At 51.7% G+C, this 282,959-nt stretch overlaps 6 protein-coding genes across 10 annotated transcripts in view; 4 read left to right on the forward strand and 2 right to left on the reverse strand.

Annotated features, from left to right (window-relative positions):
* Window positions 1–2,711: 2,711 nt before the first annotated feature.
* Window positions 2,712–130,070, forward strand: TEX264 (testis expressed 264, ER-phagy receptor). 3 transcript variants are annotated; one of them, XM_054034959.1, is made up of 6 exons: window positions 2,712–2,850; window positions 5,231–5,325; window positions 6,503–6,791; window positions 30,844–31,065; window positions 101,137–101,302; window positions 129,190–130,070. In XM_054034959.1, exons 3-6 carry the CDS (start codon window positions 6,534–6,536, stop codon window positions 129,504–129,506), a joined length of 963 nt encoding a protein of 320 aa, XP_053890934.1. In that variant the 5' UTR covers window positions 2,712–2,850; window positions 5,231–5,325; window positions 6,503–6,533; the 3' UTR covers window positions 129,507–130,070. The 3 variants fall into 3 exon arrangements, with proteins under 3 accessions (XP_053890934.1, XP_053890932.1, XP_053890933.1); XM_054034957.1 differs by having other exon boundaries at window positions 5,231–5,303; XM_054034958.1 differs by lacking the exon at window positions 2,712–2,850 and adding an exon at window positions 4,116–4,211 and having other exon boundaries at window positions 5,231–5,303.
* Window positions 130,071–199,461: 69,391 nt separating this feature from the next.
* On the forward strand, window positions 199,462–238,376 carry GRM2 (glutamate metabotropic receptor 2). Of its 2 annotated transcripts, XM_054036356.1 has the most exons (5): window positions 199,462–199,998; window positions 218,276–219,113; window positions 225,591–226,654; window positions 233,243–233,417; window positions 234,053–234,554. In XM_054036356.1, exons 1-5 carry the CDS (start codon window positions 199,462–199,464, stop codon window positions 234,124–234,126), a joined length of 2,688 nt encoding a protein of 895 aa, XP_053892331.1. In that variant the 3' UTR covers window positions 234,127–234,554. The 2 variants fall into 2 exon arrangements, with proteins under 2 accessions (XP_053892331.1, XP_053892332.1); XM_054036357.1 differs by lacking the exons at window positions 199,462–199,998; window positions 234,053–234,554 and adding an exon at window positions 235,815–238,376 and having other exon boundaries at window positions 218,356–219,113.
* Window positions 206,062–207,570, reverse strand: LOC128841338 (IQ domain-containing protein F5-like). Its single transcript, XM_054036318.1, has 2 exons — window positions 207,391–207,570; window positions 206,062–206,478 (listed from the first exon to the last, which is right to left on the reverse strand). The coding sequence occupies exons 1-2, from the start codon at window positions 207,568–207,570 to the stop codon at window positions 206,062–206,064; spliced, it is 597 nt and encodes a 198-aa protein (XP_053892293.1).
* Window positions 238,377–242,384: 4,008 nt separating the features above from the next.
* RRP9 (ribosomal RNA processing 9, U3 small nucleolar RNA binding protein) lies at window positions 242,385–256,368 on the reverse strand. Of its 2 annotated transcripts, none has more exons than XM_054036130.1 (15): window positions 256,274–256,368; window positions 255,625–255,707; window positions 254,586–254,701; window positions 250,914–250,981; window positions 249,566–249,607; window positions 248,747–248,873; window positions 247,765–247,889; window positions 246,923–247,015; window positions 246,512–246,612; window positions 245,777–245,911; window positions 244,937–244,999; window positions 244,705–244,850; window positions 243,601–243,680; window positions 243,187–243,260; window positions 242,385–242,583 (listed from the first exon to the last, which is right to left on the reverse strand). In XM_054036130.1, exons 1-15 carry the CDS (start codon window positions 256,349–256,351, stop codon window positions 242,481–242,483), a joined length of 1,434 nt encoding a protein of 477 aa, XP_053892105.1. In that variant the 5' UTR covers window positions 256,352–256,368; the 3' UTR covers window positions 242,385–242,480. The 2 variants fall into 2 exon arrangements, with proteins under 2 accessions (XP_053892105.1, XP_053892104.1); XM_054036129.1 differs by having other exon boundaries at window positions 244,693–244,850.
* Window positions 256,369–261,338: 4,970 nt separating this feature from the next.
* On the forward strand, window positions 261,339–274,059 carry PARP3 (poly(ADP-ribose) polymerase family member 3). The gene is made up of 11 exons (XM_054035689.1): window positions 261,339–261,456; window positions 262,441–262,644; window positions 264,599–264,724; window positions 266,293–266,484; window positions 267,042–267,177; window positions 269,267–269,493; window positions 270,268–270,429; window positions 271,142–271,228; window positions 271,894–272,071; window positions 273,068–273,214; window positions 273,486–274,059. Exons 2-11 carry the CDS (start codon window positions 262,468–262,470, stop codon window positions 273,653–273,655), a joined length of 1,602 nt encoding a protein of 533 aa, XP_053891664.1. The 5' UTR covers window positions 261,339–261,456; window positions 262,441–262,467; the 3' UTR covers window positions 273,656–274,059.
* An 8,652-nt stretch (window positions 274,060–282,711) lies between these two features.
* GPR62 (G protein-coupled receptor 62) overlaps window positions 282,712–282,959 on the forward strand; it is a 2,932-nt gene continuing 2,684 nt past the window's right edge. The window contains exon 1 of the mRNA XM_054035265.1: window positions 282,712–282,959. This exon is cut by the window's right edge and continues 2,684 nt beyond it. Within this exon, the coding sequence (XP_053891240.1) occupies window positions 282,903–282,959 (57 nt within the window). The 5' untranslated portion in view covers window positions 282,712–282,902.

Raw genomic sequence — 282,959 nt, forward strand, 5'->3', positions numbered from 1 at the left:
GCAGCAGATAGAGCAGACCCAACCGCCAGTCACTGTGCGTGTTACTTCCCCTGTCAACAAGCATCAGGTCTGTCTTTTCCACCCTAATGAGCCCTTTTCACTTTTATCCAGGCAGTGGCAAAGCACTGCCCAGATCTGGCAAAAAGAAGGTATTGAACTGAGTATTACTGACATGTGGATTGCTCTGCAGTCTCATATGCCTCTCACATACACATTGGAAAAGAGGTGGGATGGAGTGCAGTTCTGTGGCATATAAACAGGCACCACACTCTGAAAACTCTCAGACAGAAGGACTGTAGCCATTAAAGAACAACTCTGCCCATCCTTGCCAGAGCCCATGAGTCAACCACATCTTGTCAAAGGCTGCTGATAGAGCTAACAACATCAGCATGACCGCTAACTTTTATCCAGTGATTGGAGGAGGAAGAGCATCAACTAAGGATACCTCCCTACCCTAGCCAGGTCTGAAACCATAGTAGCTGAGCCAAGGAACAGAGGAATCCAGGTGAACCCTGAGCTGCCATAGAATCATAGAAACGTAGTGCTGGAAGGAACCCCAACAGGTCATCGCCCATCTCCCCATGCTAAGGCAGGACTATGTATACCTAGACCATCTCTGACAGGAGTTTGTCCAACTTGTTCTTAAAAACCTCCAATAATGGGGATTCCGCAACCTCCCTTGGAAGAAGCCTATTCATACGTATCCTTTAATTTAGTAAGTTTTTCCTAATATCTAATCGAAATCCCCTTTGCTGCAGATTAAGCTGATTACTTCTTGTCCTACCTTTGGTAGGCATGGAGAACAATTGATCACCTCTTTATGACTGCCCATAATATATTTGAAGACAATCACCAGGTTTGACTGTCATCAAGCCATTCTTTGACCTGTCTAATAAAGGGAAGGTTTGAGGCAGAGTGGTAATGGCTGAAGTCATTAACAATAAATGTCTTGAGCAAAGTCCTGATCATCCCTTCAGGGTATTTAGCATCTTGCTCTCCAGAAGGGAGGTATTAACATTCCCCATCAATAATGTGCCCCCAAACCTCCCTTCTGGGTTTCACCAGCCATGCGCACATTTCACAGGACATAATCTTCAGCCCTCCTAGCACTTTCTGGATCTCTGTATATGAATTCTGGTGAGACTCCGTTGGCCCAGGCCCATGGTGTCCTCCTGATAAACAGTGCCCTCAAGAGGGTAGCCAAACCAGTCTCAATACAACACATGTGAAGTGGGTGAAAAACGTTTCCTGACAGGAAATGCCCAAATCTGTTATTGGGTGGAGGCCATTTGGATTCACTAGACTGATCACCACATAGCTCAGTCTTGCTGGTCTGGACATCATGAAGCAGGGAATGAGAAGAATTTAACAGCCCCTACCATAGTCCTGGCACAGAAACATAACATTTCCTTACCCTGAAGACCTCTGGTGAGGAAACTAGATCATGTGTGAGCCTTTATACTCTGATATTGATTATTTTGTTAGGTCCCCTGCTGTTCCAGTGATGAACACTGTCTGGTAGACAATCAGTAGGTTTTGGATTACATTTTCAGAATATTTATTTATAGGCATTTCTATGATGCTTATCGCTGACTGACATCCACGTGTGAGTTAGTCGTGCTGCCACTTCCTGCTTCACTGTGACAGAGCTATGGGGACTTTCACATCCTTTTCTAGTCAACTTTTAAATAATATTCCAATATAAAAATGACTGTTGGTGCAGGCTAGGTTGTTGGGGGATAACAGTGGGGTGCTTTCTCCTGATGTCACCTTTCCAGAGGGACACTTTTCCCATTCTTCTGTGTTAGGCTGGGGTTATTCTTCTGAGAATACCACCCTCGCCTGGTGGGGGAGGGAGAACTCCACAGATGCTTCTGCACCCATCTCTTGATTGCACCAGGCCCAGCTGGAGCCCTCTTCTGGCAACACAGTCTGCCCTGAGTCACTCAGCCAATACTACAGAACTAGGGTACTCTCCTCGGATGCTAACGTGTCAGCCTGGCGTGCATCTGTGATAGCCCAACACAAGGCTAGAGATCTCCTCCTATAGCACCACAGTAAAAGGCCGCTCTGTAAATTGCACGGTCCCAGCCTTGGATGCTCCTCCAACAGCACGATTTTGCCCCATGGCCCTGCTCCAGGCTGCCACCGTGTGGGGTGTCACTCCTGTCCCTTTTGCCCCCCAGTGTCCGGCTCTCATTTGGGCTGGCTGGGGAGCAGAGCTGGGAGGTAGGCCAGGGACGGACGAGGCCCCTCAGATTGCAACGTTGCCTTGAGAACCTACCCTTCCCCGTAGACGGGTGGTGCCACCTCAGGCTCACCCACAGACGGGGATGGGTCCAAGGAGGGGCCAGCCCAGCGACCCCTCCAGACCAAGGCAGTGGCACCTCAGAGACCCCGTCCCCTGCTGCTTAGGGCAGGGCCACCCCAGATACGCCCTCCCCCCCCAGCCGCTTAGATGGCACCACCCCAGAGACCCCCCTGTGGCTGGGATGTTACAACCCCAGAGACCTCCGCTCCCAGCTGGCTAGGGTGGGGCCACCCCAGAGACGCTCTCTACCCCCCACCCCCGTGGCTGTGGCGGGGCCACCAAGGAGCCCCCCTGTGCCGCCTACCCAGGCACCCCCCGGGATGGGCAGCGCCACGCCCAGCGCGGAGCCCGCCCGTAGGCAGGCCGTGCCCGCGCACGCTCTGTCCCGCCGGGCCGCACGCTCCTGTGCGGGGGCGGTGGTGAAGCGGGGGATCGCCCTCCCGCCTGCCCGGGCGCGCCCCCGAGCGCCGCCTCAGCAGCGCCCGAGACTGAGCCAGGAGCGGACAGCGCCGAGCCGGCCCTGCTGCCACCGCCGCGGGGTGAGTTGAGCGCGGGACGCGGCCGGGGAGCGGAACTGACCCCACGGGGAGACGGGCCCGGCAAATCCCGGGCGGGAGAGACGGGCACTCGGGGGATCCCGGGGAGGGGAGGGAGACGGGTACTCGGGGGATCCCTGCTGGCTTCGGGAGGAGACTGACACTCAGAGCTTGTAAGCCCTTGTAGACCAGCCTGCAGTGGATCACAGTGTGGTGTGGGTCATTGTGGGAACTGACATGCGCTGGGCAATCCCAGGGTTTCGCCAGTGTTTCCCAAGGAGGAGGATTGACATGCAGAGTTCGATTCCAAGGGGCCAGCAGAGTGTCTGGCGGAGTGGCATCCGGTGTGCCAGGAAGGGGACTCGCTGTGGGTCCAGTCTTGCTGGGCCAGGTGTTTGACTAGCCCCAAAGATTTCTACATCTCTTTTGTTTGAGGAAGAGAAAATCTTTGAGGAACAGCCAAACACTCAGCATGCCAAAGTTCTCCTGAGGGTTCCCAGTGTCCCCTCCTGCATTGATCATCCCCCCTCCCCCAAATCTCCTGACCCACCAATGCCCTGGGCTCTTCTCTGTGTTTTTTCTCTAGCACCCATCACCATGGTAGCTGGGTGTGTGAGACTCCTTACAGTGCAACTTTCAGGAAAACCCAAACAGTATTTAAAATAAACCCCCCTAATTTTTCTCTAGCTGTGAACACAGGTGTTTCTTTGTCAGTCTTTGAATGGAAGCAAAAATTGACAATAACCAACATTTACCAATTTAAGGGAAGCCCCAAGAGTCTGTAGTGAGCCTGGATCTCATTTGAATAAAAAATCCCAGTCCGTGCTGGTCAGGAAAACCAGGCTATCAACAAACATGATTTGCCCTGATTTGTAACCAGTATTGTTGAATCCCTGTGGCATCAAAGCCCAAGGGCTCATTCCATTCCAATTGTTTAGTCCTTACCTGAAGCCATAATCCTTTGTTTGTGTCATTACAATTAGCTGAACAGTTGTCACAGGAGATTACTACTCAGGTACGGAATAAGAAGCTGGAGTGGACAAACTCTGAAAGGAGCAGAGAATCTGTTTTGATCCCTGGAATCCTAGAAACAGCCCCCTACTGCCTTCCCCTTTCCCTCTGGATAAAACATTGACACCCAGGCAGAATTGCTGCCAAAGTGAATGTGTTCCAAAGTTTTCCATAGAGCATCAGTGGCTCTTTAAGGAATGGAAGGAAAAATGCATGTTGGCTTCCCAGACTGTGCACGAGCTGTGACCTCATCAGGCTGGTGCACGTGAACCAGGAAGCAGAACACAACTGAAATAAACAAGACAGGTTGAGAACTTGGGAGAAACTGAACAGCTGTATGAGTAGAGAAGCGGGTAAATGGGATTTGATAACAGATTCCAGTTTCTGTGCTTGTCAATAACCTCTGTGCAGTGGATTAGCTGATTAACGACTTGGGGGCTCAGTTCGCTTGCCTCTTCCTAATTTTTGACCAGCATAGATTGTAGCCCTGTCTCAGTTGTTCTGTGTGGCAAGCTTCCTTTCTTCTTTTTCTTTTGTGTGAGGCTTATGTGTGTGGGTGTGGTATAATTGGTGTGATTTGATTACTAACATTTGTATTGAGTAAACTTTAGAAACAATTAAAAACATAGGGCCAAATTCTGCACCCTGTTACCTGAGTATAAATCCAGAATAACTATTGATTTCAATGGAGTTCCTGCAGATTTGCCCCAGATTTAATTAATAGCAGAATTTGGCTGAAGTTCTGCCCCTTTGCTAGCTGCCCAAGTATGTACCCAGGAGGTCTGGGCAGGCTTGTAGTCAGGTGGCTAGCTTGAGCCGCTGCCTATGCTACCTAGCCATGTTGCTATTTTTAGCTGGAGCACAGTTAGCATGAATCTGTCCCCTGCACTGGGAGGCATGCTCCCAGCTGCAGAGTGGACATATCTTGAGATGCATTGGGAAGGTTTGCAGAGTGCCCCTTTGCGCTATTGCTAGCTCAAGCCATGCCATCTGGCCTTTCCTGTCATGAAATGTTTGATCGAAGAGAAATTTCTTTCCAAAATCTGAATCTTTCTTTTTAAATTCCTGTCCAATCCTGCAGGGAGATCTGCAGCTTTCCAAAGTGATCTCTTTTTGAATGGAGTTCCTCAGCCACCTCTGATGTGGCTAAACAATCCCAAACTAAGGGGACATGCCATTCATCTCAAGGGGGCAGGGGGAACTGATCCTGATTTCTTTCAAAAAGGGAGCACAACAACACACGTGTAAAGTGGTTGGGGTGGCTGTTTATTTCTAACGTAAGTGTATGTGTGTGTGTGAGGGGGAGAAGGGTGGTTTTCATGCTGCAGTTTTTAATAAAGGAAATAATGATACTATCTCCCTCCTGTTTTAGGAACGTGGATCCTTGGTCAGGAGTCTAGCAGAGACCATGAGCTGTTGCTTGGCTCTAACCTTCTGACTTTCAGGTGAATTGGAACATAAGACACGGTGGGTCAAATTCACCCCAGTCTAATCCCCCTGCAGTGAGTGGAGTTAGACCAGGGATGGATCTGGCTGACTTTGAAGTGTTTGGTCCTGGCTGTGCTTGCATTGATGAGGATGGCAGCAGGATTTGTGGTCAATGTGAGGCTGAATAAACAAACAGCCACGGTGGAACTGTTTTTTCAGAAATAAATTTTTCCAATGTTTTCACCTGTGGTGCTGTTGAATTTAACTTGGGTCCCAAATTTAGTTTCTGTTCAAAACCCCATGAGCATAGATATGGGGTTATGGGGAAAATAAAATCAAAACTTTTCTTTATTGTATTCGATTGAAACTTCCTCCCTGGCTTATTGGAAAGCTAAACACAACAGCAACCTGCTTGTGTGTGAAAACCAGCCAGTGAGAAATTCACCACGCTAGTTTCATTGCCTGAAGTGAAGAGAAGACAGCAAGCAAACAGCACAAATGGTGGAAAGTCAGTTGCCATTTTAAAAGCTCTTTCAGATTTAAAAATCAGGTGAAGAAATAAAGCAGTTCTACCTTGACAGTGCCTCTTTAACGTACGAGGATGTTACCTTTTACATTGAGCCTTTCACTTCTTTTGGCTGTGGTATGGTTAGAGTGATCTGGTCTTGGGAGGGGTGTGAAGCACAGTTTAAAGTCATGTTGATCATACTCCAGCCCTCTTTAAGAAGTGGGCCTCTTCCCACAAAGCTCTTTGCCAGTAGGCGAGATGAGAAACAAATGACCTCTTACATTGTAGTCCTTAACCTTCTGCCTAGTCCATTGTACCATAAATAAATCCTCCAGTATCGTGGATTCCCTACCTGGTTAGTTGTTGGTCTCGCCTGGTTACATCTTGGGAAAGGGGGTGGAGCACCAGTGCTCTTCTGGTAACTGGGTGATAACAAACAGTGCCTCCCAATCCCCTGGCCATTTAACCTCTTAATTCCCAAGAGGCATTCAGGTTGCACAGTTTGCATGTGGTTACAAAAACTGAATGGTTACCAGGGAGTGGGGTTAATTTGTTGAGTGCTTCTGAGCTGGCTTTAGCTGCTGTTTCACTTATTCATCAGCTGTGTGGAAAGCAGAGGAATTGGAAGAGGAGGGTGGCTGGAAAGTAGCTTTGAGGCAGACCGCTGTCTCCTAAGATTGGCTTAACTCTCCTCTTTCTCCTCTCTAGTTTGTGAGGGGAGTTTGCGGCACCAGGGGCCATGGCGGACTGGGTTCTCCTTGGACTGATTGGGGCATTGCTTGTGCTCCTGCTGCTGACTCTCTTTGGCTTTGCCATCTATTCGGGGCTCTTCTCGGAGGTGGTTGTGAGTGCTGGCTCGCCCCCCATCCGCAACATCACCCTGGCGTACAAGTTCAAAGTGGGGCCCTACGGCGAGTGTGGCAAGCTGTTCACGGAGAGCTGCAGTATCTCTCCGAAGCTATGCTCCATCGGCGTCTACTATGACAACCCTCACACGGTAAGAACCAGATGGGAGCTCTTTGGAGCTGGCCAGGCCTGGAAGCCATGCTGCTAATACTCCTCCGGGTGTATTACAGGATGGGTGACACAGCTGTGGGAACTGGGCAGAGCTCTGAAATATGAGCCTCAAGTCTGTATATGGCAGAGAGGCCCCAATCTGGGGGGATCTCAGGCTAGTTGTGGGCATCCCAATAGGTGAGTTTGCTAATCCTCTGGGCTAGGTCTCATGGAGTTTCAATGGAGGCACCGTAGGGACAGGAGTCTGAGGAGGTCCAATTGCAAGTGTTGAGGAGTTGGGTTTCAGTGAGAGTAGGAATAAGCATAATCTCCATATGACCTCTGCTGGGTGGAACACCCCTGTACTTCTCTATGGAGTGGGGCTGGTGTCCTAAACCATGAGAGTAAAGCATTGGATACCAGATCCCCCTGTAGATGGAAGGGCAGCCTCCCCTTCTGGGCCGGTGTTTGATATTCTCTATGGTTAAAAGCAAATAGTCTCTTCCTCCCACTACATGCTTGCCTATGCCTGGTTTCTGAACCTTCTCTAACCTACCCCACCTCTGCCTGTGAGATGAGGTTTGAAAACATTTATGTCCTCAGAAGTGCTTGAGACTTTCAGTTTGCACTTTTCTGCTGGTGCTTGCTAATTGCAAGATCAGCTAGTGAGTTCTGATGAGATCCTAAGCCTATTATGGGCTTCCCTGTAGAGTAAAATGGTTCTCTCTGGCTCAAACTCTTCAGGAGGCGGGGAGAAGATCACTGTCTAATGGATGCTAGGCAGCAGGTTAGTACCTTGGATTCCGAGATTGACCTAGTCCAGATGGCCAGTAAACCAGCCTGAGTCTTAATTCCCAGGGGGATAAGTAGGATGATTGACTGACTTGTTAAATGGCATCTGCCCATGATATAGACACAGTCTCACAAGTGATTCAGCAACACCCAATGTGACCTGACAGGAATGCTGAGCGAGACCTGCCAGCAGCTCTGTGTGTGTGTGCTGGGGAGTTGGGGCTCTTGGACTTGGGGCTTAGACTGATAGCTCTTGCTTGGCTTTTCTGGTCCCTGCTGAACTTGGGCGACTGGTCTTGTGGTGCAGGAAGCTGCCTTGAATGTACGAGGCCTACCCCTGTTTTATTGTTGGCTGGTGGTACCTTTAGACAGGTGTAATGTGTTGCTCAGCCTGACTGTCAACGTTCCTCTCCTGTTAAGGGGACGCCATCCACTTACGCCTCGAACTTCTGTTTGCAAACGTTCTACATCCAGCGTTACCAGGGTCCCCTGTGGCCACTGCTGTTGGAGGAGATGGGAGGGAAAAAGCCCCTGGGTGCACCCATTCGTTCAGTTTGTGTGTTTGACAGCACTTGTCATGGAGTCAGCTTGGTGGCCACAACCGCTCTAGCAGTCCCCGTATCTGTCCCTTGCCCGGCCCCTTTGCTCTCATTGTCCTGTAACTCCATGTAGAATGTGGGAAGCAGAGAATAGCCACAGTGCAGTAGACTCCTGCCCCAGACCTGCCACTTCCTCTCCTGACATGCCTCCAGGATGCTGCCTTTATGCCAATGTGGCAGGGGGTATGCGTTGGTGGTTGTTTCTGCCACCTGTAAAGTGTGGCACAGTCGGGCTAAGAGAAAGAGAGAGGGACTCCAAGTGGGTACAAGTTTGGGCTGGACTAGGATGGTGACAGAGTTGGGGCTGGCAGGGGATCTGAGCGATTGACTGCCGTGCACTGTGACTGAAGGACTCTTCCCAGATTGTAAATGCTGCTGGAAAGATTTGTTGTTATTTTGGCCCATTGCTGAATACTGGACATTAACAGTCTGTTTGTGAATAAACTTCCCCTCCCTGAGCTCCTAGGCGCGGAGCATCTGCTCTTGAGTCAGGCCCATGTTCACAAGTGGTACCTCTTGAATTACAGGGAACGAATATTCCACAAGTGGTAGCAGGAAAATCAGGACTTTCAGTACAGGGCCACTCTGTCCAGCCGATCAACCTTCACGTGTGTAGCCCTTCCTCTCCCCCTTCTCACTGCAGTTGTCAACCCTCGGCTTCCCCGACTTAATTCTGCTGTTGGGGATTGTTGACATTGTCCTTGTTCCCATGTCAACATCCCATGACATCAGGAACCGGAGGGTTGTAATATCACAGCAGGAGCTGTTGGGAGGATGAACGCCTTAGTCCAACATGAATCTCTTTAGTAACAGCCACGGGAGCATGCACAAGTGCTGGCCACGGAGCTTGCTCTTGGGAGAAATGTCCTATGAAAGGCACCTCCGGCATGGCCGTGCCTCTTTAAACAGCGAAGTGTATATCTGGCAGCTCTCAGTCTGAGCAGGGAAGGGAAACAGGCTCTGGATCAGTTGCTGGGGTCAGCAGTGTGGATGTGCTTGGAGCTGTTGAGAAACCCCTGCTCTCTTGGCATACTGGGGGGATCCTCTTGTTTCCCCCCATTATCTGCCTGCTGGCTTCCCGGCTGCCTCCTGGCAGCAGACATGGAGATACCTTTGGAATCAATTTAATTTCTTTTAGTGGGGTTATTTAATGTCTGGGACCCTGATTCAGCCACCTCTAAGGTGGAATGTGGCAGCTTTTTAACAGTGCCCAGCAACGCTACACAGCCGTTTAGTACAGGAGACAAAGAAGGGTAGGGTATGGAATTGGGTCAGGACTTGGGGCTACCAACCTCTCCTCTTGCAAACAGCGCCACAAAGGCCTTAGTGACTATAAATGATCAGGATCTAAGGGAAATACATGGCTCCTCCAGCAGCAGAGACCCCAGCCTCATGTTGGGCCACCATTAACAAGGGCAGAGAGCACCACCTACTGAATGGCCAAAGCAGACTTTACAGGCAGGCTGGGCAGTGTGGTGGTAACCCTGAATCTCTCCTGCCGACGTTATCGGTTACACTGGGGCAGGTCATAATACCACATTGGTAAGAGACGTTCTGAGCCATGGTACCTGCACCACTGCTGGGACAATTCCATCCGCCATGCCACAGATACCCAGGGAGAGCAGTGCCCTGTCCCTGGGAAAGGTGCTTAGCTCAGGCTGCTCCTCCTTTACTGCAATAACATGGAATCTCAGTGTGTATTAAGGATATAAGAAGTGGCAAAATGTCATTGGACTTTATATTAAGCCATTGTTTATCTGGAGCTTGCCAGGAAAGAGCTTCCAAGCATCTGTAAAACATTCATTCAACAGGGCTGCTCTGGTCATGTCTGCACATGTCTCACCTCCTTCCCTGCCCCTTCACACAGCCTTTCCTCACCTCCCTGTCCCTCAAGGTCTTCACAGAGCCTTTCCCCACTTCCTCCCTCTGGTCTGCACACGGCCTTCTCCTCCCCCCCCTGCCCCCAATGGTCTGCACATAGCACTCAACACATCTTGTTAGGAAAGTTTTGTAAAGGTGCCTTTGAAAGCTGCTTTCTGCAAACACAGTTCCACTGGCTCGTCCCTTGTTCATCCGGTTCTACTCCCTCCTCTCCAGCTGGCCCCATCGTGTTTGCAGACCCCCATTTTACACCCCACTTTCAAACAGGATTTATTGCCCTTGGGTAAGCTAAGAGATGGGGCTCTGCACAGCTCCTTTTGACCCTCCGCACTGGTCACCTTCCTCACCCTGCAGGGGTGTCGTTTGTAGTCCCAGCCAGTGGACATTCTGTCTCCCTAAATTCCCCCTTCAGCTTTGATGGGATGCAGTATTATCTTGGTTAGTGCCCTGTTCCATCCCAGAGGTGGCTGCATTGCAGGGTCCCTAGGTCCAGTCCGAATTACTGCTATGGGATCTGTTTGGCTCTGGCCATGTCAGATCATTCTCCACTGGTCTGGCAATGCCCTAGCTGGGGAAAAGGGAAGGCACCCCTCATGCTTCACAGAGGCGAGCTGGTTCTCCAGGGGGAAGAGAGATGCAGGGGCTCTGGGGTGAACTCACAGCAGAGCTCTTGGATAACTAATTCCAGCGAGGAGCAATTCTCCAGTCTCCTGGTTGATCTGGAAGGACTGAGCTCAGCCCCACACTGAACCCAGGGCTCCACCCAACACGTTGGTTTCTTAGGGCTGGTCTACACTGGAGGGGCGGGGGGGGGAATCAATCTAAGATGCGCAATTTCAGCTACGCTATTCACGTAGCTGAAGTCGAAGTATCTTAGTTCGACTTACCTGGCCGTCCTCATGGCGGCAAGTCGACCGCCATGGCTCCCCCGTCGACTCCGCTTACTCCTCCTGCCGAGGTGGAGTACGGGTGTCGATTCGGGGATCGATTTATCGTGTCTAGACGAGACGCGATAGATCGAATACTACCTGCTGATCCGGGTGTAGACGTGGCCTTAGTGCTGCTTCCTCTGGGGGGATGTGGGGCATGGTGGCCTTTGGGAGGATCTTCCCCTGCTGCTGTGAGCTGGTTCAGCTCCCACCTCTCCACATCAGTTTTCCTTCTTGCTCTGAGGTGTCCCCAGCTTCCCATGGGTGGGGCATCGCCAGCAGCAATGCCAGCTGCTTTGGGTGCTGGGTAATAACGGGGGGACCTTGGTCTCCAGCGCTGTTCATCTGGCACCGTTCATCAGCACTCAGGATGTGATTCTGGGCAGGGCTGAGCACCATCACCCCCTTTTGACTTCAGTGATTGTTGTTGTGCTTGTGGGAGTTATGATTTCTATTGGTGTAGTGCCCAGAGGCCCCAGGCAGAATCAGGGCCCCATTGTTCCTGGAGTTGCATGATATTATTGTTAATAAAATAATAATACTTTGCACTTCTACAGCATCGTCCATCCAAACACCTTCTAACACTCATGAATTGTATAAGAGCAATGCATCAAAGCACCCATGTGAAACGGGATGGGGGGGGGATATCCCTGTTTTACTGAGGGGGAAACTGAGGCAGAGAGGGGCAATGTAATTTGTCCAAAATCGCACAGCGAGTCAATGGCAGAGCTAGGAATAGAACCTGGCACTCCCGACTTATAGTCCTCTGTTCCAGCTACTGGATAACACAGCCTGCCCGAGAGCCCTGGTCCATTGCCAGATATAGTGCAGTGTTTGATGGGAGCATAGCACAGTACCCGTGATGCCTGCCAGCAGACTTTCAAAGACAAGCCAGGCCAAGTTACTGCAGCATGATCAAAAAACTCCCCATGGCATCAGCCTGTGTGAACGAACTCCTCTGCCAGTGCCCAGGCTGTAAATGAAAGGCAGCTGCTTGCCCTCTCCCATGGGATAAGGAAACCGGTTTTGAATAGGGTGTTGCTGTTGGGACGTGAAGCTGCCCCCGTAGAAAGAGGGGGAATTAGATGGAAAATAGATTGATTTGTGAGATGATCGTTCCCAAAATAACAGTGCTTGCATGAGATGAGGAATGGCTCAGGGAGCCAGAGATGATCTCCACCCTCTGTGTGTGTGCACATGGTTGCTAGGAAAGGTGACGGGGTGCGTGTGTGTGGTTACTAGGAAGAGGTGAGGGTGTGGGTGGCACGGGGAGCGCATGAATTGGAGGGGTGCCGGTGACATGGGGGGCGCACGACTTGGAGGGGTGTGGGCAGTACAGGGGGTGCACAGATTGGAGGGGTGCGGGCGGCATGGGGGCGCATGGAATGGAGGGGTGCGGGCGGCATGGGGGCGCATGGAATGGAGGGGTGCGGGCGGCATGGGGGCGCATGGAATGGAGGGGTGCGGGCGGCATGGGGGCGCACGGATTGGAGGGGTGCGGGCAGCACGGGGGCACTCAGAATGGAGAGGTGCGGGTGGCATGGGCCGCTTGGAATGGAGGGGTGCGGGCGGCATGTTGGCAGGGGTGCGGGCGCACGGGGGCGCACGGATTGGAGGAGTGAGGGCAGATTGGGGGTGCTCGGAATGGAGAGGTGCAGGTGGCACAGGGCGCACAGATTGGAGGGGTGCGGGCAGCACGGGGGCGCACGGATTGGAGGGGAGTGTGTGCCATGGGGTGCTTGGAATGGAGAGGTGCGGGTGGCATGGGCCGCTCGGAATGGAGAGGGGTGGGTGGCATGGGGGCAGGTGTGTGGGCGGCAAGGGGGCTCACGGATTGGAGAGGTGTGGGCGGCACGGGGGCAGGGGTGCGGGCGGCATGGGGGCGCACAGATTGGAGGAGTGCGGGCAGCATGGGGGCTCACGGATTGGAGGAGTGAGCGCAGCACGGGGGCGCACGGAATGGAGAGGTGCGGATGGCACGGGAGCAGGGGTGCGGGCGGCACAGGGCACAGGGATTGGAGGAGTGCGGTCGGCATGGGGGTGCACAGATTGGAAGGGTGTGGATGGCTGACGGGGCAGTACAGAGGAGTAGTGAGGAAATCCATCGTTCTGTGGATCTGCAGTGCTAAACTCTCGCAGAGGGGCACAAAGAGCGCCCAGCTACTGGCAAAGCACATGGCTGTAGCTGTGGCAGTGGAATGGCTAGAGTCTAGACTGTCACTCAGTCAAGCTGCTGGCATTGGCTGGGGAAAGACTGTTTCCACCAGAGCCACCCTTCAATCCTGTGTGTAAAATTACCTGGTCTTTGTACAGGTGCTTCAATATCTGATACTTCCACCAGCGTGAGCTGCCCCCATCCATCTGAGCGGGAGTTGACTCTGAAGTCTAATGATGGCAAGTGAAAGGGACCTATTCCACTGCTAATTATTTTAACAGAAACACCCACCTAGTCTGCGGCTGTGGGTGAAGCTTGAGTAGAATACTGCCATTTACTGCCCTTCTCCACCCCACCCTAACCCCTGCAGTGAGGCTCCATCACCCTTCCCCATTGTTTCCAAAGCACCCAGGCTTGGGCGCAGAGGGGAGCAGGAGGGAAGTGAGGTCTGCAGCCTGTGGGACACTGTAGCAGAAGGGAAGCTGAGTAGAGTCCAGGTAGGGGATGAGGGAGGCTGGAGATCTGTCTGCAGGGCCGGCTCCAGGCACCAGCCCACCAAGCATGTGCTTGGGGCAGCACCTGGAGGGGGGTGGCGCGGCGGGGCGCTCCGGCCCGAGAGCGGGGCCGCGACTGGGCTCGCCGCCCTCCCCCCCGCGCTCCGGACGGTCGGGGAGAGCGGGGCCGCGGTGGGCTCGCCACCCTACCCCCAGCGCTCTGGCCGCCAGGGAGAGTGGAGAGCCCTGGCCGGGCTCGCCGCCCTGCTCCCGGCGCTCTGGCCGCCGGGGAGAGCGGAGAGCCGTGGTGGGCTCGCCGCCCTCCCCCCGGTGCTCCGGCCAGTTGGGGATTGCGGGCTCACGGCGGGGCTCGGTGCCCTCCCCTGCCGCGCTGGGGGGGGCTGGGGTGGAGGGCGGCGGGTGGCTTTTTTGCCGCCCTAGGCAAAAAAGCCAGAGCTGGCCCTGTCCGTCTACTTTACTCTGAAGAGGCTGGATTCAGGTGGCCTAGGTCTCTCCTGCCTGTGGGCCTAGCTGATTGTAATGGGTTAGTCGGAGAGGCCAAGCTCTGAGGCTTCTCCCCATCCTGCTCGGGTGTGGGCCTCTTGTGTGCTTCACTGAGAGACTTCTGCCACTGCCATCCAACTGGGAAAATGTCAGGCCCAATCACCTCTGGCTTTACCCAGCTCACAAATCAGCAGAGACTTGGCTGGGAGCCCAGGAGGCGCCACCCCCAAGCCCTTTCTTTTTCCAGAGTTCTAAAGAGCAGCTGGAAGGGCTGCTGGAAGCAGACCCATCACCTTCCCCCTCCCTGTTTGCCAGCAGGCCTCTGGCTGTTGGGGAAACCTGAGAAGCTGGCAGAACAATGAGTGCTCCTGTGGACTCTTAATCCCCCACTTATTCCTTATGAACAAAGGGGAGTCTGGTCATGGTCTTAGAACAGCAGGACTAGAATGCAGCATGGGCACCAAGACTTAGCTGAAGAAGACCTGCTGATCTTCCTGTTGGAGCACATCAAAGCAGCTCCAAACGTAGGGGGTGCTGTGGGATAAAGACAGCTTTGTACATTTTCCTTGGTGACTGTTTTCATTCAAGTAGCCCTGCTTCTGCGCAAAGACCGAATTGCCAAGTGCTGGTTCTAAGACACTCTCTGTCTGTTGCTCCTCACTGTGGTATCGTTCCTCTGGGATGGGTTCCCCGGCCCATGCGGGAATAAGAGCGGTTGCTCCTACATGTGTCTAAGCTGATCTTTTGGGTCTGTCCAGGAAGGATAGGCTGTGAGACCTTTGGAGATCCTTGGAGGGAAGGTGCTGTAGAAGCAAAGGAGAGGGCCAGAATTGGCCTTAGTGCTGAACTTCAATTGCAGGGAGCTGGGGGCAGTTACAGACCTCCTGTCCCTTATTCTGCTGGGTGCCGAAACCCTCCTCTCTGGACTATTATCATTATTATTATTTGTATTACGCTAGCCACTAGGATCCCTAGGCATGGACCAGGACCCCATTGTTCCAGGCACTGTACAAACACAGGACAACAAGACGGTCCCTGCCCCCAAAGGGCTGAGAATCTGAGTAGAAGGCAAGAGACAACAGGTGGGTACAGACAAGGGGGGAGTATATGGAAACAGTGAGCCAGCGTTGGTCTGAGAGATAGATTGTGGTCTCAGCAGCCCAGCCAAGGTCCAGTTTTACATGGGCAAAGGAGAGAGTTCAGGAGGGATTTGAAGAAGGGGCTTTATGGATGTTTGTGGCGAGTGCCCCCCTGTGGGGCAGCCTGGGAGAAAGCAGGAGCATGGGTGATGGAGCCTGACGCTATGGGCCCATTGGAGGTGAGCATCAGCAGCTTGCTAAGGAATGGGCGTGCCGAGGGGTATAGTCTGGTCTCTCTCTGTGTTAGTGCACAGGGTGGGTGTGCAGGCAGTATCCTCGGACGACAGCCATGATCTGAAAGGGGAGGTCCTGAGATGGTTCTGCTTGCCTTTGTCTGTTTCTTAGCCCACCGAGCTCCAAGTGCCATTCCATTGTGCATCCTGAGCACCATTGCCAGCTGAGTCCCGAAGCTGCCACCATATAGAAAACTCTGCACTATGTTCTGCATGCTCCTGCCAGCATTGCTTGGGTTTGTTCCCCTCTTATCCCTCTTTTTGTAGCAATACTTGTGTAAAAGAAGGTTTGTTATTTACTGAGGGGTTGGGATCAATCCTGGAAACCCCCATGTTGAAGTCAAAGGGGAGTTGGGTCCTGTCACAGGGTGACTGGCCCTTTAAGGGGAGATGGGCTCTGCTCCACAGGGGACACCCTTTAATCATCTCCCCAGGTGGAGGGAATGAGCAGAGACAGGTCATGTGACTAAAATCCACCTTCGGGTTGGAGATGAGAGAAGGCTGTAGAGTGGAAGGGAGGAGCAGGGAGATTCCAGGCAGGAAACCCTGGGAGGTGCTGCCTGATGTAGAGCAGGGAGTGACTCAGAGGAACAAGAGGGTTTCCTGAGCTGCTCTACAGCAAGAGATGTGCCTTAGCTCCCAGGCAACAGCCTGCACGGAGCTGGAGCCAGTGAGGAAGGCTGGAGTGGGGAGAACAAGCCTGCCAGAGGAACACTTCAGCAGGCCCAGGACTCAGCAGCTGCTGAGGGTTGGGAGCCAGTTAGGAAGGTTAGGGGAATTCTTGGGTTTCCTTGTGACCTTTGTTAATAAACCTTGGCCCCAAAAAGGGGTGTGACTCGACATATGAAAGCCTGTGCTGAAGGTATTGGGAAGCCCAAGGGGGGGGTGGGAACTGAGGCAGCTGCTAGCCTAAAGCCAGCTCAGGTAGGTGGTGCTGTGGCAGACCTGATCAGCTGTAGGAGTTTCCACCTAAATGCTTGGTTCTCATGCAGTAGCAGGGTGCTGGATTTGGGTTCCTGGCTCTGCAAGGAGCTGGGCGTTCCCCTCCCCCACTGTGCACCTGACTGACACTAAAATAAAAGCCTAGCTGAGATTGGATTCCACTGGAAAACCTCTTTGGGAAACAGCAATGGAAGGTTTAGTCCTAAAAAGGAAGGAGGCCTGGTGGTTAGAGAGCCAGTCTGGGAGACCTGCTCCATTCCTGGCTCTGCCAGACTCCCTGGGTGACCTTGGGCAAGTCACAGCCGCTTTGTGCCTGAGTTTCCCATTTGTACATTGGGGGTTGTGAGGACAAAGACATTGGGATCAGGAGGCACTGCGATGGCTGCTGTGGAGCTGGGGGCCATATGAGTACCTGATACAGAACCAGCTCTGCATCTCTCAGTCCTGCTCCATCGAGCTGCGCTAGAACTGGGAAGCAGCAAGGTTCCCTCTGCCAACAGTCCAAGGGCAAGCTGGAGCCAGCATGGCTGAGCAAACAGCCCAGATGTGTGTCTCAGTGCCACCCCCGCACCAGGTACATTTGGAACGTCATCACTTCACGGAGGGCATGCCTGGTATGGGGGGCAGCAGTGGAGGTGTGTCCAGCCCCACGTACCTGGTACGTTGAGCAGTGCTTAGTGATCAAACAGTCTGGTGGGGAAAAGGCTGCCGATATCAGCTGATAAAACAGTGCGTTTCACTGGATCCCTTCCTGGAGGTCGAGAGCGCATGACAGGGGCCGTGCTCTTAGCTGGCACCTGTGTTTGTGCCTTGTGGGGCACATGTGGGGCACATCTGCCCCACCCCCTTCCTGGTGCCAAGGCTCCCCAGGGCCCGTGGAGCCAATGTGGTGCTGATGTGCGGGGATGAGCCAGTGCAAGGGGCCGAACACCTCTTGTGGGTCATGTGGCACAGCTCTGGGGGGCAGGCTGAAAGTGGGGAAGTGGATCAGGGCCAGTGGATCCAGCCATTCTGCCTTGCAGTGAAGGCTGAGGAACAGCCGTGGGGCACCCATGACACCTTCCTACCCAGTTCCCATCCCAAGTGCCCATTTCAGCCCGGGGAAAGGTTGCCCTGTTGTGTGCAGATCAGGCCTTGTCCCCTGGACGTGCCCAGTTGCTGACTGCTGAGGCAGGCTTTGCAGTGCAGGATGAGAGAGGCCTTGCCTGCAAACGTGCTCCAGGGACACCACCCATCTCTGATGTGTCTGTAGTTCCGGACCATCAGTCCCCCAATGCACCAGCTGTCCCCCTTGGGGGTGCTGCCTCTCGCCAGGGCCCCAGGGAGCATCCAGAAATATTATTTTCCAAATCGGGACTGCAGAAAAGAAGGGATCTTTCCCCACCCTGCTGCCCCCTTCCTATGTTTCCACTCATCCCTTCTCCCTGCCTCTGGGGTGATTCAGAGCCTCCTCCCCAGAAGGGACCGTCTCTGCTCGGTAGGAGAATCTGCTCCTGTTCGGGGCTGGCCCAGTGTTCCTGATGGTGGCCAGTGGCCAGAAATAGACGTCTTTGTCATGAGACAGTGGAAATAGCTGTCTGGCTGCCTGCCTGGGGCTCTGTGGGCAGAGGATGCACTTCCTCTGGGTGGCTGGGGGCAGGGAGGACAGTGGGACCTACCATGCTGTACGTGGCACTCTCTGTTCTAAGCTGTTTAGATCCCCGACCCCCGGGAGGCAATCCTGTTGGGTGCGAGTGTGTTAAGTACCAGGTGTTGGTCCCAGCCATTGGCAGCAACAAAGGGTCAGTTATCTCATGCACACAGGGCTTAGGAGGTGTCAGGACAGTCCATAAATGAGGAGGTGTCTACACCCAGAAAGAGGCCGGGGTGTTGCTTGGGGTGTCCCAAAAGGTGTAAATAGGAGGAATGGGAGGATATTAACTAAAGACTGAACAGTAGGAAAAACGTCCTGCTAGGGTGGGGGATCTCTTAGGATGTGGAATTGTCTCCCCAAGGGAGAGGGGAGAAGCCCTGTTGCTTGATTTGTTTCAGAGTGGTCTGGATAAAGCTCCAGTGAATGTCTATCAGAGACCTATCCTTCCCTGGCTCCTGACTGGTGGATAAGATGATTCTCTGAGCACCGCCTGAGTGTGTAGGACAGACGCAGACACTGCAGTGATGGCCCCAATCCCCAAAGCCCGATTTTCATGCACTCACACAAAACTTGCCTTCTACACATCTGCGATTTGTTTTCTTGGTTCAGTGACTTGAATTTTGTGCAGACATGCAGGATTTTAAAAGGGGAGGGAATGGCCATTCTGGATCTGTGTTAATATTGGTTTGTTATTTAGGCTTGGAAGGAACATGGAGACATAGGCATTCCAGGCTGGATCAGACTCAGGGTCCTTCTAGCCTGCTGTCCTGTTTCTGACAGGAGCCAGCACCAGGTGTCGCAGAGGAAGGTGTAAGAACCCTGCAGTAGCAGATGAGGATAATGTGCCCTCACATTAGTCTCATCCTGGTCTCTAAGGCCTGGTCTACAGTACAGAGTTAGGTTGATGTAAGGCTGCTTACGTCGCCCTAGTTGTCAGTATGCATGCTACAGCCTTGCTCCCGCTTATTTAAGTGCCCTACCACACCAACATAATAACTCCACCTCCATAGGGCCTATGTCAGTATAGTTAGGGTGACGCAGTGTAGACACTGCATTGCTTACATGGACTGTTGCCTGTCATTCTTGTCAATTTCATGGGTCCATGGTGGAGCCGTGAAATTGACAAGAAAGCCGGGCTGTCATTGGGGTGGGTGAGGGGCTCCAGCTAAAGCCTGGCTGCCCCCGGGCTTCCTGCTCCCAGCTGGCCTGCAGCTGCCCTGCTCAGAGCCTGGCTGCCCCCTGGGTCCCACTCCAAGCCCAGCTGCTGCCCAGGCTCCCAACTCTGAGCCGGGCTCTCTCTGCTCTGCACTCAGCTCCCTGCCAGGAGCCCAGCTGCCTCTGGGTTCTCAGCCTCCCACACTGCCCCTCTTAAGTCAGTGTAAGCGCTCCTGGTAAGGATGCGCACCATTGACAGAAGCAGGATAGCGTGGACATCAGCCACCGCAGTAATTACCTAACAGAGGTCGACTTCCGTTTCTAGTGTAGACATGCCCTGATGAAGATTGGCTTATCCCCTGACGCCCGAGGTTTAATATCCCTTCCCAAATTTTAATGTTTAATAACAACAACTCCCGCTCTTCTTGTTACTCATAATCATGTCCAATTCCTTTTTGAATCTTGGTAAGTTCTTGGCCTCACCGACTTCCTACGCCGATTTCTTATTGCATGCCTGAATTAGTTTGTTACCTGTTTGATTGACTGTCTGGGTGAGTTGAAGCATTAACTATATAGAAGTACTTCCTGTTGCTGGGCAGTGATTTCTGTCATTCTAGGATTGTTTAAATATGAGGCACTTGTAGATTTGTGTATGTATGCACTTTTATTGTTTTTGACACCTGAAGAAGTAAAAAAATAAATATTTGATCACACCGCTGCTTACAGGATATGATAGTTGCACTGTTGTGTCTGTCATGACCCTCAGGTCTCAAGCCTGGGGTCATGGGGAGTGGCTCCACTCAACCCTCCACCTGTTAGCCTGGGACTCATGAACCCCAGCCCCAGTTTGAGACTCCACCCCTGAGGTCCTGTTGGCAGAGTCCGGGAGCAGCTGATTGGCTTGCTGGCCCTATGTAAGGCAGCAGGATTGGAACAGGAAGCTGTTTGAACAACTGGGCTCCATCCTGCTCTGGACTGTTGTGCCTTGTGTTTCTGGCTCCAGCTCTGGCTTGATTTCCTGGCATCCTGACCGGCGTGACTCCTGGCAGCTGGCTTGTGATTCTGATCTCCAGTTTGTCTCCTACCTGTGATCCCTGGTATCCGGACCTGGCCTGACTCTGGTCCCAGTGTCAAGTGGTTCTGACTTCCCAGTACCTGACCCAGCTGACTCTGTCTCATGACGGTGGACTGTATCTCTGACCACTAGGTCTGGACGCCCATGACCCCGCTGTGACAGCCTCATGAAAGGTTGAATTATTTGCTACGGACATTAACTAACCACCAAACGCTCTTTGAAACGCACACACTTAGTAGCTCCTACATGATATTTTCAGAATAATGGAGAAAGAATTTAACAGAAAAAAAATCAATATTTGACACCAATTAAAATCGAATACTTTCAATCCCAGTTGTAGAGCCAAGGTGGAAGAGGGAATATCTTTTATTGGACCAACTTCTGTTGGTGAGAGATTCAAGCTTTCATGCTCACACAGATCTCTTCTTCAGGTCACCCACTATTCTCCTGGGACCTACAATGCTAATCCCAAACATAGGTCCCTATCTCCACCTGCTGGAGAAGGGTCTGAATTGCAGTTCCAAAGCCACAGGGCAATCTTGATGCATGTATTATTCAAAGCAAACAGAAGATTGCCTGCTAAATTCACTTAAAAATTAAAAAAAACCAAACAAACAGTGAGCTGCCAAGGCTGTGCTTCTAGCAGTTTGCTTTTTGTTTAATAAAATCCTCTATACTTACAGCTTAATTTACTTCACTCAGTATTTATCTTTGTTTATCTGCCTCAAAACAGGAATTGTGAGCACTTAAATAAAGGGATTGAAAGGATGTTTCATTTTCCTGGAGCTTGGCTTCTGCTGAAATGCTCTTTAGTCACTTCTTAAAGCAACAGTCTCAGAATCGTGACACAGATTCCTGCAGCGACAGCGTGTGAGGAGACATCTCTTCCATCTTTCAGACTCATTAGCACTTTAATAATAATTGAGCCAATGTCCTCAGGAATCATTCCAGGATTGGACCCTGCAGGCTATTCTCCACAGCTTTGTCTAGTTCTAAATGATTCAAGCAGTGGGGCTTCTGCACCGTCCCTTGGGAGACTGTTCCACAGTTGTATAGATCTCACTGTTAGCAAGCTTTCCCTGTTATTTTGGCCTAAATTGTCCTTTGCTTAATTTCAGCTGTGTTTCCTAGTTATACTTTAAGGGACTGAATAATTCCTCTCCTTCCAGGGCTTTACATCCTTCTAGAAACAATAGTCACATCTGCCTGGATGAAGTGTTCTCTGTATATTTTCCCAGCCTTGTCAAGACTGCATGGGCTGGTGTAGTGTAGATCCCTGGCATTCTGCAGTTGGAGATCAACCTTTGAAAAAGCAGCTTTGGATGTGAAGTGGGGAGTCGAGTTCCATCCCCTAATGCTGGAATGTGTAACTCGACAGGGAATCCAGAATGCTCAGCTGTGTGTCGTAGGTCCTGTACTGCTGACGGAGTCTCATGTGGTTCAAGTGGCAGGTAATTTGGAGAAAGTAGGGTCTGATGCGTTCTGTATCCTCTGTTGCCGTAAAGTTCCAAATGGTTTGCAATGTAGTGACAGCTCTGAAATCCTAGGTGGCCAGGAGGTTATTGCAATCCACATGTGAATCTGTTTAGTAGTGTATCTCTTTATTACAGGAATCAGATAACAATACTGACCGGTTTTTCACTGATCCTTCTTTTCCAAAATTGGGCTCCATTCTCTGCTTAGCTCCAAAAATATGGTCTGAAGAAAATGTGGTGGTCTTTCCATAGCAGAGCTCCGCACGCAGGTCCCTTGTGTGGCACAGGGTGGCAGCAATGTGCTGTTTGAACCAGATCTCTGCTCGATGGCAGGGTAGCTAGCATTGCTTCAGAGAGTCCCTTTGTACATTTACAGCTGCCTTTAAAAAAAAAAAAAAAAAAGAATATTCTTATGCTGCGGCATCAAAGTGCATCTCTAGGAGTGTGTGGGAGTGAGGGGAAGGAAGGGCAAGGAATCCTGCGAGGTACAGATCTGCTGTGGGAGAACAGTACAGGCAGTTGAGAGAGAGAGAGAGAGAGCACAAAATTGGAGGCATGATTTCGAGCTGAATCAGGCTGAGATCGCTTTGGAAAGTCCAGGGGTTGGCTAAAGGAGAGAGGGGAACCCTCCTACCACTGGACTGGACTTGGGCGGCTTCGTGGTGGAGCCGCTTAGCAGAACAGCTGTGGGGTGTTTCCAATAAAGCCCAGGACTGGAGGAGGCCAAGGGCTGCACTCTCGAGGCCCTGTTCGCCACATTAATGGGGAAGCAGGTCCAGTGCTGCTGAGCCTTCAGCCTCTGCATCCCAGCTGTCCTCCCCACGGATAGCATCATGCAGGAGGTGAGCGCCCCAGGCCTGCCTCACTGCTCCTTCTCTTTTGACTTATGCCTCTTGCAAGGAGGAGCGTGTCCCACACTGTCCCCAAGGCAGGTGAAGCTGCCATAATTACCACCCAACCAGCTGGTCTCTGAGTTTCTGTATTGTAGAAAGAGGGATTGGAGATGGGCACTGTAACCAACTGGTGTAATTTGCACCTTCCCTCTGACTCACACCACCCCCACCATGGAATCACACACTGATTTGAGCAGATGCAGGCAAGATTTGTCACCTTAGGTGGCATGAGTTTGCAGGGCTCAGCTCTCAGTCCCTCACCAACTGTAGTTAAAGGAGAAACCCAGGACCAAGAGGGCACAGATGCTATCTCTGCTTCCTAAGCATAGTGAATTCGGTGCTGCTGAAAGGCGCTGGGTTAGTCCTCTCTCTAGAGCAGGGAGAGCCAAGGGCGCAGCTGTGCAAAGCGTTGCTACGCAGCTCTGCCAACTTGCCCTGTGGGGCATGGTGGGATACTTTTCTCCAGGGTCGAGTCAGTCCTTGATAGCTCTACTAAGCCTGGCAACAAGGGTCACTGAGTGATTGTGTGATGCAGATACAAGTGCACTGGGAACTAGCCTGAGATCCACCAACTCATTTCATGTAGGAGCCACAGACCAACATGTCTCAGTTTTGGTCCCTATTGGTCTGGATTTGATGGGGTGATCTAGAAGCGAAGGGCTCTCTCTCCCATTACCTTGAGCTGGCCTGTCTCCCCCGGAGTTCTCTGCTCTGTTGTCTCCCCAGAGGCAGCTGAGGAGCTGTTCTCCCAGGGGCTCTTGCAGTATCAGGGATTGTGCAGCTATGGTGGCTGTGTACAGTAGAATGTCCCATGCCTGAGCTGCCCTGTCTGTCTGTATTAGAGGCTAAAATGCTGAGTTGGGGGGGCAGGCAGAGATCTGAGGGTTTGGAAGCAGCTGGTTGTAGGTCTGCAGGTTGTCTGTGATGTCTGATCTCTGATGGCTGAATGTCAGGTAGTTGACCGATGGTTGCCCAAGGTAGTTGTATGATAACCCCAGCGGTATGCCTCTGTAGTGAGATTGACAAGCCTCTGTCTCGGACATGGACAGAGAGCTGTCTGGTGTGTGTGAGAACTCTGGGCTCTTATCTCCCTGATTCATTGTCCCCTTCCCCATCCACGCGCACTGTCTGCCTCCCTCCCTTCCGCTGTGTAGGTCTTGTCTTTCCCTCTACCTTGCCTCTCTCTGAGGACCATTTCTCCCCTGCGCGCTAGAGCCATTTGTCAACACAGTGATTCAAACTGATGAGCTTCCCCAAAATGATTAAGTGGATTGTTTTTCGGGGGCCTCCTGGCTCGGTTCTCCAGGTGTAGGCAAGGGGACTTGGGGGAATTCGCCAATCCTTGAGAATTGCAGATTCTTAAGTAGGCAAACACAGTGCAGTCTCCTGCTGAAGACGATATTGTTGGAGTTGAGAACAGTGCATCTCCCTCACCCACCATTGTGCCTCAACCCAGGTGCTCTCTATCCAGGAAGGAGAGGGGCCAGGGTCACAGGTTGTGGCCCTGATTGCGGTCAATGCCTCCCTTGTCTGAATGGGCTGCATTCTTGGAAGGAGGCTGCTGGGCTTGGGACTTGCTGTTTTTCTGGCCTCTGAGAACATCCCAGATGTGAAAAGCAACATATATATCATTATACCTGCCTCTGGAGATTTCCATTACTTGCATCTGAAGAAGTGAGGTTCTTACCCACGAAAGCTTATGCTCCCAGTACTTCTGTTAGTCTCAAAGGTGCCACAGGACCCTCTGTTGCTTTTTACAGATTCAGACTAACACGGCTACCCCTCTGATACTTGATCCCAGATGTGGTGATCTTCTCTTTAAGTTGATAGCCCCTTGTTCTGAGAGGTGTCATGTTCTGGGATTGCGTGGAGGCAGTTGGGGTTTGTGGAAACAGTCTGGAAACCCTCTAGTGCAGTGGTTTTCAACCTTTTCTCATTTGTGGAACCTGAAAAAATTTCGAATGGAGGTGTGGACCCCTTTGGAAATCTTAGACGTAGTCTGCGGCCACCCAGGGGTCCACAGACCATAGCTTGAAAACCACTGTTCTATGGTAACGACAGCCTTTCTCGGACCTCTTAGCCATAGTCTGTGGACTCCAGGGACCCACAGACCACAGGTGGAAAACCACTGCTCTAGTGGCATGATTTTGCTCCCTCTCTGACAACAGGAAAAAAGTCTCTGCTTTCTTCATGGTTTGAGAAAATTCTTTGCCACTGAGTCTCTCTCTAGCAGACCAAGTTTTCCACCACCACTGCTCATGTTTTCTTCCTTCCCGCTTCTCCCATTGCATGTCATCTGAGAATCATGAGGAGGAGTATGGACAGCAGGGCGGGAGGGGGAACTTGGGTACCAGAGTTCCAATAGCTATAGACAGGGAGCGGTTCTGTGCTTCACTGATTTTTATTCCTTGGCCTTCTGGGAAGCTTCAGTTCTATCAACGTATGTTTTGGAATTCAAGCGTCATCAGGAGCGGACCATGGCGGTGGCAGCCATCTGGCCCTCGTGTTGGCAGCTCCAGCAGAAAGGCCAAGGATTGAGCGGACCTCAGAGACAGTGCTCACCTCCAACTTCTGGGATCCTCTTGCCAGGCTAGAAGACTATTCTGTTTTAGTCAGTTACTTATATGGCCCTGTGATGGGGCGTCTGCCCCATACTTACCCTGATAGGGTTAAAACTCAGCCTGGAGGGCTGCAAGGAAACAGCCAATTAGGGCAGTGGCTGCAGCAAATTAGGGTGACAGCTGGACCAGCCAGTCAGGACCCAACCGGCCCACATAAAAGGAAGCTGCAGGCCAGAGCATATGGTCTGCTGCAGGAAGCCCAAGGGAGGCGACTGGCTTCCTAGAGGACTGCAGAGACTAGCACCGTGAAGAGGACTACTAGGGCTTGCATTGCAGGCCTGAGGCCCTGGGAAGAGGGTGAAGGAGCCAGAAGCAGGAACTGAAGGTGCTGAGGCTGTGGGGAAGTAGCCCAGGGAATTGAGACAGACTGGTGGAGAAAGAAAGGAGGGGCAGTAGGAAGTTGTTGTTTACAGAGTCCTTGGACTGGGACCCAGAGTAGTGGGCGGACCTGAGTCCCCTCCTCCTCACTTGCCGCTGAAGAAGTGGCCAGGCTATGGACTACCAAGCCGCTGCGAGGAGCAGCTAGAGTCTAGACTGTTGCAGGAGGAGTCCCCTGGAAGGGGGGAACCCGGATTGTGACACGGCTGGAGGGCTGTGCCACAAAGCATAGGCAGTGAGACTGTAACTGGAGTGGGTCTGCAGGTGGAGATGAGCATGGGAGAGCCACCACCATCGGAGGGCACACCTGCTGACCAGAGCTAATTCCTGAAATGGTCATCAGGAGGTGCCAGTGTGGTGAGAGACCCCATGACAGGCCCTCATCAGTGCTGTATCTAAGTGTCTGCCAGAAGTGTATTGAGAGATGTGGCTACCATCGGTTGTGCATGGTTCTTTCTTTCTCTCTTCTCCTCTCCAAGGATAAGCTCTGTGTGTGGGGGGTTAGTTTGTTTTTTAAAATAACGTAACGTACGATGGGGATGCAGCTGGAAGTGTTTGGAGGAGAAGTGCGCCATACCGTGAAGTGGAGCATAGTGGAGGGTCTTCGTTCCTGGAGGAATGAGTTTGTTCCACTGTGTTGGACCAACCCCCAAGAAAGCGCCGTCTTCTGAGCAAAGCACCATACCCCTTGCGGTGGACAGTTCCTCTGCCGCTGAACGCAGGTAACACACAGTTCTATAGGCGCCAACTCCATGGGTGCTCTGGGGCTGGAGCACCCACAGGGAAAAATTCAGCTCCCCCCCCGGCCCAGCTCACCGCCGCCTCTGCTCCACCTCCACCTCCTCCCCTGAGCGTGCTGCTTCTCCCCCTCGCTCCCAGCACTTCCTGCTGCGAAATGGCTGTTTCGCGGCAGCAAGCGCTGGGAGGGAGGGGGGAGGAGGGGAACACAGTGCACTTGGGGAAGAGGTGGGGCCAGGGCAGGGATTTGGGGAAGAAGTCCAATAGGGGCAGGGAGGGGGCAGAGTTGGGGTGGGGACTTTGGGAAAGGGGTTGGAATGGGGCTGGGGGAGGGATGGGCAGGGCCGGGGGGGGTGCGAGCACCCACTGTTGCTGGGAAAAGTTGGCACCTATGCTCAGTTCTGCATTTCCTTGGTATCCAACACAAACAGTGCCGTCCCGCAGCATTCTCAGGCCCTACCAGAAATCAGCCCCTGGCTGAAGAGGAAGCTGGCTATAGATGTACCTAGGAGAGACTGAAGAGATGCTGGTATGAAGAGGGAAGTGCTTTGAGAATTACCCTCCCGAAGAATGTCTCAAGGGCATCTGCTCTCAGCTTGTTAGGTAGGTCACAGCCTTGGGGTCCTTTTGTACCCCTTAGTGCTATTGGATGATCAAATAATCATGGCAGCAAAGAATGCCCTCTTTCATCTGTGATGAGCCAGGAGCCTCAGCCCTTCCATTGGATTCAGGCCCGACCATGTGATCTGTGCATTTGTGACTTCCAAGCCTAATGAATGCAACTCTTTGTGGCTAGGAATGAAGCCACACCCCCTGAAAAAGCTCCAGGTGGTGCAAATCACAGCAGCCTGGCTACTTAGCCCTACATGTCGCTGCAAACACCTGGCCACTGTGCCTGGCCCCCATTGATTTCAGGTCCAGTTCAAACCATCTATGGGAGTGACCCAGGCTACCTCAGCGATCATCCTTACCTCCATGACCATGACTTCCCAGGACAGCTGCGTTCCGCCAGAACAATGGTCCTGCTGACCAATTGGCGAGGCTCATGAGCATGGGAGGTGGAACTCTGCTGGGGACTGGCCCTCTGCTGTGAGACTAGCCTGTGCATGAGATGAGAACGGGCTGGGGCATCATCACGCTTAATGCACAGCCTGTTGCTGAGCTACCCCTCAGTGAGTTCTATGCACATGCACACACAAGAGTACAGGTCAGTCAAGTGATTTCTTCTACAGGTTGGAAAGGAAGCAAGAGAGGCAGATTGTTATTGTTTCTATTTTTAAATACACACTTGGGCAGAGATGCTATGGTGATGGCACCCCACTGCTACCCAGCTCCGCTAGCTAGCTAGCACGTTGCTGTTGTGCGATGTGGGCGCCTCCGCATGAGGGACTGGACTGAGACCTACAGCTCACTTCACATAGGTTGCAAAACAACCGGGGAAGGGCACAGTGTCCCAACTGGCCTGGTGGTCCCTGTTGACCCTCTCATTCAGTAGCCAGCACTCTGGTTTCCTCTTCTGGAGTCTGCTCCAAGCAGGATTTTGCTCAGCTCAGCTGGGAAGCATTCAGGTGATGGAGTGAGACAGACAAGATTTTGGGTCTCTCAGATGGGTCCCAAGGAGTTTGATGGCTGTCCTCTGGGTGCCCATGAGCATGCGTGGGTCTAGCGCAATCTCCCCTGGGTCCAGAGAGGGACTGATAACCCTGTTGGCTGTTCCTGTTTTGAAGATGCTGCTGTGTGGCTCAGGCTGCAGCCTTTTACAGGGATCCTGCTTTATCTAGCGGAGAACTAGAGCTTTGGCAGGCTAGGTTATGATTGTATTAGGAGTCCTTTGCAGCTCTGATAACACCCTCTCCCCCCCGCCCCCAATGTGTCCTGCATTAAACCCTCTGTTGGTGGCCATAGTTCTCATGGCTGAGGAGGATTAGGGTGGCCTGGCTTCCCCAGCAGGAGTCTTGTGACCTAGGTTTGCTGAGCAGTTCTATGGGGGTGGTAGGAAGATCCCAGAAGAGAGGAAAGCTGGTGCAGTGGTTACAGCATGAGACTCGGGAGTCCATGGTCCACCAGCCTTCCTGTGTGCAAGTCATAGGTCCTCTCTGCACCTCAATGTCGTCCTCCCAGCAGGGTGGGGAGGGTAAATACAATCCAGGTTGGAAGGTGCTTAGATACAGCAATGAGGGCCCAGAGAAGTACGGAAGGTAGAAGTAAACGGTTTGTTTTGTTTGGTTCCCTTGAGCGCGACTCCGTAGCGAATACCTTAACCGCTTGTTGTTTTTCCACACGCAGATCTGGATGTTCGTCAATGGCCAGCGGCGGGGAAGCCTTCCTTGAGAAGGGGCAGCCTGGGCTTGTGGCAAAAGGCTGCTGTTGTGTTCAAGCTCAACCACTGACTCATCCTGAGGCCCTGGGCAAACCACAGCTGCTCCGTGCCTCAGTTTCCTCATCTGTTAACTGGAGGGGGGTAATAATACTTATGGGTAACTCTAATTCTGGTGTTTGTTTCTTTCTAAGTGCTTGACTTGGGAGCCTAACGGACGTTCTTTTCATGGGCATTTTCCCTCTCTCGTCCATAAATAGATTGAGTGGTTCTGCTCTTTGGTTAGTCACATTGGAGTACTGTTTCTTAGAGCCTTGCAGAGAGGGTTTGAGCTGAACATTTCTGTGGTATGGTTAATTTCTTTGTCAATAAATCTGAGCCCCAAGAAAAGGGTGAGTTTGGACTCTGCGTAGTGTGTGGTCTGTGTCTGAGGCAAGGGCCGGTCAGGAAAGCACACTCCTACGTGACTTTCCATGTAGGCCTGTCTGGCAGTCAGGGGGCAGGCAAAGCAACGAACCTACCCCTTCCATCCATCCATCTCTGCCATAAGAAGGTGAACACCCAATTGACTGCATTGGGAGTAGTGTCCACTTATGGTGAGCTGATTTGGGTCCATGTAGAGACCAAATCAGTATAAGCTCTGCTCACTGGTCCCCCCTACCAAATGCCCAATTTGTGCAAGTGACATTACTTGGCCACTTAAACCCCATTCTCCGACCAACATCCCCCGGGCGAGTAACATGTCCTGCCCTTTGTGTCTGGATTTGCCTGTTTAGGAAGTACTGAAAATACCTTTTCCCACATCCCCCAGGCCGATTTAATATGCCAACCAGTGGGTAAAATAAAGTAGGCCAGTTAAGGCACTGTATGTAGCCGAGATGGCTGCGCTGGTTCTGGGCTGCAGCCCTGGGAACTTCAGGGGTTTGTTTAATATTCTGCCAGCAGATTCCTAAAAAGCCAGCGTGCACCGTGTGGTCATCGGCTAGCAAGGTAGGAGAGGGCAGCCTGCTGCTGCCGCTCACTTGTTGACAGCAGCATGACTAGCCAGCATTGCTAGATAAGCAACATTCACTCATTGGGCCCTGTTTAATATTGTCCTAGCTGAGTTTGTCTGGCTCTTGCCCACAACTGCAGAGGGTTGAGAAGAGACTATAACATTCACGCTCTGCTCATCTCTGTTGCTTTCCATCCAAAGATCTCAAAGCACTCTGCAGGCATTAAGGTTCACAAGAAGGGAGGGCGGTAAAAGGGGGAAACTGAGGCACAGAACAGCTAAGTGACTTGCTGAGGCATCATTGGTAGCACTGGGAATAGAATCCAGGCCTCTTAATTCTGAGTCCTCTGCTTTCGACGGAGAGGTAGAACTGTAATCCCATTCCATATTCAGAGAGAGTAACGTGGTCTGACATAGGACCAGTAGCTGGGCTCTCCTGAGTTCTGATTCTGGCTCTGACCCCCAGCCACCAAGAGGGTGAGTGTCAGTCACTCCCCCTCTTGGCCTTGTTTTCCTCATCTGTGAAATGGGGATCCTGCTCCTCTGGCACAAGGTGGCGGGCATTCGTTTGTCTGTGTTTGTGAAGTGTGGGGTGGGGGGAAGCTGACTCACAGGTTATCAACTTCCCCGAGGAGATACAAAAACAAATAAACTGTATCTTCTAATTGGCCCAGCTCCACAGGGACATGTTCTCACTGTGTCCCACCTTTACCCAATAGAGGGCTGCATTTCCAACTCATTTACATCTGTTTTACATAAAATTTACATTAAACGAATGCACACTCCCTGCTATTTGTCTGTGTTTGTCTCTTCCTTGTTTGATGAATAGATTATTGTTTGTGGGTCAAATTCAGCGGCAGTTAGATTAGCTGACCAGCTTTGTCCTCACCCTGCTCTTAAGGGTGCAACTTGCCAACATCCCAGGTAGCTGCTCCCCAATTTCCTCTAGGTGTGTTATTCCTGTCCTGTGGGGGTGACTCCAGTACGTGGTGAATTAACAGGCTGCAGGGTTTCCAGGGCACCTGCCTGTCCCTGGCAAGTGGATGTGGAACCTTATTAAAATCTTAGCCTGGACCCTCTCAGCCTTCGTTCGTTCATTTCTTTAGGTGCCACCTGAGAAATGCCGCTACATTGTGGGCTGCATCCTGAGCGAGGGGGAGGAGAAGCCGTCCGAGGAGCTGATCCGACTGTTCCAGAAGTTTGGCTTCAAGATCTTCTCCTTCCCGGCTCCCAGCCATGTGGTCATGGCAACCTTCCCATTCACCACACCCTTCTCCATCCAGCTGGCAGTGAACCGTGTCCACCCGGCCCTCGACACTTACATCAAGGTGAGCGACCATTCCGTGCAGAATGTGTCAGTTTCATAGTGCACCAATAAATGCCCTCTCCTGCCATTGGCTGTTGTGGATGCAGCTGGTAATTTACCCATAATAACTTCCTCTCACTCAGTCATGTGGCCTCAAGTCCTCTCTTGCTGTTAACCTACTGTATCTGCAACAGCCATCTTGTAATAATTTACTAGTCTTCTCTCCATTCAGACATATTGATTAGTTGGTTTCCTGCTAAAAGCACCGCCTTGTGGTTAGGAGTCTATCAGGTAAGTGGTGGTTCCATGCGTCTGCCTCTCCATTTCAATTCCCTCCTTCCTGTGCAGTGGAGGGAGCTGAGTGCAAATCTCGTTACTCCAGTGGGGCTAGGTAGAGATCTCTAGCTGGTTTAGGGTTTAATGAGTAGTTTGGCTTAGAGTGTACTAGAAATATTTCTCCAATCTGGGAATGCCCTGCTCTGTGTGTATAAGTGGCAGGACTCTATAAGCCAATAATGCCCAGCATGTCGTTTGTGGAATTATTTTAGGTTCAGCTCATTCTTTCTCTGGGAGGTGGTTGTCACTATGGAGAACAGCTCCATCAATGACCGTTTAGCCAGGATGGGCAGGGATGCAATCCTATGCTCTGGGTGTCCCTAGCCTCTGATTGCCAGAAGCTGGGAGTGGATCACGGGATGGATCACACAATAATTGCCCTGTTCTGTTGATTCCCTCTGAAGCACCTGCTATTGGCCACTGTCGGTAGACAGGATACTGGGTTAGATGGACCATTGGTCTGACTCAATATGGCCGTTCCTATGTTCTTTTTACTACAGCCTCCTGGGTTAGGGTGGTGTGCTGGATATGGGTGTTTGTCTATCCCTTTATCCCAGGTCTTCTGGGTATCTCCTGCTCATTACATTTTCTTTCATATCTCCCTGCCAAGCTGTTTTGTCAAATCTCCCTACCTGAGGCTCCCAGCTTCATCCTCCTTTTCTATCCAAGTCCTAGACTTCCTCCCCTAAAGCCTCTTCGTAGCTGTCAGCTGAAGATTCTTCCCTTCTCTGCATTTTGCCAAGGCTGTTCCGTTCAATGGGCGGGTTCCATTGCAGGCTGCTCCCTTGAAGTTTTAGACTTCTCTGGGTTTCAGCGTTCCCCCATCCAGGGAGCACCCATCTCAGACATGGGAAAAGATTTGTATGGATCTGCATGGAAGCAAAGCTGTGTGGAGAGGGACCTTGCATCTGGCAAGGAAAATATTTTCAGGAAGTAAGTCTCAGCCTACCCTGCAGAGCTCTGAGTGCAGGCCCCTGGGATGCTGAGCCTGCAGAGTGGAAACATTCAGGAATTTTCATATTTAAATTTTGTTTTGAATGGGCTACTCACTGATAGGACTGGATAGAAACAGAGTGATTCCATGCAAGAGTGCACACCTGGGGCTCTGGGTCTGTGTCTCGGTCCCGACTTGCAGCACCCCTTCTCTTCCGTTCCTGTGGCATTTCCACTTTAACCTGCACCTTCCTAGCTATTTCAGACCTGGGCGTGAGGCGGTAGGACCCTGCAGGTAGATGCAGGGTTATTCTGCTGACTCTCGCTGGCTGCTAGAGCTAGACCTATTGGGCCACCTTAAGTCCAATCAAGGTGTATAAAAGGGTGTGTGTGTGTTTCTGATTGGAGAGAGACCTGGGGTCTGGGCTGGTAGGGGCCCTGCCCAGAAGCCCCCAGGAACACCCAAGCCGGGAGAGAAATTTAGGCTGAGTTTTGTTTTGTTATTTAACACAACAATGGAGGCAAAACTCAGGAGGGGTGAGTTGGGATTATCCCCAGTGTGTATATACTTGATAAGCACAGGGTGGGGACTCTGCCGGTGCACAGGCCACTCTTGAACAGAGATGGTTTGTCGTGGCTAATTACGTTGGTGGCTTAGTGATGTGGACAAATGGAGATGCCAAGGGAAGCACCAGCCTCCTTTGAATGTGAGGGACCTGCACCAGGGTTTGAAGCTGGGTCCGGCGGGGGGAGACGCTAGCGCACTCGCCTTGCTGTAGCACCTACCCATCGAATGCCAACATTTTCATCCGTTCATATGGAAGCAACTATTTATAAACCTCTAGTTCCTGGCGCAAATCCCAGGCCTGTGGGAAACAGAAATATCTTCCTCCTCCTTTGTGCCACAGGATGCTGCCCCAGCCAGTGTACACCCAGTGGGTCATGAGAAGCAGCCTCTTCTCTTCTGTCCTTGGGCAGATTCCAGTGGGGTCCAGCAGGGGGTGCACTATTCAGGCCCCGAAGGATGGGCTGTGGAGGGTGGCAGGGAATCAGGAGAATAGAACCCCTGTGCCATTCCCAGTTCTCTGCCCTCTTCCTGTTCTTGTAGCTCAGCCTTCTTGGTAGTTCCTGTTGGAAATGTTCTTGCCTGCATATTTATACCTGCCTCTGGAAATTTCCACTACATGCATCTGACAGAGTGGGTATTCACCCACGAAAGCTTATGCTCCAATATGTCTGTTCGTCTATAAGATGCCACAGGACTCTTTGTCCCCTGTTGGAAATGCCCACCTGGGCTGCACATAACAGGGGAGGAGATGGGTTACTTGGGGCCAAGGGTAGCAGTGCCATGGGACCGTACCATGAGACAGTTCCCCTGAGTGACTCTGCCAGCCCTTGGGCAGGTTGTCGAGATGACAAGGGGGGGTGGTGGTGGCTGGGAGAGCATCAGGTTTGTTAAAACAGTGCTTTGTGGTGCAGAGATGACGTTTTCTTGCTCCAGGAAAGGTCCTGGAGAGCGCATCTGTCACACAAGAGATAAAATCATTAGAGCTAAAAAGAGAGCCACAGATTGTGCTGGGAACACCTGGCAGCTTTTTAATGAGAGCTGCCTTTCTGTTTAAAAAAAAATCCAACATCTAGGGATCTTGGGCGTTCAAAGCGAATAGAGAATAAGAGCTTAGACTAAAACTGTTGCCTTTGAATCGGCAAGGCAGGACTGTCTGTGTTCAGGAGAATATCCCCCGACTCACATGTGTTCTTAGCGCCACTGGAGCATGTCCCGGTCAGGATCTGAAGCCAGGAGCGGTAGTTGAGATGAGTTTTGTGTCTCAGCCCCCTACTGTGGGACTGTCAGGGATGGGAATTGGTCATCCTCTCTTGGAGAACTGGAGAGGCAGGTCACATCCGGGGTTGTCCTGGCACCTGATCATGAGCCATTGGTCAGGATCAAACCCTGCTTCATTTGTAGGAGAATCTAAGATCGGCCTGAGCCTGTTCCACCCCCAGTTTGGAGCAGGGGTATGTGGCACTTTTCATCTATAGATCTCTAAGCACTGTCTAGAAGCCCACCCTTCTAAAAGCATATCCTTGGTATGCTGATGGGGGTGGGGGGATCCGAGGCCATGTTTACAGTGGCAGAGGTAGGAATAGAACCCAGCAGTCCTGACTTCCACTCTCCTGTTCTAGCCGCTAGGCAGAAGATGGGGGGCTGGGGAGGGGAACACGAGGGGATTCGTTGGCCCTCGAGGGTACATCTCAGGATAAAACAGGTATGTGTGGTGCTTTGCTGTGAGTTCTCTCCTAGGTTCTCACCCCACCTCTTCATGGCTTTCTGGGGGTGAGCCCAGATTTTTTGCACTCAGCAAGATTCCCCTCCTCTCCGCCTAACTCCCCAGCATTTACTTCTGAGCTGTGGTTCATGCTGGGTCTCTGCTGTCTGGATGCCCCCATGCCAGTGGGACTGAGAAGTGGTTACAGTGGCAAGGGCTTACGCTGGTGGTGCCCTAGGAGGATGTGATGCTAGGAGCCGTTCTGAAATCTCTTCCAGCCTCAACTGTTTCCGCGCTCATGGGCGAGGGCTCTATGACTGTAACAGTGGCTAGACCCAGGCATGGTATAAGCAAAAACTCTGCCAGCTTCTGTAGGCAATTGTGCCAATGCCTGTGACTTCCAACCTGCAGCCCCCCCCCATTTCAGTTCTGAGTGTGCCAGTGTCTCTTCATCCTGACCTGTGGCCCCTGCTATTCCAGTCCTGGGCTTCCCCCAACCCTGGGAGCCTCACACATCCCTACCAATGCACCATGATCCGGCCCTGCAGCCCCTTGCTGTTCCAGCCCTAGGTTTCCCACAGCTCTGCCAATGCCCTCAGTCCTGACTTGCAGCCCCCCCCCCCACTTCAGCCCTGATCCCCCCGTCAGTGCCCCTCAGTCCTGACCTGCAGCCCCGGGGCTTGTGTTGAGCAGAGACCGTTGTCCTTGTAAACCATGTGGTTGTTTGATGTGAACAGGGACTAAGAAGTGGGCTTGTCACCTCACCCAGGTTTGCTCCTGAGCCTTCAGAGATGTCAGGCTCTTGCCTTCTTCCTCCCCCGTATGGCGAGCCCCCTCGCTTTATTCCCTTTCCCAAGCTGTAGGAAGTGTCTGGCTTCGGAGGCTGGGGGAAGTCAGAGTTCCCCCCAGGCGCTTTTCCTGAAATCTGAGGTGCGCCAACACTGGCACTTCAGTGGCATCTGCTCCCCCGACACCTGATGGCAAGGCAGGGGGGGAAAAAAAAAAAAAAAAAAATCAAGCGAGAAACTTTCATGCAAACAGGTGACCTGTGCACCATTTTTGAGGGAAATTTGTGTTGCCATGGAGACAGCTTCTCCAAAGAGCTCCCAGCCCCGCCACTTCCCTTGAAGAGCCCGAGGCGCGGGCGAGAGAGTTTGGCAATGTCAGGTTTGAAAAGATTCTTTTAATGAGAGTCGGAGGGCAGGCGTGCTGAGCACAGGAGACCCTCTTTCTGCTGCGCCGTCCCCGCGGGAGCTGCAGAGACGGAGAATGGGATTAGCAGAGAGAAGAGGCATCAAAGGGCTGAAATGCAGCCTCCGCTGGCTTTCAGGAGAGAAGGCATTAGTGCAAACGGATTGGAGCCCTTCAGAGGGGAGGCCAATTTAGCAGCCCAGTAATGAGGAGAAGGAGCCGGGAGAGGAGGGGTGGGAGATGGGAAAGAGATGAGGTGGAGCCGAAGAGACTGAGGGAAGCAGGAGGCGAGGTGGGGGAGTGGGACTGATGGGGGAGTGGGGGGCAGGAGAGGTGAGGAATGCAGGCATTGGCCATAGTGAGTGTGAGGTTTCTTGGGAGTGCCCCTTGCCACCACCTGCCCTTAGCTTGTGGAACCCTTGTCTGAGCTTGCCGTGGGTCAGCTCCCCAATCCCCTGGACAATGCAAGCCCTCTCGGCCATGCAGGCCCTTCTGGCACTCTTCAGGTGGGCAGTTGGCACACCCCTACCCTCAAGCCCCCTGAGCATCTCCCAGGAGCAGTGGTCCCCAAAGTTTTGAGGGTCATGCCCCCCTTACTGCTGTCTGTGCTCCCTGCCCCTGGGGCTGGGAGCAGGGCTGCTACTGCAGACAGGGGTAAGGGGGCCACAGATGGGGTGGGGGCTGGGACTGGGAGAGGGGCCAGAGCTGCGGTGGGGGAGGGAGCTGAGCCATAGCCGGGCTGTAGGGGGGCTGACAGCCAGGCCTGTGGCCAGGTGTGGCTCTGCTCCCAGCCACGGCCCTGGGCCTGGAATGGAGCTGCAGCCAGTGGCTGAGTCTGGGAGCGGGACTGGAGCAGAGCTGGGGGCGGGAAGGGGCTGGGTGGTGCTCCCTCCCAAGGCCCTGTGGTGGCTTGCCTGGTCCCTGCTGCACCTTCTTCCCCAAAGGTTCCTCTGTGCCCCCTTAGTGGGGTATGCCCCACAGTTTGGAGACCTCTGCCCTGGAGTGTCCAGCCCCTGCTCCACTGGACATTCGCAGTGTTCATTGCTTAGGATCATAGAATATTAGGATTGGAAGAGACCTCATGAGGTCATCTAGTCCAATCCCCTGCTCAAAGCAGGGCCAACACCAACTAAATCATCCCAGCCAAGGCTTTGTCAATCCAGGCCTTAAAAACCTCTAAGGATGGAGATTCCACCACCTCCCTAGGTAACCCATTCCAGCACTTCACCACCTTCCTAGTGAAATAGTGTTTCCTAGTATCCAACCTAGACCTCCCCCACTGCAACTTGAGACCATTGTTTCTTGTTCTGTCATCTACCACCACTGAGAACAGCCGAGCTCTACCCTCTTTGGAACTCCCTTCAGGTAGTTGAAGGCTGTTATCAAATTCCCCCTCACTCTTCTCTTCTGCAGATTAAATAACCCCAGTTCCCTCAGCCTCTCCTTGTAAGAAGTGGTACAGCCCAGCATACCAGTTCCCCCTCAGATTGCCCCTCTGAGGAACACCCAGCACTGAGATGTGCTTATAGTGAAATCAAGTGTTAGTTCATTTATCAAAGCAGAGAGGTTCATGTTGGAGCAATTAGAAGTGGTGGCGACCGTTACATATAACATCACAACATGCATTCTACAGCCTAGCTATTCCCATGTCTTGTAGAGTAGTGTTCACCCCAAATCCTTGCAGCACATTAGTCAGGCTAGCTGTGACCCTCTTTTTGTGAGCCAATGATTCAGTTTATTCCTTTGCACTCCAAGACAGACCCAAATAATCCTTGTTCCTAAACAGGACACACCCGGCTGCTGTTTGTTTCATCCTGTTGATTTCCTCTCCCGTAGATTTTGCAGTGTATTAATTTGCACTTGCTTCAGTATGCAGCTAGATCTGCAATACATAAATGGCCCGACAGGGAGATAGGTGTCTGTTACCTACTGCCTGAATGGAACATCTCCAAGGTGTGTCACCTTCTGGTGACATGCCTCAACTCCTAGGGCTTAAGAATATAATTATCAGGATAGATACAAAACGTCTTCAGTATGACCTGTATGTCCATTTCCCAGTGATTATGACAACCAGTGGGCTACTGGCTCTTGCTAGAGTCCTCACCTGCCACCTTCAACCCAAGGGAGCCCTGTGCACCTCTTGTTCCAGGGGACCCTGGGTCATGGTGAGGCAGCATGCAGGAGCAGAGGTGGTGACGCTGGTGAGAAAACTCGAGGGGGTGAGGAGTGTGAGAGGATACAAAGGGGTGGGGATGAGTCCACGCTCCCACGGTGAAGCCGTATCCAGGGATGAAAGAAGGACTAAGGCAGAGATTGTGAAGTGGAACTTGTGAGAGCAGGGAGGGAGCCCAGGCAGCAAGGGGAAGAGAGACTGAGAGGAGCACTCATAGCCTCCCTGTAAGAGAAGTCCAGACTCACCCCTGCAGCGCCTCCTGCTGGTCATCCAGGGAATTAGCTCACCAGCCTCTGGAGCGCCCTCTGCAGGCCAGTGATCCACCTTGTCCTCTGCACTGGCCCCCATGTCCCTCCCAGGACCCCAGTGCCCCTTGCTCTCGGTGCTGCCCCCTGGCAATACCCACACGCTAGGTCTCCCTTCCCAAGGGAACCCCCACCCACTATCCCCACCTTGCCTTAGCACTAGGCCACTGCCAGTCACCAACTAGCCCCCCGCTCCCTGGGGCAGATTGCAGTATAGGCCACTCATCACTGGCAAAGAGGGTTTGGACCTGCTGCCTTGGACTAGCCTTGGGCTTTCCTCTGCAACCCCCAGTACCCCTTGGCCTTCTGCTAGGCTGCAGCCTAGGGCTATCCAGGCTGGAGCTCCCCAGCCCTGCTCTACTACAGGTATCCTGTCTAGCTCCCTGCAGCCAGGCCCTTCTCTCTCTGAAGGCAGAGAGAGACTCTTGAGCTCCTGGCTCCCAGCCTTCTTATACAGGCCAGCTGGGGCCTGATTGGGGCGTGGCCCAGCTGTGGCTACTTCCCCAATCAGCCCAGTAGCTTTTCCCTTTGCCCCAGCCCTCTGCCAGGGCTGTTTTAAACCCCTCTGCAGGAGTGGGGTAACCACTCTGTTACGCTCCCCTTCCCTGGCGAGGCCACATCCAATGCAGCTGGGAGGCCATGTTGAGTTGGTCAGTGCTCGGATTTGCCTGGGAATCGTCAGAAAGCTTGCAAATACCCAGTAACATGGCGTCTGTAGTCCTCTTGCAGATATGATGGCTTAGAGCTGTCAGTGCAGTCCTGGGTATGATCACAGCAGCCCCCATTCCCATCACTCCAGTGGGAGCTGCCTCCAAGGAGGGGTGTGTGCTTTTTATCAGTCACGATGCCTGGCTCGGTCCCTGGGCACCCCATGAAGCACGGCCACCTCTAGGGTGGGGTGTAGCTGCTGTGTGGCTACACTGCACCTTGCAACAGTTTCCGTTAGTCTAGCCTCATTAATATAATTGCTGTGTCTGGAGGGAGGGTGTGCAGAAAACTCCTCAGAAGGTCGGCAGAGACCCAGCAGGACCCATTTCCTGTAGGCAGGAATCCATCCGCAAAGAGATGGGCAGAGACCAAGCAGGACTTGCTTCAGATAAAGCTGCGAGGAATCAAACCAAGGTTCCATGGTGAGGGCGAGCGTTTGAACCCCGGCACCATCTCTCCTCCTGGCAGTTCTCTCTCGGCACCCTGTACCCAGGGGTGGCACATCCCCCATGCATTCAGCATTTTGACTGTAATGGCACGTGACAGCCATGGAGATCGGGAGGAAAGGGACAAAGACCACTTAGGGCCAGTCTCGGGAGAAGCAGGGATGTGAGGAAATCCTTTCCACTGGACTGCAGCATCCAGTTGGCGTGCCATATCCCTGGCCTGAATCATCTTTAAGGTAGCCCGTGAGCCATGTTTCCCTGAGAACAGCTGCAGCCACTTGCTTGAGTATTTTGCCACCTGCATCTTCAATAGCACCATCACTTAGCATCTCTTAGTGCTGTCCATCCAAAGAGCATCTTACAGAAGTGGATGGGTTACACCTCACAACACCTCTCCCTCCTGCAAGGTGGGTATTACCTTCATTTTACAGATGAGAAAACTGAGGGGCAGAGATGTGAAATGCCATGCCCATGGCCGCACAGTGATGCAGTGGCAGAGCTATGAACAGACCCCCCAGGAGTCCTGACTCCCATCCCTCTGCTCTAACTATTAGCAGCACTGCCTCATCTATAGTTCTCTTGGTCTTCAGAAACGGACTCCCAAGTGCACACAGGCTCATCAAATGGGATCCTCCCTGTATGCTGTCACTGCTGCACTATACTCCATGTAGCCATTGATGCAGAGTGCAGGGCTGGGCCTAGCAGAGCGAGGGTTAATGCAGCACGAGATGCACAGATGCTGTGACAACGTCTAGGTGGCCCGGGGGATGCGAGAGTCAGAGAGTGGGATGTGCTGATCCTGGCGGCTCTGGCACGCTTGTGCTCTCTTCTCTTCCCAGCTGCCAAGTCCCCACAGTAACAGGTCACAGAATGCAAATGAGAGCTCCTCTGAAGACACTCTCCCAGGGCGAGCATTTCTAATGGCACTCTGAGCAGGTTATTAAACTGTAACCTCCTGCCATTTCAGGGAGCGTTGATTCCTGGCATGGGTTTAATGAGCCCTCTGTGGCAGTCTGCGCGGGCCTGTGGGCTGGGCACACAAGTGTCTCCCCAAATTCAAACTTGCCATTTGAAGGTCTGGAGGACCCGCAGCTTCTGCCCCTGCGGCTCCTCAGGCAGCCTGCGAGGTGTTTAATTGCATCCTTGCAGGGAAGTCCATCTGGTTTGGACAGCTCTCAGCTGGGAATGCCCTAGTTTCCAGCCACTTTTGCGTGGACAGGTGTCCCCGTTACAGCAGTTGGCTCGAGCTGGCCCCATTTGTTGCAAGTCTCACCAGAGAATCTAGGCCGGTATGGGCCATAAAACTTGTGCTCCTTCCAGGTCAGGAGTGAGTCATAGAGTTTAAGGCCAGAAGAGACCACCAGATCATCTAGTATTGCAGGCCATCAACCCCACCCATCTCCGGCACTCCAAGCCCAACAAACACAATTAGACCCAAGTACTACAGTCCTCGGGAGACTGAACTGTTGTGTGCCATAGGCACAGACCAAGAGAGACCAAGGTGCACCTGTGGGCCAGGCCCATGTGATAGCAGGGAATTGATTAAGTGAGGCACATTGGTGAATTGGGGTAGGAGATGCTCATGCTGTGGGTACATAAGGCTTTAGTTTCCCAGAGCTGCTGATCTTCCACCTTTCCACATAGCCCTGGTCTGGGACTCAGAGCACCACCTCCCGAGCCTGTCTCTGCCACTGGTATAACGCTTTGGGATAAAAATCCCAAAATCACCGAAGTCCCATTTTCATAAGTGACTCAGAACCCTTAGTCCCATTGACTGTCCGTGAGACTGAGGCTTCTAAGTGAGACTTTTGAAATTGGCTTTTGGGCTCTTAAATTATTTAGGCCTTTTTTAAAACGTTACCCTTGAATTCCAGTGAAATCCACTGCAGATTCCCCTTCACTCCCATTGTAACACATCCGCTGCCCAGGTAAGTGGAGTGAGAATGCACTGTACCCAACAGGCACCCCGCGTACAATGAATCCATGCTAGAATACCACATTTGGGTCCATGCGTTTCTTAGTAGCAAGGTGGATTGATTTAAATCAAGACGATTTAAATCACCGAGCGAAAAGCCTTGATTTAAATCATTGATTTGAATCCACTTTTCCATTTGTGCTTCAGTTAGTTTGTAAAGAAAGGTGCATTCTCATTGGTTAATATAACCATTGAACCATGTTGATTTATAACTAAATAGAACCTCTGCACTAGATTTGGTACATCTTTTTCCTACCTAGAAGGGTACACTATATCTATATACAGTTATTTATGAAATTATATAGCTTAATATTTTCAGAGTCTTGTATATTTTTAGTATGTTAAAATGATGACTGATATATTGCTTCTTTACTAGATAATTAACATTTTGCTGATGATTTGTTTAAGGCTGTATTAGGGTAGTAAACTGGAATTTAATTAAACATACAAAACAGCATATATTTCTATTAAACAAAACAAACCTTTAATATAGTACCTGGCCTCTTGTGCCATATTTATAAAGCTTGACCTCAAAAGCTAGATTTCCCCCCATTCCCCCAATTCTTTCTTTATATAGAAAAGCAGCCTTTAACTCAAAGTTTTTGCTAGAGGCTCATGAATTCGGCATATTTTAAATAAAAATGTTTTAAGAGATTCTGATAAATTTAATCCTGAACATATTTTGTGTTCACTTCAGATTTCATTTTAAACAGATTTATTTGTAAAAAGAAAAATAATTAATTTAAATAACAACATCAAAACAATCTAATTTAAATAAAAAATCATTGATTTTTGTCCACCTTGCTATTAAGCAGGGTGATGTGGCTGACATAACAAATCCACCTCCATCTGAATCCAAGGGCTTGGTATTGTTTGAGAGGCTATTCTGAGACTCTTTTAAAGGTTGTTTGAGGGTCACCTGGGGTTTTCTGGGGTTCACAGTGAATAGCGAACATGCTGGTTGTGTCGTCTTGGTGACGGTGACCGTCATGTGGCAGAACATGAGAAATGCAGAGAGAAATTCTCTTGTCTAGGAAGCTGATTCAGGAATTTGGTGGCATGGAGTCAAATTTTGCCCTGGTGTAAGCGGGTGGAGTGCCTATTGATTTCATTCATAGTGCTGGATCCTAGCAGGGCTGAACTTGAACTTTAGCCAAATTGGACCACCCCTTTTGGGTTTGTAAGATTGAGCTGTGATTCTGGTGCGAGCAGGGTGTCAGCCCTTCTGCTGCAGGCATTGGATGCGGCTGGAAAGCACACAGGTCACACAAAAATGGCTGATAACTAAACCGGCCTGGTCTGAATCCCTACGATAGTTAAGGAATAGGCTTGTTCCAGATGCTAGAGCTGAGGTGGGCAAACTTTTGGCCTGAGGGCCATATTTGGGTATGGAAATTGTATGATGGGCCATGAATGCTCACGAAATTGGGGGTTGGGGTGTGGGAGGGGATGAGAGCTCCAGCTGAGGGTGCGGGCTCTGGGATGGGGCCAGAAATGAGGAGTTCAGGCTGCAGGAGGGGGCTCTGGGCTGGGGCAGCAGGTTGGGGAGGGTGGGGGCTCCAGCTGGGGGTGCGGGCTCTGGGGTGGGGATGAGAAGTTGGGAGTGCAGGAGGGTACTTTGGGCTGGGACCGAGGGGTTCAGAGGGTGGGCGGGGGATCAGGGCTGGGGGTCAGGGGTGCAAGCTCTGGATGGCGCGTATCTCAAGCAGCTCCCGGAAGCAGTAGCGTGTCTCTCCTCTGGCTCCTATGCAGAGGAGCGGCCAGGTGGCTCTGCAGGCTGCCCCGTCCACAGGCGCTGCCCCTGTAGCTCCCATTGGCTGCAGTTCCTGGCCAATGGGAGCTGCAGGGGCAAAACTGGGGGGGGGGCAACATGCGGAGCCCCCTGGCTGCCCCTACGCATAGGAGCTGGAGAGGGGACATGTCTCTGCTTCCAGGAGCCGTGTGGAGCAAGTCCTAGACCCCGCTCCCCAGCGGGAGCTCGAGGGCTGGATTAAAACATCTGGAGGGCTGGATGTAGCCCCTGTGCTGTAGTTTGCCCACCCCTGTGCTAGAGCATCAGTCTCTAGTTTTGTTTACACTCGCTTCACCAATGGTCTCTAGGGTCTCTCCCCTAAACTAAACAAGCTGCACTCTCTTGGGGCTGTGCAGAAATCCGTGTCTCTTTATCAGAGGAGAATGATGGGCTTGTGGCTACAGTGCCTTACCCAGAGATCTGGATCTCCCAGAGACCTTGGGTAGATCATTTAACTTCTCAGGGCTCTAATTGCCCTATCTGCAGAATGGGACTAATATTTCCCTGCCCCAGAGGAGAGGCAGTCGGGATTTTCTGCTGAAAAGTTTTTTCTTTGGAAAATGCCAGCTCATCGAAACCAGTGAGTACCGAAAACAAATGTTGAAACCTCAGCATTGTTCATGAAGCAGATTGCTAGCTTCGCTACCAGCCCAAGTTGTGCAGCTCCGTTCCTTACTGGTTTGAAAGCACTTGGAGGTCCTTGGCTGTAGGGTGCTAGAAAAGCACAAAGCTTTGCAAACATGTAAAGTTCCTTGCTAACCAAGTGACCCTTGTTTTAGGCCCAAATGTATTTCTCTGCAGTTCTTCCAAAGCCAGTTCTGTTACCAAAGTGTAGTGTAGGATGTCTAGGAAGGACTGGGGTACTTGTCCCCCCCAGTGCCTGTGATTAAATCCCCTATAGTCAATAAAGAATCTTCACGCATCAATACAGGCTGGGAAAAAAGCCCTTGAGAGTAGAAGAGGATTTGACTTGTCTGACGAGGCATCGATAGCAGAGACGAGACCAGTACTGACAGCATCGTGGGCTGTCAGACCCAGGGTTGGGAATTAGCATAGAGATGTGGACCCCAGGGACCAGGCTTGCAGAAGTCTCTGCATGCATTTGCACGTGCCATTACCATGATTGCACATGCTGTTATGGTAATGCACGTGCAAATCACCAGTTACATGTCTAGCTAGCCCTTTTGTACATGCACACTGTAAATGCATCCAAAAGTTAGGCAAGTGAAAGCTGCAATGACATGCACAGGCGTTTGCAAAGCCAGCCCTGATTGTCTAGAAGTGCAGACAATTGTATCATCTCCCACCTTCCAGGGAAAACATCCTGCATAGAAACAGCCATATGGTGTTAATAACTGCAGCTATATTGTTCTTTTCATAGAAGGACATCAAAGCACTTTGTAAATAAGGAAATATAATTACCCTCATTTTATAGATAGGGAAACTGAGGCACAGGGGGTGTAGTGACTTTTCCTAGGTCTACATTATAAACAGCAGAGACAGAAATAGAATCCAGGTCCAGTTCAGGGCCCACCTCATTGCCTCTCGGCTTTAGTCATTTTGGCCCCTGGTAAGTATTTCAGCAAACTGTCTCATTTGTATCGTCTATTTTAGTGCAGACATCGCCAGTCTCACACCATAAATTGAAATAGATCAGATGTTTCCCCCTTCCCCCAGATTTAGGGTTTTTGGCACCTTTACAATTTGTCATTTGTCTTCTACAAATAGACTCATAGTTTGGAATGAAAAAACAGTCATTTAAATAGTTTTGTCTCAAACTTGTAAATTTTTGCCCCAGAAATTAAAATCATGTACAGTGATGGGGTTTGGAAATTAATACGGTGGAGCGACAGATGGGAGGGGCCCTTGTTTTTCCTTACAAAATGGCTCAGATATTGTTATCAGGAAACAGTCCAGCTAGTCCTGTTGGTGAGGGGCCACAGGAGCAGATTGCTGGGGATGGTATATGTCTCAAAGACCTGGCACACAGGTCACTGAAGGGGAAACCATTTCAACATGGCATTTTCTGTGACACGTATTAGACATCAGTTCTGCGTCGTCTGCCTCCATTGGCATTGCATTGCACTGGGCTGGCTGTAGTGTTGCTGACTGCTGGTGTGCCGTGTGCACTGGAGCGTTGACAGAGCTGCTATGTTGTGGGATAGAGATCAGAGGGGTCCCTGGATTGGAGCTCAGAAGAAATTGTGCTCCTCTGAACTCCAGACTTCAAAGATGGCTCTTAGTTAAAAAAAAAAAAATAAAGTCCAGGAGGTAAAATCATTTCACCCTTCTGATACCCCAAGGTCGTAAGCTGCAATGTGGACTGAGATTTTTTTTATTTTTTTAAAGCCAGTCAGAATAAATACCTGGCACTTTCCATCTGAAGCACCTTATAAACCGTCACAAAGGCTCCCAATACCCTGGCGAAGCATTATGACGTCTACTCTGTGCCTCAGTTTACCCAGGTGTTGATGAACTAAGTGACTCACCCAAGATCACATGTTGATTAGCAGCAGAACAGAGAATAGAGACCAGGAGTCCTGGCTCCTGGTGCTGTGCTCTAACCACTGGGACACACTGGTGCCTTGCATGTCACAGAGGCCAATTCTCCTATCCTCCACAATGTTCAGATTATTATTACTGATCATTTTAAACATAGCAAATTCTGATGAGGTGAAAAAGAACTGGAAGAGCATGGAAACTTCCAGGAGCAATTGATGCAGTGTTTGTTCCTTTTCATCCATGTATGTTTTCCCAGGCTCCACCATGTCTACAGTTAAGTCCAGCCCAGGTTGCCTGTTAAGAGGCTGTTTCTTCTCTCTCACCCTGGTGTGACTCTGCTGAGGGCAGTAGAGTTGCACCTGATTTACACCAGTGCATGTGGAGGAGAGTCAGGCTAGAACGCGACTATAGGCTTTGGGCGCTGGCAGCCTGAGTGGCGGTCCCTCTCCCAATGTACAATAGCGATGGCTGGCATCAGCTAGGACACTGTTGCTCACAGTTGTTAGATTTGAGTGTATGGAGGTGGGTGGGTGTTCTTCAGGGAGGGACCATCACCCTGGAACTCACTTCGCACATTGGTCTGCTGAACTTCTGGCCCTGGCGTAGGGCTGGTCTAGCGTGGCCTGAAGTGGGAATTGGCAGAGTGGTGGCACTCTGAGCTTCAAGTCTGTTAAGGCTCACTTGAGCCCATTGCTGTAGATTTCGGTGTGTCTGCTCAGGGATTGCATAATGGCCCCATTGTATCAATCTCCCAGTAAAGCTAAGACCTACGCAGGCCGGGAAGCATTTCCTCTGGTGTGGGCCAGTCAGGTCTGTTGGAGAAGTCAGTTTCCTAGGCATTCTGTGTTTAGCCTGTTTTTGAAGAGAAATCTGCTCCTTTCATCTCTCTAATGGACCAGATTGGGATCCGAGACTCTCTGTGCTGCTGGTCTTCTGCCATTCATAGCAGGTTTCCTAACTTTCCCTTTGCTTCTCATCTTCTCCTGGAGATGTTTGGTAGCCCTGAGCTATTCGTCTTCAGCTGTCAATTCATCCGTGATTCTCGCAGACAGGCAGGTGACCTGTGCCTTGCCACCGAATGCCCCTCGCACCGGAGGCTGGAAGCTCTGCTGAGGGGGTTGGGGGTGAATGACTCATGCCGGATGGTGTGTGACTGGCAGAGCAGTGTACCAGCTGCCAGTGTCTTAGGCTCAGTGAGCCCAAATGAACGTTGTACCTGCTGCCACCATGCCACCTCGTGCTGCGATTGCCTCAGATCCCGCCAGTTAAACTGGGCTGAGTATTGGATGGGAGACCTCAGATCGTACCTTGGGGTTAGAGGAGGCTGTGCTGCTGGCTTGGATGAGACATAAAACCAGGGCCCTGATTATAGCTCAGGGCATTACATGTGCCTTCCTGAATTCCCCCTGCACTTTGTGTGTCCTAGTACAACATCAGTGTACAGTGTTCCCTGTGAAATCACAGTGGTGGCACTTTACACTCCCATGCCACTGGTGTAAATAGTTGTCTAAGGCACCGGGGACCTGGCCCAATGCAGTACTATCAGAGTCTTACTTAATGGTTGGAATAACAGCTGCCCCTTCTGCAGGGGCTGTGCGGGGCTGTATCCATCTCCACCCCTAGTGGCCCCACTCCATGCCAGCCTATTTGGCTCCAGCGTGAATACCTGCTGTGTGTTGTCTAGGGGATGTTGATGCCCTCTCCCTGGCCAATCTATCTACTCTCCACTCTTCCTCATATCTGCTTGTGGGGCCTAGTAGGCGCTGAGAGCCTTGACTGGGTCTTCTCCAGCGGGGTGAATTTCCCTCCAGAGCAGCAGTTGCTCTGAGCAAGACTCTTAGCATGAGGTGTGAGGATGAGAGAGTGTGCTACCTGCTATCATTTTTATGGGAATTGAGGCCAGGCTAATGAATGTCGGATCCCTTTATAGCAGCACATAGATCAGGAAGAATGGGGCCAGTTTGGAACCCCACCGTGTTCCTTTCCTCTGGATTCTTTGGCAAGCCTTGTAGGGACATGCGGTCAAAGCAGTAGGGGATTGGAGGGGGCTCATTTGTACATGTGTCGGTGCAAGTGAAACCCACCCATGATTTCATTCGGCACAGACTTAGGAGCCATCAGGGCCTTGGACACAGAGGGATACAGCTTCCCCATTCTGCAGGGCCTCCCCAGTGCAAAGCACTTTGGAATAGCTGAGGGGGGGGGGTGACTCTGGTGAGGATGTCAGGGCTGAACCCCTGCTATTGTATTCGTACTCCCTTAGGATCCCTCAGGAGTTGGTGCCAGATGGATGGGCCTAGAGATTGGTGCCTTCTCATTATCCTGCCAGCAGCAGTGCACGTTTCCCTCACGCCCCACCCAGGAGCCCCTACCTTTGACCTTGGAGGGACACACACTTTTCACAGAGCGGGGAGTCCAAGACCCATTGGCCATTCAATTCTTGGCCTCTCTGCTGAAGCCTCCGGAAAGGGGAGAGGTCTAAGTCTGATGACTAGCACTGAACTCACTTTTTTCCAGCTGTGCCCCAGGCAGTGACTACAGCTAGGTACCCATCGGCATGAAGCAGAGCAGCATTTCAGGACAAGCGCTTCCTTGCAGGAGTGATTCTGGAGGCAACTTTGGACAGAATTGCTGGTCAGCCCCCTTCAGTGGCCCAGAGGCAGGATTCCCACCAGGTGTTGACAATTAGCAGTGACCTTGCAGCCAAAGCCTGTCATCACCATGACTATTAACTGCAGCTCCCATTTCTGTGCATTTGAATCAGTAATACCCTTCCCGGAAAGCAAGCTCGCTCTTAAAAGAGGTGCTTTTTAAACTTAGCCACTATTCAGCCTGGCAAAATTGTCATGAAAATGTATCTGCTCAGGCACGAAATCCACTCCCCCCACTTTCCAGGGAAGATTAATAAGCTTGGAGAAAAGCAATGATATTCTACTTGGCCATCAAAAAAAAAATAATAAAATGGCTTGCCCTGGGCCAAGAGGGAAGGAAAATGCTGCAACACCTGCCAGTTTAAGCTCTTTATCTACTCAAGCTGTACACTTGGGGAGATGTATTTATTGAGAGGACTTGATGATGTGGGCTGGTCAAAAAGTTTCACTGGCATGAGTTTGGGAAGGGTGCATCAATCACAAATGAAGGTGCTAGCCCAAATGTAGGCTGATAAACCCTTTAGGCCTTACCACTCTGTCATATGATGTATATGTTCACACATGTTACAAGATTTCCCCACAGCTGTGTTTTAGGTGTGTTTGTAAAGAGTTGTATTGAGACAGTTCTTTTATCCCTTCTCTGGTAAAGCCAAGCACCGACTGTGCAGTGCTCAGAGGGAGAGCAAAATTAAAATGAACATGTGATACAACATCTAAAATCACCGTTCTGTACCTTGAAGTGCTGGCTGCTCTGCTTCCCAGTCTTCTAAAGCTCCCATTTTGAGTCCTGCCGGGCTCTGAGATGACCAACTTGAAAGCGGTGACTTTTTTAGATATAGAAAAGCTATCACTGAACCACAGCAGACGTATACCTTCTGGGTTGTAGACAGGTGTCATATTTTGGGAAATTCCATGTTTTTTGGAAATGGAAATGTTTCTCTGGCAGGTTGAGTATGGCAATAAAATAAATAAAATTCCAGCTGCTTGCAGCTGCTCAGCTGTTTGGAACGTTAGACTAACTCCTGGAACATGGGCTAGTGGGAGGGTGATTGGATCACATGTATGTGATAAATGTCAGCTCTTATTTAGTACTTAGCTATCACCTCTGTATGGGGTGAGCTTATAATAGAGGCAATAAGTTGCATTTTTAAGTTGGGGCCTTTCAGTCCCATGCTTGGATGCTCATATTGATGCTCAAGTACATAAATGCGCAGTTTGTGTGATTTGGTGCCAATCTAAGCATCCAGATTTGGGATTTAGACTCGGCTGTCCCACGTTTGACAAGTAGGTGCAGTGTGCATGTGTAATCTCTGATTATTAATGATAAGCATTTGTGAGACATGCATCACCATAGCAGCTGGGCAGCCTTTATGATGAGCAGGGCTGGTAATACTGCCTATTGTTAAGACTGCCCAACACTTCCTAGTTGCTTTTTACTTTGCCCAACTTTAACCATTTGGGCTGTGTGTGATCCAAGGACCTCCTGATGTCAACTGGCAGGGGATACAGGGATCCCTGGGGTTCACCAAAAGGGATCTTATGGGGTCTCTACTGAAAGCCTGTGTCACACTGCTCCTCATAAGCATTGTGGAACGTATGTACAGTAAATATGAGGAATTACATGTATGTATACTAAAAATTATGTTCCCTGGGTCTGTAGTTAAAAGCATGTCACCCAAAGGTAATGTATCTTGAGACAGACTTTTCCAGACAGGGGGTGGGACTTTTCCAGACAGGGGGTGGGACTTTTCCAGACAGGGTCCCTGTTGGACCATTGTGTATTGTGTGTCGTACAATAAAAGTCTGTTAGCATACTAAGTGAAATGTTAAAGAAGACCTGGCAGAGACTCAAGAATGAAATTAACCAGCAGAGGTAAACGGTGGGGTTGGGAGAACCCTGTTTTCAGGTGAACATCAAAGATCTGTTCTGGTACATTTGGGGGTGCAGAGAGACACCTTGGCTTCCTTCTGTCTGTGAAGGCAAGCTGCCACAGGGCTTGATCTTATGCAAAGGGGATCGGCCAACTTGGCTGAAAATGCTGGGAAAAGGACTTGGGGTAAGCTATCTTGTAGGAGACAGGAAAATGTCTTGTGAATTAAGCTCAGCCTCTAGAAAGTGTGTTATGATTTTGTTTTATGTGTAACCATTTCTTTCCAATATTCTTTTTTCCATCACTTGGCTCTCTGCTCTTTGATGATAAATGTATTCTTGTTTTCACTATCTATTTATCTCTAAGTGCTGTGTGTTAAATGGAGGGTGATCCTGGGTTGACACTTGAAAGCTGGTGTTTACTGTTCCTGTGGGAGCAGCGTGTCTGAGAGTTCTGGGACAGGGACTGAACGCTCCCCGGGATGCTGGGAGGTCTCGGGGGTTGGAATGTGCCTATCGCTAACGTGTACAGCAAGCACGAGGCCTGTGGAGGCCTGGAAGGCAGGGCTTGTGCCGCCAGACGCTGGTGGAGTCAGGGATCTGATCCACAGTAGGCACAGACAAGACTCCTTCACGCTAAGGACAGGTGGTAGCGAGGTGCCTGGGTACTGCTGGGAAGCGACAGACCATGTATCTTGCTCAGTCTGAATTTTTTTTTTCTTTTTGTTTTTGTTTTGGTGGAAAAATTCACCCAAAGTAGTTCAGCTTTTTTGAAAAAGAGGCTAGGGAAAAATACATTGCTTTGCCCATATTAAAAACATGCTGGTGGACTTTTCTTTGAGAAGCTGTAGCACCCCCATGATTTTCAGCAGGGACTTGAAGCTTTGACAGGGAGATGGTCTGTGTGCCAGGGATGTGTCTTTTGCCATCCTTGTGAAAACCTGCCAAAATTTGGCCAAGTAATAAGCCTATGAAAAACTGCAGTTTGCTCATGCTCAGTAGAGAATTTTTAGAGCATCACAACTAATATCCTTGAAGATCCTGTCCCCACTGGGCATGCTCCAGCACTGCAGAAAAAACAGTATGTGAGCATGGAATTAAAGAATCTCTCATAATGTATATGCACGAGGGGACTGAATTAAGATTGCACAAGCAACTTTCGTTGTGGCAACTCCTAACTTTCGACTGCTTGACTCTCCAGCCTTAATAATGGTCTTTCAACACAGTTTTGTTGTGTGTAATATCATATAGACAAACAGAAACCGATTCCTCCAAGAATAAGATGCATGAACTCCATCTTCCCCATAAGTATTGCGCCAATTACCTGAATTGGGGAAATATGGGCTTTGAGGTTACCTGCCAAGGGGAGGTGGAAGGTTTTAATGGAGAGAAACATTTCAGAGCTTTTTCCAAACATGGCCAAATTCAGGCTCTGACGTTTTTGTGGTGGGATGGAGTCCTGGAGGTGCAGTCTCATCATCAAAAATGCTTAGCTTCCTTGAGCTCTTCCTTTGGGACAGAACAGCAAGGTCAACCTGCTGAGTGCACAACCAGCAGGGTGCAAAGGGAGAGGTGTCTTTGAGATAACAATAACTTAGACCAGTCAGGGCTTTATAGAGCATAATTAGTACCTTGAAGTTTACCTGGAGGTAAGTTGACTGACCGTGCAGAATGCAGAACACAGGTGAGGTGAGCTCTTGTTGATCTGCTTCCCCACTGGGTGGTGCATAGCTGAAACATCTGAGTGGCCTTCAGGAGGAGGTCCAGATAGTGTGCTACAGTAAATTAGCCTTGAGATAACAAAGATGTGACTGTGGTGAGGTCAGCATCGGAGAAGAAAAGGTAGAGTCTCTTGGTCAAGAAAACTTTGCCAACTGCTGCCATCACTGAACCCAGAAGAACTGAAGTCTATGCAGACCCCAAGATTGCAACTGCTTTGGTGGTGGTCAGGCAGCCTCCATAGAATTGTGGTCACTGACCCTGCCATCACCCATCTCCTCAGTCTTGTTGATTGGCTAGATTTTATCCGGATCCCTGTTTGTGCTAGGCACAAGGTAAGCAGTGAAATGGTTCTGTTGGGGACCCAATGAGAAGGAAATATAGAGTGAGGTATATCATCTCTCTGGTCAATATACACCAGAAGGGCATATTCTACAGTATGCATTAACAGGCAGCAAAAAATCATATTAAAAGGTGGGCCATTGTCCAATGTCCTAGACCTTACTTATACCTTAAATGCCTGTGCTGCTGATACAACATGCAGTCCAGTCCTCCACTGACTGTGGTCACTCACCAGTTGTGATACTTCATCTGAAGTGATGCCAAGGCATTCAGTATTCTGTGTTACTGTCTTCTGCCAGTTCTTCCCTGTCCTTCTCGCTTTCTCTTTCCTCCCTCAAGTACCCTGTTCAGTGCTTGCGTAGCATGTCTCCTACCTTCCGTACAGTGTACATGTCCCAGCCAGCTGAGCCTCTTGCTCTGATGATCTTTTCTAACCTGTTCTGCTCTGCCAGCTCTCTTACTCTCTCATTTGTTATTCTGGTTTTCCATTAAATGTGTGGTACCTTCTACAGCCATCTGTAATGGGTAGCTTCCAAGCTCTTCTTAATGTGCAAGTTCCTTGGGGCAGGGGCTCTATCTTCTTATGTGTTTGTATGTTGCCTAGCACAGTGGGACTTTGATCCTGAATGAGGCCTTTCAGTCCGACTGTAATCTACATATTCAATGGCTCTGTTCCCTTCTTGGCCCCTCACTTGGTGTCAGTGGGGGCTGACAATGAGTCTTTTAGGAGCCTCCCTCAGGCTCCATCAGATGGCATCCCTCTGCACCTCATTTGAGTTCAAAACGTCACTTTGCATTCTCATTACAGAGTTCCTGAGCTCTAGGATCTTTTGTTGTAGGCAGTGGGTGCTATGCTGAGGGAAACCTGTCTCCCGACAACAAAGGACAAAGGCCTTGTAATTCCTTATTCTGCTAAGCTCTCAAATGCCAATTTCCCCACCTGAGTGGAACCCCTGTAAAATCAGAGCATCTACTAGACATGCTGAGAGCCTCTTAACTCCAGCAGCTGTGGCAGGAGCTGCTTAGAATCCCGGCAGGTGAGAGCTGCCCCCTGAGATACGGAAGGATGAGAGGCAGCCTGAGGCTATTGTATTATGCAATTGATGGATGTTTCCAGCCTGGGTCCTCTGGCAGAGTGGTGATTTCTGGGCTTCCCATGCTATGTGGCGCCACTCGGTCAAAGAGAGCGAACTGACAGGTGACGAAGGAGCAGAGAACCGCATCTGGCTCCTTTTCTTCCCCCCCAGACGTGCAAGACATGCTCATCTTTGGTTTCACTTTCCCTCTCCTACTTGAAACGAGGCAAGTGGTGCATTCTCCTTTTGATATCTGGGAATCAAACTGCTTTGAAATGGGGAAATAATCATGAGAGAATGCTTGGGACAATGGCAGGATAAAGACCCCAGAGCATCTGTTCAGAGAGAGACTAGTGCTTAGAAGCATTTCCTGCCCACCATTGTCTCTGTTTCTGCCAATGCAGCAGTGTCTCCCTCTGCCTCTACCACACCAATACATTCATGTTCTCCCTGCCTCATGATCCTACAGCAGCTGGGGGGATCTGGAGGCTTGGACCAAGTTCAAAGCCAGTTTTAGTGGGTGCAATTTCATTGAGTTTGTTGGAGTCGTACTTCATTTCACCAGACCTGTACATGTCTCTTTCCCTTGCCCTGGGATCTCCTGCCCTAAACCGGGACATAGCTGCACTGTCCCTGCATAGCTGGGACAAGCAACAATGGAAGGGTCAGATTTGTACAGCCTGAGAGAGAGGCACCTGCAATGTGGAGGGTAGTGAAGATCATGCCTAGAAAAAGAGTTGATGTATGCGGTGTTCCCTTCCTGCCTCTGCACAGCCAATAAGGCTAAATGACAGGTGGCCAGCAGCATTTGAATTACCATAAGCCTGTGTACACTAGTGCTTCCCCTATTGCTGTTCCTCTGGTAGCAACCATAGGAAACCTTAGAGAGAAAAGAGATGTGTAGACAAAGGGTTGGTTCTACCAGAGACTTCGTCCTCTTTGCTGTGGAGGGTGTTGAACTTAGCTGACCTTGCCCATGCCACCAGGACAGCTGTTTTGAACACCAGATTATGTTAGAATCATAAGGATGCCATAGAATCATAGAAGTGTTGGATTGGAAGGGACTTCGAGAAGTCATCTAGTCCAGGCCCCTGCACTCATGAGAGGATATATATGGATATAGTATATATCTCTCTCTCGATCTATATCGGGCATTATATCCTATATAGATATAATCTATAAAAAGGGAAACAAGGACAACCCAGGGAATTGCAGACCAGCGGCTTAATTTCTGTACTCAGAAAGATAATGGAGCAAATAATTAAGCAATCAATTTGCAAACACCTAGAAGATAACAAATTGATAAATAACAGCATGGATTTGTCAAGAACAAATCGTGTCAAACCAACCTGATAGCTTTTTTTGACAGGGTAACAAGCCTTGTGGATGGGGGGAAGTGGTAGATGTGTTATATCTTGACTTTAGTAAGGCTTTGATAGTATCTCACATGACGTTCTCATAAACTAGGGAAATACAACCTAGATGGAGCTACTATAAGGTGGGTGCATAACTGGTTGGAAAATCATTCCCAGAGAGTAGTTATCAGTGGTTCACAGTCATGTTGGAAGGGCATAACGAGTGGGGTCCCACAGGGATCGGTTCTGGGTCCGGTTCTGTTCAATATCTTCATCAATTATTTAGATAATGGCATAGAGAGTACACTTATAAAGTTTGCGGACAATACCAAGCTGGGAGGGGTTGCAAGTGTTTTGGAGGCTAGGATTAAAATTTAAAATGATCTGGACAAACTGGAGAAATGGTCTGAAGTAAATAGGGTGAAATTCAATAAGGACAAATGCAAAGTACTCCACTTAGGAAGGAACAATCAGTTGCACACATACAAAATGGGAAATGACTGTTTAGGAAGGAGTACTGCGGAAAGGGATCTGGAGGTCATAGTGGATCACCAGCTAAATATGAGTCAACTGTGTAACACTGTTGCAAAAAAAGCAAACATCATTCTGGGATGTATTAGCAGGAGTATTGTAAGCAAGACATGAGAAGTAATTCTTCTGTTCTACTCCGCGCTGATTAGGACTCAGCTGGAGTATTGTGTCCAGTTCTGGGCACCACATTTCAGGAAATATGTGGAGAAATTGGAGAAAGTACAGAGGAGAGCAACAAAAAATATTAAAAATATTAAAGTTCTAGAAAGCATGACCTCTGAGGGAAAATTGAAAAAATTGGTTTGTTTAGTCTGGAGAAGAGAAGACTGAGAGGAGACATGATAACAGTTTTCAAGTACATAAAAGGTTGTTATGAGGAGGAGGGAGAAAAATTGTTCTTCTTAACCTCTGAGGACAGGACAAGAAGCAATGGGCCTAAATTGCAGCAAGGACGGTTTAGGTTGGACATTAAGAAAAACTTCCCGACTGTCAGAGTGGTTAAGCACTGGAATAAATTGCCTATGGAGGTTGTGGAATCTCCATCATTGGGGATTTTTAAGAGCAGGTTAGACAAACACCTGTCAGGGATGGTTTAGATCAGGGGTGGGCAAACTTTTTGGCCCGAGGGCCACATCGGGGTTGCAAAACTATATGGAGGGCCAGGTAGGGAAGGCTGTGCCTCCCCAAACAGCCTGGCCCCCGCCCCCTATCTGTCCCCTCCCACTTCCCGTCCCCTGACTGCCCTCCTCAGAACCCCCAACCCATCCAACCCCCCCACTCCTTGTCCCTTGACTGCCCCCTCCAGGGACCCCCGCCCCAACCGCCCCCTGGACTCCCCCATCCAACCCAGCCATTCCCTGTCCCCTGACTGCCCTGACCCCTATCTACACCCCTGCCCCCTGACAGGACTCCCACGCCTATCCAACCGCTCCGTCCCCTGACCCATTGCCAGAACCTCCGCCCCATCCAACCGTCTCCTGCTCCCTGTTCCCTGACTGCCTCCTGGGACTCCCTGCCCCTTATCCAACCTCCCACTCCCTTACCATGCTGCTCAGAGCAGCAGGAGCTTGCAGCCCTGCCACTCAGCCTGAGCCAGCCATGCCGCCCTCGCTGCCCGGCACAAGCGGCAGGCCAGAGTGCTGGCGGCGCGGCGCGCTGAGCTGCAGGGGTGGGGGCACAGCAGGGGAGGGGCCGAGGGCTAGCCTCCCCAGCCGGGAGCTCAGGGGTCAGGCAGGACGGTCCCGTGGGCCGGATATGGTCTGTGTGCCGTATTGCCCGCCTCTGATCTAGATAATACTTAGTCCTGCCTTGAGTGCAGGGGACTGGACTAGCTGACCTCTCAAGGTCCTTTCCAGTTCTATCTAGACCAGTGTCACTAACTGGTTGATTGCAGTTGACTGGTCAATCCTGAAGACTCTCCTAGTCAATAACAATCTCTGGCCACTAAAAGTCCAGTGGTGTGGCGGGGCTGCCATTAAGGCAGGCTCCCTGCCGGCTCCAGCCGCACGCCGCTCCTGGAAGTGGCCAGCACGACCTCGCAGCCCCAGGGGAGTGGGGGAGCAGGGATCTCCGCGCGCTGCTCCTGCCTGCAAGCACAGCCCTGCAGCTCCCATTGGCCAGGAATGGGGAACTGCGGTCAATGGGGCTTGTTCTGAAACACAGCATAAAAACATAGCTGTTACATGCCATTGGCATAGCACATGGGGGTTGTATTATTACATGAGAGGTGTATGCAGTTTCTTCTTGTGGATTTAGGTTCACTCAATGGCAGTGTGACCTACTGGGTAGAGCACTGGACTGAGACTAAGGAAACCTGGGTTCTATTCCCAGCTGTGCCACTGGCCTGCTGGATGATTGTGGGCAAGTCACTTCCCTGCTCTGTGGCTCAGTTTTCCCATTTGTAAATGATGCATAAAGCACTTTGAGATCTACGGATGAAAAATGCTGTAGAAGAGGTAAGGATGATGATGATTGTCCTGGAAGGATCTAGCTAGGTAGGATCTTAAGCCTTGATAGTTACCTGGGGACTGCTGTCTGGCTCCTGAGCAGGTTTTCATCTGCCATCCTGCATGCTGACATGAGGCACTCCCTGAGCTGTTGGTTCAGTTCTGCTCCCTGAATCTTCATTATAAAATGTCCAACTTCCATGAGCCCCAAAAGTCTGGGGTGAAAGCTCAAGTGCATTCCTGTCCCTAAATCCCCAGCACAGCACAGCGTGTCAGTGCCGCTGCCATACTGCCCTGGATTTCCTTCCACTCAGCGAGTTTCCTTCTTGCTTTCCCACCACTTTGGATGACTGTGGCTTTCTCTTTAAAGGGGAGGGTCACAGGGGAGAGGAAGAGGTAGGTCAGAGTTCAGCTTCTCGGCTTGTGTTGCTGATTGGCTCCTTGAGGCTTTGTGTATTGTCTGTAAGCTGCACCCCACAAAACCTGCCCTGACAGTAGCAGGAAGCATCCTGCTCTCAACAAACAATGGGTTGGGGTGGGGAAGGCTGGATCTTGAAACACCTGAAATCCTGCTCAGCCATATTCACAACCAGACATCTCACCATATACGCTGTCTTCCTTTTATGGGCGATTCTCCTAATGGCCGGGCAGGTGGCATTGAACTGCTATAAATTAGGGGAAAGTGCTGGACAATGTTGAAAAATCTTATTGCTGTTTTGCCCAGTAGGTGGCGTTTTGAGCATGGTCTCAGCTCCATGAAGGGCACATGCCTGGCCCACTGCTCTGGGGCTCAGAGCTCATTGATGGGCCATGATGTTGGTCCGAGTGTCTCAGCCCCAGGGTGATTCTGTGTGTGCAGCCGCCTCACAGGGCGGGGGGGTGAGGGGTGGGGGGGGTTGAACATCTGACACAAAGGGAGCTGACTGCTTATTCTGGAAGAGAAAAAAACAGAACTGGATTTCCATGCCAATCTGGAGTGGAGTCCAGGTGCAACTCCTGGAGGCAGAGAAGAATTTGAACTGGATACTTGTGGCCACAAGGATCAGACAGGGTGTGCAGCTCCTGCGAGGAGGAGAAACTGAGCGGGATAGATGTGCACACCTGAAATGGACTCTGGGGGACAGGTCTTGAGAGGGAGGGAAGAATCTGAAGCTGGGTCCATTTCGAACGGACTCAGTGCTCTGTGGGAAGAGAGGAACCTGATCTGGATTTTTCAGACCTCCTGGAAGAGACTCTGGGTGCAGCCTTGGGAGTGAGCGAGAGCCTGAACTACATTGCTTGGTTTAGAGAAGAACCTGAAAGGGGTGATGTCCTACCTACCCCACTCTGAAGGGGAGTCCTCTGTCCCCTGCAGGGGAAAGCAAGAGGTCCCTGGCAGGCAGTGGAATGCAGACAGATAAGGACAAAATTGCAACCAGCCCTCCCTGATTTTGTAAAGGAGAAACAGAAACACTAATGAGGCTCGGGGTGCGTTTGAATCTTCCAAACCACTGAAGTTTGACTGCCGTTAGCTCTCTGTGTTTTTGTGTGTTTTCCCTCCCCTCACCCAAAGCTTGGTGAGGCCTTTGCTGATCTAAGGCAGAGGCTGCTGATGAGCTTCAAATTAAATTACGCCAGACGGCACAGCTTTACATTTCAAAGAGTTTGAGGGAGAGTTGGAACTCTTGGAGTTTCTGGGGTTTTTTTTTGAGTAACTGAGGTGATATTTTGACAGATTGGACAATTCCTGTCAGATGCTAAATCCACAGCTGGTTTTGTGCTGCTTGTTTATCTCCAATTAATATGAGGAATTCATAATGACCAGTTAGAGAAGTATCAGAGGATGACATTTTTAGCAGAATGTCATGAAAAAAATGGCAACACCCCTATGTCTGACTCCCCTATAACATTAGCCACAGTAGTCAGCACATATGGTCTCTTGTCAAGTGGTAAGAGGCATAATCTTTTGTGACTCTGACTCCCAGCTCTCCTGCGTGTCACTCGTTTGTTACTCCCTCTCCTTCTCCTCATCCCTGCCCCAAATCCTTCTATCAAGAAAAATGTTCTCCAGTGTCTCTGAGGGCAGTTCCAGTTTCCATTCTGTGTCATCCTCCATGGTTCCTTTGAGTATGTCCCAAGGCAAAAGCGTTGTGTGGATCTGGTCACTACTTGGATGGATATATTCAAGGACAAGTATCAGAAGGGGCTGGTGACCTCTGAATCAATCCTGGTGTTAGGAGGCTGCTGGAGGTGCTGCCTATCAGAAGAGACATAAAACAAAGGTCTTGGCCCCTTGCAGCTATTGATGATCCCCTACCACTATATACAAAAGAAGCAGGGTAGCTGGCTCTGGCATCCTAACCAGACTCATCTTGGATAATTATATTCTGGATCCCTGAATTCCCCAGTTAAATATTCTTCACTTCCTGTTCTGTACTATTGTGCAGCATTGCTTGATGCTAATAAACCGCTGTCACGTTCCACTTATGGATGTTGGCAATATCTCTGTACATATAGATGGTCAGTTGCTTGCAACGTCCCCTCCTATTTATCCGTCGGGGTTGATTGTGCATGGAGGTGATGTCAGTTCCTTGACATCTAAGAGTAGGATATTTATCATATGTTGTAGCCAGCTGTTGCTCTGTTAGTGGGATGCGAATTCACAGTTTGTGGTAACATCTGTCCAGCATTAAAGTGAATCTGAGTTTGACCTGAGGAATGATTTTCTGATACTTCATTGTGGCGTATTAAAACCAGTTTAGGAAACTGGCCATTTAATATGTTGTCTAGATTAGGGATCTCAAACAAGCGGGCCGCATGCAGCCCTCCTGCAGCCTGCCATAGGCACCGACTCCACTGGCAGCCACCCTCCCTTCCCAACCTCCCCACTCCTCCTTCCTCTCCCCAGCGCGCTGCATCCCTGCTCCTCGCCTACCTCCCAGTGTTTCCCGCCACCAAATAGCTGTTTGACGGCGCTTAGGACTTTCCAAGAGGGAGGGGGAGGAGCGGGGACGCAGCACGCTCAGGGGAGGAGGCGAGGAAGACTGGGTTGGGGCTGGGGCAGGGATTTGTGGAAGGGGTTGTAATAGGGGCAGGGCAGGGGTGGGAAGAGGCGGGGCAGAGAAGACGTTAGCTGTAACGGCAAAACATAACCCACCTCTGGCCCTGCTGCTGCCAGCTCTCCCACCCATGCTCTGGGGAGGAGGGCAGGCAGGTGGGCTCTCAGAGCTGCTGTTTAAGGCAGTGTTTACAGTCACTCTCGCTCTGGGGGTAGGGATGTCTGCTGCGAACATTTCAACGAGCCATTTCCACAGTTCTCTGAAGTTTACCCAAGTCAAACTGCCCAAGCTTGACAAACAGCCTTGCAGCTCCTCGCTCCCAACCAAGCCATTGAGCCTGCTCTTCCTGCATCGCCAGTCTTCCTCTCCAGTTATACCCCAACTCACACCAAACCTTGGCCAGCCCCTTCGCCACTCTTCAAATCTCCCCTCCTTCAAGGGACGGGCAAACACACCCGCCATTGAAATCTGTCCCCATTGATCCCATGCGCAGTGTGAAACACTGGGGGAGAACGGAGCCAGGAAAGCAGCAGCAGCCAGTCACTGGGAAAAGCCCTTTTTCTTTAACACTGGGAGGGAGGGAAAGGGAAGGCGAATCAGAGAGAAATATCATGGGGGGGAGGAGAGGGAAGGAACAGGGATCTTGGATTTTCTAGTTTACAAAAGCCAAGCCTGTTCCGCGCACCTCTCACACTCAACAACACCTTTGTGGGAAAGAAATCCCCAATCCTCCTAGGGGATGCGGACGCTTCAACACAGGTGCTGAGTAAATTCACTCAATAGAGGCCTACAACTCCCAGCATGCTGTACTCCACCTTGCACTGAGCTGCCACCTTAGAGATGGAGCAAGGCATGCTGTGAGTAATTGGGAAGAATGTTTGTTAAAAGTGGCAACGTATTTTGTATGAATAGTTACTTTAAAAAGTTCCTGCCATTACAGCTATGTTGATAGACTGTTTGTGTAAATCATCATCCATGTTACTGACCACATAAGGAATAGTTACAGGTGTTTATATTTTATTAAAATCCCTCTTCGCATTACAGTTTTAAAAAAGTTAATACGTTGACATTTAATAGCGTACTATATTATCTTCATTTTTTTCATTTTTGACTATACTTTTGTGTCGTTGTATGAAAAGATTTCAGTGATGCGGCCCTCGGGCCAATTTACTAGTCCTCATGTGGCCCTCATGGTGATTTCAGTTTGAGATCCCTGGTCTAGATGATCAAAGTATAAGTTATAAATTATGCTGCATGAGCATCCAAGCAATATGGATCTGGGCGCTTATTGGAGAATTATACTCTTCCCTGCCCACCCCCCCGGCAGATGTCTCACTCTGTCACTTCCTGTTGTGCCTCTCACCTAGCACTCATTTCTGAGTCATGAGATTTCCCTTCAGCCATTTCCCCCTGGTTATCTTCTGAAAAGTTCTCCATGGGGGCAGAAGCTCCTTGGGTCAGTCAGAACTGTTTGCTACAGAGTATTGTGATTTTGTTCCCTCGGCGCTCCCCACCCTAGAGCTGAGCACCCCACCTCCAGTATGCTCCCACTCTTTGTCAGTGAAACCTTGTGCTGCCGCTGGATCGGCTCATCCCACGCTGCTCTCCGCTCCCTGGCCACCAATCCCAATCCCCTCTGCTTTACACTGGCATCTTGTGACCCCACATTTGATTGCACCGATTGCTTTTTGCTCACCTATCCAAACTCCTCGTTGGCACATCCACCCAGGTCTGCCCTCATACCATGTTATATTGTATGTTGCTGGATCTGAATGCCTAAGGTTTGAATACTGGAAGATGGACAAAGCTATGACTCTACACGCTTGGGCTTAGGATGCGAGGAACCCTGCTGTGGGCTGGCTTTGGGGTTAGAATGATGGGCTGTGTGGATAAATATTTACTAGGGGCTGTAATAGGAATGGTGCCAGAAGTTCGGGGTATAACTGGGATCTTGGGGGTGCTGCTGGCCATTTGGGGTGTAGTTGAGATCTGAGAGTGGGGGGTGTTGGTGGATTGTGCTTGGCATTCAGGATCTAAGTGAGATTTCTTGAGCAGTTAGTGTTGTGGGAACGGTGCTGGAGGTTACCAATCTGGTTTGGGGCTCTTGCATGGTGGGTATTGTGGGGAGGGTGCTGAACATGTAGGATATCACTGGCAGCTCAAAGTGTAGTCATGGCCACGGAGTTGCAGGTCATTGGAAGGATGTTGGAATTGATGGTTTAGCCAGGAACGTGGAAGGTTGAGGTTGCTGGAAGTGCAGAGTATACGCTGCATTCTTGGGGGGCCAGGGGAAACTGGCTGGCTGAGAGGGAGGAATTCTGGGCCCTGGAGCTGAAAGGAGTATTTACATCTCAAGCTTTTCTTGTTTGTTCCACATCTGCCAAAGCATTCAGGAATTGCAGGATAGACAAGGGCTGTTGAGTGGGGAGGTGAGCCCAGCTCCTTGCATCGTTCTTTTCTATTTGATTTTCTCACTGATCCACGTGGTTGAAAGTGTGGTTCTGAGCTTGTTAAGGGAAAGCAGCCAGGCTGCAAAGGTCGCAGAAAGCAGCTGCTTACCTTCCCTCAGTCTCTGCCTGGGTTTAGCTTTCTAATAATAATAATAATAAAAAAAATGTTCCTATAGGAGAAGCTTGTTCTGTGTGTCTGCTTCTCTCCTCCCTGACAGCACAGGCTGGTAATTGGCTTGCCTTCCATTCTGGCGCCATGGCAGAGAGCTCTCGGGTTGAGGTAATGAGACCCCCGGGAGAGTGCACAGGAGCCCACAGCTGTGTTGATTTGGTGTCAGGGGGAGGGCGATTACAAAGGGAGAGTGTGACCACCGAATGGCTTCCTTTTCCCACGGCCTCTGACGCCCCACCCCCTTCCCATTCCCTTTGACATATTCCAGCTGGCCTTGAAATTCCACATTGAAATGTATGAGTTTATTTTTACAGTCTCCTAATGCTTTCCCAGGGCACTGGGCACTGAGATGTCCTCCACAGTGAGCCAACACGAATAAGGAGTGAAGTTCCTACTAATATGGGAAGCTGAGAGATCCTTGCAGTCCCCTATAGGGGGAAGAGAACCTCTGCCGGGTTTTAGGCCCATCTGTCAGCCTCCGTTAGTTTTTCTTCCGTGTGTCATTACCTTTGAAAGCTGCAGTGACAGTAAGAACTGGTTCTCCGATTCCTTTTGCTTCTAACCACTGTCTTTATCTCTGAGGACCAAAAAAGGCGTAGGGTTTTGTCCATGCTGGGAAGGGACATCTTGTCCTAGAGTGAGTGAAGGAAAAACAAGGCTAGAGCGTTTCCTTTTGTTGCATTGTTTATATGAGTCCAGGTGATTGTGTGGGAGTCTCTGACCTAGGTGCCAGGCGGCAGCCCAGAAACATATTCCCTCTGGCTCCCTTTGAAGTGGAGTCATATGCGTGGCTGTGTAGAGAGGACGTTGGGTTCGAGGTTGTCTTTTTTTTTTTTTCTTTTTTTCTGTGAATCATGATCAAATTTGCTCCATTTACACGTCAAAAGGTGGCTTTCTTCTGTTTGGCATTGCTGCCAACTCAATCTGGGACCTGGCTTATAAAACATCCTCCCAGCTCTTCCTTCAGACTAAAATATTCCACCGAGGCTCTATGGAGACCCAAACCCTTGCCCGTTCACTTAGTTGAAAACACAGCTTGTGTCTATGCTCCTCATGGAAGGAATGACTCTCTCAATTCAAAGTAACTTGGACTTGTTCTCCCACTCTTGGGAATACCTGAAAAACATTACATTGTGTAGGAACAAATCCTGGAGCCTTGAAATCAGTGAGGTCTCCGTGAGCCCTTTTCTCATTTCCCCTCCCAACCTCTCTTTCCACCTGCTTTTAGAACATTCTCTCCCATCTGCTTCCCTCCCTTTTGTTTTCACTTCCTGTGTTTGTTTTCATAGTAACTTGTCCTGCCTTTTGATAAGTTGCATTGTAATATGATGCTGCTCTTTCAGCTCCCTTAATTTTCACTCAACTTTGATTCCAACTGTAGTTTTTTTTGTCGCTCAGTCTCGTAAGTTCTAGGCTATCTCCTAGCTGGACTCCTACCTTCATCTTGTTGCCACTCTGCCCTGGGTTGCAGTTTGCAGTTGAGATTTCCTAATGGTCATGGTTAACACAGTTGACATATAGTATCTGGGAAGCTGTAGACTCCAGTGACTTCATTTGCTGTGCTCCCAATGTGTTCTCTTCACGTGGGAGCTTGCCAGGATCTCTGGCCTCTTTGCTATTATGGGCCTCTTTCTTTCCTCTCAAGATCCAGTGTTTTACTGGAAGGGTCATCAGTTCTTGAGCCCAGGACTCAAAATGTTGCTTTGCTGGAGGCCTGCAGGGAAATGCATCTTTATTGTTTGTTTTTATGGGTTGATAAGAATACAGAAAGGTGCTTCTTCTCGGCTCAAGATGCCCTTGACATTTCTTTGAAAAACACAAAAGCCTAACAGAAAAGGCAAATCGAGCACCATCTATGTCTGAAGCAAATAGCAAAACAGTAAAAAAAATAAATAGCCCAGTCTCCTCGGGTCTTTCTCCTCTGGCAACACTCTTCCCCTCCTGAATGGGAGAGAAAAATCCTCATCAACAGGATCCTGTATCTAAATCGGTATGAGGGCATAAGGGATTGTCTTGTGGCTAAATCACTTGCCTAGGAATCAGGGGATCTGGATTCTGCACCTGACTCTGCTCTAGACTTGCTGTGTGACCTTGAGCAAGCCATTCTGGGCCCAATCCTGTTGCTCTTTTCAGGCAAAACTCCTGTTTGAGTTACTAGGAGTTTTGCCTGAGCAAGGTCAGCAGGTTTGGGTCTTTCATTTCTCTGTGTCCTCACCTGTAAAGTAGGGCTCATGATAGCTACTTCACAGGGCTGTTGTGAGGATTAATTCAAATCTGTTTGGAAAATACGATGAGAATGTTGGATCAAAGGCACTGTAGAAGGACAGAGTTTTATTATAATTAGGTAGCATTGGACCAATGGTGTATAGTTCCTTGTTTTTCATACACCATTGCATGACTTTTCTTCCAAGATGTCTCATCCAGGCACATGTTCTGAAGCTGTCCTGGTACCATAGAGGTCACAAATTGGGGCTAGAGAGGCACACTTTCCAGAAAGTAAGGCCTATGTAGTTATTCAAAGATTGATAAGTAAAGTTCTATGAAAGTAGGGTGACCAGACAGCAAGTGTGAAAAATCGGGACAGGGCGTGGGGGTAATAGGATCCTATATAAGAAAAAGACCCCAAAATCGGGACTGTCCCTATAAAATCGGGACATCTGGTCACCCTATATGAAAGGGCTGACATTCTGCAGGCAAGGATGGAAAGAACAGTGAAGGACACGAGGCCAGTACAACAGTTTAGGTGTTTCCCAAAGTCTCTTGTCATTGGTTGAGGAAACAAGGCACATTCTACAGCACATGCAGTAGGAGTGAGTTTGTTTCTGTATGCGTACTGCTCAGGTTGAGTTGCATGAAGATGACAGCACAGGCTGTTGTCAATAAGGCAATAAAATGGAAAGCTTGAAACAAGAAATCTAGATCAAATGTTCCTGTTTTGGAATGGCAAATATATAGGTGAGTGGAAATTTAAAGGGACAACATCAAGAATTGGGGTGAATAAATTGGTAGGAACAGCCAGATTACAAGATTCACAAGCCCTCATGACTATCATCTTTGAAACGGGCTCTGACGAAAAGCCTCATATGTGATCATTTTTACCCTCAAACTCCATGTGCTGGTTTATAGTGTGGGCATCCTGAGGCTGGTGTTTTGCTCACTGGACTGTGCTGACAGAAGTTTGTAGAAGGGAAACCAGCTGCTGCTTCACAGAGGTTCCCCTCCCTGGGCTGGCTTTCCCAGTAATGCAGGACTCTGGAGTCATCAATATTGTGAGCCACCTGGCACCAGCAGGAAGCACCTAAAGCATCTTTCCTCTATTCCTCTCCACTCTCTGCTGCCTTGTATGTGAAATGGAAGGACTCTTCTTGGCAAGAGGCTGAGAGATTGCCACAGCTGCAGTGCTGGCCAACCTCATCAAGGCAACAAGAGCAGGCGAAGCAATTTTGCATTGCTCCATTCATCCGTGATGCCAGGGATCATTTCCCTGACCTCTTCCCCAGCTTCCTGATTAATTCTGGGTAGCAGAATGCTGCTGGAAAACTGTCCTCTGCGGTCTGAAAGGAAAGGAATTGGTCTCTTGGGACCTGTACTCTGAAATAGATGCAGCCCTCTGCAGCTGAGGTACTGATCTCCCACAGTCAAAAGTGTGTCTTGTCTCAAGGCTACAGTACCTTTGATGTATGGCTGTTGTACTACAAATTCCAGCTGCAGAGAAGTTGCAGAGGATAGCAACAAAAATAATTTGAGACGTAGTAGGTCTGCTAGGGTTACCATATGTCCTCTTTTTCCCGGACATGTCCGGCTTTTCGGCACTCAAACCCCCGTCCGGGGGGAATTGCCAAAAAGCAGAACATGTCCGGGAAAATGGCGGCTCTGTTTAAGAGCCGGGCTGCCTGAACGCTACCGGCTTCGGGCAGCCCCGTGCCTCCAGACCCTGCGCCGCCGGAGCCCGGGAGGGGAAGTGCCCAGCTGGGGGCGCAGGGTCTGGAGGCAGGGGGGCTGCCCGAAGCCGGTAGCGCTCGGGCAGCCCGGCTCTTAAACAGCCTCCAGCGGCTGGGGCTCTGTGTAACTGACACTGGGTCAGTTACACAGAGCCAAAGAGGAGAAAAGCCTCCAGCTGCGGGGCTCTGTGTAACTGACACAGTGTCAGTTACACAGAGCCGCAGCCGCTGGAGGCTCTGTTTAAGAACCGGGCTGCCCGAGAGCTACCGGCTTCGGGCAGCCCCGTGCCTCCAGACCCTGCGCCCCCAGCCGGGCACTTCCCCTCCCGGGCTCCGGCGGTGCAGGGTCCGGAGGCACGGGGCTGCCCGAAGCCGGTAGCGCTGGGGCAGCCCGGCTCTTAAACAGAGCCTAAGAGGAGCAGAGCCTCCAGCTGCGGGGGCTCTGCTCCTCTTCAGCTCTGTGTAACTTATACAGTGTAAGTTACGCAGAGCCGCCGGAGCCCCGGAGGGGAAGTGCCCGGCTGGGGGCACAGGGTCCGGAGGCATAGGGGTTGCCCAAAGCCCGAGCGCTGCCGGCTTCACGGTTTGCTGGGCAGCCTCCAGACCCTGCGCCCCCGGCTGGGCGCTTCCCCTCCCGGGCTCCAGCTGTGCTGGGGAAGCACCGGCTGGGGGCGCAGGGTCTGGGGGCTGCCCGGGAAACCATGGAGCTGGTAGCACTGGGGCAGCCCTTTCGCCCTGGCTGGGAGTGGGAGGGAGGAGGGGGCGGAGTTAGGGTGGGGAAGGGGCGGAGTTGGGGCGGGGCTAGGGGTGGGGAAATGGGCGTGGCCATGGCCCGTGGAGGGTCCTCTTTTTTTATTTATGAGATATGGTAACCCTAAGGTCTGCAATTTTTTAAAAAAAGACTAAAAACAATAAATAAGAATAGAATCTGCAAGTACTTTACTGATCCTTAGGGTGACCATATTTCCCTATGCTGAATACGGGACACCTGGTAAAATAACTTGTATTCAAACGAGTTCAATGGCAATCAATCAGAACTATGCAGTACAAACATTCAAATTAACATGAAGTTGACTGAGCCCCTGTTAAAAAGAAATACTGCGTAGCTGGATTCTTTTTATTTACCTTCTTATCTTTAAGGCTTTAGGGTTCACATGGGGAGAGGTAACACACACACACTCGCATACACCTCTCTCACACTGCGGTGTGTGAGTGTGACTGACCGACCTGACCCTCCCTGCCTGTCGCTCTCTGCTGTCCATGCCTGGCTGGGCCCCTGGCATGGACCCGCTTCTCCTGGTACCTGGTGCTGCGGCTTCCCGAGGCAATGCGTGGGGGGGCATGCTGGGTCACATGCTCCCCCCCTCAGATTTCTACCAGGGTTCATGCCAGAATGTGGCCAACAGCAGCCAGGGACAGGAGCTCCTTCCAGCTGCAGAGGAGGAGGGGGAAGGGAAGGGATGACCTGGCCAGTGTCTTTGCAGAGCTCATCTCTTCACCTCCCCACCCCATTCCACCCCAAGGCGGGAAGCAGCTTGTCCCTTCCTGGACACACAGTGTCCAAAGGCAGCTCACATCTCCAGGCTGCTGCTGGCCATGGACATAACCCAGCTGCCTCCTGTCTCCTGATTATAGCGCGGGTAGGAAGGGATTAAGCCCTAAGGATGCATTGTGCACCAGGGCCCAAGGAACCTAACTGCAGGAGATTCAGTGAACCTGGCCAGAGAGGTGGCTCAGCAGGGAAGGGTCCCTAGGGGACGGCGCAGCCCTGAACTCCCTGGGGGCAGGACCCAGGACAGGGGGACAGGGAGAGGTGAAGAGGGTGTTAAGCCCCTGCCCAGGGGGGCTGCTGTGGAGCCTGCAAGGGTGGGGTAGCCAGCAGAGGTGACACGTAACTGGTCGCTGCCTGGCGCCTGCCCGCACTCACTGGCCGCTGCAGTTCGCAGCCAGTGCGGCCGGAAATGGGGAGGGACCTTGCTGGCCAAGAGCCATCATGACTCAGGGGCTGCGCTGACAGATCGGCAGGGGGAATGGCCGGCCCTGCGCACTGCAGCTTTGCCCCACCACCAGCCTTGCACACCCACCCCCATCGTCAGCCACTGGACCCCACCACTCACCGCTAGTGAGCGGGCAGCTGGCAAGTGGGTATCCAGCCAGCAGCAGGACCCGCAAGTACTGCTGGAAGACAGAAAATATGGGACAATTTGCCCATGTTTAAGAAAAAATCAGGATACCTGCAGGAGGGTGTAAATATGGGACTTTCCCTTTAAAAACAGGATGTCTGGTCACCCTACTGATCCTCATGCTTCAAGGTGCAAGTGATCAACTGAAGTCAGGAAGAAATTTCCCCAATGGTATATAGTATAGCATATTTGGGTTCATTGCGGTGGCTTTACAGCCTCCTCTGATGCATCCATAATTGACCACTGTTGGAGGTAGGATACTGGGCTATTAGAGCAGGGCTGCTCCTATATCACTGTCTGTTTTGATTGCTTACCTGGTTCCCAGCCTGTATAAAATCCATTTTTCAATAATTCACTGTTCTTAGGCTGTCCTGGGGGGCTTTTTAGGTGGGGTCCTTCTTTGAGAAACGTCTGCTTGTAGGTATGGATCATGGGCAGAGTAGTGGCCAAACAATAATCTGTCAGAGCAGGGGTGACCTACGTTGACTAGTCCAATGGCCAGAGGTCTACTTTGTAGGGTCACTGAGGGACACAGCCATAGCAAGTGGGGGCTTGTGTGTGAGAGAGAGAGAGAGAGAGATTTTTGATCAAAGATGGGGGCGGGTCAAGTTGTTGGGGGACTTGTTATGCAAGGGATAGAAAGATTTGTTAGCAGTGGGTTGGGGCTGTGAGAGGGTTTTGGAAGTAGCTGTATTGAGTTGTCTGCTTTCTGTATCTTGTCGCTATATCATTAGCAAGCAGCTAGTTTCCAGTCTTGCTCCCGCAGCCTCTGGACATGACAACCTCTCTCTCAGCTCTTCCCCTTGGAACTCCAGCTGTCCCAGGGCTACTTTCAGAAATGAACATGTGGCGTCTGTTCTGATGGCTAGCGTGGTGCCTTCCCATTGAATTATTGCCTAATCCCAGGTAGTCTTCTTGGGATTGGGTGGAGAAGGGAAGGTTGTTAAGGTTGGGCTGGAGAAAAGGAATCCCTGGTGATATGTACTTGTTTCCTAGGAGACAGGACAGAGGAGAAGTGATATTTTAGTGACTTTTATGGCAGCCTCCATCAGGCAATCCACGCGCTTAAAAAAGAAGCCACTTCTTCCAGTCTCGTTGGCGTGCAGGATAATTGAGTAGAGGGACTAGGCGGAGGAGGAGAAGGGGTTTGTGAGCCCCAGTAACCTTCTCTCCCAGTGGTCCCCAAACTAGAGTGGGGAGGAAGCTCCTGTGCTGAGGAATTCACACCTGTTCGTTCTTGCACTTACTGATTTCGCTGTGTCTGACAGCTGTCACTTTCCAGCTCCTCTGGCTCCGCTGTGCATGTGCATATGTGTGCGCCTGGGAGGGAACGGCCAAGTGTTTCAGCAATGGGAAGTGTGAGGAAGACAGACGAGGTGTAAATTGCATGGTGGCTGCCTCAGCCAAGGTGAAAATGAAAAACTCTCCCGTCTTTTGTGCCAGGGATTCTCAGATTCCAGATTAAAAATGTTCTTCCTCTCTCTCTCCCGCTCTCTACTCCAGAGGGCGTTTTGTGCGCTGATTTCCCCCTGCCTATCCCGCAGCCTGGGCTGTTATTGATTCATGAGATGGTGCACTCCTTTCATGCTCCCAAGCAGAACGATTACTTCTTAAATATAAATTAAAGTCCCTACCTACACAGAGGGGCAATGAAATGTGTCGTCCTTCTAGCGCAGAGTCCCAAGCAGAGGTGTTTGGTCATGGGAGGTGTGTTAATTGCCAAGTGATGCACTTTTCTACCCTGGAGGGTTTTACCATCCTGCCTCAATTTTTAATTTTAGTCTTACCTGTATCTTCTAACCCGCATGGCATTTAATTACTTGATGCTGTTTATATTTTGCACTTTGCCTGCCGACTGGCATCCAGGCGAAGGAGAAATAGGCTTATGGATTCTCTCGAGTGAAATAATATCATCGTACATTTATATAGCATCTTTCACCCCAAAGGATCTGCAAGCTTGTTACAATGTATGTGGATATGGGAATTGCTTCACTGAAATGCGTCCGTCTCTTGGGAGGACTGCAGCAGGTGTTTAACAGTGCACGGCAACACTACCCAATGAGGACAGTGCTTATGTGTTTACCTCTTAAGAACACAAATTGTTGTTTGAGCGAATCTTAGGTCTACAGTTTAGGAGCTTCCTTGGCAAGTGTGACTCTTGATGACCACAAATGGTGAGAGCTGCAGTTTTATGGCTCATCCAAAAGGCAGCACTTCCAGCACCCTTGGTGTTACGCTAAGGCCAGCTTGGTTCAATACTGACGCAAAGGGATGAGTGCTTCTTCCTGGACCACTGCTCCTGAACTACCTGAGATTCCTTGAAGGATTTGACCCCAGCTGACCCTGATTGGCTGCTGAGCTGTTGAAATCCAAGGGGTGGCTTCTGGTTCCATGGCTGCTGGGTGATTGGGTGCCATGGATTGTGTGACAATCCTTGCATCGGCATCCTCCTCAAACGGTGCAGCACCCCTATGCTCAGCCAACTCAGAAAATATCCAGAGCTGCCCCTTCCAAGACAGAGCCTGTTTATTACCACGGAGGATATGTGTCCATCCTCTATCCACCAGCATCAGCCCATTCTCATAAGGTCAAGATGTTGCCCTGGCTCATTGTGTGCCAAAGGAGCTGGCCAGGGGCAGCCAGTGCAGGTTTGTGAGGGAGAGAGTGTCAGCCACCCTGTGTCCTCCCTCTGACCTCACCTCAGGGCTCACCATCCCAGGACTCCTGTCCTCAGTGGCTCTGCTCAAATGTTCTTTCTTGGCCTTATTGCCACTGCTGATGCACCAGACAGGAGCTGGGCTCTGTGAGTGTCTGGATCGGGGTGAACAATGTTCTAACATCCTCTGTGACACAATAAAGCCCAAGGACTCCTGTTGTGTTTTAATTAAGGGACAGACAAAGGTTTTTCTGGCTTGAATGAAGACCAGGTGAAGTCAGAAAGTTCCTTTTCCAAATATTCCTTCTGGGTATTCCAGTCCTCTTGTCTGACTCATGGTGCCTGCTGCTGAGACTCTTATCCCTGCTATAAACCAGGAGAACACACCTTCTTTTTCAGCATTTATTCTGGTTAGTTTGCTGCGCTTTAAGGGGCAGATGTTCTGAATTGTGTTTGCAGAAATGTGCATGCTTAACTTGTGCCCACAGTGACTGTGTTAGCAAAAAACTAGCTAGTTTGTCTGACTGGTCGTCTGTGTGCAACTTTGTCATGACTGTACACAAATTACTTGTGAACTTACCTTGTGTGTCCATGTCTCAAAATTGAGACCTAAAGATTGAGCAACCATCTTGCAGAGGTGGGATGGTGCAGACCTGTTGCTATTGGTTATTGTTAGAAGGAATGGACAGTAGCACTTCTGTTCTCCCACTATGGTTCTATGTTCCTTATCTGTAGCTGTCTTTTTATACCTTGTTTATTGCCATTTTGTCTATGTCCTTCCAGTGAAGGACACCCCCACCCTCAGTTATGGCAACCCTCTTTGACCAAGGAAAGAAGTATGGCTGGGAAGCCCTTTGTAGCTTCAATATCTATTTAAACTCAACCACAGGGATGCTGCAGAGAGATGCAAGATGCTCCTTTCATACCCCGGGGACCAAGCTCACTGTCTCTGCAGCATTCTGATCCCTGGCAGAGTAAGGCCAAACCTAGAAAAAGAACGGGAATCTTTTGTAGTTTGAATTGCTAAGCACAATGCCGTTATGCTGGCCCAATTAATTGTAATGAGGTCTTGTTTAGCTTAGCAGGTGTTTTATCTATAAGTTAAGGCTGCTTAATGCTCTGGTCCAGATGCAGCATCACAGCTGCCTGCCTGCCATCAGGGTACAAATATATTATCGAGTGATGGATTGGAGCCGATTTGCAGAGTACCAACGTGGCAGTCTGGCTCGACTACACCTCTGCAGAGTCGCAATAACTCGCTGTGTGAGTGTGTGTGTGTGAGTGTGAGAGAGAGAGAGAGAGAGAGTAATCCATAAGCCTTGTTTACTATTAGTGGTTATTTTCATGGCTTTGTTTTTAACATGAGTTAAAGGAGAATGGTCTCTAGACAGAGAGTTAATATTCACACTATTATTTTGATGTCGTTAAAAGGACAGAAGATGGAGAAGTGCCAGGCAATGGAGAAGTCTGAGGTCACAGCATGGTGGGGATGGGGGCTAGAGAGCCCTGAGGCAGACTCCCCTTTGCCCCTCACTATCAGGAGTGGGAAGCGGTGCTTTGTGGTTAGACGGGATGGATAATTGGGCTGCACGTCTGCTGGATGACAGGCCAGGACCAGGAGCTCAGCTACTATGGTGATGGGTGCAGTGTACCTGCCTGGGATCCAAGGGACTAGTCAGCAGAAAGGAAGGAGACCCTCAGGATTATTATTCATTATTTGTATCACTGAAGCGCTTAAGAGCCCTGGGCATGGACAGGACCCCATTGCACTAGGCGCTGTACAAAACAATGCTACTCCTTTTAACAAGAGGAGCCAAACTTTCAGCACCTTGGTTATATGGGGATGTGGAAGAAACAGGAGGGAAGGATGGAGGCCCACATTTCCCACCAACTGCAGGGGTTGAGCATGTTGAGTACATCCACCTGATTGAGTGGTGCATGGACAGGAAAGCAGAGAAGTGGAAGGTGAGTGGGCAGGCCAGTGCAGGCCAGCCCCTACTCTCTAAAGAGGAGCATGCTGTGGAGACAAGGCAGGGAAGGGGAAATAAAGGTACTGCAAGGGCAGCTAAGTAGCCAGTCCTGGTTGTGGTCTGTTGGTAGAGTAGCATTTGTGTCTGTGCATCTGTGAAGCCTATTGTCCTTCTATCTGTGGATGTCTGGTCATCAGTCTGTCTCCTTCTGTCAGTGCGTCATCCATTCAACTGCGAGTGTATCGGCATGTCCTTCTGGCCCTGTCCATCCATTCACGTGTCTATCTGCATGTCCTTTAGTCTGTGTCCAGGCATTTGTCCATTCATTGTATATCCTCCTGTCACTGTGTCCTCAGAATGAATCTAGTTTAAGTGCCAGATCTCTTTGTTTAAAGGTTAAATAATAAAATGAAATCTCGCTGCATGCTACTCCCCCCGTCCCCCATTGACTCCCCCATCCTTGCTTGCTCCCTTTAATTCCTTTTTATTACTTCCATTCCGAGAGCTGTCAATCAGGCGCAAGGCACTTGACTGCAGGGAGGGGGTGCTGTGATCTCTCCCTCTGCTCCCCCTGGTGTTTATTTCCAGACCGAAAAATCAGATGGATAAAGGCAAAGCGGTTTGTCAGAGAGTGGGGTGGGTGGGGAAGTCGTGGAGCCTTCTGGGGGCTGGTTTGTAATGAGATGGGAGACTAAATGGGAAAGGAGTGTGCCGGCTGTCTAAACAGCAACCCAAGCTTTGTACAAATGCATCGCTCCGTGGTGGGCTCCAGCTCCTTCCCCCAGGCTGTCGGGCTCATCGGAGAAAGCCCAATATGAGTTTAAAAGCATAAAAAATGCAAAGAGCGAGGAACATGTGGCCTGGTACATAACAGGCAGGGACTTGGGGTGTGCTGAAAGTAGAACTGCCCTGCCGTTTAGTGTCACTACTGAAAAACCAGGTGCCTCATGCAGTGCTGGGTTACAGGTTTGGGGGGGTTGCAAATAACCTCACAAATATCCATCCTCCCACCTCAGTCATCCCTGGCCAATGAGCCCTGTGGAAAATGGGGAGAAAGCTAATGTTTGCAGAGAGAGGTAATCTTGCTAGAAGTCTAAATAATAAGATGGGTGAACTAGAGTGCCCCGTATTAAATGAGAATATTGATATAACAGGCATCACAGAAACTTGGTGCAATGGTGATAATCAATGGGACATAGTAAATACCAGGGTACAAAATATATCGGAAGGACAGAACAGGTCGTGCTGGTGGGGGAGTGGCAATATATGTGAAAGAAATCGTAGAATCAAATGAAGTAAAAATCTTAAATGAACCAAACTGTATCATAGAATCTCTATAGATAGCAATTCCATGCTCGAATAATAAGAATATAGCTGTGATGGGTTCGGTCACAGAGACCCCCTTGGGACTGTCACCTGATGTGCTGAAATTATGTCTGAGCCCATTTTCCTTGCCAGTTTGGGACTCCAGAACCCTGCCTTGTTGAGCCAGACATGCCAGCCTGCTGCAACACACACTCAGGGTCTGGGTCACGCTCCCAAAGCTACAGACTTTAACTGAAAACAGCTCAGCAGGTTACCTCTCCAGTATCCAGACACCCAGTTCCCAATGGGATCCAAACCCCAAATAAATCCCTTTTACTCTGTATAAAGCTTATACAGGGTAAACTCATAAATTGTCCGCCCTCTATAACACAGATAGAGAGAGACGCGCAGCTGTTTGCTCCCCCAGGTATTAATCACTTACTCTGGGTCTATTAATAAAACAAAAGTGATTTTATTAAATATAAAAAGTAGGATTTAAGTGGTTTCAAGTAGTAACAGACAGAACAAAGTAAGTCACCAAGCAAAATAAAGCAAAAACATGCAAATCTAAGTCTAATACATTTAAAAACAACACCGAGGAGTCCTTGTGGCACCTTAGAGACTAACAAATTTATTTGGGCATAAGCTTTCATGGGCTAGAACCCACTTCATCAGATGCATGAAGTGAAAAATACAGGAGCAGGTATAAAGTACAGACCCGTTAACACGCGAATCCGCTTAAAGCGTGGTAGCGCCATGCTTCCCAGTGCTACCTATTTAACATGCGAGACTCGTTAACACGCGCTACAGATTTGCTCACTAACTCACTGACATAGAAATCGACCGGAAGTGCAGAGCGGAAACATCTTGTATGTCTTTACCGATATTGGTAAAGATGTATCACGCACGCTTAGTCATTGTTACACTAGAGAGATATATAATATATACAGTAGTAGTTATTTAGTAACATATATACTACATTAGAAAATTTTAACCATAGGCCTAATATTATGGCAGAGGGCAAGCATCAGCGTTTCTACACTGTAGAAGAAAAGCTAGCTGCAATAGATCGAGTAAATAGCGGAGAAACCCAGGCCAAAGTTTCAAAAGATATTGTGATTGCCGAATCTACTCTCCGAGGATGGCTAAAAAACTAATCTAAACTGAATGGCTTTGTACAAAATATCGATTCTGCCGCGGGGCTTAAGTGAAAACATGTGCGCTATTCAGCAAAACCCACAAAAGACAAAGCCATGCGCATGTGGTTTGCTCAGGAAAGGCCAAAAGGAATACTGCTAAGTGGGCCAATTCTTCAAGCCCAAGTGACAAAATTTGGAAATTTAATGGGGGATGAATCATTCGAAGCCAGCAAGGGGTTTATAAGTTGTTTTAAAAAGCGCCATGGCGTAGTGCAGGTATCGATTTCTGGAGAAAGCCGATCAGCTGATGAATCGGCCGTGAACGCGTTTCCTGCCGAGTTAAAATCTATTTTACAAAATGAAGATTACCACAAAGAACAACTTAATAATTGTGATGAAACAGCTTTATTTGCAAAACTGCTACCTGATAAGACTTTAGCCTTTAATTACGAGACACAGAAAACAGCTGGATTTAAAAAGATAAAAGATTGCGTGACTCTTCTTTTTTTGTAGAAATAAGACGGGCAGCCATAAACTTACCCCTCTTCTCGTTGGCCGCTTTCATAACCCTCGCTGTTTTAATCAGCTCAGTAGAGCCAAACTGCCAGTAATATACCTAACAGCAAAAATGCTTGCATGATGAGACACATTTTCGGCGACTGGTTCCACAACAGCTTTGTTCCCGCTGTTCGTAAGCATCTGCGGTTGAAGAAACTCGAAGCCAAAGTGCTTTTGCTACTTAATTGTCCAGCCCATCCTCCAGCCGAATCACTGGTATCGAGCGATGGAAAAATTCGAGTGCTATACCTACCATTCAACACAACATCAAAAATTCAACCTTTAGACCAGGGTATTATTCAGAATTTTAAAAACAATTATCAACGGGAACTGATTTCGGTGATCGTGTCATGCACGTCTTCAGGCATTTCCGAATTCCTGAAACAGTTAAACATGAAGGAAATTATTTATTTAGTTTAAAAAGCTTGGGATCGAGTAAAACAAAAGTCCATTGAAAACTGCTGGATGAAGGCTCTCGGTGATGCCTTTTCTGTCAAAGACGGCTCAGACTCGGAAAACTCCAGCAGTGGCACTGATTCAGAGCCAGACTTTGAAGGATATTCAGAAGAAGACGTCCTACAAACATGAACACAGACAAAAGAGGATAAAGGTAAACTTCTCTTTCAAACGATAAAAGATTTTAGTTTGGATATGTCGCCGGAAATCATTACTGAGTGGCTGGAGATGGATGAAGGTTGCCCGACTTCAGAATTTCTGTCCGAGGAAGAAATATTAATGGGCTGCGAGGCTACGTCGGACTGCGAAAGTGATGGTGAGAATTCTAATAATGCAGGCCTATGGAGGAGCAAAATGCTGAAAATATTGAAATCATTCATCTGCGGCGAATGAGAGACTTCATAAGAAAGGAAAAAAAATGCGAGCATGAAAGAGCAGAAAATAACGGTGTTTTTTCCTAAGTGAATCATAGAGACTTTTTTCAGCATGGCCCTCTTAACGCCGTCGTGACGGCTTGACTCCTGACATCTGCACGTAAACGGATTTGTACTGTACATGAAAGGATGGGGATTGCTTTACCAAGTGTGAGGTCAGTCTAACGAGATAAATCAATTAACAGCAGGATACCAAGGGAGGAAAAAAAAGATTGACAGAGCCAGAAGGGTACCGAGAAGTCACCTACTACAAGACAGGCCCAACAAAGAAAGTAACAGAATGCCGCTAGCCGTCACCTACAGCCCACAACTAAAACCTCTCCAGTGCATCATCAAGGATCTACAACCTATCCTGAAGGACGATCCCTCACTCTCACAGACCTTGGGAGACAGGCCAGTCCTTGCCTACAGACAGCCCCCCAACCTGAAGCAAATACTCACCAGCAACTACGCACCACACAACAAAAACACCAACCTGGGAACCAAACCCTGCTACAAACCCCGGTGCCAACGCTGTCCACATATCTATTCAAGGGACACCATCGTAGGACCTAACCATATCAGCCACACCATCTGGGGCTCGTTCACCTGCACATCTACCAATGTGATATGTGCCAGCAGTGCCCCTCTGCCATGTACATTGGCCAAACCGAACAGTCTCTACGCAAAAGAATAAATGGACACAAATCTGACATCAGGAATCATAACATTCAAAAACCAGTAGGAGAACACTTCAGTATCTCTGGTTACTCAGTAAGAGACCTAAAAGTGGCAATTTTTCAACAACAAAACTTCAAAAACAGACTCCAACATGAAGCTGCAGAACTGGAATTAATTTGCAAACTGGATGCCATCAGATTAGGCCTGAATAAAGACTGGAAGTGGTTGGGTCATTACAAAACCTAAACTTAATTTCCCCAATACTAATTTCTCCCTACTGTTTCTCACACCTTCTTGTCAACTGTCTGTAATGGGCCACTCGCTTACCACTTCAAAAGTTTTTTTTCCCTCCCTTGCTATCCTACTGTTAATTGATTTATCTTGTTAGACTAACCTCACACTTGGTAAAGCAACCCCCATCCTTTCATGTATTTATACCTGCTCCTGTATATTTCACTTCATGCATCTGATGAAGTGGGTTCTAGCCCACGAAAGCTTTTGCCCAAATAAATTTGTTAGTCTCTAAGGTGCCACAAGGACTCCTCGTTGTTTTTGCTGATACAAACTAACACGGCTACCACTCTGAAATCTAATACATTAAGAAACTGATTACAGGTAATCTCTCACCCTCAGAGATGTTCCAATAAGCTTCTTTCACAGACTAGTCTCCTTCCTAGTCTGGGCCCAATCCTTTCCCCTGGTACAGTCCTTGTTAGTTCCAGCAGACATCTCAGGTGGTAAGCAGGGGCTTTCTCATGACTGGCACCTTTGTCCTGCTCCACCCCCTTTTATAGCCTTGGCACAAGGCAGGAATCTTTTGTCTCTCTGGGTCCCCACCCCTCCTTCTAAATGGAAAAGCACCAGATTTAAGATGGATTCCAGCATCTGTGACATGGTCACATGTCCTGTAAGACCCCTGCCTCTGTTCTTCCTGGGCTGGCCCACACATACACAGGAAGGTTTGCAAGTAAACAGAACGATTTACAGTTCATTGATTCTGAAGCACTCTTAATGGCTTCCAATTAATATGTTTACATTAGTAATACAAGTTTATATCTTATTCTCCTAACTCCAGACATAGAAATAATATGTGCAAACAAAATAGAATGAACACACTCAGTAGATTATAAGCTTTGTAATGATACCTTACAAGAGACCTTTTGCATAAAGCATATTCCAGTTACATTATATTCACATTTATAAGCATACTTCCATAAAGCATATGGAGTGCAATGTCACAATAGCAGTAGGGATATATTACTGACTACCTGACCAGGATGGTGATAGTGACTGTGAAATGCTCAGGGAGATTAGAGAGGCTATAAAAATAAAAAATGCAATAATAATGGGGGATTTCAAGTATCTCCATATTGACTTGGGTACATGTCATCTCAGGACGGGATGCAAAGATGAAGTTTCTTGACACCTTAAATGACTGCTTCTTGGAGCAGCTAGTCCTGGAACCCACCAGAGGAGAGGTAATTCTTGATTTAGTCCTAAGTGGAGGATAGGATCTGGTCCAAGAGGTACCAGATAGCTGTACCGCTTGGTAATAGTGACCATAATATAATTAAATTTAACATCCCTGTGGCGGGGAAAACACCACACACCAGCCCAAGATGGTAGCATTTAATTTCAGAAAGGGGGACTGCACAAAAATGAGGAAATTAGTTAAACAGAAACTACAGAGCCAAAAGTGAAATCCCTGCAAGCTGCATGGAATTTTTTTAAATAATAATAGAGGCTCAACTTAAATGTATACCCCAAATTAAAAAACATAGTAAGAGAACTAAAACAGTGCCACCCTGGCTAAACAACAAAGTAAAAGAAGCAATGAGAGGCAAAAAAGCATCCTTTAAAAAGTGGAAGTTAAATCTTAGTGAGGAAAATAGAAATGAGCATAAACTCTGGCAAGTGAAGTGTAAAAATATAATTAGGAAGGCCAAAAAAGAATTTGAAGAACAGCTAGCCAAAGACGCAAAAAGTAATAGCAAAAAATTCTTTAAGTCCATCAGAAGCAGGAAGCCTGCTAACCAACCAGTGGGGCCCCTGGACGATCGAGATGCTAGAGGATGATAAGACCATTACGGAGACCATTCTTTGCATCGGTCTTCACGGCTGAGGCTGTGAGGGAGATTCCTAAACCTGAGCCATTCTTTTTAGGGGACAAATCTGAGGGACTGTCCCAGATTGAGGTATCATTTATAGGAGGGTTTGAACAAATTGATAAATTAAACAGTAATAAACCACCAGGACCAGACGGTATTCGCCCAAGAGTTCTGAAGGACCTCAAATATGAAATTGCAGAACTACTAACTGTGGTTTGTAACCTATCGTTTAAATCAGCTTCTGTACCAAATGACTGGAGGATGGCTAATGTGACGCCAATTTTTATAAAGGGATCCACAGGTGGTTGAAACTATAGTAAAGAACTAAATTGTCTAACATGTAGATGACCACGATTTGTTAGGGAAGAGCCAACATGTTTTTTGTAAAGGGAAATCATGCCTCACCAATCTATTAGAATTCTTTGAGGGGGCCAACAAGCATGTGGACAAGAGGGATCCAGTGGATATAGTGTACTTAGAGTTTCAGAAAGCCTTTGACAAGGTCTCTCACCAAAGGCTCTTAAGCGAAGTAAGCTGTCATGGGATAAGAGAGAAGGTCCTCTCATGGATCAGTAACTGGTTAAATGATAGGAAACAAAGGGTGGAATAAATGGTCAGTTTTCAGAATGGAGAAAGGTAAATAGTGGTGTCTCCTAGGGATCTGTAGTGGGCCCAGTCCTATTCAACATATTCATAAATGATCTTGAAAAAGGGGCAAATAGCAAGGTGGCAAAATTTGTAGATGATACAAAACTACTTAAGATAGTGAAGTCCAAAGCAGATGGCGAAGAGCTACAAAGGTGTCTCACAAAATTGGGCGACTGGGCAACAAAATGGCAGATGAAATTCAATGTTGATAAATGCGAAGTAATGCACACTGGAAAACATAATCCCAATTATACATATAAAATGATAGGGTCTAAATTAGTTGTTACCACTCAAAGGCGATCTTAGAGTCATTGTGGATAATTCTCTTAAAACATCCACTCAATGTGCCCTGGCAGTCAAATAAGCTACCAGAATGTTGGGAATCATTAATAAAGGGATAGATAATAGGACAGAAAATATCATAGTGCCTCTATATAAGTTCCTGGTATGCCCACATCTTGACTACTGTATGCAGATGTGGTCACCCCATCTCAAAAAAGATATATTGGAATTGGAAAAGGTTCAGAAAAGGGAAACAAAAATGATTAGGGGGATGGGATGGCTGCCATATGAGACAAGATTAATAAGATTGGGACTTTTCAGCTTGGAAAAGAGACGACTAAGGGGGGGGATACAGTAGAAGTCTATAAAATCATGACTGGTGTGGTGAAAGTAAATAAGGGAGTGTTATTTACTCCATCTCATAACACATGAACTAGGGGTCACCAAATGAAATTAACTTGTTGCCAGAGGATGTTGTGAAGGCCAAGACTGTAACAGGGTTCAAAAAAGAACTAGATAAATTCATGGAGGATAGGTCCATCATTGGTTATTAGCCAGGATGGGCAGAGTTGGTGTCCCTAACCTCTATTTGCCAGGGGCTGGGAGTGGGCGATGGGATGGATCACTTAATGATTGCCTGTTCTGTTCATTCCCTCTGGGGCACCTGGCATTGGCCACTGTCAGAAGACAGGATATTGGGCAAGATGGACCATTGGTCTGACCCAGTATGGCCGTTCTTATGTTGTGTTCAATCAATAATTCAAGTGGTTACATTAGACTAAACTAGACAGGCATGCTGCAGTGAAGTCAGCGATGCCTTCCAAGACTGTTTTATCTAGCCTGGGTTTAAGGGAGAGTGCATGTGGTGACACTAGTCAATCTGGCAGCTAGACAGTCATGTTCCACCCTAGAAGCAGCTGCATCTTGTCGGCGGATGAGGTGCTTCCTGGAGATAATTTGTCCAGTCCTTTGGGATCTCTGTGGATGGAATGGGCTGTCTGAATTTATGCCTTCCATAAGGCAATGTCATTAAATGTTCTATTCTCCAGTCCTAACTTTGTGAGAGAAGTAGCTGATTTCCAAATGATAACAACTGGGCAAGAACTATGTTTATTTTAATTAATACAATAATTGTGTTTGACATTTCCAATCAAGCTGTGTATTTAAAAAGAAGAGAGAAAATCTGTGTCATTTTCTGCTCTTGGTTACAGCTTTGCCGAGCCATTCAAGTCACTGGCGTTACTCCAGATTTACACTGTGAAAACTGTGAGAAACGGGTTTGATCCCTAGAGTTTCCATTTATAGTCAGTGTTTTTTCTCCTCTGAGGCACATGCAATGTCGTCAGATCCTCTGGCTGGGAGAAAGGAAGGCAAATCGCACCAGGGCCTGGCAGTGACAAGATAGCATGCAAAAAGCACACGTCAAACCAAACAGCAGCTTCTCTGTGACTCTAGCAACCAGCCTTTCTCCAGTAAGTGTCGTGCTTTATTGGAGAAAAAACTGCAAACACACAAATTATGGGCCCAATTCTTGCGGCTGCAGTGGCCCTTTGTGCTGCTCAGCCAGCACATAGCGGCCATAAACCGAGTGGACCGGTTTTCCTGGAAATTTCCTCTGAGCAAGGTCCCAGGCTGGCATAGAACTGGTATAAAGGAGCCATGCCACACCCTCTCACCTTATCCTAGTAAAGGCAGTGGGAAAGGGGTGTGTCTGGAGTGCCTCTGCATTCTAGCTCTTCCTGGCTACTTGAATGGCCTCTTGGGGCTGTGGGCAGATGGGTGTAAATTAAAGCAACCCTGAGGCTGCTCTAGTGCCAGGGGCTGACCCAGCCCCAGATTTGGGGAACTGCAAAAGTGGCAGCTCAGTCAGGCCAGGGCCCATTTTCCACCTGGAGCTCTGTGTGGGCATTCACTGGGGCCCTGGTGTCATTTTCTATTCTGTAAGGGCCAAGCCCTGATCTCCAGTGCATGGTATGGGTCATCAGGCTGTGAGCAGGGGAGTTGCAAGGAATCTCCTCACCCTTTCTGCAGCATACCACAGGTTGCAGGAGCCCTGTTGCACTCTCTCCCTTAACCAGGGGTGCCCTGACTCCATTCCTGGAACTCTGGGGCAAGTGCTGAGGGGGAAGGATTTGCTACTCTAGCATCGAAGGGATGTGGGTGATGAAAAGGCCCTATGAGGTACTGGAATTTATGTCTACCTATGGCCCTCATCTGGTCTCTAGCACTGGAGCATCTGAGCACCTCCCAACTTGGATGTATTTACCCTCAGACCACATCTGTGCTATGATCCCAATTGTACAGATGGGCAGCTGAGGCACAGAGAGGCTGAGTGACAAGCCCAGGGTCTGTGGCAGAGGAGGGAATTTAACCTGGGTAGTAATAATAATAATAAATGGAGATATCCCATCTCCTAGAACTGGAAGGGACCTTGAAAGGTCATTGAGTCCAGCCCCCTGCCTTCACTAGCAGGACCAACTACTGATTTTGCCCCAGATCCCCAAGTGGCCCCTGCAAGGATGGAACTCACAACCCTGGGTTTAGCAGGTCAGTGCTCAAACCACTGAGCTATCCCTCCCCTCCAGGTCTCCCCAGTCCTGGGCTAGCACCCAAACCACTAGACCATTTGTCTTCCTGGGTGGTTTGCTGTAACATATTCTGTGGGAGAGGGGTCCCTGGCTAATTAGGACTGATGGGAGCGGTGGGGGAGGGGGTTAAGATTCTAGCGACTAGGATTATATGGTGTTTCTTGGTTCTGACTGGCTATGTGATGTGTACTGCGAGGGTTCTGTTGAGGGCTACTCACTGCAGTGCAGGCTGGAGGGGTACCTAATTTTCTGCCATGCATCTCTCTCCATTCCCACTAATATGAAAGGAGCCTGGTGCATGGCTTCAGTGAATGGGTTGGATTGGGAAGCCCTCTCTCCCAATTCTGGCATGTGGTTTGCCCTCCATATATGTTCTGGAAGGCAGATGTCTTGGGTTTGCTTTGAAAGTTGTATTAAATGCTGGGGAAAGAGACAGATGAGCAATGCTAGAGGCTGAAGTCCTCTATTCGTGGAACAGGCGCATCATGGGCCGCTGCGGTGCAAACTTCCCCCGTGCTGCCCATTGCCAGTGTGCCACAAGGGAATTCAGTCCCAGGCTTCTTTCCTGAGCCTGCCAGCAAAGGTTGGCAGCATCTGCACTGCTGGTAAGGGTTCTTGTGATGGGGGAAACCGGTGGCTTGTGAGGGGTTCAGGCCAGTTCCCAGTAGACAGAACAGCCATCAGAGGGTAACACATTTCAGCCCCTACTGACATTAGCTGGATTTAAACTGGAGACCTGGCAGTGAAAGGCTCCTCATGTGCAGTGCCCTGAGATGTCAAAGCTCTCCTTTAACCTTGTGGCAATCAATATGGCTCGCCCTCAGTCCAAAGGGAACCATTAGGGGTCTGTGGCACGTTAATGTTTCAAACCTAGACTTGTGCTGTTCGTGCTGCTACTGTGGAAAAGCAGGTACACTGCGTGTGTGCCCTTGTCCGGAAGCAGAGATGTTTGCTGTGTGTCTGAGGGCCAGGTTGTGGAGGGAGCATCTGCCAGGATGATTGGTCTCTTACTCCCCTGATGGTTTTCCAATAATGTTTCAGCTTTATAAACAAGCATGCGTGTTGCCGGAAGGCACCAGAACCATCAGCTCGAGGAAAGTGACAAGCATCCTATTGAATCTGTAACTTTCCCCTCATGTACCTTCTGTCATCTCTGCCCCTCCTCTTAGCTCATCTCTTCCCCTTCATTCTTTGTGGCCTGAATCTGGCTGCTCCTCTTCAGGCCAACATCCCATTGAAGCCAGTGGAGTTTCCCTCAAAGTAAGGACTGCAGGGTTTAGTCCCAGGTGTGTATACGTCTCAAGCTTAATGAAAGATAAGAGATGAGAGAAGCTCAGCTACTGTGATGATGGGTTGGGATAAGAGCCTGCCCTGAATGGAGACTAGAACTGCAAGTTCTTAAACCCTGCCACATTGGGCTCCTGGTTCTGGTTCAGTGGGAGGTTGAACGGGTCTTGCACATGTACAATTCTGCACCATCAACCAAATGGTTCTCCCAAGGAGCAGATGCCTACAATTGGCTGGATCTGGAAAGCTAGATTCCCCTCTCAGCCCAGAAGTGGTGCCTCTTGGCTGGGTCCATTCATGGAGCTGTTTGGGGGAATCTAGGCTTAAATGAGTATAAAGCCTGAATCCTCTTCCTTCTGGGCAGAGGCTGGGGTCAGAGTGACAGACCTTTTGAGCACGTGGGGAACGCAGGCCTGCCTATCATTGAAGGTTGGTGCGGCAAACCAAGCCATGAGGCTGTTCCTTGCTGGTCTTCTGACAAACGGTGGGTTCTTGCAGTGCTGGGAGATAAAGCAAATGCATTTGAATTTCCAAGCAGACAAGCGTGGCTAAGCCCATCCCTGCATGCCCTGGTTCTCTTTCTGTTTCCCAACAAACTTCAAGGGGCAGCATGCGGCATTAACAAGTCATTTCCTGCTTTTTTAATTTTGACAGGATTCAGCTTGTATTTTAATGACTTCAGGTTGCGCCGTAAATTAAATTTTAATTAGATCAGTCCCTTGTATGAGCAATTAAGAAGGCCTCCGAAGTGAAGACAGACCAGCTGCTGAGCTGGGGAAGCCTGGGGTGATATGGAGTTGGATTGAAGAGACAAAAGGTTTCCCTCCCTGGCCCCCAAGGGGCAGAGTTTGGCAGCTGAGGCACTTTGAGCTCCAGGGTGAAGTTTTGGGGGTGGGGAATAAGCCCTTCTGTGGCTCCTACAGCCAGTGTTTGAATGGCTGAGTGTAATGTCCCTCTGCCTGCCTGTCTCTGTCTGTCCATTTGGCTCTGGACTATTCCCTTTGGGGAGGCAGAGGTTCTGATGACTGTGGGCCTGATTCTTCTTTGCCTCTTTGCACTGTAGTGACATTTCCAGCCACTTAGGGCCCTTTTGCACGTCCGGAGCAGTGTATGTAACAGTCAGGCCTGGTAGGGTCCATTTCAGTTACTGCCTTTCTCGCCGGTGTGGCTAGGACACAAGCACAAAGTGCTAGTGGCGATGGAGGGACCTATGAGCTGTCTCAGTTCTGCCCTCTGAGGTCTCAGTGCTTATTATGCCATCCTTTCAGTGTTTGTGCTCCCAGCAAGTTCTTTGGTTAGTGGGCTAGGTGCTCATTCTTGCTGTATGGAGCTTCATGGCGTCTATGGGTGCTGGCATTGCTCTGAATCGCCACCCTTTGGACTGAAGGGAGGCCTGTTAGCGTCGGGCAAGTGCTGGGCAAGAGCCGTGCTTGCGTGGGGTGTGGTTTGTCAGAGGCACTTTGTGTCTTTAAAAAAATAGCTCTTGCTGCCAAGAATGAAGATGGGAAATTGTCAGGCTCTGCCTCTCCCCCTTTCAGTCTGCAGCGTCCATTTATTCATCTATCAGCTGTCCCCGTCAATCTATCTGCTGTGTTGTATCTGTTATCTGTCTGCCCATCTATCCATCATTTATGGCTCTTGCTATTCAGACCAAACCTGATTTGCTTTTGCTCGGTACATTGGTCCTTTTGCAGACCCAGAGAGTTGCTTTTAACCCACTCAGTGGCGTGCTCTAGGAAGGCTTTTCCCTGACATGGGTATGTTCCTGGCGGTACCTTCACTTGCGTTGTATCAGCCTCCCGTTCCCTGCATCATGCCACTGTGATCGTGGCATTATCAGTTGGTCCTAGAGATCATAACTGCGCTCTCTCAGACATCACTATTATGGTGGTGGTTTTCAATTATGAGCTCTTTCTACAAGGCCGGGGCACTCCTCCCTTTCCTGCTCGATTCCTACTAAGACCTGGAATGACTCTCCCACAGCCAGGGACCTGTCCTCAATTACTAGAAGAAGACAGGACCCTGCCCCGAAGTGGCTACAGTCTGAGGAGTAGAACCCAGCTGCAGTCTTGGCTCTCAGCAAGCAGGTGGCACAAACAGGCAGATGATGCTGGGCTGGCTGATGGGACTCACTTGGCCTTTAAGAGGGAAAATGCCATTGTGTCAATCCATGGGCACCAGCTGTGGGGCAGCTGGCCAGCCTGCTTGTGTTCTTTTTTAGCTGCCCTTTAGACCATCTGGAAAAGCAGAGCTGGGCAGCAGCCACAGAACCACAAAGCTTACTCATTAACTGGGAGTGGGGGATAGGAGAGCATGGGAGGCCGCCCCTCACCAGCACAGGGCCCTCTGAGGAGAATCCACTTCCCCACTAAGTGGGGATGCCTGACTGATCCTGGAGATCTGAGTTAGCTATAGGCTCTGTCTTTTCCTTCGCAAATCATCCGCCCTCCTCCGATGCTGACATCTATGTCTGTTCTCATCTGCCGGCCTGTGAGCAGATGCGAGCTACAGCTTCTCTTCATCCCATCCGGCTCATAAGTGGGACTGTCAACCGTGCTTAGCAAGGACGGTCTTGTGGCTGAAACACAGGGCAGGGAGTCGGCTGCTAAAGGATCTCTGGTTGGCTTTGCCATGGACATGCTGTGTGACCTTGGGCTCCACTTCTCTGTGCCTCTGTTCCTCCTGCTGCCCCTTCATAGCCTGAAGCCTGCCCCCTGCTGACATCACCACACTTCCATCCTGCTAAGCTCTTTTCTGTGTTGCTCAGTTCACACCAGAATGAGTCAGTGACCCAAGTGCCTTGCTTAGCAGACTCTTCCCCTACCTTGTCACACCATTCATTGATTAGCTGCACAATTAACTGATGGCCTCACTAATCTGTTGCTAAATCTGTGGCTTGCTTAACTTCCCCATTGATTTACTGCATTATTGAGCCATTGCTAATTCACTGTGCATTTATTTTTTTGCCTTCAAGCCTGCTCTACAGTTTGATCTGATTAACTGCATCCCTCTCTCCTAACTGTTTCTCTCCCTAATCAACTCATGGTGTCCTTTGCCACAGATTTACTTCTCAGCTAGCTCCACCATGATTGGCCACTGCTTCCAACCATGCTCACTACACTCCTTTTTTTTTTTTTTTTTTCCCCTCATTGTCTCCTTCTTTCCCACATCTTCTGTCACCTTCATCTCCTCATCCCTTTGAACACCCCATCAGTTCTGACTCCTCTACTCTTGTTTCCTCCTTCCCTGGCACCAACTCCACAACGTGCCCCCATCCTGTTCCTTGATAACTGCACTCCCATCCCCATAATTCCCTTTACCTCCTCCCCTCCTCCTTCTCCATCTGGAATGCTCATTCCATCTAGCCCATCCATGACCGCTTCATGTCTTACTCCTATCATAGCTCTGCTCGCAAGGAAACCTGGATCCCCCAGTTGGGCACTGCCTCACAGCTGCTGTATCTTGCATTGACCTCTTGTTCTCTCACACTTCTTGCCCTGAATCATCCCCAAAGAGCATTAGTGAGAGTGTTGGGTTTCTCCTGTTATTTCCAATCCCTTCTACCACCTCCTTCCCACTCATTCTTCTCGCTGAGTCACACTCAATCGCACTGTGTTCTCTGCCCCTCCATAGAGCAGTCATCCACTGTTCCTCTGACTCCTTTCTATCTACCTTGCTCTCTGATATTAGTATTTATCTCTCCTCCCCCACCTCGTCTCCTTGAAATCTCTGTGGCAGGGTTTCATAGATACTAAGGCCAGAAGGGAGCACTGTGATCATCTAGTCTGACCTCCTGTATAGCACAGGCCAGACACCTTCCCCACAATAATTCCTAGAGCAGAGCTTTCAGAAACATATCTAGTCTTGATTTAAACACAGGTAGTGATGGGAGAATCCACCATGGCCCTTGGTAAATTGTTCCGATGGTTAATTACTCTCGCCATTAAAAAGAATGGACTGCTCCTTTGAGGGACAATCTGGAGCTCTGTGCCAAAGCAGCTGGGCACAATCAAGGAGCACCCTTTGCTGTCTTGGGGCTGGGTGTCTCTATATAAACAGGAAAAGGAAGCTGAGCAAGAGAGAAGAGACCAGAAGCCACACTGGCTGCTACAGGTTGTGTGCCACCTCAGCTCCAGGACATTAGCCTGACTTTGATTTCTGACTATAAGTTTGGTTGCTCTGACTCAAGACTCTGAAGTCTGAGCCTTATGAACTGGTTAAGCTGCTCTTTCCCCAACCTGGTGGCTAAGGGAAAGGGAAAAAGCCAGGTTGTCTCCTAGAACAGTAAGAGAACTAGGAACTCTGCCAGCTGGGCTTGGTTTGGGGGCCTTAAAGGAGACAGGGTTTTTTGTTAGCTTTTTGGCCTTCCCACTCTCAGATACTGTACAGTCCCCAACTGTAATCCTTACCTGTCTCTGCCTTCTCACCCTCACCTCTTCATTTGCCTTCAGAGCTGGGTCAGATCTCCCATTCATCAAAACAGCCACTCAGGCAACCTTGTCTTCACCATACACTAGTTCTTCTTCAGGCTCTCCATGCCTTAGCTCCATCTCATCTCCTCTAACATTGCCCACCTGCCCCCTTCTTCCCATCTCTGCACCTCCAATCCAACACTGACCATAACTTCTCTACTACTCACTTCCCTACTCTGCTCTCTTTTCTAAGCTGATGGATCCCTCCACTCTCTCCTTGACCTTCTACCCCAGGGGTGGGCAAATTTTTTGGTCCGAAGGCCACATCTGGGTATGGAAATTGTATGGCGGGCCATGAATGCTCACGGAATTGGGAGTTGGGGTGCAGGAGGGGGTGAGGGTTCCGGCTGGGGGTGCGGGCTCTGGGGTGGGACAAGAAATGAGGCGTTCAGGGTGTGGGAGGAGGCTATGGGCTGGGGCAGGGGGTTGGGGTGTGCGGGGGAGGGCTCTGGGGTGGGGCTGGGCATGAGGGATTGGGGGTTCAGGAGGGTGCTCCGGGCTGGGACCGAGGGGTTTGGAGGGCAGGAGGGGGATCAGGGCTGGGACAGGTGGTTGGGGCGCAGGAGGGGTCAGGAGTTCAGGCTCTGGGTAGCGCTTACCTCAAGCAGCTCCAAGAAGCAGTGGTATGTCCCCTCTCCGGCTCCTATGCGGAGGCGCGGCCAGGCGGCTCTGCGCACTGCCCTGTCCGCAGGGGCGGTGCTTGGGGCGGGGGCAGCATGCGGAGCCCCCTAGCTGCCCCTATGCGTAGTGGGGCATCCAGACCCCGCTTCCCGGCTGGAGCACCAGAGCGGGGCAAGCCCCAGACCCCGCTTCCCGGCTGGAGCACCAGAGCGGGGCAAGCCCCAGACCCCGCTTTCCAGCTGGAGCTCGAGGGCCGGATTAAAACATCTGGAGGGCTGGATGCAACTCCCCATGCCGTAGTTTGCCCACCCCGTTCTACCCCCTTCTCTCCCATTTTAAAGTTGGTATCACTAACTCCCCACCCTCACTTGCTCCAACCCCTGATTCTTCTTCTCTCCACTGAGCCTCTCTGGAGAAAGTCCCATGTGGACTTTCGATGCCACAAATGTATTCTCTCCTCTTTTGCTTCTGCTGTGTTGCTTGACAAGCAATATTATTTCACCCTCAATGGATTCCAAACCCACAATCCACATTGCTTATTTGCCGCCTTTGACTCCCTCCTGAAATTTTCTCCCTCTGCACACAATCTCACCAGCTTCTTCACAGAGAAGATTGATGGGCTGGGCTGTGATCTCTCTTCTTTTCCCCGTCTCCTCTGTACTGACATTGAAGTTGTCCCCCTGCTCCCTTCATCTGACTCCTCAATCTGGCCAAGAGATCCCCTCCCCTCCCACCTCCTGCTTCCCCTCACCCCTCCCTCTTACCCCTCCCTCATTCTCCTCTTTAACTACAGACTGTCCTGTGCCTCTTTCCCCTCCAGAAATTACCCTTGACCTCACCTGCCCCTCTAGCTACTAATTAATCTCTCTTTCCTCCTCTCCTTCTACACTGATTGGGTGAGCACTTTACAGCCGTGGCCTAGAGCTTCTATCCTTCAATTTCATCCTTGATCCCCTTCAGTCCAGCTTTCTGCCCTCCCTGCTCCATTGAAATTCCTCTCACCATGCTTTCCAGATGCCTCTTCCTAGCCAAATAACTGGGCCTCTACTCCAGCCTCATCCTCTGCAACCTTGCTGCTTTTGACATGGTTTATCACATTCTCCTGCTTGAAATCATGGCCTCCTTCAGCTTTGATACTGTCTTCTCCTGGTTCTTCTTCCATTGTGCTTTTCTGGCCATTCCTGCAGCATCTCTTGGTTTGTTCTCTTCCTCTCCTTTCCAGCTTTTTCTGGGGATCCAGCACAGGGCTCTGTCCTTGGCCCCTTCTCTTTTCTCTCTCTATGTCATCTCTCTGAGTGATTTCACCCACTCACACAGCTTCAGTTACTTTCTCTTTGCTGAGGACTCCTGTGTCTATTGCTCCATTCTTGACCTGTCTACTGCCATCCAATCTCACCTCTCAGCTTGTCTCTTGGACATTTCCTCTTGGGTTTCTCACTATTAGCTAAAACTTAACATGGCCAAAACTGAACTTCTGATCTTTCTTTCAAAACTCTTACCACTCTCCCCATTCTCTGCAACTGTTGAACTTGCCACCGATCAAGCCTGAAACATGAGGGTCTTCCTCAACTCCTTCCACTTCGGTTATGTCCAGGTGATGTCTGCATCTTGCTGTTTTTTCCTTCAGAATATGTTGAAGAGCTCACCTCTTCTCTCTTTCTGCACAACTAACACTCTTACCCAGGTCCTCCTCATCTCTATCTTCAGTACTGCAGCCTCCTCCCTACGGTTGATGTAAATAGGTGCAGCTACATTGAGCTACACCAATTTACATAAGCTGAGCATTTGGTTCAGTATTTCCAAAAGTTCTTCTAGGTCTAGCAATCCTCTTCTGACCGCCCTCCCCCCGCCCCCCATGCTCTGGATATATCCAATAATCCGTAGTCAGCTTTTTAGTTTGTACCCACTAATTAGGTAGTTGGGCATATAGTGAGCTCATTTTAAATACCTGTCTCTGAGTATGTGTGTGTGTGTGTGTGCGTGCTCGCATGCAGTCTTTTAGGTGCAAACGCTTGCATGCGAGTCTTTGCAGGGATAAATTGGAGATGGACGTGAGACTAGTGGTTCTTTGGAGGGCTTTCCGTATGGTTTTGGCTCTGTATGTTTTGCTGTGTAGGATGCTCTATGTCCTGTGAAGAATCCCTTGGCTATCAAAAGATGTATGCTGTATATTCTGCTATGGGGGCATTCTTAGGGCCTTCTGTTATGAGATCTGTAAATCCTAGGTGGGGGACATGTGTAGGGCTAAAGGGTGTTCATTGGTGTTGGTTTACCCAGTGCCTAGAGCAGCCCCTGCAGGGTCTGAGAAAGCAGCCTAGCAGGCTCAGTCCCTAAGCTCCTTGTTTTTCCTTTCTCCCCGTTTGGGTTGTCAAAAAGCAGCTCCGCTTCCCTTTGAGCAAAGATCCTAAGGAGGAACGGAGCTCCCTGGTGGGAAGCACTGAACAATGCGGCATATTGTTGTGTCTCCATTTGGCCTAATCTTCCGAAGATTTGAGGCTGCTTAAAAGCTGTGGATCCCCCAGCAGACCCGATTGGTGTGGCAACCAGCAGGTAATCCTCTTTTACCTCTAATTTAGAAGCCAGTTGCTGCGGAAGGTTTGGGAACCTCATTAACAGCCCTGTTCCTGAGATGAGCTGAGCGGCATGGAATCGCCAGTGTCAAGATGGGTGTTTTTTTCTTCTCCCTAGTTTGGATGCATCCTAAAGGTTGTGGCTGTGACTCTCCACGTACTTGGGAATGGCTGCAAACACTGGAGGAAGAGGTGGGAAAGTCCAGGCCTCTTCCAAGTAGAGAGGCAGGAGCAACAAGTGTACAAGAGTATCAGTATTTTCCCAAAAGGAACCAGACTGGAATCCTGGAGTCCTCTCTTTTGCAACTAGCGAACCAATACAACTGAGGAGATGACTTCCTTCCAGCTCTTTGTGAGCCACAGGGCTGAGTTCAATTAGCCATCTGTCCTTTAGTCATCTGATTGCCCAGGCTAAAATACATCTTTGGTGTCCATATGAAGGTTTAAATTGTCCGGAGTCCAAGGGAGGACTCTGTGTATCTGGCTGCTTCTGTTCCATCCCCTCTGCTTGGCTCATCTCAGCTGTGTTTGGCTCCTGAACTTCTGGGGTCTTCAGGGAGACCAAGTGAGCAGAGACCCCCAACCCAGCAATGGGATAGGAAGTATCATTATCCCCACCTTACTGATGGGAAAACTGAAGCACAGAAAAATTTAAGTGATTTGCTCAAGATCAAAGCAATGAGAAATTAAGTGATTTGCTCACCGCATTCCACAAACAGTCCCACTCTCCCAATCTCTGATTTCTCTAGAGTTTCTTCCCATTATGTGAATGTTTCGAGGATATGTTCTGGAGCTCTGGAAGAAGACACTAAGTCTACTGGCTATTCTGAAGGAGGCAGTGGCATTCCACGAATACCAGTGAATAGTGAGTACATCTGATGTCTGTACCTACTGTTCTGGGGGAGTGTGAAAATTCCCAAGGAAGTGTAGCCAATGCACTGTATCCAGTATTCCCCTCCCAAAGCCATTCGTCCTGTGGCCATTTCACATGTCATGTCTTCTGACTTTCTTTAAAGTGAATTTCATATCACTGGCAGATGCTGGATGGACACCCCGGCGACTGATGTTTTCCATTTATCTGTAGAACGGGAACAGCGTGGACAGCGGCCTGTTAGAGATATGTGTCATTGCCTAACCTAGGACATAAGCTACGTACATGAAACTAAAGGCCTTTCTTGGGTTTGGATTCAAACTTTGCAGCATGGCCTATTGCAACACCAATTTTTCTTCGAGTGGTTGCTGATGTGCATTCTAATAGGTGCACGCGCGCTGCGTGCACAATTGTCGGAAGGTTTTCCCCCTAGCAGTACCCGTTGGGTCGGCTGTGGAGACCCCTAGAGTGGCGCCTTTATGGCAGTGTATATAGGTCACTGCCAACTCACCGCCTGCTCAGTTCCTTCTTACCATCAGTGATGGTCGTTGGAGCAGCTCAGTCTCTTGCAGTCGTAAGTACCTACCTAGTGGTTCCCTTTTCTAAGTTGTTAGTTGGTTATATAGTAGTTTGTAATTAGTTGGACTTGCTTCGGGGGGCTTCCCCCCCCCACCCTAGTTTCCCCAGGCATGGGGGCATGCCTCCGTCACAGGGGGTTAAGGCATGCGAGAGGTGTGCGAAACCTATGCCCACAGGCAATCTGCACGCTGCCTGTCTCAAGTGTTTAGGAGAGGGCCATCAGACAGATAAGTGCCCAATTTGCAGGAGCTTTAGACCCAGGACTAAGAGAGAGTAGGCATATCGTTTGAAGCGCCTCCTGAAGGAGTCGGCCCTCTGCCCACAGCCAGGACCAGAAGTGGCACCGGCATCATCGGTGTGCAGTGCCCCGGCCTCGGTGCAGGATGTCCCGGCACCGAGGAAAGACTCCCCAGGTATGACGGCCCCAGTGGGACCTCAGCCTGGTCCTGTCCACGCTCATGGGGGTCCTCTTTTGAGCCCATGACAACCTGCCCTCTGTCCTGCCTTTCCTGGAAGGTGGCCTTTCTGGTGGCCATAACCTTGGCCAGAAGGCTATCCGAGCTCAGAGCGCTGACTTCCAAGCCACCCTATATGGTCTTTTATAAAGACAAGGTGCAGCTACGCCCTCACCCTGCGTTTCTGGCAAAGGTAGTCTCCCAGTTTCATGTGAACCAAGACGTATTTTTACCTGTGTTCTTCACTAAGCCCCATGCCAGTAACAGAGAACGCATGTTCCATTCCCTGGACGTTAGGCGTGCCCTAGCATTCTACATTGAGCGTACAAAGCCATTTCATAAGTCACCACAGCTTACCTACCTCTCGTAACTGTTGTTCTTCGAGATGTGTTGCCAATGTCCATTCCAAATCCTGCCCGTCTGACCCTACTTGGTGCTTGAATGAGGTCTGATCTTAGATGAGGAGCAGTTAGCTAAAATTAAACCCAGGGAAGAAAGAAGTGATGCTATTGGCTAGAGAGAAGCACTTGAGAGCTAACCAAAAGCCAAACCATCACTCTCAACAGAAGGCATTTGCCACACTAGTGTCAACACAATATGCAACCTAAGAGTTCTTCTGGCCTCCTCCCAGATTCTAGGTGACCAAATACCCACAACTATCCTCTTCCCCCTCAAGCTGGCCAAGAGACTTCATCCCATCCTGGCACAACCTGGTCAAAGTGACCCATGAGTTGGCTCCATAGGATGTCGAAGTTAGTTCAAAGTCCTAGGTTTGGTCTTCAGAGCTCTTATTAGGTCGTATGAACTATCTCAGAGACTGCTTCTCCTTCATGACCACAAGCTCCTGAGAGACCTGCAGTCATCAAGTGCAATGCAATTCTTACTGGATCGGGAAAGGCTGGCAGGAGCTGGAGGCAGAGCCATGGCTGTTCAGTGGCCTTCCATGAGAGATGAGGATGACCACAAACCTGCCTGCCTGCAGGACCACAGGCAAGAGTCACGTCTGTTTCATAGCCTGCCAGTAAACATTATTGTGGTGACATACATTACTACATAAAAATACAGGAACTCCTCTACTCTGTCTTTCTTTACATGTGGGGGGACAATATGCAGCAAGAGAAGCTAAATTCTAGCCAGCCCTATCCTTTTCTGAATGTGAAGAGGAGAAAAGACTATGAACTTGTGTTGACCTTTTATATACATTAAGCATTCTGATATCCTGGTGATGGGCATAGTATAAATACTGGGATGGGTAGTGTTAAATCATGGGGGCGGGAGCAGAACATTGGCTTTGGATGTGTTGGGGCAGATGATGAGCCTGAGCATAGACTCTCCAATGCAGATGCCCTGGGAACGTCTCCTTGTTGTGTGCCTCCTGTTTGAAATCCCGTTTCGTTGTTTTGGTGCCCACTCTTGGTGCTGGAGTGCCAGTTGGACACGTCTTCTGCAGGCTTTGTTGCAATAACCTAAAATAACTTATTGAGCTTCGGTTTCCTGATGGGCTGGTAACAGTTGAGTTAAAGGCCCAAGGGGCACAACAGCAAGGAAGGTTCTTGTTTGGTTTGTCATTTTAAAAAACCAAGAGAGATGTGAGCTATCTCTGGTCTGCTTTTAAAAACAACCCAACCCTTTTTATTTAATACCGTTCTTGATCTGTGTTTGATACTGTTTCACCTGCCTTCAAGTAAGAGCTGTAGATGCTTCAGATGGATTGGAAAGTTGTCTGTGTTCCCTCTAACGTCTCGAAGGGACCAGTCTCCTTGTCAGAAATGTGATTTCTTTACAGTGGTACACTCCACTGAATCATGACAGATATTGCCTGCTCCACGGATAGCAACATTATGTTAGAAGGACTGGTTTCGGCTCTCCTGCAACAGATAAACGAGATTGGGACAAGAAATTGATTTCCTCCATTATCTCCATTTTACTGATGGGGAAACTGAGGCACAAAAAGTGTAACACCAACGTTTCCAGAGTGGCCATTGAATTTTGGATTAATTTTCAGAGGCCCAACCTGAAATATTTGGGGCCTGGTTTTTCAGAGGTGCTGAGCACCCAGAGAATCCCCTGGCTTCATCTTGAGTCTTGGGTGTACCATACTTCTACAAATCAGGCCTTAGGTGTCCCAAGACCCTTCCGAAAAATGTCGTCTGTAACCTCTCGGTGCCTCAGTTTCCCTCTCTGTAGAATTGGAATAACACCTGCCTCTCATATAGCAAGCAGCCTGCTCTTGGAGCTGTTTTTAGTATGGCTTTGACGCAGTGTCTGAACCGGCAGCTTCCTTGGAGCATCCTGGAAGGATGTTGAACTTTTGCCAGCTGTTAAGTGAGAGGTGACAGGGAGTTGGCTGCTGCCGTACCGCTGCCGCGGGTGAAAGTGGGGAAGGCAGCAGTCAGTAGCCATCAGCAGTGGCACTGTGGCTTCTGACGTTTGCTGTGTGGTGTGGTCCGTGATTTCACTAGCTCAGGCGCCGAGGGAAGTTCTTCAGCTCTTGGTTTTATGAATCAGATTGAGGCAGATTTCCCTGCAGAGCTAATATCATACCCCGTTCACTCCCATTTCCTTTTGTGCAGTACTAGAAGTGGTTGCAGGGCAGGATCCAGTGGCATAGGGAGCTCTGCATGTGAGTAGCAGGAGCTGCTGCAGTCAAGACTGAGGACAGAACCGTGTGGGTTCCCAGGACTGCAATTGCAGGGGGTGCTCCAGCAAGACAGATGGATCAGCAGAGCTGTGGGAGGAAAAGCTCCCATAGCAGCAGCCAAGGCTGTCTAAAGCCTCTTGTGGGGGAAGAACAAACATTTCCCCCAGAGCCCCTCTCCCCTAGACAACACAGCTAAGATTCTGTGCGTATCGCAGTTCCGCTGCATGGTGTGGGGTGAGTTGTAGAGGGGATGTGTGGGGGAATCTCCAGCCCTGGGACATGCTTCGTGCCAGCTCCCTGAGCACCCATGTGGGCGTGTATACTGGGGGGCGAGGTGTCTGTGGCGGAGATGTGGCCTGTGCGCTCTAGCTGTGGGTGGGGAGTGGCGCTGTAAATGCTGTACAGGCCATGGGACACAATGGGGACCCCCTGTGTTGGGCACCCACGCAAAAACCATTAACCTGGGTTTGTGCAGTGACTTCATGCGCTGTCCCTCGCTTCACTGCAGTTCCTCTAGGAATCATTGTTTGAAAAAGATTGCCCTGCTGTTGCTATTGACCCCCTATTTTGCTAGCCTGGCTCAGCCTCCCGCTCCTCAGCTGGGGAGCCCTGCACAGTATCCCCCATTTCATTATTAGACCAAGCAGCCAGTTCCGGGTCAGGAATCAAGAAGGCTAAAGACTCACACAGGCATGGCCCCCTTGGCATGAACCTTCCGGGCTTTAAACATTAGTGTTTATTCATAATGACCCCGTGCCGGGGGCGAGGCTGCCAGACCTGCCCTCCCTGGGAGGTGTGGGATTTCGGGCCAGGCAGAGGTTTTCAACAGCTGGTGGGGCTGTTGTCTGCTCTATCTAGTGTGCCGTTCTGCTTCCTATCATTCAAATACAGAAATGTTACCTTCGTGCTTGTGACTGTCATGGGATTAATGGAGCAGCAGAAGAGAGGATGGACTTGTGGACAGAGCGCTGGCCTCAGGAGAGCGGAGTTCAGTTTCTTGCTCCACCACATGCTCCCCGCGGGACCCTGGGCAAGTCACTTAACCTCCCCATGTCTCGCTTTCCCCATCAACAAAATGGGAGTTGATACCTCCCTGCTTCAGAGGGAGAGGGATAAAATCCAGCCACGAGAGGCAGTGACAGTGCTGTAGAGAGATTCTGTCAAGAAGTTTCTTCTCCATGCCCCATTTGCTTAGCAGAGAGGCTTCTTGAGGCAGCAGTGATGGCGGAAACCTGTCTGCTAGGGCCTAGACTGAGACCCCCCAAACTCGCTGCACACTGCCTGTGGTCACAGCTGTCAATCAGGACTGTACAGTGGATACAAGCTAGTGACTTAGGAGTCTCTGCATCCCATCCCCTGCGTTGTTCATCCCTTTATCTCCTCTTGCTGTTTAAAGTCCCCTTTCCAGCACCATCCCCTTTCTTGCTGTTCTGTTAAAGCAGCTTGTGTCCTTCATCTCTTCTGTTTCCCAGGCCCTGCAGCTATGGAGCAGGGATCGTGCTGCAGTGAGTTGGCAGAGGCTGTCTCGGCATCAGGCTATTTGGGGACATGGGTTTGAGCCTGTGCCACGCATCCCAAAATAAAGTTACCAGTTATTTTAAAAGAAAAAACAACCCGCCTGCCGTCTCCACCCCCAAATTGCAGCATTGCCATCAACAGTCAGCCCCCTCTACCAGGAAAACTGTAGGAGACGTCAAGCAACACAGCTGCTGGGCGGGCGAGGTGTGGGTGTTAGTCAAAGCGTCCAGCTGTTCTTTCAATGCGGAGTCCATCCCCGCAAGTCCCCTGAGCCTTGCTGGTTTGATCCTGTGTGGTACCAGTGTGAGTCTTCTCCTGTTTGTGCCCTCCTCCCGCCCCCAGTCCAGCTCAGCTGGCACCTGCGGGTTCAGAAAGGCATGGTTCAGCGAGCTGCCTCTTCCAGCAGCTGGGGCGGAGCTGGGCCTATCAGATCACTGAAATCCTTACAGTGGGCTAGTGAGGAGGGAGGGATGGGGGATTGTGGCCAAGGGCGAGGGGAGCAGAGGGGGTGGGAAAGTTGTCTGAAATCCCATGAAGTAGCCTCAAACTCCCCTTCCCTTGCACTTTTGGAAGAAGCTGCTCGATCTGTCTTTCCTGGATTATCTGAATCACTCCAAGAAGCACTGAGGACTCTCACAGCCATGCTGAGGGGTGGACTTTCAGGCTCGGCAGGTCGCTGGTCGAAGCAGCATCTGGGCCTCTATGGAGCCCCCTTGCTCGTGTCAGTTACCAAGTGCTTCAGTAACCGACAGCAGAGGAACATCTACTTCCCAGTGCTCTGCGAGTGAAACACAGATACTGGCCCAGGTTCATCCCTGTGGCAAATCCATTAAATGCAGCGGGATTCACACCAGGATTTAATTTTACCCCATCTCTAGGCTGGTGGGAGTGGGGGCCAGTTCTCGGCCGGGCATGGAGCTGAATCCTTGAGGCCTCCTCACAAGTTTCAGCTTGTCCTGTTGAAGAGGGTTTGATTTGCGTTGGCTTCCCTTCCTCCTAAAGATGCATCCGAAGAAGTGGGTTGTAGCCCACGAAAGCTTATGCTCTAATAAATTTGTTAGTCTCTAAGGTGCCACAAGTACTCCTGTTCTTCCTCCTAAAGATTGCTTTAACCCTTTGGGTGCTGGCTGTCACAAAGAGATTCCATTTCATTGACTTCATGGCAGGACAGGCTACACAGGTTAAAGCCCGAGGGTTTACCTGGACTAGCTAACATGCCTTGTCTTTACTGGGATTGTAACATGTGCTAGCTTAGCATGGGTTACAAATACACCTTTTTTCCTGGTGATGACACAGCCTCTATGCATAGGACAGATGCAACTGTGGGAATGGGGTAGGTGGGGTGGGCTCCATTGACATTGGTAGCAGCTTATCAGGTGTTAAGCTGTGCTGATGTAGGTTGGCAGGGTGTGGTGTAACCCAGTGTACTGGCAGTGCTGGGGAAAGCCTCCTAATGAAATCCAAGCTAATGTCATTTGGGGATTGACTTGAAAGATCTGCTGTGCAACCCATGGGAATCCAGCATTCTCCCCAAATCCAGCATCCTCTATCTTTGCTCAGCTGAGGACACTGGGCCAGTGAAGGTTGGCCCTGCCCCATAACTAGCCCCCATGGATGGTTATCCTCTGAGGAATCAGCGGGTTCTGAAATACTCATACTGAAAACTAGGATTGATTTTGTCATCTAACTGGAAATGCTCTGGGGTTAAATTTGCACGGCTGCAGGGCCACAACTCACTGTCAGTGCAGAGTAGAATGCATCCCCATTCCACCCCAAGAAGAGCACAGGTAGGGCACTATACGATGAATAGGCTGCTCTGAACCTTGCGGCTTCTCTATGGGTCCGGAGCAGAGATTCTCAGCCTCTTTTCAACCATGGTCTCCCTGTGCAGCCACTCACTGAAGTCCTTCTCCTTAGATGGCTCCCACAGTCCTTTGCATGCTCTTGTGATGCTTGAGAGAAGAATGTGGAAATGGGCACAGTGGTTTGGGTGGTAACTCCAGGAGCCCAGTCCTGTGATGAGATGAGCATCCTCTATTCCTTTGACTATCTTCTCTCTCCTCTACCCTATGCTGTCCATGGTATTTCTAAGGCACCTCTTGTGATATCTAAGTGCCAAGTTGAGGGGCGTCAGCACCTTTCAGCATCTCACCGGTTCAGGCCCTGGTGTCTGAGGTGGACATGGTCCAAATGATTGGACTTTGGCCTGGGACCCAGGCTAGAAGTATAGTCACAGCTCACTTGAGTGTTACAAGTTACTGACTGGGAACTGCTGGTCAAGAGAATCACATTGAGAGATGGCCCTGTGATGTCGTGGTGCTTGCAGAGTGATGGGATGCATGGCTAACGTGTGCCTGTGCTCTCTTTCAGGAGAGGAAGCTGTGCGCCCATCCCAGGCTGGAGATCTACAAAGGAGACCGCATCTATTTTGTGTGCCCCCTGGCACGCCAAGGAGACTTCTATGTGCCAGAAATGAAAGAGATGGAGCGGAAGAGCAGAGCGGCAGAAGCAGACGATGCACAGACAGATATCACAGGTACCCATAGGGCACATGCATGTTTCTCTTGCTTTCCTGTTGAAGTCAGTGCTTTCCAGGGTTGACTGGATGCAGGTGTCCCCAGACCCTCTGAGGCAGTGATGCTATATCAGAGGTGAGCAAACTATGGCCCACGGTCCACATCCGGCCCGTGAGGCTGTCCTGCCCAGCCCATGAACTCCTGGCCGGCCCCGACCCCTCCCCTGCTGTCCTCCCTCCCCTGCAGCCCTCAGCTCACCGTGCCGGTAGCACGGCGGCATGGCTAGCTCTGGCCAGGCAGCGTGGCTCAAGGGCAGATTTACCAGTGAACACAGGGTGCCCTGGCATGGGCCCCCCAACAACAGAGGGACCCAGGGCCGGGCACTCGGGCAGCTCAGCACCGGCGCACCCCCCGCGGGGGGAGAGGGGCTGCACTGTGGGGGCAGGGGAGCAGGCGGGTGGTGTGAGCGCGGGGAACGCGGCTGGAGGACTCAGGAGGAGCACTGGTCAGCCGCACAGCCGGCTGGAGAGAAGCGGCACTTTGAAGGGGAAACCACCGCTTCTCTCCAACTGTGTGGCTGCCCCTGCTCCTCCTGAGTCCTCCGCTCATGTTTGCAGGGCCGCATTCCGATAGGGGGTGGGGTCCCGGGGGGGCGGTTAGGGGCAGGGGGTCCCGGGAGGGGGCAGTCAGGGGACAGGGAAGGGGGGTTGGATAGGGGGTGGGGTCCCGGGGGGTGGCAGGACCGGCTCCAGGCACCAGCAAAGCAAGCACGTGCTTGGGGCGGCACAATTCCAGGGGCGGCATTCCGGCTTTTTTTTTTGCTTGGGCAGTTGCGCTCTCAGAGCTTGGGGTGGCAAATTTTTTGCTTGGGGCGGCAAAAAACCTAGAGCCGGCCCTGTCCGGGAGGGGCGGTCAGGACAAGGAACAGGGGGGGTTGGATGGGTCAGGAGTTCTGAGGGGGGCAGTCAGGGGGCGGGAAGTGGGAGGGGGCAGATAAGGGGTGGGGGGCAGGCTGTTTCGGGGGGCACAGCCTTCCCTACCCAGCCCTCCATACTGTTTTGCAACCCTGATGTGGCCCTCAGGCCAAATAGTTTCCGCACCTCTGTGCTATATGGACAAAGCAGACATGGTGGAGGGGGAGGCTGGTGATTTTACCCCTCCATTCACTGAGCAGCTGGAATTGAAGCATCTTGTTTCTTTAAAGGAACAACATCCATTAAGTTCCAGCAAGGCCCAGAGCCTATAACGCAATTACTCGTGATTTCAAACAAGTCACCTCCTATCCCTTAGATTGAAATAAGTGTTGATCTTGTCACCCACTTGACCCCTGGGATATAGGCCACATCTTGCATAGTACATGGTTGTACTTACAATGTCAAATAAACAGTAAGCTAGTCTCAATTTGAACTATTGTGGTGCTACTGCCCTACTTATAATAGCGTTATTTGGATACTGCAACTTAGTTGTAGTCACTTTATCTCCTCAAATAGCTCTGTCTTGAGCTCTTGTGCATCTGCCGTATTTGGAATCCTGAGTAATTTAAGCAACAACTTTCTAGAGCCAGTGCTAGAATTATCCAATGGCACCTGCTTAACGAGATCTGCTGAAGTCTCTGTGTATCTAGAAAGGAAGTGATTGTAATGCCTGTAGGGGCGTGACAGCAGTGCTATGCTCTCCTATCATGGCACTACTGCCGTTATAACTCAGAATGCTAGTTGCTCACCCCATTGCTCACACTTTCGTGGAACCAAAATATATGTGACTCATAATTGCTCTCTATAAGCTGTAAATATTTTACATCTGGGACATATGTTAGATGATATACTGTCTTGCGAAATACTGTGAAAGCAGCCCCTTTCGCACATTTCAGGTCAGATATACTTATGTAATATGCATTTAAAAAGTGACATACTCTTTATGTATATATCACATGCACATCTTTTCCACATGGGCAGTCTTATATTTTTCTTTTGCACTTCTTTAATTTTGAATTTCTTTCATTTGTAATCACGTGTACCATAAACACGAAAAGGGGAAGCTGTTTTCTGAGATCTTTGTTCATTCAGCAATGCCAATATCAGGACAGTCAGAGTCCTGGCTCTTGCACAGTGCTCTCAACTCTTCCCCCTTTCCTGTAGCTTTATAATGGGCTCGTCCGTGATCTGATCACATGATGCTGTAATGTAACATGCTGTTTGGACTAATGCAGTATTTTCTTGCACTGGATTGGCACTCTTTTCTATACCTTTAGGTGCCAGTGCACAGCATTGGACCAATCAGATCTTTATAAACAGACACATTTTTGTGCACATGTAATTGTTTGATGTGGTTATATGTGTGCATTTTTGTCAATATAGTTTCAAAAATTGGAGTCTGTATTAACTTGGTTAGATAATATGGAGAAAAACTCTAATTTCATAGATCCAAGGGGCAGAGTTAAGGTGTTCAGAGCCTTCTCTCTGAATTACCTGACTTTAATTTAACATAGGTTTTGGTCAGTATTATATGTGGCGGCTCTAGCTTCTATATAGTTACAGAAAAATAGAGATCTCTTTATATATATAGAGAGAGAGAATGAGAGAGGACGTTCCCCAGAGATGGTTAAAATTCCACTTGCTGACTAGTGGCTGGGCGAGGAGGAAGTTATTTTGCAGCTTTCATGTCATGAGACATTTGGATTTTCCATATGTGAGTTGCGATGCAGTGCTGTCCGCCCAAGTCTGCAGAGAGCCAGCCTGAAACAACGGCCTTGAGAGGTTTAAATTGCCTTGAATGTAAATGTCAGTGTTGTTTACTTCACTGCTGATCATTTGAGCATAAACAATAGTGGGACTGTGGGTGAAGCTGTGCTATATTGTGTGGGCTCTGCATAGCCACGCCCCTTCCGCACCCATTCCGAGTTCTTTTCAGACCTGTTCCATGTGATTCTATAATGTCAAAGAAACCCAAAGCAACTGTGACACCATTTTAACCAGTAGGATTTCAGTGTATGAATAAGAGCAGACCAACTGCATGATGGTTGGCTGAGTTACCACCAAGGTCATAACCCCAACACGCATCTCTCTCTGATGTCGACATCTCACCAGTGTTAGCGTAACTGCTTTGAAGTCAAACTCTTAAATCAGCTACTAGAATAATGGGGCCATGCAAGTATCAGCTGGATAGAAAACACCTCTTCAGGGAGGACTGCTAGTGGCATGGAGAGACTTTCATCTCCAGCTTGCTGCTCGGCATCCAGTCCTGGTAAGCAGTGACCAAAAATGGTTTCTCTTTGATGGCTGTTCAGTGTGAAACGAATTGTTGATTTTAGACCAGTTTCTAGTGGGCAGGTGACCACATCAAACAATCCCCAGCATGTGTGGCCTGCTTGTTGGCAGTCACAGTAGAGAGCCCAAGGACTGAATGGGCTATGAGGATTGAACAACTAGCTCACTCCTTGAAGGGATCCCCCCAGGTGTGGATTGAGGCCCATTCATGGGGAATGCCCGAACTGCCATTGACCATGCTGTTCCTGTTGTGGAGATGGAATGACCCGAGCTGCCAATAAAACACCTGTCAGCAGCATGAACATTTAGAAGAAATAAACCCCAAATAGGCAATTCTCAGGTCTCCCTGTGGCACTGCCCGCTGGCCATTAACATTGCATTCAGATTCACGGAGTAGGACATCTCTGGCACTCTCTCTGTTCTTCTCAGAGCTGAGTTAAAGTCAGGCCTTGCCTGTGAGTTGAATAGAAAGGTTTCTTTTTGCTTTTTAAAAAAATGTCCCGTCCCCCCCCCAAGCTATTCAGAGCAAGTTCATCCCAAGTCATGGCTTCTTCAACCACGCACCCTGGAGGGGTCAGGAATGTAATGACCCACCAGTTCCCCATGTTTCTTTATTCATTTTCTCTTGATTTCTGCTCCCTATCTTCTGGCTATGCGGGTATTGGGGGGAGGCCACGGTGGACCAGTTCTGACCCACAACTTTGTTTTCTCACTTACACAGGTTGGATCAGCACTTGACCCATCAGATTGCTCTCTCCATCCATCCAATTTTGTAAAGGTCTCTGTAGAGTGGCCCATGTTGAAGAGATCAGCTAGCAGCCTGTTCCCCACAGGGGACCTCACTTCTCGGGCCAGATTCTCAGTGGGTGTAAATCAGTGTAACTGTCACGTATATATCGCTTTATACCTAGTTATCTTTGGTTGTGTTGTATGTATGCTATCAGGTGGTAGCTGACCACAGGATGAGCATGGTCAGTGCCCTTTCCTTTGGACCCAATCCTGTGAGATGCTGAGTCTTGCCTGAGTGGTGTTGTGCCCCTCCTACTCCCAGTGAGGCAAATGGGAATTGAGGGTGCTGAGCACTGAGCAGGATTGGACCCTTTCTCATCACCCTCTTCATCCCTTCCCTCTTCTCATTCATCTGCAATTCTAAGGCCAGGTCACTTCTGGATCATGGGATCATCCTGTCCAAAGCAATTAACAGATGGCAAGATTTTAACATACCCCCCTTCCAATCCTCTTCCTGGGTGTTTAAAAAACATGTCGTTCAGAATTAGGCAAAAGAAAATTCGCAGGGTGTCTTTTTTTAAACCTACTTTGATTTCAGAACAGCAATAATACTTAATAATACCCTGCCCTGATACAGCACCTTTTGTCTGTGGTTCTCCTAGCTCTTTACAAACAGCTGTATTAAAAATTCCCAAGTCTGTTTGAATTAATGATTTCATTTGTGAATTTCCAGCAGAAGGCTCTGCCATTTCCCCACTGACTTTTGAGGTGAATGGTGTCATTCAAAACCCAGCGACCTGTAGATGTGCAGCAAAGGCTTGGGGTTTTGAAGTTGAGCGGTGATTCTGTGACCTTGGGGGGAAAAAAAAATCACAGCTGTCTGTCTATTATCTTTCCTCCTTATCGAGCCGATCTCCAAGGTGCTGAGTGCCCTCCATGCCGACTGACACCAATAACAGTTGGAGGATGCTTGGGAGCTCACTGGATTGGGCACGATGTGTCTATTTAATCTGTCTACACACTGGTAAAGACTCTGCCTTCCTCTCTGAGGACTGATGCACTCAGCATACACGCTGAGCATACTGGGAGGAGTTGGGGTGCTCAGGCACCTATGTGGTTCAGCACTGTTTCCTTCCCTGCTCTGCAGTCATCAAGGTCATTGGAAAGACAGAAGGAAACTGATGACTCTCCGGGGGGCCAGTGTCAGTCACAATTAGCTTTGTTTTGCACTTAATTATTTTCAAGGGCTTTGGCACCAGCTATGGGCCCTGAGAGCCCTCACTCCAGCCTTGCCTTCAGCGGGACACTCTCTGATGTGAGCCTGTTGCCACAGGAATGAACAGAAGGTCAAAGCAAACAAAAGTACCCCCTTGCTGTGGGGGAAAGGAAGGCTGTGTTTTCTGGAGTGACTGGAGACTGATTCTTGTTGGTAGGCTCTGCTGATGCGTTCAGATGTGACCTGTGATCCAGCTGCATCTCTACAGTCATACCTCCTGCCTATCTAGCCAGAACGAAGGCCATCCCAGAGCATCCTGTGGTGTCCCCCAGTGGGGAGTCGACACTTTCAGGGGACTCACTTCTAAGATGGAAGCAATGATGGTACAGCATGGCTCTGTCAACGCTCCTCAATCCTGACCTGCCTCCTCCTGCCCTGCTGTTCTAGTCCTGGGCTCCCCCACACTGTCTGCTGCTGCTCCCCAGTCCTGACCTGCAGCTCCCACTGCTGTGCCAGGCCTTGGCTTCCCTTAAGCAGAAATTGGCAATAGACTCAATTGCTTGGAGGCTTTGTGGTGTGTCTAGGGAGTTAAACTGGAACCAGCCAAATCTCCTCCTGAGGCAGGGTTTGAACACCAGCCCTGGCTATGGCACTACATCTGCCACCCAGCCCCTCAGGATCATTCCTTCCTTTATCTTCCCTTTCTCTTTCCAGAGAGCTCTCCAGCCTCTCTCCACCCAGCACCTGGTGCCAGAGGAACCCGCTCGGTGCCCTGCCCGTGTCACAATACGTCTTCTTTAGAGGCGGGCTGCAGCTGCAGCTCCTGCTGGGGAGGGGCCCGGGCAAGGCCTGGACTGCCATTTCCAATAGCGTGAGCCACCATTTCAGCCTGACAGGCTGGGTTGTGGGCACCCCTGCTGCTCCGACTGCCCCTGCCCATCTCCTGTTGCCTTTTGTGCAGGGTGTGAAAAGCTGTGATTAGCTGCGCCTTGCCTGTTATTACATTGATCTATTATTTAGCGTGAGATGCGATGAATATTTGATAGGGCTCAGAGCCTGGCTGGGGGGAGAGGGCCAGCTCGCTGAAAGGAAGAATTATGGATTAGGTTCTTGTGCCACAGCGGGAGGTGGGATGCACGGAACTGTGCTTCACTTTTTAACCCTTGCCTGCCCAGAGCAGCACAGGCCTTTTGGATGTTCCGGCAGTTGCATGCCCCTGCGGCTGCTCGGCCCGGTCAACGGCAGTCCCCTCTCTCTGGGCCAGTGAGCTCTTAAAAGAGGGAGAGATTCCTGCGATGCGGGCATGAGGCGACAGCAGCTGGAGGTGGTTACAGTTAGGTGGTGACAGCAGGGCTCCTGCCTCTCTCTGTGAGGTAGGTGGGTAGGGTTACCATATTTCAGCAAGAAAAAAAGAGGACGGGAGGAGCCCCGCCCTAGCCCCGCCCCTGCCCCTCCCACTTCCCGCCCCCCCAGAACCCCCAACCCTCCCCCCGTTCCTTGTCCCCTGACTGCCCCCTCCTGGGACCCCTGCCCCTAACTGCCCCCCAGGACTCCACTCCCTATCTAAGCCTCCCTGCCTCTTGTCCCCTGACTGCCCCAACCCTTATCCACACCCCCACCCCCAGACAGACCCCTGGGACTCCCACGCCCCATCCAACCACTCCCCACCCCCTGACAGCCCCCCCCCGAACTCCCAACCCATCTAAACCCCTCTGCTCCCTGTCCCCTGACTGCTCCAATCCATCTCCCCACCCCTGCCACCCCCCCCCAGAACTCCCAAACACTCCCCCCCGCTCCTTGTCCCCTGACTGCCCCCTCCTGGGACCCCTGCTCCTAACTGCCCCCCAGGACTCCACTCCCTATCTAAGCCTCCCTGCCTCTTGTCCCCTGACTGCCCCAACCCTTATCCACACCCCCACCCCCAGACAGACCCCTGGGACTCCCACGCCCCATCCAACCACTCCCCACTCCCTCCCCAGAACTCCCAACCCATCTAAACCCCTCTGCTCCCTGTCCCCTGACTGCTCCGATCCATCTCCCCACCCCTGCCACCTGACAGGCCCCCCCCAGAACTCCCAAACACTCCCCCCCTGCTCCTTGTCCCCTGACTGCCCCCTCCTGGGACCCCTGCCCCTAACTGCCCCCCAGGACTCCACTCCCTATCTAAGCCTCCCTGCCTCTTGTCCCCTGACTGCCCCAACCCTTATCCACACCCCCACCCCCAGACAGACCCCTGGGACTCCCACGCCCCATCCAACCACTCCCCACCCCCTCCCCAGAACTCCCAACCCATCTAAACCCCTCTGCTCCCTGTCCCCTGACTGCTCCGATCCATCTCCCCACCCCTGCCACCTGACAGCCCCCCCCAGAACTCCCAAACACCCCCCCCTGCTCCTTGTCCCCTGACTGCCCCCTCCTGGGACCCCTGCCCCTAACTGCCCTCCAGAACCCCACCCCCTACCTAAGACTCCCTGTTCCTTGTCCCCTAACTGCCCCCTCCTAAGACCCCCCCAACTGCCCCCCAGGACCCTACCCCCTACCTGTACCCTGACTGCCCAAAACTTTCTCCACTCCCCCCAAAAAGCCCCCCCCCGTTTCTTGACTGCCCCCTCCAGAACCTTCCTGCCCCCTGACCTCCTTACCCTGCTGCTCAGAACAGAGTGTTGGGCTCTGTGCGAGCCGAGCCGGACACGTGGCTGCGCTCCCCAGCACAACAAAACCCGGTCCCTGGCCCTGCACAACAAAACCCGGTCTGGCCCTGCACAGTGCTGCTGGACTGGGCTGCAAGGGAGCTGCCGGCTCAGAATGCAGGGCGGATCCGGCTCCTCTACAGCTGCTCCTGAGTCCAGCCCGGGACTTCCCTGCAGCCCTCCCAGCTGCTCGCTCTGCTCTGCGGGGGGGAAATCCCGGACATTGTGAGTGCTTTACAAATTCCCCCCCCACGCTATTTTTAGCACACAAAAGGAGGACATGTCTGGGTAAATCCGGACGAATGGTAACCCTATAGGTGGGTGTTGATTAGACTTCAGACTAGTAGATCTTAATATCATCCCAGTAGGGACCGCTGCAGGGAGAGGGATGAGATGGGATCTGTTGGACCTTTCCCTTCTCAGCCGGCTTATTCCACACAGATAACAAATGCTGGCATGTTTATGACTTATAACAAGCTCCCCTTTCCTCCTAACGAAACAGCCAAAAAAATGAGGAGAGTTTTCCCCTTTGTTCTGTCCCTGCTTTCGATCTCTGGCTCCCCAGTCCCTAGGATGATCTCTGGCTCCCACGTCCCCTTCACAGTGGGATAGTTCTGGCCTGTAGATTGCTTTCATAGTGTCCATCAGCACCAAATCTGCAGCCAAAGGGGACGTTATTGTTGTCTCTTTAGTGTGCGTGTACGGGAGGGAGAGAGCGTTTCTTGCTGACAAAAGTGCCAGATTGAGTGCCCCAGCGAGGGAAGCTCTCTGTTTATCTCCAGGACACGTAGAGGTTGGCCAGCAACAGTGTAAACTCCCCGCAGTGACGGGCCTCAGTCCTGACATGAAGGGCCCACCTGTGCTTCTGACAGTAAAGTTCAGTCTCCGTGGACCAAGCAGTCTTTGGCCTCTCTGCTCGCTTGCCAATTAGTGTCACTGCAGCAAGGCTTTCTGCTGGGCGGCTGCTCCTCTGCTAGGAACTAAACCCAGGCCCTGTGTCTCTTGGAGGGAAATGTTCAAGGGGTGGCTCCCTGTCAGAATCTGACACCGTCCATGGCAAATCACTGGCCGTTCCCTTTTCCTTTCTGCTTTAGAAGCCATACAATGTTTTCCTTCTGCTGAGAGCTGTCTCAGCCCCATATCAGCCAGGGAGGTTCAGGAAGGTGCTTTTCTGTCAAACCTGCTTCACTCAGCGCTGTGCAAATGTCCCGCACAGCACAGCTGATTTAGGGGAGATCCTCCACCCCAGGAAAGAGCCCCCCTTACAGCCAAACATCTTGGGCAAGAGAAAGGAACCTGCAGCATTGGCTGCACTGGCAGAGTGCAGTAACAGGACAGCCTCTCTGCTGGCATCTTAGCCCTCATCTCCTCTGGCACTTTCCAATCGTTGCACCAGTGGTGGTAGCTGTAGTGACACACAAGTGTAAACAGGGTTTGGGAATTTCATCACCACGATCCCACATTGATAAGAACACCTGTGCTCTGTCTTGTCCATTCTACATTGGTTTATGCCCTCCATTGCTAGCACTAGTGGAGGTGGGCCAGTAATAGCCTAGGGGTTAAAAACATTGCAGATTCCCTGTTGTACCCATGCAGGACACACACACACACACAGGATGTGCTGCATTTCCTAAGGGGATTCCTACGTACCATTATATCTCTGAGATGTGACTGATCTGGTCAGTACTTGGATGGCTGAGCACCAATTGTAGCTTGGATGCTGTAGGGTGTAGTGTGGGTGACCCAGTAGGAGGTATTCTTCCCTGAGGGTCTGTACTGAGCCAGCGCCCAGTGTGGTGGTAGGGTTGCTGTGCTCCTGGAAGCGTTGTTGTTTGTTTGTGTTACTGAAGTGGCTAGGAGCACTAGTCACAGACCAAGAGCCCATTGTAGTAGGCACTGTGTCAACACAGAACAAAAAGATGGCCCCTGTTCCAAGGAGCTTACAGTCTGAGCATAAGACACGAGACAACAGATGGATACAGGCAGATGGAGGAGTGTCGTCTTTTGGAGGACACATAAAACTCGGAGACCCATTAAAATATCCATGCCACTTTTGGCAAGAGTAAGAGTGTTGATTTTTTTGTCCTAGCCAAATTGCAATTAAATAATTGCTCTGGCATCCCAAACATCCCCCACTCACCCGGTAATTTCAATAGAGAACTTATCCTTCACTTCCTCTGCCAACAAATGCTGGAGAGTGTGGCTGGTGCAGAGTGATTGCCATATTGCACCCGAGAGCTGGCTGCAGCTAGGGCCGTGCAAAGTATTACCTCTACACTGGGTTGTAAAGAGCTTGGGCATCCAATTCTATAAATTGGAAATTAACTTTGGAGGGTTCCGATCCAGGTTCTAACATTGTGGCTGATCCTTATATTTTTCATTGGGCAAATCAAACCCAGGCACCTCTGAAATGTGGTGATCTAGATCCAAGCTTTGCGTCTCAGACCCATCTCTAATATTACTATAGTATAAACTTGTTATAATAATTATCCACATCTCCTTGGGTCTCTGAGGTTCCCAGTAACCATAGCCTGGAGATCCATTCCTAGTCAGAACGGATCCATCGCTAAGTTTGCACCAGGCTGGTCTGAAACTCTCTCTCTTTTTAATTAAGAAAATCTTTTGGTGCCAAGTTCTTGGTTTGTGCGTCTGCAGCAGCGGCGCAGCTGGGCGTCACTATGGCCTATTGGTGTGACGCCACATCTCTGGTTTCAGTTGTCTTTGGAGAAGCAGAATAAATAACAGGGTGTCTGATTTTCACTTGGTTGCATATCCACACCCAAAATCGCCACGTTTTGCAGATGAAACTTTCGCACCCTGCCCGTAGCGGCTCCAGTGACTGTGTCACAGCTGGAGCTGGGAAAAGCGCCGAAGAGTGAGACACACAGGGATTCACACCATCACGTCAGGAGATGGGTACGTGAAGGCGAGTTAGACAAGCTGAGAGGTTGAAGAAATCTTATGCAAGACACATTCATACAGCAACACCCTGGGGTGTGTCCAGCTCTCCTCCTTGACTCTGACCACACACACACAGAGCAACTATAAGTCAGTCTGTGTGCATTCTGGCATCTGCAGAGCTAGGCATATGTGACCATGTGAGTATCCCCGGTAAAATAGCTGTCTAGGGTATTCTCAAGAGTGAATTCCATACAGTGATTTTATAGGAGCTGTCAGAGGGTCTGTTGGTTGTTCAAAGGTGGTACAGTACCTGACACACTTCTCAGGGAGCCTCTAGTGGGACCTGGGGGATGCGTAAGCTACTTTCCATGGGAAGCCCACATCTCCCATGGATGTCAGTGTCAGACCCGAGTATGGTGACCCAGGTCAGGCCTTCAAACACTTCCCCAGCTAAGTGAGTAGCTCCCTGGGGAGTTCTGTCACCTTCTGCAGAGCTTAAGCTTTCATTTAAAAAAATATTTTAACCAAGATTTGGGTAAATGGCTACAGTTTGTGGGTGGCTGCATTATTGGTGCCCAGCCTGAGACTCTTAGAAAGCTGATTAACATCACAGTTATATCCAGTTCCCGGCTATTTATTCCTTTCATTGTCGGGGGGGGGGGAGTGGTTTGGGGGAGCAGGGGCATGGCCTTTGTGTTTGCAGGCCGGTAGTGCCACTAGAATGTTTCCTGCTGACTAGTGAGCTTAGTCCTCGGGCGGAGGCATGAGGGGACGTTTTCCAGCCCTGCCCCAGGTGATGAAGTGCTGGTCAGTACCTCTGAGCAGGTGCACTGTCTGGTTTGCCCCTTTCTGCACTTAGTGGGGACAGGACCTGAGAGACCTGATGGCGTCATTTGTGGAGGTGAGATGTAGGCAGGAAAATTGGCACTCTCCCATTTGGGATATTCTGAGGATAACTGACAAGCTTGGCTCCCCTAGAGGAACTGCCAGCTCTTTACAGTGAGCAGCCAAGGGCATCAAGATCCTCACCACCTCCTCCGCCTACCTCTTTTAGAGCTTGTGTTCTGCTGAGGTCCAGGCTGGAGTCCTTTCTGATCAGCGACTGCCATGGGTAGCGTGCCAGTGCCACAACAGTTCTCAGCTTTATGTAATCCAGCCTCTCTCATGCAAACTCTGTACGCTTTCTGGAGTTAAATGCAATAGGGACAGAAGGAGAGACGTTAACAGGCAGTGATGTGGGAGGCAATAAATGCTTCACAAATGAGATGGGAAGTTGAGGAAGCAAAGAGCTAATGCAAGCCTGGAGCTGCAGAGGAGGTGTCCTTGCACTAGCCGTGGGGCGGGTATGTGGGGCATAGTGAAGAGCGCAGAGAGAGTCGGGAGGGCAGTAGAGAGAACGTTAGGCTGCAGCAAAGTCCATGTAGGGCTAAGAGGAATTGTTGAGTGAGGCTGTCTGATTCAAGCAGGAGATGGTGGTACCATGGGTGATACCTGAGTTGATTGGGTGTTCATTACAGATTCAGAGGTGTCTGGGGATCGAATACCCTGAGCAGAAGATGTGCCAAGCACTGAAATCTTGGTACCAGTGAAATGAGGGAAGATTCTGCCAAGCCCAGGAGAAGCCCGGACTTCCAAAGAGACTGGCCATCCTGTCTCAACCAACCCCCCTCCCCTAGTTCCATGATAGCTACGTTCTAGCGAACCTTCCTGCTGTAAATCCACTGGAGTGATTCCTCCAGGGGGCACCTGCCCAGGTTCACAGCAACTGCCCCACTACTGCGGGAATCCCACAGCAACCCAATGGCCCATCCGCCTGTCCACCCTTGGGCTTTTCTGTTGCTGTCTTTCTTCACTTGGGGCAGCAGGTGGCACATGTAGGGCCCTCCACAGAAGGGGAGGAGTCTGCCCAAGTGGCTGGCTGAGGCTGTTCAAACATGATTGGAAGTGATAGAGCGCTGGAAAAGTGCCTGGCTATAGGGCACGTGAAGCTATTTCCTGTCGCCCTCAGTGCGGAACAGAGAGATGCGGCTGCTGGGGGTTACGGAACAGTGGAGCAGCGCCATGGAGCCTGAAACCTTGGGTAAACTTTATTAATGCTTTTCGCTTCCGCGGCTGGCACTTTCTCTCTCCTCTTTTCTTCCTTTAATTCATGGTGGCTGCTTACACAGCCGCTCCCTGAGCAAAGTAAATGCTCCTCCTGGTTATGCAATGGATTTCATACAACAGGGGAGAGCCCCCCTGGTTGACATCTGGATAAATTAACAAGTGAAACGAGTCGGGCACCCCAGACTAATCCGGAGTGGAAGTCCATGGAAATCCCAAACCAGTGAAGCAGTTTGAGTGGTTGGCTCTATCTGATAAGGCCAGGCCCAGGACTGGGTGAGCAGGAATGAGGGGCATTGGCAGTGCTGTGCGGGAGCCCAGGACTGGGAGAGCAGGGGAGGTCAGGAGAGAAGTGCATTTGGAGGCTGCTGGGCTGAGAAACTGGCACAGTTCCTCTCTATCTCAAGCCTGTGGGACCATGCTCATTTTGCAGATACGATTAAAGTAACCAAATCGGCCTTTCCAAGCTCTGCCCATTCACACAGTGAGCATGAAAATTCATGATCAGCCACAAAGCCAAAGGGAACAGGCGGACATTGGGATGTGAGCCTTTCAGAGGAGAGCTGTGTTAATTCTGCAAGTGCCAGCCCAAGCCAATCCACTGATCCCCAGGGAGGACTCTAGGCTGAGAGATTCTCCCTTGGGAACTTGTCGTCCGTGATTCCAGAGAGCCTGCACCTGATGTGCAGTGATCAGGTATTCAGTGCAGAGAGCGATAGGTGCAGGTCTGACCCCAGCCTTGTAGCCTCTGCCAGTCTACAGCACACTGCAAAACACAGCACTGCTGACCTCAGAGAACTCGGACGTTTTTTCTTGCTTTTTCCTTTCATTGTTCCTCCCGTTCTTGGAATTGAAGAAGGCCACACTGCCAGTGGAGAACCTGACCAGCCAGTCCAGTATTGGGAGCCCTGCAGACGAAGTGGTTCCCAAGTTCAGAATCAGGATACTTGGCTGCACAGGACCCTGTAGAGCAGCGGCTCTCAGACTGAGAGATCTCATTTCTTTCACCTAAAACTTAGAAGTCCTTGGCATGCTACCTTGGTCATGGTAATCAGTGCAGTGAGAATGGATTCTGAGCACGACCCTGTACGTCAAACTAACCTGCCTACTGTCTGCCTGCAGCCTGCTACCACCAGTGCTACGTGGCCCAGGATGTGAGAACCGCTGTGGTAGAGCAATCTGCCTAGTTTGGTCATTCCAGGACTAGGGCATTTGTGGTGTTTCCTGGTCAAGGATCTCTTTAAGTCAAAGTGCTGAGACTCTGTGACCTTCATTGATCCTGGCTGCGCAACAAGCTCCAGGCCCAGGAGAAAGCTTCTTGAACCAGTTCTGTGCTCACACCTGTAGAAAGATTCCTGTCTGCAATGAATTCACACGGAGGCAATGGGGACATCTTAACACCCGGGCTATTAGATCAATCTTTGTTTTAACTCTGCATGAAAGGAGCTTGTGGTGACCTCAGTCTCTTTTCTACTAGGCATTTAACTGCCCAGCACACCTGTGTGGAATGAGTTCTGCTAGGTCTCAGCCTGGATTTCCCATCCCAGGTATAATTCTGGGAAAAGAAGCCCTCCCTCCTCTTCCCCTTCTCCCTCCCCCCCCCCACCCAAAGCAGAAGAGAGGGGTAGAGTTGCACCGATGTTTCACCTCAGAGCTGTTTCCATTTCAGCAGGTGAACGTGCACTGAGCCAGACAGCATCTGCAAAGTGCTGAGAGATCCCAGAATGAGAAGTGCCTGATAAACATTCATTCATTCAAGGGGAAAAATCCAGACAGGTGTAATGCTTTTCCTACAAGATCAAGTCACCTCGACACAGAAACTACATTTCCGCTAAGTTAAAAAACATGTTGTTTGTCGGGAAATAATCTCGCAACTTCAGCTCCGTCTGGTTCATGGGAGGAGATTGTGTGTGTGTTGCGGGGCGGGGGGGAGGGAGGATGGCGAGTAAAGCGGACAGGGCCTGAGAATAGGGGAAGTGTAGGTCCTCTCTACTACATCAGCAACCCGACACAGGTCAGTAGGTCAGCCGTACCCCTCCCAGAAGACAGAGGCACCATGCCTTTGGTAGGCTGGCCACTGAATGGGGAGGGAGCATGGAGCAAAGGAAGAAGATCTGCAGCAAGAACACATTAGCAAAGAGAGAGGCCCCAGTCCCACAGGTCCCCTCGGCGCTCTGTAGTCGTGATGCCAGTTCCTTGTTCAAAGCAGGAATCTCTTGATTTGCAGGAACAGGACTGAGCACAGAACTGGGTCAGGAAACCTTCTCCTGAGCCAGGCGCTCAGTCCCATCTGCACTGCTTCTCTCACTGGACAATGGGGGGAGGCTGATCAGAAGCTGCATTTTACATGCGATTCCCTTGGTAAGCAGCAGCCATGGGAAAGGGAAAACAGCAAGAGCGCATGACAGTTTAATGGAGTTTTTAGAAAAATATTCGATGATGCCACCTTCTTCCGCAGCTGCTCAGCCCCGTCTTTCAGCCGGAAAAAAGGAAAATCAATTTCAACTGATTTTCATCACTTCTTTGAACCATCTGCCAGTTTTCCCCCATTATTATTTTTAAATCCACACCTGCAGCCAGGCCACCTTGGGCTGCGATCTCTTCAGATACCTCAGGCTCATGGCAGGGGCCGGTGGGAGATCGTCAAGGAAAGTAGAGCTGCTGCAGGCAGCAGTGGTGGCAATTCAGTAGGTGGCGCTCTGCCCTTTGAGTCGCTCCTGAGCCAGTGCATATGGGGCACGCTGCTTTGGTGCTAAGTGCTGATAAGTCGTGATCAGTAATATTTCCAGTGTCGCCCCTTGTACATTTGCAGTTTGGGTAACTGCATTCTGCTTCCTTAAACTCTCCCTGCTACTTGAATTTGATTAGCTACTTCCCTTCCTTCCCCTAAATTGCAGTGTGGTGTTGCTGGGTGCTGCTAAGCAGCTGCTCCATCCCAGCCTGGAGGTGGGCGATGTGAAGTGATCCTTGGGTGGATATAGACTGTAATCCTGTAACATGCTGGGAGCCTTGAGGGAGGTTGTATATCTATCAGATCACCATGACAGCGGCATTTCCAGCCCGGGGTGTTAGTGTGCCATACAGGGAGAGAGATCTCCATTAGGTTTCCTTCCTCCTTGCTGGAGTCGCAATGCACCGAGGTTTACACATGTGCCTTGGACAGTTCTTTGCTCTGCTTGGAGGATGTTAACAACTGCCAGGGATCATTGCCATCCTCAGTAATGTTATTGACAACACCATCAATGTGCATGGCACTTGACACGCACACATAGGGGCCTGGTTCTCCTCTCTTGCCAAGTAAATCAGGAGTAGCTCCACTGAAATTGGTGGATTTACATCAGAGTAAACCCGGTGTAAACGTGAGGAGTCGGGGCCAGTGGTCCGTGCTCCAGCAGCTCCTCAAAAGGATTTAGGTGCCTAACCCCCATTGATTTCAAAGGGAGTTAGGAGCCTAAATACCTTTGAGGATCTGCACATTACAGTCTAAGGAGAGTTTAGGATCACACGTAGCACTGCTCTTGCACCTTCCATCTGAGGATCTCAAAGCACTTTATAAACATTAATTAATTAAGTCTCACACCCCCTCTGAGGTTGAGTGTATTATTATCCCCATTTTGCAGATGGCAAAGTGACTTGCCCAAGGTCACATGCTGAGGCTGTGGCAGAGCTGGGAAAGCCCCTAGGCTTAGTAACAAGACCAGCTCGGAGGAAGAGCTCTAGGTTTGTGATTGTTGATGGAGTGTCAGTGGTTGGTTCAGGAGTCCCTTGGAGGAAGGTTCCTCAAAGTGAAGGAGCAGGATAGACTCTAAAATGGAGAAATCTACACGGGATTGCTCTAGTACAGGGGCAGTCTGCCCCTTCCCTACAGGCTCCTGTTTGTTGCTGTTGTCACAACTCAGAGTGATGTCATAATTAACAATGATTAATTTTTTCCAGGCAGGTTTTGTCATCCAGCCAGTTGCCCTGGTTACAGCACTAAGTCTGTTTTTAACTTGACACACTTGTATCTTTCTCAGCTCTTTAATTGTGTTGTCGTCCAAACGACCAAGAAAGTGAGCCAGGGACTGGCGTTTGGGATGCAGAGATGGCAACCTGGAGATGGGGACACAGATCATGGAGGTGGGGATGCGGATGGTGGAGACCGAGGGCTGGGGAAGGCGACACATGGTGGAGATGGTGATCTGGGGATGAGGCCATGCGATTGTGGAGACAGCAATCTGGGGATGCAGCTCAGAATCAGAGCAGGATAAGGGTTCTCAAGTGTCATTCGGGGCCTGACGGAATGAACTAGAGCCAGCGCACCACTCAGAGGCAGAGGGACCCAGAAGGGCTCGATTGTGATGATGATGATGTTGTTGTTGTTGTAACTTTTTCTTCTTGGTGGAAATTAACCATCTGCCCAAATTTGCCTTGGCCCCTCTCCTCCTGGCAGATTGCCCACTTCTGGATCGAGCATTTTACTGCATCTCAGTGCATCTCCGAGTGGCTAGTTGGCTGGCTGCCCTGGGTTCCCATATGAAATGAGTTTTACTGGGTCTCAGCCCCTCCAAGTGCCTGCTTGGGAGTCCTACAAGCATGAATCGCACTAGGTCCCATCTCCTAGAGTGTGTTTGTTGCTAAGTATTTTTGTACTTCCAGGGCTTGGCAGACACCCCTGCCCCAGGAAAGGAGCTACATTGCTGCTTGTGCTCACTCACGGCTCTCTCCCAGGAATCAGGGACACGTATTGCCTGTGCTCAGTACTCTGCTGTCCTAATTGCTCCCTCCCTCCCCTTGCCTCTGTAGTTTTCCAATGGGCACCAGTCTCCTTGGGCAGCAATTACCTGTGGAATTTTATTTGGAAAGAACATTGCTGGCTTCATATGACAGCCGCGCAAAGCAAAACAGCGTTTTAAGATGAGTCGGTGCTGTTCTCATGGCTGTGAGACGCTAATAGCTCTGCCTGGAGACAGGCAAAGAAAGGACTGGCGCTAAGCAAGCTTCCCGCTACAGCTGTGTTAATGCACCACAATCCTGACCTGAACGCTGCACCCTCAGCCCCACTGCTCCAGTCCTGGGCTCCCTGCACAGCTCTGCCGGTGCCCCTCAGCCCTGCCGTTCGACTGCCTGCTGCTCTGGTTCTGGGCTCCCTGCACAGCTCTGCCGGTGCCCCTCAGCCCTGCCGTTCGACTGCCTGCTGCTCTGGTTCTGGGCTCCCCGCACAGCTCTGCCGGTGCCCCTCAGCCTTGCTGTTCGACTGCCTGCTGCTCTGGTTCTAGGCTCCCCGCACAGCTCTGCCAGTGCCCTGCCCTTTGACTGCCCACTGCTCCAGTCCTCGGCTCCCCGCACAGCTCTGCTGGTGCCTCTCAGCTCTGCCCTTCGACTGCCTGTTGCTCTGGTCCTGGGCTCCCTGCACAGCTCTGCCCTGCCACTCAGCCCTGCCCTTCGACTGCCCACTGCTCCAGCCCTGGGCTCCCCGCACAGCCCTGCCCTTCAACTGTTTGCTGCTCCAATTCTGGGCTCCCACCACAGCTCTGCCATGCCCCTCAGCCCTACCCTACCCTACCCTTCGACTGCCTGCTGCTCCAATCTTGGGTTCCTTGCACAGCTCTGCTAGTGCCCCTCAGCCCTGCCCTCCGACTGCCCGCTGCTCCGGTCCTGGGCTCCCCGCACAGCTCTGCTGGTGCCTCTCAGCTCTGCCCTTCAACTGCCTGCTGCTTCAGTCCTGGCCTCCCCGCACAGCTATGCCCCGTCACTCAGCCCTGCCCTTCAACTAACTGCCCGCTGCTCCAGTCCTGAGCTCCCCGTACAGCTGCGCCAGTGCCACTCAGCCCTGCCCTTCAACTGCCCGCTGCTCTTGTCCTCTGGTCCCCGCACAGCTCTGTCAGGACCTCTCAGTCCTGCCCTTCGACCGCCCACTTCTCCAGTCCTGGGCTTTTCGCACAGCTCTGCCCCGTCACTCAGCCCTGCCCTTCGCCTGCCCGCTGCTCTGGTCCTGGGCTCCCCGCACAGCTCTGCCCCTGCCACTCTATCCTGACCTACAGCCCCTCTCCCCACCACTGTTCCTGCCCTAAGCTGAATCTGCCAACTGCATCAGGTTTTGTTTTTTTTAAAATATGGACTCTACTTTGAACCTGCTACACTCCTCCTCTTTTGTGCCCTGTGCCAAGCCATGCCCGCAGGGCTCAGAGGCAGGCGTGTGTTCACCCCCGAGATTGTACTACAGACTTTTCTGAGGTTTTAAGCTAAAAGCCAGGACCAAGATTTTGAAAATCGCTGAGGGCTCATGGGCAGCCTCTTGTTTGGATTCCCAGCCTTGCTCCAAGCTCAGTGCTCAGGAATCCAGCAAACAGCGGCAGTCTGTACTGGGAAGGGGCCAGAGCTGTCCTATGAGCCTGGGTGGGAGGAGGAGTAATGAGGAACAGGAAACTTTATACTTAGCCAAAGGAGGAGGGTGTAATGAGCCCTTGGCCAAAGTGCTGGCATATCCTGGGCATAGCCCAGTCCCGAGCTCTCTGGCAGTGCAGGTGGCATGACATACCTAGCCATTTGCCGGTGACCCGGGTCATCATCCCCCTCAATTGACCAAAGGAGCAGCATGGAGTGGGGGTTGCATGGTCCCAATTCCCTGCTGCCTGGGGAACTTGGCGTGGGCGGGGCTGAAGGAAGGAAACAAAAGGGCAGCATTGTCCAGACTCATGAAATCTGCTGTGTCAACTGGGGTGTGCTAGCCAGGCTCTTTCACTGGGCCTGTGACAGGGGCTGAATTTCTCCAAGCCCCTCAGATAGCCCCAGACCAAGCCATGATCTCTGAATCCATTCATTTAATTGATTCTGCATCGACAGTGCCTGCTCAATGCAGGGAGAGCGCCCATGCTTGATGGCTATTGACAAATCTGCTGGCTGAAAGGATCAGGCGGGGGAGACTCTTTAAGGATCCATGTCTCTTCCTGCTCCTGGTGCCAGAGCCCTCATGCTTCCAGCTTGGCATCATGGGGGAAGTGTTAGCTGGGGAAATGGCTGGGGGTTCTTAGGCGACTGCAGCAGGATGGGCTGGGCAGGTTCATGGCTGCAGAGTTGGAGGGGAAGAAGAGGATGTGGGACTAGTTCTGGCTGTGGATGCTGATAAGAGCAGACCAGCAGAGAGCAGCCCACTGGACCCAGACACATGGCAGAATTGTCAATTTTACCAAATCTTTGCTTTTATAACTTTCACATTTACTCCATATACGCTGAGCTTCTAACCTGAGATCCTCTCAAACTAACATACATATTGGTACATAGTGGAATGGGTGTGTGGGGGTGTGTGTGTAAAAAATAACATTCAACAAAACTGTGTTAAAAGAATGTTAGTTAAGGTTACAAAATCAAGCACTCAAAAATATGGAATTGCCAGAATTAAGGTTGCCCGTGTACCCTTAACTCTGCCCCTTGTGCATATACTATAGTCTTTATTTACATGATCATGTTCTATTTTTTCCACAGGATCCCAGTGTTTTTACCCTCCTCATGCAATGAGTGGCCCTTTACCTTCTTTCTTACACACCATCCACACACAATCTGATTATTCATTTCTCGTGGACTTTTCTCTGGAGCTCAGCACTCTAATATCTGAGGGCCTTGCAAACATTAATGAATTTATTTTCCCGGCTCTTGTGTGTGATAGAAAAGTGTGATTATCATTCCCCCCCTTTCTAGCTGGGAAACTGAGGTACAGAGACTGGGGCTAGAATTTGTAGACGTGCTCCCTAATTTTGGTTGCCTCGATGGTTAGGTACCCAGTTTGAGATGCTATCCCCTGCCTCATTCATTGCACACCTTCCAATATCTGCAACAAAGGAGGCGAGGTCCTTCGGGAAAAGAGCGTGTAATCATGTGATTAAAGACTGTATCATAAAGCCAACACAAGGGGGGCACTCTCACGCTTTCCTATTTCCCAGCTCTTAAGCGCTTGACTTTATCACCTTAATAATAGACTTTGAACATAGTTTTGTTGTATGTAATTACTGCTGCCAGCAATGGGCATTAAGGCCCAGATGAGTATGTAGACTCTGCCTCCCAAACTCTCCCCATGTCTGTCTGCACTAATGGATGTGCCCTAGAATACTAGAAGTCATGCAGTGCCCCCCCCCCCCCCCATGCACCTGATCTATCCCTTTTTATCTACTCTTTTTGGCCCTTCTTTATGGCAAGGCATAGCGTCCTGATATGGGGGCAGGACACCATCTGGGACAGGCATCACAGTGCCCCGTGGATGTGCATGCACAGGATTCTTCTCTGAGGGTGGTGCCGTGGCCGAAAGGGCCTGCACTTAGAGAACTGGAGCGAAAGGAGAGGGCAGCTGTACCATGAAACCGTTATTGTCCTCTCCGGACTGCCCGGAGATGGGGAAAGCATTAGGCACGCTGGGTTACCGAAATACAAATGGCACTGTCCCCTGTGCAAGACTGCACGGGGGAGGGGAGGGAGCCTGCTTTAGTGGAAGTGCGGGGAGCCGGACCTAATACCGAAATGCATCCCAGGAACAAACTGAGCCTTTGAAAGTGCTCACGGCTCCAGGGCAGGTGGGAGCTTTCTATTCCTACAGGAGCGTCTCTTTGTAGAAGCTGGAGGGGGAGTGAGGGAGAAGGGAGCTGCCGAGCACAGTAACTCAGGATTACTGCCACCTCACAGGAGCCTAATTCTGCACTGGCAAGTTTTCAGGCTCGGAGGGGCCCAGGGTTGAATAGCTGGGGTGGGAGAGGCTGCAGTGAGATTGAGGGGCATTGGCAGGGCTGTGTGGGCAGCCCATGACAGATCTAGCAGCAGCTGTGTGGATGAATGCTAGGGAATTCAGTGAGATCACTGTTCATTTCACTGACGTGTTCAAGCCGTGTTTTGAGAAGGAAGAGGTGACCTCCTGTGCCAGTCTTTCAAACCAACCCTGAACACCAGCTGCACGGCTGGCATCCCCTAGAAGATCTTTCAAGATCCACAGACGACCTATGTAACATGAGGAGCCAAGCATAGGACTTCCCACCTCTGGGAACAGAGCCCAAGGAGCAGCGGCAGTAGCTTAGCCAGGCAAATTCCCTCCAGTCGAGGACAGTGGGACACACACTCAGGCCAATACACTGTGTCCTGAGGACTGGCCGGCTTCACCCCGTGCTCAGTGCATAGTGATGGGTATGTTTCCACACTCCATGCAGTGCCCGGCTGCACCAGTTTGTGACCTTGCACGCACCAGGCTCATCAGCTGGTCACACAGATGGGACATCAAGAACAGCTTGTGGGAGAAGCAAGGTCTTCTGGCGGAAGCACAGTAGTGGGTGCCAGGTAGCCTGGACTCCACTCCCAGCTCTGCTGCTGACTGGCTCTGGGATCCTGGGCAAGTCATTTCCCCGCTTGGTGTCTCTGCCTCCCCTCCCCACCCTCCACCCCAGGATATTGCGAGGTTTAACTAAAGCCTAGAGAGCGCCTTAGATAGCAGTGCGAACTATGGTGCTTTTGATTGGTTATAATCTGCCGCTTCAAACACTAGATCTCTGACCAGTCAGCTGAAGAATCATAGAACTGGAAGAGACCTCGAGAGGTCATCTAGTCCAGTCCCCTGCACTCAAGGCAGGACTAAGTATTATCTAGACTATCCCTGACAGGTGTTTGTCAAACCTGCTCTTAAAAGTCCCCAATGATGGAGATTCCACAGCCTCCATAGGCCATTTATTCCAGTGCTTAACCATCCTGACAGGAAGTTTTTCCTAATGTTCAACCTAAACCGCCCTTGCTGCAATTTAAACCCATTGCTTCTTGTCCTATCCTCAGAGGTTAAGAAGAACAATTTTTCTCCCTCCTCCTTGTAACAGTCTCTTATGTACTTGAAAACTGCTATCATGTCCCCTCTCTGTCTTCTCTTTTCCAGACTAAACAAGCCCAATTTTTTCAATCTTTCCTCATAGGTCATGTTTTCTAGATCTTTAATAATTTTTGTTGCTCTTCTCTGGACTTTCTCCTATTTCTCCACATATTTCCTGAAATGTGGTGCCCAGAACTGGACACAATACTCCAGTTGAGGCCTAATCAGCGCGGAATAGAGTAAAAGAATTACTTCCCATGTCTTGCTTACAATACTCCTGCTAATACATCCCAGAATGATGTTTGCTTTTTTTGCAACAGTGTTAAACTGTTGACTCATATTTAGCTTGTGATCCACTATGACACCCAGATTCCTTTCCGCAGTACTCCTTCCTAGGCAGTCATTTCTCATTTTGTATGTGTGCAACTGATTGTTCCTTCCTAAGTGGAATACTTTGCATTTCTCCTTATTGAATTTCACCCTATTTACTTCAGACCATTTCTCCAGTTTGTCCAGATCATTTTGAATTTTAATCGTATCCTCCAAAGCACTTGCAACCCCTCCAAGCTTGGTATCGTCCGCAAACTTTATAAGTGTACTCTCTATGCCATTATCTAAATCACTGATGAAGATATTGAACAGAACTGATCCCTGTGGAACCCCACTCATTATGCCCTTCCAGCATGGCTGTGAGCCACTGATAACTACTCTCTGGGAACGATTTTCCAACCAGTTATGCACCCACCTTATAATAGCTCCATCTAGGCTGTATTTCCCTAGTTTGTTTATGAGAAGGTCATGCGAGACACTATCAAAAGCCTTATTAAAGTCACGTTATACCACATCTACCGCTTTCCCCCTATCTACAAGGCTTGTTACCCTGTCAAAGAAAGCTATCATGTTTGTTTGACACCATTTGTTCTTGACAATTCCATGCTGACTGTTATTTATCACCTTATTATCTTCTAGGTGTTTGCAAATTGATTGCTTAATTATTTGCTCCATTATCTTTCAGGGTACAGAAGATAAGCTGACTGGTCTATAATTCTCCAGGTTGTCCTTATTTCCCTTTTTATAGATGGGCAGTATATTTGCCCTTTTCCAGTCTTCTGGAATGTCTCCCATCTTCCATGACTTTTCAAAGATAATTGCTGATGGCTCAGATATCTCCTCAGTCAGCTTCTTGAGTATTCTAGGATGCATTTCATCAGGCCCTGGTGATTTGAAGACATCTAACTTGTCTAAGTAATTTTTGACTTGTTCTTTCCCTATTTTAGACTCTGATCCTACCTCTTTTTCACTGGCATTCACTGACGTCACCAACCTTCTTGGTGAAAACCGAAACAAAGTCGTCATTAAGCACCTCTGCCATTTCCACATTTTCTGTTATTGTTTTCCCCCCTCATTGAGTAACGGGCCTACTCTGTCCTTGGTCTTCCTCTTGCTTCTAATGTATTTGTAGAATGTTTTCTTGTTTCCTTTTATGTCCCTAGCTAGTTTGATCTCATTTTGTGCCTTGGCTTTTCTAATTTTGTCCCTACGTACGTGTATTATTTGTTTATATTCATCCTTTGTAATTTGACAGAGTTTCCACTTTTTGTAGGACTCTTTTTTTAGTTTCAGATCATTGAAGATCTCCTTGTTAAGCCAGGGTGGTCTCTTGCCGTACTTCCTATCTTTCCTACGCAGTGGGATAGTTTGCTCTTGTGCCCTTAATAATGTCTCTTTGAAAAACTGCCAACTGTCTTCAATTGTTTTTCCCCTTAGACTTGCTTCCCATGGGATTTTACTACCAACTCCCTGAGTTTGCTGAAGTCTGCCTTCTTGAAATCCATTGTCTTTATTGTGCTGTTCTCCCTCCTACCATTCCTTAGAATCATAAACTCTACCATTTCATGATCTCTTTCACCCAAGTTGTCTTCCCCTTTCAAATTCTCAACCAGTTTCTCCCTATTTGTCAAAATCAAATCTAGAACAGCCTCCCCCCAGTAGCTTTCTCCATCTTCTGAAATAAAAAATTGTCTCCAATTCATTCCAAGAACTTGTTGGACAATCTGTGCCCTGCTGTGTTATTTTCCCAACAGATGTCTAGGTAGTTGAAGTCCTCCCTCCCTCCCCACCAAGTCCTGTGATTTGAATGATTTTGTTAGTTATTTAAAAAAAGCCTCATCCACCTCTTCTTCCAGGTTTGGTGGTCTGTAGTAGACCCCTACCATGACATCACCCTTGTTTTTACGCCTTTTATCCTTACCCAGAGACTTTCAACAAGTCTGTTTCTTATTTCTATCTCAACCTCAGTCCAAGTGTATACATTTTTAATATATAAGGCAACATCTCCTACCTTTTTTCCCTGCCTATCCTTCCTGAGCAAGCTGTGTCCTTCTATAACAATATTCCAGTCATGCATATTATCCCACCAAGTCTCTGTGATGCTAACTATGTCATAGTTGTGTTTATTTACTAGCATTTTGAGTTCTTACTGCTTCTTCCCCATACTTCTCGCATTACTATACAGCAGGGCCAGCTCTAGCTTTTTTGCTGCCCCAAGCAACAAAAAAAAAGCGCTGCCCCCCCAGCCCCTCCCGCCGAGAGCCACGCCGACCCCCTGCCAAGCGCCGCCAGAACCCCCCCCAGAGCGGCGCCCCCCGCGCCGACCCCCCGCCGAGCGCTGGAGCCCCCCCGCGCCAAGCGCCGCCGGAACCCCCTCCAGTGCCGCGCCCGCGACGCACCCCCGCCGAGCTGCCCCCCCCGCCGAGCGCCGCCGGAACACGCCCCCCACCGAGCGCTGCCGGAACCCCCTTCCAGCGCCGCGCCCACGCCGCCCCCTTGCCAAGCCCTGCGCAACCAGAGCCCGCCCCCCCAGCGCCGCGCCGCCAGAGCGTCCCCCCCCCCCCGCGGAATGCCGCGCCACGCTCCCCCCGCCGCCCCTTACCAGGTGCTGCCCCGAGCATGTGCTTGGGTGCCTGGTGCCTGGAGCAGGCCCTGCTATACAGACATCTAAGAAGCAGTTGCATCACCTCAGTTAGGGAAGAGAAGTGAGAAAGGAGAGGGGAGAAGTGCTGACACATTCTGGGCAGTAGAGGGCGATAGAAATGTGCTTTCCTTTGATGTGTCCTTGGGAGCAAATATATTTTACACAGCCTGGTTTGTGGGTGGAGCTGGGGGAGTCCATGCTGCAGGGTTAGAAGCGCTGAGGCTGTTATAACTCCTCTTAGATATTCCAACAAGGGGAACAATCAATGCCATGGTTTTGGTGCTGTGGGCACCTGCCTTCTCTGGACCAGGCTGAGGCCTTGTCCATGTGGAGAATTTGACCAGTCTAGCTCTTCTGGAGTAACTATGAAATCACTTTTATTCTGGAGTAGTGTGTCCACACAGGCAGCTGTTCCAGACTAGCTTATTCTGCAATAGCTACATTGGTCAGTTTCCCCAGGTAGACAAGGCCTGAGATCCAGATCACTCTTCACACAGTTCTTTCACTCAGCCATCCAATGAGAGTGACTTTCGCTCATTTGGAAGATGATGAAGTTCTGAGCAGTTCCACATTTGCTTTCATGCCCGGGCAGCATACAGTGTCTCAGCTGGCATTTAGGTGTGTTCCTCTGGGGTGCAGTCATTTCGCTCTGCACTGCAGCATCCTTGGGGACGCAGGAAGGGCTAGTCCTGTCTCTGAAGACAGGGCTGTTGCTTACCATGTGGAAAAGCATAACTGATGCTTCTCCCCAGTTCTGGGTCATGCATATCTCATCTAAGGGTGCAGTGAATGGAGCTGTAGAAAGCACACCCATAATGCCTCAGCAATGTTATCATTTCCTTTTTGGCTTAAAAAAAATCCAAGGAAATGAAATACAAACTGCGTTAATGCAACATTGTGATGGTCGATGTAAACACAAAGTGGTTCAAAGAAAAGCCAAAGTTCAGGTTCTCCTAGGAATGTCTATTTATAGCTCTTCACGGTGGCGTGGTTTTGGGGCTTCCCAATTTGACTGTTAACCCTTATGGTCCTGGATAATCCTGAGGTGTTTTGCACCTGCAGGGTGGCCAGTTTCCTGAGAGGTGAGGTGTTGGGGATCCTGTGCCAAGGAGGGGGAGGAGTTTGTGGCTGAGAGAAGGGAGGGCCCTGCTCAGCATGCTAAGGTGGAGCGTGTCCTACACTGTGATGCCTCCCGTCCAAGCCAGCCTAGCACTGCTTTTCCTCGCCTCACTCCCTCTGAGGAACCTGCATGGGGCAGGCAACTCACAGCAGGGGCATGCTAGCCTAGAGCCAGGGCAGTGTCCTTTGCATGGGAAAGAGTCTGAAGAGCAGAAGGCTCTGCTTACCTGGGGAGGGGGCAGAAGGGCACTCTTGATGCTAGTAGGGAGGAGGGGGCATAGGAGAGGCTAGGGCTTTGGATGGGGGTAACATTTGCAACAGGGAAGGAGGAGAGATGGAGCTGGGGCTGGAGCAGGACGTCGTGAAGGAGAGAGACTAGAACAAGTTATCACAGGTCACTGATCTCTTCCTGAAGCTCTAAGGGTTAAATGTACTTTGTCCAGCATGTTCACTGTGGCCGAATTAATGCTACTCTGGGAATATGATCTCCTACATCAGCACAGGACTTTGTAGCTGGTTACTACCATGCACTTTCTATATTTTGGTGCTTTATAGTGAGTATTGATGGGCCAGAGGACTTCAAAGGGGACAGTTCAGCTGGGCTAGAACCTTTTATCTCTACTTTGTCCTCTTAATGGTCCAATCTGGAATGGGTACCATAGATACAGAATACAACAGAGATGGCCTTTGGGAGCCACTTACCAGTGATAACCTCCTACAAAGTCCCCAGGAGTTTGGGATGGAGCTGAGTGGGGTACACTCACTGGTGTTTTCTGTAGCTGAGACAGTTATTGATCCCTTTCGCATGATTCCTTTGCCCTGCCGCGCCCCTCCCCTCCCCGGGGGAAAGACTAGAGGAGTCGCATAGTTTTTCTGGGGTTAATCTGATTGGCAGATCTCTTACCGATGGGGATCACTGTATGGGAAGTTTCTTCAGTGGGGGGATGGGCAATGGAGCAACAAGGTGAATAAAGTCTTCAAGGATAGAGATGTAGCAACAGCCTTCTCTTCGCTGCTGTGTTCAGCCCTGCACCCCATGAGCTCTGCCTTGCTCTCTCCTTCCCCTCCACGTTAACCTGTTCCTCTTCTCTTCAAAAGGGGCTGACACCCTGAGCGAGACGAGCTCCATCAGCCTGGAGGCCACGACCGATAGCAGAGAGACTTCGGTGGCCACCTCCATCCTGTCCCCCTTCGCAGCTGGCCGCGGGCGGGATGAACTGGACAATCGCAGCGAACACAGCTACAGCGAGTCAGGGGCCAGTGGCTCCTCCTTCGAGGAGCTGGATCTGGAAGGCAATGGCGATGGGTCGGCAGGGCAGCCTTCTGACCTGGGCTATGCCGAGGAGCAGGAGACCACAAAGGCCAAGTGGGCTAAAGAGCCCACTGCTCTGGAGAAAGAGAGGGGTGAAGAATAAACCAGAGTCCTTCCAGCTTCCTCCCCTTTAATCGGAAGGAACTGATCTGTCCTGTTTTCTTTCTCGCTAGCCAAGAGATTTCAGTCACTGATTCCTATTGAGCCCCTCTCCCCATCCTCTGAAAACAGATGTTCCAATTGTTATAAAGAAGGACAGCTACTCCAAGGGGGAGCGTAGCTAGGAACTGTTCTCCAGGAGCCTTTCACCCTCTTGTGTGCTGTAGCAGTGAGCTGGGGGTGTAGTCTGTTTGATGAGCAGTGAAATGTACTTCCAGGCTGGGTGTGTATAAATGCGTGGTGAGCTCTCTGCATGAGAGGGGTGTGTGTGTGTGTGTGTGTGAGAGAGAGAAACACATGTTCTCCCTCTGCCTGTCTCCCCATCTCCTCAAGGCAGCCTGGTTCTCCACCATATAGACACACATTGACTGGCACCAAAGAGCAGACAGTGGTTTTATTCTATGTGGAAAGGAAATATACAATGTAAAATCGTCCTCCTTAAACGGATGTTATGCTTTTGGGATCTGTAATAAAGCAAATGCTTTTCCTCTGAGGTGTGAGGGCTCAAGGGGAGGGTCATTGTGATTCTGTCCTTTAATGTGTTGGCTTGTCTGTTACCCCACCCCTTGGAGAGCTGAACAAGCCACACTCTTGGCACTTGGGCTGTTTCCAAGTGATCCGAGTTTGAAGTTTCTTAGCGACTTGCCTGAGCTGTGTGAAATGCAGTGGGGGCCATGCCATGCAGACCTTGGTAAGCAGATATCCCTGTCACTGAAATCACCATCATTGCTGGCACTCGGCCTCCTGCATAGCAGTTTGAACAGAGAGGCCAGAAGTGAAAGGGCCATGGAGACCGAACTCCCTAAGGGCCAGAAATGCTCCTTCCAGGTCGGGGAAAGGCATATTGGCAGAGGCAGCAAAGGAAAGCCAGCACTGCTGCCCTTGTGCCATAGTAGAGAACTTCAGGGTCTAGGGTTGCCGGTCTGACTCCAGCACCCTTAAAAGTCACTTCGAATAAAGCCTCTCCATTTGTCACTCAAATCCTCATCTCCAAGCGTGAAGTCTGATCCAGTCAGCTGCCTGTTCCCACCTCCTCCTTTCCCACCCTGTTTCCAGCCAGACCATGTCCTGGGCTTGACATTGCTAAAGACACTCTTTCATCATCTATTGCAGCCTCCTTGAGTATTTTCAATGGACATATTCCTTTGTGGAGGGGATTGGGGTGGACAGGGAGCTGGTCCGTGTTATTCTTTGTAACAGATTTGGCAAACAAAGTCCTTTCCTGGTTTAGGTTACAGATTCCTGGGTGTTGTGTTGTGCTGCGCTATAGAAGTGTCTGTGCAGGAGGGGCGGCTGGATGTGGTAGAGCAGAGGTCATGCAATGGCATCTGTCACAAGGTGCCTCCTGCATGAAACGCCCTCCTGCAGCAAGTCAAGGCACAATCTGACTCAGTTTCCCTCCTTCAGAATCCCCAGAAATAGTCCAAACAGTCTTCTGAGGACCAATGGCTGTGGTGGAGTTAATTAATTAAAAAAGAAAGCCCTGTGCGCAGATACCCTAACAAAACCAGTCCCAACACCAAGTCCCACAACCATAGTTCAGACAGTACATCAAGCAGGGCTCTGGTGTTCCTTGCCTTGCCCCAGCTCTCCGGTACGGCTCCTTCCTCCCTTGCCATGCCGCAGCTCTCTGATACGGCTCCTTCATGCCTCGCCACACGCCGGCTCTCCAATATGGCTCGAGCATTCCTCACCATGCCTCATTCTCAGCCTGGCCTGGCTTACAGCAGGTATCTCAAGCTACTGGTCTCAACCTTCAGCCTTCTCCTTTCTTCTCGGGCCATGGTGTTCTGGCTCTGGCTCAGCCCCTCCACAGGCTCCCTGCTAATTCCTCCCTCTTTCCAGGGACAGCCTGCAGGGAGCCTCTCTGTGGCTTTCCCCAAAGACCTCTTCCTGTCTCCTCACTCCCAGGTCTTTCTCTCACCCGGTCTCCTCCCCTCAGAGTCTCACTGGTTCTTTATAGCCCTCAGGTGCTGCCCCCCCCTTAATTGGTCAAACTGGGAGCATCTGTTCTGGCACAAGAAGCTGAACATACTTCAATCTCAGGGGACAGCACGCCCGTGCTGGATCTGTATCACAGCTAGTGCAAGGGCAGGAAGCCAGGAGACTTAGTGCAGCTGGGGCTAAGTGCTGGTGGTTCTCAGATGCCGTAGCATGGTGGCACAGATGGGAAGTATTCGGTGCAGCCCAGGGGCTGCAGGAATATCTCAGCATTGCAGATTCTTAGGTGCTGTAGTTAAGGGGAGCTGGTGTCCGAGTGCTGGAGATTCCTGGATGCTGTTATTGCTCTACTTTGGTCTCATTAGATTTTCCTTGATGATGTGTTGTAGCAGATACAGTGTCTGATAACAGCTGAGAGTTGTACTATTCATTCTGCCCTTGTGCTAGCTGCAAAACCCTCAATCTTAGAGTCCTCATGGTGGAGTGGAGACTCCATGAGGCCCATCTGTTGCTGGTGACATAACTTGTAGATTGGATTGAGTCTAACGCATCTGCCTCAAGGATCTAAAATGAAGCGCTGGCCCAGATCCGTCCCTGGTGTAAGTCTCCTGAAGCCCATGGAGATACAGTGGAGATGGCTTGGAGTCTGGGATCCATGAGAGAAGAGCTGTGAGTTTTCAGAGCTTTATGGCCGTCTCTTAGTGAAGGCACTGAGAGCAGGGAGGGAGAGAGGAGGGGGTTTGAAAGGATTGATCTTCCCCACAGTGCTTCTGCTCCCTTTGCTCACGTCCTGCCTGCGAGGGTCTTGGATCAATGTCTGGCTCGGCGTTTGTTAATGGACCTGGATCCATACTGCGTGAATGGAGTTCAGCACTCAGCAGTGCATCAGGCTTGCCTTGTTCCTCTGCATCGACTCAGACTGGGGGGAAATCAGTGGGGATGCAATTATCAGAGCCATCCCCCTTGCCCTGGCGGGTCTGCCTGGCAGCTCTGCTCCCTCGCCCAGCCCTCCCCATTGCATCTTGACTCTCCTCTATGCTCTTGCTGCTGCATCTAAAGCCTAGTTTGTCACCACTGTAAATCTATCCCAGTGCTTGAGGTGCGTATCAGAGCTAGGGCTCAACACGGGCAGCAGGCAGCACCTTGCTTTGGGAGGATGCTTTGCCTGCCCCCTCCCACAAAAGTCATAGCATCTAGAAACTGGAGCAGACACATCCTCTGAATATAGACAGTTGGCTAGGGATTAATCCCTTGGGTTGGGGCTTAGGGTTTTCCTAAGTGGCATCACCAGGCACAATGCCCCAGCTACTGGTGGCAGGTCCTAGGGCTTATAGGACCACCTGGATCTCACTGCAGCTTGCTGTACTCAGTTGGTTCCCTGTGACATAGCAATGGCTGATGGTGCCCCTGGATTTACTTGAACATCACCAGCTGCTGCTGCTTGGCATGCAGTGGTGTCCCCTGGGCCTCAGTTGGGGCATCAAAGAGCAGATCCTCAGTGCTGCCAGCTCTGAGGGAAGATTTTACTCACGAAGCAGCAGCCATTTCCAAAGACTGAGAGAGCAAGTGTGTGTGTATCTGTGTGTACCTGTCTTTGCCTATATGCAGATGTGTGTGCATGTCTGGGTGTACACGTGCATGTCTGGGTGTACACGTGCATGTCTGGGTGCCTGTATGCAGGTGTGTCTGTATGTGCACCTGTATGCAGGAGTGTGTGCATGTAGGGGTGTACACATGTATGTCTGGGTGCCTGTATGCAGGCATGTGTGCATGTCTGGGTGTACATGTGTATATCTGGGTGCCTGTATGCAGGTGTGTGTGCATGTCTGGGTGTACATGTGTATATCTGGGTACCTGTATGCAGGTGTGTGTGCATGTCTGGGTGTACATGTGTATATCTGGGTACCTGTATGCAGGTGTGTGTGCATGTCTGGGTGTACATGTGTATATCTGGGTACCTGTATGCAGGTGTGTGTGCATGTCTGGGTGTACATGTGTATATCTGGGTACCTGTATGCAGGTGTGTGTGCATGTCTGTGTGTATAGGTGCATGTCTGTGTGTGCTTGGATGCAGGGTTGTGTAGCTGTTTCTCTGGGTCTGTGAGGGCATGTACGTGTGCAGAGGAAGGAGCAGCAGGAGTGTCGATAGAAAATGCCCGGTGCTTCCCCCCAGATTTTGCTGACATATGGAAATATTATCCCCTCTCTGCAGCACTGTTATATTGTATTTTAAAGAAAAAAGTAATTCTGCTCCATTTCACAGTAACTGCTGCTTTTTTGTGAATCCTGCTGTGAGGGGGGATGAGCTGTCAGTGCTGGGGCTTTCCATTTGCCATTTAAAAACAAATCCCACATTGTTTGAATTTATTGCTTTAAAATTGTGTGTGTGTGTCTGTGTTCAGCCCTCCCTAGATGCATGGCCATTGAGTGTGTGTACACACCCCTCCCTGTATGCATGGACTCTGTGTGTGTGTGTGTCCCTCCCTATATGCACAGACTCCGTGTATATGTATGTCTGTGTACACCCTTCTTTATATGCATGGACTCTGTGTGCATGTGTAGACATCCTTCCCTATACATGGAAATTGTGTGTGTGTGTGTACATGCCCCTCCCTATATGCAAAGAGTGTGTGTGTGTGTGTACCCCTCCTGTATGCATGGACTCTGTGCATGCACATATGCGTGCAAGGACTCCTGTGTGTGTGTGTGTGTGTGTAAGGGCACTGTGTGGGGGCATGGTAGGTTGACCAGACAGCAAGTGTGAAAAATTGGGACAGGGGGTGGCGGGTAATAGGATCCTATATAAGAAAAAGACCCAAAAATCAGGACTGTCCCTATAAAATCGGGACATCTGGTCACCCTAGGGCATGGACACACGTCCCCGGCTGTGGGAGTGGATGGCTGAGTATGTGTAAATGGGTGGGTGTGCGTGGCCAGGAGTTTGGGTGTGCATGAGTCTGGGCGTGGGAGCTGTTGGGCGTGTGCCTGGATTGGTGCAGGTGGGTATAAGTGTTTGCCCATCCATGCGGCTGGGTCCATGTGTCAGGCAAAGCAGGGCTGAACCTCTGTGCTCAGGCATCTCCCACTTGGCCAGGCTGCATGTGAGCAGTATGAGAGGAGCTGCCCTGTTGCTGCAGGGTATCGAGAATCATGAGTGAGATGGGGGGCATTGTCCGCATGGCATGCTGGCATGGACCCCTGGGGAGTTCTCCTCTGGCAGCCCATGGCCTCCAGGATTCATTTGTAGACAGTGGGCACAGTCACCACCCTCTCACTGCAGCCCCTACGCTTTCACTAGGGTTTAAAACACGAAGGCCAATGAGTGGAGCCATCAGCCGTCCCCAGCGAGGGGCCAAACAGTGCTGGACTCCAGGCACCATTCCCTGGCTCTGAACCACCTTCCCCCCAGACCACTGGCCAAGAGGGGTAGGCGGAGACACTCAGTCCCTCCTAATACCACCCTTTCCCCTGGACCAGGCAAACCTGCCTCTTTTGGGATAGAGCACAGGCACCTGAAGGGGATTAGAGGGCCAGTCCCCTAATACAGTGGTTTTCAAACTTTTTTTCTGGGCACCCAGTTGAAGAAAATTGTTGATTCCAGCAACGCAACGGAGCTGGGGATGAGGGGTTTGGAGTGTGGAAGGGGCTCAGGGCTGGGGCAGAGGGTGAGGGCTGCAACATGGGGCTGGGAATGAGGGGTTTAGGTGTGGGTGGGGGCTGTGGGCTGGGGCAGGGGGTTGGGGTGCAGGAAGGGGTTCCAGGTTTGGGGGGGGCTCAGGGCTGGGGTGCGGGGTTGGGGCACGGAATTACCTCTGGCAGCTCCCGGTCAGCGGTACAGCCGGGGTACAGAGGCAGGCTTCCCATCTCTCCTGGCACCACGGACCGCCCTACTCCCTGGAAGCAGCCGTCAGCAGGTCTGGCTCCTAGGTCCGTCCCCACCCGGCCAATGGGAGTTGGGGAAGGTGGTGCCTGCGGGCGAGAGCCACGTGTAGAGCCCTGTGGCCCCCCTGCTTAGGAGCCGGACTGGCTGCTGGCTGCTTCCAGGGTGCAGCACGGTGTCAGAACAGGTAGGCACTAGCCTACCTTAGCTGGGCAGCATCGCCAACGGGACTTTTAATATCCCAGTCAGCGGTGCTAACCAGAGCCGCTAGGGTCTCTGGGTGCTGAGCAAGGCGACCCAGCGCCTTACTGGGTCGTGACCCAAACTTTGAAAAGCACTGCCCTAATAAAACCACTGCCGGCTGTGCGAGCAGCCCCACCCTGCTGGAGAGGGAAGTGAGGGCCCCCTGATCCACTGGGTCTGAATGGAAAGAAAAGAAGAGAACTCCTTCAGGTACATCCTCACATCCCTTGGAACCATCAGCCATGGTGACAGCCCAGCATAGCATTACCCATGATGTCAGAGGCCTCCATGTGGCTAGAGAGGGGTAAATTCCCTGGGCAAAGCTGTTCGGTCCACACATTCCTCCCAACCCTCCATCTCTCTGTCTAATGCAGTGGTCCAGAGCAAACCCCTCCCTGCTGGATGGCAGGTCTGGATTGTTAGCTCCCTGCAGCTGCCCGCAATGGGTGGCTGAGCCCCTGTGAACACGTGTTCCTCGGAAACCTTGGAGTTAGCTGTGACTCCTGATGACTCCAGGCCACATCTGCCTCTGGCTCAAGAGCACCGTTCTGCCTGCTGGGGAGCGAGGCGGAGGAGGCATTGTGAAAAGCCGTGGAAATTCATTTTGTTGCAGTCTGCTCTAAGGTGGTCTGGTGGTGCTGTGCATGACACGGCAGCTCCTTCTCCAGGACTGCGGTGATGGGGAGTGCGGAAGGTGGGAGCTACATGCGCTAGCAGCTAATGCATTAGCCTTTCCTCTCTGGCCTCAGGTTCTGGTTGGGCCCCAAGTAACATTAGGGTTACCATACGTCCTCTTTTTCCCGGACATGTCCGGCTTTTCGGCACTCAAACACCCGTCCGGGGGGAATTGCCAAAAAGCCGAACATGTCCGGGAAAATGGCGGCTCTGCTCCTCCCCTGACTCTTCGGCTCTGTTTAAGAGCTGAGTTGCCCGAGCGCTATGGGCTTCAGGCAGCCCCCTTGCCTCCGGACCCCAGCCACCGGCCGGGCACTTCCCCTCCCAGGCTCCAGCGGCGCAGGGTCCAGAGGCACGGGGGCTGCCCAAAGCCCGAGCGCTACCGGCTTCACGGTTTGCCGGGCAGCCTCCAGACCCTGCGCCCCCAGCTGGGCGCTTCCCCTCCCGGGCTCCAGCTGCGCTGGGGAAGCGCCGGCCGGGGGCACAGGGTCTGGGGGCTGCCCGGCAAACCCTGAAGCCGGTAGCGCTGGGGCAGCCCTTTCCCCATGGCTGGGAGTGGGAGGGAGGAGGGGGCGGAGATAGGGTGGGGAAGGGGCGGAGTTGGGGCGGGTCTAGGGTGGGGAAATGGGCGGGGCCAGGGCCCGTGGAGGGTCCTCTTTTTTTATTTATTAGATATGGTAACCCTAAGTAACACTGAATGGCTTGGACCCATCTTAGCCATAACTGAGGCACGATTGGCCACAGTGGCTGGTCTCTGTTTAGGAGAGACAAGTGCATGGGCTGAGCTGGATGGGAGCCCAGGTCTGGACTAGCAGGCAGTGCTGCTTTTCAGGGGAAGATGCAGTAAGGAATGTGTCACGGCACCACTGCCTGACTCTGCCATTGCTGCCTGTCTGGCCCATTGCCAACACCAGAGCACAGTTCAGACCAAAGCGAATGCTGGGCTGTAACTGTCGGTGTCTCTCTACTTCGAAGCACCAATGGGGCCTGAAGCAAAGCAGGGCCAGGGTGAAAAGTCTGGGATTGCAGATCCTGCCAGCATGGGCTCGTTGCACTGAACTTTCAGGCAGCAAAGGCTGAGCACAAATAAAGGCCTCTGGGGTAACTCCATTGAAGCCAAGGGATTTGTATGAAGGAAGAATTTTGTCCCTGGCAGAAATAGCTTTGAGCTAAACAAATTGTCCCTGCAGGTGGCTTGTTTCTGTTAAACCCCACTGGGAGAGCTGCAAGGGCTCTCCTCTCTCTCCCCACCGCCTCCTGCAGTGGTGGGCCACCTCTAAATGGGGCCCAGACCCACCCCAGGGTCAGGCCTGGTCGCTGTGGTACCACCTGCTCCATGGTATGCCTGTTCTCTGGGAAAGGGGCATAGGCACTGGCCCCATGAGGAGCGAGGCAGACAGAGTCATGGAGGGAGCTGCCACTTCCACACTGGGGACCTTGGAACTCACTTCAGGTGGCCCCTAGTTTGGAGCTGAGATCTTTTCTGAATTGGACCCCTGTGACAGTGCAGGGCACTACAAGCAAGCCATGGGCGGAGGAGAAGGGAGCGGGTGTAAGAATGTCCTGGTTGAAGGTGTCATAAGTAGAGCCTGAACCGGTGAGCTTTGAAGACCCCTGAACTTTGGGGAAGTTCAGACCTGAGCACCTCCTTTGAACCTGTCTCCCCATCTCTGACCAGGCTGATTCAAATACCACTCTCCAAACACCACCACCCCACAGTGAACATGCTCAGTTCTGGATTGGCAACATCTCTCTTGTCCTAAGGAGAACAAAGGGTGAGTGGAGCAGTACAAATATGGCACTCTGAATGGCTCTCACAGAGGCCCAGATCTCTAGAGTGGCATGCAGTGCCCAGGCCAGTCCGGGTGAGCAGGCACATATGGATATGTGGGGGCACATATCCAGACTCACTCTTGCCTCAGATGGTGCACAGCCGTGAACCAGGCACATGTGGTTGGCACGCTCCCTTCTGCATGCCTGGCTTTGGAAATCTAGAGTTCCTTTTTCCCTTCTTTGACCGTGAAGCTCTGCAGGGAAGGCCTAGGGAGAATGACTTGGGTGTGTTTGATAAATAGGAAGAAAACAAAAGTTTCCACTGGCCAAGTCATTTAGATGGTCCACCTCTGGTCCGGTTAAAGGCCACATCTCACCAGCCTCCTTATTTGTGCGATCCGCACATGCCATTCGCTCCCACAGCCCCTTTTGGGCACTGGGAGGTGCAGCAGCGACAGGCTTTGCATGCCCCAAACTCATTTGTGTTCCTCTTGGGGGAATTCTGTGAATTCTATGTAGGCTCCGAATTGATTGGACATGCGCAATAGAACTGCCGGATGCCAAATCCACTTGCAATGCCTCTGGGAGCACAAATGAGCTTTCATTCAATCATTCACACACAGATGTTATGTAAATGGCTGCATGTGTGCAAATAGAGGCCAGGTTTTGGAAATGAGGTCCAAAAAGTAGCATGAGTTGAGCGCCTTGAAGATCTAAGACAAGCGATTTTAGCGTGAGGGTTTGTCACGCGTGAAGATATTGACAGAGCTGTTAGAGGAATTTGCTTATTTTGGCCTGAAATGAAATCCTTGTTCTAGCTGTATTTAAGCATTGATTTTATATGTCTCAGGTTTAAATCCGTCGATGTACCAGGCTGGTTTAAACGTAGGTGTTGGGAAGGGAAAAGAATTTCCTTATTGAGATAAAACTTGTCCTTAATACTCTGTTCACACCGCAAAATCACTGTCCTAATTCTGGATAGAATACCGGCGGATGTGGTACCAAAATGGAAAATATAATGGCTGAGGCCTGGGTTCCTTGCCATGGATGATCGGGGGGCACTTTGGAAAGTTACAGTGGCTGTTTTGTATGACTGGTTTCTCTTGTGACTTGGATTTCTGGCATTGCAAGAGACTTGGGGGCTTTTATTCTCCTACACCCCTGTAGGAAGCATAGGACAGCACACCACCAAGCTGCCTTCCCTTCCCCCTGCTCTTGCAGCTAAATGTTTCCCATGGGATGCACTGTCTATTCCTGTGGAGCCATCTCTGCTGCACCTACTGGCCCCAGCTCCTCCCCCGCGGAGTCCGCTCTATACTCAGCTCCCGCCTTCCAGCCCAGGTGCAGTGTCACCCCCCATCCCTGATTGGGGACTCGGGTTGCTGGAAGCAGGGTGAGGCCAGTGGGGGGGAGCCCTGGTGCAGGACCTGGCCTCATGGCAGAGGCAAAGAGGAGCAGCACTGCCCAGTGTGCCCATGCATGGGAGCATGGGAGAGGAGCAGGGCAAGGAAGGAGGAAACCAGACAGAAGAGGAGGGAGGGCAGAGAGTGTGCAAGGGAATGGACGGGAGAGAAGCTGGGCTGGAGACAAGGAGACGAGATATCACAGGCTGGAAATATGCACAGAGAAGATGGGAAGCAGGCCGGGTGTTGGCACAGATCGATTTCTAGAAGGGTTGTGCTTAATGGAGTGGTCAGCAGTAGTGTTCCTCAAATTCTCTGCTCCACGGGGCCAGCTGCAAAGGGATAAGGACAAGCATCCACAACCAGCTCAAAGGATTCTGGGGCATGCTTGGGAACAACAGGAGACGATTCAAAGCCAGTGTTGACTAGGGATCCCATGTGGCTAGGCCTGGCTCGGACAGAGGAGGGATGGCCACCAGGAAGAGGGGAGGTTAAAGTATGGTCAAATGCTGCAGGCCAAAAGAACCACAGAGCGAGGTCAGCTGAAGAAGGGAGCTAGGAGACAAAGCCATAGAGAAAGCAAGGAGACCAGCCTGGCCTTTCCCTCACCAGTGCCCTGAGCACTGCCATGCCTGCCCTGAGTGCCTTCAGATAGCACTGAGGTCCCCGGGAGCGGCGGGCATTGAGCACTTAGCAGGAGAAGCTCAGCAGCCAGGAGGGAGGATGGGTTAGTGGGTAGGGCCTCGATCTTGGACTCCAGAATTCTGGCTTCATCTCCCAGTTCAGCCACAGCCCTCCTGTGTGAAGTTGGGCAAGTCACTTAAGCTACCCCATGTCTCAGTTTCCCCACGTGTAAATGGAGGTTAACCCCCCCCCACACACACACACACACAGGGGAATTCTGAGGAATGACTATGCTAAGAAGCTGTAGTGATGAGGGCCAGATAACTACAATAGAGAACTTTGCAGGACTTGGGCATCGCCTCTAGGTGACAATATTCAAAGGCATCTCCCATGCCTGTCACTCCTTTTGCTGGGGAGGGGGCATTAGCGTCCCAGGTATGAAGGGGAACATGTGCCTCCTGTTTAGAAAAGGTCACAATTAATCCTCAACCGGTGATTGACATATGATAATTCATAAATATTTTGTGCTCTGAGTGATAAAATATTAAAGTCCTCCAGCTTGGAGGGAAGATATTTCTCTCCCCGTGTGTTTATCTTTGTTATTGAGCATTGCAAAACAACAAACCCCCCTGAAATATTCATGCACTGCTGAATTGCTGGTGGGCGCTGGGGCCTGACTGCAATTCGTAAAGGCACCTTGTCCTGCAGGCTGATGGAGGGTTGCATGAAAAGCAGCTGAAAATGGCATATTGGCTAGAAAGCGATGCCAAAGAAAGGAGGAGACGAGCAACACTGATCCTAGCAACATGTTGCCTTTCTACAGCAGCTTGTGATTGAGGCTCTCCAAGCACTTTATAGACATGGGGAATTAACCCCATGACCCCCCAGGAGGTAGCTCAGTGGCATGAGCCTCATTTTACAGACGTGAACACGGAGATACAGGGAGGAGAAGTGCTCTGTTTAAAAGATGCCCAGCACATCAGGCGCAGAGGCAGGAACAGAGGCCAGGAGTCTTGACGCCGAGTCCTGTGCTTGGACCCAGCCTTGTTCTTCAATGATGGTCCTGATTGTATCCACCGTGGGTTGCGCCTGCACTGGGAGCCAGAGGATTTGAAGGTAGCCTCTATTGGTCTGCGCACACGCCCTGGCTCACTTTGTGCTTCTGACCAAGGGTGGGCGGATCGACTGCCTCTCCAGTTCCTTCTCACCGGCACGTAGTCCAGGTTCAAAGCTTTAGTGTCTGCAGCCTCAGCTTCGTTCTACTAAACAAGAGTTTTCTAGTTTGTAACTAGTTTAACAGTTTGACTAGTTTTCACCATTCAGCATTAATTAGTCTCCTGGGGCGACACACGCCCTCATACCCCTGTCGGATACTGGACTATGCCCAGGACTCCCTGCCTGCGAACCTTCTCGGTCAGTGATGTCCCCCTGGACTGCCTTGGGAAGCTCACGTCACAGCAAGGAGCAGTATCCGCTGATTGTTCCCCAGCCATACCCAAGAAGGGTGGGCACTTCCCTCTGCAAATAGCTCATGGAGAAGGCCCCAATTGGACCCAGGCCTGATTCACCAAGGAGTGCGCCTCCTGCTAAAGCCCAGCTCTGGTCCGGGAGAATGGCACCCCCACAGACCCCACAGTGGGGTCTTATTGGGAAGAACCCTCATAAGCATGGCTCTAAGTCTGCTTCACAGAAGTTGGACTGGCTGTAGGCAAGCCTACCATGAGGAACAAGCACCTCCTAAGTCCCAGAGGCACAACAAGAAAGCCCATAAGCATTGGGCTCCATTGGTCCCAGACCGTGTTCCGTCGGTACTGTCATCCCCAGCACCTCCCAAACCCCAGGATCTGCCATCACCAGCAAAGTCTGATCACTGCCAACTTCCAATACCACCCTCCTCGCCAGCTCCAACGTCCCAGACAAGCAGAACCCCCCTCACACCGGGGAAAGCTGAATCTGTTGCTGCCCCACAGGACATTTTTGCTTTCCCAGATCCAGAATCCCCTCCTCCATTAGGGCCCCTCTGTTTCCAGAGAGATAATATCACCTCCAAGAAAATCACCTGCTGAAAGGCGCTGATCACCCTCCCACACACCGAATATACCTCCCCACTGACGGTACCATCACTGGAACTGGAACCAGCCTTCTCCTTTTGGAGAGATTCTGAGCCATCCGATGAACTGCTTTCCCCTTGCTCTATGTATCCTCCACTACCAAAAAGACCTGCACAAGTTTGGGACCAACCTCCACCTCATCTAACTTGGAGTCACTGGTACCCCATGCCATGGGGTCCCCCACGAACACCTACCAACCCCTCCTACTGGCTGTATTGGACACCTTGGGACCTTGCAGAGTTGATCTGATCTGCTAGGGAGTCACCCCTTGCCTCCCCTGTCGGGACGCCCCAGATCCAACAGAGGAGGAGAAGGAACATTACACTCCAGATCCGGTGGTTCCACCAGAACCAGCAAGACTGTCATTGTCATTCCTGGATGAAGCAGTGACTTCTACATCCCCTTCTGCCCCACCTCCTCCCCCTCCTAATGGCTTCAGGCAATCCCAGAACCTTCTCTGCAGAGTTGCTGGAGAGATTCAGATTCCCCTCGAGGAGATCCAAAACTCCCTCTGCAAACTCTTAGACATCTTGCATGCTTCCAGGCCACCAGAATAGCTCTCCCCATTAACGGAGCCATACTGGAGCCAGCTAGGACAGTTTGGCACATCCTTGCCACCTGCGCTCCTACCCCCAAAGGGGCAGAGAAGCGTTATTACGTGCCTTCCAAGGGTGTGGAATTTTTATTTTCTCATCCCATTCCCAATTCACTGGTGGTCCAAGTCACTTTTGAAAGGGCTAGACAGCAATACTCTGGTCTACTCCTGCTGACAAAGCAGGCAAACACCTGGATCTGCTGGGAAGAAGGTCTTCTTATCATCCAGTCTCCAGTTCAGGAGAGCCAATTACCAGGCGCTACTGGCTAAATATCATTTCCTGAACCATGCCAAGTTTGCAGTGTTTACTGACAGACTTCCGCAGCAGGACAAAGCTTGTTTTCAAGCTCTGTAGATGAAGGCAAACTGATAGCCAGGACTGCCCTCCAGTCTGCAGCTGAGTCATGTGCAGGGAATCATGGCTCCATGCATCAGGGTTCCCTAGGGAGGTCCAGAATACCATCAAGAACCTCCCCTTCTATGAATCACTCCTCTGCAACCAGAAGACAGGCAAATCCGTCCGTACCCTGAAGGACTCCAGGGTGAGTGGAGGCTCGCTGGGATATACATGCCTGCCCGTAAGAGGAAGTTTTGCCACCCATCAGCCAAATCTAGATATACGGTCAGCAGTTCTTCCATCCTGTGAACCACCATGCAAGAGACAGAGGGGTCAAAAGTCCTGGTTCCTTACACCCTTTGCAACAGGCTCAGAATCTCATCTCAACCTTTGGCTCGACATTATTTTTGACATGGGCTCAAGAGCTATAAAACACTGAGCCCAACACCTCCTGACTCACTCCCTCCCCCACCATTTCGCACTTTTTCAACAACTGGAGCGGGATAACAACAGACAAGTGGCTGCTGAACGTCATCCACTCTGGATATACATTACAGTTTGCATCCCTACCTCCTCCAAAACTCCTCTTCCTGCCACCTCTTTGGGGACCCCTCTCATGAGAGTATCTCAAACAAGAGATGAACTCCTTACTGTAGTGAGGAGCTATAGAACATGTCCCTCCGCAATACCAAGGGAGAGGGCTTTACGTGACCTCCTTCCTGATACCCAATAAGAAGGGCAGTTGGAGACCAATCCTCAACCTCTGCCATCTCAACTGCTTCATTGGCAAACTCACATGGTCACATTGGCAGCGATAATTTCATCTCTAGATAAGGGCAGGTGGTTCATAGCTCTCGATGTGAAGGATGCCTACTTTCATGTAGACATTCATCCCACCCACAGATGCTTTCCCAGATTCATGTTAAGCTCTGACCATTTTCAGTACAGTCTACTCCCCTTCAGCACAGCGACCGCCCCCAGAGTCTTTACCTAGATATTCTTGGTTGTAGCAGCCCATGTCAGATGTCGTGGTCTCATCGTCAACCCCTACCTTCATGACTGGGTCCTCATTGCAAGTCCCACTAGAAGGTTTGTCCATCAACTTCCATGATGCTATATCTCCTCTCTTCACTGAGAGTTGGCATAAATATCAAAAAATCTGCTCTCACGCTCACACAATCTCTGGACTTCCTCGGGGCAACCTTAAATTCTATCACCTCAAGAGCATCCCTTCCCAGGGACAAGTTCCAGACCATGAATAAATATCATAGCTCACATCACTAGCAACCCTCAAATACTGGTCAAGACATGGCTGTCTCTCCTAGGTCATATGACCTCATGCACCTATGTCACCCGTTTGCAAGATTCCACCTTCATTACCTTCAAGTCTGGCTACAGCTGGTGTACTCCTCAAGCTGTCATTCCATGAACCTCATGGTGACAGTTCCAGCCAAGGTACTGTCTTCCTTATTGTGGTGGACAAATCCTCGTCAGGTATGCATGGGTGTCCCCTCTCTCCCTTACTCTCTGGACAGGATCATCACTATGGACGGATCTCTATGAGGTTGGGCGGCCCACATGAACAACCATACAGCACAAGGTGCCTGGACATCTTGAGACATCAGGAGGAACATCAGTCTCCTGGAGTTGCAAGCACTATGGAAGGCATGTGAGTCCTTTCTTCCATTCATCCACGTTCATATAATGCCAGACATTACAACTGTCTTCTACATCAACAAGCAAGGGGGAGCGAGATCTGCTGCTCTGTAGCAGAAGCAGTCATAAGAACATCAGAATGGCCATACTGGGTCAGACTAATGGTCCATCTAGTGCAATATCCTGTCTTCCGACAGTGACCAATGCCAGGTGCTTCAGAGGGAATGAACAGAACAGGTAATCATCAAGTGATCCATCCCGTCGCCCATTCCCAGCTTCTGGCAGTCAGAGGCTAGGGACACCCAGAGCATAGGGTTGCATCCCTGACCATCCTGGCTAATAGCCAGGAACTTATCTAATTCTTTTTTGAGTCCCATTATAGTTTTGGCCTTCATAACACTCCCTGGCAACGAGTTCCACAGGTTGATTGTGCATTGAGTGAATACTTCATTTTGTTTGTTTTAAACTTGCTGCCTATTAATTTCATTGGGTGACCCCTGGATCTTGTTTTATGTGAAGGGGTAAATAACATTTCCTTATTTACTTTCTCCACCCCAGTCACGATTTTATAGACCTCTATCATACCCCCCTTAATCATCTCTTTTCCAAGCTGAATAGTCCCAGTCTTTTTAATCTTTCCTCATAGGGAAGTAGTTCCATACCACTAATCATTTTTGTTGCCCTTCTCTGCACCTTTTCCAATTTTAATATATCTTTTTGAGATGAGGTGACCAAAACTGCACACAGTATTCAAGGCGTGGGTGTACAATGGATTTATATAGTGGCATTGTGATATTATCTATCTTATTATCTATCTCTTTCCTAATGGTTCCTAACATTCTGTTCGCTTTTCTGACTGCTGCTGCACACTGAGCATGTTTTCAGAGAACTATCCCTGAAAGGTGTTTGTCTAACCTGCTCTTAAAAACCACCAATGATGGACATTCCACAACCTCCCTGGGCAATTTATTCCAGTGCTTAGCCACCCGGACAGTTAGGAAGTTTTTCCTATTGTCCAACCTAAACTGCCCTTGCTGCAATTTAAACCCATTGGTTCTTGTCCTATCCTCAGAGGTTAAGGAGAACAAATTTTCTCTCTCCTCCTCCTTGTAACAACCTTTTATGTACTTGAAAACTATTATCATGTCCCCTCTCAGTCTTCTCTTCTCCAGACAAAACAAGCCAAATTTTTTCAATCTTCCCTTATAGGTCATGTTTTCTAGACCTTTAATAATTTTTGTTGCTCTTCTCTGGACTTTCTCCAATTTGTCCTTATCTTTCCTGAAATGTGGTGCTCAGAACTGGACACAATAGGCCAGTTGAGGCCTAATCAGTGCGGAGTAGAACGGAAGAATTACTTCTCATGTCTTTCTTACAACATTTCTGCTAATACATCCCAGAATGGTCTTTGATTTTTTTGCAACAGTGTTACACTGATTGCCCCCTTCTGGCCCAGACAGTTCTGGTTTCCCAATCTATCTATGTCATCCCGACCACCAGTCATCCTCCCAATGTTCCCTGAGCTTCAGACCCAGTGGAACAGCAAGATCAAACACCTGGATGCACGTCCACTCCACCTCAGGGCTTGGTACATGGATGGTCATCATCCTTAGACCAAGGATGCTCCATAATGGTACAAGACAGTCTCTCTAGTAGTAGAAAGAATTCTACTAAAAAATGTTACCTAGCTAAATGGAAATGCTTCTCTTCTTGGACACAACAAAGAGGCATTCTCCTGGAGACTCCAGATATTCCTCTCTTCTTGGACTATGTCTTTGAAGACATCAGGTTTGTCCATCACCTCGTTGCAAGTCCACTTGGCAGCAATCACTGCATATCATCCATCTTCTCAAGGCTACTCGGTCTTTACACATTCACTGACCATTAGATTCTGGAAAGTCCTAAAAAGAATCTTCCCACCTACTCAGAAGCCTGCACCCCAGTGGGACCTGAACCTTGTTCTCTCGGTGCTCGCAAGGCCCCTCCCCTTTGAGCCTTTAGCTGCTTGCTCCATGTCCCTCTTTTCCATGAAGGTCACCTTTCTTGTAGCCATCACCTTGAGCAATGATGGCAGATCCTTCATATTCCATAAGGACAAGGTTTATGTATACACCATAAACTCACCTCTAAAGGGTGAGTTTCGGAATTTCACTTAACTAACCCATTCACTTACCTGTGTTCTTCCCAAAACCACATGAATGATGTTCAGTGGGCCTTGGCTTTCTACCTACAAAGAACACCACCAATCAGGAAATTCCTGAGGCTGTTCGTTGCTATAGTAGAGCGAGTCAGAGGGCACGCCATCTCCGCCAGAGAATCTCCAAATAGATAGCTGGCTGCATTCTACTCTGCGATCAGCTTTGGAACCTCCCCCATCTCCTCCATGGGGTAAGAGCTCATTCCACCAGAGCGCAAGCAACAACTGTGGCATCTCTTCAGGCAGTGCCCCTCCTGGACATCTGTAAAGCGGCAATGTGGGGCTCCATACACACATTTTGCACATTATGTCCTGGTGCAGGACGCTTCTGCTCATGCCTCCTTTGCGACAGTGATATTCTGCTGAGCCCTACCCTCCTCCTACTTAGGTACTGCTTGTCAGTCACCCACAGTGGAATACAATAGGGACCATCAGTCAGAGAAGAAGAGGAGGTTATTTACTTGTAACTAGAGATTCTTCAAGATGTGTCATCCCTATTTGTATGCCACTGCCCATCCTCCTTCCCCTCTCCTTCAGATCTGATGTGCAATGGAGAAGGAACTGGAGAGGTGGGGAGTCCACCCCACCCTTTTTCACCTTGATCCACATGAGGTGAGCCAGGGTGCATGCGTGGACCAGCGGACACTACTTTCAAATTCTCTGACTCCGGGCACATGATGCACATGCGTAATCCCCACTGGAATACAGATATGGAGCACACATCTCGAAGAACCTCCAGGGGCTGGTCAGTAACCTCCTCTTCCACCCCGCTCCACTCTTGGAGGCTGGTTTGGAAAGTAGAGTCGCAGACGGGGCACTTGTCAGGCAGGTCCAGGCTGGAAAGGGGATAATCTTTCTTACTAGTGAGTTCATTGAGCTTGGTCCTTCCCCTGAAGAAAGTGGCTCTGAGCCTGAATCTCTGTGTTTGCGCTGCTTGGTGGCTTGGCAGCTGCATGGCATGTGATGTGCAATTAACCTGCAGCAGCTGCACTCCATTTACATGAGACTTGCATCTGCCCAACATCCACATTTCCTAGCTCAGGAAATTTCTGGTGCCGGAGATGGCTCACTGCCCTCCATGAGGCACCAGCCAGGATGGTCATCCACCAGCCTGTCTCCACTACTGACTGGGGCTGCCAGTGTGTTCCTGCTCCACAAAGGAACATGCTGGAATAGCTGAACTTCTGCTCTCTCACATCTTCCATTTCCAGACCCCTTCTCTCCCTTCCCACTGTCTGCTCCCTGGAACAACCCTTCCCCAGGCTCCCCTGCTGGGCTCCTCCACAGCCACCTTCCTCTCTGATCCTCGCCTCCTGGCTCTCCCCTCCTCTCACCCTCATTGTCACTGACTTCAGCTTCCATGTTCACATCCCATCTCCCCAAGCTCTCCTCCTCTGTTTGAAACTTCATACTCCATCGCTGTGTCCCCTCTCTCTGGTCACCAACGCATCTCCTTCAGCACTGCACACAACCACCCCTTCCATCCTTCTACTCGGCTCTCCTGTGATCAGTGACATCAGAGACCCCTTTGCCAATCACACCCCCCTTCTCTCCTCCACTGACTTATTCGTTAAGTTGGTCCACTCTCTCCACCACCCTCCCCTCTCCCATGGCTGACTCCATCCCATCAGCCTCCCCCCCAACTTGGTTTACCATCAACTTCCACTGAACACTTACGGAGAACATCTCAGGACCACGTGGGCATCCTCTCCAGCAAGGGTGTTCTCTCTTCCTTCAGTTCTGCTGTTGTCATGGCCAAGTGGGACCGCTTCACCATGCTCATGCACTCTCAGATCCTTGAATGGAGGGAGCTATATAAATCCCAAATGTCATTATTATTGATTTGTCTACAAGCCACAAGCAAGACTAGGAGTGGCTACGCTAGCCACTGTCCAAATAGACACAGCATCGCTGCCCCACTCCTAACGGCTAACAGTCTAAATAGATCAGACAAGGAAAATTTCAGGGATGGGGAAACCAAGAGATGCCAGAAGTCCAATAGTAAGTTCATGGCTGAACAGAGATTAAAACCCCAGTTTCTTGGCCCCCAGGCCAGTGCCCCAGCATTGATATGGCAACTTTCAACCACTGATCTCCAAGCCCCTTGTCAACATCAGTTAATTAAGTCCCACATGACCGTAGAAGATAGATAGAACTACCCCCATTTTGCAGAAAGGGAAACTGAGGCATGGAAAGGTGATGTGACCTACTCTGTATCACACAGAGACCAGAAATAGAATCCAGCTCCCCGCCTACTCTAGCCACTAGTCTATATGGTGATTCGTTATTATCAGCTGGTCACTAGCAATGAATTTTCTTGCACATGGCTACAGAATTGCTCTACTATTGAGTGCTCCACTTCTTCTTCTTAGCTCTGAGGGACAGAAACAGCCTCCTTGTGGGAGGGCAGAGTTCATATCTCTGTCCCTGGGCAGAGACACCCCCCGGACTGGGGATGTGTATTTAATGCTCACTGAAGGCAGACTGGCAGCAGGGATGGTTTGGTAGACAGAGTGAGTGGGGACCACAGAAGAAATCCCTAGGCAGGCTGCCTGCACTGCACTAGAGAAGCAGCACACCCTGGTGTCTCACTTTAAGTTTACAGTGGGTGTTGTGGGTGCAGGTGGATCTCATGTGTTTGCATCCCCAGTGAGCTGGTTGTGGATGCACAGGATTCAGTGGCACAAGGGGTCGCCTGCCTGTGCAGAGGTTGGGTCGAAAGGTCACTTCGGTATGAATTCAGTGCAAAAGGGAGGTAATGAGCTCCTCATAATTAGCTATGCAAAGCACCATGAAATGCAATGGAAGAAAAGGCCATTGACTGGAGTGGACCTGAACTATGACTGGGGGGGGGGGGGCGGGAGGACTAGAGGCTGGAGTCTGAGGCACATCCAAGATCTGGTTATTGGTGATGCTGCAGCTAAGAACAGGATGGCAAAAGGGGGCTTTTCTACTGGTGAAGTCTGTAAGTGGTCCAGCGAGTGCAGGGGGCCAGGCCAGGGATCCCAGTACAGAGTGTTGGGTCAAGGAGTCTTGTGCAGGGTTCAGGGCTGGAGGGGGAGGGGTACAGTACTGGCTGCTGGATGGGGCAGCACACCATCAGGTCTGGGCTGGGATGCACAGCGCAGGGCACTGGTGCAGGGGGGCACAGTGCAGGGTGCTGGGCCAGGGTACACAGCACAGGGTGCTAGCGTGGGGTACAGTGCAAGGTGCTGCAGAGTACTGCCCCAGGGACCATGGTACAGAATGTCATTCAGGTTATTAGTGATGGGCACCAGCAGTGGTTTGGGTTCACATCCACCTTTCCAGCCCTCTCCCATTGTGTATGGTTCAGGTCAGGGGGAATATTGTGTAGCGGGTGAGGTTGGGGAGAAGGATCCGGCTGGGGTGCAGAGAGTGTGGAAGGAGCTGGGAAATGCCCTGAGATGAAGCTTCTTCTCCAAGGACAATCCCAGGCTGATGACAACATCCAGCAGGGCATGTTGGGTATCACAGCCCCATTGCTCTGTCCCAGAGCTCAGAAGCACAGCTGGCCCCTCCCATCTCCATCCCCTCTTAGGGAGAAGATCTCCTTGGTCTCCAAATGCTAATCAGCTCCCCCCACCCCCATGTGATTCCGGCTCTCAGCTCCATCGGAGCCCATGGAAACGAAACAGGTCTTCCTCTGGTCTGCACGTGCCTGGAGGTAGGAAGCAGCCTACAGCAGAGAGGTGAGGGGGTGGCCACAGGGTGAGGGGCATTTATAGACTCAGGAGGCCACGAGTCCATCCCCCTGCCCCAGCAGGGTTAATTATCCCTGGACCATCCCTGCTGGGCTGAATTCCAGAGGCACATCTCCTCCAGGCCTGAAATGTCACCCAGGGCTGGCGGAAGAGGTGCTGTTTGCATGGACTGCTAAGCAAGGGCTCTGCTAGGCATGTTTGTGAAGAGTGACACCAAAAGAGGGCAGGATCGGGGAAAGGGCCCTTCCTAGGGAGATGCTGGCAGGAGTCCCCCAACTCCAGTCTGTGTGTAGGGGTTGGGATGCCAGGCTCTCCTGTGCCCAGGGCTCTGTCTGGGTCTTAGCAGGGAGGTTTGCCTGGCTCTGTAGGGGGAATCAGTGTATCAGATCAAACAGCAATGAAACCAGCTGCAGCCCCACTAGCCCCTGGGACCTCAGCCCAGCCACCAACCTCTTGGAGCTGGGGAGGCTCTGGCTGGCCTGGGGCAGAGGCATCTCTCCAGAGCCAGGCCAGCTGGCCAGGGGGTGGTGGGTGTGTGGGATGGGGCCCCAGGGGCTGTCAAGCAAGGCGCACTCCCGAGCAGGGTGGGCTGCAGCCCCCAGGCCATTTGCCAGCCCAGGCAGCATCCCTGGCCCACAGGGAAGCCCTGAGCAGAGAGCATTGGCTGGGGGTGCCGGTGACTGGGTGAATCACACCCCTGGACCAGCACCAACCACAGCAGGGCAGCCAGGGGCTAAGGGGGAGCCTGGCTGGGCGGGGAACAGGGAAAGCTGGTGTATTGGAGGGGGCACGGCCACGGCTGTAGCCCCCAGTGCTCTCCAGGGTACCCCCGGCCACCGTGGCCCTAGGGGGCAAAGTGGGGAGCTGCACTGGAAGCTGATGTGACCTTCCATCCCAGCTGGCCTATGGCCCATGGGCAGCTCAGGGCCCTGACACCGGAGGAGACGCAGGCTCCATGCCAGCCTCATGGACGCACCCCGGGAGCCCCTGGGAAAGCCCAGGGTCTGTCTCGTGTTGCCACTGAGGCTGTGGTCAGGCTACAGCAGGAGGATGCGGGGGCAGGAGTGTCTGGAGGAGGGGGGCAGTATGGGGCCTGAGGGCAGGGGGGTCAGTTTGGGGCCTGAGTGGGGCCTCTCTGCCGGGCACCTCCGTGGGGGAGCCTCGAGGTGCCCCCCGGTGCCATGAGCCAGTTGCCCCCGCAGACCCTGTCCCTTAGGTGGGTGGGAGCCGTGGGGCTGCGCCCCGGCCCTAGGGCACCCGCCACCCACCCCCCTCGGAGCGGGACAGTCCCCAGTCGGGATCAGCACCCCAGGCTCGGACAGCTCCTTGCTGCGAGCTCGGCCGCGCCAGCTGCTTGGCTTGGGCGCCTTTGGAGGAGTTACCAACGGGAGCCAAATCCGCGAGCATCAGGGAGAGGGCGCGGGAGCGGGAGAGCCCCGCTCGGCAGCTGAGCAAATCAAGAGCCTTCAGCACCAGCGCGGTGGGCAGCTACTTATGCAAGAGCCGAGGACCGAGAGGCAGAGCCCCTCCAGCACCGGGCGGAGGCAGCAGCAGCTCCCCAGCCAGCGAGCAGCAGCCCAAGTGCGCTCGCCTCTGCCTGGCTCCGATGGGGAGGCGAGGAAGAGGCTGGCCCGGGAAGGGACCGCTGCTTCCCAGCCGCTAACAGGTCCCCTTGCTGCCCAGGTAAGCGATTGCTCTCCATCGGCATCTCCTGCCACAAGGACCCTTCCCTTCCCTGTGCCCGCCTGGGGCAAAGCAGCCCAGCCCGTCCTCCGGGCTGGAGGCTGCAGGAGACTTGGCTCTGCGATGCTGCCCCTTGGGCGCCTGCTCGTCTTCCCCAGAATCAAAGGGCTGGTGCTAACCCCTCTCCCCCGTTCTTCTGGGTGTGAGGGCATCCGTTGCTTGGTTAAGGCTTGCTAAACCTACACATAGCCTCGGTGTCTAATCCTATTCTTCCCGGCAGATGGAAAGGCTGGTACAAGATTGTACTGGGAGCCAGGCAGTTCTGTGTGCTGGGCACCCACTCCCAATTCTGGCCATTCAGCCTCTTCTAAAGTTGAATTGGGCGGCTGGAGGAGGCGATTCACTCCAGAACTAATTTTATTAGCCCGATCCAGACTCTGAGCCCCCTCCTCCCGCAGTCTCCCCGGGAGCTCCGGGGCAGCAAAAATATGCCTCCTTGCTGCTGGCTTGTCTAGGAAAGACGGGGCTGTCTTCTCCATTTGATGCCAGCCGGAGTGGCCTGCCTGAGCAGGTTTTGCTGCGTTTGAATTATTCAATGTCCTTCGTGGGCAAGACGAAAAAGTCTGAATATGTGAAAAAGGGCTGACTGCTCCGCGTGGCTTTTAATAAACAAACCGAGCAGGCAGGGAGATTAAACCAGAACGCAAAGCGGGGGAGGGAGGAGAAGTGTGAAGGAATCAGGTAAAACAGAGACACTTGTTTCCTCCTCTCTCCTTTGCACAGAGTCTAGAGCCCTAATTCAGGGCTTGTACAGAGCAGCCCCCAGCCACACAAGGTAACTTGGAGCCCTCCTTCTGTTTGGCCTCGGTACATTCTTTGATTTACCCCTCCACACACACATCACCCCCCAAACAGGTGTAGGCTGCGCAGAAACGGGCTGAGGGGAAGCGATTGGCAGGTGCGTTTGTTTTTATTTTCTTCCAGTTTTTCAAGCCAGTCACACAATTAACAACTGACCAAGTGAGCAAAAGTAAATGACTGGCTGGGGGAAAATCTGACCAGGAAATTAAGACTTACTTTCTTTCTTTCTTTCTTTCTTTCTTTCTTTCTTTCTTTCTTTCTTTCTTTCTTTCTTTCTTTCTTTCTTTCTTTCTTTCCCATTAGAACAATTGACCCAGGAGCTTGGTGGATTCTCCATCCCTGACAATTTTTAAATCCAGATTGGATGTGTTTCTAAAAGCTCTGCTCCAGGAATGACCTGGGGGCAGTTCTCTGGCCTGTGCTGTACAGGGGGTCAGACTAGCTGATCACAATGGTCCCTTCTGGCCTTGGGATCGAGGAATTTCTGAATTTCCCCTTCACCTCTCTAATTCTTTCTCTCTTTTCTACACGAGAGGGAAGAATACTCATTTCCCAGCTTTAAGTGTGTAGGTCCCAGCAAGGCTCAGAGGTATTTGTTATCTATCTATCCAGGGGCATGCTAAGAAGACAATGCTGTAACATTTAACAAATTCCTAAGGGGAGAAAAGGCGCTCAATTGCCTTCCAGTTCAAAAGAAATAGCCAGATGAAGTCTGCAATCTAATTCATGTAAAACAAAGTGCATTATTTATCATGCCGTCTCAAAAGCCCAAACTCCTCTCTGTCCAAAAAGTTGAGTCTGTTTTATAAATGCAAGAGAAAAGCTTTAACTCATTCCACCCCATAGATGCCTTTGAATCCTTTATGGACACTTGTAAGAAAGGCAAACGAGAAATCAGAGCACATTGCTCATTTTTGTCACTGATGTCTTGTGAATGCTCGATTTGACCAGCTATTCCAAAGAGCAACCTGAATTAACTTGTGTGGATTTAAAATCACCCTGGACAGCCATCCATCAGACAATCACTGACAGACAATCACCCTCTCATAAAGCAGACCCGACAGGATGTCTATTTTGGGGCAATTTATCGAAATGACTGATGGTGTCAATTAAGCACAGGGCCTATGGAGACTGGGGCTTGCTCTCAGAGTCTCCTTGTATGTTCCATATCTCAGAAAATCACCAAGAAAGGAGCCTGAAGCAGCGGTTTCAGCTGTCAGGTGAGAAGACTGAAGAGCAACAGGAGAGCTGAATGAATGCTAGCGCACAAGATGTGCGGCGGGTTGGAGGGCATATTTGTTGTCTTTGCTTTTGCATGTAAAACCCCTTGCCTGCTACCTTCACAAACTGGCTGCCACCAATCCCCTTCCAGGCTTGTGCAGAATTTGGAGGGTATCCGATGACTCCAGTACAGCTCTTTGAACAAATCCATGCAAAGACCAGGACCTAACTACTCCCAGCGGAGCAGGGCTGCCAACTGCGGCACAGTCTCTCAGGCCCCCAATTCAGGAAAGCATTTAAACATGTGCTTCACTTTAAATATATGCTCAAAGTCAATGGGACTTACAGATTAATAGATTCATAGTTTATAAGGCCAGAAGGGATGGTTGTAATAATTTCATCAGGTCTCCCCTGTAACACAACCCACAGGATGTCCCTGAATTAATTCCTCTGTCAACCAGAGCAGATCTTTTAAGAAAGTCTCCAATCTTGATTTAAACATTGCCAGTGCTGGAAAAATTCTGGGTACCTTATTTCCACTCTGAATGGATCTAGCTTAAACTTCCAGCCATTGGATTATGTTATACCTTTGTCTGCTAAATTGAAGAGCCCATTATTAACTATTTGTTTCTCATGTTGGTACTTACAGATCAGGGGTAGGCAACCTATGGCACACGTGCCAAAGGCAGCACACGAGCTGATTTTCAGTGGCACTCACATCGCCCGGGTCCTGGCCACCGGTCCGGGGGGGCTCTGCATTTAATTTAATTTTAAATGAAGTTTCTTAAACATTTTAAAAACCTTATTTACTTTACATACAACAACAGTTTAGTTATATATTATAGACTTATAGAAAGAGACCTTCTAAAAACGTCAAAATGTATCACTGGCACATGAAGCCTTAAATTAGAGTGAATAAATGAAGACTCAGCACACCACTTCTGAAAGGTTGCTGACCCCCGTTATAGACTGTGATCAAGTCACCCCTTAACCTTCTCTTTGTTAAATAGATAGATTGAGCTCCTTGAGACTATCGCTATAAGACAGGTTTTCCAATCCTTTAATCATTCTTGTGACTTTTCTTTGAACCTTCTCCAATTTATCCACATCCTTCTTGAATTGCGGGCACCAGAACTGGACACACTATCCCAGCAGTGCTCACGCCAGAGAAAAAATATAGAAGTAAAACAACCTCTTTACTCTACTGGAGGTTCCTCTGTTTATGGCTCCCAGGATCACCTTAGCTCTTTTGGCTACAGTGTCATGCTGGGAGCTCATGTTCAGCAGATTCTCCACAACAACCCCCAAATCTTTGTCAGAGTCACTGCTTCTCAGGATAGAGCTCCCCATCCAGCAAGTATGGGCTACGTTCTTTGTTTCCAGATGTATCGCTTTACATTTGGCCATGTATTGTTTGCTTGCACCCAGCTTACCAAGCATGCTTAAAGGTAAGCAATTTGTGTATGCACTGTATGCATGTTTTCCTGCATAGGGATGAGTACATGTATGTGCTCCAGTGTTTTCCTGACCTGGGCCAGATTCTGAGCTGATGTACATCAGTGCAGCTCTATTAAACTCAAGAGGAGTAGACCCATTTACACCACTGAAATCAATGACGTGACGCTGTTTCACACCAGCTCAGGATCTGGCCCCTGCTGGCTAGATTCAGTTTTTAGGCTCGTAGGAAATAAGAAATAAGGAAGTTTTGCATGTCTATGATTCTAGGATGGAAGAGCCGTTTAATAGGCAAGACTGAGAGGGATAGAGCAGCGTGATACTAAATCTGCTAACAGAAAGCTAGGACTCCTGGAGAAGAGAAATGCGCGAGGGAGACCCAGGCATGGCTGTGATTTGAGAAATGGCTCTGTTTGAACAGGACAGTGACTAAAAGCAGAGCCCAGGTTGAGTTGTACATGGGGAGCTGGACGCAGACACTTCCTTTGTTCCACAGACTTCAGGGCTAGTGGGAAAACAAAGGCAGCTTAAGGCTCTTCAGAATGAATCAATGTGAAGGCAAATGACATCTCGCCTACTAAAGCGAGGGAAAGTGACAGAATGGGCCCTTGAGAACCCCAGAATTACTCCGATTATCTCCTTCCCTAGCCCCTGCCATCCCACGAGCTCAACAGACCTGACAAACATTAATGAATTGACCCTCACAACCCCCCCTATGGGGCAGGGGGTTTCATTATTCTCCATGTGACCAGAGGGGAAAGAGAGGCATGCGCAGGTGAAGTGACATGCCTACAGGCACACAGCAAGACAGTAGATGAGCCAGGACTAGAACCTCTGACTAAAGGACCAGTGCTGTAACCAACAGGCAGTGCTTCCTCTCTGGTGGCCTAGTGGCTGCAGTGTGCAGTGCTGGGGCTCAGACAATGGACAAGAGGGACTCCCTGAGGTCATGGGGAGTGGGTGCAAGAGGGGAATGGATCAGGCATGAGGGGCCTCAGTCAGGCACAAGGAGGGATTGCAAGAGCATCCCCCACTCCTCTAGGGAGACTGTGTCTAGCCTAGCATCTCTCACTGTCGGGATGGCCCCCCTGATGTTCAAACTAAATGTTTCCTTTGTTCAGATCATCCCGTTGGTCCTAGGCCTCCCCCACACGTGCCACAGAAATGATCCCTTGGCCTCACAGCCCTCAGACCTTTGTAGGCTCTTACGTGCCCCATCCTTCACCATCTCTTAGGCAAGCTCTAGCTATTTAGCTCTTTCAATCTTCCCTCATAAAGCGATCCCTTCTCCCCCTCTGCCCCCGCAGCTCTCCTCCGAACACCCTCCCCTTTGCCAAACTCTCTCCAGCCAGGAGGGGCTCCGGCATCGAATGCAGGGGGCCAGTCTTGCGCTTGGTGTGGCGCTCCGCCAGTCTCACCAGCTGAGAATCCAGAGCTGGATTTGTGATGTGGTCGCACCACAGCTGGATGCATCTCTGTATGCAGCCCCATCTGGCACTGGGCCTGTTAACTATCAGATTGCACTACAAACTCATCGCTGATTCGCTGTCTCCTATCACCCTCTCAGTACTCAATGGGGAGGCAGTGTGGCCTAGTGCGTAGCGCACTGGCCTGGGAATCCAGAGACCTGAGTTTTAGTCTGTGCTCTGCCACTGGCCTGCTGGGGGACCTTGGGCATGTCACTTCCCTGCTCGCTGCCTCAATTTCTCCATCTGTAAAATGGGGATAATGTCGTAAAGCCCTTTGAGTTCTATAGCTGAAAAGTGCTATAGAAGAGCTCAGCACCTGAGACAGACGAGTTGTTTTCTGACCCTCCCAAACCTGCTCTTGTTGGCTACCACCACCATCTCCCACCCATGGGGTTGGCTCTCCTTCCCTGCCTGTTGGGTCAGTGTGGTCGTGGCTATGTGCCCCACGCCTGCCGTGCACCTCACCTGCTGTGCTGCAGAATGAGAGGCACTGGGACGCCTCGGCACACTCGCACCATAGCACACACAGTGTAGCGAGGTGGCAGCCACCAACAGGAGCAGGACATGTATCTGCCACCACGCCAACCCCATGGGTAGGACAAGGCAGACCTGACCCTGCTGGGCTGTGGTGCTCGGGGATGGAGTCCGACCCACCTTGACACTGAGACGTGGAGGCCAGGACATGGTGCTGGCTGGCTGGGTGCTGATCCGCTTGGTAATGGCAGAAAGGATACGGCTCGCCAGTTGCAGGCGCTTAGCGAAAAAGGCAAGCTCTGTCAGCTGCTATTTGAGAGCAAACTTCTGATGCCAGAGTCGACAGTGGCTGTAGGGGCCGGAGCCGCGGCTGTGAGCCAAGCCGGCGCCAGTGAAAACCAGGGCAGCCTGGGACGAGAGGGGCACTCATCTCCGCCCTCGATTATTAGTGTGCTCAGCCCCTGTCAGGAGCCCATAGCCCTGGAGGTGTGTGATTTGGAGACACTTTGCCTGAGTTCCCCCCACCTCCCTCGTGCTCCCTGTCTCTCTGCCTGGCTGGCCCCGTCTCTCAACCATTATCACCTTTCAGATCCGATCTCCCGTTTCCTGAGCGGTTCTGCTCAGCCATATTTGTGAAAGGCAATAAAGTAATAATTCTGCTTGGATTGCCTGAGCATGCCTCGTTGCGCCATCGCACCAGGGGTGTCAGCAAATGCTTAATTTAAGGAAGCTGGCATCATCCTATTTATATCCCATTCAGCCTTCCACTCTGAAGCAACCGGGCTCCAGGCCTAGTGTGCTCACCGTTGGGGGGGCGGGAAGGGTGGGGCAGGACTGGGGGCTGCAATTAAAGGACCATACCCAGGTTCCAAAGAGCAAGGAGCTAGTTAGAAATCCCTGGGCTTCTAGGAGTTACCCCTGGGTGCTTATTCTTGCCTGTGCCTGCCATGCTCAGGGTGGCTCTGGGCTGCAGGAAACACACCATCCTGTCTGTTCTGTACCCGTAGGGCAGGGAAAGGACAAAGGATGGGAGCCGTGGGTTGCTGCAGATCTCACACACAGTCACTGCCAGGATGGGCTCCTGCATGCAGACTGCTGGACTCCAGGGCAGCCAGCCCAGAAAGCCTTGCTGGGATACAGCGAACAAAGTATGCAAGACTCAGTGCCACACGACAGTGTGTTGTCATTTCAGTGTACACCAGGCTCTGGCCCTCAACGGCTGCCAGGCCTGGGTTTTCCCAGCTCTCCCACTGACCTGCTGTGCTACCATTAGCAAGTCACTTCCCCCCTCTGGAAGGCGGGAGAGCCAGGGGCGCGAGGACAGTTTACACCCACTGCGGATCTACTCCCTGGGCTGCTTCCCCCTCCCACCACTGTCTGTCTTGTCCAGTTAGACTTAGCTCTGCTGGACAGTGGCTGGATCTCAATGAGTGGCAGCAAGATGGGACCCCGATCTCAGGTCGAGCCCCTCGATGCTACTGTAATGTCAATGCTACTACTAATAATTGGGTCCCTCTTGGCCCGCACCCCTGAAGGACCAAGAAGGTGGCAAATTGGGAATGGAACCAAAGGGGAAGAAGAACCAGGCAGACTTTTCTCCCCAGTGCATTTCTGTTGCAACACAATGTAGACAGCAGACCCATCTCTAGAGAGACCCTCTGGGCTGACGGTGACACGAAGCAGCACAAGCTGAGCTGGAGAGACCCACGGGATTTTGTCTGTGGCCTGGAGCCTGGAAAAGGGCCTGCCGTCTATTCAGTGCTGCGCCTCTTGTGCCTTCTCCCCTGTGAGGCCAGCTCTGCAGTCGCAGGGCGGGGCTGATTCCCACCAGAGAGAGAATCAATTGCCAGCACCAGGTGCAGGTATTGCCCAGAGAGCTGCATTACGGAAAGCAGCTGCCACTGGCACCACTGGGCTGCTCTGGTGTTGAATTCTTTCTTTCTTTCTTTTAGTTTCTAGTAGGCCCATCACCATAACACCCAGTCACCCTCTATTCCCATATGTCCTTCTTCACTCTGGAGCCAGTGCCAAGCGTGTCAGACTTGTGCAACCCCATTCACCTCCTGATGGCCCTGGCTGGCTTGTGGGAGACAAGCATGCCCCCCACCCCCGGGCGTGCTCCACCCACAAGCATTGTTCCTCTGATGATTTCTCAAGCAGTTGAGAAAGGGTCCTGAGGACTAGCCTAGTGAACATCGGAGAAGACTGTGTTGTTTGGTGGCTGAGGTGGGATCTGGAACAAGATTTCCGTATCTCGCTGCTGCACAGCTCTCCAGGCCTGACTCTGCTCTCACTTGCCTCAGTTTTACATCAGTGTCATGACATTGACTTCAATGGTGGTCACCCCTGACTTACACTGGAGCAACTGAGAGCAGACTCAGACTCTCCTCCGCTCTACTCCCCATCCCCACTCCTTTCTCGCTTGTCAGTGCCTCTTAGCTCCCGCTCCCTTGGCTAGTCTTTAAGGCCAAGAAGCACTTTGGGGACGTAGGGCCAGATCCACAGTGTGGCTCTGTTGACTCCAATGCAGATTATAGTGTGACTGCCCAGACACTGTGCCAGCTCACACCAGCTGTAGAACCGGCCCTCTCTTTGTGCGGAGGACTCTCTGCAAGAGAAGGGGTGTGAGTGGAATTTGCTCTATTGGTTTAATGTCAGTATTTAGGCCCAGGGCCAGAGAAGAGCCAAAATCACTGGAACCTGGCCAAGCCACAGGGAAGTGGGGATGCTAGCTCTGCGGCATGTCTGCCTCATCCCTGGGAACAGGCTGGCGCTAAGCAGGGGCATTCCTCTGAGGAATCTGAGGGCAGGAGTTGGTTGCTCAGGGGAGCAGCTGCACTCTGTTGCACGACCTTATGCTGATTTCCCATCAGATATGGGAGAGCGGCTAACACTAGACCTGAGTGGAACAGTAGGGTCGGAACCTTTTGGTTGAAAAATTCATTTTTTCTATAACAAACCATTTGTTGGAACTGGAATGCAATGTTTCAGTTTGATCAAAGCAAAACATTCTGATCAACCCCAAATGAAGTCTTTTCAGCAATGCAGAAGAGAAGAATGATGGGGGATTTGATAGCTGCTTTCAACTACCTGAAAGGGGGGTTCCAAAGAGGATGGACCTAGACTGTTCTGAGTGGTAGCAGATGACAGAACAAGGAGTAATGGTCTCAAGTTGCAGTGGGGGAGGTTTAAATTGGATATTAGGAAAAACTTTTTCACAGGGAGGGTGGTGAAGCACTGGAATGGGTTACCTGGGGAGGTGGTGGAATCTCCTTCCTTAGAGGTTTTTAAGGCCCGGCTTGACAAAGCTCTGGCTGGGATAATTTAGTTGGGGATTGGTCCTGCTTTGAGCAGGGGGTTGGACTAGATGACCTCCTGAGGTCCCTTCCAATCCTGATATTCTATGATTTGGCAGGACATTTTGAAAATGGTTTGGTGTCATTTTGGAATAGGAAAAAAAAAGGGCAATTGAGGAATTTCCCTTGAAATGGAAAATCCAGTTGCCTTCCAGCTCTAGCTGATGCTGCTCCAAGCGATGGTGTGTTGCCCACCAGCAGGGGGCGGCGGGGCACAGCAGCCGGTTAACAGCACCTACGCAGTTTGGGACAGGAAGTGAAGAACTGCTGGAGGAATTTCCAAGGAGGCAGAAGCGGACAATGACCAGAGTGGTGTTTAGCCTGGACACTTGGGCTAATGCCCCGGCTCTTCTGAAAAACCTCCAGAGGACTCCACTGACCATGGCTGGTGGCCAGGGCCTGGGCTTGATGTCTCACACTAAAGACAGCAGTGCAGTGTCCCCTGCCGGGTGTTGGTTCAGCTCTTCCGGTGGGAGGCTCATTAAACCCTGCCTGCTGCTTGCTCTGCAGAGCTCCCCTAAGACAGGTACTGGCCAGACCAAACCCACCTTTGATTGATGCGACCTTTGGCTGTCATTTGGGGTCACCCATTCAGGGCATGGCTTATCAGCTGGTATAGTGTCTACCTCCAGCCCCGACTCTTGGGAGACCCTGCTTTATAGCTGGTCCATGTCATTTCAGGAGCAGGGAAGCCTGCAACTGTCTCCCTTTTGGCTGCTTTGTCTCTGGGTATGTTTACATTGCAATTAGACACCAGTGCCAGCTGGCTCGGGTTGCAGGGCTGTTTAATTATGGTGTAGATGCTGGGGCTCAGGCTGCAGCCCGAGCTCTAGGACCCTCCCACCTCACAGGGTCCCAGAGCCCAGGCTTCAGCCTAAGCCTGAACTAGGGTTACCATATCTAATAAATAAAAAAAGAGGACCCTCCACGGGCCCTGGCCCCGCCCATTTCCCCACCCCTAGACCCGCCCCAACTCCGCCCCTTCCCCACCCTAACTCCGCCCCCTCCTCCCTCCTACTCCCAGCCACAGGGAAAGGGCTGACCCAGCGCTACCGGCTTCACGGTTTGCCGGGCAGCCCCCAGACCCTGCGCCCCCGGCCGGCGCTTCCCCAGCGCAGCTGGAGCCCAGGAGGGGAAGCGCCCAGCCGGGGGCGCAGGGTCTGGAGACTGCCCGGCAAACCGTGAAGCCAGTAGCGCTCAGGCTTTGGGCAGCCCCTATGCCTCCGGACCCTGCGCCCCCGGCCGGGCACTTCCCCTCCCGGGCTCCGGCGGCGCAGGGTCCGGAGGCACGGGGGCTGCCCGAAGCTGGTAGCGCTCGGGCAGCCCAGATCTTAAACAGAGCCAAGCTGCCCGAGTGCTACCGGCTTCGGGCAGCCGCCCTGCCTCCGGACCCCGAGCTGCCGGAGCAGAGCAGCTGGAGCCGGGGAGGAGAAGTGCCTGGCCGGCATTTTCCCGGACGTGTTTGGCTTTTCGGCAATTCCCCCCGGACGGGGGTTTGATTGCCGAAAAGCAGGACATGTCCGGGAAAAACTGGACGTATGGTAACCCTACCTGAACCTCTGCACTGCAATTAAACAGCCCCTGAGCCTGAGACTGAGCCAGCTGACACGGGCCAGGTTTTAATTGCAGTATAGACCTAGCCTCTGTAGTCAGCAATCTTCTTCCTGTTCCCCACCCCTTCCTGTGGCAGGCTTTCCCTTTTTACGCTCCCCTGCTCCAAGCCATACAGGTGTGCCTTGTTAGTGCTGGCTGAGCCCAGATGAGCTCATTAGTCTCCTCTCTGCTAGAGCAGGCACATGCCCCCTCACACTGAGTACATCTGTGAGCATTTCTGTGTGTACATGTCCATGCGTGTGTGTGGACACAGATGGAGTGACGAATCCAAGACAGTGTTCTGTGGGTTAAATAGGTCAGTGGCTCTGTGTTGAGCGCTCTGGGAGGACCCAGGATTCATTCCCATGCCCAGCCACTGCTAGCCGGCCTGGGAGCCCAGCCCAACCAGAGCAGTCAGCCTGGGAGGAAGGAAGACATGTCCCACAGTGCCCCCGATGGCTGATCGAGGAGCGGTAATGGTGGCCACTGAAGGGTGCCAGGCAGGAGGCAGGGCACCTGGGCCTATTCCCGGCTCTGGTACTGACTCGCTGTGTGCCCTTGGCCGAGCCACTCCCCTCTCGGGACAGCGGGCACGAGGACACCGACTGGCCCTGTTAAAGCAGGAGGAGAGCACTAGAGCAGCATTTATTTGCTCTACTATCGTTGTCTATAGCCAGCCCCCTTCTGACAGCCGAAGGGACACACCACCTTCCTTTGCCTTGCTTTGCTTTGACTCAGATTCCCCTCTCTCTCAAGGGAAAGAGAGAGACAAGGATCTTTCTTTTGTTGTGTGTGGAGAACCCCTTGGTCATTACAAACATTATAAACAACTTGAATTGTGGTCTGGTGGGGGCTCAGAGAGCCCCCACACAAACAGATGTACACAGTGAGAGACACACAGATGTACACAGAAACAGACATGTACACACACAGAGACAAGGGGTATCTTTTATTGGACCAACTTTTGTTGGTGAGAGAGACAAGCTGTCGAGCTTACACGGAGCTCTTTAGGTCTGGGGAATTCACTCAGAGTGTCACAGCTAAATACAATGTCAAACAGATTGTTTAGCTCGTAAGTAGTTAACACACATTTCAAGGGACCATTCAAGATGAAGAGGCCCATTAACAGCCCTCCAGTCATAGGGAGGAAAGGGGTGGGGGGATGGAGAAAGGCAGCTGGGAGTTGTTAGGGGTGGATTATAGGTTGTTTTAATAAGCCATAAATCCAGTGTCTCTGTTCAGTCCAGGACTTTAAGTGTCTAGCAAAGTTATGAATTTAAGCTCCCAGGCTTGTCTCTTGTAAGTGTTGCACAGGTTTCCTTTGAGGCTGAGGACTGAGAGGTCGGATACAGAGCGATCGCTTCGGGAAAAGTGTTCGCCCACAGGTGTGATGGTGCTCTGGTCTTTTATCATTTTCCTGCGTGAGCTCATTGACAAGCGTAGCGCTGGGCTGGTTTCACACACACACACTCGGAATTACACAGACGTCCATATACAGAATGGTGCGTGTCCACGTGCGTGCATGCATGCGCACACAGAATCATGTCACTGTTGGCTGGTGAGATTATAAACCTCACACTGAAAACAGCCCCTATTAACGGGTGAGTTTTCCCCACTCTACTTTTCCCCAATGATAAAGTATGTTGAGGCCAGTTTGTAGTGTCTCAGTGGGTTTCAGAGTGCTTGGCATTCTCCTCACCCGGTCCATGTCTCAGAACAAAGCCTGCTCGGGAATTGCATTGCAAGCTCTCAGCAGCCAGAGAAATAAAGGAAATTGAGTCTGTTACGCAGGAATTTTGTCACTGATCCATCAGTGGTGGGGTTCTGGGAGGCTGGTTATTGGGCTGAACTGCAAGGAATTGCGAGCGCTCACACACCAATGTACAGCAGCTCCATTGTTGCTGGCGCTGGTGCCACAGCAGATGGGGCCCAGCTAAAGGCTTGACAAGCCCATGCTGACATGGCGCCCCCTGTACTGCTCATGTCTCTGTCTGATATTGGAGTGTAGGGGCGCCGTGTGCTCCACAGGGGTTTGTTACAGGCGGTGGCTTGGGAGTTCTGGCCTGTTATTGTAGGGTGGCCCTAGGAGCCCTGGGCTATGCAAACCCTGCTCTGTTATTGTAGAGTGGCCCAGGAGCCCTGGGTTCTGCCCTCTTCTGAAACACAGGCCCATCAGTTCGGGAGGGACGTGGGGTTGTTGGCTTACTCATTAAGGGACCAGACGCTGAGCAGTGGTGCTGTGAGAAGCTGACCCCTCCGGCAGAGACAGGGATCCATCTTAGCTGATGTGACCTCAGGGAGGACTCTGCCCCTAGCAGCTGCAATGCAAGGTGCTTGGGTAGCTCTGGGGGAAAGTGTCTGTGCTCCTCTCCTGGAGCTGGACATGACCAGTGACTGTGGAGAAAGCCCAGCCCTCAGCACGCTGGGACTTCAGATTCCCCTGCCAGCCTAAGAAGCCAGGCAGGCCCCTGCCTGGAGCGTCCCTGGCGCCAGCCTGGGTCTTCTACCAGCACTAAATGTGATGTAATAACAACGCCATGGCAGGCTGTGATTCCTACCGTGCTACCAGCAGGCAGTGCCAAACCCACAGTGGGTTGATGGACAGACTGGCTAAGCAGGGGCATGGTCTAGCAGGAGACAGGGAGATGGGGTTCGATTCCTGGCTGTGCTGCTGTGTCTGTGGGTTATTAAGTCCCCGTGCCTCGGTTTCCCCAGCTGTAAATTCAGGATAATGGGTGTAGCAGGGTGGTTACCCTGCTCCTGCCCTAAAGGGCTTAAAACAGCCCTGGGAGAGGGCTGTGGCAGGGAAGGAAAAGTGGGGCTGATTGGGGAAGCAGCCGCAGCTGGGCTATGCCCCAATCAGGCCTCAGCTGGCCCTATATAAGAGGCTGGGAACGAGAAGCTCAACAGTCTCTCTCTGCCTTCAGAGAGGGTATTGGGAGTGAAGCAGGGCTTGGGAAAGGCCAGGGGAGCCCACAGAGGTACTGGGAGGCAGAGGAAGGCAGCAGGTCTGAACCCCCTTGCCTATGATGAGTGGCTTTTACACTGCAGTCTGCCCCAGGGAGCAGGGGCTTGATGATGACTGGCAGTAGCCCAGACTGAGGCAAGGTGGGGATTAGAGGGTTGGGGGTTCCCCAGAGAGGGGTGACCCAGAGGCAGAATATGGGGGTATTGCCAGGGGGCAGTACCCCAGATAAAAGGGTACCAGGTCCTGGGAGGGACACGAGGGGCCAGCGGCAGCGGGACACCGGCCTGCAGAGGGTGCTCCGGAGGCTGCATGAGCTAATTCCCTGAGACAACCAGCAGGCAGCGCTGCAGGGGTGAGTCCCACACCGTTGTAATAGGCTTTAGTTATAATGGTTCTTCTTTTCTCACGGGGGTGTTGGAGGATTATTCTTTATGCTTGTAATTCATTAACGAGCATAAAGAATAATCTATCTGTCCATCGCCATTATTATCACCTCTCTATCTGTGCTGCATTTCTCTGAGTCTCTCTAGTATCCGGGTATCCAATATCTTTTGCTAGGCACTGTGTAAAAGTTATTAAGGGTACATTAACTCGGTATTATTAGCAGCAGGACTGCTATTACTTTAGTCTAGTGAGATCTCAGCCATCGTTGCTAGTGACCCTGCCCCGACTCGGGCCTGTTCTATGTCTCGGCTTCCAGAACCTCCTTTTTCTCAGGACTGCTTGGCTGTTGGGCCACATCAGGGATCTGGAGATTTCACTGCTCCCATCTCTGCAATCTGGACCCCCTAAGGATGGTACCACCTCCAGCGCCCCTGCCCTGCCAGAGGCTAAGGATTGCGTCTCCTCCACCACCCATGCCCTGCCTGGGGCAGAGGTTCCGCAGCCCCTGCTCCATTCCTTCTGCCCTGCCCATTTCTTTAAAGCTAGTCATGCCATCTGCATTTGTTGCTGGCCCAGCGGGCCAGCCTGCCCCAGCTGGACACGACACTAGGGTGAGGGGGAAATGTCCTGGGGTAATGATAATGGTTGCTGTGGCTTTGCCTCCCTCCAAGGCCTCAACCCCACAATCAGGCAGCGAGTTGCCTGCCTTGCTGGACCTAGGCTGGAGGAGTCTTAGGCTGCCCTGGGAGCTGATGAGTCAGTGCAGGGCCCAGGGCTGGCCCTGACATCTGGTTAGAGCAGCCAGAAGGAACCACCCTCATGCTGCATCATGAGGGCTGGTGATGGGCTCTGTAAAGCCCACAGTGGCCTTATTGGAATCCTGGGAGGTGGACTGGCACAAGCCCACCCAAGTCTAAAGGCCCCGCCCCTAGCCTTGCGTGAGGGACCACTGGACCTGAGAACCAACTGAATATGAGGGATAACTAATGAATAACAGGGTCAGGAGTGAAGGTCACAGGTTCAAAACTAGGGATCCAGAGAGAGAGAGAGAGAGAGAGAGAGAGAGACAGAGCAGAGAACCCTGGACAGCGCCCACTGCTCCTCAAACTGTCTAGGGAGCCAGCGGACGTCACCCAGAGGAACTCTGTCCGGATGCGTGAGACCAGGGAAGAGCGGAAATAGGCCCCACAGTTGCAGAGCACCCCCTTGTCCAGCATCCTCCTCCTGGTGTTGAAGATGGCCACTTTGGCCAGGGCCAGGAGGAGGTTGACGAGGTGGTCTCGCGACTTCATGGGGCCACGGCCAGGGTGTGCGAATATAAACAGATGGGGGAAAGTGCCATTAGAACCTCAACAGGAAGCTCTGGAGGAGCCAGAATAGGGGCTGCAACCTGGCGCATTCGAGATACGTGTGTGCCAGGTTCTCCCTCATGCTGCAAAAGGGGCAGGCGTCAGGGATGGGGGTGAACCGTGCCAGGTACATGCCCATGCTCACAGCTCCATGGAGGAGCCACCAACCGATATCCCCAGTGAGCCGTAGGACCAGGGTGGAATAAAGGCTGGCCCACCAAGGTTCCTCACCCTCCACAGGTGGTGGATAGTCCCACCATGTGGTATCAGGGCGGGACACAAGGGCGAGGAAGTGAAACGTGTGGAGCACTAGTGTGTATAGTTGTTTCCTTAGTGTGGTTCGAAAGTGAAGCGGCTGCAGGGCATGCAGCCGGCTGGGATTGTGGAAGGGAGAGGGCTGAGAGGGCTCGCGAGACAGGGGCCCAATGAAAAGGTCTGGAGGGTCTGGGGTGAGGGGTGGGCGGGGAGTACCCTCTCGCAATACCTGCTCAAGGAAAACTCGAGAGGTGGGCGATAAGGCTGCCCCCAGCTCCTGGAGCATGTGCAGGGAGGTCAGGAGGGTAGAGAGCCCCATGTGCCAACCGAGTGCTCGGGGATCCACCCAGTCCCCTCTGTCGTAGTTCAGGAGGTCTCCGATTCTAGTGGCTTCTGCCAGGACCAGCCTCTGGCGCACCGAGGGGGACTCTGCCACCTGCACATGAAGGTAGGAGTTGTGTAGCAGGGGCTCTGTGAGGAGGTCTGCCCCCTCAATGGCCATGACAGACTTGGTTGCCGAGAACTGCAGAAGACCCCTCCAGCCCATAGTGGCAGTGAGAGGCTGGCTGGGCAAGTTCCTCAGGGTTTGTCCCGCTCGCAGTAATCTAAATCCGATACCAAGGAAAATCCAAACTGACTGCGGTCGTCTTGCTTGGTCCATGATTGTTTCATGTTACTGCTAAATTGCTGGCAGAGTTTAGCATTTAACTATTCATGGGCTGATCCTCTTTACAACTGGCCTGCTCCACACATGGGTTTCATACCCGGATCACTCTTTCCCTTAGGGGTGAGAGTTCTTGCCCAGAAAGTTATGCCAGTACAGCCTTTAATGTGGCATACAGGGGGTCCCTACCCCAATATAGGTAATTCCTGTATGCACCGTTGTATTGGTATCACTACCTCCACATGAGGGGCTTGTATTGCTTAAACTACCCCAATACTGATAAAGGCAACACCTTTTGTGGGTAGACAAGTCCGCACGATTGTTTACAACATTAGAAGTGGAGAGCAGAGAAGCCTGCTGCCAGCTCCTTGCATTCAAGCATGTGAGGTAAGGGGGTTCAGGTTGGAGAGAAGGAGGCAGTGAGGAGGGGAAAAGAGAGGCTGCAGGTTGAGGAGAAATGCAGGCATGAGGGAGAAAAGTGGAGTATAGAGAAGAAAGAAAAGCTAACTCGAGAGAAATCCTAGAACCAAATGATTAGAAGGGACTGCAAGGGTCATCTGGCTTAACCCCCTGCCAAGATGCAGGATTTGCTGTGGCTAAACCATCAAATCCTGGGAGATCCATCATTTTCATTTCACAAAGACCCAGGAGGGTATTCTGGTCAGCTTCTGTTCTCCGCTCGTGTTTGCTGTCCTGCTGCTGCTGTTTCCTGCCCCTAGTGGGTACATGGCTGCAAAAGAGAAGAGCTGCTTGGAAAAGGCTCCCATCCATTTTTAACTAGGCATTTTGAAAAAAATTAATTCAAAAAAAATTCCCTACAGAAAAATGTTCCATTATTTTGATGGAAAATGGATGTGTTTTCAGGTTTCAAAACCTGCTTTTGTCAATGTGTTCAACATTTGGAGAAGGCGTTGGCTTTTCAAAAAACAAATGTTGTTTTTTAAAAACTGAAATATTCTGCTTGAAAGATTTTCAGCTGAGAGCTTCTTGTTTGGGGGCGGGGAAGGAAAATGTTGATTGAAAATCCTGCAAAAAATATTCATTTTGGTCAAGAAGCTATTTTTCCTTTTAAAGCCATTTTTCAACCTCCTCTACAGCTCGGTAACTTGGTGGCTAGTTGTTCCTTTGCACCCGCATCCACCCCACTTGTGGGTGAAAATCCCAGTCTGTCTACACACACCCCTCACCTTGGGGGTATTATGGTTTTACTCATCCCTGTGTGAGTCACTGGCAGCAGGCACTGAACCTAGGACTCCTGGATCTTAAAGCCTATATTGAGTGAGCTGAAGGACCCAGTTCTCTTAGGTGGCTCAACCACTGGTAGAGGGGGACAGAGTGCCACACAAAGTGGGGGTGCAACCACAGCACTCCTCCTTTGAAAAGTTGCTCCAGTATCTCCCAACAAGATCACCTCGTGGAAGTACACTATCCAACTGAAGACAACGCAAGGGTCATGCCTGGGCTCTGGACGGTTCGGCTGGCTGGTGTTTTCTTCGTGCTCTAGAACATGGTGACACCCTCAGCTCCTGGGAGGAGCATGTGCCGGGAGCGTTGGGAGGGAGCCGGATTGTGGAGTTCAGCCGGCAGGTCGGAGGAGCCGGGGTCTGTCTGTCGGCAGGCGGAGAGCTGCCTGTTTGCAAGTTGTAAACATTTATAATTGACGAGCCTCGTAGGAAAAAATGTGTAAACAGCAAGGATCGCGAAAGACATGTGATTGGGGGTGAGCTGAGCAGGTGTTTGCAACTCAGAGTGCATGCAAACAAACAGCACAGCAAATGGGGATGTGTGAAGTTTGAGGAAAGCAGAGACTCCACTCCTAGCCAAGCGCAGGATTCCCTTGGGATTGTCTGTGTGCACATAATATCTCTAGGAGAAGGGCAAGCAGGGTCAAAGGCTTGGTTCACTGCATTGTCTGCTGCACAGGTGTAATAGATCGTCATATATTAGGCTTAGCACTCATACAGTGTTTCTCATGCATGGATCTCAAAGCACTTTGCAAAGGAGGCTGAGTATGATGAGAGTATGACTATACATATGGGTAAACTGAGGCACAGCAAATACTCTTCTTTTGGAGTGTATGGTGTGTGTGGGGGAGGAGTGCTGGATAAAAGCATTGCCCAAGAGTTAAAGAAGTCAGCATAGGTATCAGGAAGTTGGGCATCTAAATGAAGAGAATAGTGCAGGTTGGCATTGGGTGTTTAGATGCCACTCCTCTGTCAACTGCCCTGGGAGGGATTCATAGATGCGAACGCTGGAAGGGACTATGTGATCATCTTCTCTGACCTCCGGCCTGGCACAGGCCAGAGAACTGCCCCAATATAACCTCTAGAGCAGCACTTCTAGAAAAACCTCCAATGTCGACTGAAAAATTGCCAGTGATGGGAAATCCGCCCGCCCCTTGGTTAATTATCCTCACTGTTTAAAAACTTCCGCCTTATTTCCAGTCTGAATATATTTAGCTTCAGCTTCCAGCTAGTGGATCACGTTCTACCTTTCTCTGCTGGTCTGAAGAGCTCATCATCAAATATTTGTTCCCCGTGTAGGTACCATGCTAGGCTGACCTTATGGGGTACGTCTGCATTGCAATCCAAGGTGTGACGATAGCATCTCTCGACATACCCAAGCTAGCTCTGATCTAGCTAGCTCTAGTAATGGTGAAGCTGTGCCACTATGGCTTGGACACCCGGGGTAGGTACTTCAATGGCACGCAGCTTCACTGATGATGTTCCAGTAACTGGATCAAAGCTAGCTCAGGGATGTCTACACATGCTACAGTTGCATCTTGGAGTGCATTGAAGGCATACCATAGACAGTCTGAGTCCTCTAGATCCCACCTCCCAACCCAGCTTTCCGACTCCCACTGGCACAGGGCGAAGGCATTTATGGCCACAGAGGGAGCTACAGCTGCCCCGTCCCACTGGCCAGCTCCTGCCATGGAAATGGGCATTTGTGGGCAGCGCTTCTACCCTCTCCTATCCAGGGCTGGCCTTGGAGAAAGGGAGGGGTGGTGAAAGCAAGGGACAAGCTGGGGAGCCAGGGGGAGGGGAGAGCTGGGTTTTGGCTGTGTCAGCGCTCTGAGCCGTGCGCTGCGCTTTCCTCTGGCGATGGGTGATGGTGCTGGGAGCTGACAGGAACAGCCCTGCCGTTCTCTGCTGGAATCTCACTGACTGGGAAACAGCCCCTGCACACACACAAACAACCCAAACGGAGTGTTCTGTCCAATGAACCGAGTGGCCGTGACACGCGCCAGGGCCAGAGCAGGCAGTCTGTGGGGCTACGGAGTCGTGACTCCCCCCAGGCACACTGTGGGACCTTTGCAGTGGTTCTATACAGTCAGGTAGGGTTACCATTCGTCCGGATTCCCCCGGACATGTCCGGCTTTTTTCAGTTAAAAATAGCGTCCGGGGGGAATTTGTCAATGTCCGGACTTCCCCCCCCCCCCCCATGCAGAGTGTGCGGGGCTTACAGGGCAGCCGGCCGGATGGTGCCACTCGTATGGGCTCTGGCAGCCAGAGCCCTTCCTTCACTTCCCCCCTCCTCTCCCCTGCAACTTGAGACCACTCCCCTCCTCCCCCTCCCTCCCCCCGCCCTGCATTCACAGATCGCCGGCCGTGGCCTCGGCCTCCGGCAGTCTGGAGCGCCGACCCTGCTCCCCTCCCCCGCTGCCGAGCGCGCTGCTCTGCAGCACAGTAAGGGGACCGGGGGTCAGAGAAGCGGCAGGGAGGTTCGGGGGGGGGGGTAGTCAAGAGACAGGGAGCAGGGTTGGATGGGTCAGGAGTTCGGGGGGGGCTGTCTGGGGTTGGGGGTGTAAGGTTTTGGGCAGTCAGAGTACAGGTGGGGGGGGTCTCAGGAGGGGGCAGTTAGGGGACAAGGCACAGGGAGGCTTAGGTAGGGGGTGGGGTTTTGGGGGGCAGTTAGGAGCAGGGGTCCCAGGAGGGGGCAGTCAGGGGACAAGGAGCAAGAGGGTGTTTGGGAGTTCTGGGGGGGGCTGTCAGGGGGCAGGAGTGGGGAGAGGGATTGGAGCAGTCAGGGGACAGGGAGCAGAGGGGTTTAGATGGGTCGGGAGTTTTGGGGGGGGGCTGTCAGGGGGTGAAGAGTGGTTGGATGGGGCGTGGGAGTCCCAGGGGTCTGTCTGGGGGTGGGGGTGTGGATAAGGGTTGGGGCAGTCAGGGGACAGGTAGGGGGTAGAGTCCTAGGGGGCCAGTTAGGATGTGGGGAAGGTCTCAGAAGGGGGCAGTCAGGGGACAAGGAGCAGGGAGGCTTAGGTAGGGGGTGGAGTCCTGGGGGGCAGTTAGGGGCAGGGGTCCCAGGAGGGGGCAGTCTGGGGACAAGGTGTGGGGGGGAGGGTTGGGAGTTCTGAGGGGGCAGGAAATGGGAGGGAGTGGAAGGGGCAGGGGCGGGGCTAGGGCAGGACCGGGGCGGGGCTCCTCCCGTCCTCTTTTTTGATTGTTGAAATATGGTAACCCTACAGTCAGGTGGCAAGAGGCCGGATGGAGTGGTAAATCAGTAGTGGTCTGAGAGCTGGGAAGGGAGGATGAGCCCTGCTGTACCCTGGGGAACACAGGTGTGGCTTGACCAGAGGGTACCTAGAAGCCCAATGGCTTGTATGTGTATTATAGTCGCACCAGGGAGTCTCTTCTGAGCTCAGCCCCTGCCCCAAAGAGCTTACATTCTGAACAGGCAAAGGGTTGGTGGGGAAACTGAGGCACAGAGGGGAAGGGACTTGCCCGCACTCGCACAGCAGTGGTAGAGCTCGACCAGAAGCCAGATCTCCTGACTCCCCCAGTCAAGCATTCAAATGCTAGACTGTAACACAGACACGGAGTGAGTGAGAGGAAGTAGTGGGGAGGGAGTGAGCAGTGAAAGACTCTCCATGAATAATGCATGTGATGAATTTAGCCTCTTCTCCTGCTTGAGGAAGCCCCATGAGCAAATCACCATTGCCTTGCATTCATTTTTTCCTTGAAGTTATTCAGTGGTGAGGTTTTTTTGGTTGGTTTTGTTTGTGGGGTTGTTTGGTTGTTTGCAAGCTCCCTTTTAAGTGGGAGGGCTGGTAAGGGCAAGGTCTCTGAGTGCATAGGGCTGGCTGCAGGCGGAGCACTGGGACAAGGACAAGGCACTGCTCAAGCCCTGAAACAAGGTTTACGAGAACGCGAAGGGGGGGTCCGGACCTTGTGCTGGGCTTGTGGATTTCCTCCATTTCAGCTGAGTTGATTGCTGTGAATGGGCAGATGTCACATAGTATCACTCCTGTTCCCTGATTGGATGCATACCTCTGGCGTGTGAACACGCATGCACGTGACATTAATGTTCATTGTTCCTAACAATGACACTTGGCTGCAGGGATCTCTGGGTGAGGAATGGTCCCACTGCCCCAGGTGAAGTCAATCCACTGCTTTGGATTTCAGTGTCTTCCCAGCTCTGATCCTGACCTGCTTGTACCAGGGGAGCCTTCACCAGCCCTGGACGAATGAGCCCTGGCATAGGACTTTTCCTACTGAAGCCACTGGCAAACCTCCCATTAACACCTATGGAGGTGAGATCAGAGAGACCAGTGATGGTGCCTCATTCTGGTCTGCACAAGGAGAATAATTATCTAATTAATTAATTAGGCTTGGGCAGAAGTGATGACAACTTTTAAAATGAAAAATAGCCTTTTTTTCAAAATTATTTTTTTTTTCAAGAAAACATTTTTTGTTCTGAATTTTGTTTTTTCAGTAAATAAACCCCAAAATGGACTTTTTTTTCTTTTGTTTTTTGGTTTTTAGTAAAAATGTGGGGCAATATGTTTACCAAAACCCAAATAATTGTTGGTTTTTAAATTTTCATGGGAAAATGCAAACATCTGGGAAAATAATCTTCCCAAAAAGCTGGGGAGAAAAATTCCAGGCGTCTGTCAAAACCATCCACAGAAATCCTTGTCATTGCGTGACCCAGCTCTGTCAGTCATTCACCATTAGCCATTCAAAATGGATGTATTCTGACAAGTGCAACACAGAGGTAGCCCAGCAGCCAAGCTCTGATATACTGCAAGCTTCTTTCCAGTGTTAGGAACTTGCTGATAGAGCTGGACAAAAATCTGGAAATCCATTTCCTGGAAATATTTATTTGAATTTGTAACTGAATTAGCTTCAGACATTTTTGGTCTGCTCATTTTCCATGAACATTTCAGCCATTGAGTCTTACCGACTATGGGTGTGCAAGGGGGCTGTTGATCACGTACTGAGATTTAGTGGGTTTTTCTTGGTTGGCCCTCTCCCAATACCAGGAGAAAGGGGAAGGGCTGATAAGGAGTCAGGATCCTGGGGCTGACAGGTCCCCAGGCCACAGGAAGAAGCCAGCTCTCTAGTCAGCTGGATTGACTGATGAGGGAGTTGAGAGCTCAGGGCCTGTCCTCCATGTGAGCTGTGGCTGTCAGAGCAGCAGCCGGAGAAGCATGAGTGTAACAGTGGTGGGTTGAGTTTCCTGTTCTCACTGCAGGGTTGTGTGCGCTGGTCTAAGGGGAGAGGGAGAGATGGCCCCTCTCCCAAAGAGAGAGACCCTCAAGTACCAGATCCAGAGGCGGACATGGCCAGACAGGAGGCCAGAACAAAGGTGGGGCATGGGTTCTGGCACACAGAGTCCACACCCATCCTGGGGGCATGCCTCTGGCAGCATGTCCAGGTCCAGGAACGAGACCCCGGACTTGTGAACTTGTTGTTGTAAGGTCCAGACTGCTGCATGGAAGCTTGCCCAAGCTGTGCTGATGCTGTGAAGGATTCGTTAATCCCCAAGGAAACGGTTTTGGTGTAAATACATTGTATATGTGGCTATGTGATTACAGGTTAAAAGGGTGACAAGTGAGTTGGGAGTATCCTGGTGTAGGGGACCCTCGTTCCTGCCCAGAGCTCTCCATGGAGAGACTGAGGTAAACACCTAGGAACTCCTGGGCTCAGTCCTCCCTCTTCAGTCTCTTTTAGATGGGGCAGGGAGGGAAAGTCAAGGTGGGCAGGTACGGGGGTGCAGTGAATCAGGTAAGGACTCAGCTCCTGTCATGGCTTGGTTCAGCTGGGGTACAGTGTGTCATGCCATCTGGAGTAGCTCATGACTGTGAGTGCCTACCACAGAGCAGACTGTCAAAAGCAGGGCCAACGCCCCAAACTGGTGGTATGTTCTAGAATTAGATTTCACAAACCCAGTACCAAACGCAAACTCCCAAAAGTCCTGCAATAGTCTTATAATGGAGTCCCAGCCAGTCCCCTAGGCACTCCAGTCTACCTTGCCACCCAGGCAGGCTGGACAATGATAAATAGTCACACCAAAAATCACAAAATATTCAGGTTGCACTCAGTCCCAAGAGACCAGTCACTCACCCAGGTTAATTTCTATCCCAGATCTCACACCAAAGACAATGCTGCTAGGTACAGGGGTGTACACGATGTAAACATGTGCTGGGACATTCTAATAGGATATGGATAAATGATAACAAGGCATGCAGCATCCCATTAGTTTTCATGAAGTTTGAACACAAATACATTCTGATATATTTAACAATCACTTTGATCTAGACTAATACAGAAGTGAGTTGCCCTGGTTTCTAGCAGTGAGTTTGTCAGGTCTCAGCTGATGCCTATGCCTTGGGCAGCTCTGGCACTTGGCTTACCAGTGTCACACTGTGTCCCTAGAGAAATAACCCTATGACAGTGGGACAAATCCCCAGCTTGTAGGTGTGCATGTGCATGTAATCTCGCGCGCTCTCTCTGTCTCTCTCTCACACACACACACACACACACACACACACACACACACACACAAAACTAAGTTAAAAGAACATTGTTAAAGTTGCAAAGTCAAGCACTGGAAAGTTAGCAAATGCATGAAATGAAGGTTGCCTCTTCAACTTGAATTCACCTCCCTTGTGTGTATGCATTATGCTACAGCCTTTAATGACATGATTACATACCGTTTTTTCTCACAGGACCCCTGCCTTATTCAGAGCACAGAATAGAGCAGGGGTAGTCAATTATTTTTTTGTTAAGGTCCAAATTTCTTGGTCAAAGTCCAGAATCCAGAGAAAATAATAATAAAAAAAACTAATAATGATAATAAGTAAATAAAAAGATGTTGGGGTCCATTCAAAAGAGTCTAGCGGTCCAGATTTGGCCTGCGGTCCACCTATTGACAACCCTTGGAATAGAGGGTGCTCACTGAATGAGCAGCTGTTTCATATTTTTTTTCTCTCCTCGTTGTTCAGAGTGTGGCCCCTGCCTTATTTACTGTGCACTGTTCAAACACTGCTCTGAAGCCAGAATTACGGGTCGTCTCATGGGCTGTGCTGGGATGCTCATCACTGAGGACGTTGCAAACATTCATTAAGGGGAGGAGGTTTATAGATTCATAGATTATAGGACTGGAAGGGACCTCGAGAGGTCATCAAGTCCAGTCCCCTGCCCGCATGGCAGGACCAAATACTGTCTAGACCATCCCTGATAGACATTTATCTAACCTACTCTTAAATATCTCCAGAGACGGAGATTCCACAACCTCCCTAGGCAATTTGTTCCAGTGTTTAACCACCCTGACCGTTAGGAACTTTTTCCTAATGTCCAACCTAGACCTCCCCTGCTGCAGTTTAAACCCATTGTTTCTGGTTCTATCCTTAGAGGCTAAGGTGAACAAGTTCTCTCCCTCCTCCTTATGACACCCTTTTAGATACCTGAAAACTGCTATCATGTCCCCTCTCAGTCTTCTCTTTTCCAAACTAAACAAACCCAATTCTTTCAGCCTTCCTTCATAGGTCATGTTCTCAAGACCTTTAATCATTCTTGTTGCTCTTCTTTGGACCGTTTCCAATTTCTCCACATCTTTTTTAAAATGCGGCGCCCAGAACTGGACACAATACTCCAGCTGAGGCCTAACCAGAGCAGAGTAGAGCGGAAGAATGACTTCTCGTGTCTTGCTCACAACACACCTGTTAATACATCCCAGAATCATGTTTGCTTTTTTTGCAACAGCATCACACTGTTGACTCATATTTAGCTTGTGGTCCACTATAACCCCTAGATCCCTTTCTGCCGTACTCCTTCCTAGACAGTCTTTTCCCATTCTGTATGTGTGAAATTGATTTTTCCTTCCTAAGTGGAGCACTTTGCATTTGTCTTTGTTAAACTTCATCCTGTTTAACTCAGACCATTTCTCCAATTTGTCCAGATCATTTTGAATTATGACCCTGTCCTCCAAAGTAGTTGCAATCCCTCTCAGTTTGGTATCATCCGCAAACTTAATAAGCGTACTTTCTATGCCAATATCTAAGTCGTTGATGAAGATATTGAACAGAGCCGGTCCCAAAACAGACCCCTGCGGTACCCCACTCGTTACGCCTTTCCAGCAGGATTGGGAACCATTAATAACAACTCTCTGAGTACGGTTATCCAGCCAGTTATGCACCCACCTTATAGTAGCCCCATCTAAATTGTATTTGCCTAGTTTATCGATAAGAATATCATGCGAGACCATATCAAATGCCTTACTAAAGTCTAGGTATACCACATCCACCGCTTCACCCTTATCCACAAGGCTTGTTATCCTATCAAAGAAAGCTATCAGATTGGTTTGACATGATTTGTTCTTCACAAATCCATGCTGGCTGTTCCCTATCACCTTACCACCTTCCAAGTGTTTGCAGATGATTTCCTTAATTACTTGCTCCATTATCTTCCCTGGCACAGAAGTTAAACTAACTGGTCTGTAGTTTCCTGGGTTGTTTTTATTTCCCTTTTTATAGATGGGCACTATATTTGCCCTTTTCCAGTCTTCTGGAATCTCTCCCGTCTCCCATGATTTTCCAAAGATAATAGCTAGAGGCTCAGATACCTCCTCTATTAGCTCCTTGAGTATTCTAGGATGCATTTCATCAGGCCCTGGTGACTTGCAGGCATTGTTTCCATTTTACAGATGGGGAACTGAGGCACACTGAGAGATTAAGGTCAAAAGTATCTACTAATGTTGGGTGACCAGATGCCAAGGGGCTGATTTTTTTTGGAGTACTCAGTGAAATATAGCAGTTCTGAAGTGGACCACATGTGAACTGCTTGATTCAGGTGACTCGCCCAGCATCACACAGGAACTTTGTGGCAGAGGCAGAGTTAGAATCCAGTTCTCCAGGGCAGCACTCACCTGCCTTAACCGTTTCCTTCACTGCACAACCCTCATTCACCCCTAGTGAGGTCCAGGCACTGGTATGGCTATCCTCTATGTGGACCAGCACTGGGACCTCTTGCCAGTGGGTTTCCCAGACACTTGCTGTCAGCAGAGAAATGGTGGGACTCTGAGTTCCTGGGTTTCATTCCAGGCTCCAGAGGGCAGTGTTCTCTAGTGGTCACAGATCCTTCTACCCATTCCCCATCAAGCTTGACCCCTTCAGCCCTGTCCCCCCCAGCTTGTCTTTGTCCCAGTCCTGTATCTTCCCCACCCTGGCTCCTCATCCCAGTCTCACCTAGGCAGTCCCAGTCTCCATTCCTCAAGTTTCTCCTCTCAGTCCAAGTCACCCTACCCCTCTCCCAATCTTCCACCCCTAACCCCAGTCTGCTTGCCTAGCCGGTCACAGTTCCTCCATCCAAGCTCATCAGCTGATCTGTCTCTCTCCTTCTCTACCTGGCCTCCAGTCCCAGTCTCCCTCCACAATTTCCTCATCCAATCTGTTTAATTTCTCTGCCCCACTCCTCCTCTCCTCTGCTGGCTTCTTGTCCCAATTTCTTTGCCCTACCACTCCCCATTCTCCCCCAAACCCTGGCTTCTCATCAGATCTATCTCCCTTCCCCCATAGCTTTTCCCCACACTGCGTCCCAGTCTCCCCTGACTCCTCACCTGATCTCAATCTCCCCCATCCCACTGGTTCCCGATCCACTGCCCATTTCCCTACATGACTCCCACTCTGTCTCCTTTCCTAGCCACTCAGCTTCTCTCCATCCTAACTCCCAGTCTGTGTCCCCCTCCCAATCACCAGTTTCCAGTTCCAGTCTCTCTCTTCCCCCTCCCCCCCCCGGCCTCTTCTCCCAATCTGTCCTGCCCCCCACACACACACCTTCTCCCCCAGCTTGGGCATTTGTCCCCTCTGTATTCAAGTCAAGTCCTCCTCTGTGCTGGCTGAGCCCAGAAGGGGAATCTCTAATTGCAGGGGAAGTCCAGCTTCACCCCTGCAGCCCTGGGCTGGAGGATGGCCAGTGAGGAAGGCATATTTGGACTTTAGCAAAGTTCTAGCAAGTCTCCACTGAACATGTGCGAACTGTGACGACTTCTTTTTTTTTTAAGGTTTATCACTTGGCCAAATTTGGGTGCATTCTCACCGGGATGGCGAAAGGCACATCCGTGACACAAAGGCCACCCCTCTGCCGAATGTCAAATCCCTGCTCTAAAGGGTGGGATGCTAAAGCGTCTCAAAGAAAAGGGCACCAGGATTTTTTTCAATCTAGGTAAAACAATGTATTTTTCTCTAGCCTCATTCTCAGAAATGGCTGGACTGTTTTTGCTGATGTTGGCATGGGAAATTTCAGCCCAAATGGTTGAAGTTTGGCAAAGAGGCAACTGAAAATAGGGTCTTATAATGGGAAGGATCAGGCAACCCTTACTATATAGGCAGATAGCCTCTCATGAGAGGCTATTTGTGGAAGCCAAATTTTAAAGTCCCGTGTGGAAAGTCTTGTCCCAAAGTGCTTGCATTCGTCCATCGCGGGGAGAGGACCAACACCACATGACTTGTTTGAGCAACAGCAAGCAAGAGAGCTGGAGTCTCGAATGTTTATTGCCATCGGCCCATAGTGTAAATGGAGAGGCAATAGGCCGAGTAAGTGGGAACAATGACTATGTTCAAGGAAGGCACTTTAACCCAAGTGGGGTTGAGGGGAGACGGGGGTGGCTCCCATCCCGCGACAGATGCCAAGGAAGTGCATGTGTAGGATCCTTCAGCTCATCTGCTCTGCATCACCCAAATTATACCCTCCACCATGCTGTTCCCTCTTCAGGAGCTTGATGTGTTGGATTTAGATAATTGCAGCCAGCTCCTGCTGGCTGCCTTCCAGACAGCATTTAACACTCTCAACGACTGGATCAGCCGCTGTAGGCTTCCAGCCTCGTGGGGGTAAACAATTAAACCCACTAATCAATAGCTCGCATCACCTTTCACTTCCTGCATCTGTTTCCTTTCCAGGTATTGAAACACTGTAATTCCTACCACCCGCCTCCCCTGAAGCTTCCAAGTTTTGCTGCTGTCACTTTCGGGCAGCGCCTCGAGCAGGATTTGCGGGGACACCAGGACAGAAACCCCATCCAGAGAGGGAAATCCTGCTGCTCCAGATCTGGGATGGGCTGTAGGCCCTTATGCGAGTGGAGGGAGATCCAGGGGGTGCAGTGTGCATGGCTGGCTCTCTGGTGGTGGTTATTCGGCCATGCGGTTATCAGATTTTAATCGTTCCGTTTGTGTTAAAACGATCTGGGGAAGCAGCACAGCAAAAATGGCTGATATTTGGGGTGTTAAATATATTTGACCAGACTCTCTGTTATGATCTGACCCCTTTTTCAATGCTCAGGTTGCATGGAGGGGCCAGATTCTGGCAATAACTTAGCATCTGTGAATTACCCTGATGGAGTGGGGGACACCTCTTGGGCATAAATATCATGGAGCTGATTACTGCACTGGCCAGGGCCGGCTCTAGGCACCAGCGTTCCAAGCATGTGCTAGGGGCGACACTTCTCAAGGGGCAGCATTCTGGCCCTTTGGGGGCAGCGGCTCTCTGGTTTTGTTTTGTTTTTGCTTGGGGCGGCAAAAAACCTGGAGCCGGCCCTGGCACCAGCCATCCTGCCACCCCAGCATGGGGGAAAGCATGTGGATACACTGAATGGGGGAGGGGTTCTGATGGAACTCTGTTCCCCTCCGTTCTTAGGGACCAAAGTAGCGTAAGTTAGAGCCACCCATGGACAGTGCTAACTTCCTCCAGGATTGGCTCAGACCAGCCTGCAGGATCAGGAAGCCAGACCCCAGTTCCTTGATGTCCCTCACCACTCTCCTGGCCCATGATGTATATTTTTAGGGATGAAATTTGGGAGGGGGGCCGGAGGGGCAATTGTGCTGCAAGCTGGAATTTTGTTATTGGTCATTTTCCCAGGGATCGCTATTGTTGAAATCAGCATTTAACTTGACCAGGTTGACATCCCCTCTCAGTGTCATCGGCAGGGTGGGTGACATGGTGTCATATTCAGGATCAACACTAACTTTTAAATGCTAACATTTGTGCATGGTGGCAGGAGGTCAGTGGGCTCCCAGTGGAGCTAGCGGTCAGTGCTCCATGGGCAGCTGAAGAAGGGTTATTGTAAAGCTGAAAGGCTAGCATAAAAATATCAGAGCGGCTGGCTTTCTGATCAGCTGGTGGTGCAATGGCAAAGGGCTCCGGGTGGTGATGGCCAGCGATGGGGCGGCGGGTGGAATATTTGAAAATCAGGTTGTTTGGGGGTTAATCCTAATTTTGGTCCCTGGAAGGAAAATAGACACGTGTTTAACCAGATTTAAAGAGACACTGGAACTTGAAAGCTCGTCGTGACTTTGAAGTCGTTTCCAATGCTACCGAGTCTTTCTGCCAGTCGCTGTGGTTTGAGGAGCCCTCTTTCCTGGTTCGACCCTTTTCTCTCCTTTGCTTCTGTGGGCAAGAGCTGCACAAGCAATAGGGGAAATGGAGATTAGGCCGATTGTGCATCCTCACTCAAGCTGAGCTGTGCCGTTTGCTGCCACAGAAGTCATGGGGCAAGACCCTCTGCTCCAGCCCCTCCACACCGTGTAAAAGAGCCAGAGTGGGGTGACAAGGCTCTGAAAGCCCCAGTCTGATCCCTGGGAGGATTCCGTGGCACAGGCCCTGGGGCATGCAGCCGTGAAGCTGTCCTCTGAAGACTCTCATACAAGACCATGCAGGCTAGGGGTGGACAGGGCATGTCTGGGGCAGGGCCACAGTGCACATAATGTGAAGATGCTGAGCTGGAGTGCAGCCATAGGGCAGACTGGGGAGACTGCCTTAATTTAGGCCCCCAGAGCTGTCTAAATTATGCTGGGGCATCTGCAAGCCCCAGAGTAGCCCAGGATCAGGAGGGCACAGAGATAGTTTAGAGCCACCTTACTTGCTTGCCCTTGGGCTCAGGGTTCTGTGCTGAGCTGTTAAGTGCCGCAGCCCAGAATCACACCCAGTGGGAGTAAGGCTGTGCCAATCCAGCCCTAAATGACGCTGTGACACACAAAACGCTGCCAGTAAACAAACTGCAAACACCGAGATGTTTGTTCTCTAATCTGCTTCAATTACAGTGATCAGAGGAGTCACTTGTTCCAACAGTCTGCCAAAAAAAAAAAAAAAAAAACGTAGACAGCTCTGTAGGGCCAGATTCCCAGCTGATTACCCATTTGAAGCTGATGGCTTCCCATTTCCCCTCGAAGCCTTAATTTCTGTGCCGATGGCTAACACAGCAGTGAGTTTAGGAAGTTGTGTGTTTATAGTCTCTATCGGGACCATTAGACAAATCAGAAGCAGCAAACCGACGCCCCTCGCAATGCCAAGGATACAGACCAAAAAAATGATAAAAGCAAATGGGAGGGAGACTAGATTGCTCAAAGGAAGGGAATAGAACACAGCCCTTTGGCTGACTGTCCTAACAAGACGGAAAGTCATTGCAGCATTAGGAGATGGGGAGAGACTTTAGGAGAGGCTCATGTCATCTGCCTTCTTCCCTTCCACGTATAATTGAAGTGATGACCACTTGTCCACACTGGTTTTGTCACAGATCTACTTCTGAACTGCATTAGACACAACCTTAGAAATGTGATTAACAGAATTATCCCAAGTCATTACACTCAACAGCAGTGTGTCCTGAGATCAGAAATGTATCATTGACTTGATTTAACACCTTCCAAGCGAGACCTCCCCTCTCACAGCCTTAGACCCACATCTGGGATAGTCTGGGGGCCTGGCACATAAAATAGACTCGTCCAAGCCAATGGGAGGCTTTGTATTGAGTTCAGTGGGCTTGGGCTGAAGACCCATGGAAAGAAAGTCTGTAGAGGCTGTTGTACCTTCTGTTCAGCTGGAGAGATAGGGGGGTCTTGGAGCAGGTAGCTGAGCAGAGGGGGAGGCGAGTGGCCTGTTGTAGAAGGATTAGGGAAATAATCATACATATAGCAACATAAGATCAACTAGGCTCAGGGCCAGGAGTTAACAATAGCTCTTCATGGGGAGAGTGTGACAGTCAGACGGGCGGCAGAGGAGCTGTAATTAAGCAGCTTTGCTGAAGGGAAAGGTCAGAGTTCCTTTATATGGTAACTTACTTCACGCTCCCCCCACCCCCATTAGTGTGTTAATAGGAAAGATATCCAACTCCCTTGAGGTTTCCTAAACCTCCTGCCACTGGCATCCAGCCTGGCGCAGAGACTGATGCTAATGTGGCCCCTGGAGCCTTAAGAAGAGCTGACTCATCCTTGATTGGTTTAGAAAGCCCCTGGGTCTCAGCCAGAGGTCAGGGGTCTATTAGAGGAGCAGGGAGGTTCTGTGGCCTGCAATGTGCAGGAGGTAAGACTAGATGATCATGAGTGGTCCCTTCTGACTTTAGTCTAGGAGTCTGTAGGTCGTGAGTTTGGCTGTTCAGACTGCACCTGTCCCCTTGGCCTGGCTGTGGTAGTCACCTCCTGTGAATGCTGCCTCCATTGGGTCTAGCTTGAGCATCTATCCCCAGCCAGCCTGATCACACACCTGGTTCGATGCCATCAGCAGTGGCTTATGTCCCTCTGCTTCCTTGCTGTGGTTCGTTGCAGGCTGTGGTTTTGGCTCCTCTCCCAGCAGGCTCTTGGCGGTGCAGTTTTTGCCTTTCCATTCTGAACAAGTCAGTCACTTAGCACCATACAAAAGTGCCCTCAAAAATGTCCGGAGTAGAACGCGCCCTGATGGGTGGTGACCGGAAAGCCATTGGCAGCCAATGGCTCTTTGGGCGATGAGTTGGGGTTATCAGTCCAGCTCCTGATGGGCAGCTGTTCGCCTCACTAGACTCCCCATTACAACTGGTTCTGGTGGACCCTCTGAGAGAGGCCAAGGCCGAGGAGATGGATCAGTGATGAGGCACTGTCAAAGCTGAATCCCAACCCTGTCACTCGGAGTGCAGAAGTGGGGCCAGCATGGATTTTAAAAATTAATATTGGCCACTCCAGGCTTGTATTAAACTCCAAAGGTTACAGCTTTTCTCTAATCTTGGCTTGGTAAACGCTACCACCACCCAAATGCAACCAAACCCCCTTTCAACCCAGGAAGGAGCACTTGGGAATTCCTCCCTGTGGGGTGCCCTCAAGCCCTTTCACCCCCACTCCGGAGAAGAGCTCAATAGGAAACAAAGGAAATTAGCTGTAGCTACCAGCTAATCAAACAACATGCACAAACTCTTGGGACACCAAAAATCCAATCCTGTTCTTAAAAAAGGTAAATTTTATTAAAAACAAAAAGAAAGAAAATACATCTGGAACTTAGGCTTTTGCTAGATTTTAAAAGCGCAATTCCAAAAATCAAGCATCCAAAATAGCTTTCTTGAGGGTTCAGCTTAAAGGTTACAAGCAAACAAAAGCATCTGGGGTTAGCACAGAGAAGTCCGCAAGCCAATAAGAAATAAAATAAATAACTCTAATCACATCTAATTAAACATTCTGATCTACTTACACATTGGAGTTCAGATAAGTAGTTCTAGGCATGATCTGATGACTTATAATCATACCTGGCTTAGCGGCATATAGCATGGCTGCTCTGACCCTTAAGCCCAGAGAGAACAGACAAAGGGAAAGTTTCTTTCCCAATTTTAAAAAGTTCTATCTTTCCATTGGCTCTTTTGGTCAGGTGCCCACTTTTTTCTTTACCTGGGGACTTTTTAACCCTTTACAGGTAAAGCAAGTAAAGAACAGCTACCAAGAGGAATTTTACAGCTAAGTGGCTGACTGGGTGTCCATCAAAGGGAGCTACCCCCCCCCCTTTTATTTATCACAGGAACGTTGGCGGAACTATCTGAGGGGAGCGTGTGCTGTTAAAATAGGTAGACACATGGTCTGTGATCCACTTCTTACCGCTAACCCCAGGACCTAATCCTGTTCCCCATTTACACGCATGGAACTGCACTTCCACTCCATGCATCTGATGAAGTGGGTTTTAGCCCACAAAAGCTTATGCCCAAATAAATTTGTTAGTCTCTAAGGGGCCACAAGTACTCCTCGTTGTTTTTACTTCAGAGAGCTTCCCATGGGGGAGAGTCTCTGGAACATGGGGAACAAACCCATGGTCCACCTAGCCCACTGTCCTATCTCTGAGAGGGACCAGCAGCAGCTGCTGCAGAGGAAGGTGTAATTTGGTCCCATGTTTCCAGAAAAGAGCTGGTGAGATCTCTCGTCTCTTTTCATCGTCCTCCCCCATCCATCTGTTTGGCTGTATGCAGGGAGCTCCTGGTTAGCTTATGCTAATAGAACCTATGAGAATATCAAGGAAGGAACGTGTGTTTGAATAATACCCATTGCAGGGCACGGGCGCAGATTTTAAAAGGGGACTTTAAATGGGGAAACAAAACTCTCCTGTTGTTCGGGAGAAGACAAGTAATCTCTAAGGAGACTTCAGTTATTGCCAAAAAAATCCCTGTCTGTTGCAAATGACTTTGATTCCCCAGCCCCCGCACTTGTTTGTGCACAGAAGGAGAGTCGTTTTTTTAATTTAAAAGAGGCTTAATTTGGAAGGGAAAAAATCTGTTTAAAATTAGAAGAAGGAAAAAAAAGAAAAGGCAACCAACAAATGGTGTTGCTCAAGGATGGAGGACACAATGCCACACTGTTGGCCACGGAGGGGAAAATGCTTGTTAAAAAAGCCTCAAGAAACCTCCCACGATTTATTCTCAAATAATTTGTTTGAAACAAAGGCCTGGTCCACACTAACCCCCCACTTTGAACTAAGATATGCAACTTCAGCTACGTGAATAACGTAGCTGAAGTCGAAGTACCTTAGTTCGAACTTACCGCGGGTCCAGATGCGGCAGGCAGGCTCCCTCGTCGACTCCGCGTACTCCTCTCGCAGAGCAGGAGTACCGGCGTCAACGGCGAGCACTTCCGGGATCAATCCGGGATCGATTTATAACGTCTAGACAAGACGCGATAAATCGATCCCAGAAGATGGATTGCTTACCGCTGGACCCAGAGGTAAGTATAGATCTACCCAAAGAATTAATATATTTGTTGGAATGTTTCATATGTGCTATAAGAAGACGCCATGTGCCAGGTGCCACCTCCTTCCCATGCTCCCCTTCCCCTGGTGGTTGTACTGCCTGCAGTCACTGTTTTCACCGTGCCTCCTTCTGCTTGCACAGCACCAGGGGAATTTGCTGCAGCCGCCTGACACAAGCAAAGGGCTGAAAGTCAGTGACCTTAAGAGAACCCTGGTGCCAGATGGCAAGGGGCCCCCTGCTATTTAACAGTAAAACTCAGCTGGCCTGACCAGCTTAATATACCTCAGACTCTGTCATCATATTTGTTTAACTAAGGTTACCATACATCCGGCTTTTCCCGGACATGTCCGACTTTTTGGTCCTCAAATCCCCGTCCAGGGGGAATTGCCAAAAAGCCGAACATGTCTGGGAAAATGCCGGCATCCCTGCCCCAGTCCCCTGCTTACCTGAGTGGCTCCCACAGGCTGCAAGCTGCGGGCGGATTCCCCGCGGCGGCAGCTGCTGCTGCTCCCCCCAGACACCTCAGCTTTATGTAGCTGAAGAGCCGAGCTGCCCGAGCGCTACCGGATTCACGGTTTGCCAGGCAGCCCCCAGACCTGCACCCCCGGCCGGGCGCTTCCCCTCCCGGGCTCTGGCTGTGCTGGGGAAGCACCCAGCCGGGGATGCAGGGTCTGGAGGTCTGGGGGCTGCCCAGCAAACCGTGAAGCCGGTAGCGCTCGGGCAGCTGTTTCACATGGCTGGGAGGGAGGAGGGGGAATGTGGGGTGCTCAGGGGAGGGGGTGGAGTTGGGCGGGGATTTGGGGAAGGGGTGGAGTTGGGCGGGGAAGGGGCGGAGTTGGGGAGGGGCCAGTGGGGAAGGGGCAGGGCCAGGGCCCCGTGGAGTGTCCTCTTTTTTTAATTTTTAAATATGATAACCCTAGTTTAACAGGTGGCTTGTAATATGTCATTTGAAAAGTAGTAACAAGCTGGTCTTTAATATCGCTGTGAAATGTACGTAACAAGGCTGTACGTGGACTTACAGATACACTCTCAGATTTGTCTTTTGGAGTCCCAAGGAGGCCAACTAGGTTTTTTCCAGACAAAGGAAAATGGCCAATGCCTCTTGGGCTCGATTGCAAATCACGCCAGGTGTGGCCCAGAGTAATGGGCTCTTCGTTGGCAGGAAGATCATTTATATTGTAAAACCATAAGAGACTGGAAAAAGTAACATGATGTCGGCTCCCTGGTGGACAGCGGACACGGAAAGCGAGTCCCCAGGAAGGCTCCCTGACTTTGAAAACAAAGAAAAACTTTGAGGGTACAAGGAACTGCTGAAAGACATTGGGGGTATCCACCACTTAGGGGACAAAGGGGGAACAGCACCTTCTGAGTTCAGGAAAAGTGGACCTCTTACGCCGGGAGGCAGGAGTCGTTGGAAATGGATCATAGGTGTGAAACACGCTTAGACAAAGATTGTAACTTGCTGAAATTAAGCTTAAGTCAGTAGAAAGCAGGTTTGGGTTGGTTTTCCTTGTCCCCATGCCTGTCTCTTCTGTTCTTCCTCAGGATTCCTTCAATCTCTGCTCCTTGTTAATAAACTTATTCTTGTTTTATTACAAACCCATCTCAGGGCTGAGTACTAAACTGAAGGGTAAGATCCTCAGCCAAACTACCAGGCTGGTGTGTGCTCTGCCTCTTTGGAAGCAGTGAACTTGAGAACTTCTGGGAAGATCCAGTGAGAAGAGCTGAGCACTGCAGGGGAGACTCGGGACTGGAAGGGCTGTTGGGGTAACCAGGCTGGGGAAAGCCAGGGTCAGGCCATTGTGCTCTGAGCAGATGGCTGGTGGCTCGACTCTGAGCTGAAGCTGCATAGCACAGAAGCACCTGGGGTTATAGGGCAGGCGGGGACATGGCCCCTCACTGGTCTGGGTGACCCCCACAAAGCACCTCTCCTGCCAGGGGCTGTTCCGGGGTAGGTCAGAGGTGTGCTGTCAGGACAGGAGGTGCAGATAGTTCATTCCTACATGCTGGCTATTCCCTCACGCAGCAGCTATCTCCTCTTCATCCTGTCACCAGGCTTTGTGCTGGTTTAGAGAAGAATTGACCCTCACGGCTCCCATTGACATGAGTGGGTTTGTGCTGGGGTGCGTGAGATCAGAATCAGGCCCCTCTGAGGTTTTGCTTGAGTGGGGGCTGAGCAGTGAGCCCAGGGGTTGACCCCACTGAAGCACATGTGTCCGATACGCCTGTTGCCTGCATCTCGTTTTCTACCTGTTTGCTCTTGACCCAGGCCAACAGTTCTCGATCCCTTTCCCCTGCCTCCCCACGTGGCCTCTTCAGCCAAGCTGTTCCATCGGGGCTACTTGGGCTTGTCCCCAGCTCTGCCTCTTTGAGCAGGACATTGAGTAACTGGCCCAGAACGTCCCCAGCAAGCTCTACAAGGCCGAAGTGTCTCCTGCATCTCTGTGCAAGGAGCCGGACCTTCAGTCCTTCCCACTGACTGACTAACCATTGGAAAGGCTGACTAAGGGGCATGGTGGATTCTCCATCACTGGCAATTTTTAATTCAAGATTTAATTCAGCTCTTCCCAGAGAGAAGCTGCAGTTCAAACAGGAGCTATGGCGGGGGAAGTTCTATGGGTTATGCAGGAGGCCAGTCTACATGATTATAATATAATCCTTTCTGACCTTGGAATCTATCTACCTGTGGAACATGATGGACTAATGCCTAGCGAGACAGTGTATTGCCTTGGTGAGCGCATATGGCTGGCTGTCGGGAGAACTGAGTTCTCTTCCTTTTTCTGACACAGCCTGGGCACCTGAGCTCTGCTTTCTTAAGTTCTCGGTCGGTCGGTCTGTCTTAGATCCGTTCATCTCAGGCTCTCCCCAGGGTATCCGAGTGACCACGCAATGCCGCCATCAACAGCAAACTATTGCAAATACATGAGAGTCAAGCGTAGTCTCCCTGCTGTACCAGGGCAGCTGATAGGTACTGATTCAGTACATTCCCTCAGCAGCCCCTTTCATCCCCGCCCCCTGTGCAAACTTGGCAAGTGCTGGCAGCCTTCTGGGTGAATTCCCCTCCGTGCTATGGGCCAGGCTAAGCAGGGAGGTGGAATGAGTCTGGCCCAGTAGATATAATGAAGTGTTTCATAAACTCCCAATATTAAACACATCTCTCTAATCTAATTCCTGTTTAAACAATGCTAACACATAGGTGAGCCAGACTGGTTTCCAGCTCTGCGTTCATCAATGTTCAGTGTGGTCTAGGGGCCTTGGCATGAGCTGGCACCTGGCCTGCCAGTGTCACAGAGGGTGGGGAATGGAAGGATCTTTTACAGCCTGAGGCTGCCATCCTGGTGCCAGCCAGGCCTTCCCTGTCTCTGCGTTGGGCCGTGCCCAGGTGTGAAATTAACTAAGGCCTGGTCTACACTACGGGTTTAGGTCGACTTTAGCAGCGTTAAACCGAATTAAGCCTGGACACGTCCACACAACGAGGCCCTTTCTTTCGAATTAAAGGGCCCTTTAAACCGGTTTCTTTACACCACCTCCGACGAGGGGATTAGCGATAAAACCGGCCTTTGCGGGTCGGAATTGGGGTAGTGTGGACGGAATTCGATGTTATTGGCCTCCGGGAGCTATCCCACAGTGCTTCATTGTGACCGCTCTGGACAGCGCTCTCAACTCAGATGCACTGACCAGGTAGACAGGAAAAGACCCGCGAAGGTTTGAATTTCATTTCCTGTTTGCCCAGCGTGGAGAGCACAGGTGACCACGCAGAGCTCATCAGCACAGGTAACCGTCATGGAGTCCTCCCAGGATCGCAAAAGAGCTCCAGCATGGACCGAACGGGAGGTACGAGATCTGCTCGCCATATGGGGAGATGAAGCAGTGATAGCTGAACTCCGTAGCAGTAAAAGAAATGGAAAAGTATTAGAAAAGATCTCCAAGGCCATGAAGGACCGAGGCCATAACAGGGACACACAGCAGTGCCGCGTGAAAATTAAGGAGCTAAGGCAAGCCTACCACAAAGCCAGAGAAGCAAACGGAAGGTCCGGGGCAGAGCCGCAAACTTGCCGCTACTACGCGGAGCTGCATGCGATCCTAGGGGGTGCAGCCACCACTACCCCAACCGTGTGCTATGACTCTCTCACTGGAGAAACACACAGGGAAGACGGTTCGGGGAACGAGGAAGATGACGATGGAGGTACTGTAGGTAGCTCACAGCAGCAAGGAAGCGGAGAAACCGGTTTCCCCAACAGCCAGGATATGTTTGTGACCCTGGACCTGGAACCAGTAACCCCCGAACTCACCCAAGACCCTCAGGGCACACAGGAGACCTCTGGTGAGTGTAACTTTGTAAATATTTGTAAACATTACAAAAAAAAAGCAAGCAAGCAAGTCTGTTAACGTGTATGGGGATGGGGCGGAAATCCTCCAGGGACATCTCCAGAAAGCTCTCCTGGTTGAAATGGGGTGATTTTATTAAGGGGGACATTCAGAGGCGCCCGTTCCTGCTCTTCTGACCAGAAATGTTCCCCGCTGTTAACCACGCGGTGGGGGGGAGGGGTGAAGTGATCATCCCAGAGAATCGTGTGTGTGTGTGTGGGGGGGGTGGTTTACTTGTGTTTGTGCCGCATGTTAACCGGGAAACCGCAGCCCCCTCCTTTTACATTGAAACCCCATTTTAAATGGACAACCCAATTCATCCTTGATATGGGAAATGCGCTGCTGTTTGCAACCTTTCCCGCATGTTAAGAAGGTTAAAAAAGCCAAAACACTGTGGCCTACGATGGCTGCCTGCAAGCCGAAATATGCGACCTTGTAATGAAAGAGTGTACCCATTGTTCCCTAAAATGTGTCCTTTTTAACCACCTCTCCCTTCTCCTCCACCAGCTGCAAATGTTTCTCCTTCGCAGAGGCTCGTGAACATTAGAAAGAGAAAACGTAAGACGAGGGACGAGATGTTCACGGAGCTGCAGATGTCCGCCCAGGCTGATAGAGCACAGCAGAATGCGTGGAGGCAGTCAATGACGGAGATGAGAAAAGCCCAATATGAACGAGAGGAGAGGTGGCGGGCTGAATCGCGGGAAGAACAGAGCAAGTGGCGGGCTGAAGACGATAGGTGGCGTCAGCTTGCAGACAGACGGCAAGAGGCAATGCTCCGTCTGCTGGAGCATCAAAGTGATATGCTCGAGCGTATGGTTGAGTTGCAGGAAAGGCAGCAGGAGCAGAGACCGCCGCTACAGCCCCTGTGTAACCAACAGCCCTCCTCCCCAAGTTCCATAGCCTCCTCACCCAGACGCCCAAGAACACGGTGGGGGGGCCTCCGTCCACCCAGTCACTCCACCCCAGATGATCGCCAAAGCATCAGAAGGCTGGCCTTCAATAAGAGTTAAAGTTTTAAAATGCAGTGTGTCCTTTTCCATCCCTCCTCCCCCACCCATCCCAGGCTACCTTGGCAATTATCCCCCTACCTCTGTAAGGAACTAATAAAGAATGCATGAATGTGAAAAAACAATGACTTTATTGCCTCTGCAAGGGGGAGGGGAGGGTGGGGTGGGGTGGTTGGTTTACAGGGAAGTAGAGTGAACCGGGTCGGGGGGGGGGGTTGGAGGGTTCATCAAGGAGAAACAAACAGAAGTTTCACACAGTAGCCTGGCCAGTCACAAAACTCGTTTTCAAAGCTTCTCTGATGCGCACCGCGCCCTGCTGTGCTCCTCTAACCGCCCTGGTGTCTGGCTGCGCGTAATCAGCGGCCAGGCGAGTTGCCTCAACCTCCCACCCCGCCATAAAGGTCTCCCCCTTACTCTCACAGATATTGTGGAGCGCACAGCAAGCAGCAATAACAATAGGGATATTCTTTTCGCTGAGGTCTGAGCGAGTCAGTAAGCTGCGCCAGCGCGCTTTTAAACGTCCAAATGCACATTCCACCACCATTCGGCACTTGCTCAGCCTGTAGTTGAACAGGTCCTGACTCCTGTCCAGGCTGCCTGTGTACGGCTTCATGAGCCATGGCATTAAGGGGTAGGCTGGGTCCCCAAGGATCACGATAGGCATTTCAACATCCCCAATGGTCACTTTCTGGTCCGGGAAGAAAGTCCCTTCCTCCAGCTTTCGAAACAGAGCAGAGTTCCTGAAGACGCGAGCATCATGTACCTTTCCCGGCCATCCCACGTTGATGTTGGTGAAACGTCCCTTGTGATCCACCAGGGCTTGCAGCAGCATTGAAAAGTACCCCTTGCGGTTTACGTAGTCGGTGGCTTGGTGCTCCGGTGACAAGATAGGGATATGGGTTCCGTCTATGGCCCCGCCACAGTTTGGGAATCCCATTTCAGCAAAACCATCCACTATTGACTGCACGTTGCCCAGAGTCACTACCCTTGCTATCACCAGGTCTTTCATTGCCCTGGCAAATTGGATCACAGCAGCCCCCACCGTAGATTTGCCCACTCCAAATTGATTCCCGACTGACCGGTAGCTGTCTGGCGTTGCAAGCTTCCACAGGGCTATCGCCACTCGCTTCTCAACTGTGAGGGCTGCTCTCATCTTGGTATTCTGGCGCTTCAGGGCAGGGGAAAGCAAGTCACAAAGTTCCATGAAAGTGGCCTTACGCATGCGAAAGTTTCGCAGCCACTGGGAATCGTCCCATACCTGCAGCACGATGCGATCCCACCAGTCTGTGCTTGTTTCCCGGGCCCAGAATCGGCGTTCCACGGTATCAACCTGCCCCAGTGACACCATGATTTCCACATTGCTGGGGCCTGTGCCTTGTGAGAGGTCTATGGCCATGTCAATTTCCTCATCACTCTCGTCGCCGTGCTGCAATCGCCTCCTCGCCTGGTCCGGGTTTCGCCTTGGCATGTTCTGGCTCTGCATATACTCCAGGACAATGCGCGTGGTGTTCATAGTGCTCATAATTGCCGCGGTGATCTGAGCGGGCTCCATGATCCCAGTGCTAGCTATGGCGCCTGGTCAGAAAAAAGGCGCGAAAGTAGTATCTGATGGACCAGGAGAAGGAGGGCGGGAGGGAGGGAGGGAGGGAGGGAGGGCCAAGTGACGACATGGCGTACAGGTACAGGAACAGGGAGAAACACAAACAACTGTCACACAGAATGGTCCCCCCAAAGATTAAACTGGAAACCCTGGGCTTAGCAGGCCGTTGATTTCACGGAGGAAGGGGAAGCAAATGAACACAGAATAAATCTATTTTTTACATCTTAAGGTGGCAGCCGACGCTGCAGCATGAGTGACAGCCATACCAGTATGATGATGATGGGTACCAATCATAATATACCATCATCTGCCAAAAGGCAAGGGGCTGCTGCTGTGTAGCAATGCAGCCCCATGTCTGCCAGCCCCACGTCCGCCAGCACCCAGCATCGCCCTCGGCCTCTTCTGGGTGCTTAGCAGACAATATTGGGCAATTGGCAGAAAATAGTACATTATGACTGGTAACCGTCATCATCGAGACAGTAGCATGTCTGCCCAGGTGGCCATGATTGACAGCCACTCCAGTACGACGACGACGGGTACCAGTCATAATATACCATCGCCTGGAAGGGGCTGGTGCAATGCAGCCCTACGGCTGCCAGCCCCACGGCTATCACTCATGCTACACCGTCTACTGCCAAAAGGCAGTTAGCAGCTGCTGCTGTGTAGCAATGCAGTCCCACGTCCGCCGGCACCCAGAGGACATATGGTGACGGTGAGCTCAGCTGTGCTGAGCGGGCTCCATGTTGTCTGCACAGGTAACCCAGGTAACCCAGGTAAAAAGGCGCGAATCTATTGTCTGCCGTTGCTGTGACGGGGGAGGGAGGGGCCTGACGACATGTACCCAGAACCGCCCGCGACACTGTTTTGCATCATCCGGGCATTGGGATCTCAACCCAGAATTCAAAGAAAAGGCGTGAACCGCTTCGCGGCTCGAGCTGTGGCGCAAACGTAGTATCTGACGGCCTAGGGGAAGGAGGGAGGGGGGCCGAGTGACGACATGGCGTACAGGCACAGGGAATTAAAATAAAGAACGGTGGCTGTGCATCAGGGAGAGACACAAACAACTGTCACAGACTGGTCCCCCCCAAAGATTAAACTGAAAACCCTGGGTTTAGCAGGCCGTTGATTTGACGGACGGAGGGGGAAGCAAATGAATACAGAGAAAATCTATTTTTTACATCTTAAGACGACGGTGCAGCGTGACTGATAGCCCTCGGCATCTTTCTGGGTGCTTGGCAGCAAATACGGGGCGGTGTATGACGATGGTCTTCAGGCCTATTGCACGAGCTGCTGCTCAGGGAAGACTCTGCTAATGTGCGATGACCCGACTTGTAATAGGCCGGCTAACAGTCATAATACACCATTTACTGCCAAAAGGCAAGCCCCACGGCTGCCAGCACCCAGATCGCCGATGAAGGCTACCAGTCTACTGCACCGTCTACCGCCAAAAGGCAGTTAGCAGCTGCTGCTGTGTAGCAATGCAGTCCCACGTCTGCCGGCACCAAGAGGATATATGGTGACGGTGAGCTCAGCTGTGCTGAGCGGGCTCCATGTTGTCTGCACAGGTAACCCAGGTAACTAACCCAGATAAAAAGGCGCGAATCTATTGTCTGCCGTTGCTGTGACGGGGGAGGGAGGGGCCTGACGACATGTACCCAGAACCGCCCGCGACACTGTTTTGCATCATCCGGGCATTGGGATCTCAACCCAGAATTCCAAGGGGCGGCGGAGACTGCGGGAACTGTGGGATAGCTGTGGGATAGCTACCCATAGTGCAATGCTCCGGAAGTCGACGCTAGCCTCGTACTGTGGACGCGGTCTGCCGACTAGAGCACCTAGAGCATTTTATTGTGTGGACATACACAATCGGCTGTATACAACCGATTTCAATAAAACCGGCTTCTATAAATTCGAACTAATTTCGTAGTGTAGACATACCCTAAGAGTGGTGAGAAATGAGAAGTGAGAGGCAACATCGACTCTTTGTTTGCTGTCTCTTTGCTTTCAGCCCGCTTTCTGTCTCTCCCCTGAAGGGCTGGCGGCTGCTTCCTTCTAGTTCCTGCCAGTAGGTCAGTCAAATTGATTCTGATCGTTTCTTTAAGTCGCTCCTTGGCTATAAACAGAAACACTTTCTTCTTAATGCGGTTTTAATTCTAGAATCGAACAATTATTAGATCGTTGTCCCCTATTGAGCTGTTTTGCCTCTTCTCTGCTAAAGGAATCAATCGAACAGGTATTCACCACACGTGTAGGTGTATGCAGCTCATTTGCTAGAACACATGTAGTGAGGGGTTGGATTTGGAGATGCTCTGAATCCATACGCATGTCTGTACCCACCCAGGCAGAACCACAGGTATGTCCGAATCCACACACACACAAAATCCATGCGTGTACGGATTAACATACTCACACAGATCCCCACACATACACACAGACCACACCCGCATGTATGTGTGAATCTGCACTCTTGCAAATCTATACATGTATGTAGTCAAGTGTATGTATGAAGAAAGAGCCACGTGCATTGAGAATCTGCACACTCCCGCAAATCTGCACGTGTTTACAGGCACACACAGACAAAATCACACATGTCTGAATCCACAGTCATACAAAACCATGGCTGCATATGCAGCCCTTGACGTATGCCAGGTGCATGCGCACACACCACACATGGATGTAATACTCACCCATCCCCTGCCCCAAAATCCCATACACAGGCTTACTTGGACCTCATGTGCCTGTCGCAAGATCATTGACATAGCACAAATATATATACACACACACACAGGAAAACACCAAATATCTCTGCTCAGAACCCCTGGCTCCCGTTCTCTGTGATCAACTCCCCTCGGACTCTCTGGGGCAGCTTCCACAGAAAGATCTTTCTGTGGTTTGTAGCACAGACAACCCATTGACTAAACTACGCAGATAGGAACATAGGGATAATCGGCTCTGATCCAGCTGTGGGTAAGTCTAGATCAGTGTCCTGTCTCAGGGGGCAGCCCCAGATATAGCAGAGGAAGATATGAGGACCCTGCAGTAGCAGATGTGGGATAATCTACTCCCACCTAGGTCTGTTCCTGGTCTCTAACAGCTAGAGATTGGCTTAAACCCTGAAGGACATGGTTTAACAGCCCTCTAAAATTATTATCATACTAAATCTCAGGGGGAGGGATAGCTCAGATGTTTGAGCACTGACCTGCTAAACCCAGGATTGTGAGTTCAATCCTTGAGGGGGCCACTTAGGGATCTGGGGCAAAATCAGTATTTGGTCCTGCTAGTGATGGCAGGTGGCTGGACTCAATGACCTTTCAGGGTCCCGTCCAGTTCTATGAGATAGATAGGTATATCTCCATAAATCATTAATGCACATGCACGGAGGAGACTAAAAGCCGAGCTACATATACATGGTGCACACCCTGACATCCAAGCACAGAAACCACACATGTGCTTTTTGACACACATGCAACCACACACAAGCCGATATGTGCCAACATGCAGCCCTGCCCACACCTGCCTGTGCACTCCCCTTCGGACATGAGCACGGATGTGCTGGCGCAAACGTACTCACATGCACATCTGCTCTCACACATGCACTTATGTTCACTGGTACACACACAATCATACAGCCCTGCACAACAAATACACCCATCATGTGCACATACCAATATTCACACTACACCTATTCCTAGCTGTACGCACATCTGCATGGGAGTATGTATGTACGCATGGGAACATGCACCGCCCAGCTAAAGATCTAGGAGGGAGATCAATTAATGCCCAATCCGGCTGGAGGCCAGTCTGAGCGCTCCCACAGTAAATAGCTGCTTAAAGGAGATTTCATTTTACGCAGAATTAACAGGCCATGGAGCTGAGCGGAGAGGTGTGATCAGATATCAATTTCACTGCCTGGTGCTGGCGGGCACAGAGCTTCTGTCCTTGGTGCTGGTGCCAAGTGCTAATCCTGCCCTCAGGGTGCCAAGTGGTGAGAGATTTTTGGGGGGCAGTGGAGCTGGAGGATGTCCTCTCACAGCAGCTCTCCTCTCTGCCTGGCTAGACACTTACTGAGGGGCCTGGCATGCCTGGCGCGAGCTGACAACATGCCATTTAGCAGTGCCAGTCGTCCGAGTTCCCTGTCGAGTCCCGGGGGCAGGTCCTGCATGGAGCAGCACAAGTCATATGGGGAATGAGGAAGGCTCAAACAATGGCTTCATTGTCTCCCTGATTCTGATTCCTAAGGCCGATTCCTCAGCTCCATTTTGGCCACTTTGCCCCACTCTGGCTGTGCCAAGGGGCCGGAAAGGTGGCAGATCCAGCCAGCTCGATACTGGCTCTGGTTTGCCTCTCCGCATGGAGGGCATGGCTAAAGTGCAAGCTCTTTGGGGGAAGGACTGCCTGCTACTGTGGGTTTGCTGCAGTGTCTAGCACAATGGGGCTCCCCCGGCGCTCTGGCAGTAAACATGATGAATAATAACAGCCAGATGAATTGCACTCCAGCAATCCCTTGCTGCCAGAATAGCCCATGGGGGCCATTACCAGCCAGCATAAATTAGAGCAACCTCGAGGTTGCTTAAAACTTGGGCTGAAGAGTGAGCTGGCCCCCGGCAGAGCCAAGGGTTGGTAAAGCAGAAAGGCACTTTTGCCTCCTTCTTGGTCAGTGTGTGGCGCAAAGCTGGGACAAACCCATGAATCGTGGGCCATGCCTCTGTCTATCTCCCTCTGTTTCTCTCTCTGTGTCTCTCCCTCTCGCTTTGCTGTCCTGGAAGTACCAGACTGCTGCTGGAGCTGTCACATCCTCTTGGCTCTGAACTCACCCCTTTGCCTCCCTGCAGAAAGCTGGGGAATGCTCCTGTCTGGTGAAGGGCAGGGTCCATGTCACAGCACCCAAGGGAATGTCTGCTCTAGTGGGTGGGTGGGGGCACACGTCTCCTAGGGCAGGTTTCAGCCCCAACTGCTGCTGCCCCTGCCCATCCAGCAGCCTCTAAAGAGAGAAGGAAAAGCAAGGCCCAGTGGGGAGGGGGAATCTCAGAGCCTGACAGTCTGGGGCCAGCAGCCGTATTCCTGGAGCCCTCCTGATGGGGCAGAGCAGAGGTGGCTTCTCCTGGGGTGGGATCATGGGTGGGTGAGTCACTGGGGAGGTGAGAACAGCCTCGGGGGGAGGCAGGGAAAGGGGGTGAAATGGAGAATGGGGAATGGAGATGGAGAAAAGAGGAAAGTGTCTGACCCAGAGGGCGAGGGAGTGCAGGGGGGCAGCCAAGCAGACACCTACCTGCTCCAGGGCTGCCTTGTGCAGCGGGGCTCCACCTGGGCCCCAGGTGTATATTCCTGAGCACCTCCCGCGTCTTGGCCCTGCCCACATGTGCTCTGGAACAGCAGAGTAGGTGTAGGTGGCACAGGCTGTCAGTGCCCAGCTGAGGGACCCATTCCAGGCCAGGTTCCTGGACAGTGACTGTCTGGCCAATCCCAGGGCATGTACGGCTGTCCCAGCGACAGCCACGGTGATTGAAATGCAGTGAGAGGCTGGCATAGAGTTGCCCCAGAGCAGGTAGTGTTGGGACCAGTGGTGGTATCCAAGGCCCTTGGGGGCGGGGGTAACCCCACTGCCCATCCTGCTGTCACAGCCCTAGTGCAGGCTCCTAGCAACTCTTTCCTCCAGACGTATGACTGTCGATCTGCTCCCTCTGCCCCTACAGGTGCTGAGCACTTGTCCTCCTCCCCGGGCGATGGGTCCCCACTGACCTCCACGCTGTAACCTGCCAGCTGTAGCTCAGCCGCCTGTTGCTAATGCTCGGATGCCAGAGGCCAGCGCTTTGACCAGTGCCGCCTGGTGGCTCTCCTCACTCCGCAAGGACAGGGCCATGGGGCTCTCTGTCCCCCTGTGGCTTTGGCTGCTGCAAGCCGCCACGTGCCTCGCCAGCAGCCCAAACCCCAGCTACAGCACAGTGGCCAAGAAGGAGATCAGCACGGAAGGGGACCTGGTCATTGGGGGGCTGTTCCCGGTGCACGAGAAAGGTAGCTCCAACGAGGAGTGCGGCAAGATCAATGAGCACCGAGGGATCCAGCGCCTCGAGGCCATGCTCTTCGCCTTGGACGAGATCAACAAAGATCAGCGCATCCTGCCAGGGATCACACTGGGGGCCCACATCCTGGACACCTGCTCCAAGGACACCTACGCCCTGGAGCAGTCTCTGGATTTTGTCCGCGCCTCCCTGACCCGAGTGGATGGCTCCGAACACATCTGCCCTGATGGCTCCTACGCCATCCACGATGACGTTCCCATGGCAATTACCGGGGTCATCGGGGGCTCATACAGTGACGTCTCCATCCAGGTACTATGTGCACAGAGGGCAAGCTGGGGCCATGGGGATTAGAATGAGGGGGCATTGAGGCCCAGGCCACTGGCAGTGGGATATAAGGTGACCTCTGTGTGGCCAGTCTGAATCTAGCTCTGGTTGGCAGAGAGTGAATGTCATTACACTCGGCTGGCTACGTGGTTTGCTACAGTATGTGCAATGAGTTTGTGTGTGGGGTCTCAATCCAGATCCTGGTCCCCAGGTGCTCGCATGACAAGAGCTGGTGCTCGCTGGCATAGTCTCAGCAGAGAGGCCAAGGACTAGATGACTGTTGGAGACCTAGCTGGTTGGATTTGAAGGGGTTTGAGGTGCAGCCATCCCTTCTGTACCTGTTTGGGGGATAAGCAGGGGTCTGAGCATATGGGTGTGACCTCCACACCACGGACCACATCACTGTCCCAGGGAATGACCCTTGCCCACCCCCAAGGAGTGAGCGTATCTGGCTTAACCTACTCTGTGTGCTCCACCACCCACCCCCCAGCCTGAGAGGATGGTGCAGCCTCACACCTGGCTCTCTCATTGCCCCTGGCATATGCTGATTTCTTTATTGCCCAATTTACCATTTAGAAGTCGGCCTCCTCCTGACCCAGTGCGGGTTTGCCCCTGTTCCCATGTGTGCACACCCGTGCCACTCATCATTCTCCTGCCCGTACAATGGAAAGCACGGTTCGCGTCGCAGGGAAAGAAAGAGCCATAGACATTCCTTGGTGACACAGTGCCGGCTTGGGGCCTGTCAGTTTAACTGCAGCCTCTCCTGCCTTTTAGGAACCTAAAATTCTCTTTGGGCTTGTGAGAGATCCGGGCATGTCAGCCCAGGCAGAGTGGACGTGGTGTGGCATGTGGTGTGGAGGTCATACCCCATACGTTCAGACCCCTGGGATGGTGATGTGGCATGTGGTGCAGAGGTCACACCCTTACACTCAGATCCCTGGGATGGTGATGTGGCACATGGCGTGGAGGTCACACCTTTATGGTCAGATCCCTGGGATGGTGACCTGGCACATGGCATGGAGGTCACACTTGTATGTTCAGACCCCTAGGATGGTGATGTGGTGCAGTGGTCACACCTGTATGTTCAGACCCCTGAGATGGTGATATGGCATATAGCATGGAGGTCCCACCTGTATGTTCAGATCCTGGGATGGTGATGTGACACATGGTGTGGAGGTCATACACCCGGATGCTCAGACCCCTGGGAGGGTGATATGGCACGTGGTGCAGAATTCACACCCATGCGCTCAGACCCCTGGAACAGTAATGTGGCATGTGGTGTGGAGGTCACACCCTGAGACCTGGTGTGTGCTTGTAGCAGACGTGTATACCCCATATGTTGAACACCGAATGCCTTTGAACTCTTCCCAAAGCACAGGCCCTGTGACTTGCCCTGACCTCGTCCACACGCTAGTATTTTCCAAGCCCTCTCTCCTTGCTGTGGCCATGACGTTAAACTCAGCCTAACTCAGCTCCCTGCCTGGGAGGGGATGGGCTTTTTATAGCACAGCAGCCACGTTGTGCCTTCCCTGCCCCGCCACGATGCCTCCCTCTCATGGAGAGCCCCTTCCCCCACATACCCCGATTCCACACAGGTTAGTGGGGGCCTAGATCCCGAAGCACTCAATAGCCCGCCCTCCCGACCACCACAGTACTTAGCTGCTGCTCCCAAGCCTCTCTGTGCTGCATTAATGTTGTAATTAATGCAAATTAATCTCTCATCATCCCATTCAAAGCCTGGCCCAGGGGGAGCAGGAAGCGTGGCTAGGTGAGCCGGCATGGCAGCCAGCCTGGTGCCAGGGCTTTGGGGCACTGAGCCAGGCATGCAAGAAACTGAGCCGAGAGTCTGAGCAGAGCTGGCTCCTTGCAGCAGGCCTGCGTGGGAGAGCCATTCATTCAGCAGAGCCCTGAGCTGCTGCTTGCAAAAGGTGTGTGTGGGGGGCCCCACAGGTGCCCATTCACAGCCCTTCTCTCCCTTCCCCTGCTCTCATGCTCTACCTCAGCTCTGACCCCAATTGCCTCCCTGCGGGAGGGGCCACCAGGGGGCCCCGCCAAGCACACCTGAGACTCCACCATCTGTCGCTAGCATCAGCCGCTTTCCCTCAGGCCTCCTGGGCCAAACGCCTCCCCTTGGGGTAGCTCGGCCAGAGTCGCTGAGACGCAGGCCCAGGGTGGGAGCTGGAACCCTGGCTGGCTGGCGAAGAGACACAGAAAAGAAAGGAGACCTTCATTCATTTATAGCTCCACTCCCTCCCCGAGTGGGTGAATGCCAGGCAGCATCCCTAAACCCCCACACCTCTAGTTCCGCGAGATTGTGCCAGCCATCCACCTTCCCTTCCTGCAGGGCCTTCTTTATTTACTCCCTGGATTCCCCTCCCAAGCAGATTGCTGCACAGCTGGGGCGAGCAGCTCTCCTTTCCCTTCCAGCTCAAGACGATGTCCCCCTGAGCCAGGCTGCCAGGGAGCCCTTGGCCCTGAACCAAGGGGTCTGCAGGGATGGGGACGGGGGGGACAAGCAGGAAGTGGGGAAGGGAAACAAGGCAGGAGAAAAGGGAGGTGGGCCAAAGAGCAGGGAGAGGCTGCAGGAGCTGAAAAGATGGGGGTGCAGGAGCTGGATGGTCAGCTGTAATGTATGTTTGAAGTGCCATGAATAGCATTCCAATGGGGCTGCAGGAAGTAAAGGGAGCATTTTCTCTTTGAAGCTATTGTAGATGGAGCAAGAGAAAAAGGAGGAGGGGAAGGAAAGAAAGGGATGGGGGAGGGATGGATGGACAGATAGAAAAGATGATGGGGCCAGACAGACAGGCAATTAGATACATCGACAGCCCAGAAGGTGGGTAAATCCATCGCTGGGCAGACAAAAGGAGAGGGAGATTGGCAGTGAGATCATTAGGCAGCTCATTAAAAAGAAGCAGCTAATTAGCTGCAGTTGCAGACACTGTCCAGGGCTGGGGACAGAGCTGCAGGGCACTGAGGAGAACACGGAGCCGTTTATTAATAATTCTGGGCTTTCCTAGCTCTGCGTGCGTCTCCTCCAGGCTGCAATAAAGCAGAGCATGCTTGCAGTCTCCCCTGGGCTTCGCACAGAGAGCTCCAGGTTTGATCCAGCTGAGACATCACATTTCTGAGGCCTGCATTGAATTAGGACCTTCCCCCACCCCGACAGTGGCACACGCGCTCCCCGTTCTTTCCTCACTAGGTGCTCTCCCTCTCTCTCTCAACACTCCCTTCTGGGAGCAGCAGCCCCTCGTTCTGCAGGCTGGCTTGAGGACCAGTGGCTGAGTGTAAGGACAGTGCAGCCTGCCCAGCACCGGGCCAAAGGTGGCTGTGAGCTCAGATGCAGGGCAGTGGGGCCCCAAGTGTAAATTAGAGCAGCCCCAGGCACTCAGCCCTATGCTGTGCCTGTGTAGGGGGGATTCTCTCCCAGCTACACATGGTGCCTGTATCGGCCCCTATATGTTTCCAGAGCAGTGCAGGGTTGGATCTCTCCTTGCCTGTCTGCTATGCCAGACACCTTCGGCAGGTATAATTCACCTAGCTCCCTGCAGCCCCTCCTGGAGGAAAAGTCAGTGCTGCATGTTTTCTTGTTTCCAAGTTCATAGCTAATGCTAGTCTCTATTATCCAGAAGGGCCTCCAAAGCATTTTCACAGACCGCAGGCACCCAGCATTGCTCTCTGTTACGGCTCTGCGGGTGTAATCTGGATTAATGCCGCAGGATGTGACTGCTAGCTGGATATACAGGAATTGTGCACCAACGCTGAGATGTAGCCACCTCGGGTGGAACACAGCAGCTGTTCGAAGCCAGCTAGGCGAGACACTGGAGCCAGTTCAGCCTGCTGGGAGAAGCGAGCAGGAGTGGTTAGGGCAGCAGGATGCAGTTACTGGTGGGAAGTTTGCACGGATGCGGAGGCTGATGCTGCCCTGTTCTTGTGAAAAGCAAGACGAGGTTTTTATCAGTCATGAGTGGTTGGGGAGCATTCCTTTGAAAGGTGGCATTGCCAGCAGCACAGTGCCCCCTATGGCAGAGTCACAAAAGGGTATCACTCCCCAAGTCACCAGCATCACTCCCTGTAGCACCTGGTTTTTTCCAGTCTGCTGCTGAGGTTATTGCTGACCAAGATGCTGGTTTTGGCCCAGATCTTCCAAGGTGTTTAGGCTCCTAACTTCCATTAATTTCAAGGGTCCTAAATACCTTGGGATCTCTGGACTTTCCCCCTTCTTTCACTTCACTGAAAACTCCATTAGCTTGGGGCTGAGGGGATGGTTGGGTGTCTCATAACTACCACCTCCCCTGGTCATTCACCCACTTGGCTCTAAAAGGGCTGCATAAGTCACTGACCCCTTTGCAGACTCAGCATGGGCCTCTGCCACTTACTACGCTGTAGCATTGGGATGATCTTCTGCATTGGGGCAAATTGCACCCACAACCCCTCCTTTCTGCTTAGCCCAGGCACCCTGTTTTATATGGACTCGCCTTGTTCCTGGCCCCCACTCCATGTAGTGCTTTCTTGCCTTCACGCCACATAGAGCCTTTCATCTGGCAGGGTCTCGAGCCGTTTCACAGACTTATCCCCTCAATCTTTGGAATCGCAGTCAGTGCAGCTGTGCTGATTTCTACCAGGATTGGATCTGGCCTTGTGTACATTCAGATCACTCCCACCACCTGGTAATCAGCCTCTTCTGCAGCAGTGCACGACAGTGGGGTGGAGGGGCTGGAATTTAGGGAACAGGAGGTAATTGCCAATAGCCAGGACCCTAAGTTTAATGAGGAATCTTTATGGACCACAAGCGGTTGGAATCTAACCAGCACAGTGCCCCCTGGGTATTCACTCAGTCCCGATTCAGCCAGAGGAGAGCGACCTACTAGCACAAAAACAGGGCATTGTGTCACATGGTTCCTTCCTGCAGGGTACAGGGTTTCCTTGGCAGTCTCCTAGCTAAGGACGAGGCCAAAATTTCCCCTGCAGTTCCACCTGGATGTGGTATTCTCCTGCACTCCCTAAGTTAACCTGTTGGTTAGTGTGACTGTCCACTGTTAAAAACAGCTGCCATGTTTCACCCCAGAGGTGGCTGCATGGCAGTGCAGGTGAGGTGATTTTCTTATAAGTGGTTGTAGGCCTGGCTTGACATGAATAATTAGACATGGGTGAAACCTCATTTCTCAGAATACAGGATTAGGGAGGTAAATGGATCAGCAGCCTGGAAACAGAATGTCTGCACTAGCTAAGACAAGGGTGAACCCCCAGGGAACCATTTACAATGGCCAAGATAACAATCAACAAGATAAATTGGGACCATAAAGATGATGTAAAGAGTAAGTCGTGCGTGGACAGAGCATGCTGTACGGGGATTGTACAGCCAATCCTTAAACGTGTGATGCAGTGTATAGTAAATGCAGTTTAATCTGGAAATGTCTATAGAGAAAGAAGTTTGCTGTGTAACTTTGGGTGGGGGTGGTATGCCCTGTTCCCACCCTCTACTCTTGAGGCTACTCAACTCAAGTGTCGTTTGATTGCATGCCAATAAAGAAACCTCAGTGAGGAGTTCAGAGTCGAGCTGAATTCTTAGGAACTGAGGGAATGAGATCTTGGAGGCCACTGGGTGGATAAGGTCTCAGAAGCCACCCCAACGTACTCCTGAGCAGATAAGGTCTCAGAGGCTACCCCAGAACTGGGCTGGTGGAAGTCACAGGGCTCTGCTGTGAGCAATACAAAGTTCTTGAGGCTGGTGGATGCAGACTGAGGCCTGGGCTCTCTAGGTCTTGGCATGGAGTAAACAGCCCCGGAATGGACGGCTGCCTATGCTACCCGGTGAGGTGCTAGATTCCCAACGTGACCTTCCTCACAAGGCCTACAGTGGCTTAGATTGCGCCTTTGTATGCCAGCTTGGCCTGTCCACTTTCAGAGGCCTGCTGCCTGCCTGCCCGCCCCAGGAATTCGCTGGAAAGCACTTCCTGACTGGGATTTCGCTTCCCAGGGAACGTGTTTATTTCACTCTCTGTGCTTGTCTCTGCATGGAGCCTTTCCCACAGCTTTAACAGAGTCGGCTTAACCAACAATAATCTCAATGTTCAGGTCCACCCCCCCGTCTGCCAGGCTGCTCCCTGCAAACACTGCAGCCTCTCTCCGGCAGGCATAGTGCCGCCACTTGTTCTGGATGACCAGGACTGCCCTCTGGTATTTCTTGTACTGGCTCCTTGCACGCCACATCCTGACCAGTGATTGCAGGAGGACGGTAGCTCTCATGGGCCTCACGTACATTGCCAGCACCGTGACCCGCCTCTCCTCCCGCTGCCAGAATGAGACCCGGCGCCACCACCTCTGGATCACCAGCACGCAGAGCGTCGCTTGGCGCACCGTTCGCCGGGTGAGCACCCCCCGCCACCACGACTGGATGGCAATGGCGGATTTGTTGCTGGGGTCCTTCTCTGGTGAGGGGGAGAGAGGAGGAGAGATTGCTTTCTGCTGTGAAGAGAAGACAGGAAACCATCTGTCGCTACGGGAGAGGTAGCCACTAAAGCACAGATTTCTATTGCTTGAGCTAAAGGAAAAGTTCCATTATCTGACAGCAGTAGTAGGTTGCTACCTTCTATGTGGCCTAGGCCCTAGAGGGGACATGACACCCACTTTATGTTTATTGAACATCTTTTTGCCTAAACATAGGTGTCCACGTAGGCCATAAATGGGCACCTAAGAGACCAGCCAAAACTAGCTGCCTCATTGGGGTTGATCCAGCCGAGCGACCAATCACAAATCTGTGAAGCTGCTGACACAGTACCATGCACACTGCCACTTTTGGGGAGCCCTATAGGGACTTAAAATACCAGCCTGAGCCTGCAGGAGGGGTCTCCAACGCCCATGGGTGAGCTGTTGTTTTGGCTGGCCAGTCACTGGAGAAGGCGGAATCCCACTCGGCCTGTTGGTGGAGATGCTGGGAGAGTGTTGGGGCTGTTGCAGCTCTGAAGGAATGTCTGGGCCTGCCTCTGTGCTCTGCACTGGGAGGAGTGGAAATGGAGAACCAGGACCGGCTTTCCAGGCCTGGCAGAAAAAGACCATCACAGAGAACCGGAAGGATTCCTGGAGCTGTGCAGAGAAGAGAGGCTGCTCCGAGCCAGGCTCCCCCTGAAATCTGACCCAGTTTCCCCAGTTCCACTGGTCATGCTACATGTCTTGGCGCTGGCCATTCAGCTCTTGCCAGCTTTTGCCTAAGCCCCCTTTGGCTTCCAGAGCGGGGGAGGGGGGAGGTGTCTTTAAAAGTGATATGAAGGGAGTTGTCAGGGGGCAGATCTGTGCTGGGTGACACCCGCAACCCCCACTGAGCTGTGCCTGGGGGTTCGGAGTCAAAGAAATCCCGCCTGCGAGATGGAGGATACTCACGTCCATAGCTGCTGCCTGATCTGGAGCGCCCAGCTGCTGCAGGGAGTCTGGAGCTGCCAAGAGATGCCTCTGAGCATCATCGCCGCCTCCCAGGGCAGGATCTGTGACCACGGAGTTCTTCAGCGCCTTGGCATCAGGCTTCTTCCTGGGGCTGCCCTCCAGAGCCTTCACGCCCGCCATGGAGGAAGGAAAGAGAAGAGCTGCTCAGCGTAAGGATGGGAGGGAGGTCGCAGGGCTGACGACTGCAGCCCAGTGAAGGTGAAAAGTCCCCACCGCCCATCAGTGAGGCTTCCCCTCGTCAGCACCTGCCGGTGTTACCCTGACTTTCCCCGAGCTTGTCAGGGATCCAAAAGAACAGGTGTGGGAGCTAGAGCCAGGCAGACTGGGTGTGCTGCAGTCTGCCTCAGAGATAGGTGTAACTGAGAGCAGAGCTTGGCTCCTAGAGACAGGCGGACGTACACAGAGACAGGTGGAGACATGGGACTGCCCAGTCGGGATCGGACTAGTGCACCAGTTAATCCAGGGGCTGGTGCCAGCTGCTGCAGAGGACGGGCAGTTAGGGGATAACCTGCCCCAGGGGAGAGAAATCCAATCCCAGGGCTCGGCCTGGCTGCATTGACTTTGGTGGGCATTGTCTACAGGCGGCAACCCCAGTTATTTAGTTTAATTGCAAGTTTATTCATTAGCACCCTCATCATCGACGGCTTCAGCCTTTCTGCAGTCAGTGCAATCGCACCCACCCGACGGTGTTGGTCCCAAAGGCTGGTACCAGGCACATTAGAAAATCTTTCCATATCCTCTCCTGGTTTGGGTGGAAACATAACCCTTCCATGATCAGCCTCTTCCCTCAGGGGTTGGGGTGGGTTGAGGAGAAGCAGGGAATTTAGTGCTGGAGAGTTGAATGCAATGGAGGGGGAGTGAAGGCAGGCAGTGGACCCCATCCTGAACAACAGATTGCCTCACTGAGAGTAAGGAGGCAGGTGGAGTCAGTCAACCCTAGGCTTCTCCTCCAGTGGATCCCCCTGCTGTGTCCTGAGAGAGCTACACTCTCCTAGCAGGGGAGGGAAAACCTTCTCCCCATGGTTTGCCATCCTCGGCTTCTCCATTTGCCTCCATTATCCATGGTTTCTCCAGAAGATCTACCACATTCTGCCCCAAGAGACGATCCTCTCCTCAACAGTGGGCTTGGGGAAGGGACATGGTGCCTATAAAGGGATCTGTGTCTGGCAAGTTTCTACTTCTGGGTTGATATTACCCCCCTCAACAGCCAGATATAAGGGAGTGTTATCTGTGAGTAATGCACTCCGTACGGGAGGTTTGCTTTTTCGTGCCCCCATGAGGCACCTCACATCTCAGGAGAGGACCATGTTTCCCTGGGATGGCAGGAGTTCACTTTTCATCAGCTGAGGGTCTTTTAGGACACTAGCATCAGCACCCTGTGGCGAGAGCTGTGATGTTACAATGGACACTGACATCACCAGTCAAGCTGGTCAACCCAGGTAACGGATGAGACAACAATAGACCTGCCTTGACCGCTCTGCTGTTGGTCGTTGGCTGGGTTGGAGGCAACCCAGATCCATGTGGGTTACAGACGTGGAAAACCTTGGCCTCAGAAGGCATGTTCAGGATTTTTTATGTCCTTGCTGAACCCCAGGGCACTGGGGGCAGAGTGTGGAGAGGTGAGGCATTGAAGAAACAGCAGGGAGTCAGTGGTTGTTCCTCAGGGTAACTGCAGGAGGAAACATTATCTGTCTGTTGCTGGTATCTTTTTCATCATTCTTTTCTCTGTACAGCTGTGAACATGGGCACAGCTGTGAACATGGGCACATCTATACCCGTTTTGTTCTTTCTCACTTCCATGCACCTGGTCAAATCCTTCTCTCACACCAGTGTCTTCCCTGGAATCACTGAACCTGTCTCTCTCAGCTTCATAGTCCACAACTAACCCTTCAGGGGCTAGTAGCCAGTGGCTCCTTGAAGGTGGGAGATTTACATGTATTGGGAATCGTGACCACCAGGAGACTGGGTGGCTTAAGGAACAGGTATAGCCCTTCCCCCTCTAAGATCTATAGTTCAAATCTAGCCCAGGCCAGTAGTGGCTGGAAGTCCTGGTGTATGATGGGCCATTTGAGAGCCTCTATAAGACAAGATGGTGGCCTCACCTTTGGTTCCTAGTGGACGTGGGTCTGTGCTACATTGGGACTGTTTGGAAGCCTGGTGGCAATCTCAGTAAAGAAGCCAGGACTCCATGGCCCTACAGAGAGTGAAAATGCCTCTTGCCCCTGGAGCTGGCACCTTTCATCAGCGCTTAATTCTCTTTTAACAAAGGCCTGGTGGACATTCCCAGCGCCGTCCTTCCCTCGGGTGCCTGCTGGGACTCTGGGGGCAGGATGAGCATGTGGGAGCACTGGTGTTACCTGTAAACAGGGCGTGTTGCTTTCCATCCTCCTTGCTCCCCTGGGCGCACTGCACAGCTCCAGTGCACCTGGCTCCGGCTCTGCTCCCTGGGCCAATTGGGGGAGAGTAGCCTTTCCTGTGACAATACATTGTCCCAGCCCTGTGTTAGGCCTGCAAGCTGTCGAAGGGGTTGGGGGCAAAGGGGAAGGAGGGGAGCAATGAAATGTGCTGCCCTGCGGGATTTCAGTCCCAGCAGTGCTATCATGCTGGAAAGTGCCAATCTCACCCCTAAGTGGCGTTAAAACTTATGAGCATGAGGCAAGGGCAGTGCCAACGGAGGAAAGGGCAGCAGGCAGAATCGTGGCAAAGGCAGAGCTGTGCTGGCTGGTCTCCTAGCAACAGAATCGTTCCGGCTACTATTCTACCAAGTGGGCTCATGGCACAAACAAAGCTCTGCTGGCCACTAGCATTTTAGCGAGCAGGCAGGTTCATGGCTGTGCCAGACTGGGATTTCCCTATACTCCCCCGAACTCCCCCATCTACCCCAGTGGTTAGCAGAGTGTACCTCATTCTTGGCTAAGACAAACACTCCCTGGCAATGCTCAACTTCTGTACAGCCAGATTCCAGGGACATTTGAGGGCACCGGGGTCAATCAGGTCACAGCGGTTCCTAGGATGTTAGCTTCCCACTGACGGGGACAGTCACAAAGAGCACAAGCTTACAGACAGCCTCACTGCAAGCTAAGTGACCCAGGGTCTGGCAGTGCCTTATCACTTCCCCTTTCAGGGGCTTGGTTTGCCCACTTCAAAAATGGGGACAGCAATCCCTGCTAACCTTACCTTCATTTGTTTTTAGCATCACATGAGCTGGAACCAGCAAATTGTGTGGTAGGGCCCAGTTCCTCAAAGGTACTTAGGTATCAACTCCCAGAGGTGTTAGGCACCTAAATACTTTTGAGGCTCTATGCCTCCCTGTGTGACCACACAATCTCAATATCCTGCGTCCTGTCTCTCCTTCTACTTCTAACATTCACTTGTAGCATGGTTCACATTAGATAGTAAGAGGGTAGGGACTGCATTTCCATATGCTTTTGTATAGTGTCAAGAACCATCAGGCCTCAGTCCTGATTGGGACCTTTGCATGGCACCATCATTATGGACATTAATGCCTTGCCAATGCCTGGACAGCTTTCTGTAAGTGCCGTCCCTTGGCCTTCAAGCGTGTCTGTTGCAAATTGTGAAAATAGGGTTGTTCTCAAGAGTGCAGAGAGCCCATTGCTAAATTGCACCACGCAGGGAGTTCCAAAGGGTTTGGATCTTGCTGGCAAAGGATACCCAGCTCGTGTTAGGTATCTCCCCCTTCTACCCAACTCCAGAAGTGCCAGTCGCCAATTTTGGTGTAACAGATTGAGCAGAGGTGGATAATGGGGCCATAAACTGGTCAAACAGATCTGATGAGAAGAGGGGAAAGTAGAGAACCCATCAGAGCCCCATCTGCCCAGGATTCACTAGACGTGAGAGCTGGAGGGAGCCACGGAAAAGCAAAAGGACAATGCCCCACTGGAGGTCACCAGTTGGCGTCAGCCTGTCAACTCCCTGGAGACTGTGGCTGTCACATGGTGCCACTCTCTCTGCAGGCTCTGAGGATGTTAGGGGGAGGAGGCAAGGGTGGGGTTCTGCTGAACAGTTGGCAGTAAGAGGAAGTACCACTGCCCTTCATCACATGACACACTGGGTGTCTCTTGCAGGGATTCTGTCCTTCCAAGTAAGATAAGGAAGGCATCCCCCAGGTGAGGCTCTGAGTTCTCCTGCCAGATCAGCAAAGGTCTGTCCTAGATGCTTAGGTACTACTCGGATATCTAGGTAGCTCCCAGATACCTGGATACCTCCAAGATATCTCAATTCCTCCCAGATGTCTAGCCATCTCCTTGGGACAGCTAAATGCTCAAGTACCTCCCAGCTGTCAAGATAGCTCCCAGCTGTGTTTGGGAATTCTACCTTCTCACAGTGATGAATTGCCTTCTGCATTTTAATCAGGACTGGTATAACCTGGCACGATCCCAACTTGTGCCTAACGAGAGTCAGAGCCCACTGGAACCAGAATGTGATTGGCGGACTGTGCGCCTGAACGTTGTGATCATTTGGCAATAGGACATGACAGGGAGTGAATTGTTCTCCATTAATTTGCACCTCGTGTGCCTACGGTCAAGTGCCTTCGATGACGATGCCTGGTGTGAATCAATGCAGGTTAATTCGCAGTCTCTGGTGCCTTATTGCCATGAGGAGTGTAATATTCTGTTAAAAACATATTTGTACATGTTAATTAAGCAGTGGAGATTTCCACATCATCGGGGGCTGGGAAATCAGCTCCAGATACCAGCTCTTGCCAGCCAATCAGATCACAGGCTTCTTCTCGCCTGCCTCTTTGACAGTCTGTATTTTTAATAGCCTCATTAGTGCGGATTTTTCCCCTTTGAAGGTAATGAGAATTGCTGCAGAGCATCTGGAAGAGCAGCCAGCGCGAGCTGTTTGGAGGGGGGGGGAAGGGGCACGCGCCAGCGCTTGTTCTGATCTCAATGGCTGGACACATGCGGACACATATTCTGCTCTGGCCCATTGTTTTTTTCATTCTCCTGTCCTTTCTCTTCATCTGTCTGGGCTGAGATATGCCCGCGCTGCACCAGCTCACAGGTGAGACTTTTGAAGGGTGGAAGTATTCTGAGATGAGTTGCTGGTGCTCCACCTCTCTCAGCATTTGGCCCCTATGTACATATTCCAATTCCTGAGTCAGACCTGCCTGGTCTTGCATGTTCTGGATTCATTTACAGGCAATTTTTATAAAGTCTCTCGCTCTGACAGAGAAGGATTTTGTGGTATTTCAGCAGGAGGTTTAATATCTCACCTCTGATGGTGTTGCTGTTGAGATCTCACTCCAGGTTCAGCCTGCCAAGTCATGCAATGGCCCAGCCTCTGCAATTCCTCTTACTTTCCACCTGCTGGCATGACTTCTCATTAATCATTGGCAAGCAGTGTGTGTGTTGGGAAGAAAAGCTGGGCCCCAAGTCAGGCAGGGGACAAGGTTCACAAGAGGGGAACAGCCCAACCTCCTCTCATGGGGGCAGAGGTAGAGGAGAAATCCCCAGGAATGCTCTGGAACTAGAAACCCATTTTGGAGCTCTGGGGAACCCCCTCCAGTGTTCATGAGCAGTGTTTGCTGATCCTTTGGATCTAGTCTTAATCCCTCATGGATGGACTGGGATTCCATGGTGCAAGGGAAATTGCAGGGGAGAGGAACATTGAGAAGCGGAAAGTATCCCCTCCCTGCTAAAGCTGGTGGTCTCATCGTGCTTTAAATCTCCCTGCCACCCTGAAAGTCTGATGGAATTCAGCTGCAGAAAAACATCTCACTGACAACACACAGTAATGCCTGAGGTACAGGGTCTCTCATAGGGTTGCCTATCCTCCACGATTGTCCTGGAGTCTCCAGGAATTAAAGATCATGTCATGATGAAACCTCCTTGAATACGTCCAACCAAAATTGACAACCCTATGCTGGGGGATTAATGACCAGTGCCCAGGATAGTTTGCTTCTGGTCACTAACCTTAGCAGGTCATCACATCCCTTGTGGTCAGAGGCCTGCAGTCTCGCTATGATGGAGCTATATTTTACGTAGCTATGAGAGGATGTTGTGGAACAATGCCTCCCCTCCCCCACCACCATGCCACATGGTGAAGTGGGAAGCAGTTGCCATTTGCATAGCCTTGGCTGTTGGTTGGCATGAAGATGCACGGATGCGGAAGTTCTAGAGTGCAAACTGCTTGGGGTCCTTCTGAGCATGGAAGCCCCCTGGGGGTCACTGGACATTCCCATGCAGAGGGCTAGCAGGATTGTCCCTTCTCCATTCCACCTTGGGCACTCCCAGAAGTCATCCTGGGGCAGGAACTCTAAGAGGCTGTGGTCATGGAAGATGTGATCATCTACCCTAAACCCATCAGTCTTTCTACAAATGATCTACCTGTGCATGGTGCATTGGCACACAGCAGAGTCAGGTCCCTGCTCCAATGAGCATGCAGTCTCCATTAGACATAATACAGTGAGGGATCACGGTAGCCAAAGGGACTTCAGCTTGAGTTCCCATCTTGCTGCAGGACATTGAAACACAACAAAATAATTATGCCCATTTCTTCCCTGGCAGCCACCCCTTTGCCAGAGTCTCAGATGTAGGGCTTCTTGCTCTACGGCATTCCTGTCCTGTTCCTAGAGATGATGTGAGGTGGTGGGTGTAGGTGATGTCTGTGATTGGACGTCATTGATACAATGTTACACCATGCCAGAGGGCATATCAGGTGACAGAGACAGGAGGGCATTTGAACACACACATTAAAGTCCCACTCTGATGGCTGAGCATGGGAGCTTTTTCATCAATAGCAGACCATGCAACCAGGAGCCTTAACCCCTGAAGAGCAAGGAGAACCTGCATACAAGAAGGTCCCTCCCTCTCTATGCCCGTATGGTTCTCCTTTTCTTTCCACAGCCAGCTGAAGATCTCTGGGGCACTCGATGGTGTTTTGCCTCATGTGTCACCCCGGACAATGCTGTCATAAGTTCTAGCCGAGCCTCTTTTTAGCCTTTGTCCAGCATATCAAAATCATTGTGTCACAATATCTTGGAATACACCCTATCATAGTGTGCTGGGGAGGTGCCTCGTTGAAATTACTTTCAGTATTTCAGAATGCTTTTAACGTTTTAATATTCTGTATGTGGAGAGAGAGCCCCATGGAAATCGGGACAGGAGGCGACCTCAAATTGATATCAACCAACCCCCCTTGCAATATCAGCGCTGTAGTGTCCTCCCCAGCTATTTAGTGTAGTGACAGGCTAGCTCCCTGCTTACCCATCTGCCTGTTTTGCATCAGTACTGTACCGGAATGGTTAGCAGGGGCTGGTATGTTAGAGGGACGCATGGGCTAAGTGCATGTCTGAGCATTCTAGCTCTGGCTCTGGCATTGACTCTTTACGTGGCCTGAGACAAATCCCTGAATCTGTCTTAGCTGTCCCACCTGTAAAATGATGGGGATCATGATAATACTTCGCTGGAATCTTGTCTCATATATAGACTGTCTTTTTGTTCTGTGCTTGTGCAGCACCTAGCACAATGGGGTTCTGGTCCATAACTAAGGCTCCTAGGCTCTACAACAATACAAATAATGAATAATAATAAATTACTGAACGCTTGGAAAACACTTTGAAGATTATGATGTTCTGTTGTGTTCCCTGCAGCGGATTCTTCTGCTTTTGCAACCGAAGCAGTTTATTTTCCCAAAAAGAGAACACAATATGAAATATTAAAACCAAACAAAAACAACCCAGAAGAAGTCACCAGCTCAGGATAATGGCTACTCCTTCAGAAAGCTGGAAACCACAGTGTAACAGGAGCGGAGACTGGAAGGAAAAAAACATCCAAGTCACTCAAAATAACGGACATATATGACCTTCACCCTGACAATGAACATGATGTGACTCGTAGGGAAAGCCTGACAGGTTATCACCCTCTAGACTGCTGATAATTATCTTCACATCTAATGTTTGAGGTGGAAAAAGGTTTATTGTTCAGAAAAATATTTTGAAAAGAAATAGCAGGAGGCTCATGCAGCCCCGCTACAGGCATCGCTACATCGATAGAACGCTCGGGAAATGGAAGGATATATGATTGGCTACTGGACTCAGAGAACTCTGAAAGGTCTCACTTTCAACCAATCAAAACTCTCTAGCCTTCAACATCCCACATGCTGCTACCTTTCTGACATCTCACTGGGGTTGTTCACATTTCCATAAAAGTGACCCTGTAAAAATGGCATGATGAAGGAAGTTCCATGGTGATTGTCACTCAGTTGTCTATCTGGTGCCCTTGTCTGCATCATCCCCATTGTGGAGTCCTCACAGGGGGCTGATGATGGACTCTCGGACATGGACAACTTTGCCCTTAGTCACCAGTCCAGGTTTGCTGGCTGGCTTCTCTATCATGTTGGGGAGGGATGGATACTAGGTTTCTTCCTTCTCTGTCTCATAGGGCGCATGTGTGGTTGGATGTGGCTTCACCAGCTGTGGCAAAACCTTTGTCCAAGATTTTCTTAGACTTCGCTATTTCTGGACACTGGGCTGTGGTACATCCTTCTCCTATGTGCATGGTCCTTGAGCCTCCTTCAGCTTAGCCTCAGCATCCAGCTGAGGAGAAACCTAATTTGTTTTCTTCAGATACTTCAGGAATGAAGCCATGACTCCCATCAAGGGCTGGAATTTTATAACTGCAGACACCCCACTGTGGATGAAAAATACAGGTGCATAATCTACATGTGCAATTACACTGACTGTGCACAGTTGTGACAACTACAGGTGCAAACAGCCAGGGAGATGTCTAAATCGCTTTTTGTACCCGCAGTTGCTGTGACTGCACATCCACGCGTGGGAACGAGAAATGCGATTACATGTGTGAAATTATCAATATTCAAGGCCTAATTGGCTCCATTTACAAGTCAACAGATGATTTTTCCAAACTCTGCCTGGTTCTGAAAATCCAGCTGGGTTCTTTATTCCATCATCGCCAGTAACAAAGGTTCTGTGATTGGAATGTAGTGATAGCGCAGGTGATGCTATATGAGACCAAATAGAATCCAGCTCACTCTCCACCACTGAACCACGGTGGCTCTCAGTCTTTGACTACTGGAGAGTCATCCATCGGGGGTAGCGGAGTGTCATCAGATAGATGAGTCACAATGCTTATGTCGTGAACATGCATCGAGAGGTGGTGACGTTGCATCATGATGTGATGTCAACACATATACTGATGCAATGTGAGAATGTCGAGGGTCTAATGCAGTGGTGCCCAAACTTTTCCTGTCACGCCACCTCTTACCAGTAATGGAAGCTGTCTGCACCCCCGCTCCATTACTGCACAGTTGCTCAGCAGAGGAGTTTGGGTTGAAGGCAGAGCTGGGTATGGGGGAGGAGCTGGGGCTAGAGGCAGAGCTGGGCTGGGAGTGGACCAGAGGGAAGAGTTGAGTTGGGCTGGGGGCGGTACAGGAGGCAGAGTGGAGCTGGGCTGGGAGTAGAGAGGGAATGAGGGCAGAGGTGGGCTGGAGGCGGAGATGGGATAGGGGCAAAGTGGAGCTGGGACTGGAGCTGGGCTGGGGGCAGAGTGGAGCTGGGCCTGGAGCTGTGCTAGGAGCAGAGCAGGGACCACTGGTCTAATGCCTTTCTTTCCTTTCTGGTCAGTGGGCTTGGCAGGCTCCAACTCTGTGATTGACGCTTCAGGTCAATGGAGATGTAGAGCTCCCAGAATACAGCTCAAGAGACATGAATTGGCCACCGTTGCCATGAAAGGTCTCCAGGGCTAAGAGGCAGAGAAGCGTGTTTGTGTTAGAATCAGCCTATAATGACTAGGAGGCACTCTGGGCTCAGAGCCATTGAATAAAAAGGGCCTCTTTTACAGTCACATTTCTGACTTTCCTGGCGCTTTAAAGGAAAGCCCAGTGTTTAATGCCTAGGAGGGTGAGTGGCTCTGCTTGGAAATCACTACATCTCTGGATATGTGCCTGAGATGAGCAGATTCTGGAAAGTTTTGTGTCCATTGCCTCTACCTCTCTTAGTGAGACAGGTCCCAGGAGACCTAAAGAATGGGTCACACTTTACAATCGGGGTCAATACCTTGCGGAGGGTTAACAAAGCATTCATAGACCTTGGACTAAAAGGTTGACCAATTGTTAGAGTCCAACAGGTCAATAGGTTGCTAATGACCATGGCTTAAAACCTTCTGTGTAGGAAACACCTTCTAATTATGTGCTTATAACCACCTTTATAACACATAATACTCAGATCTGCAACATAATTCTGACATCTATCAATCCTTTGTTTACAAACCATGTATGTAACTAAATGTACCCTTAGAATAAAGTGTACCCAAAGAAGGCATATCCTATCCATCCCATTTCTAATGCACCAATGACTGTGGAATCTGGGCCTCAGATATAGGCATTTCTACCATGTTCATCACTGTGTTAGCTGAGTGCTTATAATCATAGAAATGTAGGGCTGAAAGGGACCTCAAGAGGTCATCTAATGCATCCCCCTGATATGAGGCAGGATTAAATATACCTAGACCATCCCTGACTGGTGTTTGTCTAGCCTGGTCTTAAAAACATCCAAGGATTGGGATTCCATAAAAACTCCCCATAATCTGATAGATTATGAATGTTGTTGACTACATCTGACTCTCTAAGGGTTAGAATATGGAATGGTCCAATTAGGAGCCTTCAAGGAGAGGTTTTCTCCCCTCTGACCCTTAAAGGACCAGCTGTAGATATTTCCCAGGAAAACTGCTGTGGCATCCCACACTCTCTTCTGTAAATGGAGACAGGATGCTCTCCCTCTCTCTTGCTCCCATGTACACCTTGTAACTTCACCCATTCCTTCTTTCCCCCTTTGATCTAGGTGGCCAACCTGCTGAGACTCTTCCAGATCCCGCAGATCAGCTATGCCTCCACCAGCGCTAAGCTCAGTGACAAGTCTCGCTACGACTACTTTGCTCGCACCGTCCCACCAGACTTCTACCAGGCCAAGGCCATGGCTGAGATCCTGCGCTTCTTTAACTGGACCTATGTCTCCACAGTGGCCTCGGAGGGTGACTACGGTGAGACGGGTATTGAGGCCTTTGAGATGGAAGCCCGGGCCCGCAACATCTGCATCGCCACCTCTGAGAAGGTGGGGCGCTCCATGAACAAGAAGACCTTCGAAGGAGTGATCAAGGCCCTCCTGCAGAAGCCCAGTGCTAGGGTGGTGGTGCTGTTCACCCGCAGCGAAGATGCCCGGGAGCTGCTGGCGGCTGCACAGAGGATCAATGTCTCCTTCACATGGGTGGCCAGTGATGGCTGGGGTGCCCTGGAGAGCGTGGTGGCGGGAAGCGAGTTGGTGGCGGAGGGGGCCATCACCATTGAACTGGCAGCCTACCCCATCCAGGAGTTTGCCATCTATTTCCGGAACCTCAACCCCTACAACAACAGCCGGAACCCCTGGTTCCGGGAGTTCTGGGAGCACAAGTTCCAGTGCAGCTTCCATACCCAGGACTGCAGCCGGCACTCGCTGAAGACAGGCAAGTTCGAGCAGGAGTCCAAGATCATGTTTGTGGTCAATGCTGTTTATGCCATGGCCCACTCCCTCCATAACATGCACCAGGCATTGTGCCCCAATGCCACCAAGCTGTGTGACTCCATGAAGCCGGTTAATGGCAAGAGGTTCTACAAGGACTTCATGCTCAATGTCAAGTTTGATGGTAAGCCCACGGCATCAATAGGGATTGATGGCTGAACTGAAGGGGTTGGGATGGAATGGGCAAGGGAAATCAGAGGGTTTAACTAGGAGTACTCAAAGCCTGGGGATTTCAACTGGTCACATCTGAGCCAGACAAGCCAAACTTGCTGAGCGCACTAGGTCTGTGATTCCTCACATGATGATGTCCTTGCCCAGAGTCCTTTGGCCCAGGAGTTCACACACTTCTCCTGCCTCTTGATGATGGACTCTGCCAGGCTGGTGGCATGAAACCGCTGCATCAGGTGTCATGTTAACGTTGCATCGGGACACAAACATTGTTGCACAAGGGCATAGTTAGGGTCTCAGGTTTCAGCTTGGCTGAACGTTGTGGTTGAACGTTGTGTTGGGTTCAGCTTCTTCTAATTTTCTGGAGAATGACTGACTAACTGGGAGGGTTGTGAGACCATTTCCTTCAGCTGACCATCAGCTTCCCAGGCACCCTGGCTGATGCAACTTCCATTATTCCTTTCATAACCTGTTTGAGTTTTTAATATTCAGCACCAAAATATTTGTAATAGTTGATCACATATTCTCCTACCAGCTCTGCTGTATCTCGGGGACATCTGTCTAAACAATCATTTCCAATGTCAGTTCTGCTAGGCCTGGTGAGCCTGGAGAATTGGCCAGTCACATCTCTTCTTCCTTAGATTCAGCATTCTTGTCGGGGCAGAGCAGTCAGATATAAGTCAAAGCAATTTAAAACTGTTCAGAGGCTTTATTCTGACGAGACTACATTGCACTGACCCCGCGTACGGCGGATTCTTACCCCGGTGTATCATTTGTAGGAGACTCTGGAACACTGGTTTAAGATGCCACAGAAACAATGAGGACTCAGTATATTCCAGACTGCGTCCTTCTCCTTTGCGTTCTGGGTTTTATTCAGTCACAGGCAGGTAGGAGAATGTGGTGCTCTCTACAGGACTGACCTGCTCCTGAGATGGGCATTATACTGGCACACCGTGAAGACCTGAGCTTTCTGGATGGAGGAACCATCCAAAATGTTCTCCTCCAGGCCAAGCTCATTAGACACCTGGGAGGATGATTATCAATCTATCAATTATCCAGCCTCCATCACTGTCATATCTGGCAGCATACAGCCCTTACCATAGCTATCCTCACCACATCCCGGTGAGATAAGGAAAAACCCATGTGTGACGGGTTCGGTCACAGAGACCCCTTGGGACTGTCACCTGATGTGCTGAAATTACTTCTGAGATCGTTTGCCCTGCCAGCTTGGGACTCCAGAACCCTGCCTTGCTGAGCCAGACCCGCTAGCCTGCTGTAACACAGACTCAGGGTTTGGTCCATGCCCCCAAAGCTGAAGACTTAACTGAAAACAGCTTAGCAGGTTACCTGTCTCCAGCACCCAGACACCCAGTTCCCAATGGGATCCAAACCCCAAGTAAATCCATATTACTCTGTATAAAGCTTATACAGGGTAAATTTATAAATTGTTTGCCTTCTATATCACTGATAGGGAGATATGCACAGCTGTTTGCTCCCCCAGGTATTAATCACTTACTCGGTGTTTATTAATAAACAAAGGTGATTTTATTAAGTATAAAAAGTAGGATTTAAGTGGTTTCAAGTAGTAACAGACAGAACAAAGTAAGTCACCAAGCAAAATAAAGCAAAAACACGCAAGTCTAAGCCCAATACATTAAGAAACTGATTACAAGTAATACCTTGCCCTCAGAGATGTTCCAATAAGCTTCTTTCACAGACTAGACTCCTTCCTAGTCTGGGCCCAATCCTTTTCCCTGGTACAGTCCTTGTTAGTTTCAGCAGACATCCCAGGTGGTAAGCAGGGGTTTTCTCATGACTGGCAGTCCCTTTTGTCCTGCTCCACCCCCTTTTATAGCTTTGACACAAGGCGGGAATCTTCTGTCTGTGCTTGTCTGCACCCCTGCCTCATCAATGGAAAAGTACAAGGATTAAAATGGATTCCAGTATTATGTGACATGGTCACATGTCACTGTAAGACCCCTAGTCTCCATGCTTCCTGGGTTGGCCCACAGGTACACAGGAAGGTTTGCAGGTAAATAAACCATTTACAACCAATTGTCTGGGTCAGTGGGAGCCATCAAGATTCTAAACCGCCATTAATGGCTCACACTTTGCGTAATTACAATAGGACCTCAGAGTTATACTTCATATTTCTAGCTTCAGATACAAGAATGATACATGCATACAAATAAGAGGAATATATTCAGTAGGTTATAACCTTTGTTATGATATCTTACAAGACACCTTTTGCACAAGGCATATTCCAGTTACATCATATTCACTCTGTGATACAGGAGGGCCAGGGAGCATTGGAAGAGTGGTCGAGGGGAAATATATAAGCCCTAGGCTAATTAAGGCATGGTTCCCTGTAGACTAGGGACTGTTGCTACAGGTTAATTGGAGAACCTGTAGTTAATTAAGGCCCTGTCAGGAACCTAATAAAACCCCCTGCTTCAGGCAGTCAGAGGAGGAGGAGGAAGGAGAGAGGACTGGAGCATGGAGATGTTTGTGAGATTTGAAAGACCAGAGAACCAAAGTAAGGGAGACCCTGTCCCGGCAGGGCATGGAGACTCTCTCCCCCAGCATCTAAGGACTGAGGGTAATCCCACTAAGGGGGAAGAGGGTAAGAAACCCACAGGGGCTGGGACTCCGAGTGAGGAGCAAACTCAGATCCCTTCCCCACTTCTCTCCTCTACCACCTTCACAGGCACTAGTGGGGCCCTCGGTGCCCAAGAGCAGGGGCAAGGGGTGGCGTCTTAGCCCCAAGAAAAGCACGGGACCCACCATACGAACATCGGCCATCTTGTCACAACACTCATAAGCATATTTCTATAAAACATATGGAGTGCAATGTCACACCATGCATCTCTGCGTAGTCCTGAGGGTGCTAGGCATGGCTGGAGACTGGCATGCCAGCCACTAGTTTTCCTGAGTTTATTCTTAATACACATTGCTCCATGTAATCTTCCATGTGTGTCCAGGGGCCAGTTCTCAGGTATACTGGTGTGGGCAGCAATAGCTCCCTGAGTCCACCCCTCTCCAGTTAGAGCACAGCTGGATACGTCAGCCCTGCTCCCAGCCCCAGCATAGGGGGCAGGCTGGAGGCAGATCAGGGGCATGGCTGGTCTCTGCTTCCCAAGGCCCAGTCTGGTGTTAGTGGAGCTGCTGTCCAGCATAACTAGGGCACAGTTCCCCTCTCATAATCTTATGAAGAGTAAAGGGAGCAGGCTTGCCAGAGAACCTGTATATACTTCATCTCCCAGCTTGGCAATCAAGAGACCACATAGCGGGAGAGAGATTGCGGACTTACCTATATTTGATTTCATATATAAGCAGCCTTGGGCTGTCAGGCTTATGTCAGGGAAGTTAGTGCTGCTTAGAAAAATGTACTGTATTATCGGTCTCCTTGGGGAGGATTCTCATGGAGATAAATGTAGTATTTTCATGTGACGTGTTTAATACCAACCTGAGATGATAATAGAGGTGGGGGAGTGAATGATTGTCAAGTTGAAAGGATGTACTTAAGTGAAAAGGAATATGCATGTTATTGTTAGGTACTATAATGCTATAAAGGGGTGAATATAAAACCAAGGCATGTGGGGTGGCGGGAAAGTCGTTGAATATTTGCTCAAATCTGAAAGTGAATTTGGATTCATGTGTGTTTGTGACCCTTTTGTGTCCCCATTCTGGTAACATCTGAGTGCTCCTTTACTAGTACAAATACAGCAAATACTAGTACAAATTTTAGCATGAAGGCTGGAGTAGTCACTGAAAACAAATTCCAGGTGGTATATTCAGTTGTAAAATTAACAATGTGCAATTCACACTGTCTTTGGTTAATAAGTCATGTGACATAGTATATGTTCCCTGATTGGACAGTTTATGTAACTGACCAACAGAGCATGAATTGTGAATATTCAAATGTTCGCAATGTAACTTCCAAATGTAGCTTTAGTTACAGACTCATAAATTAGTGGCATAACTTTACAAATTGCACATTACAGATTACATTGTCGCATTTGTAAATTGTGCAACCTGCAGGCTAAGAACTATTTGCTGAAGGAAAATTGTAAATGGTTCTGAAAATATATAGCTTTGATAATGTTGGGATTTGTTTGTGGACAGAAAAAGAAGTCATTTTTTTTAAGAGATTACTTGTTGTGAATTATTTGTTCAGCTCAAATCAGAAGTACCATTGTGGCTTTGCAATATGGTGGGGAAATGAAATAGTTAACTCACGTACGTTAATTAACATGTTAAACGTCACAGCATTTAGTGTGGGCAAAGGCAGAGATTTAGCTGGTTGAGAATATTGTGTGATCTAATTGTAACCCTTCTGCCAGGTGGAGCCAGCAGCAACAAGGGTCGGGTTCAGTAACTAGAGGTTCCTTTTCAACAATACAACACAAACCGGCTCGAGCCACCACCCAGTGACCTGGAACAATTACACACCACTCCCTGGGTGCCTCTAAGAGGCAATACTTCCCTTCTCGCAAGCACAGAGTCTGAGTGTAGCAAAAACTTTTAATAAAAGGAGGGAATTAACTCAGCATTAATTTGGGAAAACACTGCAACTAGGGCTCATAAACACAAACCTAGAGCAAAAGACCCACCCCCAAGTCAGTTGGGCAGTGTCCTTTTCCCATCAGGGTCTTAAGTCAAGCAACCCACGCGTCCCTTTAACGTGCCTGTCCCTTCTCTGTACCCCACTCACAGTTGCTGTCCTTGGCCAGTGCAGCCCCAGAGTTCAGTGGTTCATCCGCAGAGTCCACCTCCCACCCTGTGTGGAAGGCAAGGAGGGGTAAGCTCTGCGGGGCTCTGCTTTGGCCCTCTCTACTAGCTTTCTCTGCTGGCTGCTTGCCCTGCCTCTCCACCTGCCACCCAGCCTGCCACCCTACTAGCCACTTGCCACACCTCTCTGCCAGCTATCCACTCACCAAGATGTCTTCAGCCTCCCCCCCACATACACACACTTAGCCCAGCTCTCAGTGATTTCAGCTGTTAGTGGGGGAGCCTCACTGCTGATGCACACTTGGCAGTCTCTTACAACACTGTCTCTATTAGTCTAATACCTAAGTATCAGTCAGTGATTTTCAGTTCTGTAACGTGTGAGACTCTCAATTGAATCTAAATTAGCTCTTTTATTATACCATGGAGAGAGAAAATGTCAAACGGTGTTTAGGACCCTTAAACAGCACCCACACCACCAGGTATACATGCCTACATCCACACTCTCTCAACTCACTGGGCTTTGGAACCCATGTCCCCTTCCTAGCAAGTGCCTTTTAGTTGAGTCCTTCCATTGGGATATGCCAAGTACAGTTCTGCTGCCCACCGTTCACACAACAAGTATAACAACCCTTCATTACTCCTGCCCCAATAACAAGGAGACTGGGGATCCAACACCAGCCACAAGTGATCATTTGGGCAAGCAGTCATGCAGTCCCATCATGCTGAGCACCTAGGCAGGGTGGGTGTGTCCATGCAAACAAGATCAGCTTCTGAAATCTTTTCCCACAGCTAACCACTAGATGTCAGGGGAGAGCTCATCCAGACTCTGCTTACATCATTAATGCCTTCTAAAATGTTGGTCAAGGCAAAGCAAGTTGTTCTTTAGCACACCCAAAAGTGAGGTTGGGCTCCCTCATAGGCAACATCTGCACTTGGAGCTAGTGGTGTGAGTCCCCCCCACTTATGCTAGCGCTGATCAAGGTAGTGCACTAAAAATACAAGTGAAGCCATGGTAGCATATGCAGTGGTGAGCGGTAGCATGGGCTGAGCTGCCGCCTGGCCCCCATTGGTATGTACTCGGGGTAGCTAGCCCAGTGGCACTGCTTGCTGCTGCCCATGCCACCAGGACTATGCTTGTATTTTTAGCACACTAGCTCAGTAACAGCTGCCATGAGTATATCCACGCAAGCTGCGAATCACACTGCCAGCGCCCAGTGCAGATGTAGCCACAGTCCCTACTGTCAGTGCGTAGTTTTAACATGAGTTATCTTCACTAGGATCTTGCCTCCTATTAATGACAACATGAGGTACTAAGGACACACCGTTTATCCCAGTGAAAATGCACCCTAAAGTTTCCCTCATTAACTCACCCATGTAGCACATGCTAAAGTGCTACTCCCTTTTTCTTGCCTCAGGGTTTGGAAGATGTTAATTAGGGTAGATCTGCGTGGCAATCACAGGGTGTGATGGCAGCTGGTGCAGACAGCCCCGAGCTAGCTTTGCTCTAGCTAGCTGGAGTATCAGGAGCACTGAGTCTGGATAACATGAGCTACAACACTCCTTTAAATCCTAGTCTAAATATGCCCCTTGAGGGAGGGTGGACAAAATGTGCCGTGTTCCAATCTGTTGAGCATGAAACCCACTGGAAAAAAGCCCAATATTCCTGTACATTGAATCTCTCATCCTTTTCCTCCTCACCCAGCTCCATTCAGGCCAGCAGACACCAAAGGCATTGTTCGATTTGACCGCTATGGTGATGGAATCGGTCGTTACAATATCTTCAACTACCACAGAGCAGATGGGAGATATAGATACCAAAAGGTGGGCTACTGGGCAGAAGGGCTTACCCTGAACACCACCCTCATCCCCTGGGCGAAGACCTCTGTTCCCGTGTCCCAGTGCAGCGACCCCTGCAAGAAGAATGAAATGAAGAGCATGCAGCCAGGGGACATGTGTTGCTGGATATGCATCCCATGCCAGCCTTACGAATACCTGCTGGATGAATTCACCTGCATGGACTGTGGTCTAGGATACTGGCCCAATGATACCCTGAATGGCTGCTATGAGCTACCACAAGAGTACATCCGCTGGAAAGATGTCTGGGCCATTGGGCCAGTTACGATCTCTTGCTTGGGCTTCCTCTCCACCCTCTTTGTCTTTGGGGTCTTCATTAAGAACAATGACACTCCCATTGTGAAGGCCTCAGGCCGCGAACTCTGCTACATCCTCCTCACTGGGGTCCTGATGTGCTACAGCATGACTTTCATCTTCATTGCAAAGCCCTCCACCGAGGTCTGCACCCTGCGGCGCTTGGGGCTGGGAACCTCCTTTGCAGTCTGCTACTCTGCCCTCTTGACCAAGACCAACCGGATCGCTCGGATCTTCAGCGGGGTGAAGGAAGGGGTCCAGCGCCCACGCTTCATAAGCCCCACCTCACAGGTGGTCATCTGCATGGCCCTCATCTCCTGCCAGATGATCATCGTCATCATCTGGCTCATGGTGGAGACCCCCGGCACGGGGAAGGAGACGGAGCCTGACAAAAGGTACATTGTCACCCTCAAGTGCAACAACCGTGACTCCAGCATGCTCATTTCACTGACCTACAATGTGCTCTTGATCATCTTGTGTACAGTCTATGCCTTCAAGACCAGGAAATGCCCTGAAAACTTCAACGAGGCCAAGTTCATTGGATTCACCATGTACACCACGTGCATCATCTGGCTGGCCTTCCTGCCCATCTTCTATGTGACCTCCACCGACTACCGCGTAAGTGATCCCTGCTGAGCAGGGTAGGGAATGGGAGGCCAGCAGCGTGGCTAAGTCCACTGGATTCCAGGGTCCTGCTCCTTGTTAAGTGGAGCTGGAGGTAGAGGACTGAGGGTGGGTCCTGGACACTAGAAGACCAACCTGCAGGTGGGAAAGCTGTCTGTGCAGATGAACAGAAGGGTAGTTGTCATAATTAAATTAGATCTGAGGACACTCTGGATTGTGGTTAAATGCAGCATAGCAGGTCACTAAGGGAAAGGAGGAAGGGTGTGTCTCTCTGAGGGAGGCAAATGGGAGAACATGGCTGGTAGGCATAATGCAGGCAAGTTCTGTGCAAGTTCCTTGCTATTCCAGTCCCAGGCTTCCATACCTGCCTGCCAATACATCTCGATCCTGACCTGCTGCCTTCCTGCTATTTCAGCCTTGGGCCCCACACACAGCCCTGCCAATGCCCCTCCAGCCTGACCTGCCTCCCTCTGCTATTCCAGACCTGAGTCCACACACAACCTTGCCAATGCCCCTCCAGACTGCCCTGCCATCCCCCACCCCCGATGCCAATGGTGGTTGGCCTTGAGTGGGGCACAAAGAGGATTCAGGGACTAGACCAAGACCAACACATTGATTCACCCTTTATTTGTTCATCTAAATGCTCATTAACCAGAATCATCAATCAAGGGGACTGATTTTTCCAGCAGAAATTGCAAACCAGAAATCTAGAGGCCATAAAAGCATGTCTGGGGAGGCTGTGCCAGACTTAGGCACCAAATGACACCCTGGGGAGCGAGGGATCCTCAATGTCTGAGAGACCCACATCTCCTAGCCCAATTCCCCCTCTCTGGCAGCTCTGCAAATTCAAAGGCTGAGCCAGTGGGGAAACACAGCGCTAGTCCTGCTCCTAGAATGGATTCTGCCTGAGAAGGGGAATGTGTCTAACTCCATTACTGATCACTGGGCTCATTGCTGTAGTCTCTGACCTACAGGAGCCCGTGGTCCTGGAAAATGCTGAGGAAATGTTTGCTCTTGTATTTCTGTAGACAACCAGCAGCACCTAGTGGCAGTGAGATGAACATTAGAGAGTTGTACAGTGCCTACCGGGGTCCTGTCTGCCACTAGCCACTCTTCCATAGAGAACAGTTTGAATGATGTACATTAGAGAAACACTTTATAATGCTGTTGGGTGGCAGGGTGGTCTAGTGTGCAGAGCAAGCGGCAGGGAGGCAGGAGACCTGGCTTCTGATCCAAGTCATTTCTCCTGTCTGTAGGAGGGGGGTAACAATACTGGCTTATCTTGATGGGGTGGGAGGTAGGCAGGGAAGCTTTTTGGTAGACAGCATACCCAGCAATGTCTATCGCTAAGGTTGTCTGACCCCTTCCGTTAGAAGACCCTGCTTTCAGTTGCTTGCAACTTTGCTAAACTTTAACTTGCCAGGGTGAAATTTCCCATGCTGGGCATCTGCCTCAGGCTGATTTTTTTTTTTTTTTTTTTTTTTGGAAAGTTGCAGCAAAAAGGCTTCAGATGTTTCCAAGAATGAGATGAGGAAAGATGGGCTGGCTTTGCTCTTGTTTAAAAAAATCCCTCACGTGCATTTTGCTCAGAAGCATAGCGCCTCCATGCGTTGGTGCAGGGACTTGAAATGGGGCAGGGAAGACACCCTGCTGTCAGGGCTGTGCTTTTTTTGCTACCTCTGTGAATATGTGCTCAAATTTGGCCAAGTTATGAGCCTCTGAACATTTCAGTTTCCATGTGCTCAGAGTCCATCTGCACTGAGCATGCTCCAGCCCAGGGCCTGAGCAGAGCAGGAATTGTTTTGCAATCACCCTCCCCCTCTGATACAGGGGCTGCTGGAGGGTCGGGAGCAGAACTGAGAGCAGGGAACCCCTCTCTCCTGTGGGCTCAGTGACACCAACCCACACTGGGCCCAGCAGTGAGGAGGAGAACTCAGACCACCTTGAATGCAGAGGGGTGTGACAAGTGGAGCCTGTGGGGAGAAGGGGTTGGTGAGGTAGGGGAAAGCTGGAAAGTGACACCAAGGAGAGGTGAGGGGGACCAGGACATGGAGCTGAGCAGGGGAAGCTGGGATTGGGATGAAGAGTCAAGGGCGAGGCAGTCGGAAACTGAGGCTGGGACGTAGCGCTCTGGGGGTGTGAAGGAGACAGTTACTCCATTAGCTCAAGAGTCTGAGGTCTGTGCAGTGAATCTAAAAGCTTCAGCCCTGCTGGTGATCCACCTGGGTGTCAATATGATTCCATAGGATGGGGAAAAAATTTCAGTTGGCTTTTTAAGAACACAAAAAGCTAAGTTAAAAGAACATTAAGGTTGCAAAGTCAAGCACTACCTCATTTGTTGCAGAAATTGGAAGGAGTGTAATGAATGAAATGGGACAGTAGGAAGAGAAAGGAAAGCTTTGTGATTAAAGCAGGTGAATGGTGCCACGGAGCACTGGATTCTACCCCTGCATCTGCACAGATTTCCTGTGTGATGCTGGGCAAATCACTTAATCCAAACTCATCACATGTGATCACTAATACATTTTCTTGGTGTCTGACTTGAGACCCTAGGGTCTGATCTGCAGAATTGCTGAGCACTCACAGCTGCAACTGAAGCCAAGGGGAGCTCAGCTCTGAACAAATGAAATGCTAAATTCTCTGAAAAAGCAGGTCCCAGGCATCTCAAATTGGGCACCAAAAATGGGTGGGTACTTTTGACCTCAATCTGTCTCTGTGTCTCAGTTCTTCAGCTGTAAAATGGGGATAATGATATGCCGTCATCTCACAGGGGTGCTGTGATGATAAATTCGGTAATATTTGGGCATCACTCAGATATTACAGTGATGAGACCCATAGAAAAGCCTGTGCGGAAATGAACAGTTCTGTCTCCAGAGCATGGTTTGGATAGTGTGTGCAGTAACTAAGAGTTGGGCCACACATCGAGCAATGAGGATAAAACAAAACATTGCCTAACTGCTCATTAATTGAGCACCATCTGTCTTGTGCCCTCAATGAGGAAAAAATAGTATGTGAGCATGTAATTAGAGCCTATCGTAATGCGTACGGGGGTTGAACTAAGGTTGCCCAGGCAACCTCAATTTTGACATGTCCCAACTTTCGAGCGCTTGACTTTGCAGTTTTTCTGATGTAATATAATGCTAATTTCAGTGACATTTAGTGCAGGCAGCAGTAAAAACCCTCCCTCTGCAGCAAGTAGTCTTTAATCTGGCATGGGCTTAGCATATATGGCATAACAATGAGAACAAAGGAGATGGGTTAAAACTGATGAACAGATGATGGGCTGAGGAAGATGTTCCTGAGATGACTTAGGGGCTGCTTCTGCTTGCCGTCGCACTGGCTTCTTTCGTGTGTAACTTCTCCAGAGCAGGGAGCGCCCTCCTTCCATGTTTGCAAAGCCCCAGACGGGGAGGACTTTAAAGACTTGTCTTGGATTGTGGCACTTTGGGGAAGGGTCCATGTTTTTGTTGCATGTTTGTACACAATGGGGTCCTATGGCTGGGAGTCCTCAGCGCTACTGCAATACAGACCAATAATAACAATAATCGTTTTACATTGGTGTAACACTGTTGGCTTCATGTGTACACAAGTGAAACCAGGAAATCACAGGGGAAATCAGAATCGGTGAAATCAGAATCATGCCCTTAAAATCCAACTTGCCATCCCTGGAAATCCTGGCCTAAATTGCACTGATTATTCACCATGGCCCCTGGAATAGAATGAGATTCCTGCTTCTGGAATAACAATTGATCTACGGTAGCCTTGTTCCCCTCTCCCCAGTATCTGTGGGTGACCTGAAAGGCCCTGCCCTAGCTCCTCTGCTCCCCTGAATATACTCTGAGTATGATGATTCCTGCTCTCCAGTTGATTTCAGCAGAGTAACTCTGGGGGAGAGGCAGACCCTCTGTTTTTACATTACGTTATCCCTGGTGTCAACTGGCACCTCTACAGCCATGTCGACCTGAGTGGAAATGGGATGTTTTCCAATCATGTCTGCGCCATTCAACCCCTCTGGCAGATACTTGGAGCTGGTTGTGCTGTAACTTTGTGGTTCTAGTGTTATGGGGGGACTCAATTCTGCCCCTTCCTCCCCGAGAGCTCACCTTGAGTGGTTCCTGCTCTGCTGTTTGCACTGGGATAAAGCAATACTTGGGGCCAATCATGGGGCTGGAATCAGGCCCTTGGTGATTAGCGCTAACAAGATTGCCTAGGAATGTGTAAGGAGTAATCGTACAGCCCGGGCTTTTGGACCCTCACTTAGCTCCCCGCTAGCCAAAGGCTGCCAATGGTGCTCATGCCTGTGCTGCCTGACAGCCTTCTGGAGAGAGGTAGAACTTTGGACTCAGCTGTTGGGAGCTGCTAAACTTCTCGGTACGGCCATGACTCTGCTGCTACTGGAGCCCTTGCAGGACTCCTCCTTAGTTTAGCATCAGTCCTGCAGAGATGAGGTGCCCAGGGCTGGAGCACCAGAGTTATCTGCACCACTCACCCCATTTTATGGAGAGTTGGCATGTCCCTGGAGAGCTTGCTACAATCAGGGCTCTCCTATAAGCTGGGTGTCTTCACTGTGGAAGGATTTGTCAGCATTGTCTGGTTTCTTGATATGGTATTACTGTGGCTTAGTTGATAGAGTACTGGCTTAGGACTCAGGAGACCTCGGTTCTAGTCCTGGCCCAGCTCTTGGCCTGCTGGGTGACCTTGGGCAAGTAATTTCCCTATCTATGCCTCAGTTTTGGGGGGAGGGATAGCTCAGTGGTTTGAGCATTGGCCTGCTAAATCCAGGGTTGTGAGTTCAGTCCTTGAGGGGGCATTTAGGGATCTGGGGCAAAAATCTGTCTGGGGATTGGTCCTGCTCTGAGCAGGGGGTTGGACTAGATGACCTCCTGAGGTCCCTTCCAACCCTGATATTCTATGATTCTTGTCTATGCCCTTAGAGAATCATGTAGGCAAAACTCCCACTGCAGGTTGCATGAGGCATGTGAGATTGGGCCTGTAGTTTGGGAGGAACCTCTGCTATGCAGAAGACTCTGACATGTGGGAGCAGGAGGGGAACTCTTTGTACTCGGAGGAGCAGCTGAGATTCAAATGCTGCAAGGGGTGCCGGCTTCGGACTGCCCCACCTGGAGAGCTTGAAGCTGTTCTGCTGAACACCAGAGAGGATGAGTAAGCAAGAGCCCCTAGTTGAGTTTGGAACAGTTACTCACAGGCTTCGGGCTAGTGCGGAAATGAGTGATAGGTGGAAGCGAATGTTGCAAAAGGCGAGGGGAGTATGGGAGCTCAGGAGGCAGCGTCCTTGTGTGCACTGGGGCATATGACAAAGCCCCAGGCACATTTTCAAAATGAGAAACTGACTGGACTCAGCTACAGTCTCTGACAGGGGAAAGAAATCTTTAGACAGTGGCCTGCTCAACCTCAACCCACGCAGACTAGGGTGACCAGACAGCAAATGTGAAAAATCGGGACAGGGGTAGGGGGGTAATAGGAGCCTATATAAGAAAAAGACCCAAAAATCGGGACTGTCCCTATAAAATCAGGACATCTGGTCACCCTATGCAGAACTTAGGGGCTGCAACTATCAGAGGCTAGTGCCCAGAGGACAGGATACCATGGAAAGTTCAGGAAACCTGAGGTCCCTTCTTAGATCATGTGGAGCTAAATCCTTAGCTGGGGCTTGATCCAGCAAAGTGCTGAGCTGTCTGGTCCATCAAGGTGCTCAACACACGCTTAATAACAGTAATAATATCGTCATCCTGGGGAAGGCAGTGGGGCTAGTCTTGTGCTTAAGGGCTTTGGAGGATCAACAGCTTTGTGTGGCTTTAAGCACTAACCAAATGTGGTAGATTCATCTGAGCTCCACATTGATTTTTTGGAGCTGAAATTCAAGATGAAACCAAAGGGGTGTGTGTGTGTGTGTGTGTGTGTGTGTGTGTGTGTGTGTGTGTGTGTGTGTGTGTGTGTGTGTGTGTGTGTGTGTACACGCACACCACCCTCTTCTACCCAGTTCAATAGATCGCGACCAATGGAGTCGTCTGTATGAAACTTTGCAAACCAAAATGGCTGCATCCCCCCAGCTCTGCTGTACTGTGGGAGTATCTGTAAAAGGCTGGAGTTTGCATCTGTTTAGGATATAGACAAGAGGCTGTGTGTGGAAGTTTAGATCTGTCTCTCAGATCAGGCAAGAGGTTCAGTGAGATCAGGTGATGGAGGATTTGGGTTTGTCCCTGTACAGAGATAATAGGGGCTAACCACAAAGCTGGAGCTGGATCCAAACTCCTGCAGAGTTCAGCATCAGGGCTTTGGTTCTGCCCCATTTCTGCTGGAGTGGGGATAAAATAAAAACTGTTCAAAGGAAGCTGGTGGGTGGATGTCCCCTCTGAGCCTATGCTAGCTGTGCAGTGGTTTGCAGGAGGTGTAGCCAGGTACAGTGTCTTAGGGCAGGTCAGACGCCAGGTGTGGCCTTTACTCAGTGGTGGGTTGAATCTATATATATTCATATATATAGATCTATATATATACACATATACATGTGTGTGTGTTTCACTCTGTCTCTCTGGGTTGATGTCTCCCCTCTGCTCCCTGCAGGTGCAGACCACCACCATGTGCATCTCCGTCAGCCTTAGCGGCACCGTGGTCCTCGGCTGCCTGTTCACCCCCAAACTCCACATCATCCTCTTCCAGCCCCAGAAAAACGTCGCCAGCCACCGCGTGGCCACCAACCGGTTCAGCGTGACTGCAGCAGGCTCCAGCCACTCGCACGGTGAGTGGCTAGTGGCCCCACAGTGCTGCTTCCTGGGCATGGAGCATGGCGTTTGTCCTCCTGGGATAGGAGTCCTGTTGCCGGAGGGCTGAATGCCATGGGGGATGGGAGCATGGCCAGGTGGCCCTGTGCACCAACTCCCTTTTGAGAGCTTTGCAATTCAAATGTCAATGGCCAGTAAAATTGAAAATGTTACAAGCCATTGAGTCCTCCTGCCCCGCTCTGTAATGTCATATGCTTTGTGTGGCTGCTAATGCTGACATCTCCTGCATGTTTGAGGACATGCATGCCTCCGTGACATGTAATCGCCACTGCCACCTCCCGGGGGGGGGCAGGGAATCTTTGCAGGGCAGGAGGGAACGGTCACTGGGAGGCAGGAGCAGGCACCCACAGTTTGTGGGCAGGGTGAGAGGGGGACATGCCCTGGAGAGAGGAAGGGACAGCTCTGGGGCATGGGATCAGCAGCAAATCGTGGCCTCAGCCCTGTGGCTGCACATGGGGCTACAGCGCCCACTCCAGGGTGATCTCTCCAGGCCATGGGGAAGGCACCAGGGTGCGGCAGGCGGCGATGGTGGGTCTGGGACCCAGGTCCAGCTGCTGTTCCATGATGCCTCTATGTGTTCTTCCCCCGCCAGGGTCGGCCTCTCAGTCCGTCCCCACAGTGTGTAACGGCCGCGAAGTTGTGGACTCCACGACCTCATCCTTATGAAATGCCCTGTGGTTCCCATGGGCAAGGGCATGGTCCCCAGTGCAGACCCTGCACGAAGGCGCAGGCCTTTTTCGTTCCCATTGGGCCTTTTGTTTCTCAAAGCTGTGCTCCCAGCCTGCTCGCTGATGCCGTCTCACTCGCTGGGCCGGCGTTCCCCAAGGAGAGGAGCCGTCGTGTGAGAACTGGGTGCCACCTTCCGCTGCCCTGCTCCCCCAGCGCCGGCTCAGAGAGACACAAACCTGCTGGGGCGGTCGTGATTGTACTGAATGGACCTGCTGGGGTGTGGAAGAACCATGCCCTCTCCCTGGGGAGCCAGCTCTGAGCCAGACGGATCTCGTGGCAGATCCACCCTGTGTTACCTTTTGCTGGCCAGATTACCAGAGAGAGCAAAACCTGAGCATCTGTACCTCCCCACTTCTCTCTGCACTGGAATAGGGGAAAGTCCACAGATCCCCACTGGCTGCTCCAATCTCCCCCTTACCTTCCCTCCCCAAAGGAAGCAGGACCCTCCCCCCCCCCCCAAAAAAAGAGCAAATACCAACGGGTCAAAGGTGCTATGGCTTGAAGAGAACAGACAGGCCCTTCTCCAAGACCACACTGCCTCGCAGCGTTGGGAAGGAATTCAGACTGAACAAGCCAGGGGCTCAGGGCTGCTGCTGATTTTGCAGGAAGATCCCTGGTTGGAATGTGAGCCCCCTGCCCCCTCTGAGCTGTGAGAGACTCACTTTGAAATGGACAAACAGGTGCTTCCACATCAGAGATTTCGGACCCCAGGAACCTGGGTTGTACCCATGATCCTCCTGCTGACACATTACCTGACTTGGCTAGAGGGACCCAACCCAACCGGGGGTTGCCGCAAGTGCGGCTCTGTAGGGTTTTGTCTAGCAAGGGCAGTCGGGGACGGGCACAGTGGCTAGTCAGGAAGCAGGGAGAAGGTGAGGGGCCCGCTGGGAGCTGGGGCGAGGCATGGCACAGGAGGGCTGCCCTGTCCGCATCTGGTGTGGGACACTGACAGAGGAGGGTAGCAGGGGACTGAAAATCCTACAAGTGGAGAAATGATGACGTATGAGAACGGAGGGAGAGACCTGAAAATGTGGGACCAGCCAGACGCAGAGAGCGAGTGAGGATCTGGCAGCCTGCAGTCCTGCGGACTGACTTCAGGGGGAGCTGTGTGTCCTGTCCCCGGAGACTGGGCCTCTAGGGTGAACGAGTCCCACAACACAGAGAGCAGGGAGGAACAAACCCCCAACACATGCTTCAGGCCCGCTACCTGGGGTGGGGGGGTGGGCACAGCTGCTGCTTGGGGGGCAAGGGTGAGGGGGCATGGCCTGCTGCTCCCCACTAGCATAGGGGTTTGAATTTGTGGTGTGCTGGAGTCATTGACCATGCAGCCTGGTATCCAAAGGTGCTCCCCGCTCTTTGCCTCTACAGGCAGCAGGAAAAGGACATTCCCACTGCATTAGGCTGCCCAAGGGGCCGTTCCCCCAGAATGCCCCCACGCCCTTCATGAACGACGGGATGGGGAGGGGTTGGTCTGATTCCATGGAGGGCCAGGGTGCCTCAGACCACCCCCATTCCTGACCCCGCCAGGAGCTGCCTGATCGTGACATCACCCAGCAACCAAAGTGGCCCGAGCGCTGGTGCGGCAGCAAAAGCAGCAATAAACCATCCGGCTCTGTGCTTTACAGCTGCCAAACACTCTGGCGGCAAAGCTGCTCCCCTGCTTCGCTGCAGTTTTCTTGGCACCTTCATCCACTGAGAGCCAGCAGGTGAGTGCAAAAGGTACCACTCTTGTCCAGAGCTGCTCGGAGCTTTTCAAACAGCGTCATTTTGGTCCCAAAATTGTGTGATGCATAAATCAGCCTGAGAGACCTTTTTTTTTTTTAACGATGCTTTTCCCCCCCAAAATTCAAAATCTCAGGTCTCAATATGCTTGTTTTTGCTGGAGGACAACTAGTGACATTCCCAGAGCCTGGAAGAGGGAAAAGCATGTTCAGTGAGGCTCTTTAAAACTCTTGGTTATATTTATTGTAAGTCCCCACTTAATTCTAACACCTGACACACCCTTGGGAGAAAAACACTCTTCGTGAAAGGTTCAGCATGCCCTGGTCTTTCAATTGCAGAATGAGAAAGCTGCCATTCAGGTTCTCCAGTCGTCCAAGGAGTTCTCCTCCTGATTACTCATCATTAATATCCCACTCGTGCCTGTCAGAAGACAGGACACTGGGCTAGATGGACCATTGGTCTGACCCAGTGTGGCCATTCTTATATAGCTATTCCTGAGATTTGTAAGTGGAAAAAACAAGCCGAGACAAATCCTTCCAGGTCTTCTTTATGTGTCATCAAGAATCAAAACCAAAAAATTAGAGCCCAGTGCGGATACAAAATTTGTATCCACATCTGAGCCACAATCTGCAAAAATGGTCTGTGGGTATCCATGGATATGCAGGACTCTACAAAAAATCCCCCAGTTTTAACCTTTAAAGCAGGGGTGGCCAACCTGTGGCTCCGGAGCCACATGCGGCTCTTCAGAAATTAATATGCAGCTCCTTGTATAGTACCAACTCCAGGGCTGGAGCTACAGGCGCCAACTTTCCAATGTGCCAGGGGGTGCTCACTGCTCAACCCCTGGCTCTGCCCCAGGCCCTGCCCCCACTCCACCCCTTCCCAGCCCCTCCCCTGAGCCTGCCATGTCCTCGCTCCTCTCCCCCCCCCACCCCACCCCAAACCTCCTGCATGCCACAAAACAGCTGATCGGGAGGTGCTGCGGGGAGGGAGGGGAAGGCACTGATTGGCAGGGCTGCCAGCTGGTGGGAGGTGCAGGGAGTGGGGAGGTGGGGAGCTGCTAACATATGACTCTTTGGCAATGTAAATTCTGGCTCCTTCTCAGGCTCAGGTTGGCCACCCCTGCTTTAAAGGAATACACTAATGTACATTTCACACTGAATTATGTTAACCATTACGGTTACAAGTGACTCCTAGGATCAGGGTAAAGAATCAAAAATTGGTGTCTGTTTTTTCAGTATGTTTCCTTTTTACACTTGACAGCACTTTGTGTAGAGTTCCCCTCCCTTCCCACCCCATACGTATAGTCATTTTCCTGTTGTTTGTGTGGGTCTTTCTCACCGCTCCAGGGAGAGACATTTAGACAGAGGAAAATGGGATTTCAAAAGTCCCTAATGTTTGTGGAGGGACATGGGTAAATTACTTGTAACTATTTGTTTTGTTAATCAATTAGATTTCAAGTTGATGGGGTCCCTGGCGTGATGAGGTGAGTACCTGCCCTCTTGCCCATTGGCTTGGATGGCTGAAATAGGAAATGCAAGGCAGCACTCAGAGGAGAGGGACAGGGTGAAGTTATTGGCACAACAATTTGGATCCTCACAGCAATGCATCTCCTGCCTTTCACGTGCATTCAGATGCTGCGATGCTCTTCCTGTGTCTCAAAGAACATCATTAGCCAGCACTTCCTGTTAGGAATTATCAGTATCAAGGCCCTGGTGGGCTGGGTAGTGCTAAAGAGGTCGCATCAGTGTTTTTCAACTGACTGATGGAAAAATCCATGTTTACTGTAGAACTATAGAAGTATTTAAACCAGGTGAGTTATTAGTTATTTAAGCAAACGTGCTGCTGATCTCTCAAGAGTTTTCTGTGGCTCGCATCTTTTTTCACAGTAGCCCCATGATGTCGGTGCTAAATGCTAGAATTCCAGTGTTCGTAGCTGTGCCCAGCCCTCTGCCGTGACACTGGTGCCAATGTCCTGTCCTTCTGCCAATGCCCCCTTCCCACCATACTATCCACTGCTCCAGCAGGACACCTGTTAGCACCACCGCTCTTCCTGACTGCTGGACAGGCACAAGCAATCAGCATCCTGCTCCGCTGCTTCTAGTCACTAATCTCCCCTCACCCCGGGGACAGCTGTACCTGTAGCCGCTGGCACTCAGTGCAAGGGAGATCCTGAAAACCAAATGCCAGGTTAGGCTGGGCTGGGCAATATAACTCTGTAGCTCGTGGTGTTTTTTTAATTTTTATAAACTATTTATTGGGAGGAGCCTTTTGGCTGGAGAGAAAATTATAATAATTAGCTGGCTGCTAACAAAAATGTGCGTGTTCTTTGGCCCTTGACTAGGATTATTATCATTGTGACACATGTATTACAAGCCAAGCGAGTTTTTAAGCGTAGATCTTTTTGTGACCAAGTTTGTGGTTTTTGTAATTTATGTAAATAAAGTGCATTTTTTTTAACGGACCCCCGTTGGTCCCATGTGGGCCTCTCACTGGAATAGAAAGCAAGAGCTGGTGTCTGTGTCTTCTTGGCAGAACTGCAGGGCTCCAGGGACTGATTATGGAGTGGTAGGGTTGAGTGAGTCAGGCAATGTGGGGTCAGTGCCCTGCTGTGCCCCACATTGTGTGACACACCGTGGGCAAGTCATGTTATCACTTTGTGCCTCAGTTCTTCTGTCATAGGGGGATCTGACACCCTTTGCCCTGTGGACTCTTCAGTGTATGGGCTGCCCAACAGGGCTCCCAGCCCAGCTGCCACCTCTCTGTGTCACCATACTACAAACAATAATGCAAAGTGTTGCAGCACCAGGTCAGGTCACTCCTCTGTGCACTGAGGTGCTAGAAGGGGGCAGCTTAGGGGAGCCAGGCAGGAGTCCCTGGGCCTTCACTTTAAAAACCAAGGCAGCACCAAGCTTTTTCCTTGGGGTGAGAAAACAATGCAGTTGCGAAAGTAGAAAAGCAAAGGTGGCCCACTGAATAGATCTCTGGACTGGTTCTTGGGAGATCTGGGTTCTAGTCCCAGCTCTGGCCCTGGCCTGCTGGGTGGTCTTGAGCCTCAGTTTCCCCAGCTGGGAAATGAAGATGATGCTACTGAGCTGTGTAAAGGGTGAAGTAGTAGTATCCTGCAGCAGGGCAGGGGCTAATTATGAACTCTTCCCCTCACTTCCCAACACCCACTTCCCTCCACCAGTGCAGAGGGGGGTATGAGGCTGGTAAAGGGGATGGCGGCATATTAAGTGTTTGGGCAGCTCACTTGCCAGTAGCAAGGGCCAGCTGTGCTTGTGGGAAGCTTCAGCCCCCTGGGAGGCGCACACACCCCCTGCCTCCCAGCTCCTATCAGCCATGGGCTAGACACATGCAAAGCCAGCCACTTGCACTATGAGGCCCTTCCTGCTGACACAGACCGAGGCCTTAGCCAAGAATTATAGCCTATCTGGCCCTTTAAGGGGTGGGCCTAGCACCCCTCCTGAGCTGGCAAATTAATTATAATTAGTGACCAAAGCAGTTGAAGAGTCAGGCAAGAGAGACTCCCTCCAGAGCCAGCCCTCCTTGGCTGGGGGAAGAGGGTGAGGAGTGCTAGGGGCTCCTGTTCCAGCAGCAGAGCAAGGAGCTGGGAGAAGTCTGTGAGCCAGAGGAGAGGCTGTTTTACTTCAGACTCCTGGGCAAGCCCCTGGGGCTGGAAGGGACCCAGGGAAGCAGCAGCATGGCTAAAAGGAACAGCACTAGCTCTTAACACAGGGACCTTGGGCAGCACCCCAGGGCAGAGGGTGGGGAGAGGTTCCTGGGCCAGGAGGAGGTGTAACTGCCTCAGCACCAGCCTGGCAGGATTGCAGGCTGGAATGTTGGGACTGCTATATGTACTTCTGTCACCCTATCTGGGTGTTGGCACAGATGGGGCTGAGGTGGGGGGCTGCAGTAGCAGAATCAGGCCATCCCAAGGTGGCAGTACTGCTCAGCAGAGGGCACTGGGGCAGAGCTCTGCCCTACCCTGGCCTGGCACCAGGAGATGCAACCGTGACAAGTGCCACTGCTTCCACCAGGGCTCTGCTTATCCCTAGCAGAGGGGCACCTGTGCCCTTCCAGGCTGGAGGCCAAAGCCCTTGTCTCACCAAGTTTGATTCACTCTCGTTAAAGGCAGCTTTCAGGTCCCGGCTTGCAATCCTCAGCAGTGAGATGCAACCCACCCCCCAGTCAACACTGCCCTGGCAGCAGGGGCAGGCTGCTGAGCCCATACTCATGCTAAAAGCAGTGACTTTTCCAAGCCAACCCCAGGGGAGGCCAGAGCTAGCTAGCTTGCTCCCCTGCCGGGGATGGAGAGGAAGGGGAGAGGGGTGGATGCCACCCACAGTACATCTGCCAGTAGCCCCTTCCTCCGGGCCCAGGCTCATGTCTGCAACCCAGGATGCATGGAGCCCTTTCAGGGCTGGGCTGAGTCCTCACAGCAGAGACTACAGCTGTAGCTCAAGGAAATCACTTCCCTCGCCCTCCTTAGGTTTTCCTTCCCTAAACAGATGCTAATATCTGCTTGTGGCCTATGGCTGCAAGGATGGAGTGAACTGAGCTACTGAACACTTCCATTTGTTCCCTGAGGGCTAGCACTCCATGTCAGGCTCTGTATATCTGCCTGTTAAACTGGAGACAGCTAACTCTCTTTCTAATGAGCTTTCCTCACTGCCCCACTATGCAAGGCACACAGCTGTCTGCCACGTTTGCAGCAGCCAGGGGCTGGAAGTAGCAAAGATGGCACAGGGCTAGCTCCACTGCCAAGTTGAAGCCACTGTTTGGCTAAGGCAGGTAAGACCTCAGGCCAAGGTTGTGCCTGACCTGTAGCAGGGCAAATGCTAGGACCTCAGTTAGTCTCTATCAGACGTTGTGCTCAGTGATCCTCTGGCCCAGGTTGTGGGGAGGGACACTAGGGCTTGTTTTACTCTTAGCACTGGTGTTCATTCCCCCAGTGCAGTATGCAGGGAGGCCCAGCTCAGGTACAGTACCACGCCAGGCAGAGTCAATGCAGTTGGGCAGACACAGCTGCCGTAAGCGCTGATGCACAGGAACAGAGCTGGCATAGGTGGCTGAGCTGAACTTATCCCTGAAGGTTCAGGAGCAGAACTGTTGCAATAAATAAATAAACCAACCACAACCCAAGCTAGCGCAGCCATCAGCTCTCAGATAATGAGAATAGCAGCCGAAAGCCCATGTAAGAGCAGCATGCAGGCAGTCACAGCTTTTAGGAAGTAGCCTGCAAGGCTACAAGGAACAGCTCTGTTTAAAAGAACAAAACACACAGTGTCACAGCTGAGATTAAAATCTTAACTACAGGAGGTGGTTTTTAATGGTCCTGCTTTTCTAGCTTAGCACCAAACAGCCTAGCCCCCACTGCAAGCTCCAGTTTGATCAAAATGCAGTTTAGAGCTGCTCTTCTTGAAGACAGATCCCAGGTGGAAACAGACATGACAGCACTTAATTCAGTCTCCAAGGCTGCAGCTGCTTTAGCACAGATACATTTCAAAATGCCTCAAGTTTCGAGACAAAACACATGACACTTGAACTTTAGTACATTAGCAGCCATGAACGGTAGCTTCCAAACCTCCCTTGATGTTCCCTACAACGGAGATCTGCAGCATCAGTCCCAAGCTCTGCAGCACCGAGACTGAGGGAGAGCAAAACAAAAACAAACCCACCGCCAGACTGATCAGAATGAGGGAGGGCTCATGCTGTGATTGCACCTGACGTAGATGCATAAGAGGCCTGTCTCCTTGTTTGAATAAAGGCAGTAGAGTCTCTCCAGATCTGCTGCACAACCCTCCCCCCCCCACACGAACTGAGGTCTGGATTCTTGTGGTGGAATCTACAGGGCTGTGATTACTCAGGACTTTCGGTGTGGGCAGCGCGCACACACACACGCACACACACACACGCTAAGCGAGAACTTAGCCTGGGGGTAACTTACAGTTAGCAGCACAACTGCTTGTTACTCAGCTTTCCCCACAGAAGTTTGCCCCATCCTTGAGGCTAAGCACAAAAGGGAAGAGAAAATGCTAGGACCTGCCACAAGCTCCAACATCTGCAGAGAAAGGGAATTCTTCATGGGATCTCAGCAGGCAGAGATAGGGCTACCCCTTGCAACGTGCCCTTGAAGGTCATGGGCCATTTGAGTGAGTGGCTCTGGCCTGTTCTTGGGAAGGGAGGGAGTCAGACTGGGGCTGCCATGGCTTAGTCTGCATGTCCATCCCCCCCCCCCCCCCCGAAAAAGGCCAGGTCTCAGCTGCTCACACCTTTGGAGCAGGTTCTGCCACTGGCCTTTTGGGGGCAGGAGTAAGTTTGTCACGGGGGCCCGGGCGTCTCATTTCATATGCTGCACCTCCCTTTCCTCTTGTGCCCAGCCTGCAACTGGCCCGAGAGGTCGTCCTTGCCTCCGGTTTCGCACATGACAAAGCATCCGAGCCGTAGACAGGCCGACACTGACAGCAGGGTTTTACACAGGGGGTTTGCTTTTAATGCAAAGTTTTAACTCAAGAGTCTCACAAAGCTCTAGGAGCAACACGACTGTATGCAAGAGGGGAGCAGGGTTAGGAGCCGTCAGCTGGCTGTGCGCTGCCAGCCGTCATCCTCTGCAGCGGGATGATGCAGATGCTGTTCTTGGCTTCTTTGATTCGCCACCAGCGGCCCAACCTGAACACAAGAGAGAGACCGAGCTTTTGTTTCCCCCACTCCCCACCAAGAAAGCCACCTGGTGCCAAGCTGAGCTCCCTCCTCAGAGGGTCCCGGTGCTGGCACCCAGTGCTTCACACTGCTCTAGCACCTCCCAGGGGCTCTTGCAAGGCTTTGCAGAGATCCAGCACCTGAAATGCGCCATCTCTGGTCTACAGAAGGGGAAGATGCGTCTCCATTTCCCCCAGTAGAAAGCAAGTCACTAGTAAGGCTGCCCTGGAGCAATGGCAGGAGGAGTTTCATACCAGTGCCAGCCGGGCTTTTAAGAGGGTTAGTGCCATTTTCTGCCCTCCCCTCCTAGACAGCCCACTCCTCGCATGCTTCACCCCGAAAGCTGCCCCTTCCCAGCATTTAACAGACCCTTCTTCCCAGCTGAAGAAGAGTCTAATGCCAAATGTTGGATTTTTCGAAGTCCCCAGCACAGGCTCCGCCCCATCGCCAGCTCCTTCAGACTGCACACTGCAGAGAGACTACCACAAGGGCTGGGAGAGGGTCTGGGATTAGCGGCTGGGGCCTTGGGCCAGAGCTCCTGGGACCCCATGTAGCTAGCATCGAGGCCGGTACCTGTGTTCCTGTCCAACCCCAACAACCAGGAAATCCCCAGCACTGGAGAACTTCAAGCTGTTGACAAAGCCGATCTGAGAGAGAGGAAAAGGCATGAGGCCAGTACCGCAGGCTTGAGAGCTATTAGTCTGCCGGGACGGGGCTCCCATTAGCGCAATGCAACTTCGATCAGGCCAAGAAGGGATTTAATCTCAGCAATTCACTGGCTTCACACACCAGATGGGAGGGAGCCCCTCTGGGCTTATTCTGGACCCCTGCACTCCCTCACCCCAGCCTGCACAGCAGACTTGTTTGGGGAAGGGGAACCCAGCTGGACAGAAGAGGGAAATTCCCATCTCTCCTCAGCCCCAAACATCCGCTCCCATGAGCCTCACCTGCCAACGGGGAGCCCTCATGCCCACGCCCCTTTCTTACCAGGGGGATGTCGAAGAGCGGCTCCAGCCTTCGGAATCCCTCACCGCACTTCCACAGCCGCACGCTGGCACTGTGCGAGCCTGTGGTCACAGAGCAGAATGTGAGGGCCTTGGGCGGCCAGGCCCTGCGCGGCCAGGCCCTGCGCCTCCCCCGGGCCCCGCCACGCTCTGCACCGATCCAAGCTAGAGTGGTCTCCCTCAGCCCATGGCCCTGCCACCACACCAAGCCCTGCTGGCATCCACGACCGGCACCCCACACAGCCCAGCTCCCCCTCCCTGCCATCCCACCAACACAACGGGGACCACAGGAAGCTGAAGCTGCTGGCTGGGCAATTGGAGCAGCAAGCTGGCCTATTCCAGGGGAAAACACCATCCTGCCTGGGATTAGGTGGCGGTGGATCCTCATCACTCTGGGGGAGCAAGTCAGAACCAGAGAGGAGAGCGACGCAGCGATCTCCTGCCAGTGACACACGGGACAGACTGGTCACAAGGCTGTGGCTCTCTGGAGAGGCCCAGCCAATGTCCCCAGAACCCCAAGTGCAGTTACCTCTTGCTCCGAGCTCACCAGTCATTTATTGTATGCGACATGGATCCAAGTTCAAACCAAGCCCTCCCTCCTCCTCCCAGCCTGCCCCAAACCACTCCCTTCCATCCAAGCAGGACTTCCCCACTCCTCAGCTAGTTTCTAAGCCAGGGTGGCAAGCCTGAGAGTGCCAGGGGTAGGAGTTGTAGGAGTGGCAGGGACTGGGCTAGTTGAGAGCAGCATAGGGCCAGTTGTGGGTAAATTCCCCGGGGCTGCCAGGAAAGCAGAGCCAGGTTCCCAGAAGAAGAGAGAAGTTAGGAGCCTGAGGAATGACCCGTCCAGGGCGCTTTCCATCTGAGCCCCTTGGAGCACTTCAAACAGTAACCCGGCCCCGCCCACGAGACAGGCATTGTCCCAGCTGTACAGAGTGCTGGCCCAAGCTGCAGGGAGGAAGCCCAAAGCCAGAGCCAGGGAGGAAGCCAAGATCACCCAGCTGCCAGGGGCCTGCAAAGTACTGCATCCTTCCTCCCCGCCCCAGTCCCAAAGCAACAGCAAAAGCGAGGGTCTCACAGCGCGAGGCACCTGTGGCTACAACGTCACTGTTCAGCAGGGTGGCCACCGAGGAGATCCAGTACGGCTGCTCCAGGCCCTGGGCGCCGTGGTTACTGTGCGCTTGCCTCACCGTCGTGAGCGGCTTCTTCTTTGAAAGGCCCCAAAGGGCGACCGACCTGTTGTGAGACGTGGAGCGGATGAGGCTACGTGCCAGAGCCCAGGCCTTCAGCATCCCCAGCATGTTTCCAGCAGGGTTACTCACCCGTCGTCCGCGCCGGACACCATGTGCTCCTCGTTGATCAGCTGGACGCAGTCGATGGAGCCCCTAAGATGGGCAGAGGGAAGGAGGAGAATGATTTGTGGCTGTGGGCCCACTGGGCAGTTACCCTGCAGGGTGCCAGAGCACCAGAGGCAAGGGTAACCCCAGAACTTGAGCTGAGCACAGACCGGGCTTCCAACACCACCCCTCAAAGGAGACTGTGCTGGTGGCACTCAGCATGCTTCAGAACAGGCCTCCTTGGCAGCCCCTCACTGCAACAGGCAGCCCCCTAGAGGTGGAGCATTCTCTAGGTCACCTCCCAGAAGGGCACATTTCCCCTTTTGGCTGCTCCCCCACTGGAATCTGGCATGAACGCTCTGGACGAGTCCTCCTGCCAGCTGAGCCGCTTGCCCTGTGGTTCAGCCTGGCTGGCCTAGTTCCACGCTGCACCACTGTGATATGGGAGCTTGGCTTGAGCTGCTTCCAGGAGCTGCTGCCGGGAGGAGCAGTCCCATGCACGGTGCAGTGCTGTGGATGGCCAACAGCCAGCCTCCCCCACCTAGCATGTCTGCATCACTCCTGCAGGCACTAGGCAAGGTAGCACGTGCCACCACCAGCTCAACAGGTGTGGCCGATAACCATGCACGAGGCAGGTGCTGGGAGGCATCTGACAAGACACTGGGCTGCAGAGCGGAGGAAGAACAGACCAGGGCAGTTTCTGGCAGCCACCAGACGGGTATTATGCTTTGGCAGAGGAGCTGCCATGGAAGGTGAAGTGAGTTAAGCGGAGCAGACGCCCCACAGCCCTCACCACCCTCTGCAGGGGCTGCTGCCCACACCTACTGGTGCCCATAGAACACAAGCTGAGACTCCTCAGGGATCTTCCAGACCCGGACGGTGCCGTCTCGCCCGCCTGACGTGACACAGCACTCCCGGCTCAGGCTGTCCAGCCCCGTGATCGCATCCTGGTGCCCGAACCTGGAGTTGGGAGCAAACCGAGCAGAAGATGAGATCCAGTCTCAGTAACCCAGGGAGCCCAGCCTGACACCTTCTACATCCCTTCCCACACAGATTCTGCATTCTCAGCCTCGATGGTCATCTCCCACCACTGCATAGCCGACGCTGATCACTGGTTCTCCTGGATGGGGGGCTTGTGGCTACAGCACACCAGGCCTCCACCCCCACAGAATACTTGGCCTCTCACCAGACACAGCTGGTAGAAGACGTGGTGACATCTATCTCAGATAACCACGCTTGGCACGAATGACTCAGGCCCTCAGGAGATTTCTGAGCTGCGGCCACATCACAGCTACTGATGCAGTAGGAGGGGTCCCGATCAGGTGAGCCTGACTATGGGTGCCACCAAACTGAATGGGCCGCTTGTTAGGGCAGGGTAGCCTTGAGCAGTGACCATAGGACCGCTTGGGAGCCAAATGCATTGCTGGGCCAAGTCTGCTGGAGCCCCCTGCCCAGGAATCCCAGTCTTCCATCTCCAGGGTCACCCCAAAAGCCACATAATCCTCCCAGCTCAGCCGCCCTGGCTCTCCTGTCCCAGGGCACAGAGAACTGGGTCCTCACAGAGTTTCCACGTAGGCGTTCTCAGCCACGTTCCAGACTTTGACAGAGCGATCGTGCGAGGCGCTGTACAGCTGGTGAGTGCCCTTCTGGAACGACAAGCCCTGCATCGGGGGAGAGACAGGTGCTAAATACAGAAGAGTGGCTTTAATGCCGATCCAGAACTGCATTCTCCAAGGTGACTACCCTAAGGAAAGGCTGCCCTGGAAGCAGCCAAATTTCCCACCCATCCCGAGCTCAGCACCTCAGAGGAAAGGCACTCAGCAAAGGGGGAAGAGGATTCCCATGGAGAAAGGGCTCCCTGACTTTCAGTCAGAGCCTAGATATGTTTCCCAAGTCAGCGTGGAAGGATCGGGTGCTCAAAGCTGCCTTGTTGTGTCTGAGCTACACGGCCCCAGCACTCCAGCCACTCACCGTCACAGCATCTCGATGGCCAGTGAATTTATACAGGTGCTTGCATGTGACAGCCTCCCAGATCATGATCAGTTTGTTTCTGTCTCCTGTGGCCTGGCAGGGAGACAGAGGACACTCTCACTAGCAGCCCCTAACTAGGTCTATGTCATCACAACGGGCTGTGTGGCTGCACTATTATGTTCTGCTGCCATTTCAGAGGCCCACAGGGAGAGGTCTCAGCCAGATGGGAGGTGGGATTCCCCATTAGCCACCCCTTGGTTTTGTTCCCGGCTCACTGTCTTCCCCTGGAGAGCATACAGAGCAAACAGCCTTTGCCCTTCCTCCTCCTCTTGGGATGGTCCCATCAGCACCAGAGCCAACGCTGGAGCCCAAGGCTGGTGAGATCCAGCTGTGCAGCCGGCCAGAGAGGCAGCGGTGATACTGTGTGTGCTGCCGGTGACTGGTCCCAATCATGGCACAGCAGCCATCAGCATTTCGCCACTGGGGCGGAGATGGACCCTGCTTCTATCAGAGCAAGCTCCCCCAACAAGGTCTCACCAGACGAGCCGTGTACCATGCACTCACAGCTGATGTGCTGTTTGCAGCTCCTGTATCCTCTCTGGAGGGTGGCAGCGCCCAGCTCTGCCTGCCAGAGCAGCCCACCCAGCTCCGAGGGGGGCCCAGGGACGGTGAGCGGGCAGCAGGGTGGGGAATCAAAGGGGGTTCAGCATTTGCAATGAAGCAGAAAGCTGACACCGTGTGCCAAGAACTCAACGACAAGAGCCTCCTCTCACTGCATGACTAGAGAACAAGGGTGAGCCAGCTAGCAGGGGAGAGGGCAAAGCCTGGCCATTCCTCCTTACCAGGTATTTGCCATCTGACGAGATGGCCATGGAGAGAACATGCGCTGTGTGGCAGACGTGCTGGGCCTCTGTCCCCTTCTTCCCTCCAGGTATCACGTGCAACTTCTTCCCGCTCTCCACATCCCCTGCAGCAGACTGCATCGGTCACCTCCTGCCTGATTCTGCAGGGCTAAGCTTCTGGCTTTCTTAGCCAGACTAGCAGGGCTGCCTTGGCCAGCATGTCCTCTTGGCAAGTCAAGGGCCATAGAGACAGGGCCAGCGCCTCCCCAGAGGGTTAGGAAGTAGAGCATGCAAGGCACACCTGATGGTCCCAGTTCACCCATCTTGTTCCATTAACGGGGACTCCTTGGTAATGAGGCAGGCGATACCAACTATCCACATCTGCTCAGAGCAAGGTGCAGGAGGATCACAACAGTACAGTGAAGTTCCTGCACCAGCCCAAAGCAAGCTGCCAGAGGGCAGAGCCGACACTGTACTTAACAGTGCCTTCTATCCTACTGTGAATGCTAAAGACCGAGACTCATTTTTTCAGGAGGGTCAACTTATTTTGGGCCCCTAAGATCTAAGCACCCATTTCTCTCTCCTCCCCTCCTCCCCCCAAGGCAGTGGGAGCTGCGTGTGCATGGCACTTCTGAAAAACAGGGGTGTAGGTGTTTGGAGCTAAGCACTCAAGAACTGAGGGACACCCCTCCCCCCCCAAATTAGTGGACACTTCTGAAGAGTTAGATCCTGCTTGCAGGGTCAGGGCTGCTCCAGCACTAAAATCTAGCTTGTAACAAAGCAAGAGACTTCCCTTCAGAAGAGGAGGCTACAAGCAAAACTAGAAATTGACAAGCTCTGACAGCCTGCCCTGCATAGCTATAACGTGTGAACACGGCACCTGCCGGGAGCTGGGGGAGGATGCTCTTCACAACTGTCTTTGGAAATGCTGGAACCTGCAAGCCACTGGACTAAGAGGGGAGGTGGCCTAGGAACAACTCACATTTGATGATGGAGCAGTCTTTGGCAGCTGAGAAGATGCACTTGTCATCTGGAGAGATGACCAGGCAGGTGATGGGCAGCTGGTGACCTCGCAGCACTCGGATGGCTGCTGTATCTGGAGGCTGCAACTGTTCACACACAGCACCTCATTAACAAAGTGCTCCGGCGCCACAGAACTTGCATGGGGTTGCGAGCTATTTTATCCCTGGTGATGGGATACACACTGACTTCAGTGGGAGCGCAACACCTCAAAGATCTAGCTGTCAGCACTCAACTTTAGAAGATCAAGATTTTCAAATATTTAAAGGTACTTATATACCCCCCCACCCTCATTACCAACAACAGAGCACTACCAACACCCCTGTGATAGGACAATGCTATTATCCCCATTTTAAGATAGGAAACTGAGGCACAAACATGCCACGACTTGCCCAAGGTCACTCAAGAAGTCTGTGGCAGAGCATGGAATTTAACCCAGGTCTCCTGCCGTCCAGTCCAGTGCTCTACCCATTAGGCCACGCTTCCACAGAGCAAACCTGGATCCACAAGAGTCCCAGGTTAGTGCAGGGCCCCCTTGCCCTAACATGCAAATGCTGTTATTTTCAACTGAACTAGGAGCAAGCTTGTCCCAGGTGCCTGCATTGTGAGAGAACAGTCGATCTGACAGCTGGGAGGTTGAGCCAGCCCAGAAAGGGATCACATGACAATGAGACACCCTCTCCCCTCCCCCTCTCAAAGGGAGAATGGGCAGCCAGCAACCTCTCCCTGCCCCTACCCAACTCTGAAACAGAACTGTTCATGCAAAGCTTTGCAAACTTACATCTTTGGCGATCGGTCGCTGCAGTTTTCCCTTCTGTTCAAGCTGTTGAAAGTACGAGGCAGTTAGACGTGAGCAGCAAAGCCCTAGGCACTCAGTCCCTGCATAGTGGAGACTATTCTGCCCTTACAAGATGTGAAATGAGGAAAATTTAGATACAAAAGTTGTTCAGTTGCACAGTCAACTGCTTGACCACGCTTTGGTTTGGCCTGAAATACATTCCAGAAAACCAAATAACCAATGTCACCCAGGCTTGTTGCTAAAAGACAATAAAAAGCATAGGACAGGAAGAACAGTATCATATCGAACCTGGCTCTGGGAAGCTCTCGTGAAGTGTTAAATTCACCTTACACCAAAGATGTGCTCCCAAAGTCACCACCCTAAAGCCATCTTTCTATATCCTACCCATTTACAAGAAGTGCTGTGTACAGCACCTGAAACTGGATTTAACCAATCAGCTTTCTATGTTGTTTTTCTGGTACCATGCTTTACCCCCTTACCTCTTTGTTCTGAGAGCATGCACTCCAGGTACTAGGCCCGTGAAGGCACCTCTGTGGTTTGCATGGTCTTATCTTTTTTCTTTGGGACATTCTAGTAGTAGCCTGAGAGAGTTACTCCCTACCTCTTGCTATGGTAAAACACTCGTGTGCTGATCCTGAACATTTTCTTATCTTCCTAAGCCAAAGCATACTTCTCCGAACGCAAGGTGTAATGGGATACTTGACAAGGGTGGCCAGAATTGTGGAGAGAGTACAATACATTCAAGTGAACATACCTTCCCAATACTTATATTAACACTAAGCCAATACATGTGTTAGGCAACCCAGGTGATGGGCACCTTAAGAATGCTGATGGTTTAAACAGGAATATGCAAAGAGGCCCATGGGTGTGTTTACCTCACTGCTTAGCAGAGGACTAGGTTCCCATGCATGGAGCAGCTGCTTGGTTTCCCTCAGGTTCAGAGAGTCATAGATCAGTGTGAATCAGAAAGATGATTTGGGACCGGGGGGGCGGGGGGGAGAGGAGAATTCCATGCAGAGATTCGAGTCACTTTCTCCCCAGCTGGGGGATGTTTGGAAGGCAGAGACTTAGCTTTGCTCTGGCCACTTAACGAAAGCCGCAGTAAAAGTCAAATGCACATTTGTGTGGGAGTGAGCAGACACTCTCGTCTCAGAGACTGTAGCCACGAGACAGGCCCTCAAGGCAGGCTGAAAGGAATTGGGGTGGGAGGGGACGGGGGGGCTCCAGGAGCATCAGAAGGGAAGAAGCAGGCGCAATTCAAAAGAAAAGACATCAGCAAGCCAGGAGCCCCTGAATCCATTAACTCCTCTCCCCCAAGCGGCCTACTCACCACATCTTCCTTCAGTCGGCCAGCAACCAAGTCCTTTTCCAAGGCCTCCTCTTCTGCCTTTTCCTCCTCTGCCCAAGACAAGCACAGAGACAGCACATTAGGAATGGAGCACCGCATGCACAGCAAGAAGGCATTCGACTGAAGCAATGAACATTCCTGCATTAGTAGAGCTTCCTCTCCAAGAGGAGCAAGCAGCAGACAGCCCTCAAGGAACTACACATCAGAATATTAGCACAGGGTTTTAACTATGCAAATACATGGGGAGCTGGTCCCCAGTGACTGCCTGGTCAGCCCTCCTGCTCCAGACTTAGACCCCAGATCATCGGGCCCAGTCTCATTTACGGTAGTTTCCTGGCCAACAGCAGACCACACATCCCCGATATCAACATAGAATATCAGGGTTGGAAGGGACCTCAGGAGGTCATCTAGTCCAACCCCCTGCTCAAAGCAGGACCAATCCCCAGATTTTTGCCCCAGATCCCTAAGTGGCCCCCTCAAGGATTGAACTCACAACCCTGGGTAACATGTGGAAACTTAAGCATTCTAGCTCTTGCATTACCGCTTTAAGGCAGAGTTTATCACTGTGCCCGTGCTATAAGCAGTTCCTGAGCATACTTCAGGGCTTCATCTGGTTGCATAAAAGATTTTAGATCCTTTTCTGGGGATTATTTTTAAAACAGCTGGATAGGGGGTGCTGCAGGTGTGACCGACACACCTGAAACTTCCTCACTGGGTCATTCTAGTCTATAGAGGTTCTTATGACAAGCGTGGCATTGTAGGATCCAAGCTTATAGTCTATGCATCCTTTGGCACTACACAGAAATCTTGGGAAAACATGATGTGCTTGCTGTTATGTGCAATGGAATCTTAAAGCTGCTAGTGTCTCGGGATGTTCCTGCCATTGCAAAGTCCTATTTTGGGTCAGTTCCCTGCTGGGTTAGGTGGTGATTTTGTCAGCTGAATGGGAAATGGAGCCAGGGCTTAGTGTGAATGCAGCTGAAAGCTAGAACTGCATCATGCCCATGGCTCCTGTATTGTCCCCACTTTAACAAGCATTGAAATGGATGTGCAGAGAAGGGATGGCTTTGCCCAACATCTCACAGTAAGTTGGCAGCAGATCCAAGGTCAGAATCCAGGCCTCTTGATCCAACTGCTACACTCCCTCTGAAGCATTCCCCAGAACAGGCTACAGTAGTAACACTGCCTTCTTGTTATATTAGTCTCAGTGAGACTGGTACTTATCCTGCTAGGAAAACAAGCTATCTAGATTTACCCTTAACCTGTTTAAAAAAAAAAAAAAAAAGTCTTTTACTGCCATTACATGCAAAGGATAAAGTACAAGCGGTTGACAAATTCAGACAGGAGATACGGTGTACATTTTTCAGGGAGGGTAATTAACCACTGAAAAGTTTTACCAAGTGTCATGGTGCATTTCTCATCACTGGCAATCCTATATATGGGGGATATAAAGTGTACTTTAAAAGAGCCGGCCTAGTTCAAACAGGAATTATTTCAGGGCAGTTCTCTGGCCTGTGTTATACAGGAGCTCAGACTACATGAGTACAGTGGTCCCTTTCTGGCCTTGGAATCTATGAATAACAGCACAGTCTCACTAGCAGATCTTTCAAGTCTTTTAAACCTGGCACGTGCCTAGTTTAGATCCTTTAATGACACCCTATTTGTGCTTCCCCAGTGAGACGTTGAAGGATGACAAGATTTGGAGCTGCTTTGTAATTTACAAGTTCTGTATGTTGGCTTGGTTATTGGGGTGCTTACTGTATGACTAGCCAGTTAGATCAACAGGGCAATCTGGGAAAACCAGCAGCAAAGAAGAAGAGCTAAGCCACCACTCCACAAACACCTGAGAGTTGTTAAGGACAATGCCAGGCCTTTGTGCTTTCATGATTCTGGCTCTGTCTCCTGCTGAGCCCACAGGACTGTTGACCAGAAGGGCAGGAACAGAGTAAAAAAGCTGCCAGAGGGTTAAAAAGGAACCCTCTCTCAAGGGAGGGGGAAAACAGGCTGGGACAAGCACCCGGTGGGTTGTCTGAAGAGGTCAGGCCTGCCTAGGCTAACAGTAGGGGATTGTAAGTCTTTAGACAAGACAGATGTGTCTAGACTGTTCTGTTCTATAATCCTCTCCCCAATGCTTTGTTCCTACTGCAGCATAGAAATTGTGGTTTTAAGAGCCTGTTTTGGCACTATGCACACCTGTGAGGGTCACTGTGGCAGGGAAAGGCCAATTAACCCAGCTGGAGGGTGGGTCAGGCTTAACTGAAGATGAAGCCCAGCTAATGGTGCTATAAAAGAGGGGAAGCCCTGAGCAGAAGGGGCTGGAGAGAGAAACTTTGCAGTTCTGTGGGACTAGAGCGTGGGGAGACTAGGAGGAGGTTCAGGAATCCTCTCAAGGAGAGAAATCTGGCAGGAGCCCCAGGAGAGGGGTTGCTGGAAGTTTCCACTCTCTGGGAGAGGAACCACAGAGGAGCCTGCAGAAAGGAACTTGTGTCCTGGAAATGTTCCTGAAGGGCAAGGGTAGGGGGCAGAAGGGGTCCCTTAAAGCAGACCAGGGAGAAGAGAGACTCTAGGAAAGAAGCCCTAAGGGTCAGTGGCCTGGGAGGAGCCAGACCATCAGGGAGAAAGCCTAGGGAGGCAGCCTTCTGTAAGAGAGGAAAAGCCCTGCAGAGCCTGGGACGGGGGCAAAGCCAGCAGAGGATCAACCCTGGGAAGGGTGGAAGAGTTTTGGTACCTCTGACCTGTGACACTGTTACCCCAAAATACATGGGACTAAAGCATGACCTGACCAGAGGGCCATGTCATGAGAAGAGACCCCTGCAGGGCTGGACCAGCTGTCACCAGGGGGCACTAAATGAGGAAAAAGATGCTATGCCACACCGATCCACACGGGGGAACGCCAGCCGTAAGTCCACTATCTTACATTACCGCTGATCAGACTCCTAAACGGAAGAACTGCAGGTGCCAAACTCAATCACACCTGCAGGATAACCAGCCTTGATACACAGGATATAGTAGCCCGGTCTAAGAGTAGGAGAATTGCAGAATCCTGTCCCAGGCTAGGCAAGGCCTGACACCTCAGGTGATGTACTCAGAGACCAGCAGCTTATTCTGCAACTGTGGCAGACTTTATCCAAAAAAGAGAGTGTTTTACATAGCAGATGACTTACAACAAGCTTCAAGACACAACAATGCAGATGACAAAGAAAGCATTTCAGAGCTTTTCTTTCAAGTTACTCAGAACACAGACAACACATCCATTGTTACATGTCAAGACAAACTGTAGATTCGATTTTTGTAGCGACTGGGTCACCTATGTTGAATCGCCACCTTTAGGAAAGTAAGCAAGCAAGGAGTAGGAGACACCACATGTTTGTCACTTTTAATTTTATACTTCTCTATATACTAGAGAATGCATTAAACTATTTAGATTGTCCCCAAGGAGTTTAGACTGCCTCTTCTTTGGGGTCTGTGCTTAATAGCAAATTTCATCTAGCGAAAGCAATCCATTCATTACAGCACTGAAGCCTGAGTAACAGGGAAGAAGCACAATTCCTGTGTTCAAATCAATAAGGAAGAGCAGCAGGGCTGAGGTACAGCTACTAGTGTCCTCGCTCCTCAATAGCATCCCCTGCACTGCCCAGCCAGCCGAATACTCACCCTGCTGTCGAAGCTGCTCCAGGTAAAGTTTGGCTAATCTCAGCTTCTTCTCCTGTGCCGTCTCTTCAATCTCTTCTGCCTCATTCTCCTTCTTCCGCTTCCCACCAAATGTAGGGCTACAGGGGGAGAGAGGGAGGGTGGGGGTGTGCATGGGAGGGGGTCTCTTCCTCCAACCATAACACCTTTTACTTTATAGACCATTTGTAGTCTAGTATCCAGTCAATAAAATTGGCTTTTGGACTGAAGTCTGTGTACGGAGGGACATTCATGCACAGCAGTTTAAGTACATAAACAGGCCCCACTCAACTTTATTTAAAAGTGTATAAAAGGGCAAGTTCTTTGTAATTAGTGGAGAGGGTCCCCACCACCTAGTATTAGACCCCACATTTCTGAAACAGTGGCCCCCACCACTTTAAGTGAGAGGGACTGTGAAAGTCTGGCTTGGAACAAAATGCTTCATGCAACTGTAACTAACTATAGTTCTGCAAGAATCCATCCAAATGAACAGGATAGAACAGCCTGCATAGAACCATGGAGCCAGATTCTAGTCTATGTAGATACTTACACCATGCTCATCACTGTAGCATCTGAGTGCTTTCCAGCTGAGCAATGTGAGTAACATCTTCATATGTTTATTCTCTCCTCCCCTCCTAAAGGGAGAAGTGTATGCAGTGGAGTGGTCTGGGATTTTTTTTTAAATACACCCTGTGGTGATGGTCCTTAATTCCTGGGGGAGTTTGTTCCCCAGTCTGGGACAGGCCCCCAAAACCACTGTCTCCTGATTGTAGGAAGCTGCACAGTGATCTCAGGAAAAGCATACAAAAGAAGAGCTCTGGGTGTCCCACCTTGTTTCCCCCCACTGAACCCCAGGAGGAGGGATCTCTCTCTATTTCTATGGCCCTCACCTCTACAGTGTTTGGGCACCTTGGAGTGGAAGGAGGGGTGTGCATGGATAGGGATGTTTCCTGGGTTCTGCTCTGCAGACTGGCTATCTGAGGGACCCTTTGGGGCAACACCCACAGGGGGGCTAGTGCATTACTTCTCTGTATCAGAGTCGCTGGAGATCTCCTCATTCAGCTTCGAGCCAGCTTTCTGCCAGGATTTCTCCTCTGCATCAGGGACCTCAAGAACAAAACCCTCTTTCAGCACATCCTGCCTACAGCAACAAGGGGGGGGGGGGCAATGGGCAGGGAGAGCCCACTCCTTGCAACCACCCTAGGATCCCCACAATGTTGTCACCTCCAGTCCATAATAAGCAGAGAAAAAGTGATAGGCAACTACCTTAGCCAGCCTAGGAAATCCTTGCTTCCTCCCCCATTCTCCCCAGCCCCCCACCTACCTCCATTCCCATAGTTCCCTCCAACCCCTCTAGCCTTCCACCCCGTTCCCCCTACCCAACCCCTCCAGCCCCCAGCCCTCAATTCCCCCACCCAGCCCCCTGCCCCATTTCCTCTACCCAGCCCCTCTGTCCCCCCGCTTCCCCCAGCCCGCCCTCTGCCCCATTCTCCCTACCCAGCCCGCCCTCTGCCCCATTCCCCCGTTTCCCCCAGCCTGCCCTCTGCCCCATTCCCCCGTTTCCCCCAGCCTGCCCCATTGCCCCACGCCGCCCATCCGTCCCCGATTCCCCCACCAGCTCCTCACTTCCTGCCCTAATCGACCTCGATCTCCTCCCCAATGGGCGCCCCCACCTTGCGCCGCCTGCGCCCGGCTCCCCCCGCCGCGGCCGCTCGCTGCTGCTGTTTTTTCTTAGCTCCCGACGCCGCCATGCTGCTGCCTCCGACCCAGCCTGCTGTTCAGCGCCAGCTGCACGTGGCGCTCTAGTTCCGCCCCTAGATCCCTCCCATTGGGCAGAGCCACTCCGGCCCCGCCCTCAGCTCCCTCTCCATTGGTTGGAATTATCCACAGGTCCGCCCCTCCGTACTCGCGTTCCTTCCAGGGCTAACGCCCCTTTCCTGCCCCGCCTCCCCCTCCTATTGGACAAATCTTCCGCTGCCTCCCTCCCACCCCCCACCCCCGTCTGCTGTTGGTGAGCTGAGCTGCCTGTAAACGGGCTTGTTCCTCAGTAGGTTTCGTTTTGCACATGCGCGGTGTGCTCTGCTAAGGCGGGGGTTGTGTGAGGTGAGTGTGCCAAGAGGGGGCGCTAGAGCGTGCTGCGCACGGCGCGCTGGGGTGGCCGGGGCCTCGGGGCGGGAGCCCCGGGACTGGTTTGCGGAGAGGGGCTGAGCCCTGGGGCTGGTTTGGGAGAGGGTGAGGGCTTGGGGTTGGTTAGGGGAGGGGCGGAGGGGGTGAGAACTTGGGGCTGGTTTGGGGGGAGGACTTGGGGCCTGGGGCTCGTTTGGGGGGAGTCTCGGGGCTAGTTTCAGGGGAGGGTCTGGGCCTGCCCCTTGGCCTGGCCCTGGGGGTAGCGATCTGTGTCATGGTGGTGCGGGGGTCTTGGTGCAGGCGCAGTAGCAGGTGGCAGCATGGGGGCTGTGGTCCCTGTGTGGGGCAGTGGCTTTGGGGGGTGCTGTTTAGATCTGGACTCTTGCTTTGGGGGTTTGGCAGACCAGTGGGGAGGGTGAGCAGACAGGGCCTGCCCCAGGGGATGCTGAGCAGTCGTGGCTCCCGTTGGGTTGAGCGGTGTGTGGGGTGCTCAGCACCTTGCAGGATCTGGGCCAAAGGCCACTGGATTCTAGCAGAGTTCAGACTTGGGAACAGTAGCATCTAAACTGGTCCCAGTTGGGCCTTGAAGTTCCCACCTCACTGGGGGACTGAGATGTCAGGCGGCGGAATTCATGGTGGTGTTCTGTGATGCCGTTCATCCACATGGCTCACTGCACTGTGCGGAGCTGGTGGGTGCTGGTATCCCGGTTTGGCAGGGAGACACAGCTGGTGTTACTTGCCCAGAGTCATTTTAAAAAAAAAAAAAAGAGGGGCAGCTAGGAAATAAACCCTGGGGGCAAATCTTCAGCTGGTGTAAATTGCCACAGCTCCACTGGAGGATTTACCCCCTGGACTGAGCATGTGCACTAGCCACTAGCCCTCACTGCCCCCCTTCCCTGCTGCTGTTTAGCTCAGTGGTTCTCACCCCTGCAGCTGCACCCAGCTTAGAATTTCTGCAGGGGAAGAGGCTTGTCCTGACCATATTGTTCCAACAGGAACAGGTCTGAGAGCATCCAGGCTGGAATGTGCTGGCCTGGCTGAGAGCTATCCCCACGTCCTCCTTTCTAGGAAGGGGCGGGAGTTTCTCACTGTTGTCTCTCTCCCCTAGCAACTCCCCTCCAGTTCCCCTGAGCCCACACAGCACAGAGCCCCATGCCAGGCGACCTGCAAGCAGGCATTAGTCCTGGCACTGACAGTGCAACGTGAGGCTGCCGGCTCACTTCTTCCTTCCCCTGGGCTAAGCTGGCTCCTCTCCCATAAGGGGAGTTGCTTTGCAGTAGAAAGGCTGAGGTCACAGGAAGGAGGAGAGTGGCAGGGAGAGTGGAAAGAGCAGGCGGCTGTGCCAGCTCCGGCTTGTCTAAACTTGTCCCCATTGCATTCCTCCACTGAGGCCGGCCGGGAGGAGCAGCCCTAGCCCCCCCAGTCTGCGAAGGAGCTCCAGGCAGGTGAGTGCACCTCTGTTTCCCCAGCAGGCCAGAGGGCAGTTGGAAAGGAGCTGAGTGGAGCCTGCAGCTGCCCTGTGCATCTGTCCCTTGCCGTTAAAGCCCTGAGGGGCCTCAAGGGCAGGGCACACAATCTGCTGCTTTCAGGCCGTGGCTGCTGGGGTTGATCTGAAGCATGATTAATTTTGGGAATGGAACTGCGGTGCTGGGCCTTTCCTGCCTGCCGAATTCCTTCTCCTCCTCAAAGAAATCCTAGCTCAGGACCAACAAACCCCAGGGTAACTCTAGCGCTCTCCCTGCTCCATCTCCGCCTCTCCAAAGCTCCCATTGCTTCGCTGTGCACAGAAATATCTGGAAAGGCCCCATTCTCCACCCCTCACTTGTTTATGTTGCTTGTTTGCTCTTTGCCCCTGCAGGGCTGCTGCCTGCCTACTCAGGCACCACACTTACGGAGGTGATGCTTCCCAAAGGGATAGGTCTTGCACTGAGCCTGGCGAGATTCTGGGGCATTCTGCTCCAGAATGGTCCATACACAGCTGCGTAAGACTAGGGCTATACAGTACAGCCATATGCATCTGGAGTGAATCTCATATTCACGGAGTATGTAGGTTCAAGTCTTCATTGCCCATTAGTGGGGATATTATCACTAGAGACTGAGCTGTGCAATCTGCCCAGAATTCTTCTGCCCAGCCATATTTCCTTCCTGTTTGGTCCTTGTTTTCTGTATCCTGCTCTTGGCTTACATTACTTGAACACCTGGAATAAATTGGGTGATTCTTCCAACCCAGCTTCCCCTTTGGTTTGGGGTCTGCTCCTGGCATTGTGTTTCTTTGCGCCAGGGTATGCAAACAAAGCTTAAGTGGAGAAGTGTAACCGGTGCTTGCCATTTGGCTGGGTGTATTAAATTTCTGCCTTGGTCCCAAGGGAGAGGTTGTGTTTGAGCTGCTTTTTCTGCCTCTTTCCCAGAATAGGGGGGCAAAAAAGATCATCTACCCATAAACCCCTTCACTTTACATTTTAAAGATGACCTGCCACCTATAGATTTGTGCCATCCCTCCCACCCCCCGCTTTCTGCAGGCTTGGCAGGTTGAAAGGTTTGGGGGTTTCTTGCCTTAGAAATATTAGGCATGGCAAGCCTAGTCTTCTCTGGCTTTGCTGGAGGACTCCTTGGCGGCTGCTTGTGTGGACTAAAAGGTCAATCTTTAACCAAGAGAGCTTTTCTCCGAAGTGTGTAGTGGGTGTTTGAATTCAACAGAGTTAAAATAAAATACCAGCGTTTTAAACAGTGTGAATAAAAATGCTTTCCCTTCCCAGGTCATTAGCTTTCACTCCTTTGGTGTCTGTGATGTTATAATTTCAGTTCTTCAGTGGTCCATAGAGTCTTCCAGAGTAGGCTAGACCTGCCTGCTAGCTAAGAACTAAGCAGTGGTAGTAGTAATAATGTGAAAAAATAGAGGAGGAAAGAAATTTGAAAAAAATGTATGCTTTCTTTCGGCATCTTAAAAAGCACACTAGAGCACAACACATTTGTCCCCGTTCAGGGCAGCTGCCCCTGTATTTCCCCCTTTGTGGTCCACCAGAGGCTCCTCAGCTGTCGCCTCTCTTGGAGAGAGACCCGCATCTCTCTCCCTCCTGAGTGGGGATCTTTAAGGCTGCAGTTTCTTGCCTACACTGTGCAAGCCAGACTGCCTAAACAGACTAGTGTCGGCACTTCGCTTTCTCTCCAGAGATCGTGAACAGCATAACGGCCTGCAGTTATCAGTTACCATCCAGCTCTTTCTAAGCAAGCACATTTATTCTTAAGGTGAAAGCATTACAGAGAAACATATTGATAACATTAAAAGAACCTACACGTATGCTAAAAAGCTTACCACGGGTCACCCCAATTCCAGCCTCTGGCCCTGGGACATGTTAGTCCTTCAAACTCCACAGCTGGATTTTCAGTGTGGCTATGAGTTTATCTTGGCCTCAAGTAATAAGTAATCAGCAGGCAATAGCTCACACCTCAGGGTGTAGTTTCAAAAGGCCAGGTTTCTGTACAGCTGGATGTGGGGAATTTGCATTCACCTCCCCGTAGCTTTTCCCCATGAAAACCACGTAACACGTTTTGTTCCCATAGTCCATTCTTGTCTGGCCCATTGTTCACTATAGTTCTGTGAACTCTCAGGTCTTTCATCCCCCCCGAGTAGTTATGTACAATCTGGGCCCTCAAATGAATGGCTAATGTATTATTAATACAACGGGCCCCAAAGAGACTCAAACTTAGTTCAGTGAGATCTCCCAAAGATACTGCAGAAAACTGACACATCTGTGACACCACTTCTCCCACCCCTTAAAACTTCTTCTATCAGCAGTCACCAAAGAACCCTGCGAGTCATGGTCACCCAAAGGGGGCGCTCTTCCAGCCAGCCAAGGGGCTGTCTCTTTCAGCTGCATGTTGAGTGAGGACACACTTGTTGTGCCAGTACATCCTAACACAACGTGCTTTGTGTTGCTGCATAATCCCATCACGCTGCTTTTTGCCACATCGCAGCTGGATGCTGAGTGAAGTCTGGAGGTTTAACCCAGGGGGTTGAGGATGAAATCCCCATTGATGTCAGCTGGGCTGGGTCTGTCTGGGTTTGACTGGGTGTGGTTCAGTTGGAGTGTGCGCTTGTGCCGTCAGATCACCAGGCTGGACTCAGAGGTAAGGGGACATTTAAATAAGGATCCAGCAAAACTGGTTCCTCCTTGGCTGTGCTGAGCCATGGCAGTGCTGCGCTTGAAAGACCTCTTGGTTTGATTGTTCAGAATGCCAGACCATTTGCCCACAATGGCCAGGTGAGCAGTGCTAGAAACTGGCTTTGCCAGATCGGTGTTTAAACAGAGAGTTAGAGGGTTTCAAACCTGGTTCCCACTCCAGTGCAGACAGGGCCTTCCCTTAAACAGAGATCTCACATCAAGGAATCGGAGCATCTGATCACCACCCCTCTCCCAAGGAGTAAGGACCCACCCATGCTACAAATATAGCCGAATCAGGGACCTGGTGACAGTCAGGCTTTTGCTGCCCCTCCCCTCACTCTGGTTGGATAGCCCCCATGGGGCGGGAGGGGAACAGCAATGCCTGGGATGCAGTCCAGGACTTAAGCTCTGCAGGAGAGTGCTGGAAACATATTCACCAGCCTGCCCCAGAGTGCAGCAGGCTAAACTCCCACCCTGGCAGCACGCTCCCTGGGCCGGCAGCCACCGTCAGATTACAAGAGGGTTCAGCTGGACGGATCTGTTGCCCGACATGGGGCACTAGACAGGTATTTCATTCGTTGAGCTTGTCTCCTGTCAGTGTTTGTCTGGGAGAGACAGACTGCTCTGTATGGACCAAGGACTGAGCCCAGACTCTAACCAAACATCCTCTGAGGGTCAGTGGTTTCCCCCTCTTCCTCTTTGGTTGTCTCTGCCACTCATAATCTTCATCCTTCCTCAACCACTCCAGCGCTGTGTGGTCCTCATTAGTCGCATCCCCTCTGACCAGCCCCTGCGCCTTGAACTGTAAGTTCTTTGACCCAGCCCCTGCGCCTTGAACTGTAAGTTCTTTGGGACACTGGCTGGGGCTTGACTTGTTCCTTGTATGCTCAGAACGCTTCCGAGTGCTCCAAAATGAACAGTAGCAGCTGGCGGGGCGGCTTGCGCTGTCTTGGCGTGCGTGGGGCTAGTGGGCTAGGGTGGGGAAAGGAGGGAGGTTTTGCTAAGCAGGTACGGGAAGTTGTCCTGCAAGGGCTCCAGTGGAAGGGCTGGGGAAAGCCTTGGTATAGTCCAGCTGTGCTAGCACTAGAAACGTGAGGGCGCCTGGGCTTGGGATGTTTCCATGGCAGCTTTTATAGACTTTGCAAAGTATCTTCCATCTAAGGATCTCCATGCACTCAACACACACTAGTGAGATGAAGCCTCACACATTCCCTCTTCGAGCTGGGGAACAATTATCATCTCTATTTTATGGGTGGGGAAACTGAGGCACAGAGGCATGTGAAGTGACTTGCACCCATCTCACACACCAAGTAAGTGGCAGGGCTGGGAGCAGAACCCAGGCCTCCAGGTGCCATAAGCACAAGACTAGCCATCCTCCCTGGACCCAGTCCTGAAGAGCTCTTGGTGTTCACCCACTCCTTGTATAGCTTTGGGAAAATCCTGGGAACTGAGCAGGCTGCTGGCCTGTGGCAGAGACTGGCCCCCTTGCCCTCCATCCTGCCTCTGCAGGATATAAGTGACTGTGACGGAGGCCCTAATTCTTATTGCAGCAGGGTGGCCATTGCTGCAGGGAAGCAATGGCCCCCAAACGCAAGGCGCCTGCCAAGGCCCAGGCCCAGGACAAGAAGGTGAAGCAGGAGCCGGAGGAGGACAGCGTCCGGTCCACCGTGGAGGCGTTGAAGACCGCTCCCAAGGAGAAGCTTAAAGCCAAGATCGACTCTGCCTGCCAGCTGAGCAATGGGAGCGATGCCCAGGTACGAGTGAGGCTCAGGCAGCAGGGTCCCCTGGGGAGGGAGGAGATGCCTTCCCATGTCACCCGGCCCCAGGGCCGGTCTTAGCGAAAATGGTGCCCTGGGCAAACTTGTATTTTGGTGCCTCCCTCTCCCACCATCACCCCTGGCTCTACGGGCTCCCTGCCCATCTCCCCTCCCCCCCCCCCCCCCCCCCCATCACCTCCGGGCCATTACTAATACTTCATATGGAATGGCCACAGGAAAGTCCATTAAATGTAGATGGGGGTCCCCCATGGTCCATTGTGAGTTAAGTGTCCCTTGATGAGCCGCTTACTTTGACCAGTCCCTTCAAGATGTGCTGGCTAACTACCTTGTTACCCCAGGAGCAAACATTTGAAATACAAGCAGCAAAGAGTCCCGTGGCACCTTATAGACTAACAGACGTATAGGTGCATGAGCTTTCGTGGGTGAATACCCACTTCTTCAGATGCATCCAAAGAAGTGGGTATTCACTCACGAAAGCTCATGCTCTTATATGTCTGTTAGTCTATAAGGTGCCACAGGACTCTTTGCTGCTTTTACAGATCCAGACTAACACGGCTACCCATTTGAAATACAGGTATAGAGCCAATACTCAAACTTCAAATACAAAAATGCTGCATGCATGCATACACCTAACATAAACATATTCAGCAAATCATACCCTTTTCATAAACATCTTACATGCCACATTTTGTACAAGATTTGTTGCAAATATATAATAGTGGTTGCAACAATGATCTGCATGGTCATGTTTTAATCAGATAACGTCACAATGAGTAACTGCTACAACTAGCAGATTCCTAGGCCACTGTCAGCAGAAGCGCAGAAGTAAGGATGGCATGGTATATGGTGTATTGCTACACTTACTTCTGTGGTGGCTTGTGGTGCCTGGCGCTTGGCCTGCGGCCCATGGCAGGCTTTACGCTGTCACATGGGGGCTGCATCTTGCCAGAGCCCATGGCCCTCCTGCAGCCCCTAGCCACTCCTGGCTCACCGCAAGCATTTTGACAGGAAGTACTAAGCAGTAATAACAACAATAATACAAGTGTGTGTTTGTGAGAGAGAGAGAGACAGCCAATGTGTGAGAGTGTGTGTGTCAGGGGATTGTGAGACTGACACACACACACACAATCTGTTGGGGGGACTTTGAGAGACAGAGTGTATGTGGTTGTGAGAGCCTATGTGGGTGTGTTAGGGAAGTTTGAGAGACAGCGAGTGCACTGTCACTTTAAGTCTCCCCTGCCTCCCCCATGCTCTGCCCAGATCCCCCCCAATGTGCCGCCAGTGACCAGCCTCGGTTGGTTGGTGGTGCTGCTCTGGGCTCCCTGGGGCTGGGACAGAGCTGGAGCCCTGGGGCTGAGAAGCGAGGGAGGGAGGGGCTAGGGGGTTGGGGTCAGGGAGAAGTCCGCCAGCCCAGTTCGAGGGAGGGGCCAGAGAAGAGAGGAGTCTGGCCACACCCAGCGAGCAGGAGCCTGAGTCCCGTGTGGTGCCCCCCAGGCTACAGTGCCCTGGGCATGGGCCCCATTTGCCTGGCCCTGAGGCTAAATGCTGGTGCTCGGAGAGCCCGCTGCCTGAACCCTGGGAGAGAAGGCAGTTCGTGGGTTGCGGCAGAGCTGCAAGGACTTGGTCCCTGGGAGCTGTTAAGCATTCTGGCCTCCCAGCACTAGGCAGAGCTGAAAGAGCCCTCTCCCCACCAGACCCCATCAGCTAACGCTGGACAGTCCCAGGGATCCCGGCCAGAGGGATCCCCTCCCTCTGTGACCCACTGCAGACAGCGTTACTAATGCTGCTCCACGGGATAGTCCTGGGGATCCCGGCCCGAGGGAGCCCCTCCCTGTCCGACCCCAGCACAGGCTGTCCCGGAGCAGTTGTGTAGCCATCCCTGCTTGAGGGGGCACTCGGGTTCACTGCTCCCCTGTGGTGTGTTGGGTAGATCCATGAGGATTACGACTGCATGTTGAACCAGACCAACATCGGGAACAACAACAACAAGTTCTACATCATCCAGCTCATCGCTCACAACGGCAGCTACAGCTGCTGGAACCGCTGGGGTCGCGTGGTGAGTATCCTATGCCTAGCCCAGCCACCGCCACAGCTGGGCCAGTATCTCCCTCTGCCAGCCACCAGGGGGCGTCGTTACGGGAGCTACCTCTGCTGCCATGAGGCCAAGGCCAATCCTAGGGGACATGACAGTAAGCTAAATCCAGGGCAGTTAGACATGGCACCTGCACCGCTCTCCTGTGCAGAAGCTGGGTGTTTAAATTACATCCTCTACTTGCTGGCATTTGTTTGTTTATTTGTGCACAGACCCACATGCTCTTCTTTTCCCCCTGCCTCTACCCTGTTAGGTACTGGAGATGGCAGACCCCACAAAAGTCTCCTTGGGAAGACTCAGGGAGGGCACAGCACACCCTTCCCACTCCCTCCGGACAGGCCAGGGAAAGGGGGGCTGAAGCCACCGGGCATGTCCCCCCAAGAGGTGCCGATGGGGGTGTCTGGCTCCCTCTCCAGGAGGGACTTCTCAAGTTGTGAGCTCTGCAGGGGCTATCTTGCTGTGTGTGCAGTGCCCAGCACAGGTGATTTACTGTGGCTACTGTAGTGAGATTCCCTCTCTGACCACTAGGTGTCAGTCTCAACCTACTTCCTTCTAGGAACTCCCCTTGCTGATGTCAGTGTCATGGGGAGACAGTCCCAGCCGAAGCCAGTGTTAACACCAGGGCTGTTAGCCTCAGTGCCCTGAGCCCTTGTGACTCAGATCCCTGCTAGATGCTGCCAGGGAGGCCGAGCCTCGCAAACTCCCGAGCCAGGCGAGGGACAGCCCAACTCGGTGCCTCACTGACAAGGTCCCAGGAGCTCTAGGGCTGTCCCAGCCCTAATTTGCTTTACACAGTGCCGGTTGCAGCTGGCAAACAAGGCTCCAGTAGCCTGTAGTGACGGTGTGACAGACAGGGCAACTTCCTGCCCCTTTTTGGGAGACCAGCTGGTATTAGGTGTAGGCCAGGTTAGACCATCGTATGGAATCAAGTCTCTTGCTCTCCCTGTCCAGATAGGAGCCACCTGCTCCCAACATGGTTCTCTTGCCTGCTGCTTTTCTCTTTGTGGTTATTCTTGCATGGGCACTCGGCAAAGCAGAGGGAAACCACTGCTAAGTAAACACTTCTTCCCATCCATTGCCCTGGGCAAAAACTAGCGGAGGGCATTGCACTTTGGCAGGAAAATCCACCTCTATCTGTAATGTCCCTCATCTGATTTACCCAGGCTAGCCAGAAGAACCCTACCCTGGGATTGGAATACGAGTGTGACATTTTGGGTGGCTTGGCAAAACTGGGTATGCAGGAGAGTCAGAGTTAGGCTTAGCTGGGAAGCTTAGTTAAGTGGATTCATGTCCCAGAAGGATACATGCAGCCTGTTGAGACTACCCAGCATGCAATGCAGCCTTGTTGCCTTTATCAAATGAAGAATTGCATGCTGGGGCCTGTAGTCTCCACAGGCTGCACCTGTGTGTGAAGGCGCCTGCAGCTGCACTGTAGAGGCCAGCTGGACCCCTGAGTTAAAGGGGAAGATCAGCAGTGAGCACAGGAGCGAGGTACCAAGCCTGACCCTGCTGCGGATTTCTTCCCTTCCTAGGGGGAGGTGGGACAGTCAAAGCTCAGCCCCTTCCCTTCCCTGGAAGCTGCCAAGAAGGACTTTGAGAAGAAGTTCCGGGAGAAGACCAAGAACAGCTGGGCTGAGCGGGAGAACTTTGTGGCCCACCCTGGCAAGTATACCCTGATCGAGGTGCAGCACGGGGCTGAGGAGGAACAGGAGGTGACCGTGAAGGTGAGTGACCAGGAGGCCCCAGGATAAGCCAGGCTGCCCCCACATGGAGCCAGGGAAACAGGAACCTGTCCAAGGCAGCTAGGGAGATATGTGCCATGGGGCTGAGGGGCTGGCGTGGCCCCGTTTGGAGACTCGGGGGAGCGAGGAAGGTAGCCCCCCTCCTGGCTGCGCAGTTGCAATGCAGGGGCCATGTCCTGAAGTCCTGACTTAGGTACATATCCCACTGCTGCCTGAGAGCGCGATGGGAGCTGGTGGGAGCTCTGCATCCATGAGGAGTGAGTGAGGGCCTCGGAGTTTGGCCCACAGGCGGCGAAGTGTCATGTCCTGCTTCAGATGACAGCCCCAGTTCACCCCCCAGGGTAGCTCCCCGCTGGAGACAACCTTCCATGGGGAGGGGTGGCTGGGCAGGGCTGGGGGGATCCATTGCTGGCTCTCTTGGCTCTGGAGGCTTTTTCCCTGCAGTGGGCTGGTGGTGGGTGGGAATGTCCTACGGAGCGGGGGAGCCCCTCTGCCTGTCTGAGCTGGAGCTTTCCTCTCTCTCCCCCCTTCCTCCCCAGGTGGACAGCGTGGATGGAGGGAAGCGCTCCAAGCAGAGGACGTTGCCCTGCAGCCTGGACAAGGCCACCCAGGAGCTGGTCTCACTCATCTTCAGCAATGACATGTTCAAAGAGGCCATGCAGACCATGAATATCGGTACAGTTTGGAGCAGGGCCCTTGGGGGATGCGGGGGGGAGGCAGCCCACACCCCCGCACCATTGGTCCCACTGCAGCCCGGGGCGTCTGGATGGGGGCCCAGCATCCCTGCTGAGTGTTTCTGTTAGCTGTCTCCAGGGCTTGGTCAGAGGGGCCAAGCCATGCTGCTCTAGATCAGTGGTTTTCAAACTGCGGGTCACGACCCAGTAGTGCATCGTGGAATGTAAAGCACTGGGTCACGATGGCTCTGGTCAGCACCGCCGACCGGACCATTAAAAGTCCTGTTGGCGGTGCTTCCCGGCTAAGGTAGGCTAGTCCAGGAACCAGCCAATGGGAGCTGGGGGAAGTGGGGGGCAGTGCCTGCGGGCGAGAGCCACATGGAGTTGCTTAGGAGCTGGACCTACTGCTGGCTGCTTCTGGGGTGCAGCGCAGTCCATGGTGCCAGGACAGGCAGGAAGCCTGCGTTAGCACCCCCACTGCGCCGCTGACTGGGAGCTGCCCAAGGTAAGCCTGTACCCCAATCCCCTGCCCCAACCCTGAGCCCCCCCCAAACTCAGAGTCCCTTCCTGCACCCTAAGCCCCTCATCCCTGGCCCCACCCCAGAGCCTGCACCCTCAGCCCAGAGCCCTGACCCCCTCCCGCACCCCAACCCCCTGCCTCAGCCCAGAGCCCCCTCCCAAACCCCTCATCACCAGCTCCGTTGCGTTGTGGGCATCAACAATTTTCTTCAACTGGGTCGCCAGAAAAAAAATTTGAAAAATTTGAAAACCCTGTGGCCCCCCTGCTTAGGAGCCGGACCTGCTGCTGGCTGCTTCCGGGGCTCAGCGCAGTGTCAGAACAGGTAGGTACTAGCCTGCCTTAGCTGGGCAGTATCGCCAACGGGACTTTTAATGTCCTGGTCGGCGGTGCTGACCAGAGCGACTCAGTACCTTACATGCTGCGACCTAACAAACTTCGAAAAATACTGGTCTAGATCAGTGGTCTCCAAACTTTTTTGATCACGCACCGCTATCAGTACAGAATTTTTGAGCACGCACCCCCTGCCGTGCTGCCCCAAGCCAAAAAAAAAAAGGCGCTTGGACTCCCGCCTGAACTGCCGAAGCCAAAAAAAAAATGGCCACCCGAACTGCCGAAGCGGCGTTGCTCCGGCGGCACTGCTCCTGCCGTGCACCCCGAAGGATCCTCTTGCGCACCCCCTGGGGAGTGCACACCCCACTTTGGAGACCCCTGCTCTAGATCACAGGGTGACTGGCTGAGTTGTTCCCCATAATCAACCTGTTCCAAGCTGTGGAGCTGGGTACCTGGGGCGCTGATGGAAGTGGGTTTGGTGCTCTCAGCCCCTAGAGCTGTATCGCAAAGCTGTGTGATAGGTGGCTGGTTCTGCTCAGGAGCAGTCCCAGTGCTAGAATAGCAGGGGCTGCAGGGCAGGCTGGAGGGCATTGGCAGGGCTTGGGGGGGCCCAGTGCTGGCATAGCAGGGGGCTGCAGGGCAGGATGCAGGGGCATTGGCAGGGGTGGGGGGGCCCAGTGCTAGAATAGCAGGGGCTGCAGGGCAGGCTGGAGGGCATTGGCAGGGCTTGGGGGGGCCCAGTGCTGGGATAGCAGGGGGCTGCAGGGCAGGCTGGAGGGCATTGGCAGGGCTTGGGGGGGCCCAGTGCTGGGATAGCAGGGGGCTGCAGGGCAGGATGCAGGGACATTGGAAGAGCAGGGCGGCTGCAGATCAGGACTGAGAGGCATTGGCAGGCATTTATCCCAGCTGGAATAAAGGGGTGCTGCAGGTTAGGGTAGAAGGGAATTGAACTGACCTCCTGCTTGCTCCTTGTGGTCCGGAGGAAGGTGCCAGTGATGATGACCCATGGCTGGAGCGGGGTGTGAGGCAGAGGGCTGCTATAGGCGTGCAGAGAAACCACTGCCCTGAGGGATGGAGGAGAGGCTTTTATGAGCCCAGGGTCTCTGTGAGGGATTGCCCTGGAGCCCCTGAGGGGAAGGGGTCACGCTCAGGTCTGGAGGGGATGCAGGTGCCCCTGCCGGCCGTCAGCTGAGCCCTTCATTGCTCGTCTCCCCTCCCCGTGCCCGTCTGCCTGCCCCAGATGTGAAGAAGATGCCGCTGGGGAAGCTGAGCAAGCAGCAGATTGCCAAGGGCTTTGAGGCCTTGGAGGCCATTGAGACGGCTCTGCAGGAGCAGCCACTGTCCAGCAGGCAGCTGGAGGAGCTGTCGTCCCGCTTCTATACCATCATCCCCCACAGCTTCGGCCGCGCTAGGCCCCCCACCATCAACACGCAGGAGATCGTCCAGGCCAAGAAGGACATGCTGCTGGTAAGGGTCCTGCCCGTGGCAATTGGGCTGGGTCTGCACTGTGCTGGCTTCTCCTGCTGGCCAGGGCGGGACCCTCAGGGCCAGGGCCAGGCCTCTCTTCCTTGCAACTTTCCTGCTGCCTGCCCAGCCTCCCAGATGGGAATGTTCTTCCTCCCCCTCGCCCTGGGCTGAGGCCAGCTGGATTTCCCTGGGGCCAGCAGCGCAGCACCTCCTCCTGGTTGGGGGAAGGAGTCTGTGCTCCAGGACAGCGCTTGGGGAAACCTTCACTCCTGCTGTTGCCATGGTGGTGAGATGGGGTGGTACTGTGCCATTTGCTTCCTTGGTTCTAGAATGGAGCCAGAGTGCCCTGTGAGAGGGGGAAGAGGCCCAGCCCTGCACAGGGAAATAGCCACCCGGAGTCTGCAGCATCTCCTTGTTGGCATGTCTGGCGCTCGCCTGGGAGCCCAGCGGGTTAGGGGGCACGGCGCTGCCCACCACCACCCCAGCAGGGTGGCCCACTGAAAAACGTGTGGGCCGTGTGCATCCAACCTCCCATGAGCGCTGCAGGCGAAAGGGCCTCTCCTTCCCCAGGGGTGTAAAACCAGACCCCCTTTCGGAGCCTCCGGGCAGGCTGAGGCCATGCTGCGAAGGGCAGTGCGGCATACAAACCTCAGCTGGGGTCACGCCCACCCTTGGCCGAGCCATCTCTGGACAGGACGGGCAAGGAGCTTCCAGGGCTATTAAGGGGTTAAAGTGGCCCACCCTTCCCATCAGCCCGGCTCTCTGCCTTGGTAGGTGCTGGCAGACATTGAACTGGCCCAGAGCCTGCAGGCGCAGAAGAAGGAGGAGGAGGAAGAGGAGGTGAGGGTGGAGGAAGTGCCTCACCCGCTGGACAAGGACTATGAGCTTCTGAAGTGTGAGCTCACCCTGGTGGATCCGGCGTTGGAGGATTACCAGGTCTGGAGGGGCTGGTGCACGCCAAGTGTCCTGGTGGAGGCAGCAGCTTGGGCAGGGGAGCGATGTGGGGGGTGGGGGTCACTAGCCCAGTGTGAGAGGGAGTGTCACTTCCCTGAGGGAGAGCCTGGGGACATGGGGTCCTTCCGTCGGCATTTCCGTCTTGGTCTGTACAGAGCCAACCCCGCCTCCTGCGTGGCACTTGTCTGGTATGGAAAGGAAGCTGCTTCCTCCAGGGGCCCAGCTACCAGGAGGGATGTGTGTGTGCCCCCCCCCCAACCCCCAGGCTATCTCACCACTGCATGGGCTCTCCAAGCCAGGGTGAGAGCCAGGGAGGAGCCTGGTGTAGGTGAATTGGCCTCTCTCCTCAGGGGTAAGTCCCTCTAGGGCATTGAGGGGTTCTGCTAATGGAACTGACAGGGCCGGTGGGGAGCCCAGGCCTGGTGAACTTGTGGGTCTGAGCTGGAGGTGTTGGGAACGGGGGCGGTTCTGGATGTGGAGGGAGCGAATGTTTTCAGGTGTCATCATGCCAGAGGCTTCTCCAGCACCAAGCAGAGAAACCTGCTCCTGTGGGACGGGCCCCAAGACCTGTGTGTGGACCTCTGTGATAGCCAGGGCAGGAGGGATGGGTGCTGGCACTGAGGGGTCGAGCAGAGGACTGCTCTTGCCTGGTCTTGCCCCAGGTGCCCCCCGATCACTCTGGTCTACCCCACAGGTGATCCAGACCTACGTAGAGAAGACTGGGTCGAGCCACCAGAAGGTCAAGATCCTGAACATCTGGAAGGTGAAGAGGGAGGGAGAGGTGAGAGAACTAGTGACCTGCCGCTCACGGGTGTATGTGTCCATGGGCGCTCGCTCGTTGGCCAGGTGGGGGAGAGTTCGGCACCCCGCAGCTCCCACTGGGCGCAAACAGCTGCTGGATGCGGCGCCCGGCTCCGTGTCAGGCCCCAAGAGCCAGCAGTGCCCTGATTGTGCAGCAATTGCAAAACGGGCTCAGCCCCAGCAGCTTCCAGCTGCTCTGCCTGTGTTCAGCGTTGACCATTTAACTGTGCTCAGGGCGGTCTCATCAGCCGGCACTCGTGGGTGCAGCAGAGGGAGTTCGGCCTGCGCCCGGGCTGTCAGAGTGGCTGATGTCAGCGGCTCGGAACTGGTGTTGGCAACGGGCAAAGGGGGCCTCTGGCAGCCTGGGCAGAGGCCGAAGGCCACAGGGACTCGGAGCTTCAGCTGCCCTCCGGCCCCTCAGATGCCTTCCCCAGGACAGTAGTGGGGGAAGCGGATACTGCTCTCGCTGCTGCCCACGTCTGTCCTGTTGGCTGCAGGGCTGTGGATCCAGCCCCTTCTCCCAGTGCTGAGATTCCTTCTGCATCAGTGAGGTTATGGGCGGTGTTGGCTGGGGGCGTGAAGCATTTGCAGTCGTTGAGCCCTCGCTCTGTCTGGAGCTGAGGACTGCCCGGTCCGGCTCCGCAGGGCGAGCGCTTCAAGGCTCACGACCACCTGGAGAACCGGCGCCTGCTGTGGCACGGCACCAACGTGGCCGTCGTCGCCGCCATCCTTAAGAGCGGCCTGCGCATCATGCCGCACTCCGGCGGGCGTGTGGGCAAGGGGCTTTACTTCGCCTCCGAGAACGACAAGTCGATGAGATACGGTAAGGCCCATGGCTGCCCAGCCTGGGGCGCTCTCCCAGCCACCCACTCTTCCTCCCCCACTTCTCCCATATCCCCTCCTGGCAAGGGGAGACACTGGCAGCCTCTGGAAGGCGAGTATCTGGGGACGGTGGGAAGCCCAATGGCATTACATTCTCAGGGCCCTCTTTCCCTCTCCTGCCCCAGGCCTGTGCCCTCCTGGATGGTGCGGCCCAGCTGGCAGTGCCAGGTGCGGCAGGGCTGAGTCTGACACACCTGGGTGGTGGGACACCACAGACAGGGGTGTGAGCCAGAGGTTAGACTAAGGGAGAGTGAAGCAAGGAGAGCTCCTGGCTTGGGGGAGCAGGGCTCCCTGGCTTTCCAGGCGGCTTTAATAGGCCACAGCAGAGGGGTGATTGGAAGCACTGGGAGTGCAGTGAGTGCTATCCTCGTCCACAGTCAGGGCGGGGCAGAACCAGCCAGGGCAATGGCAGCTGGGAGCACACCACCCCTAGATATATCCATGGTCCCCTCCCCCCCAGCATTCCCTGCTTTGTCCCCTCTCACCACGCAGCCCGGCTCTTGGGGAGGATGGGGGGACAGGAGTCGCTTTGGGACCCGTCAGTGCCAGTCCTCAGCCCATCAGGAGAGGTTGCTCTGGGTCACTGGCCAGGGGTGCTGGAACAGAGGGAGCCAGGGCCCCATCACTTTTTACCGGCCATAAGAGTGAATAACGGGGACGGGGGAGGGGGTGGAGAGGAGTGAGCAGGAGGTGGGGCCTCAGGGCAGTGTGGGAGAAGGGGCAGTGTGGGGGTGGGGCTACGGTTTGGGTGCTAGTGGGCCCCCCCCAACTTATAGGGAGCTTCCTCTGCTCCTGCCACCGGCCTGAACCCCCAGTCCAGGAACTGAATGCGCTGCTTCCAGCTCTGGGCAGCTGTGCCAGCTTGGCAGCCAGGCTGGGCGTGGGAGTGGGCCTTGCAGCCAGCTTCAGCAGCACAGGCCGGTCTCCCCCTCTCCAGTGAGCTGCACCTCCCAGGGGGTCGGGATCATGTTCCTCAACGAGGTGGCCCTAGGCAAGGAGTATCGGATCACCAAGGACGACGCGTCGTTGTGCAAGGCCCCTCCGGGGTATGACAGCGTGATCGCCTGCGGTCAAACTGAGCCAGGTGAGTGCGCTCCCCGATCTGGCCTCCCCGCTGGGGACTGCCACCCGTCTGTGGGGAGGTGGAGGGGGTAGGGATTCAGAATGGGAGCAGGCTGGAGGTGCTGGCAATGGGGGGGCATGACAGGGATGGCGGGGATTTGGAACTGGAGATGGGGGGGATCGTGGAGAGTGGGGTTTGGAGATGGGATAAGTGGGGGTCTCGCAGAGCCTGGTGCTGGCAGTTCCTGGCCCGGTCCCATGCGCTAACCCCTTCCTCATCCCACCCTCCCCAGACCCTGCTTGTGACCGGGAGCTGATGGTGGAGGGCAGGAAGGTGCTGGTGCCGCAGGGGAAGCCCATCCCCATGGCCAAGTACCAGGACTCCTACTTCAGCCAGAGCGAGTACCTGATCTACCAGGAGAGCCAGTGCCAGATCCGCTACCTGCTCCAGCTCCGCTTCTGAGGTGCTTCCCTGCAAGCCTGGCACCCCTCCAGCTCTGGGAGACCGTGGCCAGCTGTGTCGATGGCGAAGATGTCCCGGGGTGCCACCTGCGGCAGGGTGAGATGACAGCGCTCAGTGAGCTGGCTGCGGGAGCGCCTGTGTTGCCTGCTGGCTCAGGATCCCTGGGTCCCACGGGCCTGGGAGTGATGCTGTACGACGTGCCGTGAAATGCGTGGCTCCTGCGCTCGGAGTCCCGGAGCCGTGCTGCCCGGAGGAGAGGGCTGGGGCACAGCTGCCATAGCCAGTTAAACTCCCAGCAGCCTCTGTTGGAGCTCCAGGGGACACTCCCGAGTGCTGGAGTCTGCGAGCAGCAGGGCTCTCTGAGGCCTTCTGTTACTGTAAATAAAAGTGTGTGCGGATTGCAATCAGCTTTCCCCCATGTGTCACTCTGGCGCTGGAGAACTCAGCGGGGGTCGGATCCGGGGGCTGGCATGGGCACATCGCTTTGGCCTGCTCTTGCTCCCAGAGTTCTTGTCTGGGAGATCCCAGCAGAGGGAGAAGATCAAGGGACTCCCCTCCCCTTTTTGAGAGGTCTAGGAAACGGGGCCTGCCACAGATCCCACTCCCCTCCCCCGGGGAGATCCGCTCGCCCTGCACAGTGGCCTCAGGAGACATGGGCTGGCCTGTAGAGATGGGGATGCCCTACCCAGGAGACATGCTGTGGTGGCTGTGGGTGAGGAGATCAGGGCAGGGAGCAGCTGCTGACCAGGATCCCAGTGCAGCTTCCCAGGCACCTGCCAGCCAGACTGGGGGAAGGTTGTTCTCTGGTCTCTCCCATGGACGAAAGGAAGGAACAGGGAGGAGGCCGGGGTGGTGTGGGGGGCGTTAGAAACACTGGTGCTGGGAGAAGTGTGAGGGAGGGAAATGGGGCATGGGATCAGCGGGTGCTGAGAGGAACAGGAGGAGGAATTGGAGGCCAGAAATAAGAGCAGGGAAGTGGGGCAGGGCTGACACACTCATCGCAAATCTCCGAGTCCGGGTCTGAGGGGTTAATTTGTGCAAAGTAAACTAAAGAGACATAGTTCCTTATCTAATCTGGCTACTTATATGGCTGCCATCACCATAGTATCCTGCACCGAGGCAGTAATTACTAGGCGAGAGAACAATAACGATCTATCTCGCTCTTCCTTGCTGGCCTGGTGGGGAAGGAGCTGGATTGGCTCAGAGCTCTGGGCGTCTGCGGGAAGATCTGACTGAGGGGAAGCCACAGGCTCATCTTCACTGCAAGTAACTCGAGATGTTCGTTGAGGGTTCTTCCACAGCAAGTGCCGTCCACACCCATGAACCCAGAACTCCGCTGGGATGGAATGTAGCTCGTGTTAGCCCCACTCACACTCTGGGCATGGCTGCTCTTGCTCGAGCCAGGCTAACTCGAGAGGGCGTAGCTAACCCGGGTTAACTCTGCAGTGCTAGCATGGCCTCTGTCTCAGCTGTGCATTGAGTTCCGAGCCCAGGCCCAGTCTGATCTCGTACACAGGCAATTTCCAGAGTCTAGGGCCAGCCCCCAAGAAAGCTCCATCTGCACTGATGAGCTTCCCCTGGGTGGTGGGAGGTGGCTGGCCTGGCAGGTCCTGGAGGCTAAGGCCTATCTCAGCCAGCCAGAGCCAGGCCCATCAAGGGCTTTGAACTACAGACACAGGCTCTGAAGTGGACTCTCCTCAGTGGGAAGCTGTTGCAGAGGAGGGTGGTGGGGCTATGCAGCCAGGCTGCTGCACTTTGGGGGTGTATCTATCCCTGGGTCTAACCAACTGCAGTAGCCCAACCTTGGGCTCGCAGATGCCTGAAGTTCAGGGTCAGGGCTGAAGTCGCCAGGGTGGGGCTCAGCATGGGGGATTTGCCACTGTGGGTATCTGAGCACCCAAGAGCACTGAGGAGCCCCCGGATGAAATCTGGGCCCCTTGAAGTCAATAACAAACTTCCCCTTGAGCTGGGAGAGCCAGGATTTCATCCAGGCTCTGCCGGCCTTGCCAGCCTCCAGCAGCTGCCCTGGCTGGAGGGGGTGTTCCAGCGTGAGAAGTTCTGTTCCAGGGAGAGCTGCAGAGAGAGTCTGGGGCATCTGTACCTCAAACACTTCTCCAGTGCCTCCCCTGGCCTGCCTGGAGCTGCTCTCGCATCCTCCCCTGGCCTGCCCCTCTGGCTCTCCAGGGCTGGGTGGCTTTTGGGGGAAGCAGAGCTGGAGAGATACCAGAGGCTCTTCCCTGCCCCAGCAAAGTGTAGGCGTGAGGGACCTGCTATGATGTTTGCATAGTGCATTCCTGCTGCATTGTGTCTCTGCACAATCACACCTGTGGGTGCAAGGCTGTGTCTCTGTGCAGATTTCCCTAACAGCAGACAAAGGGGCAGGTCCCCAGTGACCAATCCACGCTCAGTCCAGTTTTTGTGCTCAGGATATAGATGAGCACGGAAGCCAGCTCTAGCCCCACTCTGCTCTGCCCGTGCCCCTCCATTCTGACCCTTTCCCTATTGGCCCTGTAATTCTTTAATGAGAACAAGTCCCTTTGGAGCAGTGGTATGAGATCATAATGCTAATTGCAGCTGGGCCCTAATTCAGATATAAGGACTGGCTCCCTCCTCTTCCCTCCCTCCCCCCCGCCCCGTGCCCTCTTTTGTCAACATCAGTGCAGCGTATAAGGCTGCTGGCTGTTCTTTTGCTACAAGTGGTTTCTTGGGCCTGCTGCCATCAGTTGCTTTGTTCCCTCAATAGCGTGATAGCGCTTGACAATGGGAGCAAAAATCTAGTCAGCCGCACCACCCGCCACCTCCTTGTTCAGCTCGCCAGCAAATCCAATCTTGGCATCCAGCTCCTCCAGGGCCATAAAATCCAGAGGTAAAACTCCCTGAGAATAATGGGTTCCCTTAAAAAAAATCTTGTAAACAAGCTAATGGCTGCAATGTAAACTCGTAAATAAGGAACCCTTCCCCAGCTCCCACCGGTGTGGGGCTAAATGTGCCTTTTCCTCCATCATGGGCCCTGAGTCATGGGGGAGGAGGAACAGGTCTTGCTTCAACCATTAAAGCCTCTACTCTGTAGAGAAGGGCTGATCCTTCCGGATGGCTCTGGAAGTCATTTTTATTTAGACGTAATTGGGTCAGATCTTCAGCTGGTGGAAAAGGTGTAGTCTGAAGTCAGGGCATGGAGCTCCAGCAATCTGCAGCAACTGGCCTGGTTATTCAGCTGATCCCAGGCTTCCTGCAGCTTCCCCCTACCCCCTTCATGGAAACTGCGATCTCTGTTCTGGACAGCAACTGTCCCTTCTTGCCACCACCATGAATGAGGATTGAACCTGGGACCTTCACCTAAAACACTCTCCCATTCAAGCTGGGGTAGTAATTGTTAGCTGTGTGGCTGGTTGTTGCATTTGCTGGGCCCAGCCACTGTGCGGAGACATAATGACAGGCACTAAACTAGTATATTTTGTGGGTGCTGCCACAGAGGGGTGGCTGGGGGGGGAGCCCTTTCCCCTCAGGCATGCCTGAGGGGAATGTATGACACACCTCTGCAAGGGGTTGGGTCCCAGGAAGCATTTGGCTTGGCTGAGGGAATAGGAATAAGAATGGTTAAGATGGGGCAGGCAAAATGTCTCCAGCTGAAGCCCCCCTCCCCCCCCCCCCATGAGCGAGGCTGCAGCTTTCACAGCCACCTTCTCCCCCTTTGACGTTCATCCGCGCTGACCCTGGGTTCTGCAAACCCAAATTGCTGTGTTACAAGAGAGGGAAGTGACTTGCTCAAGGTCATGTAATAGATCAGTGGCAGAACTGAGGCTCAACCCCACCCCACCCCGAGTCCTGCTGCACTAGTCACTAGCCACTCTTCCCCTTTTCCCACGACCCGTTAACAGCCATTGACATCTTTCTCCCTGTCTGGGCCAAGAGTTTCCAAAGTGACCCGTGATTCTGGGCACCTCTGGTTTTGGGGCCCCACCTGGAGACACCTGAAGGGGGCATGATTTTCAGAAGGTGGGTGCTCAGCACTTAGAGTCAGGCCCCTTGATGGCATCTCAAGCCAGGCCACTAAAATCACTGGCCATATAGGAAAACCTTGGCCCTGATCTGCACGTTGTGTGTACCCTGTTCCTCTAGGGGGGCAGGACAGACAGATTAGCAAATTCCCACCGCCTGCATGGCTGTCCCTGGGCTGGTCCCCTCAGTGGCTGAGCTTGTCCTATGATCTGACTGGGGAGGTCGTCTCTGGATGGCAGGGGTCCTGGGCCACATGCCCTGACTGGGTCAGGGAGCAGGGAACCCCTGGGCTGCTAGGCCCTGCCTAGCCAGAGTAGAAAGAGGGCTCCCCAACCCGGACACCTGGGACCCTCTGCCCAGGCTGGGATTAGAAGAGACCTGCTTGGATGCCTGGAACTCTCAAAATAACATAGCGCCCCCTACAGCTGGAATGAGGCATCTGGGCAGAGTGCTCTAAACTGGGGGACAGCAGGATCGTACTGTCTGCAGCCTGAGCTCAGCTTCTCATCCCTTCCTGAGCCTCCATCCCCACAGCCCCAGACACCAGCCCCTCTCCACCTTGCCCGCCCTGGTATTTGGCTGCTTTAGGTGATGCATGGCCTGGCTGTTTGCAAGAGCTGGCCCTGATCATCTCCCCTGCAGGGGCGGTGCCCTGGAGGTGAGGCCTTTGCTTTGCCCTCCATCCTGGCAGTGCAGTGAGGGGGCAGCCTGGGCCCAGGTGTGGGGCTGAAAGCTGAGGCTGCTTAGGACCCAGTAGAATTCTCTGTATGAATGACTGTGCTTTAAAAGGCCAGGCAAAGACCAGATGTGACAGCCTGTGCCATCCGCAGCACAGAGCTGCAGCAGTAGCCTCCCGGCACCCATCCAGACGGGGGAGAGAGGGGACCGCTGCCAGGCAAATGTGCCCCCTGCTTCCCCAGAGGATGCTGTGAGGCCCTCCATCATCCCAGCTTCAGGGGCTGGGACAGTGGACACCCCCCCTCCCCACACACACACTGGCACAGGGAGCCAGAGGGACTCTGATGCCATAAGCCAAGCAGGCATGTGGAGGTGAGACACCGGCCGCCTTGCTTCGGGAGGGCTTTGCTCATTCATGTCCCCACCAGGAGTGGGGTCCGCTGTAGCATGGGACTGTGAAGCCCACCCTGATCCCAGGGGCAGGGAGAGAGCTGAAGCCATCACAGCGCATATCCGATCAGAGGGGTAAAAGTTGCTCACCTGATAGAGCCGAAATGAGGACCCCACTGGCCAGCGGGAGAAGCCAGCCTGGGTGCCAGCCTCCTAAGAGTCTCCAGGTGCATTTGAGTCTGGTGAGTTACCCACCTCCTGCCAGGAGAAGCGGGGGGAGGGGATTCATTCTCTTACTAAATGACAATGGCAGGGTGGGGCCCGATCTTGCCAGGCCCTCGGCACCCCCCAGATCAAGGGATCTGGTTCTTCTTTGAAGACAGTTTCACATAATTTGTGTCCCAAATGCGCTGTGGGGTTAGGAGCAGATTACCGGAGGGGCTGGTGGAGAGATCTGGAGGCAAACGAGGTGCATTTACCACTGGGATTTGGAAAGGGGGCCACTGAGCAGGCACAGACATGGGCTTTGCCTTAGGCCAGGGCTAGATGTGAAACTAGCTAGTAATGTTGGTTGGAGGGATATTTTAGACATGTCTATCCTGGCAAGAGCCCTAGTGTAGACACTGTTATACCAGCAAAACAAGTGCTTTGGCTGGTATAGGCTACTTCATCCGGGGAACTGGTCTGAGCACTCTTGTTGTGGAAAGCTGCATTTCCGCTGGGAGGGCTAGGTCTGTAGCTGGAGCCGTGTAGCTATACCCGCAAACCCTTTCCAGTATACACTAGGCCCTTCAGAGTGAGACAGACTGCTCTTGCACCAGTGTTTTGTGAGGGGAAGCTAGGTGCTCTCCTCTGGAGCTTTTCATCCAGAGATCTCAACGCCCTTTTTAAGGATGGTAAAGGCTCATATTCCCTATGTTACTGATGGGGAAACTGAGTCACAGAGTGACTTAGAATCATAGAAATGTAAGGCTGGAAGACACCTTGAGAGCTCATCAAGTCCAGCCCCCTAGTCAGTGGCAGTGCTGGGAATAGATCTCCTAAGGCCCAGGCAGATTCCCTGTCCACTGGACTAGGTTGTGCCCAGGAGTGGTCATGGGGGGCATAGAAGGAGAGCAGAGAGAAAGGGATCTGTAATACTGAGCATGCTGTTTATAGAGCAGGGGGGTGGATTTGAATGGCCCGGGCTTTGGCTGTGGTCACCCCCATTCTGTATTCTCTCTGCGGGGCGCATGGTGGGAGGGTCCTGCTGCCCAGCCTAGGGAAGCTGCTGGAGAATGCTCCCAGCAAGCCAGTTCTGAGCTGTGACCGGAGGATTGGCAGCAGCTCCTAAGCATCGCGCTGCTCCAGTCCAGAACCAGAATCTGCCACGTGCCTGGCTGGGCCCAAGCCAAACAGCTGGCTTCGAAGGCCAGCCACGAGCTGCTCCCAAATGAGCTCTGGGTTAGCAATGGTTAATGGGGGCCAATGGGTGAAGGAGACTCTGTGCTCAAAGGCAGAGATTCCATCACCTGCCCAAGGGGAAGCTCCCTGAATCACTGATTTACCCGCCTCTCCATGAGCTGCATTTGCGTCTGTTTGTCCTTCCCCGGTTCCTGCAGCGAGACCAGCATTCAACACAGCCCTTCTGGGCCCCTCTGTCCCAGAGAGCCGGGCTGCCCTTAGCCCGGTTTTCAGTGCCCTGCCATGGCCCTCCAGTCCTGCAGCTTTGTGGAGCCCCCACACCAAATTCCTTGCCCGGCTCTGGCCCTGCTGGGCCCTGCCTCTGCTGCTGGAGCCCCCAGGAGAGATGCCACTCAGTGTGGGTGTGGGACTCAGATGGGCAACATCCGGACAACAGGGGTTTGATCTGCCCCCAAGCTCATGCTGGTGGAGAGTTTGCCAGCAGAGGAGGGGTCCCACAGGCAAGTGCTTCTGCGGGCACTGGCACCGCCCTACCAAGGGGGTGCTGTGGGAAGTGAGGCGCCGGGGGCTGCCACTCCCTGGGCTGGGCTCGTGTGAGTAAACAAGGGGGGGTCGCTCAGCAGGGCTGTCAGTGCAGCAGCTCCCCCAGCACTGAGTTTGCCCGTGGGGGAGGAGGCCCTGCTGCCTTTGCTCCAGTCCCCGCCCCCCCCCCCAGTGAAAGAGGGGTTCTTTGCTTTGCACAAAGGGCCGGCTCCCCCAGCGCTAGATGGCCATTCGGGCCCAGGGAGCTGAGGGAGGAGCCAGGGCTTCCGAGCAGCCTGCTGCACAGGACTGGTGGAGGGGGACAGAGTGCAGGGCCAAGGTCATGACCCGGCCTATCCAGTTTGGAGCCATCTGTGCCCCCTGGGGTAGAAGGAGCAGCCCATGGATTTTCCCCAGTTGTCCCCTACCCGCTGCTCATGGTACCAACTCCCACCAAAGCCCGAGGAGTCATGGGCCCAAATGTCTAGCTGCCCTAGAATCAGAGCCATCCTATTCGGCACTGGCCAGTCACCAGAAGCTTGGGGTTGTTAGAAGAAATCAAAACTGGGTGTGGGAAGAAACTACCAAATACAGGTATCAGGGGTAGCCGTGTTAGTCTGAATCTGTAAAAAGCAACAGAGGGTCCTGTGGCACCTTTAAGACTAACAGAAGTATTGGAGGCAGGCTTGCGTCTGATGAAGTGGGCATTCACCCACAAAAGCTTATGCTCCAATACTTCTGTTAGTCTTAAAGGTGCCACAGGACCCTCTGTTGCTTTTTACCAAACACAGCAGCATTAAAGCTGGAACAAGGCTGTGAGGAGAGCCATGCCCTGAATTCACCACCATAGGAGCATTGCAATTGTCAGATGAGATCCAAGCCATCTAGCTCAGTGTCCTGTCTCTACGAGAGGAAGGTACAGGAAACCACCTCAGCCCGTGTATTTAGAGACTGGCTTAAACCCTGAAGTATGAGGTTTAATAGCTGTGCAAAATGTATTTTCTCACATCTGTGATAACTCTGGATCTGGTTATCCATGTAAGTGTCCAATCCCTTTTTTAGTATTGCTAAATTAGTGAAGCTCCCATGACTTCATGTGGCAATGAGTTCCACTGGCTAATTGCATGCTGTGTGGAAAAGGTTGATTGGTCCATTGATTAGTTTCGAATTTCCCACTTTTCAGTTTCATTGAACAATGCCTGGTTCTTGTGTCATGAGGCAGAGAGGACAGACGCTCCCAATCTTCCTTCTCCATTCCAGTCATTATTTTATAGACATTTATCTTATCCCCTCTTATTTGTCTCCTTTCACTTCCAATGGAAAACCAGAGAAATGTCTTTGGGAATTGGGGCTTGTGGTCGAGGTCCCTGTTCCAATCCAGGTTGAGCATTTACTGATGAGGAGCCTGAAGCAATGTTTAATTAGGCCCTAGCGGTGATACAATACTCGGTATGTGACTCAAATGTTGTGCGGTGGGTGGCAAAGGACCCAACATGGTCGCCTCCTGAACACAATAGGCTGTGGCCCCATGTTATGACTGCCTGGCCGTCTGTGTAGGAGAAGCAGCTGGTTCCAGGACAGTTCTTAATGGACAGGTACCCACAGCACAAAGCAACAGGCACAATTTGCCCCCTCAATGGCAATCTCAGTGGAGAAGCCATGGGTAGGGATGGAGCCTGCTTTGTTCTCAAACTCCCTCCAGCTCCGGATTGAGGTGCTCGCTGCGGTGGGGGTTACCCATACCTGCACAGGACTGATCTGCTCCTGCTAGCGGCTGCTGGTTTCTGGCAGCCAGACATCCTCTCTGCCCTCCTTGCTGGTAGACAACCAGCAAGGAGCTCTGCACTGGGGCAGTAGAAGAGAGGGCTGTTGTAGCACTGAGAAGGCTCTCCTAGCTTGGCTTGTGATTCCTCCCCAAGCCTGACCCTGTAGCATGTCACCTCTAGCATCTCGCCTGTCTCTGTTGGCTTGAAAAATAGGAGTTGCCAAGTTGCTCCTAATCTTAGGACCCTGCACAAGCAGAAAGGTGAGGTGTTCGTGTCATCCCCAGGATCATTCAGGGTTAGAGTCACTTGCAAGTGAGCAATGAGAATGTCTTGCAACGCTTCTCAATTTTTCTCCCCTCCCTTCTCCCCACAGGGAAGAAGATCCACCCGGGAAGAAGATGGGGGTGGTGACATTTCCTGCTAGGAGACACTGGCAACTTGTTCCTGCTTCCCAGGTGCTGGAGTTCTCAGAGTAGCCCTGAGGCACAATGGCAAACAGAACTGGGCTTAACACTACTCAGGGGCTAGACACTTCCTCTCTACCA

This window comes from Malaclemys terrapin, chromosome 7, assembly GCF_027887155.1.
Source record: "Malaclemys terrapin pileata isolate rMalTer1 chromosome 7, rMalTer1.hap1, whole genome shotgun sequence".
NCBI lineage: Eukaryota > Metazoa > Chordata > Testudines > Emydidae > Malaclemys > Malaclemys terrapin.

Bases quoted from the DNA above. Each gene is read 5' to 3' on its own strand.
- TEX264 (XM_054034959.1), top strand. From the start codon at position 6,534: ATGGCGGACTGGGTTCTCCTTGGACTGATTGGGGCATTGCTTGTGCTC. The intron at 31,066-101,136 runs GTGAGCGACCAT...GCTCTCTTTCAG, and splicing joins CCCTCGACACTTACATCAAG to GAGAGGAAGCTGTGCGCCCA. The intron at 101,303-129,189 runs GTACCCATAGGG...TCTCTTCAAAAG, and splicing joins TGCACAGACAGATATCACAG to GGGCTGACACCCTGAGCGAG.
- GRM2 (XM_054036356.1), top strand. From the start codon at position 199,462: ATGCCAGAGGCCAGCGCTTTGACCAGTGCCGCCTGGTGGCTCTCCTCA. The intron at 219,114-225,590 runs GTAAGCCCACGG...CTCCTCACCCAG, and splicing joins GCTCAATGTCAAGTTTGATG to CTCCATTCAGGCCAGCAGAC. The intron at 226,655-233,242 runs GTAAGTGATCCC...TGCTCCCTGCAG, and splicing joins TGACCTCCACCGACTACCGC to GTGCAGACCACCACCATGTG.
- LOC128841338 (XM_054036318.1), bottom strand. From the start codon at position 207,570: ATGGCGGGCGTGAAGGCTCTGGAGGGCAGCCCCAGGAAGAAGCCTGAT. The intron at 206,479-207,390 runs GTGAGTATCCTC...TTCTCTTCACAG, and splicing joins ATCAGGCAGCAGCTATGGAC to CAGAAAGCAATCTCTCCTCC.
- RRP9 (XM_054036129.1), bottom strand. From the start codon at position 256,351: ATGGCGGCGTCGGGAGCTAAGAAAAAACAGCAGCAGCGAGCGGCCGCG. The intron at 248,874-249,565 runs GTAAGTTTGCAA...GTGTGTGAACAG, and splicing joins AGCGACCGATCGCCAAAGAT to TTGCAGCCTCCAGATACAGC. The intron at 245,912-246,511 runs GTGAGGACCCAG...TCCCAACTCCAG, and splicing joins AACGCCTACGTGGAAACTCT to GTTCGGGCACCAGGATGCGA.
- PARP3 (XM_054035689.1), top strand. From the start codon at position 262,468: ATGGCCCCCAAACGCAAGGCGCCTGCCAAGGCCCAGGCCCAGGACAAG. The intron at 266,485-267,041 runs GTGAGTGACCAG...CTTCCTCCCCAG, and splicing joins AACAGGAGGTGACCGTGAAG to GTGGACAGCGTGGATGGAGG. The intron at 273,215-273,485 runs GTGAGTGCGCTC...CACCCTCCCCAG, and splicing joins CTGCGGTCAAACTGAGCCAG to ACCCTGCTTGTGACCGGGAG.